General features: G+C 40.3%; 5 protein-coding genes across 12 annotated transcripts; 2 read left to right on the top strand and 3 right to left on the bottom strand.

Moving 5' to 3' along the window:
• Positions 1–2362: 2362 nt before the first annotated feature.
• On the top strand, positions 2363–6431 carry BATF3 (basic leucine zipper ATF-like transcription factor 3). Its single transcript, XM_062573575.1, has 3 exons — positions 2363–2477; positions 2843–2947; positions 5725–6431. Exons 1-3 carry the CDS (start codon positions 2397–2399, stop codon positions 5908–5910), a joined length of 372 nt encoding a protein of 123 aa, XP_062429559.1. The 5' UTR covers positions 2363–2396; the 3' UTR covers positions 5911–6431.
• A 30942-nt stretch (positions 6432–37373) lies between these two features.
• Positions 37374–45890, bottom strand: ATF3 (activating transcription factor 3). The gene is made up of 4 exons (XM_062571841.1): positions 45727–45890; positions 41665–41908; positions 40587–40694; positions 37374–40357 (listed from the first exon to the last, which is right to left on the bottom strand). The coding sequence occupies exons 2-4, from the start codon at positions 41902–41904 to the stop codon at positions 40160–40162; spliced, it is 546 nt and encodes a 181-aa protein (XP_062427825.1). The 5' UTR covers positions 41905–41908; positions 45727–45890; the 3' UTR covers positions 37374–40159.
• A 20753-nt stretch (positions 45891–66643) lies between these two features.
• On the top strand, positions 66644–158274 carry PACC1 (proton activated chloride channel 1). 8 transcript variants are annotated; one of them, XM_062571846.1, is made up of 11 exons: positions 66644–66771; positions 70838–70904; positions 92651–92703; positions 139382–139478; positions 139742–139798; positions 141104–141313; positions 143431–143585; positions 145049–145191; positions 151972–152116; positions 155667–155771; positions 157561–158274. In XM_062571846.1, exons 3-11 carry the CDS (start codon positions 92701–92703, stop codon positions 157720–157722), a joined length of 1077 nt encoding a protein of 358 aa, XP_062427830.1. In that variant the 5' UTR covers positions 66644–66771; positions 70838–70904; positions 92651–92700; the 3' UTR covers positions 157723–158274. The 8 variants fall into 8 exon arrangements, 7 of the variants coding, with proteins under 7 accessions (XP_062427830.1, XP_062427833.1, XP_062427831.1 ...); XM_062571849.1 differs by having other exon boundaries at positions 92651–92688; XM_062571847.1 differs by lacking the exon at positions 70838–70904.
• On the bottom strand, positions 127408–132924 carry NENF (neudesin neurotrophic factor). The gene is made up of 4 exons (XM_062571852.1): positions 132766–132924; positions 131119–131179; positions 129753–129856; positions 127408–129072 (listed from the first exon to the last, which is right to left on the bottom strand). The coding sequence occupies exons 1-4, from the start codon at positions 132922–132924 to the stop codon at positions 128896–128898; spliced, it is 501 nt and encodes a 166-aa protein (XP_062427836.1). The 3' UTR covers positions 127408–128895.
• A 2569-nt stretch (positions 158275–160843) lies between the features above and the next one.
• Positions 160844–208649, bottom strand: PPP2R5A (protein phosphatase 2 regulatory subunit B'alpha). The gene is made up of 13 exons (XM_062571842.1): positions 207804–208649; positions 189909–190105; positions 184595–184696; positions 178071–178163; positions 174860–174990; positions 174626–174685; positions 173289–173397; positions 170917–170970; positions 166616–166666; positions 165449–165568; positions 165237–165364; positions 162845–162946; positions 160844–162054 (listed from the first exon to the last, which is right to left on the bottom strand). Exons 1-13 carry the CDS (start codon positions 207952–207954, stop codon positions 161922–161924), a joined length of 1431 nt encoding a protein of 476 aa, XP_062427826.1. The 5' UTR covers positions 207955–208649; the 3' UTR covers positions 160844–161921.
• Positions 208650–235453: the final 26804 nt, after the last annotated feature.

Below are 235453 nucleotides of genomic sequence, written 5' to 3' on the forward strand. Positions count from 1 at the left end.
GACTAGTCTGCTTTCTGGACTTGTTTTCTCTGTCCTTTATAGAAATGCTCTGCCGTTACTGCTATGTTACTTGGAATTACTGTGTAGGCATTTCTACAGATGTACCAGAGATAACTTCAACACTAAGCAGAAACTTGTTCCCCTAAGCAAATTTTGACTTTTCATTTCCTTTGCCACACTGAACAAGAGTGGACCATGCTCCGGCTCAGAGGGACTCTTCCGTGACTTGTCCTATATTTGTGGGATCCTGGAAACCTCCTTTCTCTACAGTGTTTGGAAGGCGTTGGCTGTTGCCGAGTTATTTGGTGGGGTAGTTATACAACACTAACAAGTCCTTGGTAAACTGGTCAGCGCTTGGTTCCGTTAGATCATCTAGTTGAGCAGTTGCTGTTAATAGCAGTATTACTGCTGAAAAAGCATGAAAACTTCATGTGGAATCAATTCAAAGTCCTTTGGTGAGAAGGGGGCTTTTTTTCCCCCAAATCACTCTGATTTATTCATGGATTTTTTTTGCAAGAGAAAGCTGAGCTTATGCAAATACTGAGTTCCAGTTCTGGGCTTTGTTTAAAATGTGCTTGAGCTATAAAGACAAGGAACTAGTACTTTCCTCTTAAGCAACTGTCCCAACTGACTCTCCACTCATGCCTGTATTTGCTCCTTTAATTCCATGAGGAATGGTTTAATGCGAAGTTGGGACTGTTTCAAAAAAGAGTGGTTGAGAGCAATACGCCTGGTATAGGCCTGGTGCTCCCTGCCTAGGGGGTATGGCTAACTTCCAGGAGATGTTGCTTTGGTTCCCTTCAGCCGGGCAGTGGCACTGAGCCTGCACCCTCTGCCTCCTTGGTGAGCCCTCGTGTCTGCGTATCAGATGAAGCAGGAAGAGAGAAGGAACTGCAAGACTGCTTTTAAAGAAATTAGAGCTTGGAAGCATCCAGGAGGTTGGCGTGGTTGACCCAACAGAGTCTGAGGACGCAGACTAGGTCATGACACTTTGGCAAGAAAGCCCGAGGAGCCCGTGTAGTTTGTGGGTCCAGGCATCATGAGAGTGGGGGAGGCTCACGGGCACTCAGTCCTTGTGGGTTAAGAAGCTCTGAGAAAGTGCCAAAGTGAAGCTGTAGGTGGCCTGGAAAATGGAGATACAAGCTGCTGCGAGGCAGAACAGCTGGGGAGAAGGGCTTCCCAGTGGGGAAGTCCCATTCAGGTCTTTCAGAAATACTGATCTAGCTGATGGTCCTAGTCAACCAGGAAACCTGTGGTAGAGCAGAGACTTCAGTTTGACTCTCGGACTCCCAAGCAGCACGGTTCTCTCAGATTCAGCATGAACTGTGAGCCAGAGCTTCCTGAAAGGATAGTCTATATTTACTCAGTTTGCAAACTTTGTAACCTGATGTTCATCTAAGTTGTATGACTCAAACTTCTGGGGAAATCAGAAAAATAGGGAAGTATCCAATGCATTAATTTAAGATACCTGGGGTGTTGTAACTGCCTGCTCTGCGGTTTGGGGGCACTTTCCCTCACATGGGTGTGCTTTTGCATGCGATTTGAGCACAACCAGGAATGCACATGAGGCACCATATACAAGCACATCTACAGTGCAGCAGGGATGCTGCTGTGTATCTGTCAGTGCAAACATGCGTCCACTTCCTTTAGAGCTGAGGGAGAAGATATGGTTCAGCGGAAGTGTAGGAAAAGTGTTCAGAAGGACAAAATAAACATTACTTGGAAGGTTTGGAAGGATAAAAGAAACACTGCGTTGTTGAAACGCTACCAAACAGATTTGTATTTGAAGCGCCTGTGTGTTCAGCAGGCATTGTCTTGTTCTGCCTTTACAAGAAGCGTGCGGCATTTCCTTATTATTTAAGGGAACAGGACAAGGAGCGAAAGTGAAAATGTTTTGATTCCAGCTCTGATACCTTGTCCCCGCGCCGAGGAACATCGGCTCATCCTGCCGTCCCCTCCGTGCAGCTGCTGAGAGCCCCGGTCGCTGCAGGAGCGAGGCGCAGCCGGCGCCCGGCGCGCTCCCCGCGGCTCCTCCGGGCTCGCCGGCGGGCCCGCCCGGCGCGCAGCCCGCCCGCAGCAGCGGGCCGGCGCGGGCGGCTCGGCCGGGCCGGCTCCCGCGGGCAGCGCCGGCCGCCACGTGATTTCCATGCAGGAGGCGGCGGCGGCTCCACCCCGGGGCCGGGGCCGGGGCCGGGGCAGCAGCGGCGGCGGCGGGCGGGCGCCAGGTGCCGGGGCGGCCCGGGGCGGAGCGCGCCCTCCCCGCCCTTGCCCTGCCCGGCGCGGCCCGGCGCGGCCCGGCCCTCCCCTCCCCTCCGCGGGGCCGGGGCAGCGCAGCGGCGCTGAGCGTGGCGCCGCGGGCCGGCTCCGCACCTCGCGGCGGCTCCGCACGTCGCGGCATGTCGTGCGCCGTCCCGGCGGCGGCGGCGGCGGCGGGCAGCGTCCTGCAGCGCAGCGCCTCGGCCGAGGGCGCCCAGCAGGTAGGGCCGGCGCCGGCGCCGCGCACATGGGGCTGAGCGGCGGCGCGAACCGCGCGGCGAGGGGGCGGCGGCGGCGGCGCCGGCGGCGGCGCGAGCAGGGCCCGGGGAGCCGCGAGCCGCCCGGGCGAGGGCAGGGGGCGAGCTCGGGCCCCGCCGCGGGGCGCCCGGCGCCCGCCAGGGCAGTGGGGCGGGGGGCGCGTCGCCCTGGCGGGGGCCGTGTGCTCCGCGGTGGTTGGCGCGGTGCAAGCGCCTGGCGGCGCTGTGAAACGGGCAGCACCCGCTCGCTCCCGGCACCGGTTATTTGCCGGACCTCAGGAGTCTCCGTCTGCACCTTAAAAACCATCCAGGTGACTTCTGTCTTCCAGAGTCACGAAGAAGACGACAGGAAGGTAAGGAGGAGAGAAAAAAACCGAGTCGCTGCCCAGAGGAGCCGGAAGAAGCAAACTCAGAAGGCGGATAAACTTCATGAGGTGAACGGGTACTCGACGGGCGCAGCTGGGGTGCCGCGCGCGGGGCTTGGCGATAAACGGCACCTCTGGAGCAGGCATGGGCCCGCCGCTGCGCCAGTCTCGCACAGGGGCGCGAAGCGGGGACGGCCGCGTCGCTGGCCGAGAAGCCCCTGCTGCGGCGCGCTCGCGCCGGACAAGCAGCGGGGCCGTTCAGCCACCAGCGGCACTGCCACGGAGAGCCGTTGGCCTTGCCTGTGCGTCGCCCTCCTGCCCGCGCCTTCGCAAGTGGTCCCGCAACCGCCCGCCGACCTGGGCACGGGGCTCCTCTGAGACAAAGCAGAGCTGGTTTTCTCTGGGTTCATGTTAAGCCTCGTGGGTTCGCTCTGTCAGCGCGTGAATGCTGAACAGCGCGCAGGGGATGGAGGAGGAGGGGACCATGCCTTTCTGTGGCGGTGTCAGTTTAATTCGGTTCTAAAACTGTGGTGTGAGGAAGAAATACCCAGCTGAAAAGGCTTCTCTGGAACTCCAAAACCCCCAAGCGCGAGAGCTCGGCTACCCTGTGCGCTGGTGTCCCCTCACAGGAACAGCGGGTGTTTTCCATAAGCACGCAAGTATCTGATTCTTCCAGAAACTCCTAATGCTTCTTCTCAATATCACGGCGTGGCGCAGGCTTCGCGTGCGCCCCGCGCCAAGGCTGCGGGACAGGAATTGCCTTTCTGTGCGTTTGGATGCTGTGGCGCGCAAGAGGGCTTTTGTTGTAGCCGGGGCACTTGGGGCTACCTTGGGGTAAATGTTGGTGCTGCGGCTGCTGTGTTGATCATGCAGCTCGGGACTTTGAGGATGGCCTGTGCTCCCTCACAAGGTGGAAGGATCTGCCTACAGGAGGCAGAGTCTTGGGAGTTTTGGTTTTGCTTTTTTTTCCAAACCTCTTCTGAGTCAGCGTCTGAGAAAGCCAGTTGCAGGGTACTCCGGGAAAGGGGTAACCCCTGGCTTTCGTGGAATCGTCACCGACTCGTGTCTCATCCGACAGCCTATCTGATGCTCCACTGCGCTGCTGCTGAGGATCTTACACATGTTGGCAATCTGCATTAGCCAGACAGGTTTTCTCAGCTGCAGAGAGATTTTGTTAAATAAGTACAAGCAGTTTGCTGTTCTTTTCCTTGAAAATGGTACAGATGAACTGTAGAGTAACACTTACTCTGGGTCCTTGGAATTTTAGGAAAAAGGTGATCGGAGCCAGAGTAAGAGACGATCAGCTTTGCTGGAGCTTGGCTACACTTTTGCTTAGGAAGATCATGTGTGTTTTATTCTGTGCTTGCAAGAGAGAAGAGGCCATCCTCAAAGTCCCGAGCTGCATGATCAACACAGCAGCCGCAGCACCAACATTTACCCCAAGGTAGCCCCAAGTGCCCCGGCTACAACAAAAGCCCTCTTGCGCGCCACAGCATCCAAACGCACAGAAAGGCAATTCCTGTCCCGCAGCCTTGGCGCGGGGCGCACGCGAAGCCTGCGCCACGCCGTGATATTGGGAAGAAGCATTAAGAGTTTCTGGAAGAATCAGATACTTGCGTGCTTATAGGAAACACCCACTGTTCCTGTGAGGGGACACCAGCACACAGGGTAGCCGAGCTCTCGCGCTTGGGGGTTTTGGAGTTCCAGAGAAGCCTTTTCAGCTGGGTATTTCTTCCTCACACCACAGTTTTAGAACCGAATTAAACTGACACCGCCACAGAAAGGCACAGTCGCTTGCAGAAGAGAAGGGAAGCAGAAAAAGCCAGAGGAGCCCTGCGTGAGGGGCTCTCCCTTTGCTGGTAAACAGCTCTTTTCAAGCACGTGTAGGCTTTGAAGTTTGCTCTGAAGCTTTCCCAGGGAGGTGAGATTGAGTGGGTGAGCACTGAGCCTAGGCCATCAGCGAGGTGCAGACACCTGCAGGTTTTGTGGGCTGGAGCTGAAGCGTTATCTTTCCTCTCTTTGGGACAAGCAGTCTTGGCAGCAGGGACACTCGTGACTTGCAGTTATCACAGAAATGTGACATGCGATTCTCGCATCCGTCACAGATGTATGCTGCAGAGCACCTCAAAACTCCTCTGCAGTTAAGAGCAGCTTACTCATCACCAGAGAAGCCTCAGCACAAAAGCAGCCCCAGTCATGGATAATCGAGGCACTGGTCAGGATTTCTGGTGACAAAGCTGGGCTGGGAGCAAGCTGACCTGACATTCAGCTCCCCAGCCTGCTCTTGGCTTCCCAGGCGTTCAAGCTTCTAGCCACAGCAGGGGTGGAGGAGAATGGCTAGCGCTGCCATGCCTGATACTAGGTGTGCTGCTCAGCAGGGCCTGCCTAAGCCACTGCTTCGCCGCACCATGCTGCCGGTGGCGGGGGCTGCCTTTTCCTTACCAGCAATGCCGAGCGCTGGGGTTTCCCAGTACCTACCGGCACTTGGTGCTTTCATTTTCGCCGCTCTGCCTGTGGGGGCGGCCAGGGCTGGCAGAGGCTGCTCCTGCTCCCCCCAGAGCGCAGCGACCTGCACCCCCAGCCCTGGGCTGCTGGGGGCCATGCAGGCTGGGGCACCTCCACATCTTCAGGGCCACAGGAGGAGTCGCAGGTCAGGGATTGTAGATCACTTGCCCTGTTCAAGCACCCAGGTTTACCCAAGGCTGTGCCTTTCCTGAGCATTTTGCACATCTGTAATAAGCAGAAACAACACTTTTTCTAGGGTGACGTGAATACGCACAAGGTGGAAGCACTGAAAGGAGTGTTTTGACTATGAGTAGGCCCCCCCTTTTTTTTTCTCCTTCCAGGAATATGAATCTCTTGAGCAAGAAAATACCTCTCTGAAGAGAGAAATTGGAAAGCTAACAGATGAAATGAAACACTTGAGTGAAGTCTTGAAGGATCATGAGAAGATCTGTCCACTATTGCACTGCTCCATGAACTTTGTGACCGTACCAAGGCCTGATGCACTCACCAGCTGCCTGCCAAGATGAGAGCTCTCCTTTATCACCTTGCAGCGAGGGCAAAGGCACCAATTAACAGGGGAGATTTGAAGAACTGCCTACTTACAGTGCAGGTCTTCCCTCAAAGAGGACTGGACTTGACCATACAGGTCTTCTCCATGTCGAAATGCTATAGTCTTCTGAATCTCAGGAAAACACCAGTATGGAAAAAAGCTTGAACTGTGACTTCTTCTTTGGCAGAATCTACGAGCCATGGTTTTGCGTTCAGCAATGTCGAAGTAGGCTGCAGCCCACCATCGCGGCGCGGAATGCAGGCACAGAAGAGCACCGGCCGCGGGCAGGGATGCCTTTCTCCCACACATCCACCGCTAGTAACCCTTTGTCAGTTGTCATCCTTAGAGATCATATTCTGGCTGCTGATTTTCTCTAAACAGGTTTGGTTAATAAAAGCAATGGCCTATCTTTATGATGTTCTCCACCTTATTCGATATATAATGTCTTTTGAACATCTCTGCTTTTACTTACTGGTCAAATCCAAAGTCTAATGCTAATCTTCCTGTCAGTTGTTTTATTATTTGCTTATCATCACTTCATTCGTTCCTCTTTTGAACTGTATGCAGCAAGTGAGCTTTCCCAGTCCTTATTTCTTTACTGTCCGTAATCATCAGCTCTAATAATATTAGTTCTCAGAGTGTTTTATATCGTAAAATACGGTTTGGCCAATTTCCCATGATGATTGCCTGTTCTGTGTGGAGGAAGACCAAAGCAGGATTTACTGTTTCAAATTACAATGTTAGTGAGAAATACCTTGAAAAATGTTCTTGCTTTCTCTGAAGCCTCTTAGTAGTGTCAAGCTCTAGAAATGTGGATGCTGTAGCCTAGGGAAAGAGTGTTTTTCTCATAGCATTTCCCAAAGAGTGCCTTTGGAGCATACAAAGTTCTACCCCTTTGCCAACTCTCTCACTTCAGCATTTGGATTTTCTTTGGTCCAGCTCAAGGGATTAAGTTCTCCCCTCAGCTGGACATGTATGTTTATCAGCAGAAAATAGTCTGATTTTTTTTTTCTATTTAAGCTTCTCAACTAAAAGTGATGAATTGCTGATCACTACAAAGAATTGGGGAAACTGTAGCCAACTCCCTCTGCCTTCATGCCATTGTTTGATGCCTGAAGATCAAGACCAACAGGAGGATAGTCTTTGACTTCTCTAAGAATTCTTTAGGTTGTTCCCAGGTGAATTTTCAGCACTTGCAGAAGCTGTCTAATGCCTAAATGCAGTCTTCAAATTTTCCTATAGTCCTGTAAGAATTGAATCATCTTGAAAGAAAGTCTGGTGCAGTCCCCGCAAAAGAAAATGAAAGCTTCAGGATATTTCACAAATGCTTTTCCAATAAAGTCCTTGATAGGACTCTGCATGTCACCCTTAAGGAAGCTCTCATGGGCATCTTTGTCTACCTTACCCACATTACTTCAGTCCCCAGATGTGAGCCACCATGTAAGTTGTGAGGAGCAGAGATGTAATAGAGAGCATAGTGGAAATGAACTGCATCTGCTTAGGGGAAATTCAGTGTAGCCTAGGATGGAATGAGAGAGAGAGGATGCCTCACATCTCTTAATAGGTACATAAAGTGAGCTGAGGCTAGTCTTGGGAACGAGCTAGTGGAGGTCAGAGCTGGGGCAGAAACATGGTCTCTCCCATATAACTGTGTAGATGTTCAAAAACGAGAGGAAAGAACAACCGCTCTGTCAAAGAAAGGCCATCCCTGCAGAATCCTCCCAAGGATTTTGTCCCACAGGTGCTTGCTTCCAGAAATGGAGATCCAGTTCCCTTCTCCTTACACTGGAGAGCCAGCACATTTATTTTTCTAAACATCTGCCAAGAAAAGGGCTCCAGTTTGTCATTCAGTAGTCTGAGATCTGTTGTACATTCCTTATCAGTAAGCAGTATTCTCCCTCTTCTGCTATGCAAAGCTTAGTTCATTGTTTTTGCATTTGTGTTTATTGACTTGTTAACTGTATAATGTCTATGCAGAGTTTCGATGGGAAGACAGCCAGATTCACAGCAGCATTGTGTGCTTACAGCAGCAGCATAAGCCCAAGGTAGCACTGCTCTTTCTTGGGAGAGTTGGGAGCCCTGCAGAGGCCCTCAGTGCCTCCAGCTCACCGCAGCCACCAGTTCCTTCCCACAACCGCAGGGTGTAGCTCCAGCCTGCACGCCTTGTGCATTAGTAACAGCAGGCTTTGAACCCTCCAGGGCCTAGGCTGCTTCTTCCTCCTGCATCTGTTGCATCACTTTTTTCCCAGCACTATTACCAAAGGTCCTTATGCATCATCCTTCTGTTTAATAGCTTAACCAAGGCATCAGTCACAAACAGTATTTTATATGACTAATGTTCAAAGGCAGCTGGGAACCTCAAGCAAAAAAAAATGAGCAAAATGAGTGTCCCAAACCAAATAAACCCAACATTCTGATATATTTATAGAATTAATGTCATAGCTGAATCATGTGTCAAAAGGGACAACACACTACTGAAGTACAGGCTGTTAAAGCATAGACAGGACAATATTCATGCAGGAAGATTAGACTATTTGCAGGAGCTGTTCTTAAAGATACCGGTTTATAGTGAATTTCAAAACTGAAAGTATGTTCCGGAGCCTGGGATAATTGTAACATCAAATAGGGAACCAGAAAGGAGAACAGAAAGGAAAAGGCCCATTTGTTAAGGAAGCAGCAGAAAGATCTTTTTCAGATCCAAATCTCCCCCTTTCCAGCAGGGTACACACTATCACAGACATGTTTCGTATCTATATATGGCTAAAATACTGCTTGACGTGTTCTGGCTTTAGAAAGCTTCCAGTGAGTTTGACTTGTTGCCTATGAATGTGATCTGTATTGTGTTCACATAGTTTTCAGATGCAGGTATATCAGGAAGATCTTTGTGTTCAGATGTTGGTTCACATGAGGAGTACTGTGTGAATTGCAGTCTTGTTTGTGGATGTGTAATGTAAGTGAAGGTTGCCAAGAAATCTGAATTTTGGCTACTGGGCTCATGATGAAGGTTACAGTTTATCTAGATTTGGTTAGTATGGATTTGTGGGTTTTTTGTATTTCCTGTGACCCTAATTCAAAAGCAAAATGCTCAGCACAAACTTATCCAAGTTGAAGGAATTCATTCTGGTAGCAGATGGTGTCCAATTCAGCTATTTGTCTATTCATTTCTTTCAGCTAGTATTGGGTCAAATTTAAATTGGTCATGTTTCAAAAAGCTAATTTTAGCCTCCAAAGGTAAAAAAAAACAACAGAAATACAAAGCCTCCCAAAATGGTTAGTGTAAGTATAACTGAGATCAATTATTATACCTCAAGAGAATAGATTTAAGAGAAAAAAAATCCACTCCTTTCCACTTATCTTTTACATTTATATTTGTGAACATCTACAAGCTTCTTCATGTAGTCATCTAGAGTCCTGCTCAAAACAGACCTTTTTAAAAACACATTTGCAATAGCTTATTCTACAGACTTTGCGTCTTTCTGTTCCTTTCCCTGGTACCTTTCACTGTCAGCTGCTGCTTGTTCTCTAATACCTGCTTGTCTTATCTGCATTTGTTGTTATTTGCAGGAGCCTTCCTATTCCCCCACCATCCAATTTCAAATGTCATTTTTTTCCTTCTTCCTGTTCTCCCTTTCCTATGTAGCATAGTGACAATACTGCTTAATGTTGTCAGTATTACAGGTGCAAGGCTAATCTGTAGGAGCATACAGAAATTGAATTTCACTGCTCATCCCACATATGATTTAAAGGATTTCATGTGTGGCTAGCTTTGTCAGTTGATTATTAAGGAAGGTGTCTGCATCATCTTTCAAAATGTGTTTAAAAGTGACATAACCTTTACTCTAGCCTATAAACCACATACTGCTTCCTGTCCATAGATGAACGCTTTGCTGTACAGCATTTGGGGTTTCCATCTGTGAATCAGTCTAGAATTTCTGCCTAAATACCTCAGTGAAAGTGACAGATAAAGCAAACATTAAAAAAATCCCTTTTCTCTTCTTCCCATCAATGTGGTGATATAATTCCTGTCACAGGAAGGAAGCATGTCTGATAAGCAGGAGAAGTGGTGGGTTTGGTTTACTGTTACAAAGACTAATGTTATTCTCTTGATAGGAGGGTAGGAGTTTTCTGTATGTAAACCCTGGGTTACTGTCAAGTGGTCACTGGAGAAACATTTTACATGCATACATAGCACGTGGTGTAGGCATACATCTACAAAGGAACGAGTTTGGGTTAATTCTTTGCAGAAACGGTTTTTACACTGATTTCACTGGAAGCAGAAACAGCCCCACAGATGCCTTAGAAGACATGTGGCACTACGCTTACTAACCTGGATAATATTTAACTCAAGAATAGTTACAGGCTAACTTGAAGTGGTAATTCTTAATATGGAAACCATGGTAACAATCATCCCTGAGATTGCATGCTCCTTTTCTGGTAATCATTTAATTTTTTTCCTCAATAGTTCCTATGGAAAAAATCCATAAGAATTGAGTAGGATCTTTTTCTCCCACTGTAGGATTTTTCAACTGTGACATCAGATGTAAGGGCTTGATTATTCTGGAAATAGCTGGCATAGCTTTTGCAAATAATCTGTTCTGTACTAGCTATGTGTTTGGTCTGCTCTAAGAGAATCTCTATGGTTCTCTTTAGAAGTGGATAAGCTAAACCACAAAGGGCTATCTTGGTATAGAATAAAAACATTCATTCAGGGAGTTAGTACAAAATGACTACTGTGCTTCAATTTCACAGCTTGTCATATTCTGAAGCTGCTTCTCCACGTAGCCAAACAGAAAATGATATCTCTAATATGTGTTTTTGTTGTAAATCTGCATTAGAAGAGTTCTTATTGTATGTGTTTATTTAGTAATTTCTATAGCCAGACAGTGTTGCTTTCCAAACTCATCTAGGTCTTGATGAGTTTGGATGAACTGGATGAGGATGAACTGTACCACAGGCGGCTCCCCTCAGAACTCAGTCAGGTCTGGGTAGGTGTTTTGGCTACCTGTTCTCTGGAACTTTCTCCTTTAATTATATCACATGATGAATTTATTGTCATAGTTTCATCACTATAAATTATTATAATGTTAAAACTTTGCCTCCTAGAAGTGAGATCAATGCCTAGAGATTCTAAGGGAGGGACATAAGGAAACTGTCTTGGGATAAACAAACTATTCAGGTCTGTCTTCCCCTTGCAAAGTAACATTTTGAGAATACTAATTTGTTAACTATATCTTAGGCAAAACAATTGAGGATAAGGGCTAAGCAAAAAGACTGTTTAAATACTTGATGTTGTGTCACACAAGATACAATTACTTCAGCTGGAGATGATGTATACGAACTGAAAAATAATGAGGGAACAAGCTGAAGGAAGATGGTAATAGTTTGTTTTGAAAAGGAAGCTATCACACTAACAAAATGTCGGTGGAGGTTCTCAAGGGTTGATCTCAGAGCAGTACTGTTTAATGTCTTTGGTAAGGATTTTGAATACAAAGGAACTGTTAGTGCAGAGGAGGGCTGAAATAGCTTGCATAATGAACTGCACAACTGAGGATGAGGATAGTAGCAATGCAATTACAGTTAATGATGGAAAATCATAAACTTGAAGAATTAATAACAAGAATTTCTGTCACAAAGTGGAGACTTATAATTGGAAATGACAATGGAATGGACAAGCAATGGCATATGAGTCAATAGCTGACTTTGAGGCATCAATGTGGTGGGGCAAAATGGAAGTTAAACAGGAACTTGGATGCATGTGTACTTCCAAGTCAGAGAGAAGTATCAATGTCACTATGCCAGGGTCTGTTAGAACTTCATCTGGAATTCTGCTTACATTACTGCTCAACTATGATGAAGAAAGATGAACTGAAACTGGTAGAGGTACACAAAAGGGCTGCTACGAAGAATGAGAGAATGGAGAACCTAATTTTTTGAGAATTTATTTTAGGCTGTTGGACAAGTGAAGTCTGAGAAGTTGTAAGATAGCTGTCAAAATAATTACATTGGAGTAAAGACCATATAAGGGAAGGAACTATATAAGACAAGACATAATGCTGGTAGAAGAGTAAGTAGGTATAAATTGTGCATTCATAGATTTGCACTGCAGATGTGAAGCTGTTTCCACCTGTCAGAAGAGAGGTGGTCAGGAATAGCCTTCCAAAAGGAACACTATAGGTGAGCATGTTTGTGGTAGACAGCTACACATGCCTGGTTTTAAGATGAAGCTTAATTATTTGAGACTCATTGAGTATAGTGGTGATACAAAATATTTCTTCCTGCTGTGTGTCCTTATTTTCTTCAAAGAAAGCTTTCAATTATTTTTAAAAAGCGAGCGAATCTAAAAAAAATTCTGAGATCCCTGAACATCACATCATTACTCTAAGGCTCCTTTTGACAGAAGAACTAGCACAGGTGTAAGGTCTGGTCAGATGTAGCGTCTCTTGTTAAATTAAGTATTTGATTAAATCCAAGTAAGGAAAGAGCAGAAGAAAGAAGGAAATTTCTTTTTCTAAATAAACATCTACCACTGAACTTTCATATCATAATTGCATTTCCATAAAAATCAGAAAACCATTGACAGAGAAGCAAAAACAAAATATAATAGGAATTTTGGGAAGTTCCCTAACTGTTTAATTGTTTACTTTAAAAAATGTGTTTTTCTAATGTTTGGAACATGCATTTAACAGAGGACTGCAGGTAGTTTTTTTTATTTCTTATGTCCAGTTCATTGATTAAATATATAAACAGGATGTCTTTAAGAGCAGAAGGTTTTAAAACAGGATTTGATACTAAGCAAGAGAGAGGCTAGTTCCTTTTTAGCTGTTCAAGTTTCATCTTTGCTTATCAGAGCTGTTTTAGGGTACAGTAATTTCCAAGTGAACTATTGGGTTGCGAGGTAAATAATCTCTAGAGATGAATATTTTTTCTTTCTTTTTTACTGTAAATGACAATAGTATATAGGGCTAGAAATTTCCCTTGTAAATTCTGGTCATCCCATTTGTTTGCTAAGTTCTAGTATGGACTCAGGACCTAATCCGTCAGTGCAGAGGTTTATGCTCCCTTGCTCATGCCTTTCTAGAGGGAGGCGATCCATTAGCTGTTCCATTAGAACATGATTAATTGCCAAGCACCATGGAGTTTGAAAGAACCTTTTTGGTCACACAGGTCAGGTGAGGAAATTAATGACAACTACTTACATATTGTTTTCACAAGAACAGAAGTCCCATTTCCCAGGTTAATAAAACATTGAGGGAGCCTGGCTCCATTTGAGGCCTCCACCTTGCCGGTAATTCCACACTTCTGTTCAGCGTTTCAAACAACTCGGTGAGCATTCAACAGTCAGTGAGGACAGCCCACACAGAGCAGCTTGCAGCAGGAACAGGATCTAATTGTGGATATAATTCAAGCAAAAGAGTATAAATAAAGATATGGGTGACTGAGAGTCGTGATATAAAGTTACATGATTACTCAGGCTTTTTATGGGCAATTCCAAATGACACTCACATGTGTACACATGTACATTTTTACCAATGTTAAGAAACTATGTGATCAATACCTTTTTTTTCTACCAATTACTAGATTATCTTTTTTTATATATCACTTGGCTTGATATTTTGTAGTATTCTACTTAATTCATACGAAAAATGGTATCTACAGTTTTTCCTGATTGCTTTTGTATCATTATTTATTTCCATCTATTTTCTTTAAACTTCCAACTACAAATGGTCACTCCCTGTACAATTCAGGAAATATTGTACAATTATAGATGATTATTTCAATTTGTAGCTTTTATCGTGGCTGAGAAAAATGTAATTATTTTTACTTTTTAAATATCAGCTATATAAGTGCAAAAGAAATAATGGATGATGTGTTTTCATTTTTTTTATCATCAGACATCATTCAGAGAGATTTTAGATGCCTTGTTTTCTGACTTGTGCCCACAAACTGAAGGAGTATTTTATTAAAAATGGTAACACAAGATCATTAAACTGTTGCATGATTTCGTAACAAAAATCCCATCACAGTCTTCATGCTTCTTTATACCTAAAGAGTAGTGTTTCAAGAGCAGTTACTGAATGCATATTAAAAAAAGAACAGTGAGTGAGAAAGCAATGACCTATCCCAAGTCAATATGTAGATCTTCTCCTTCTTATAAACATTTCAGATTTCCCTAATAATATTTTTGCATTAATCTCTGTATTTTTCAAAATGCTGTTCAATGAACAACTGTTTTTCACATTCTATTCTATCACACTTTGCAAGGTACATTTGTCATTTATTATCTAAGATATATCTCTTTCCAGTATGATATGCCCATTTTATCTACTAAGAATACAAGTTCTTCGGGGCAGGAGGCATTTGTTGCAATAACTAGCCAATTCAGGGAAATGTTCCAGTACTTTTCTGGTCTTTCCATGCACTGATACACTTGAACAGAACTCCTCTGCTATTACTCATGCTTTGTCATGCAATAGTGATGGCTCTGGGAACATCAGGCTGTATCACATGGAATGGTTGGTTCTGCATTTCATGGGTTGAGCTCCCTAATAATTCAATGATGGTTTTGAAAGCTATGTATCTGTTTATCAGCCATGTGCCCAAGCCTGTGGCAGCAGATCCCTTATATATTTCACTTGGAGTTTTTCTTACTTTCCCTTCACAGTATGTAGTATCTGTTCATGCTTTGTTCAGGTTGGGATACTTGAACTGTAACAATTCAGTGTGAATTTGTTTTCATTTTACTAAAATATTTTCTTAATACAACCAAATTATGTCAGTGTTATGCACATCTTCAGTGCCTATTTCTTCAGCTTAATTCTGGCCTTAACTCGGAGATCTTCTACTGCTGACTTCAGCAAGACTGTCATCAACAACATGGCACCCAAAGGGCGGACTATGGACTGTGGCATCTTATGTACAGTGATTACTTCATGTTAAAAAAAAAGTCCAGTCCTGCAGCACGTTCAAGAACTTGGCTTGTGCGCACAGTGATCTGTATATGCTTCATTAAAGGGATATAGGCTGAAAGGCTATGTCTTAATGTGAGAAATGAAAAACATAATTTTCTGCTTCAAGGTTCATTTTTGTTATTTAGCACCTAGATTCCTGCATTATATCTGTTCTTTTAGAAACAGTTTTATAACATGACATGTTTGCCAACACAATATTAAATGGTCCCCAGATAGTGTTAAACTCACTTGTCATGTTTTCTATACCATACCTCACTTTGTAATTATGCTGTCTCCCACTGCCAGTAATTCATCCCTTCCAGAAGGCCCTGTTTAAGACTGAGTAATAAAACACTGAGAGATTAATATTAGGTTGATGACAGATCATTTAATGCAACTCTTACCAAAACTCTCCAGAGCCTAGGAAATTGGCAGAAGAGTGTTAATGTGAAGTTCAAGGGCTGCTTTCTGATGTCATTCAATTAGCAACCAAGGGATAGTATTCTTGAGTTAGTCTCCTGAGTTTAAAGAGGCAGATTTCTTTATAATCTTCAGTCCTTTCAGGGAATTGTAGCAGGTGGGTTTAGTTCATGTATATTTGGCATGAAAGTGGATCTTTTTAGATTACAAACGAAGACTTGCATTACTGTCTCAGTAACATTGTCAGCATATTTAAGTATTTTCTTTTCACTGTGTGCTGACACTCCCAGTGAGAGCAATAAGAGCTTTATGTGCATGGATCCATATACAGGATGTGAAGTTGTCTGCCACAAGCTATGGAATTAGTGGGCTGCCAGATTTTCCACATGCCATATAATTGCACAGCAAGGAAAAGGACCTGTCTAAATTTTCTAAATTTTCTAAAAAAAAATTAATGCGTCTGGGAAACTGTAAACACATGCATATGCTGGCAAGCATTTGGATGAATTGTCCACCTGATTTCAAAACCATAGTCCCAATGACTTAACCAAAGCACTAAGCTATCAGACTTTTTGTTTATCTAATTTACAAGCTGATTTCAGTAGAGATGTTTATGTGGGTACATCCCAGCTGAGTAAGAGCATTGATAAATTAGCTCCGGTAAATTTACCAGCCACGGTTTAACATGTTACGGCATAGATGTCACTGCTCCTGTGCTATGGATTACCAGAACTGACAGAAAGGGACACATCCCAGTCTCATCTACTTCAGTTCTCACTTAAATGTCTTGGTTCATTTGAGAATCCACTGATAGTTTAAGGTAAGGCATTGCAATGTGCTTATTTCTGTTTCGTTCCTGATGGAGTCAAACTGTGAAAAGATTTTGTTTCAAAACTGGGAGAAATGCTGTTGTGAAAGCTGCTCCTATCTCCTCCAAATCAAGGGGATTTGCCATTACTGACCACCTTGCAGCCATGGTTTCAACCCAGGTATTAAGTTTCTATTTAGTGTAGAGGAAAGACGAAGGGAAAGGGCAGAGAATGTAAGTATCCAGAGGAAAAATGTTGGGGAGGAACATCCTAGCTCATTTTCCATTAACACTGGTTATCTCTGAATGCAGGCTACTACAGAAATTTCATGACATAGTAACACTGCTTGAGCATATTTTTGGGATGTGCACAGATGTAACCTGTAAAAGCACTAATAGAAATCCTGTGTTTGAGAGTGTAGATCCACACACTGTTTTCTGGGTGGCAACACCATCTAAGGCAGGTCTCACACTCCCACTCCTAGCTACTCCTTCTCCCACATTGCTGCCCTCTCCCCAGTGCCACCACAATGTTTATGGGTTGTGAACTGTAGCTGGTTAAGAAGTAATTTTGGTGGGAGGGAAGCCATTTTGAGTATCTGCTGGCTGATCATGTTTGCAGAACGTCTTCACAAACAGCAGAGCTGGCACAGCTGAAGAACTGCCGTGACACAGACAGGAGTGAGCAATTGGAGACATGGGAATGCCTTAATCTGGTACTGGTGCTTGCTGTGGAACTCTCTGCATCAAGCACCTCTGCACCCTCATTTGACTTCCAGCATTTGTATGCATGAACAGAACAGATAATCTGTCATTTGATATCTGCATATGTATTTCAGTTTACATGCTTTAATAACAGCTGAACTCCTGGACATTAATATGTGGTTGAGATGTCACCACTTGTTTCCCAACCTGACCACTTCCATGCAAATTAAGAAGATAAACTGACTACTCAGAATGATGTTCTTAATGGTCATCATTTCTCTGGAACTTTTTTGATTTAGATTTAATAGCCTGGAAAGATTCCTCTCCTCTTCCATTTTCCTTTGGGAATAAACAAAGCAGGAAGAAGCGTGGAACAATGATGACTAATTTTGAGCTTTCTCTTGAATTAGAATAATGACTTCTTGATTTGGTATTCAGAACTATTATTTCAGGTAGTATCTTCTTAAGTAGTGTGAACCTTTGGTTGTCACTCCTCTCTTATTTTTAAAGAAATCCATGTGACAAGAGGACGCATTAAGTGATGAATTATTTTCAGTTCTATCTTGATACTTACTGGGGCAGTACCAGTTGATACCCAGTATAGGAGATCACTTTTCATAATTTTTGTTTTTAACATTTCAAAACCCTAAACCAGCTTCTGCAGTAATGTGAACTTGACACCCTCCCCCCAAAGCTTTTGAATTCCATCAATCAGGCAGGATAGGCAGTTCATCCATACATCAACTCACTCTGTAGGATGATTTGCCATCACCACAGAAATGGAACAAAGTCTGAACTGAATGCTTCTTGTAGTTTCCTCAAGCTGTTTTTATTATAGGAGTGGAATAATGTCCAGTAGCAAAACCAGAATGTCTTAGATAGCATCTGATGCACAAGACTGTTGTTTCCAATCAGTGATGCAGGACTCACAGCTGAGACATGAGTGTGTGACATGCAGCAGTCTGCTCCTTGGGACTTTGGGAGCTGCAGAACATTAACAACTTTCTCAGGTGAGGTTCAGCTCCCAGAAAGGCCATTCAGAGAATACAGAGCATTCTCTCTGAATCACATGTCCTTTTCCCTTATACACTATGTTTCAGTTCTTCCTGAGTTTCCCAGTGACAACCACGTACAAATTTGAAGTAATTGGCTAGTATCATTTCCTTTGGGACATGCTCTTCATAGTATTGGTTAAGAGTTTGGAACAAATAGGAAGCCATGCCCAAGGAATCCCTCAGGAATTCAGATGGAATTCACTGCCTGATGGAACAGGACTTCGGGAGTTCAGTGCCTGAACGTGTGTTTTTCTTGCTGAGTAGGCAACATCAATATAGTTCTGGGTTTGTGTATCTCTCTGTGAAGGCTCCAGGCATTGACTGAAAGAGCAGTGAGATGTTAGCTACAGACTGGACAAGTACCTCTAAAAGTAAAGTATTAGAGGCCTTAAGATAAATTTGCTTAAAAGAAGTATTGCACCCAATATATAGTACGTTCTGCTTCCAGTTGAGAGAGAACGATTGGAGATAACATTTTCCAGAAGTGCACAGCCACCATGTTACGAGCTTATCGTCTTGATTTTTTAAAAGATGTTACACATTTGTTTGCTCAGCACTGCAGTAATGTGACATTAGGTTATGGGAGCTATTGTTGTCAAAATGACCTTGGAGATGTTTGTTACCATCTCCTTCCCAGAAGTTACCAGTTCAATAGCAACAGCAGAGCAGATTACTCCTCACTGTCTACTATGAAAAGTCAAACTATTCGTTGCGCTGCCTTGCGGTCTTTTTACTGAAGTGGCTACAGAGAGCTTGTGGGATTTGTTATCCATTCTCTCTTCTGGACTGCTGTCTTGTTAAATCACTGTACTTGTTTGCCCTGTGAGAGCATATAAAAAACCTGAAGGCATGTCTGTGTGGCACAACGCAGAAGGCTCTAAGTACAAAAACTTGGTACTGGAAGCAATGAATTGGCAGACCAAGAAATAGTTATTCTTGCTGAGAGGCAGAGCTAATTGTCCAGCATCTTGCTAATCAGGACTAAATTAGAGCACTGCTGATAAGGAAACGGTCTGACCGTGCAGCATTTTTCCTGTTACATGACTTCAGTAGACATGTGCTGCAAACCTCTTGTTCTGCAGAAGTCAGTGCTTGCTAAAACAGCCTTATCACCTCTGGGATTTGAGGTAGTGTTTTTGATCTGTGCTATGAGGACACACATGAAGGATGTTAGCCCACAGTTCTTCTGTAGTTGTCTGTAACTCTTTGGTCTGCTGCTTTCATTAAGCGTTTGCATATACCAGTAACTGCCCATCTACAATTTAAAGCACTTGGTATTGCACAAAGAGCTTCTATGTTTGTATCTTATCCTTGTAGCAGGCAGATTTTTTTCATCTATAACCACTGTAAGCTTTACATTCAGCTCTTCTAAAGGCACCTTGCTAGCCTATTGCTGAAAGCTATCAGAAAATCCCAATGACCGTATTTTGTTAGTCTCAAAATATAGTCTATAAATTGCCATCAGGGACTCTCCATCCAGATAACTAACAGGGTCAGGTTTTCATTTACAAGATCTAGGCTTGCCAAAATAAGGGGAAATCCCTTCTATCAAATACCATAATGTTGCATCAGTCTGAAGTGCCTGGAAGTTACATGACAAGCCATACTGTGCTTTTGGGCACACTTCACACCCATGTTGAAATCAGTGAAGTCACACCAGGTATATCAAGGCAGACTTCAGGTACAAGTCTCTAGCCCAGCCCCTGAAAAATGCAGCAAAATTTGATCCTGAGTTACCCTTAAAAGCTCCCACCTCAAGTCAGTGGGTTGTGCACAATACACGGTGGAATTTGAGCCGCCGGGTAGGTGACAGCAAGGAAGCAGAGCGTGAACTACAAATTCCATTAAAAAGATGGATCACCAACTCTTTGTGAACCTTATACTCCACCTTTTAAGAGAACAAGCACAACATACAGGTAAAACATTAAGGTGCATTTAAGCGAGTTTGCTATCGGTGGTAACATGAGGGTGAACCGGGCACGTCTGTCGGCCTGCAGGCGAGGTGACACCCGCGAGGAACCCAAGTTGCCCCTGAGGTGTTCCCCACAGGGGCAAAGATGTCCCGAGGACCCCGGCCTGCAGCGCCTCCTTCACGCCAAGCCCCCTCGCCCCGAGGGGCGCGGCGTAACGGCCGCTCCTAACGGCCGCGGAAGGCGCGCGCCCCAACGGCCAGCGCCGCCCGCCCTTCGCCTCAGGGGCCGCCGCCAGGCCCGCGCGCATGGCGCCGGAGCGCGGCGCGGGCCGCGCTGGAAACGTCTCCGCACACGCACAGCTGCGGGCAGACGCGTGTGGCGGACTGAAAAACCTGTAAAAAAACCCATCCGTGCGAACAGAATACGCCAGCGAGCGCGCTCACAGGAAACGTGCATAAAATGGCGGGGGGGAGGGGGCGCGGGAGAGGTCATTTCACTTCATCGCGCTGCCCTTCAGGCGCCGGAGCCCGCCCGCCGCCGCGGGCTGCGGGCGCGTTTTCCGCGCGGCGCGCGGGCCGTCAGCGGCCGGCGCGGCCGCGGCCGTGGCCGGCGGCGCCCGGGGCGGAGCTGCAGCGGCGCCCGGGGGCGGCCGGCGCGGCAGTGTCCCCTGCTGGCAGCGGGCTGCTGACAGGAAAGTGAAAGCGTTTCAATTAAAGTTTGGAGTTTCGAAATTACAATGAGGAACCTGATACTTATCTAGGCACTTTTTTCCTTTTTTTTTTTTTTTTGGTGATGAAGCAGGGTAAAGGACACACAAAGCCCCAGTCCTGCAAGCTGATCCGTCTGGAGCTGCTGGCAGAGAGGCCTATTGAAAGCAGTGGCGCTCAGCGTGTTCCTCGATTGCTATACAGGAATCAGTTGCAGCATTTGGGCTGGAGTAACCAAGTTTTTATGGGTAGATAAAAATAGAAAGCGTTTCAGCTGCTTTCCAGGCTACTTTGTTCAGTTCATGACTTTTGGGAGTGTGTTGAGCTGTAATGATCTGGTTCTGACAATGCTGTCCAGCCTGCTGAAAACAGCCAAAACCCATACTACTATAAGAAAATACTCATCCATTCTGACATAAATGCCAACAGCCTTCGTGTGACCAGACTGGCTATCTGTGTAATGCTGGCTTAACATTAAAGGACCAAACTCAGAGCAGTTTTATTACACAGCATGCAGTGCTGTTTCAAATTAACTGAAGTACATGAATCATACCAAGATGATGCAAGATAGATTCATAGATTAACGCAGGAAATATGTAAGGATCTTGCACAAGCCATGCACAATAATTTCATCTTCATAGTACCAGTAATAGGATTTGTCATCTGCTGCCACAGTACTGAAGTTAATATAAGAAGCAAAATGTGTAAGGTTTCAGAGAATTGTTCTGTTGTGTGGAGGCTGGGAGAGGAAACGGAAAGGCTACGCTTGGATATTAAGTGTTAATGCACTATCTTATCTTTAGTCATTGAGCCAGAAGGAATGGAGCTGCTGTGAATAAAGTGCATTTGAAAGCTTGTTTCACTTCTGCTTAGTGTTGCCTGCCATCCAGCCAACACATATCTAGTTACTGCATTTGAGTTGTTCACACGAGCTGAGCTAGGGACTGTATGATTGAGAAATATGTAATGGAAATACCACATTTCATAGAAGGAGACAATGAATAGAAACACTGCTTGGGCTCTATCTTGTTTCTTTCTACCATAAGGAAAATATCCCACAACTTCATATGATTCTCTGTTGTGCTACCCATAGAAGAATGTACATACATTTCATTGTGAAGCACTGGAAGTGCCATGCACATATGTGAATTTAAGTGTGCATGAGGTAGCCATTTCTGTTTTGCAGCAATGCAAGAACCAAATCTCTAATTAGAGGAGTAGCAAAAAACTAGATTGCATAAATCAAATTTTGCCTTTCATTGTACCTATTGCTATTATCCATCAGTTTCACTCATTCTGAAGTCCCTATTACTAGGGACAGAAACTAGTCCTACAGCGTTCACATTACCTATGAAAAAAAAAATCAAGAATATATTCTTCCTTCCTAGTTGTCCAGAGTCACAGGTTATTTCCTTTCAATATCTTCATCCCTATGGTTGGCAACTATTTTTCTTAGAGAAGCCAATGTCACGAGCTTTCTTCAGTCTGAGCAACTCCTGAACCAGCCAGCAACTGACTTGAGAAAAAAGATGCAAGAAACTGGTTTTTTTTTTCTTTTTTTTTCTTTTTTTGCCAAAGGCTACATACACTGATCTATAATTTATCAGAAGTAAGAGTAATCCAGGGAAATCCTTTCTGGAAATGTTAACTAATTTCTGCCTCCCCCCAGCAGTTTTTCTTTCTTTTTATATTTTTCTGTGCTTTTTGCATGTGGATTATGTTACTATTTGCTATAAGCTTTTCCCCTATTTAAAACAGAAGATATTTTCCTTTGCCTTAAATAGCCTCATACACGAATAAACTAATCAACAGGTAGCTTTTGGACATAATTTACCAACTGATTGTAGGATTTAAGCTGCCGCCCCAAACTTTGCTTTCATGTATCATTCCATTCAATAAATATTGCTCAGGTGTCCCTGAAAAGCATGTTAGTGATCCCTTGCCTTATTTTTACCCTGGTACAATAAAGTTATTTGGTTTTTTGTATTAAGTAAATGGAGATTCATGACAGTATGGTGAAGAAACTCCTCTTACCTCTCTTTATGAATATCTACCTCTGAACTGTTTATGCAAAATTACTTCAGATTTTCTGAACTGCTTGTTCAATGTCAGTCTATGATTTTGGCTCACGAGTTGTCTGTGTAGCCATCTGAAAACTTACAAGCAGAAGAATGTTCTCTAATATATGTTAGTGAGAAAATTGCACCCAGCTTTGGGACATGAACTAAACACAAACTATCCAAATTAAAATCTGAATTGGCCAGAATCTTTCTGAATGCCTGAAGGGCAGAACTTTGCTGTGGTTTGTTTCTTAGTAGGGTGATGAAAGATGAGGTAATAGGAAGCTTTCTGTTTGTTCCAGGGCTTAACTGGCCTCAAGCTTAGTGTGTTGCCCTTGCAAAGCCTTACATTACAGGGATTTGTTTGCCCATGTGCACTGGGAACACAGTTACGTAGTGGTCAGAGCTGTCTGCAAATTAAAACTAGCATTGTAAAAAACAGCAAAGCTGGTTTTAGTGTCAGGAGTTTGAAACACTCTTTTACTCATGCCTTTTTTATTAGGGGATTTTTTTTTTTAATTAAAAACAAAACAGTTATCACTCTTTGTAATGAAATGGTCCACTTAATGAGAACCCATGGAATACTACGAATCTCGCAGCAGGTTTCATGGCCTGGGCTTCTCCATTTAAAATAAGAAAACCACTTTGTGATCAAGCCCCCCAAAAAGCAATAAAAAAAATTTGCCTGATCCTCACTCATAAATTGGGGGTTGCGACACTTCGTTGTTCCCCAGTCTAACTGTGTTTTCTAGGCAGGTTTGTAGGACTTCAGAATAGAGTTGTCCATTGCTGTGTATTTGTGTGGTGTTTGATGCCTCAAGAAAGCCATGAATTAACGTGGTTTCTAGACACTATTTATTACAATGCATACTGACAAGTTTAACAATGACTTAAATCATGGTGTAAGTTTCTCATTGTATATAAATTATTCCTACAGGAGGACTATGTGATAAAATGCAGTAATTTGAGCTAATTCAGCATTCAGCAAAACAAGTGTAATGGAGATGATAAGGAGGAAGAAGTGTGGTAAGAGAACATATATATTAGGGGAAAGCTGTTTAAGATTAAACCCTCCTGCTAGTTATTCGTGTCATTCGTGCTATTGGAAAAAATACCATTAGTAACGCACTCGGCCTCTCAGCAGAAACTATGGAGCGGCCACCGAGCGCAGCAGCAGTGCTGGGAGGTATCGTGTGGTATGAGGGAACCCGTAACGCACTGGGTTGAGCTGGGAGTCCTGGGAGCAGCAGGTAGGAGACTGCATTGATAGAGGCATTTGTGGTTTGGGTTTTGGTAAGGAGGTCGTAGGAGAAGGTCCCAAAGAAGAGAGGCTCAGACAAGCCTGCAAGGGTAGAAAAAGAACCAGAGAAGGAAAATGTAGTTTTCTACTCTTTCTCACTTTTACTGTAACAAGTCCTTTTCATTCAGAAAGGCAGAATTAAAGAGAAATGCCTCATTTCCCTATTGACCTTCAGCTTTCTCTGCCAGAACAAGTACTTGTTTTTCAGTTTAAAACTATGGCTTATCTTCTGAGGAGGTAGATGCATATAGTTTGAAGTGTAGAGGGATAACTTACTACCTATAGCCACAAGGCTTCTCATTGACACTTGTTGCTACTGTCCTCTATGCTGCCGCTTCCTACCATCGGGAAGGCAATGTTATATTCCTTTTTCAAGCCAGTTCATACTAAACTGGTGCCAGTCACTGTGCCCAGCACCTAGCTGTGAACAGTTTATTACCAGTAAGTTGATTCTCATCTTACATATTCTGAAGAATAATCACTGAAGCCAGTGATTTGCTCCTCTCAGACAGGATTATAGCTATCAGTACTATTTAGACACTGTTAAATTTAACCTGTAGATTTTGAGGGGATGCATATGGCTACACTGCTTCTGAATTTAGCCCATTGTACTCTTACTAGAAGTCTGGAAGAGACAAAAAGAGACCTCTCCCTGAAATTTAATCTAGAGCATATGTGTGGTATGGCACAGAACAAGAACCAGAGTCCTTTGCGAGTCCTAGATCTTATAAAATCTAAATGCACCAATAATCACAGAGGTTATTTTTAAATGTTTAACATTATTCTCAAAAGCACATACACATTTAACATCTGTATCTTTTTAAAGTTTTATTTATTCTAATATATCACATCTCTGGCAATAATTTTGTGCTAATTGCTCAGAACGTGCTGTCCTTTGGGGGATTATAAATTTAAGTATGACATTTACTGTTTTTTTTCAAATTTACACATATTGAATATTCAGCTAACCTGACATCACTGAGAGCTCAAGATGGTTGATGATTGTCCATTTCACTCTGCAAATGTGGATTTATTACCATGACTCAGAGAAGTAGAATTACCTTTTCATGAAGTTGGAGTGATCTGTCTTTCCATATAAGATGCTGCTATGGTAATGTTGGTCATGTTACTAGGGTGACCTAAAAACATTAACCGAGTCTTTACATATAACTCATTTGAAAGGAAACTGAGCATTACGCTTACCTTCTGTTTCCTTATTGATGCACATGCTTATCCCTACTTAGAAATACTTTTTAGTTTTTGATTTATTGTTACCTGGAGTTAGGTCCCCCCAAAAATGTGAGCACCACTGAGGTCCTCATCCCCCTTTCCTCTAGGGCCTAACCCTAACTTTCTGTTCTACTGGGCATGCATGAACATCAGGATTTGTCATCTTCATTTTCCATCTGTGCAGCTGCTCAGACCCTTATTTCTAGCAAGATGCTCTGAGCAGGTGCTTGCCTTGCTTACCATTGGGCGCTAGTGTGGTATCATTCTGGGAGCATACACAGCTCATCAGCCTTGTACCACAGCTGGCAATGAACTAGACTTTTCTGAGCTGGCTTACACGTGCAGATATATATGCATTCATCCATGAGGCAGAATGCCTGAGTTTGTGCCTCTGGTCCAAGCAAGAAGATCATAGAATGGTAAGGGTGGAAGGGACCTCTGGGGATCACCTAGTCCAACCCTCAGTGCAGCCCATACGGGTATTGAACCCGCAACCTTGGCATTAGCAGCACCGTGCTCTAGCCAGCTCAGCTAAACCTGACAACCACTGAAGGTAGGGCTTTCCTCAGAGAAGCAAGGCAGCATTTTGCTTACCATGTGTTTGTTATTTTTCTTAGCAGGAGAGTAAATAATGGTATATGATTTACCTATAGTTACATGTACATAATATACAATGAAGAATTAAAATAAAAAGAGAAACAAATTTTTACAAGAAAGCCCATTATAGTATGTTATTATACATATTTTAGTGCTTAAATATAAGGCAATATGAGGATATTTTTATTTAAGTATCTGCAGAAAGAAATAGGAAATTTCTTTGCCATTTGTTCACATGTGCATATGATACTATGCATGGGGTTAAATGTTTACTGAAGCACTCTTCTGAACTGAGATATTTATGTGCAATTTCTTAGTAATTTGGAAGTTACATATATATATATATATATATATATTTAGAAGTCTCACATAAGGAATTCATGCTGAAATGTTTTTTCCGTGGTGACTATTCAGATCACATATAACAGACGCTAGGTTGAGATCACTGACATTTCTCTTTAAAATCATAGGGCTCTTTAGCAAGACTAGCAGGGATTTTTTTGGTAGGATGTTTTGTCCTGTCCCTGAGACATTCATATCCCTTCTCCACTCACATGCAGGGTTAGTACGCTAATGCTTGCTTAAGGAGCAGCCTGAAACACCAGACCTAACTGGATATCCTCTCAGCACCTAGGACACTGTTCATATGACTGTGAAGAGAAGACGCAGAGGCTTGGTGAAGAGAATGAAAGAGAACCTTGTGTTCAGTGCCCGTGAACATTCAGAAAGAAGAGGTCGGTTTTGAAGAATCTAACTTGATCTATTTTTGCATGTGACGAGTCAACTTTTAGATGGAGTCCAGTTTCCAGGGTATCATGGTCATTACATTGTCATTTCTGAGCTGTCAGTGTCTGGAATGAGCTTGCCTGTGCTTTAGAAGATTGGCACTAAGTAACTGTCCCAGCAGTCATTAGTGCTGTTACCATGTTGCACAATTTGGTTTGCAAGACAATTAAATGCACCTTAAAATGTCTGAGAAAACAGTGAAATATCTTGAATGTCATTAAATGATGGCATTGCATTTTTGGCAAGAGATTAAAAAATGGCCCTCTGACAGGTTCCATGTCCTCCTTCTCTGATGCACGTATTGCCATGCATGGAAAGTATCATCGTTACTCTGGAATTTAAATATGTGTCATATGTGCCATACTTACTAGGTTGGAGTGTCTGGTTTCTGGTTTCTAAGTGAGAGAAGGATAAGAAACAAAAGAAGAGATTCATACAAATCTATCTATCTATCGAGCCCCTTATCATTTCCTCTCCAATCATGCAAATGTCTCAGATACTTTTTTTCATTATGCAAGTGTTTCAGCTGCTCACATGTGGCCCTAGGTACACTGATGCCTTCGGCAAATGTGGGATTGCACCTACTGTCTCCCAGGTCCCGTTGTCTAGAACTCACACCATGGCACCCTTGAGTCAGTTCTTTCTCCAAGTGGGTTGTGTGAGGCTTCATGCTCATCTGCTTGAAATGAGCACCTTCAGTGCCCAAATGCACTCTGGGAAAGGGTATCTGCAGCACCCAGAGACCAGGGTTCAGAAACAATAAAAAATGAGAGCTCAGGGTGGAAGGATGATAGGAGCGGCTATGTGAAGGTCCCCCATAAAGAACTGTGTGATGCTAAGAGCTGATACGGCTCAGTAGTAGTTCACTGTCTCTTTAGAGCTAGAAGTAGTCATCTTCCACATTTGTGCTCAGGGCTGCCCTTGCTGCTGTACTCACCTGCGTCCAGGAGACCTGAGAAGAATCTGAGGAACTGTCTGCAGCATAGAGAGCATAGAGAGCAGGGTGAGGATGAGACAAGAAAGAGCTGGGTGTTTGGAAGAAAGACGTGTTTAGTTTATTGTTAGCTTTTGCTCAGGTCTCATCTGTGACTTCTGCCACAGTGACCTATTCTGGCCTAGGCAAGCTTACCATGCCCCTTTCAAATGCTTTTACAGAAATCTTGCCCGTGCTGAAGGCTGTGCTCAGAGACTGTATCTTACAAGACTTTAGCTCTTACACTGACTGAAAGCATTACCAGCTGCAAGACTCACTTTACCCAAGGCCTCCTCCACACCTTTTCTAATTAGACCCTTATTTACAGTATAATTAGCAGCTATGAGATGCCTTTGTGCTGTACAGGCTTTAGATTAGTTGCAGTCTTTTGTTCCCTTGGGGAACCCTAGTGTTCCTATGTGTGAATACCTGTTTCTCTGAGGTTGCAGCCGCAGTTTTCTTTAATAAATAGCTCCTAGTTAAGAATATCTGTGAATTCGCGTATATGAGAGCATTAATCCAATCTAATTTGTTGCGCATTGTGTGTAGACAATTTCTTAAAAGATTATGTCAGTAGTAGATACAGAACTGTGCAAACTATTGCACACAGAGTATGAAAAATGTGGTATGTTATCTTATTTGGAAATAAGCGCTCATGCAATTAGAAGATATTTCATCATATGCATAAGACAGCACGGTTGAACTTCTGCTTGCACCCTCGACACTGGCATTTCCTGCTTTTGAATACGTATTTGTGGAACTCAGTATTTGTTTTAGCTTCCTGTGGAATAGTTTCTCTCTCTCTCTCTCTCTCTCTCTTTTTTTTTTTTAAGGGGACTGTTATGTCGTGTGCTATAAACCGTCCTTGGAACATTCTGTTCAGTTGAGTAACAGCTTCTGGAAAGATGTGAAATGGAGTGTCAGTGCATGGTAGGAGGCTCAAAAATACACTGTAGAAATTCAGATAAAAGTAACCAGAAGATAAGTGTAAAATAGAGTGCTTCTCAATGCTTTTAGCTAGATGCAGAGGGGCATGGCATTATTTGAAGGGCAGGTTAAAATTTTGAACAAATCTCTTCTTTCTCGTGCAATTAATTCTAAGGACTTTTTTCTTTGAAACTAAAATTGTTAACAATTGATAACAATTGTTAATTGTTATCAGTATTGATAACTTTCTCTACTCGCCCTAGGTCTGAGGATGGTTTTGCTGTCAGCAAAGAAATGTGGTATGAGCAAACCCAGACATTCAAAGATTCTATTTAAAAAAAAATCCCCCCCCCAAAAAAAAAACCAAGCAAACAAACTGAAAACTCTAGAATGTGAAATGTTAACAGCCTAATGTATTTTGAATTTCTTTTATTTTTCTTGGTTTCTGAACTTCTTAATATACAGAAGTAATGTATCAGGACTGTCCCTATGATGCCGAAGAATGAAGTTCTCACCCCATCCCATACACCTTGGCTCTGGGGCTTAGAGAATGCTTGATAAAACCACAGGAATTCACGCAATTACAAATTACTACAATTTACAAGCCCTAAGTGGTTCAGTTTTGATGCTTATAGTAAATTTAAACAATATGGGAAGTTCTTATCGTTCCAGCATCAGAGCGCTCTGCTTATCCAAGCCAGGGAGAGAAGGGATCCATGTTTTAGCCAACAAAAGGTAGCTGTGCTGCATCCAGCATAGGGGCTATTGTATGCTCTGCTTTTCTCCTCTGTTTTCTTTTGTTCTGCTCTCAGCTCTTGGCTAAGCAATTCTCAGTGGCCTGAGAAGTGCAGTAGCTGTTTGGATAAAGGCATCAAGTGAGGCACACACATGCTGTACCAACATAAAACATGTGTCTTCTGGATGTCCATGAAAAGTCTTGATGCAAATAGTCTAGTTCTGCACATGGGTAAATTTTGCACATAAAATAGATCCTTTAGAGTCAGATAATTTGCAGGATCGAGGTCTCTGTTCTAATCTAGTTTCTTAGTCTGTATTGTGTGGATGTTTATGAATGTTATCTGATAGAATTTAGATTTTGTTTTCTCCTTTATTATTCATTTGGGGGAACATGTTATTCTTGCAAATTTTTAAACTACCCATAAGATCTTTCTTTTGCAAAACCTGCCATATGCAGAGGGCACAACTACAAACTTGCCAAATGCTAACTTGTCTTTTGTTCTGAACTACCCTGTAACTCCAGTGTAAGCTGGGTAATTTGTGATTAAATTTATTTTTTTCGGAGGAATTGTTCTCTTTAAAATATAATTAACTCATGGATTGTTTATCTCCATAGTGTCAACATTGCTCTCAAAGGCAAAAAATACAAAAAATCAAAAATAGAAAAACAGAACAAAATAAATGTATTCATGGATCTGGGTTGGAGTGGAGTCCCATTTCATACAGGAATTTGGAAGAATTTACTTTAATGTAAATGGAAATGTTGTGGCATTAAAAATTTACCTCTCTCTTCAATAGCTTTGTAGTAACTTCTTATCACAATTTTGAACAAATCTTTTAAAGATCCGTAATGATTTAATCTTTAGAAGCAAGGAATTTTGTATTTCTTTATATTTATTTATATGAAAGGTAGAATGGCCTTGCTTTAACTTTTTAATTGAGATATAAGCTCTCGAAAGGAGGCTATTTTTACGGGGGTTTTTTACAGTGCACAATTTTATAGTTGAGAAAAAAAAATCCTAACACTTTTCTTTTGATGATGTTGAAGTGCTTTAGAAAGAGAGGTACCCTGTCTTTCAGATGGAAAAAAATGAGATATTGGGTGATTTGTGTGATTCTGTCACACAGCCTGGCAGGGACTGAAATCCAGCAATGTCAGAACACTCCAAATGTGTTCTAAGGATGACGAAATCCCTGTTATAGGAGACATACTAGAGATAGGGCTTAGGGCAGAAGCAGCCTGTCAGAAGCAGGTCCAGGGAACAGAGTGGCTAAGAAATCAAAACAGATGTTAAATCATCCTTCAAATATATTTGTAGTAATCAGTTTCTTAGGCAATCTAGTGCCCTGATCATCTGATCAGGGTCCAAAGGGAGGAATCTCAGCTCTTCAGTGAAGGAAACCATCAGAGGATCTGTCTGAAACTGAAGTGAGTGTGGGTGAAAGTTTTAGAGAAGAATCAACACTAACCAATCAGGTTTTCACTCAAGAGTTGAAAGAAAATAGTGAAAAATTACTGAATGACTAAACTCTTTGTCACTTACTTAATCTTCCTTGGTACCTGTAGACTGAGGTGTGGCAAATGTGTCACCAACCTTTAGAAAAGGAGGAGGATCCAAGGAACTGTAGATCTGTCAGTCTGACATCTGTATCAGACAAAGGAATGGGAATTAAGATACAGGAACTATGAATCAGTAGGTACCTGGATAAATACAGTCTACTTGGAGAGAGTCAGCATGTTGTTCATGAAATGAATTCCAGGCTTACAGACACATTTGGAGATCTTTGAAAGGGCTGACAGACAGGCGGATAAGAGTGATCTGGTAGATGTAGTCTATGGAGAAATCCAACAGACTTTCAATACATTCCCTCACCAAAGGCTCGTATGGAAACTAAATAGCCATGGGATAGGAGAAAATGCGTATGCATGCATAAAGTCTTAATTAAAAGATAGGAAACAGAGGGCAGGAGTAAATAATGAGTACTCTTAGCAGAGGGATGACATCCAGTGAAGTTTCACAGGAATCTGTGCTGGGACCTGTACTGTTCAGCATTTTCATAAATGAACTGGTAAAGGGGTGAGCAGTGTAGTGAGAAAATTGATGATGGTGTGGAATTATTCAGGATAGTAAGGAGTAAGAATAAGGGCAGAATGAGAAGATTTGCAGAAAGACTTTGAGATATACTGTCTGGAAATTAAAATGGTGGACAAAATTCAATGGAGCTAAGTGTAAGGTGATGCACGTGGAGAAATTGATCCTAATTTCATATACGAAATATTGGGCTCTGAATTTACTGTCACTATTCAGAAGTGATATTTTAGGGTTTATTAGATTGTTTAACTGCATCATCAACTCAGTGCTGTTGGCAGTAGTCAGAAAAGCAAACCAAATCTCGTATTACTAGGAAAGGAATAATGTACATGATTACATGTGTCAGAGTACATGATTGCACTTTATTAATCCATGGTTTGACTACACCTTGAATACTGTGAGGAGTTCTGGTCCTGCCCATATTATGACTCGAAAAGATACAGTCCTTTCACAGAAAAACTGGATAACAGGGATGGTCAAAGATGTGGAATGGTCACCAAATGGAAAAAAAAAAAAAAAAAAGACTGAGTAGGCTAGGACTCCTCATCTTGAGGAAGAAACAGTGCAGAGGGGTGCAAAATCATGCATGGCATGGCAAGGATGGATAAGTATTAGCTCTTCCAATTCAAGAAGAAGTGTTTTAAGTGAGACTAAGGGGACAGGTTCAGAACAAACAAAAGGAGCTTTTTTCTTGTAAGTGGCAATAGGCCAAAGGAACTTAGCACCAAAAGCTACAGTGGGGGAGAAACTAGTCAAATACTTGAGAGAAAAAGCCACTCAAAATCACTAACTAGAAGAATCATGTTGCCTTCATGTGACTCTGGAGCTGAAAATAGTCAGAATGTGGGAGAGCACCCAGCAGAACTATCACGTCTGCTTGGCCTGCTCTTATTCTTATGTGGATATCTGCTTACGATCACTGCTGTATGAAGCAAATGGGGCTGGATGGACCTTTGCTGTGAAGCGGTGGAGCCATTTGATGGGAATCCAGGCAGCTACTCGACAGGCAGGTCTGGAAGGTATGCTAACCTGAGAGCTGAATGACACCTGAGCTGCCTCCAAATGAGCCACCTCAGATGCCAGCAATACGCAGAGCTCACTTGCTCAGAGGCATCAGTTAGCCCATGCTGAGCTTCGTGCTGTCATCACTAGGGTGTTCCTGGTACTAAATTAGTTTATATAAAAGTATTGCTACACTGCAGTACTTTTTGCTGTGTAGACATACCCGGTGTCTAAGTAGGCATATTGATGCACCAATTATTTTGTATAGTCTGCAAAGGATTTTAAATATCTATTTATATATAGATAGATAGATATATTAAAGCTGTTAAATTCTCAAAAGCAGAAAAAAGAATTGCAACTTCAACTCTCGGTTTGTTTCTGTTTTCCATTTATTCATTTCACAGATCTAGTCATTTTTCTGAGTGACAGCTTGGGGTCTAAAAATCAATAGACTTTTTTTTTTTTGGTTCATGCATCATGAATTATAGGAATGCAGTCAGAGTATCATAGAATCAGTAAGGTTGGAAGGGACCTCTGGAGATCATCTAGTCCAATCTTCCTGCTCAAGCAGGGCCACCTAGAGCATGTTAGACAGGGTTGCATCCAGGTGGGCCTTGAATATCTCCAGAGAAGGAGACTCCACAGCCTCTCTGGGCAACCTGTGCCAGGGCTCAGTCACTCTCACAGGGAAGAAATTCCCCCTCACAGTCAGGCGGAACTTCCTGTGCTTCAATTTCTGCCCATTGCCTCTTGTCCTGTCACATGGGATAATTGAAAAGAGTTTGGCCCCGTCCCCTTGACACCCTCCCTTCAGGTACTTGTACACATTGATAAGATCCCCCCTCAGTCTGCTCTTCCCCAGGCTGAACAGGCCCAGCTCTCACAGCCGTTCCTCACAGGGCAGATGCTCCAGCCCTCTGATCATCTTTGGAGCCATACGCTGGACTCTCTCCAGTAGCTCCATGTCCCTCTTGTACTGGGGAGCCCAGAACTGGACACAGTACTCGAGAGGAGGCCCCAGCAGGGCTGAGTAGAGTGGCAGGATCACCTCCCTCAACCTGCTGGCAACACTCTTCCTAATGCACCCCAGGAGACCACTGGCCTTTCTGGCCACAGGGGCACATTGCTGGCTCATGGTCAACTTGTCATCCACCAGCACTCCCAAGTCCTTCTCTGCAGAGTTGCTCTTCAGAAGGTCAGCCCCCAGCTTGTACTGGTGCCTAGGATGCCTAGTAGGCATACTAGGTGCCTAGTATGTAGAGATTCGATGAGGAAGGCTAAGGCCCAGTTGGAGTTGAGTCTGGGAAGGGATGTCAAGGACAACAGGAAGTATTCTTCAAATACATCAGCAGCAAGAGGAGGACTAGGGAAAATGTGGGCCCACTACTGAATGGGGCGGGAGGCCTGGTGACAAGGGATACAGAGAAGGCAGAATTACCGAATGCCTTCTTTGCTTCAGCCTTCACTGCTAAGGGCAGCCCTCAGGAATCCTGGAGCCTGGATGTGAGGGAGAAAGCCTGGAGAAGGGAAGACTTTCCTTTGGTTGAGGAGGATAGGATTAGAGACCTTCTGGGCAGGCTAGACATCCACAAATCCATGGGCCCAGATGGGATGCACCCATGGGTACTACGGGAGCTGGTGGATGTTGTTGCCAAGCCGCTTTCCATCATCTTTGAAAGGTCCTGGAGAACTGGAGAGGTGCCTGAGGACTGGAAGAAAGCCAGTGTCACTCCAGCCTTCAAGAAGTGCAAGAAGGAGGACCCAAGCAACTATAGGCCGGTCAGCCTCACCTCCATCCCTGGATAGGCAATGGAGCAGCTCATTCTGGATGTCATCTCCAGGCATATGGGGGAAAAGAAGGTGATCAGGAGTAGCCAGCATGGATTCACCAAGGGCAAATCCTGCTTAACCAATCTGATAGCCTTCTATGATGGAACAGCTGGCTGGGTAGATGAGGGCAGAGCAGTGGACGTTGCGTACGTTGACTTCAGCAAGGCTTTTGACACTGTCTCCCATAACATCCTCCTAGGCAAGCTCAGCAAGTGTGAGTTAGATGAGTGGACAGTGAGGTGGATTGAGAATTGGATGAAAGGCAGAGCTCGGAGGGTCGTCATCGGTACCATGGAGTCTAGCTGGAGGCCTGTGGCTGGTGGCGTCCCCCAGGGCTCAGGACTGGGTCCCATCCTGTTCAACATTTTCATCAATGACCTGGATGAGGGGACAGAGTGCCTCCTCAGCAAGTTTGCTGATGATTCCAAGCTGGGAGGAGTGGCTGACACACCTGAGGGCTGTGCTGCCCTTCAGAGAGACCTGGACAGGCTGGAGAGTTGGGCAGAGAGGAACCTCCTGAGGTTCAACAAGGGCATGTGCAGGATCCTGCACCTAGGCAGAAATAACCCTGTGCACCTGTACAAGCTGGGGGCTGACCTTCTGGAGAGCAACTCTGCAGAGAAGGACCTGGGAGTGCTGGTGGATGACAGATTGACCATGAGCCAGCAATGTGCCCTTGTGGCCAAGAAGGCCAATGGCATCCTGGGGTGCATTGGGAAGAGTGTTGCCAGCAGGTGGAGGGAGGTGATCCTGCTCCTCTACTCAGCCCTGCTGGGGCCTCCTCTCGAGTACTGTGTCCAGTTCTGGGCTCCCCAGTACAAGAGGGACATGGAGCTACTGGAGAGAGTCCAGCGTAGGGCTCCAAAGATGATCAGAGGGCTGGAGCATCTGCCCTGTGAGGAACGGCTGCGAGAGCTGGGCCTCTTCAGCCTGGGGAAGAGCAGACTGAGGGGGGATCTTATCAATGTGTACAAGTACCTGAAGGGAGGGTGTCAAGGGGACGGGGCCAAACTCTTTTCAGTTGTCCCATGTGACAGGACAAGAGGCAATGGGCAGAAATTGAAGCACAGGAAGTTCCGCCTGAGCGTGAGGGGGGAATTTCTTCCCTGTGAGAGTGACGGAGCACTGGCACAGGTTGCCCAGAGAGGTTGTGGAGTCTCCTTCTCTGGAGATATTCAAGGCCCACCTGGATGCAACCCTGTCTAACATGCTCTAGGTGACCCTGCTTGAGCAGGGAGATTGGACTAGATGATCTCCAGAGGTCCCTTCCAACCTTACTGATTCTATGATTCATTGTTGGCAGTAGTAAAAAGATAAGCAGTCGGAACTGATACTGCATCAAGAATAGAATCCAGTGTGTTCTCTTCTGACTGTGCTGGCTTTGAAGATCTAATAGGATTGAAAATTAGTAAATAACTATTTTTATCACTAAAGTCAGCAGTTCTGACTCAGAGAGTCCACTGGGGAGCTAGGCTTCAAGTACAAAGATTTTTTTTTAATATTGTCATTCTTTATCTTAGCTGCACTTAAAAAAGAAATGATGTCTATTATATAAACAAAAATATGATATTGCTGTCACTTACTATAAGCTGAAGAAGAATGCTATTAAGTATTTCTGTGTAGGTTAACATTTAGGAGCAGAACCTTTAACATGTCTTTCCCAGGGTCTCCAGTTGGGGGCACTGGGCAAACACAGAAACTCGGCAATGGGCAAACTGAGACTTGATGGTACTTTCTCCAGGAGAGTGCTTCATGGGATGTAGAAAATAAAAATATAAAAATGGATGTGAGATACAATTGCCACTCAGGAGTCAGACTTTTTTTAAGATGAAGTCGATTTAATTTTCAAAACTCTTTTGTTAACTGTTAAACTGTACTGTTTATCTCCATTACCCATAAACCATTTTTCATTACCCTATTTCTTTTACAAAACTAATAATCATAGTGTTTTTAATGCGAACCCCTTAGGCTGTAACTTCAAATTCTAGATGGGCCCACGTAGAAATGTTACTATCAATTTTAGTATGTTACCTTTCAGTTTCATTAAATGTTTCTAGCCTAGTGTAAACCATTGCCCTTACCTACCTTCAATATTGCTATTTATTAACTTACATGAAGGGAAGGGCTAGACAAAAGTAGATGCTTGTTAGAGAATGTGCAGCCTAAAGCCCAGCATGCACTTAGAGCTGCCTGGGCCTGTACACACACATATTTAGTGTCTAAAACAAGACCTACAGAGAAGCTGCAAAGCGATCTTTTAATTCAAGTAGTACTAATGAGGCTATATGTCATAGGAATATGACATATAGACCAGCTACATGCTCAATTAAGTGGTTTCAGATCACACCATCTAAAGGCAGTATTATAAAATACCAATTCAGGAATTTATACCCTAATTTTGTTTATAAGATTTTCTAAGACAAGCTTGTGTTGACAACCAGAAGGCAACTTAGAAGGCAGGCAGATGATTTATAAATTTACCAAATGAAAAGAGAATTAAGGATTCAAAGCTAAAATTTAATAGCAAGTATAGGAGAGTATGTGAGAGTATGTGAAAGGGTGAATACACGTGTTGGAGATTGCACATCTGTAAATGGATGTGTTGACAGGAAAAAAGAATGTTCAATATTGTCAGGCTCATAGTAACCTAGGTCTTCCTTCCAACTGGTATTTTTAACTACATTTTGCAATACTGTGATGAATTTCCTGGTCCCTGGAGCTCCTGGCCTTCTATCTGACCTCTGTATTAGAAGTTATGACTGCATGCAAAGCATTCAAGCCAAAATTTTTGGTCCACGCCACTGGCTGTCAAAACACAGGGACTTCTGTCTGGGTGTAGCTACTTAGTTTTGGAAAAGCAGGAGAGTACATTTTGTTCATCATTCCTCATTCTGCCCCCCCACACACATACACATGCACCCAAAACAAAGCTCTTAATCATACTATACTTCTTTAGTACCTTCCATCTGACCACTGAAAGCAGTCTATAAATATTAAAACTTTACAGCAGTCCGCAAAAGTATCACCCCCACTTGCAAGATATGTAATCAGAAAGCTGAAATAAGTTATTAGCTGGCTGGTTGCAAGGGTAGGAGTTATGACTTCCAGTGCCCTAATCTAACCTCTGAGCCACAAATAAGAAATTAGCCTGGTATTCATGATCAACCTTGCAATAACAAAACGCTTTTTACACCCTGAGGATCAGTGAACAGTACCAGTTTCACTTTATAAGAAGTTTATTGTTGAAAAACTATTAAATGTGTTTGTTTTTTTTTTTAATATTACAGTGTTGTTCTAAGAAAATGAACCTGAACCTTGAAACTTAGAATGAATTAAATGACACATGAGTAAATATATATTAATTATTTTTATTAAAGTATCAAAACAAATGAGAATAGAAAACAAATTGCTTTTAATGCATTTTAGAGGTTCTCCTGAATAAAGTATAGTTTTAGAAAATCATGCAACATACTGCTCCTTTCTAGCTTTTTAAACACTCTTCTCTTGGGCACAGTCAAATTAACTTCAGTACCATCGTTTCTAGATTAGCGTGCAGGTGCACGCATGCACACACACATACACACAGTAAAAAAGCAGCTATGACTGCGCATATAAAGAAATAAAAATAATTATCTTCTGACAATAGTAGTGATACCATATTAACATTTGGCATGCTAAGTAAATAACATCGAGCAACAAAAGCATGACGCCTGCGTCAGCAGTGATATGGTTAAAAGCAACCATACAAATTCCCTAGAGGAGAGACACGAATTCCGTGATTATACTCTAGTCTCTGCAGTAACACTTTACAACAGCATAGGAGACAAACTCTCTTGTCTGTTGGCATTTGATACACAAAGGGCAAAGCCAAGGAGTATGATAATGTGATGATGCCTCGGTTTGGTACTTCTGTATGACAGAAATCAAATGCCAATGAACGTTTGTTGGACGAGGCTATTGTAACACGCTTCACGTACACCCGTTGTCTGACAAACAGCTGGCCCCACTGATTCCCCATGTCACTCCCTCTGAGCCAGTGGTTGCAGCAGAGGCTCCAAACTCAGCCTACAGGATTTTTTTTTTAATAAAACTCTCATTGAAGTCAAGGGAAGCTACTTCCAACATTCAGAAAGTGGATTTTCAGGACAGAATCAGACCTAATATGTTGCCTTTTAATACATTCACTTTTCAAATACATGAAGCACATATCTTTTAAACATCACATCATTTGTAGGACATTACAATATATCCAGATCTTAGGAAAATTAAGAAGTTCTGTTGCAGAATATAAAGATCGTGTAAGGATCAGGTATGATATCTGATATACTCAACCGGGACTTGCAAAGTAAGAAGCTTATGGCTGAGGTATCCTTAAGTTTAGCCTTTAGAATAAAAACAATTTCAACACTGTTTAACTGGTGTAAAATATTATGTACAGTAAGCTCCATTCTTATCGTCTGCTTCACTTAAATTGTGACATTGAGCAGCCACACACCACTGATCAAGATATAAAATTTTGGAAGGTATAATCTCTGCATCCAATCACTCAAGATACTCAGTACCTCATCTGAGGAAAAGAGGCAGGATAAAGGTTTTAAATAGTGGTGTCTCAAATACAACTGTTGAAGTTTAGGAATATATAATATTAAACACCAAGAGATAAAAGCAAAAAAACAGCACAACACTTGTGTTTTCAGTTTTATCTTGCTTGTAGTATTTATTAACTTTACTCATTAGGATATTAGTGATAAATAAGGATATTTTCTTTTACAGAAAATTGTAATGATATATTTTATAGGATTAAACAATCTGAGAATTTCACAGAAACATCAGAATTTAAACACTCATAGCTCCAACTGTTTTCTCCAGCAGCTCTTCTACCAGTTCAGAAACATCTAAGGTTAGTACTTAATAAAAACACTTATTCACTACACCAAAACTCTTGCCTCCTTCAGATTCTAAATAACACTTCTGATTGACTGTAGTCACCACTCAAATGTAAAATAAAGTAACTGCAATCACATTTTTCCCTTCTGAATCATCAGGCAATAGGAAGTAATCCTGACAAGGATGGACAGGGCTTTGTCATGCCCTTATGTTTGTAAGAGCTATCTGTATAACCAGACCTACTGAAGTCCATTGAACCTCTTCTCTGAATGAGGCTTCGAAGCACAAATTAAAGCTTGCAGGATCAGATCCTAGATTAAAATGTCTTTTCTCTTTTTTTAAGTTGTATTTTGCATGATTCACAAGCCTGGGATTCAGTTCTGCAATTCTTTACTCAGGCAAAATCCTTATCAAAATCCCTTCATAGTTAGTTTCCTCTCTCCTAAGGGTCCAATTCACCCAGTCACCGAGTGGTGGTACAAAATGCTCTGCAGCAACTCAAGGAAAAATTATAGTCCCCAAAGGATAGTAGGTGGGGTTCCAGCTCATAAAGCACAAACTTAGCCACATGGTTGTGTTGCAAGAAACACTTCTTTGTCACACCTACCAGACTTTTCAAATTCAGTCTCTGAGATGAGTCACAGAAAAAACCCACACAAGTGTTGTGAAAAAAAATATTACAAAGCTTGGTTGGAACTAAAGGTTTGTGTGTGTGTGTGTGTGTGTGTGTGTGTGTGTGTGTGTGTGTGTTTGGTTAGAATGCAGTATTACATATCAGTACATTCCGCCAGAAAACATCCTCCTGGAAACTTCAAAACCTGGAAAAAAAAAATACTGTCTGCTTTCCCCTCCAGCAATAAGGAAAGGTAGTGTCCATCCAGCACAGCTGTCTGTACCACATGCATCATTGCAAGTCATAGTGTTCTAGCACAAACGTCGTGAGTGCAGATACTGTATACTAGCAGAGAGCTAACACTTCTGAAGCTGTTGTCTGTAGCTCCTAGGAACAGCAAGTACGACAGGTGCAAACCCTATATTTGAGGCAGAAGACGCTCCGATTTGATTGAGACCAGATCTTCCAAGGGGAAGAATCGCTGTCAGGCCAAAATGATTCTTTCTGCTTAAGAAAGCAATCTGCCCTTCCTAAAGGCTCTTGACTAATAGAATCCTACGTTAAGTCAGATCCTCCATGGATTCTTGTAGCTGTTAAAAATATACTATAAATATTTCCATGTTTGCCGTATCACTTAGCCTTGTAATGTTCCTTCTTTGATCTGTTGAATAAAGAGATTCCTTTCATCTTCAGGTGTCCTTCCGTTTTGTGCCCGGACTATACAAGTGGGCCTGTGAAGATTTAGCATGTATATCAAGTGCTGCTTCTCATTCTTTAGTTCTTCAATCTGGGCTTTTAATTCTGCATTGATAGTTTCCAGCTTTTCTGATTCCTAGTCACAAAGTACAGACACAGCTATTAGATCACTTTCCTCCAGTTTTAATCAGGTCAGATTTAATACATAGCATATTCACTTTTTTTTAATACAGCTAAGATTGTGAAGGTTTTGTGGAGATTTTGGTAACATCTTTCTGCATTTCCTACTATGACAGTACTACTGTACTACCTATTCAGACCATGGCAGGACGAAAGAGCAAGAAAAATTAAAGCGAGTGACTTACTTTCTGCAAACATTCTGTTTTTTCCTTCTTTTTGTTTCGGCACTTTGCAGCAGCAATTTTGTTCCTTTCCCGTCTCCGTTTTTTTCTTTCATCCTCTTCAGGAGTAAACTAGCCAGTGAAAACAGATAGACACAATCAGTAAGATACTGTAAATACTCTATCTGTATTTTGATAACTTCTGCATTTTTAGAAACAATGCAAATAGTGTTGTTAGCACTCATATCATGAGTTATATAAGGACGCGGTTCTGACCTTGCTTGCAATACAGTAAAATGGTAGCAACTCCATTAAAATTGTCAATAAAAAAGCAGACTGGACTTTGGATGGATGCAATCCATGTGATGGCTCATTTTAAATCAATGGTACTCAGAAAAATTGCCAAGTGCCTCTCCCACCCAGGCCCGGGTACTTTCTACACCTTCCATCTCTCCCAGGTTTTCCAAGGAGGAAAAGGAGCAAAGGGCGCAGGAATCAGGGAGGAAGATGAAAGCAAGAATGAAGCAGGGAGCTAAAGGCAGCGCAGGTAAGGGGATACACGATGACATTCCTTTAAGCTTTTTTTTCCCTTGGGCATTTCAAGAAAACACCACCAGTGACTGAGTTAAACCAATGTACAGACATATCCCTAACTTAGTCTATTCCTTCACTTTATAAGAGACATGTCTTTTCACTGAGACTAAAGTAAAAAAACAGCGTGGACAGAGCACAGCAGCATCGAGCTCAGTGAAGCCCACGTGGGGCCAGCTAGACTGTCTGCACTGAAGTACAACAGAAGTGACTTACTCCAAGTTCAGCCACAAGCAGGCAGAGAAACAACATTAGCGCTTGCTGTAATCACTGTAAAGCATTGTCCTTAGGTACATAATTAAAAATATTCAACTATAGCCCTTAACTGAAATGAGAAATACCACAGGGTTTTCCAAAAGCACCTACAGAAGAAAAAAAAGTATGTTTGATGGATCGAACATGTTTACATGGTGGAGCAGGTTGTCTATATTTGATATAATTATTGGTCTTACAGTGAAATTTTATTAGAGAATTAATCAGTCACACTGACATGCAATTTAAAGAATCATACCTCTGTTTTCATGATTGACGTTTCAACTGGCCTTTCAGAAACAGTCACTGTGTCCAGTGTGGAAGACATTCTGTGGGACTGACGCTTGTTCTGAATGGCGAATCTCAGTTCCTCTTTCACCAGAGGGGTTAAATTTGAGAAATCATCAAACCCCAGTGACCCTGCAGGGGACAAAGTGGGAACAATTGCGGAGGCGCTGACTTCTAATGCAGATACCTGGCCTGAGTGTTGGACCATCATTTTGCTGAAAGGCAAAAAAAGAGAGATAATAATAGTCTTTCAACAACTTCAGAAAGGCAAAAATGTGCTAGACGCATATTTTAAATGGTGAAATAAGACTGTATTTCTTGCATTGCTTCAACCCACATTCCCTACATATCCCCATCTCTCACTGGAGTCAAGAAATTAAGAATTTGGTCACTAGCAAAAACTTCTGCCTTAGGTTAACTTCATTTTTGTCTTTAATAATATTAGCATATCACACAACTTCTAGATGTTTCTGAAACTTAAGATGGAAAAAGTGTTTATATATACATGCTGTAAGGCTTTACACTGATCATATATGGCAAATATTATTATTTCTTAAAACACAGAATTAGGTTAGGAGTATCTCCATCCTCACAGCTGAACCATCGAATTCTGGCTTGAAACGGACAGAGCAAAGCTTGATCTTAGCTATCGTTAGGTAAAGCTAGAACAGCTCTACAAGAAGCAGAAGTTTTGAGTCTGAGCAGAACCTACCAAAAAAACTATCACGCTCATTTTTACACCAGATGGTTAAGATCTGGTTATGAACTCCTAAACATGAGTTGGCACAAACATGAAAATGGGGTTTCAAAGCACAGAGTGAGTTGGGGGGAAGAAATCACGAAGAACGTGAAGTCACTTCTTTCATTCCTTTGCTCTTATAAAATCTGAAACTGTCCTCAAGTGCCCTCTGTGAAGGTTTTAAATTCTTAAATATTTTGGTCAGATCTCCTGCTGATGTAAAACAGTGCAACTGAAGAGACTTGAGGAGAGTTATGCTAATGGATACCCATGGAGAAACCTCTCCCTTATTTCTAGCAGTTTTCCTAAGGAAATGAACCTAGCCAACAGCACTCTCCAGCCTCCTCTTTTTGGTCACCCTCATTTATTCCTCAGCCGGTTTGGCAGCGACAACCGAAACTGGAAGAGGGAGAGAGGCCCCCTACACGCTTCGTGAAAAATGATGGCCCCGCTGAGGGAGCGCGGGCAGAGCTCAGCGGCGAGCCGCCCGATGGCGCGGGAGCCCCCGGCCCGCACGACCTGCACCGTCCCTCGCCCCCGCGGCGGGTCGCGGGAGGCCGGCACCCAGCGACAGAAGCTGCAAATCCATCGGAAAACAGATTATGTTACTCCCTTGTGCATAAAGCAACTTGTCTTAAACTGGACTTTACCATACTGGTTTTGCTTTTCCTCGTTGTGCTGCAGGGTTTGGGGTTTTATCTATTTATTTATTTTAATAGCTGTTGGGGTAATTGCAGTATGTGCTACCTACTCGATTAGAATTGTAATAATTACTGCAAAGTCAATTATAATTAACTTAATGCAGGTAAGCAAGTAGTTAGTTGCCTCAGGGCTGCAGCGCGGTTAAGTTCAATTTCCGCACAGTCTGCCCAAAGCTGTACAATTCCCTGTACGCTACCTCTGTAGCGCTGCGAGAAGCGTTTGGGGATCACGTGCCTTGACAGAAGGGCAGGTTTTTTTCAGAGCTATCTGAAAGTGTACTGGAAATCCACCCTGGTGCAAGTCAGAGTAGGGTCTGGTTCATGGGTAAGTGAGGACAGCGAACTGCCTGCTGGTAAAGAACGACACCGTCCGGCTGCACGGGTCCGCTCGCTTTCAGGCTCGGTGACCACAGAAGAGCTGAAGATTTCCCCCATTCTAGGGGTGAAATCCTGAACCCACTGAAGTCAAAAGGAGTTTTTTTGTTGACCTCAGTGGAGCCAGGATTTCACCTTTCATTAGTAAAGATGGGGAAATTATTTGGAACAATTTGTTATTCAGAGAGACCTTGGGAAATTTATGTAATTCTCGTCAGAAAGCCCCTGCTCATGAGTCACACTTAAAGTACTGATACGGTTTAATCCTATAATCTCAGAAAGTAAGCAGTTGCTCTTTTCCAACAAGTCAGAAACATCCCTATAATTTCCAGCTAAACTCCTCCCAACCTTGTCTACCATTTCCAACACTCAACCATTCAACAGAGCCCGGGTGGCGCTGAAGCCCTCATTGCCAGCAGCTGAACCAACCTCGGCTACATGCGCTGCCGGTCTCTTGGGCTCCTAGGGATGGTTTCATCTGACAAAATTAATTCTGTTTAATGTATTCAAATCAGAAGCCTTAAATTAACAATAACAGCCTAAAAATAATTAATTGGGCTAACAATTTGCCTGAACTGAGGGTTTGTTCCTTTATTCACATATTCCTCACCAGAGGAAACCAAGAATGTTCATATTTTAGCCAAGTGTCTGAGAAATTGTGTTCACACTGGCTTTCTGTTCGTGCTAAGGGTAGCACTGGCACCGGTACGTACTATACTATACTGTAATACCCTCAGGTACTCTAATAGCTTTTTCCTTGTTTTTTTTAAAAAAAAAAAAAAAAAAAAGAAGAAGAAGAAAAAAGAAAGGAGTGGGAAGATGCCCACCCATGTCCACCCGGAGGGGAAGCACAGAGAAGGAAGTGTCCTTGGCTATAGAAACTTGCTGCTCTCCCGCCTGAGCAGCTCGCTGACCTTCCCGACACCCTGAAAGGCATCGCTATTGACTCAGACTTTAGGGAAGGGAGGGCCTACTGGGGGGCTGAGGCTCGCCTGAGGATTTCTGCCATCGGCCGAGTCCCGTTTCGTGGAGCTGCGCGCTGCCAGTTCGCTGCTCGGCGCTCTTTGCAGCGGGGCGTGTGGACAGTGCCTGGCACGGTAATGATCCCCTCTAGCACCGAGGGCTGTAGGACCCGCCGGGGTATAATAATAAAGGTACTCAGCCTCGTGTCAGAGCTACCTGGCAGGCTAGATTTCCTTTCCTTAGCAGTAAGGTAGATGCTTTCCTGTTTCTGAGGAAGAGTTCTGCTTTCAGAAATGTTTTACAAGAATAAAAGTTTGATTTTGTTATTAAAAAAATGCAACAGTTGGCTATCCCTTCCTTTCTCCTAGTTTTTGTCCAAACATTATCTCTATCTATAAGCTACCAAAAGCAGCGTCCCATTTTCTCCAGGTTTACAAAGAACCTTCAAACAGCTGGGGAGATACCGGGAGCAAGAACACGTAAGGTCAGAGCGTGACCGCACCGGAGCCCGCCCGACGCCGCTCGCCCTGCCGAGCAGGGGCCGCCGGGGCTCCAGCTGTCCCACCGCCTCCGCGGTCCTCGGGGCTCGCGGCGCCCAGCGCGCCGCGCACCGGGACCGGGACCGCCGCGGCGCGGCTCGCTCCCGCGGTGCGGTAGCGCTTCCTCGCCTCCTGCCTCGTTTTACAGCTTTTCTCTTGCTGGCTCCCTCCAGATTCCGGTCGGTTCAAACAACTTTAGAGAGAGTTGTTCTCCCCCTACTTTTTTTCGTTCGTTCTTTTGTCCTCCCCCTACATCGAGCTTCTGCATCTCGTTTGCCAATATTTTAATTTCAGGATGCGGTCCCGGGCTGTGAGGTCCCCGGCTCTATTGCTTAAGCACGTTGTAGTTTAACTCCGATACTAAAAAACGACTCCTGAAAGTCTTTTTCGCCCAGCTGCCGATGGCTGCCTGAGCCTCTCGGTTTTATTTCTTCACGCGAATTCCTTTTCCTCGGGTGCTGATGCAACAAGCCCCGACGGCCACCGAGGTTAACCTTACACAGCGTCAGGAGCACTCACAGGTCGCCACCTCGGCGCTCGCCGCCTGACCCCGACATCCCGCCTCACCGCCGAGTCCCGGCTCCCTCCGAGGGGGGCTCGAGCAGGGCAGGAAACGCGCCGCCGCCGCCGCCAAGTTCGCGCCCGGGGCAGCGAGCGGCTCCGCAACGCTCCTCTCCGCGGGGGCGCCGCGCCGCCGGCCCCTCGCCCCCACCTACCTGGCCGCCGCCGCGCCGCGCCGCGCAGGGAGCGCGCTCCGCTCCGCTCCGCGCTGCCGCCGCCGCCGCTCCGCCGCCGGGAGAGGAGGAGGAGGAGGAGGAGGAGCAGCAGCAGCAGCGCCGCCGCTCGCCGCTCGCCGCCCGCCTCGCCGCGCCTCTGCCGCCCGCGGCGGTTGCATCACCCCCCTTATATAGCGAGCGGGCAGCGCTGGTATGCGGCGGCCGGCGGGGCCGCGCTGATGTCATGCTATTAATAGCCGCCGCGGGAGAGCCGCCGCCGGGGGGGCCGCGCCCGCGCCCGCGCCCGCGCCCGCCCCGGTGATGCAAGGCGGCCGAGCCGCGCCGAGCCGCGCCGAGCCGCGGGCCGGTCGCCCCGCACCTGCGGGCCGGCGGCTGCGGGACCCCGCGGCTGCCCCGGCCGCCCTCCGCCGGGTTTTCGGGACGCTCCGCCGGCTGAAACGCAGCCGGGTGCTTTTCCCGGCTCGGAGGAAGCGCGAACAAGCGGAGATGCGGAGTTTGGGAAAGAAAGACTGAACACCGTGACCCCACCTCGCTGAAAAAAAAAGTTGTTTAGCCTCCCCCCCCCGCCCGCTCCCCGCCCACACACACACACAGACACGCGCGCACCGCTCTCCCCGTCCCGCTTCAAGCGTCAGCTTCAAAGTTCAGCCCGCGCGTGGCACAGGACGACTTCAGCTTTTACCCCGAGGAGGAAAGACCCATTTAACAGCATGACGGGAAGCTAAAAATAAATAATAATAAAAAAATCCTGTTCTTGAAACACATCGGCTCGCAAAGTCCTCATGATTTCAGGGAAAAGCAAAGCGTCCGCCGTATGAGGCAGCGAGCGCGGGGCTGCTGGCTGCCGTCAAGGGGGAGCTTGTTCCGTGCTGTTCCCGAGGCTTCCTGATTTGTTAAATAACAGGAATCACCTCCAACAGCCCCCAAAGTGCTGGAACACAGATTTCTCAAAGAAACACTTGCCCAAGAGACGCGTGACGCTTGCAGAGCCAGACGCGCACACACTCTCATCCAACACAGTAATATTCCGTATTTACAAAACTGCCATTAACACAGTCTTCAGGTCTCGCTCTCATTTGCCAAGCACAGAGAGATCAGGACCTTTAAAAGCTTGAGGATGTCCTAACTGTAGCAATGTCTTTATTCCTTTATATCCAAAAATTATACCTTAAACAAGTGCTCCAACAAGTTAATTAATTTCATAATGTTCAACGAGGCTGTATTATGATAATATGTCTCAAGTTGTTTATTCTGGGATGTATCAATTGCTTGGAGCATTTTAACAAGGGTATTAAATTCCAATTAGACCTAGTTTGAATGTCAGTCTGTCTGCATCTCACCTCTGTGTGTGTCTGCCTGCGCTTGCACGTACGTGCATATATGTATGTACATTGGTCACACAGATGTGAATAGCAATCTTAGCTTCTTAAATGTCACCATGCTTGCATGCTCAACTCCGCAATCTTTACACTCCTATTTTATATTTAATAGTCTGCTTTTGAAAAAAGAAAAAGAGGGAAAAAAAGAAAAAGAAGAAAGAAAAAATCTGGTGGGAAAGGAAATGTGAGCTTGGACTAGTGATGCTCGCTTTCTGCTGCAGTAGGTACAGTTGTCCCCTGCTCTCCTCAAATGATGACAGGCACTTTGTAGCCAGCTTCTCCGACCCACCTGGCAGCCCTCAGCTTGCTTCTCTTGCAAGCTCTAGCTGTAAGCTTAGATAAACTAATCCCAGTTCTTTCAAAGCATGTTTTTTCTTTTATCTTTGTTAATCTATGTTAAACAATGTCAAATATAATTCCAGGCAAAAAATTTTGCTCTTCAGAGAGGTCTAGGGCAAGTTTTACATTTCAACTTGGTGCACTCCATGAAATTTTGATTACTACAAAGGCAGAATTTTATCATTCATGCCCCACTCAAAAACAGCTGGCATGATTTTTTTCAAACCCGAAAGAAAAAAATACCACTCCCGAACAGAGGCCAAATGTGGAAAATTTCATCTCGGAAGATAATTGGTTGGAAAGCTCTGAGCATGAAGTTATTGTGGAAACAGTTTAGCAACATGAGTTTTCGTGGTCATGACCAGGTGCTTGCTGTAATTCTGACAGAGAGATTTAGCAACTGCCCATTCTTATTTTACGGGCTGTATCATAAGTGGAAACTTAGAGTATTTTCAGCTAAGTAGAGCGATGCCACGGCATAATAAAGGTGAAAAAAGAACACAGCCATTCCCTCCTTTTGTGCGACCAGAAGTACCTTTGGAGGCTGAGTATTCTTATCCTGTTTTTAAGGGTCACTAACATTTGCTGAGCAATCAATCACAACACTTCCCCAAGCAGGCGGATGATTATTTTGTTTTGAAACAGTAATGTGTTGTGCAAAACTAAAGCCAATACATTCGTTTGCTACACAGCGCTTCTTCATTAGTGCTGGTACCATTACTGACAGCGAGCTACATTTGCTACTAAAAACTGACAGCACAACAGTTGTGTTAATTCTTGAACTGCTTCTTAAACGAGAGAGCTCCTCCCTGCAAAACAAACAGAGGTTGTTCCTGTGTGCTTTTAAGATTAGGCCACTGAAACATGCCCTGGCTTGAAATTCTTCCATTAAAAAAAGGAAAATGAAACCACAGTGAAAAATAAACAGAGATCCGGTGGATCCCAGAGGTTCAATCCCGCTCTCAAAGCTAACGGGATGCATTAAAGATGTACGATCAGACTCCAGTTCCCTATAAGTTATATATAACTATTCAGAGTATCAGAAAGTTAAACAGTAGAGCCACCAGATGCTCTCATGCTCTTTACCAGGTTCATTTTTGCAACATCTCATTAAATGTCTTTCATTTGCCTCCCTCTAAACACCCATCAGTGCTTTTCCATTTCATTTGTCTGCTGCTACCAGAAACTTCAGGGGACGATCCCACTGCAACAGCAAGCATTTCACAGCCAGGAAATCGGTGTTAATTACTTCTGCCTTCCCTGAAGCCAGCCACAGTTTCTTCATTACAGTACCAGAGCAGGGACAGCTACTGGGGTTTTCTCTCCGTGGAGAAACACCACCCTGAGGAGCATCCCATGGTGTTGTCCTTGCAGCCTGCAGGGAGAGGAGTGAACATCCTCTTCCACCTTTTCCTGACCAGATCCTGTCTCCACATCCCCTCACACTACTTCAAGTGCTGTGGGTACTTGCACAAGACTAAAATGTGGTTCTCCTACGGAGTTGCTGAGCAATAGACTTGCATCCTCACCATGAACAGCTTTCTGCTGTCCCTTGTCTTAACTTTTATGAAACTGTATGATCTCAGTCAGAATAACACCATAAAATCCAGAGCCTGTGTGGTTTTCTGGTCATGCAATTCCACTAAACCCATTTGGTCAAGGGAAAATACTATGCAATGTACATAAAATGTGTAGGGAAACCTTGAGAAAAGCCTGCCTTCCTGTCTGCTCAGTGGTTTTAACTGTATTAAGTTTTGACATTACTGAAACCCTGATGGGTCCAGTTTTCCTCTTCAAGGCACATATATTAGAAAGAGCTTTCTGTAACTCAGACTTACCATGCTGCAAAATCAGCACAAAATTAGACTCTCTGCCAAGGAAAGGTAGTCTGTATTCCTGTGATGGGCACTAACTTTTGCCATGATTTTTGCTACTTAGTACATTCAGTTCTGAACCTCTGGGGTAAGAATCCCTAGTTCCCCCAAACATACGCTGGTTTCATGACAAGCTTCACATCCGACCAGACCGTCAGCAGTGTTGGAACCTGGGATTATTTTTTCCAAAGTTCAGGTTGTTGCTGCCTGAGCGAAGGGACGATGCTGCGGTAGAAGCAGCCTCAGCAGCTCCCAGCAAGCCCGGGGGATTTTCAGGCTGCCATCTGGGGACTCCTTGAGGATCTGTGGACTACCTCCAAGGGTCCCCCAAAAGGTGACTTTGTTCTTTTTTTGTTTGTTTGTTTGTTTTTTTTTTTTCAAAAAGCCTAAAGTAGCTAGGATCAAATTCACTATGAAAGGGTTGGACCTCTTCTGGGAAGCATTAAGAGCTCCAAAAACCGAAGAGTTACAAGCCACGGAGCTAAGAGGACTGGCACTACCAGAGCCTTATGGCAGACGCTGCTACCCTGCTACATTTAATACTACCCGAGTGGATGGGCATGTGCCTTGTAGAGGGAAATTAGCTGCTAATAAGGGCACCATTTTAACTTCTTTTATTCTCTCTTCTTTTCATTTCTCTTTTTTTCCTCACTGGATCCCTGGATTCCATCATCCCCCTTTCTGCTCCTTTTTCCAGAGATTTTCTCCTATTGGCCCTTCTGGTCCTGCCTCTTCAGCTTCCTGAGTTTAAACAAGTCATTTTACTTTTCTCTTTCACTTTTTGTCATTTTACTTGTTGTTTCTCCCCTAAGATGGTAACGTAATTGCCAGAGGGGGCAACAGGATGTTTATCTCAGGACCAAACTTCAGTGCCCAAAACCATGAGCTGTAGAGGAACTTTACTACATTAGATGGTCCAGAATTTGTTGTTATTATACGCAGTGCTTTTGGAGTGTTTGGGGGGGCAAGTGGTACAAATATCTACCCTCTCTAGCGGAGAGAGAGAGCACTGACGCTGGCCCAGCCAACCATATCCACAGTTTCCTTTTCCTGAAACGTTTCAGGGTTTATTTTTTTATCAAATGGACTTTGTGCACTGGCGTAGTTGCTGGCTAAACCCGATAGCCTGTAATTACAATTTCTGAGCTGTCTGGATAATTCACATAGTAACAAATAACAAAAAGAGATCCCACATCCGAGATCCCATAGGTGGAAGAATCACATCTCAGAACAGACTGAATAAAGCAGAATCACTGGTTCCAGTGAACATGCAAAGTGATGGGCTTGACGCATTAACCGCTCTCCAGGCAGGTGTAAACTACCTCTCAGTTAGGACGTCCTCATATTCCCATCCATTTTATGTCAAGAAAAGCTCTGTCTTTATAGATCCTCCTCTCCTCTTTCCCCTCCCCATCCTTTCCAAAATGTAAATGAATGCCAGCTTTTGGGTTGGGAGAGCAGCTACAGATTCAGACTGAACTTTGTCAATGGCTTTATGAGCACAAAACTGCTCGCTGATGAAAGTACTACAGCTTGATCCAACTGCTACTGAAGTCAATGGAAAGATTCCCATCGACTTCAACGAGAGATAAATTTAGCTCCAAGTGACCATGAAAAATCAGCATCTAGCCACAGTGGTTGCCAGCGTACCACGCTCTCCTATGGAACTGACTGGAAAGATAAGTTTAGAAATTACTTGCTGAAGGAGTAGCTTCAGCTTGGGTGGACTGATGTATTTATGGTTTGTAGTCTTGTAACGCACCAGGTAAACACAGCGGGTGAGAGAAGGAGAGTGACGTAACATGTATATTTTTAGTGCGGGAAGTTACAGACATTTTGGGTGCGTTACGGAATCAGCACGCTGCTACACGCAAGCACACCCGCACCCCAGTGCCCCCTGCTAAAACCACCCGTTCGCACTGAGTTCACTGGAGACTGTGCGTGCCTGAAGAACGCTCTGGGACTTAATATCATTAACGATACTCGTACCAACTCTTCCCATCTGCCTGGGAAGCTCTCCCATAACTTACCATAGTAATTACCAATAGAAATAATTACAAATCCTTTGTAACTATTGAGTTCGATATACAGACCATTCTCGATGACGAGGACGTGTGACACAGATTTATGATCTACAAGAGATTCAGTATCACGGCTGTCACTGCAGCTTTCGCTCTGCTTATCTTTTGTCCTCTCACCTACTTTGCACGTGACCTACCACGAGAAGAACGCACCAGCGGTCTTAACTTTCAGCCTCTTATCTTTGCCGCTTTATTTTTTTGGCTTCAGCCACACAGGAACTTGCCCAGGGAACAAGACCAAAGCGTAAGCCAAAGGAGGCCAGCTGGGGTCGTGGGCTGTTTCAAAACCGGCCCACCCCATCCACGAACCCCGAAGCGCGCCGCTGACGGGAGCGCTAGCCCGGATCCCGGCCCCGCTCTGCGACAGCGGGAGGCTTCGCAGCAGGCCACCGGCGAAGACGCGGAGTTTCGCGGCACCCACTTGGGATGCGCACGTGACTGTCAGTCCGACGGCGAAGGAAAGCCACGGCTGTGTAGGCTTTGCCTTCTGTCCCGTGAAATGCTCAGGCAGAGAGAGAAGCAGGCTGCGGGACGCCCCTCTGCCAGGGCACGTCCTCACCCTGAGGCTAGAGAGTCACGCGCCGTTGGGTTCGCTGTCTACTCAGCTCTTCGCTTCATCACGGCATAGCTTCAGCAGAAGTCAAGAGGAACCCCAAACGGCACAGCTTATGGCCATATGGTTAGATGGTTTCTCCTCAGGAAGAGGGGACGTGAGCTGCATCCCTCTTTGCCAGAGGCAGGTACCAACCTTGGAACTTTTCCTCCAGATCAAAAGCTCTCCCTCACGGACTTTAAAAAAGAAAGGGAAAAATCAACCCTGAAGGGTGCTTTGCAGGAGCCTCAGTTTAGAAGGGAAGCTTGGCGCCCCGAATCTCCGGGCACAATGACACTTAACTCCCCACCGCAGGCAGACCGCAGGGGAGGGAGGTGGGACCTCCCGCCGGTCTTCGGTGCTCCCGGCCAGCCCGCGGCGGGGGCTGGTGCCTCTGAACTCCCGGCTTTAGCAGCTCGCTCGCATTTACTGCACAGGGGACTGAAGCGCACAACTGGGGCTCGCCACCCCGTCTCTCCCAGCCAGCCACGATGACGATTTCACCACGTCCGTCCCCCTTTCATGGAGCAGGCTTTAGTCCTCCGTATCTCAAATAATTGTTAACAAGGCAGATCAGGAGAGTGCTGCCCACCGAGCTGGGAGCGACGAAATGATAGCGCTCCTTATTCAGTTTTGTGATTTTGGACATCATCTTCCTTTGGGTTTGTTTCCCAGTCTGTTGAAATAGATAACGATATTTACATTCTAGTGTGAAGTATCTGAGATTCACAAATGGAAACCATGTATAAGGCTGCTGTCTTTTATTTTTATGTCTAATCTTAATTAGCACTCAGATATGTCTCAAACCTGGATGCTGTCCAGATGGATTATTAACTATTCTTGCTATTCAGTGTGTGTATCACAGTAGTATTTAGCAGCCCCAATAAGAATTCTGGGTACTTTTCATTACGTGCAAGAGTTTTATACAGAGATTTGAAAAAGATGACAATCTTTCACTGCCAAATACAAGCCCAGATTCAGCATAGTAATTAAATGCACATCTAAATAGTCCCAGTCAAAAAGCCTTACTGAACTTGAGACTTACTGTTTAGCAAAGAGCTAAAATTATCCTCTATAAATATTAAAACTTTTCCTTGTGGTAATACATTCTTTTCTTAAACATTTGAGATAACAGCACCTGACAAGGTATAATATTGTGGTCTTTTGTAAGGATCATTTCGGCAGTTTTCTTATACATATAGGCAGATCAGTTCATTTTTTACAGATATTTAAAGTATAGTAATTACAGTATTTTTCTAAAACTATAAAGGCTTCGGATTTGTGTAGACATTGAACTATTAAAATAAATAAAAACCTAACAACCTTAAAGGGCACAGGGACATGGAGAATGAAAGCTGAGTGTTTTGTCCACCTGTTAATACTAAAGTTTGCATTAATAGTGGACTTTGGAAGCCAAAGGAAAGTTACACTGGATCTTATAACAACCTCTATGGGAAACTGTCTTTTTATTATTCTTTTTCCCTCTGATTCTAATATGTCTGGGCTTTAACAAGCTATTTAAATCTACTTTTTTCAGAAAGTTATTTAGAATTAAACGTTTCCTGCACTTAAGCAGGAATGCACAGGATTAGTGTCTGGCCATTTGCACACACAGTCCTGCATGCCCAAACAAACTCCTACGTATTCGAAGCCATCGGCTTTGCTGGCTGCAATGTTGCTGGAAACTTTCCATTCTCAAGTGACTCGCACTGCAGCACCAGGGGTAGCTAATGTATCTTGGGTATAAGCAATGATGACCAGTAAGAAAAGCATTTTCTCGTAGCTTAATGATCAGCTGGAAGAGTTTTCATCTCTGTATCTGCACTCAGCTTGTCATTTACTGACAGGAAATGCCTTTCCCATCAGGTATTTTTACTGTTAAACATGGTGAAAATGTAAAATATAAAGAGGAGGAATAAAAGGATCAGCTCTGCTTTTTTTTTATACTGATTAAACTCCCACTGTAGCAAATAAGAAATACCAGTGAAAGCAGAAACAGAACTGGACCCAAAGCACTGGCAGTAGGACCACAGGATCTGGAGCGGGGAGATGGGAGAGCTGTCACATACAAAGAGATTTTGCAAACTAATGAAAAAGAGATGAAAACCAAGAAAATTCTTAAGAGCAGCTACAGAACAAAAGGACTTTTTAGTTGGTTGATTCCTGTCAGTTTTGCTGGATTTATTATTTGTTATTAGTTGATTATTTTGTTCCATGGTTTTCTGTGGAAGCATCTCAGGCTCTTTACAACACGTGAGCAAATGTAGGATATTATATTTTGGGCGAGTAAGGCAGACTTAGGAATATGACAGAGTTACAAAACCATTCCAAAGAAGTAAGACCCAGTGACTGATTTTCTAAGTGAAGTATACATCCAGCTAGGAAGTCTGTGTCTTATAGCTTCACTATACTTTTTTGTCAGTGCTGCATGGGACTATTCAAATCACAATTTGCACTGAACATATGTAAAAAGGATCTGGTTTATGCTATGGCTTCCAGGACTAGCAAAAATCAGAGAAAATGCTGCTTAACAGAGGTGATCAGCTAAGTGAAGCAGAATGTTGCTTAGTGCATGTGAGGATACGTAGCTATTGATTTCTGGAGTCAGAAAGCTGTCTTGGGAAAATAACTTCTAACCAGTACACAGGTAGCTATTTAAAGTAAGCATTTTTGTATCGCTAGGACCTACCAAGACATTTAAAAGCAGATGTGGGAGTTTTTTCTCCGATACCACACCAGTTCAGCAGGAGGTCAGCCCCAATTAATTTTGCAGGGCTGGACCCACTGTGGGAGAGGACTGGAACTCCTGATTACCATTTCAAGAGTCTGCTTGCTTTTGCAGATAAATATTGAAGAACTTTTAGTAATACTTTACATGTAAGCAGCATCTGCACAGTTTAGACTAGTTTAAAACTGCTCTCACCTAAACCTGTAAGGAACTAGCTAACCAAAGAGATTGTGCTACCCTTACATATAGGAAAAGGATACACAATCAGTCATCAATTAGCATATGACAGAAAGTAAAGCTATAAAAATAAAATGCTCATGTTAAGGCTAGTCAGGAACATTCAGCAGATCTCACTGTGACTTTGCTGTGTTCTGCACAGGAATTCAATACTATATTGCTCCACATTGAAGGACAGATTCACTTGTTTTTAAGGACTCATTTTCCAGTAAGTGGAAAGCGTAGATCAGATATATTTAAATTTAGCAATTTTTCCCATAATTGAAAATGGATCAAAGTAAAACGCACCACACCATCCCATTTTAATGAGGCAGATGCTTGCCATGTTCTGGAGAGGAAAGTAGTTTCCTTACTAATGCTGAGATATTTCTTTCCCTTGCATAGCTAAGATGTTCCACCTGGTATCAGAAAATTGTGAAATGTTTAGTTAAGTATACTTTCAAATAACATCAGTGTTATGGCACAGTTAAATATCGAGTAATCCACAGCTAAGCCTGGCATTATGTGCTGAATTTATAGTTGTTCCCAGTGCTTCAGAAGGAGTTTTCCTTGAGTTGGGATCGCAGGATCAGTCCTAAACTTGTTTGGAAACCATAAATTAGGCTCAATCTTTGCTTCCCGGCTTCAGTGAGGATGCCTCTTTTAGCATCATAGAATCATACAATCATAGAATCAGTAAGGTTGGAAGGGACCTCTGGAGATCATCTAGTCCAATCTGCCTGCTCAAGCAGGGTCACCTAGAGCATGTTAGACAGGGTTGCATCCAGGCGGGCCTTTTGAATATCTCCAGAGGAAGAGACTCCACAACCTCTCTGGGCAACCTGTTCCAGTGCTCCGTCACTCTCACAGGGAAGAAATTTCCCCCTCACGGTCAGGCAGAACTTCCTGAGCTTCAATTTCTGCCCATTGCCTCTTGTCCTGTCACACAGGACAACTGAAAAGAGTTTGTCCCCGTCCCCTTGACACCTTCCCTTCAGGTACTTGTACACATTGATAAGATCCCCCCTCAGTCTTCTCTTCCCCAGGCTGAAGAGGCCCAGCTCTCGCAGCCGTTCCTCACAGGGCAGGTGCTCCAGCCCTCTGATCATCCTCGTAGCCCTGCGCTGGACTCTCTCCAGTAGCTCCATGTCTCTCATGTCCTGGGGAGCCCAGAATTGGACACAGTACTCGAGATGAGGCCTCACAAGGGCTGAGTAGAGGGGCAGGATCACCTCCCTCGACCTGCTGGCAACACTCTTCCTAATGCAACTACCTCATTTTAACCAACCAGATAAATCATCTTCTTAGTTGTAGCAGAAACTAGACCTATGACAGATTAATGACAACTGGCCATCAACTCCCCCCAGATATAAGTTGGCAAAAGCGCTTTCAAGCTAAGGATTTGGCTTGGGATGGCTTAGCTTGGTATTTGTTTTTCTGTCGTTCCTATTTTGTTTTACTTTTAAAACATTGCTATAAAGCAAAGAGAATATCAAAACTAGCAAGTAAAATCAAAATATGGTAGGTCTTTTTTTTTGCAGCTGATTTGCACTTTCTGCAAAAGTGAGTGTTTCAGATCCAAAATTTTCTCAAAAATTTCCTTAGTAGTCTGTACAAGTCTCTTGAACTCAGGCTGTAAATCAGCCATGTTTTAGGCTGAGAGTGCTTGAAATGGGGGAAAAAAAAAAAGTCTTTCACAACAACTGTGATTTTTTTTGTACTGTTTTCTTTGCAGGGTATGGGGGTTAATCGGGTACTCAAGTTTGTTTTTTTTTTTTTTTTTTTTTGGTTTACAATTACTACAGATCACAGTAATACTACAAAAACGTATTTATTTCATGTATGCTCTGTATCCTTAAAATATTCGTGCACAAGTCTAAGCATTTGCAGGTTTCATCACCAACGTGAATGTATGTTTATACACTACCCTCTTCCCTTTTTAAATGCCCATCGTGCATATCTTAAAAGAGGTTCTGTAAAAGCAGGTTTTCTGTTCTCAGCCCTGGTCCTAGGGAGGTCATCAGCAAATCTCCAAAAAAGATAGGCTGCCAGATCAGGGCTGCCTGTTACTATCTTTCAGTACAATTCTAGGACTGTTTTTTTTTTCCTGTCTTTCTGTGGACAGGGACCATGGAACATGCCCCTTGAGCAAGTTCTGATTTAGCTAGGACCTTTTTAAGATTATTCCTTTACTTTCCAGGCTTTCTGTTACATTTTTTCAGTTGTATTGGTGCTTTAGATATAGCCATGAAGGGAGTGGAGAGGTTGCACACTCACACAGCTTCTTCCCCATCACGTGTATTCCTACCACAGGGTACCAGAAGGACAGAGCCAAGGTCCTTCTCTCCAGACCTATCCTTGTAAACTGTATGACAGGAGAACCTCAACATTTTTTGCTTCCTTACCTAATTTGTTAAATTTATTATTTTTAATATTCATTATTATTAAATTTTAATGCATTAATTTTTCATTAGATCTTACTTCTAAATGTGTCTTCCCCAAATAGACTGGTTACAAAAAGTGGTGGGTTATAGTCACTCCTTCTCTATTACCATAGTCCAAGACTTGTCCTTGCCTCTCACAGCTCCTCCTACTTAACTCCCAGGGCTCAGAAGAAAGGTTACAGGTGAAAGTTAGTGGCCTGCTATATATCAAAGGTCAGACCAAATCATCTAACAGTCATCAGCTATTACCATCGTGGTGACTGCTACCACCAAGACCACCTGCTACCATAGTGACCACCTACTTGTCAAAATTCCCGTTCAGTTGGTACAAGAGCCTTTGACCTCAGCTCTTGATCTTATTTGATTTTGGTCCTAATTCTCCTTTCACAGCCCAGTGTGACTTCATTGACTTCAATGTGACTGCTCTTCATTTGTGCTAACGAGAAGAGAATTAGGCCTTGAGGACAACTTCTCAAAGACCTTTGATTTAACATCCATTCACATTTATGAGGCAGGATACCTAAATATCTTGCAAGATACAGGACCAAGTATTCTTCTTTCTTGGCTATCCTTCCTTCTGCTATGACACGGATTATTTTAGACTTTGCATGTATATCTTATTCTAACTGCAGTCCGTGAGGCTACATTGCCATTGATGTAAGCATTAAACAGGCAGCAGGGTTAGAGCAGGCCCTAATTATATTACAGTCTAATAGGGAAACAGATATGTCAAGTGAGAGGTCAGCAGCATATTTTCAGAGCACGTCTCAAAGTTCACCCTGTACGCGCCCTTTCCTTTTACTAAAATATTTATAGTTTGTTTGTTTTAAACTGGAAATATCCTTTCTGCAAGTTTCTCTTGAAAGCCATCTGGGACACAGTCAGCACACAGAACCCAGAAAGCAGGCACTAACCATTGGAGGAGAATCTGGATACTCTTCTTTTTGACTCTCTCCTATGATGGATTAGGATAGCAGCTGTGAAGTGCACAAATTGCAGGAACCCAAAGCAAGCAAATCTCAAACTGTTTTAGAGAAAACCCCTTCCCAGGACCATGAACAACTTGGCACCCAGAAACTGTGTGTGCAGCAGTCAGCAAACCTCGTATTTCCACGCACCTCAGTGTTTTATTTCCACATGGGTGCTCAAATACAGCTACAACCAGACAGCTAGGAGCCTTCTCCAGGACTAGGTCCAGGGGGTTCCTGATATTAACTGTTCCTCTATATCCTCCAAAGCCTGTGTTTTCTGCTGATGCCTATCATACCACAGGAGTCTGCGCCTGTGCAGGGTAGTCATGCCTTTCTTTCAAAGACCAGGTGAACTGGGGCCACCTGCCTTTTTAGAAAAAGTTAAGAGTTAATGCACCCACAGGGGATGAGCTGGTGTGCAGAGAGGGAGTCAAAACACAAGAAGCCAGAAAAAGCTTACTAGAATGGCTGAGGTTTTAGCTTAGACATTTAGGGTACTTGCTTCAAAGAGATAGAATAGAGCTCTTTTCCTGCTCTGAAAACCGCTTGCGTAAAAACTATGAGCAGCCCTGGGAGCAAAGACCAGAGACGGAGTCTGTCCCTGAGCCTGCCGTCCTCTCTCTGTTCCCTGCATGGCCTCGGCAGGGAGCGTGCAGGGTGCTTCTCTTCCCAGCTACAGCCTGGTAGCTTGAAAAGTCTCCCAGAGGAAAAGAAATGTAAATTAAACATCTTCAGACAGTGAGTGGAACTCAACCTCGGTCTTGCGTATTTCTACTGAGTGCTTAAATGAAGCAGCACTACCTCATCCTTCCACTACAGTTTGTAAGAGGGGAGAGATGCTCTGTTAAACAGAAAATAAGAAATCAAAGCAAAGGCAGAGAAGCCAGGTTTGTGGATCTCAAGAGGATGGAGTTGCCTCCCTGCAGCCCAGGATACAACGCTGCCCTGTCTCGCGCTGGGGAGGCTGAGCTGCTCCCTGCACACTGAGCTGGCTGATTTCAAAGGGCTGAGGTCTTCCAGCCCAGGGCACAGGCACCCAAGACAGGGTCCTGGCTCCCAGGCAGAACGGTGGCGACCTGGAAGTTAGGTATTGCTGTGACTAAATTCCTGTGGCTAAAGTTTTACAGGAACTGAGTTGCCCCCAAGCCTCTTGTGTAAGTTTAAACTTTACAATAACAAGAGCAATTATTAACAAGGCATGAAAAACCATTTTGCTTTATCCTGTCATGATACAAGTGCACCACCACCAGGGACAACTCTCTTTTAGAAAGCAGTGGGAAAATATTTAGACAAGAGAAAGTCTCAACGCCCCCATAACCATCTAATTTGAACTTGTAATTTGACAGGACTGTCTTGTGAACATTTTCTGTGAGTGATTTAGCAAAGTTTAGTACATCTTGTAAACAAAAAACATATTGCCATCCCAAAGTACTGTTCAGTTTTGAATCCTTCTGGAAACATCAAGCTTGTGTTTATGTAAAAATGAAATTAATACATCAAAAAAAAAAAATCAGATCTTCCATGAAAAATGCCACCTTATTCTAAAATAACCATGTGACCACCTCAGCACAATATTCATCCCAGCTTATACTCAAGATGTCAGAGTAAGGATTTCTCTCCACTACTAGAAAATTCAGCCACTCAAGCAGGTAATCATAGCACCTGAGTGTTTAATTATGTCAAGTTTGATATCTACATGTTTTATAAGATACTTTGCCTATCGAACGGTAATAAGTCCCTTAAAATAAACACAACAGCAATTTTATTAGGTGACTGAGTGGTTAATAGGATCTTTTTTACTCTATGCATGAGTGAGAGAATTTGAAAATCCTGACCTTGAAACACTTTCACGCATGCTTAATTTTAATCACGTGAGTAATCCCAGTGGTTCCAGTACTACTCATATGTTTAAGCACATGCATAGGTGTTAGCAGAACTGGGCTTTAATGAAGCACAAAACTTAATGCCTAGTTTTTCAATGTTAACATTAACAGCTTGTCAAATTTAGTTTTGGAAGAGAAGTCATTATATGAAACACATTATAAAAATGAATCTGTATCTAGTAAGTATTTTGACTGACAGATATATTAAAAATGTTTTTTATAAATATAATCCTGAACATTTTCTTAGAGGCTCAGCTTTCCAGTAATCATGCAGGGAGAAGAAAATCAAAGATCTCTTCATACAATTAGCATATGTTTTGGCATTGTGCTATATACCACACCCATACGTTCTGCTCCAAAAGCTTTCCAGCATAACCATTTCTTGCATGATAATTGTAATGCTCCCTTGTAGACTTTCTAAAGCATAAGAAGTATTAAGACTCATCTGTGGAACCTAATGCATGACCTCATGGAAGAAAGCCTTAGCAGGGGAGAACTGAGGAAGGAAAAATTTGTAAAACTGTTCTCTGACACCTTTCCCCCCATTTCAGGGGTTTTCCCTCACTTAGGGAAACACAGAACAGTCAAAGTCTCAACTTCAGCGACTGTTGACTTCCATGAATTTTCTGCAGATCAAATCTCTCCACTGTGGCGTTTTCTCTCCCCACACCAGACATCTGAGGGTCCTTCCCTGCATGCTTTTAGCTCTCTGGCCCATGAGACTGAGAAGGCCAGATCACCCCACACAGAGACCATCGTCCTCATTCACGTTAACTTATCCCTTGTCTGTCTCTAAACACAACCTCGGTAGCTATTGCCATTGCAAACAAAAATATTTGCAGTTCATCTGAGGATTTCCTGACTATTTCCTAATAGAGCTCATGCTGCTAGCAAGCCTGTTTTCCTTTGCCATGGGGTCAGTTGCACATTAATAGTTATGCTTCCAACCCCCTCCGCAGCCTTTTTATAGAAAGCTATTGTAAAGGAGCTTACTAGTGGTCTCCTGGCTGTTCACTGGTGAGGAATAATACCCCTGATACATATTTTATATATTTCATGAGGATCTGAGAGAAGACAACACAATGAGGACCTTATCCAGATAAGGAACAGAGTGATTTTTTTTTTCATTTCTGTTGGCAAATATATACAGGCCTAATTATGACTTCTGCTGTGAATTCAGAGTAATATATTATCATCAACTTTCAGGTGGCTATTTTTATAACAGAAAAAAATTAAGCCTAGTCATGAGATCCATGTACTCTGAAAACTCCAAAAATCAGTATCAATTAATTTTGCTTTAAGTCAAAAAAACCCTAAATCTTGATGGATCTGCTTATTTTTATTTGTTCTTTAAAATTCTAACTATTTTCTGTACCAAATAAATGTCTTTGAATATTTTGGTTTTGAACTCAGCTTCAAAACAAGCTAACAACAACAAAACTCAACTAACCAGTAAGGTTAAGCAGTATTTACAAGATTTTAAAGTTGTGATATTCAATTTTGTCAGTTGTTTCCAAAAAAATTCCATATTGTCTATTTTACTATGTTATTTTAAGTTAATTTGCAGAGTGTCAAGAAAGAACAAAGGTTAAATACTTGGAATTTGCCCAGGTTGTAAGCCATGGTAGAACGTGGTCATAAATGCTAATTTCTCCATGAAAGAGCGTAGCTTCCCTAAACATCAGCGTGAGGAGGAAATTCCTCTGGAGTCAAGCTGTGAGGCAGGAGCTGGAAACGCAGAGCATTGCAAGGCTACTGCTTTCAAGACTGCTCGATTAAGGTACTGCAGGTAGGTGTAGAGCTGAGCAGAATTACTTTACAAATATATCCTGTTATAAGGAATATGAGGATATATAAACCTGAAGTAAATGAAGCTGCTCTTATAATAATAGTTTATGCTTTGTAACAATTTGAGAGGTGACTTTTGATAGTTAGGGATATCGGTAATTAAAAGCAGTGAAATTACTTGTAAACTTAGTTGATACATCTACGCAGATGCAACATGCTACAGCGCTATGTATTAGCAGTTCGAAAACTACAATGAGTTTAGAGTAAATTTAATGATTTAAGTAGATCTAGTAAATCTATGACTGCTAGGTTGTGCTATAGAAAAATAAAGCTCTGTTGATGGGGCTTGGATTGTTCTGTGGGTTAATTTTATCTAGTCTAATTATCAACCAGGGTTATATACATTCATGCTGGTCACTGTGGCAGCAGGTATCATTCAAAGCCATCTAAGCACAGCACAGAAATTAAGCCTCTTCCTAAGTAAGAAGTGGGAAACTCAGAAACAGGGTTTTCCAAGGTCACACAGTATGACAACAGCAGCAGAAAAAAAAAAACGCCCAAGCCTTGACTCTCTCCTGGTAAAAGCGTAGAATCGTCAGCAAAAGATATTGCTGCAAAACTTTCTCCTCCAGCCTTCCTCAGCCACCTACAACTCTTTTTCCAGTTACAGTACTCGTTCAACTCTGCAAGGGTCAGTGACGATATTTTGAGCCTGCCAAGTGTCTGGCTTGGGGCCTGATCAGTTTTTCTGGTGAATTAGAAGATGGGGTGCGTGTTTATTTTATTTTTTTTTTTTTTTTGAATGCTTTGCATGTGTCTCATGGAAAACATGCTTTCTAATAACGGCTCTTACACTACCAGCCTGTTTTTTCTGCATTTCACTCTCCTTCCCACTTCTATTATTGTGAATATTTTACAGCAAAGCTGTTAACTGATTATTGTCAGTTCTAGCGCTCAGTGAAATTGCAGTTTGTGCTGGTAATTTAAAATCAAGCTTCTAGCTTCAACAGGCCAATCCTGGGAGACATCAAGTGCCTTCAACACTTATTAAACAAATAAAACTGAGTTCTCAGCACATTATAAGGCATCCTCTGAAGGATATCTAAGCAAAGTAGACGTATTTCTAAATAGCAAATGGCCCAGTTTCATTCAAAAGCTACTTTTGAACCTAAAATAGTCAGAAAGAAAAATTAATCTATTACTCAAACTATGTTAAAAAATCCTGAGATGTCACTGTTTTTTAGAAAATGCAGGTAACATTTGAAACAAGTAATCACCACTAAGGTTTTGATTTATTTTTACAGCTTTTTTTCTCATGATTTATACATTTTGTAGGTATTCCTTTTTGGTATTTATTCAACATATATTCACCAGAACTCTTCTTGATATCATTAGCCTTCAGCTAGATATTTTTATTACAGAGAAAAGATATTTCATCATGGTAACAGCATTCAATTTTGTCTTATTCTTACAGTTTTCTTCCTGTGTGTTATTCACATACACAAGGTTCGAAATATTTGTAAGATGACCTCATATTTTTGGTTGTTGTTTCCTTTCAAGCTTTTCCTTGCTGAGAGGATGTGTGTCACTTGCATTTTGTAGTGAACTTTGGTAAATACAGTCACTTCTTGAAAAGATCACTGCTATCCTTTGAGCATGACTTTTCCATAAATATGCAAGTGGGAAGAAAACTATGAAGACTTCTTGGGTGAACTACCCACAGAATCAGTCTTACCCCAATCACAGTACAATGCTGGTTCTGGATCCTTCACAGCACACTACCTATCTCATTGCTGTATATGACTCTGGGGTCCCAAGAAGGGTAATTGTACTGTAAAACTTTTTAATTCCCTAACTTACTTCAGCTGTTATCAGCAGCTGGTTACTTCAGCTAGCTGATATGCCTTGGTGTCTTGTAAACATTCTCTCTAGTATTGTGCATTACTCATAGTTTGAAAATCACTTTGACTCCTGTAACATAATTATGTTAATGTCAAATGAGTCACAGAGAAACAGAAAACCTGTATCAGAGCTGCACCTAACTGCCAGTTTCTTAATGTTCTTGTTGGCACGGTAGAAGTAGGTTAGGGGATTTAGGGGGAAAAAACAACCTTCTTTTAATGAGTTATGTGAAATAATGATAATGACTCATAAGGAAGCTTGTGTGACAATCAAATTCAGATTCACTGGAACATAAAATTGTCAAGAGAACAGACATATTTGAGTATTTATATTTATATCAGAGTGATAAAGAAAAATACTGAATTTTAAAGAATGACTTTTCTAGGAAAACTTTGCAGGTATCTTTTGCATGTAAACAGTTTTTGGCATTCATTATTTAGTTCAAACTCTGAAAGGGACTTACTTAAACTGACATTTTAATTAGATCACATTTCAGACTCAATCATCTCCAGTGTTTTATTAATTTTACTTTTTTTCCTGACTAGCTGACACAAGCAATCATTAAGGACAAAAAAAAGCTCCTTTTTTTTGTTCATCAGTGCAAAAAGCTGAAAGCGCTTCAACAAGGCAAAAGTTTGTGCAACACATTTTGTCCTAACTTAAAGCAGTTGAAAGGATAATAAGGGTAGCACTTGTTCCAGAATTAAAAGAGAGGAGAACATCTGTGGCACACTGGCTGTCTCAGCGCTAAACAGTGGCATTTTTTGCTATAATATACAAAGGCTAGTTACTGTGCCATTTGCCTGCCAGGATTTTACATGCTCAACTATATATCAATATCCACACATACCAGCCTGATGAATAAGATATACCATCTGAATGTAAATGAAGGCATTTGTTTCAGATGGTAGATTTTGTTTTCCTTAGAAAAGTTTCAGTGTTTTAATAGATCCCACTGTGCTATTACAACAAAAAGCAAGCTAAAAACTAGGTAACAGGCAAAAAAAAAGGGGGGGGGGAAAGAAAAAGAAAAAAGAAAATCATACCCAGGTAACTTAAATGTAGGGAGAAAATGATCTGTTTATAAATAAGCATATTACATTTACATTAACATATACAGAAAATTATGAGAGACTTACATTTTTCTAAGAGCTACATCTCTTTCTGAGCACTTCCCCTTCATCTGCTGACTTCTCATCTCATTCCTTTTGATTTTCTGTCCACTTATCCTAGAAACTCAGTTAATAAATTAAATCTCACATGCCCCCTAAGAAACCAACTGTTGTTACTAAATTGAGTGGGAATATAAGGTCATGCCATAGGTGACTAAGTACACCCTAGATTTCTCTACGAGCCATGATCTAAATATGACGCCACAGCATCATCTCGACCTTAGAGTGAGTGAGGGGCTTTATGTCAGAGCACATCTCCAGTCCAGAGATAACCTACTATGGACAACACCTGCACTTCGAAGCCCTCTGCGCTCGTGTTTGATTTATTAGTCTTCGGCACAGTAGAAGTAATTTAATGAATCACTTTTATAGAGCCTGTACTGTAGTATTTGCCATTTCTGGATTTCAGTTATGAAATAAGTGGAAAACACTTTAAAAGACTTCTTCCTTTGTAAATTAATCTATTTTTCTCCATGATTTATTTATATTTTTAGTTTTCCCCACACAGACAGACATATTTCCTCACTGTGTGATGTTCATTTAGCTGGGAAGCTCTTTAGGGTAAAGCTTGGAGATTTCTCTTTTGTTTCTGCCCGTGTTTGTAACACATGGCAGAGCAGCATTTCTGCCTGTAGGCCTCTGGACACTATCGGGAAAAAAAAACGTAAAAAGGAAAGTAAATAAGAAGCAAATAAATATATGGTTAATCAATAAACGCTTCAACGAGAGAACTGCTACCCTGGGCATCCAAATGAGTAACGTAACAAGGGCCGGGACATATCTGTCTCCTCTTTCTCCATGAAGCCGTTGAAGGGAGACAGGGAGAAGGAAACCTCAGGTGAAATCTGAGGTTGCTACTTAAGTATTAGCTCTGACGGCGAAACGCGGGAAGCAGGTACACGGGAAGGGGAGAGGCGCAGCCCCCCGCTCCTGCACTGGCGGCACGGGGAAGCCCAGGGGGACGCGGTACTTAGTCGCCCGGCGGCGAGCAGCGCCCGCCGCTCGCTCGCCCGCTGCCGTTGCCGCCGCGGGCGCGCCCCCTCCGCGTCACGGCCGTTTGAACCGAAAAGAGCGGTTTCTCGCGCGCCCCCCCCCCCGCCGCCACCTGCCCCTGCCCGTCACCGCCGCCGCGCCCCGCCCCTGCCCCTCCCCGCGCGCGCAGCGGCCCCGCCGGGGGGACGCTGCCCCTTTAAGGAAGCGAAACCCCAGCGCGCATTCCACGTCCCTGCCCCGCTGCGGACGCGTCATCGTTCCGGGAAGCGGGTGACGTCATCCCGTCCTCCCGCGGCGGCGGAGGGGCGGGGACCTGAAACAAAGGAATAAAAATAGCACGCGAGGGGCGGGGAGTACGGTGGCCGGCGAGCGCTGCCACAGGTTCCTCGGCAGTGACGACAGCGCCAAGGGGCAGCCCCGCTGCCTAAGGAGGCTCTGTGTGCGGCACCGTCGCCCAAAGCGCATGCGCAGAGGGCCCTGTTATTTATAGGCTCTCCCGGCGGGCAGGGTGACGTAATGCGGCGAGCCGTCGCTGTACAGCGCGTGCACGCCGGGACTGTGCGTGCTGCGTCACGTGCCCCGCCATGTTGACAGCCGGCGGTTGCCTAGCGACCGGCCTGGGGCTCCCCTAACGGCCGCGGCATTCGGGCCGGTGGGCAGAGGTGAGGGGCAGCGGGAGCGGGGCTCTCCAGCGCCCCGGGCGGGAGGCAGGGCAGGGCCGGACCCGGACCCGGACCCGGACCCGGACCCGGGGCCTGCGGCCCGGCTCTCGTGCAGCCCGGCCCTCGCCGCGGGGCGGGGAGTGGATGCCGCGGCTGGGGCGCGGGTTTCTGCTCGTAGTCATGCCTCTGAGTCATGAGGGTCGACAGCTCCCATTTAATTTATAGCTCTTTAAACAGAGGGAGGCTTCTTCGTTAAATGCTGTCGGTTTTTCTTTATTTGGCATCAGCAAGAGAGTCTTGTGGCATTACTTAACCTCCTTTTGTGGGATATTATGTAGAAAGAAACTTCAGTTATACTGACAGCAAAAGAAACCAGCAGTCCAAGGTGCTTCTATTTCAGTGCTGTGCTCGTAGTCCTATGAGTGAAGGCTAACGCTGTATTGCCTGAGGGGGAGGGAGAGGCGTGCTACCTGGCTCTAGTTTGTACACCCACTAGACCATAACAATCCCCACAATTAATTCTGACGCAAATCTCACATTGGGGGTGCTATTTATGTTACCGCTTTTCTCTCAACGACAGCAATGAAAGCACTGGCTTATCCAGAATCTGGTAAGGATGCTGTTTCATTTCTAACCCAGTTGCCAAGCCCACCTCTGAACAGCTCTATTGAACATGGGCCTGAGGATGTTCTGTTGCATTTGCAGCCTCTGACTTTAGGAGACAGAGCTAAGCACAGGAGTGTTTATGCTCCTCTGCAGGAGCTAGGCTTGGCTCTTTTGCCTTTTGTTTCAGAAGTCAGATCATCCTACATCAACAAAATGTTGTATTAGAATAATTCTGTTTGAAGGCCTCTTGTGCAAATTATTTCTAGTAGTATCTGGTTGACAGTACTTGGACACTTGACTTTATAATTCTCTGTTTATCAAAATGTGGTATTACAAAGATACTAGGTTCTTTTGATCCTTTCTGCATACAGCTTTTGGAAGAGGCTGTGCCTAGAAGTCAATAGCTATGCATCTTCCATAACCATTTCTTACAACAGACAAACCAAGCAGCAAATAGATCCTTAGTTTGAGATAACATCTTCTCAGGTTGTTTGAGCTCAATTAAAATATGCCAGACCATATGAAACAAGGAGCTTGAACCATATGCCTCAGCAGGTAGCTTCTGGTCTGTTTGTGACTGAGAGAAAAATGAGCAGGAGAAGAAACAAAGATTATCCAAGAGTTAGTTAATAAGCACCAAATATAGTTTTCTTTCATGCTGTAAAGTAGGTGGAAAAAATGCCTGAAAGCAAAATATGTGTTCTAACTTCTGTCCCTGTGCAGCTGATGTGTCCATATCAGCATGCAAGCTCTTAGTCATCTTTTTTGTATTTGAAAAATAAAGGATTTGAACTAAATCTAAGCCAGAACATGACGTTATTTTCTTTGTGCAGTTTAACAGAGTAGTTCATTTGAGATTATTTTCAGGTGTTTTAAATAGGCATTAACTTAGCCAAAATCTAGGCTGAAAAATTGAAGGAAGTAGAGATTCAACCCTTGCAGCTATGAACTGGAAAGGTAGTTGAGTAGTTGTTGACACTCCTTTTCTGTCTTTCCTTGTTGTAGAATGGCATACATTTGCAGAGGTTCCTTATCAGTTTGAGGGGACTTGTTGTGCAGTGCACTGCAAATGCACAGTGCATGGTGAAGTGCAACCTTAGGCCAGATCATGCTGCCACAGAGAATTCTAAGGAAAGATACTTTCTTTGTAAAAAGTGGCTGTGTCTTTTACTAGATCAAATCCTATTGTAGAAAGGAGGAAAGAAGTGGACAAGCTTAGAGACATACAAGTTTCTCAGCTGCTCTGAAAAAGATTCTAGAAACCTGTACCAACAAACCTATGCTGTTTCTAAAATCTAGGTGATAAAGCTCTCTATGGAAAAACCTGAATTTCTTCAATAGTTCCTAGAAGCTTAGTAGCTGCTACTTTTCCATTAGGGTGTTTCTGGAATATATGCTGTTACGAACATAACTATTGTATAGAGTGGTCTTTAGATCAGTTCATCTATAGATGCACAATTAATTGCTCTACGATTGTAAAATATATTGTCAGTTCTGCAGCTAACACTACATTAGCTCTGAAGAGCATGTTTACAATGCTCACCTCACTAGTATAGAGATGACTGATCTGCTGGTGTCATACAGTCTTCTGAATGAGCTATTAGAAAACCACTGCAAAGCTTACTGTATTTCCAAAAGAAAATCTGCACTGATTGTACATCTCTGGCTGTCATGTACTATACTATACTAGAACTGCTATGGAAAATAGTTTAACTATGTTATCCCGGAAAAAGCATTATGCTCAGAAATGACATTTTCCTAGAACATTCCCTTTTGCCCTCCATAGCTTTAAAATGGTTCCCACAGCCTTACTGCTGGAAGCAACCTTCCTGGAAGTCAGTGAGTGCCAAACAGAATCAGATTATGTGCAGATTTTGCACAATAAATGCCTTCTATGAGATGTGTGGATGCTCCTCAGTCAAGTCTGAAAATGTGATATACTTACTCAATGTACTGAATGTCCTTGTAAAAAACACTGGTATGAACCTAAACAACTACCAGGAATTAGAGCCAATGCTCAATTCTCTAATTAGAGCTGAAAGACAGAAATGCCCACTTAGCAACTGGAGAATACTTACAGAAAGCAACTGAAGTAGACCTACAAAGAGCCTCCAAAACACAAGCCCAGAAGCTACACATGTATGTAAACTAAAAAGTGTGGCTTCAACTGAAACATTAATTTGGCACTTAATTCTATCCTTGTTCCTCCTGCTAGCCCTTTGCTGTCTTGCAGACAGTAAGAGCCATTCTTCAAGTTTCATGAGGATTAAGGTCCCTCCTCACGTTTCAGTGCTAACTACCTTTTTCTCTAAAAAAAAAAAAAAAAAAAAAAAAAAAAAAAAAAAAAAAAAACCTACCTTTTAAACATAGTTGAGGTATTTTATTCTTATGAGAATACTTCTTCCAAGTTTGTACTAAGCTTGAAATTTGCTTCTTTCCTCTTAGACCTGAGGGGAAGTTCACATACATTTAACAACTTACATCTGTTTGTCCAATAAAAAAAAAAAACATTTTCTTCAATCCTTGCCTCTTGTATGGGTAGACTAAAAAGAGTTTCTGGTGGAAGTTAAGAAAGTGATGTATTTTCTGACTCAACAGGACTCTTTGTTTTTAAGCAGTAGGAATAAAGAGAATTTCTCTTGCGTTTCCTCTAATTATAAGCCTGAGGGTAAAGGGAAAGGAGGAGTGATTTTTGTTTCTCAGTATGATATTTGTGAATTAGTTCTGCCTGAAGGAGTTGCTGTTTTGTTCCTTTGTTATAACTGCAAGTTTCTTGTGGCTATAAAGGAGATTTGGCTCTGTGACACTTATGATTTGTTTATCTTCCCTTTTCTGTGAGAGCTCTCCAAAAAGGTAAATGTGAGTTGTATTTGTGACTTAACATTCTGCTTCCTGTTTCTTTCCTTCACAATCATAAGCTAAGGAATTCCTTTTACTGAGAACCAGAGTTGTGTGTCAAGTCAGTTCTTGCAGTCTGGCTTTTTCATTTTAGAGAAAACATGATGCATTTGAAATGTATTTGAAATACCATTTTCTCATTAGATCATTAGGTTATACAGGGTGGAGTATGGTGGAGTATGGCAGTTACCCTTAAAACTATTTATTACACAGTGGTTGTGAATCAAATGAGGAAAGATGGCATTCAAGAAAGAACATAAGAATTTTTGTGAAAGTAAGGGTAGTCTGGCTGATGAAGGTATATGCGAAGATTAATATGGGGAAAAAAAATAAAATCTCTCGATATGTACACTTCTGCCATTATTTATGAATAGTCCTTGATCAAGCGTAGACAGAGTCGGTATCCTCTGACTTTTTTCATAATGAGAGTCTCCTGTTTTTCCAGCTGTACCAAAGTCTAGAATTCATTACTTTATGAGAAATGAATAAATGATTTCATTAGGTGATAATCTCCTGTCTTCAGGCAAGAATTATCAGTGATCTTGAACATTTTTCTTTTCAGGTAGGAAAGAGTAGTTAAGATGTCAGCAACAGACTTAGGGAATAAAGTCCACCACAGTGTGCTTTAGGTAAGTCATTTAATGCTTTCTGACAAATAAGAGATGTAATCATTTTTTACCTCATAGCAGTGTGGTGAGTGTAACAGTAACAATGTTTATCATGTAAACACCTAAGATAAATAGAGATTGCACATTGAAGGACTTAACTGTTTCTTTTGACCTCTTACTATTTTCTGTGGAGTCCTTCATACTACAAGATCTGTATGAACTGAAACAATACAGCTATTCATAGTACCTGTTGTCTAATAGTCTCACAAATCAATTTACTCCACTTCTAAGATTTATTTGCTATGTTACTGGAAATTTGAATAGCTAATCAAAAGTCCCTTTTAAAATTCTATCTTCAAATCTGGTGAAATTTTGAAGTATTCAGCTCTGTCAGATTTTGTCATAGCTACCTGTGAATTGACGTTATCATACCTCTGTAATTAACATTAAAAACTATATCCTAAATATATATCTATTATATATATATATATCTATGATTTCCATTTTATCATCTAGTCCATTTACAGGGTCAGTTTAGGAATGTTACCTGGTAGTGTTTATTGCGATAGAAAGAATTACAGCATTACGCACCACTTCTTGCTGATGCAGTTTTCCAATAACATAACTTGAAAGTTTGTTATATGTGACTCTCAAGTTCAGAAACAGATTGAAGTCTTACTGCTGCATTCTGTGTGCTAATCCTTCCTCCCCCTGCCTCTCAAAATGAAAGTTTCCAAGACTGTAAAGTCAAAACAATTCACAGAAATCCTCCTGATGCAGCTCATGGTTTCTGAAACTTTTGTTCTTTTCTATTTGTTTCTTCCAGAACTTTCTGTGTCACTTTCTCTGTATCCACTGGACTCTTTTTTGTTTGCTCTGGCATGATATTTGTCTTTATTTAGTATTGCTAGTGGTCTGGTAGGATGTGGCAGTCTGGTTTTCAATTGTTGTTCAAAAATGTGGATAACTTTATTCAGTTCGTATAGAATGTAGCATACTGTAAATCACAACAAAGAATATTTTGCAAAACAAGAACAGTTGTATAAAGAAGTGAAAAGGAAATAAAAGACACTTTTCCCTAAGGGCTCCTGTTTTTATAACTTTAGATTCAGACATTCTTTGGAACTTGATCTAGCTCTTGCTGCTGAATGTCTTACTAAATGTGAAAAGTAGAAAATGGACTTGGATCATAGCTACCTTTTTGAAATTTAGATGATCAGCAGGGCACTTGTACTGTGAAACATTTATCTGCAGTGAGTGCAGTGATTAAAAGAAATCCTTAATCTATTACTCTTTCAGTTGAATGCATAGCATAAGCAAAACAATACTTGAATGTAAGTGTCAAGGCAATATATTTAAACATTATCAGCAGGAAAGCATTGTACAAATGCTGGAGGAGAGAATTACTGCTTTGTGAGAATTTCATCTTTCATTTTTTGGCTTTTCTACATGTTAGTCTCACACAATATAATTTTTAATTCATGATTCTGAAAGGGTATCTTCTTTCTGCCCTACATGTAAAAGTAATATAAATAAGATAAAAATGTTTTCCAAAGTCAAGTGTGATCCTATCCCTGTTGAACTTAATGGCAGAGTTCTTACTGACTTGAGTGATGCAGGACCTGGTGTATAGGTTCTTGTGAGGGGGGAGTTTGTTCTTGGTTTCCTTTCTTCAGAAGGATTTGATGTGTGACCAAAAGCCACCAGTTTGGCTCCTAAAACACATAACTTACACAATGTTAAGAGTGGAGATCATTTTAAAATTGGTTTTATTCCCTTTCAGTAACTACTTTTAAGATTGTTTAAATGTACTGATTTTGTTTATAATCTAAGTGTTTTTTTTCTCCTTAGTATTCCATAGGCAAATTGTATTTTTTTGTCATTGGTTGGAGTTTGAACTCAAATATCCTTCTCACCTATGTGGTTGTAAGTGAGATCTTCTAAGGCTTTCTAATTACCTTTTGTCTAACTTTACATACTTCCTGAGACTTTTCCCAGAAAAGCTTACTTCTTCCCTCCTCCCAGTCTAATCACTAATTTACTTCTGAAAATGCATTTCAGGGGTTTAATCCTGAATATCCAACTATAAATGGATTTTTTTAAAACTTTTTAATTTGCTTTATACTACAAATAATAAAATGATTTTTTAGAGATTGAGTTGTATATTGTTTGACTGTTATTTAAGTTGATTCTGAAACAACAAATTTTGATTTCTTTTTTGCTTAATCTGTCATTTTATTAACTTTTCAGAAAAATGAATTGCAGGAATCCTTCAGGATTGTGTATGACCTAAAAGCCCTCTGTTGTATGGAAAATTAGTAATTTTTAGTCTTTCTGCTAGGCTGAACATACTACTTACAAATAAGTTTAGTTTTGCTTTAACTTCTGTAGTTAATTAGTTTTAATAACTGTGATTACAATGTAGTATGCTGCCTGCCTCCCAGGCAGTTACTTCGTCTTCAGTGCAGTCTTCATAAGTGCTTGAAAGTGCAGATAAAGAAATCCACTTTTTATTCTTTTGCTATTTTGTAATTTCTATACACTTTGTTTTGTTTTGTAATTATTGTTCTACTTAAATACTAAGTTATTTAGCACTGAAAAGAAGCAGACTCTTCAGCTGTTGAAAATGAGACTGCATCTGTATTAAAAGTTATTAAGGTTCATTTTTGTACTTGTCAGTTCTTTGAAAATATAATTTCAAATCTAAAAAGGCATATGCTTGCTTTTTAATGACCAATTAGAATGTATTCCTGCGGCACTGAGATCAGTGATAACAAGATGAGGTGAACACTGATGATTAAAGGTAAGATTTTTTTTTTTTTTTAATGTCCATTGAGAGTCTTTTTTTCCTAGTAGATAATATCCTGCACCCAATAAAGTAGAAATTACCATTTATTTCCAAAGGAATTAGAGGAGGCTAAATTTACTGAAAAGATCTACTTTCACTCGGATTTAAAATATGAGGATTATTTGTTGACATGGTTATTTAAAGCAAACTGATGTGAATACAAAACAGATGTTTTATTGGGAATCATAAAGACTAGGTGACACTTTTTTTTAATCAGTATTTGTGATTTTTGAGAAAATGTGTATTCTAATAGATGTAGTACTCTAAATGATATTTTTATTTTTCAGATTCTTACACAGTTACAAAATACAGCAATTTTGTAAAACATTGTGCTGCAATAAAACTCTAGATACATAATAGAATGACTGTCTATACAAAAGAATATAAATCACATTGACCTAAAGATAGTAAGTATTTAAATTTTAAAATAATTTTCAGGAACAATTTTTAAAGACTCGGTTAAAAATCTTAATTTCCATATCCATTCTCGCTGAGCACGTGAGAGGCTATCAGCAAGTAGCTGATGACTTTTAACAAGGAATCTAGTACTGGGAAACACTTCGGTATTAACTGCATTTACCACACATAGTTGCATTATTTTAGGGGAATATTACCATTTTAACACTTCTACTGGGCTGTTCATTCTCTTCTTGTGAAACCTCCAAGAGTGAAAGTGGAGATAATGCATGTTCCCTAATCTTACAATCTCTCTTGTCCCCTCATAAGAGCTCTCCATAAGATTGAGGAGGAGGTAGGACAGCGCAGTTTCAAAGTTGGTCCCCTCAATACAAGAGTTGGATAGCTGCATCCCGATGGCTTTTGTAGGCACAAATCGAGGAGACTATCCTGTAATTGGGACTCGTTAGCACCACAGGTGTTGATTTATACTATTTCTAGTAAAAAGAGTAAGAGAAGTTACTTGGAATTGTTTTTTACCATTTTTTTTCCACTTCATGTTTTTCAAACTTGAGCTTGACAGTTTGTTTTAGTGTAATGCTCTAGAATTTATAGTAAACATGTTATTGTGTTGATACTAAGAACAAAGGAATATCTGAAATTCGGACAATTAATTACTATGAAATGTCCCTTTAAATTGTTGTGATGTTAACTCCTGATTCGCTTAGTTGACAAGAGTTTTACTATTAATTTGCTTGGGAAGAGGACTCTTTCTCAATCTTTACCTGATTCTTCCAAATACTTAGATCTGTAATAGAGCATTTAGTTCTCACAGGATTGTGTTACATGTTTAAAACAGAACACAGTAAATTCAAAGATAAAAGACAAATATTTTCCACCCTTTCTGCACAGTTTCCATTTGTTCTCACCATATGGTATAATATGTAGGGAATGCACTGAAAGCTACTTGTGTCCTTTTTGGTATCTTCAGACACCTTTTCTCCAAAGCCTGGTGGTTTACAAAGCAGTCTTCTAAATCTGACAGTGTGGCTGACCTTGAGGTTTTGTGACTTATGCTGACAATTGTGTGTCAACGAAGTGTTGCAAAACATTTGATTAGCACAGTATGTCCTCCCTGCTTCTATCTGCTTTTTGCAGACTTCAGTTTTAGAGTGTTGAACATCAGTTCCTTTTCTGATGATTGGCATTATGATCACCTAAACCATATATAGTGTTTCACTGTGTACAAACAGATGCAGACTGGAAGCAACTTTGCAGAGGTGAGAGTGATCCTTTTCTAAAGTATGCTGTACATGTCTATACCATTTAGCACTGCGCATGTGGGGATACCTAAACTAGTTCTGAACAAATTCATGTTATCCACATGTCACAGCATAGTGTCTAGTTTGAGTCTTTGATGTGGTGTCGTGCTCTTGTGGTTAGTTGAGTTCATGTTAGAACTACTCTGAGACAATATACAAGCTCAAATTGTATATTGTAAGCATATCTTTTAACATTTCTGGAACTGGAAAATTCCTGCTCAGAAGAGGAGAGAGGCAAAGAACACTTCATACAATATGCTTACACTAGTCTAATAGGATAAATTCAGTATAGACCTGAACATGCCATGAAGGTGTAGTAACAACTTTACCCTATTCAGTGAAGCATAGATATGTAAAATAGAATATAAAAATGCATTTTTAGGCACTTCTGTGCTTGTGTGGCTTTGTCTGCATAGTTCAGCTGCACAAGGTATGTTTGTTTAGCAGAATACTGCTTCTTGCTTAGATTTGCTTATACGTTCTTTCCTCTGTCTGCTTAATGATGTTAAACCCTGGCAGGGGTTGGATGAATAAGCCATAGGTAATAGTAGGTGCGCTAGTATATGCAGGTCTCCAACAGTGACAAGGGTTTTTAGCACTTTGCTAAGCCTGTGTATATAAACTCTAACAAACATGGAGCTGAAACATTTGCCAGATTTACTGGCAGTTAACTTTCATTGTGAATGCTGAGAACACTGCGAGTCTGGCTACTCAGAGACCATATATAAGTTCAGGAACTTAGTTCAGTGATCCTTATTTAGCATGTGCCCAAGGGCTCAATAGCAGTATCTTCTTTTTCCTGCATCATTGACATGTTTGATCCAAGCACTATTGAAAGCTGCACAAGTCTCTCTAATGACTTCAGTTTAGTCAATCATCCTATGACAGTATACTAAGCCTATGTTGATGAATTCCTTGCAGTCCTAATATGCACCCACACAAAATGGAAGACTGTTAATGGCTATTATTGCTATTACTCAGTTTCCAGTAAGATCTCATTTATATTTTCAGGATGAAACCCCCAATCCTACACATTTTTAAAACTGAAGTGTGTGAAGAAAAGGTTCTTACCACATAAATGGAGTAGTAAGAGCAACATTTTCTAAACTTGGAACTTTCCCTAAATCATGCTTACAGATCCATGTGACATGTTACAAAAGTTGCTTATATCATTGTTTGGTTTTTGAGCATGACTTTGAACTTGTAGACAGCTAAAGGTTGCTGCCTTCCGTAGGTGGAAGAGCACAAAGGGCAGCAAGTTGCGTAGTAAAATGGAACTGTGACTCAGCTTTTGTCTGAAAGTAACACTCACTTCGTTTCTGCTACTTCCTCCTGGTTATCGAGAAATGTTCTACAGCACTGAAATAACGAAATGTTCTGCCCATTTGAGATAATACTTTCAAAACTTATTTAATAGAAACAGTGAACTTCAGAAAAGTAAAGCAGTAACTGGCAGTGTTGCTTTCTTTGCTGTGAATTTTGGTAGGAAGAGTATGCTATTTCTAACTTTAGGGACAAAATGTTGACCAGTTCTTGCAAACAGTTGCCATAAAGCATTAGACAGAGATGAAAACTTTCTGTTAATATATCCCCTTTAATATAATTCAACTTTGTGGTATAGGTGTTTGATTGTAACAGAAGCACAAGTGTGCTGGGAAGACCTAAGAGGGAGTTCTTCCAGTGATTGCATGTGTCTCTTCTATGCTTGGTATGTAAGTTGGACATCAGAGTTGGAAAAATTACTAGCATCAGGACAGAATGGGCACTCTTCATCTCGTGCAGAGCTTTCTGACTTTTATTTCTTTGATGTGGCTGGGAAGTGATCATAGAATCATAGAATCAGTAAGGTTGGAAGGGACCGCTGGATATCTAGTCCAATCTCCCTGCTCAAGCAGGGTCACCTAGAACTTGCTAGACAGGGTTGCATCCAGGCAGGTCTTGAATATCTCCAGAGAAGGAGACTCCACAACTTCTCTGGGCAACTTGTTCCAGTGCTCCGTCACTCTCACAGGGAAGAAATTCCCCCTCACGCTCAGGCGGAACTTCCTGTGCTTCAATTTCTGCCCATTGCCTCTTGTCCTGTCACATGGGACAACTGAAAAGAGTTTGTCCCCGTCCCCTTGACACCCTCCCCTCAGGTACTTGTACACATTGATAAGATCCCCCCTCAGTCTTCTCTTCCCCAGGCTGAAGAGGCCCAGCTCTCGCAGCCGTTCCTCACAGGGTGATGCTCCAGCCCTCTAATCATCCTTGTAGCCCTACGCTGGGCTCTCTCCAGTAGCTCCATGTCCCTCTTGTAGTGGGGAGCCCAGAACTGGACACAGTACTCGAGATGAGGTCTCACCAGGGCTGAGGAGAGGGGCAGGATCACCTCCCTCCACCTGCTGGCAACACTCTTCCCAATGCACCCCAGGAGACCATTGGCCTTTCTGGCCACAAGGGCACATTGCTGGCTCATGGTCAACTTGTCATCCACCAGCACTCCCAAGTCTTTCTCTGCAGAGCTGCTCTCCAGAAGGTCAGCCCCCAGCTTGTACTGGTGCCCAGGGTTATTTTTCGCTAGGTGCAGGACTCTGCACTCGCCCTTGTTGAACCTCATGAGGTTCGTCTCTGCCCAACTCTCCAGCCTGTCCAGGTCTCTCTGAAGGGCAGCACAGCCCTCAGGTGTGTCAGCCACTCCTCCCAGCTTGGTATCATTGGCAAACTTGCTGAGGAGGCACTTTGTCCCCTCATCCAGGTCATTGATGAAAAAGTTGAACAGGATGGGACCCAGTCCTGAGCCCTGGGGGACGCCACTAGCCACAAGCCTCCAACTGGACTCCACGCCACTGATGATGACCCTCCGAGCTCTGCCTTTCAGCCAATTCTCAATCCACCTCACCATCCACTCATCTAACCCACACTTGCTGAGCTTGCCTAGGAGGATGTTATGGGAGACAGTGTCAAAAGCCTTGCTGAAGTCAAGGTGCACAACGTCCACTGCTCTGCCCTCATCTACCCAGCCAGTTGTTCCATCATAGAAGGCTATCAGATTGGTTAAGCAGGATTTCCCCTGGGTGAATCCATGCTGGCTACTCCTGATCACCTTCTTTTCCTCCATATGCCTGGAGATGACATCCAGAATGAACTGTTCCGTCGCCTTTCCAGGGATGGAGGTGAGGCTGACTGGCCTATAGTTGCCTGGGTCCTCCTTCTTGCACTTCTTGAAGGCTGGAGTGACACTGGCTTTCTTCCAGTCCTCAGGCACCTCTCCAGTTCTCCAGGACCTTTCAAAGATGATGGAAAGCGGCTTGGCAATAACATCCACCAGCTCCCGTAGTACCCATGGGTGCATCCCATCTGGGCCCATGGATTTGTGGATGTCTAGCCTGCCCAGAAGGTCTCTAATCCTATCCTCCTCAACCAAAGGAAAGTCTTCCCTTCTCCAGGCTTTCTCCCTCACATCCAGGCTCCAGGATTCCTGAGGGCTGCCCTTAGCAGTGAAGACTGAAGCAAAGAAGGCATTCGGTAATTCTGCCTTCTCTGTATCCTTTGTCACCAGGCCTCCCGCCCCATTCAGTAGTGGGCCCACATTTTCCCTAGTCCTCCTCTTGCTGCTGATGTATTTGAAGAATACTTCCTGTTGTCCTTGACATCCCTTCCCAGACTCAATTCCAACTGGGCCTTAGCCTTCCTCGCAGCATCTCTACGTACTCTGACTGCATTCCTATAATACTCTCAAGTAGCCTGTAAGAAGTGATACTTCTGCATTCCCTGAACAACTCTCTCCAGTTTGAACAGCTTAGTGTTAAATAGGTAGGTTTGTGGGAGTCCTCTTGATTAAGTATGTTTTTAATTTCTTTGTTATTGGGGACCATAGTTTCTCCTCTGGCTCTCACACAACAAAAATTCCAAAGTGTCTGCATTAGCAGCTCCTACTCTTCCAAGTTTGCCACTGGACAACATGGCAGAGGTAAATGCAGCACATGTACTTTTTAAGAAGGGGGTTCAGAAGTTGCCAGAGATACCAACAGGATTGTATTCTCAAAGAATCTTTGTCCCATCCTCTGTTCCTGACAAGAGCAATGGTTAGGAATCACAGAATAATACAACTTGGAAGGGACTTCTGGAGGTTATCTGATTCAACCCACTGCTCAGAGCAGGGTCTGCTTACATCAGGTTGCTCAAGGCCTTGTCCAGTCAAGTTTTGAGTATTTCCAAGGGTGGAGATTCCACAGCTTCTCTGGGTAATGTTTTCCAAAGTTTGACTACCCACATGGTGAAAATTTTCCAAACATCAAATCAAAATTTCCCTTGTTGCAAATTGTGTCCATTGGCTCATGTTGTATCACTGCACATTTCTGAGAAGAGTTTGGCCTCATGTTCTCTACGCCCTTCCATTAGGTCATGGAAAACAGCAATAGGATTCCCCCATGACCATCTCCTCTGAAGACCATACAGACTCATTTCTCTTAGAGTGCTGCTTTAGTGTTCTGTCCTCACAGAATAGTATCTGAAGGGTCACTAAAAAGCCTCAAGACAGTGAAATACGTTTGCATGTCTCAGAAAATTATGACCTTTTCTGTGGTGAATTAAGAGCTAAGGCTTGATGCTTTTTAGTATTGTCCACTATTCAAGTACTGAAACTTTTTTTTTCATACATAAGATGACATTGATAGTTGGTAAAGGGCTGCAGGTCAAAAAGATTGAAAAGATGCTTCCTGGCGTGATCGTTCTTTTTCAGTCCCAGGCTGTAGGTAAAGTTAAGCCTGTTTGGCACTGGTCTGATTACTGTGGAAGGCCTCAGTAGCTTTTAATAACTGCAAACAAATACATTGATTACTAGTACCAGCGCCTCTTTCTTTCTCTTTCTGTAAGGGCAAAATCCTTTGAGATTTCACCCAAGTTTCTGACAAAAAGAAATCTTGACTTTTTCTTCAATGGACTATTAATCTTCTATTTTCTTTCTTGAGTTTCATAGGCATAGGGTAGGGGAGAGGTTCATAGCCTCAGCTATTTGCCCAAGCTTCTGCGTAATTCTAAATTGAAGCTTTGGCGTTATCCTCTTTATTTCACATGCAGAAATAATGAAATATCTACTGGCCTCTCCATAGATGCTTTCTAACTGAAATACTTTTTGGGCAATATTCTCTTATTGAGGAGCTAACATGTCAGCTTGTTAGAAGTTCCTAGATTAACTTGCTATTCAAAATAGCATAGGCTATTTAGTAGGGAAGTCTACCTTTGATTTTGTTCTGTAGAGCAATTGATTGGTCATCCATTCATATCGTTGCAAAGCACTTTGCCATTTTGAGGACTCATGCAGGCTTGGTAATGTTCTCCATGTCTTTGAAATATACTGTTATCTTCAGTATCTGTTAAATACATCTTGGAATTCATATAAAGAATAATTTGTAAACACAAGAAAACACAGTTTTCCTGTTCTAGATTTGCCCACTCTATAAGGCATATTCCAACTGTTCTTGTGTTTCCCTGTGTATGTTCAACAATAGTCTCACTTGATAGAACTGAAAAGAAGTCAGAGTGATATCTGCTTTTAGAGTTCTGGTCGAAAGTACAGAAAAGACTGTTCTTTCCATTCGGTTCCAGGCATGCTGTGACTCTGGTGCCTGGGACTTGCCTCAAACAAAAGTGGAAGAGACGTATTTACTCTAAGAACAAAATATAAAAAAGATTTCTTTCCCTTCAGCGTAGTACACATCCCTGGCCTTAAAATGTTCCTCTCTGTGGAAGTTTCTGTTGGTCCGTTTGAGAATAGTATATAGATAAAAGTCAGTCCAAGGACCCATTACGTTGCTTCTGCAGTATAAATGTGTATCTCTTCGGGAGTATGGGCGAGTTTTTCTGTAGTAGCAATACTTACTACTTCTTTGGTTAATGTTGCTTTTGTCTTGGTTTAGGAAGAAATACACTCAAGTAGATCATGGAGGGTGTTTTTGTTTTGTGCAGTAATTTTATTTTACATCTTTCTGAGAGGCAGTTAGTAAACAAAACAAGTGTCTTGGAATATTCTAGTGACATCTGTACTTCCAGATAAAGTTCTAAGAAGGAAAATTTCCTGATGGAACTTCTTTAATCTTCTTAAGTCTTGGTATTTTTCTTTGTTAGCCTCTCTTTCATTCCTGGGAAAAAAGAAATATGTGATAACCATAATAGAGGAAAAAATTATTTCCTACTAATAAGTCAACGTGATTGTGTGCTAATTCAACACTTGTGAGCCATTTTTGTCTGCCTTACTCCTTTGGGCAAATATCAGAGGACAAGAGAGCAAAAAGTTCTTAAAATCTTTCTCTTTTTGTTTGTTTTCAAGACATAGAAGTAATTGTGAAAATCTGTGAAATACTAGTAGCATATGAGCATTGTAAGCACATATACACACTACAAAGTGATGGTGTGAGCAACTGATGAGTAGTGCAAATTGACCTTTATCTGTCCTCTTGAGTGCCTGGTGGCATATCAAGCTATAGTTTTTATATATGAACAGGACTTAAATTAAGGTTAATATTTAAATAACAACATGAACTAAGATTGTGACAAAATCAAATCTATTATCAAATTTCAAAAAAGCCTTCAGGAGTGGCTCTTGGATCAAAAATTAATAGTTGCTCTGCTTGCAAATCTCATATATTGGCCTTTTGAAAGATAAAGGTATTCTTAATTCCTATAAATATAAAGGCAAACCTATGGAAATGAGGTTCTCCTCCTCCAAGCACGTAGGCTGTATTAAAGTCTATAAAGGAATATAATTATAAATTTTATTTGCTAATGTTGGGTAAAAATTACAAATTGAATTGCTGTTACAGTTTTCAGTTCCATTGAGCTTCTGTCTCCCTGAAGCAACGCTTCTGCTAGCCATTGCTGAGCTCAGTACTGCCTTACCTAGATTGCCCCAAGTACCTCAGCAAACTATTTTTAAGCTAGAGCAGGCATGTCTGGATTATGCTGTAGCCGCTGTTATGACTGCGTGTTTAATTTCTATGAGTTAACATAATGTTTCCTTTATGAAGGCAACTCTTGGAGACACAGCTCTTTTTCTTTGATTTCATTGTTTCCATTAGTCTAAAATAAGACTCTCAGACTAAAAAGGTATAGAAGTTCTTTTTTTGTGTGTGTGAAAAATATCTGTGCTGGTGTGAACATCTTACATGAAAAAAATGTAGTATTTTAATTGCACTTAACACTTTCAAAAAGTTCTAAGCAATAGTGTACATGAGATCTTAAAATAACTTTGAATAGGACCTCTTGATGTATGTATTTTGAGTAACGCTGGACTTTGTAAATGCAGATATGATATTGGCAGAATTTTTTATACATATGTAGATTTTGTCATGTGTAGATTGCATCATGTGTAGGTCAATATGAATGACCACCAAAATGATTGTTTAATGGTGACAGCAGTTCTGCTTTATAAGAGCACTTTTCAGGGAACCAATGGTATACAGAATTTCCATTAGTTTCACATGTGAAATTAAGCTTTCTCTTCCTTTCATAGTTGCTTTTATGTCCACTGCCTTCTACTTGAACCTTCATTTACCTCTTGGCAGCATGTGCTGAGAGGTCCCATTGGCATTAGTGGAAGATACCTACTGAAATAGTCATCTCTTTTACTGAGAATGAGAATTTTTCACATGAAGTCAGGCAATTCCGTTTTGTTTAATGTTGTCAGTTTAGAATGTAAGTCTCTTTCTTAATGCATTTTCTATAGGCAGTATTCCTGATTATAAGAAATAATTACTTAGTCAAGTACCTTTTAAAGTACAAGTAGAACTATTCTAGATAACCATCCAGTAAAACAGCATGTATGTCTATACTGATGTATAATCTCATCTCTTCTGTCAAAATTTTCACTAAGCACTGTGGAGCTCACCAAATTTTGCATAAGTTGTTTGGTTTGTTAATGAGTAAAATGTGGTTAGCTTTATTTTGATGTATATATGAATATGACTGTCCATATGACATAGATGTATCAGTGGGAATGCCGTCTTTAGAATAGGATTAGACTCTGTTTTGCATAGTAGATGCTGTATCTGTATTTAAGATAGGTTGCATACAATTCCAGTCTAATTTCAATTTCTATATTTCAATGCGCATATTTGTATGTATTAGTATTCTTTGATATGCATATCATTCTATTTGTCTATATATATATATTCTTTACCAAGTTAGTGTTCTAGATGAAAACCTATCATACAATTTGATAACAAGTAACTTATACATACATAAGAATATATATAAAATTTCCATTTGTATTTAATTATAAATTACTGTTGTTCCAATGGATTTTCTCTTTTAACTGTTTTATTTTATTTTTTGATTGTAATGAGGCTAACTGCTATACTTTACCATTTTCTATATGACTTTCTAGCCAAGAGTTTTATCATGCGGATATAACCAGGGAAAAAACAGGGAAAGTTACTGAAACCTACATGTAATTTAAATTTCCTTTCAGTGGATGTTGCCTCATATTGTCATGTACAATTGAAGCCTTGATTAGTAGATCATGTTTTACATACATGAATTTTGCTTACAGAGAAATTCCATGCTAGAAACAGTATACCACAGACTTGGAAGTTGATGTGAATGTGTTATGTTTTTTTCAAGTATGTGATCTGGAGTGACACCATAGGAGGCATGCTGTGCCAGGAACTCTTCGTAAAATTCAAAACTCACACAAAATAGATCTAGTTTTGAATTTTGTTGGGTGCGCTGGATGTGAACAGGGCTCATCTATGCTTGCAAATCTTTTAAAAAGATGTTAGTATTGCTACTGATGCAAATGTCTCTGTTAGAAGACTTGTGCTAAGTACTGTGCAAACACGGAGAACAGACATTTTTGATGTTGAAATAGTACAAAGTTAATGAAATCTCATGATTTTGCAACAAGACTAGCTGAAATTTAATTATTCGGCATTGGTGTTGGGAATGCTTTTGGTCGGGTTTTAGCATAAAACCTTGTGAAGTTAATTTCATAAAGCAGAAAGTCTGGTTTTGGAATAAGGTATATATTAGATTTTATAAACTTCTTGAGAGTATTTCCTCTCACTACCAATCATTCTTATACCATGTGTTCTAAACTAAACAATTGAGGTTATAGATGAATGTTGAAGTCTACAATCCAAACACCTGTTTTATCGTCCTCTAGTGCCAGTGAGTTATTTCCTCTGTTCAGCTCTAACTTGTCTATGGAAAAATTATCCAACTGTGAATTAATCAGGTTCCATTATCCACAGTAACTCTGACTGCAGCAAAGTACTTCACTAGATAAGATGCAGCATGTATATTTTTTTAAACTAGGCCTTGCTCTGTTGCTAGTGTTTAAAACTGCCCCTGCTCTTCACAGAAATGTTTTGAGGTTTCTATAGGTGAATGCACTAAATAAGTTCTTATAACCTGATTTACCTAACTTAACCTCTTTTTTATTTTATTTTATTTTTTGTATTTTCCATTGTTTTGCTTTATTGGGGTTATTTCTCTTTCTCTTACAGTACTATATATTTAGAATTCAATGTAGAATCCTTCACTAAAGTTTACATAGTGTGGCTTTCTTCATTGAAGTCACATCTCACATTTCGTTACTTACCTCATTGGGTTTATCTGCTTAATTACTTGCTGTTATCAGGCATTAAGGATTTAATCCTTCACAGCACTTAGGTATTGCATCACATATGTAAGATTAAAAAAAAAAAAAAAACAAAACAATGACCAGGATGGCTAATGCTAGAGGCTCAAATTCTGATTAACCTGGTGAGACCTGCAGCTGAATGGTGGTCCTCCCAGGCAGATTCATTTCCCCTCCCTGCTTCATTTCTGTTTTGAGCCTGTGAGAGTTTGGATTTTTGTGAAAGGAGCTCAGAACCAGAATTGTGCTTTGAAGTGCATGAAGATTGTAGGATCGAAGTCTGCAGATAGTGTTCTGCGTAGAATCAGAAACAAGAATTTTATTAGGATAGTGTGAGAGGTTTAGTTCACCTCTCAGATAAGAAACAAATTACTGTATTCTTTATGCAAGGAATCGTTGTCCTTATATTAGCGTAGGTTCAGGTTTTTCTCTAAGTCCATACCCAACATTTTTCTTGCACTTTTTGTTTACCTTGGGCTCTGCACAGAGTGTGTAGCAGAAAGGTTACACGGGCTTCCCAAAAGATTTCCATATTGTAGGGAGCTTGCTGCTAGGCCTCTGACAAAATTCAGGAAATGTGTTCAGCCATATTTATTAATTCAATAGAATGATATCAGTGATACTGGCTGAGCAAAGTGAGGTCTAACACTTAATACATTAACATTCTTCTGACTACAATGCCTTAATTTTAAATGAAGACATCCTATTTATTCCAAAACTTCAAGGAATGTTCTTGGTATTGTTTTGAGAATTCCTTCTGATTGTGATGACATATGAAAATTCTGAATTTTGTTAATTTTTATATGATATTAGTTCACATATCTTAGTCCTATTGAAGTGTTTCTAGGTGGTAAAGAGAGGAAAATCAAGAGCCTTGGCTTAGAACAAAAAGAAAGCCTTGTGATTTGAGGGGAGGGAAGAATGAAAGGCAAGCCAAATTACAGTTGAGGAGACAGAAGAATTTGCGATTGGTGAAATTAAGATTTTGGTAAGGTTTTTTGTTGTCAGAAAATGTAATTTTTCAAATACAAAATGTTTTCTTAAAATGAGCAAAATTGTACAGTCTTTTTGTTGAGAAGTAGATGGACCACTCCATTTTGTTTCAGTTTTCCAGACAAGCAGACAAATGCCTGAGAGAAGGCAGAAGGCATGAAGTTCCTTTTATTTTATTAAAATGTTGATTCCTTACTTTCAAGACCTTTTTGTACAGGATATTTCCAGATCTGAAGATCAACACACACTGCTTCACATGTCCCACACTGAGGAAATACTCCACCCGTGCAGGCTTGTAACATCTTGCAGTAAGACACTTAGAACCAATCTCCGCATTGTTCCATATACAGGGTTTAATTTTGCTAATGTCCTGTGAAAAGAGCTAGTGCCATTAGAAAAGGATTGTGAGGACCCTTAGAAATTAATCTAGCTTCTAATGGCTTCGTCAAAAAAACTCTGGAGCTTGTGTACCTTGTGATTCAGCATTCTGCTATTTCAGTACTAAATAAAATTATTTTCCATTTCTAACTCAAATGGCTTTATGTGGACTGGTTTACTGATAAGTCAGTTGCTTCAGTCAAAGGATGGAATTATGTAACTTCTTTTATATTTTCATATGTCACATTATTGTTTGTTATTGTAAATGATTTGTTTCTGATTTCTGAAGTGAAATGAGTAGTGTTGTTGAAAAATGCGAACTGCCTCTGGCTTCCTTATGGTAGATTTGTATGATGGTGATTATGAGGATATCCACAGTTTATTATTAATCTCCAGTAGTTTAAGCAAGGAATTCTAAGGCTGGCTAAGTTGGAAAATTAAAATATGCCTGCCTTGTACTTCTAAATGTAATCAGTTTGTATTTCCTGCATCCACTACTTCCCAACGATGGCTTATTAATAATACAGAGTTTAAAAGCCAGGGCATTATATAATTCCTTCCTGTTTCAACATTTTACAATATGGTAATAATAAACAGAGTATTGGTGGAAGTTTTACAGCAAGTTAACAACACAGTCATTCCTCAAGATGTACCTTTGCAGGAATTAAAAACAAGAAATGACAGCCTATCGGCCACATGCTTAAAATGTGTTCGTAATGCATATAATTAACAGACATGGCTCACTCTGTTTATGTCACTGTGCTTTGATTTTTTTTTTTTTTTTATTTTATTTATTTTTTTGAGTTAGGGCCATTAGCTTTGATAAAAACTTAGATGAGAAACATTGGCTGAACATGCCTTTTTTTTCCCCTAGGATTTTGTCTTAAATCTATTTTGGGGATTCTTACCTCTAGGAAGAGGTAATGGGATACCTCATACAGAGGTGCCTTTTGGAATGAAAAGCCATTAGTGACCAGTAAAGATTCTTTTCAAGGTTGTTAACCTCTGTACCCTTGACATGTATTTATATAGATGCCTAATTATTTCTGCAGTTTCAGTTGGAGTATGTTTCCTGAACAAAACAATTATTTAAGGTTGCTGTGCAGTTACACAGCTTTTACCTTTTATCCCACAGATACTTACATTTCAGTTTTGGGTGAAGTAAGTTCTGGGTAACTTCTGGGTCAGTTGCACTGTTTTAAAGTTTTCATATGCATATGTATTTGAATATTAATTAGGTAGTTATGCTTATTCATATTATAAATATTGCATTTTGTCAAGACACAGGGCCATGGTTCTGAAAGTCTATATATTGACTCACAATCTTGCCTACGACATTGTGGCAATACAGCTGCTTGACAACAGCTTCATTAGAATTGGAGTATCTGCTGCATTTACCTATTGATGGTGCAATGTGTAATTCTGTAATGCAAATGTGCCAGAAGGCTATGAAAAATCAGTGATTTTCTAGTATGGATTTCTAAATGTCAGTCTTTTCTTAGAGTGCATATGTTGTTATATATAATTGAAGATATATAACAATACCTTATTCCATTTTTTATTCATGGTGCTAGTATATTTTTTCCTCTCTTACTGGTCTTTGAATTTCTGTAAGAATAATATGTTCACACTGTAAAGTCTCACCAGACTTGCATCATTTTTCAAAATATTTGTATCTTATTTGAAACTTGTCTAGTAACTCCCGAGAAGAGTATGAGCTAACAGAGTGTAGTACAGTTATTATCTTTCCTGAGTCTCGGTATTCATCACTGAAGAACCTGGTCCTGAAAGAGGATCTTGAGCTTAGTATGAAATTTGAAGGCTAATTTTTCTAACAAATACTATATCCAGATTTGTACTGCAAATCTGTGGCTCATAGGAATTTGAGACAGCTCATCTATGTTTCTTTTCAGTATTATCAATCTAAGTGTAAGAGTTTAGGGGCTGGTTTTTATTATGCATGATGTGATGAAGTTCATCATATAAATTAGGGTGGTATCATTTGGCTTCTCCAAAAAGATGTATTTTGATGAAGGGAACTGTGAGAACAATGATAGTAGTTTCCTGTTGAAAACAGGAGATAAGTACTTAGTCAGTGCCCAAGCCAACAGCATAACAGAAAGGAAGGCACTTCAGTTCCTAGAGCTCAAATGATCATTTTAAGTACAAATTCCAAATCGTGAACCACTGGAGTCTGTCTAGCAAATGTCACACTGACATTTCATACTACCCATAATGAGATGGATCTGCAAGTTGACATCATTGTCTAAATCTACCTGTACTGTGTCTTACTAGAAGTGTCTTTTAGGGGGAACTCTTTCATGTGGAAAAAGAAATCAGTCCTGCTAATACTCTAGGTAGGCTGTTTGTCCTGTCACAGTCATATCAACGCTGGAGTATTCTAGTGAGTTTGCTGTGGTTGCGGCTTTGGATTGTCCTTCTAGGAGGTGTGACTCGTGTGGAATTGGAAAGCATTCGTCACCTTGCTAGGGATCCCTGAAAATGTAGGCTCAAGTGGCAGTATATTAAGACTTCTTGACTCACAGCTGCTAAAACTTAAACTTTTTTTTTTTTCCATGCAAATAATCATGGGTTCCCTGCATTCAGAGTTGCACAGTTCCCAAATTTCCCCCCAGATCTTTTTAAGATGTGTTACTGAGTTGAAGACAAGATGTTCCCCTCTTGGGTTTTCCTCTAGCAATAGTTAAGTAATCAGTAACAGATACTTCTTTCTTGTACTGTCTACTATTTTTTTGCAGTTTTTCTGTTTCTTTAAATTATGGCACCAAGATGCCTTCAATCCACATACTGGAGATTCTGCTTCTTTTCTTCTGTGAATAAAATTAGTTTGGCAGTTGTCTCTGTTTTTCAGCTGTAACTTGTTAACACACCTTAATTTTTTGTATTTAGGCTTTCTGTAAAATGCTTCATATGCTGTAAATGAAGATGAAGATGCATCATCTCAGAATCGAGTCACATGTTTAATGGCAAATGACTTGAGCTTACTGCATTTTTCTGTAATTCTGTGATGTCCTCTCCAAAGAAACAGCACATGATTATTTGTAAGCTTGCCATACTGAGGAGGAAATTTGATAAGGTTTTCAGAAACTGCATCGTAAGGCTAGTAATTGCTATGATCCAATAAGGGAGCTCTCTGTGGTGGCATCACTAGAGAGAGTAAGTGTGGTGTGACTGCTGCTGGCTTCTCAGATTGCGCTGTCTGATGAAAGATTAATGAGGGGATGATGTTTTATAACAAACATATAATATTGCCACTAGGTCACAAGTTTGATTTGAACCAATCAGTATAATTCATTCTCCTAAAGGTAGCTAATGATAGCATGCTTATGAGAAATAAAATGGTCTGCAATCTAAGACAGCCTGTAAGTTCTCATTGTGTGAGCTTTAAAGAAACAGTATTCACTTTAAAATGTCATCCAAACCTTGGAAAGAAAGAAGAATTTAAATTCAGAGGGAAAATATTAGGAAGACTTTTTTAAAAAAAAAAAAAGGCTCATGAAAACTCTACTATGTGAATCCTGAAATTAAAAACACACTAGAATTAAAATTCACTTCAGTATAGGGAAAAAAGAAATAAATCTTTTATTCTCAGAGTTAATAGTTTCTGAAAGAGTATACATTAGAAATCAGTTTCTGATTTGACCTCAGAGTTTAAGGATCAGATATGCATTAATGTCTATACTCTTATTCCTAGCAATGACTCAGTCATATTGACCCATCTGAGGAGAATTTGAAAGAAACTGGCAATCATTCTTCTCCTGCTCTTGTACAGCAGAGGGCCAGATAAGCTTCTGATGTAACTTAGATGAGTCTACGTTTTTTTTTTTTTTTCTAATTACTCTGATTATATGCATTCCAGAAAGTTAAGTATAGGATGCAGAGGAGGGTATGTAATTTGAGTATTTCCATCAGAGATGATCCTGTTAGAGACTAGACAATCTGAAAATTAGAGGGCAGAACAAGGAAGGACAAACACAGGATTTCTTCCTAACTTCTCACTAAAACCTTTGAGGTTGACTTTGCACCCAAACTTCTTTCTGGCAGTATTGTACAGCAGAGGTGTTAGTAGTGAGTTATTGTGGCTACTCATGGAATAAGATACTGTAAAATATGAATAACACAGCTCAAGTTTGAAGTTATTTATCATTAGGGCTCAGTTTTCTAAGCTGCAGAATGGGAACTCCATACTTTCCTATTAAAAATATGTTCAAATACTACAGTGAAGGATTCAGTTTTTCATAGCAGCATAGTACCATTGTACTGCTGTCTTCTCTGTATATACAGGACAGCGCTGACCTGACTGCAATTACGCTTTGTGTATAAAACAATATTTCAAATAATCATGATAGATTTTTTCATCAATGAAAATAATATTTGCCTAGTATTTAGCATACTGACCTGTGTGGTAATTTCTGCCTACATCAGTAACATCATAAAACTTTGAAAATGTTAACGTTATTATATTTAACAATATAATGTTCCTAATACTTAAAACAAATTAATAGTGTGAAATTTGTCACCAAAAATTTCAATAGTGAATTTTAAAATAACATTAACCAGGTCTAGAAAAGACTAAGTGAGCAAATATACATTAAAAGCCAGGAGAATTTTCCACTAACATCATTCGCCAGGAGCACAGGTATACCAAAACACTCTCTTGCAGTGAGTAAGCAGTCTATTTGGTGAGTAAGCCACTGAATAACAGTTCTGATAGCAATTAAAGTCCCATATTTTGCCACTTTTATACTGTTGTGATGAAAATACATTGTCATTAGATGGCATTGCTTAATGTTTAACTTTCTGTTTTTCATCATACAGTAGCAGAGAGAGCAAATTAATCACATCTGGTTGCAATCTGAGGTTGCAGCCAGATACTTGTTTCAATCACTGAAACAACATTATTTTTTAATACTCTTTCTTCCCCCTTTTTTTGATTGTATTTTGCTTCTAGACTGCACTATGCCCCACTGCAACTGTGTTTCTTGGGTTAACTTGGAATTCTCATGTTGATCTTTATTTCTGTTTCCTTTTTCTATTCTGGTGAGTGCTTTACATTTGTAATTTTTTAATTAAAAATCTTTCCCATAAAGCTTGGAATTTATTAGGATCCCTTCCTAGGAAAGCAGCATGGCCTAATAGGCAACACCCACCCTCAGGAGATGAGCATTGCCGTGTTCTTGTGTTCTTATCCTACTTAATTTGTTTGGTGGCCCTATATAGATCTCTCAACTACCTCCCAGGAGTGCTGTGAATAGTAGTGAGTGAAGATTGCACAGCATTTTGAAGAAGCAAAGTGCCATGTCATGCTTAACATTATGTCTGACTTTAAGAGTGCCATGTATTTATTGTAAGCCTTGAATATAAACAGTTTGTGAGGTTAGTGGAGGAGAATTGTGGGTTTTTTCAGTGATCTTGCCTGAAGAATGACAGTAAGATTTCTGATTCTGGTAATATGACTTCATAATTGCACAGACTTTATTTTCATGATGAAATCAAACTTACTCATTTCTGTTTCTCCTTGGTAGCTGACATTTCTGTTAAAATTTCCTGTAAAGCTTGGGAAAAAAGAAGTGTAGCTGTATTTGTGGGAACTCATGTTGAAATAAATTTCAGAACTGTTGCTATCTGTAGTCTTGGAACAGAAGATGGAAAAAAAACCTGTTCAAAAGACAAATATATTAAAACTGATGTCTAGAGAAACGAAACGTAGTGTATAATGCTAATTATTTTATGTTTTAATTAAGGAGAGGCTATTGTAGGCTCATTTATGATTTGATCAGATTTTTTTTTCTTTCATAATAGACCTTTTATCTACATCTTTAGCATTTATCTTATTTTTATTATTGTGTTGTCTGGCAGCTCAAGTAACAGACTTTTTTATGATTGCTCTATTTTGATTTAATTTTTCATAAATATGCATGAGAAGACCTTGTATGACCTTCATTCTGATCAGCACTTTCTATCCTGCCATTAATACTTTTCTATCTTTTCCAGAAATATTTCACCCAGAATACCCTGGTGTTGTATGTGCCACATCACAGTGATGGCTCATCGTCATCCTCTGATAGACTAATATAGCCTCTTCTTTCTCCTAATCTGTTATTTCCAAATTGTCATGGGCATTCTTATCCCTACATATTTGACTATGCACTTTATTTTATCTAATTTCATTCTGTTTCTGTTATTGCAGAGTTACCCGTCATCTTCTGGTGTGAAATCCAGTCTGAAGTAAGGAAAGCTATGGTAATACTACTGCTTTAAATTTTAATTTTTAAACTTAAATTGGTTTCCTTTATTCTTAGCTGCTCCTGAGCTATGTCTCTAAAACTGAATACTCGATGGAACACAATGTAGCTCCATCCAAGCTGGTGCTTTATAATGCTATCTTGAATCTAGTGGGATTCATTCGCTCAGGTAAAGAGCTGTGTGAACCATGTTGTTTCTGAACTTAAGCTTGGTTGAGAATCATTAAAATCATATTTGTATGCTCATGCTTTGGTATAGTGAACTTAAGCTAGCATGCACAAAACTATTTCAGGTATCCCTACACCTGTGTCCTGATTTATCTGCAAGCTAGGTAGCCTGCCCACAAATCTTAGTTATTGAGTGTGTGCTGACAATGTAACTAAGTAATTGACAGTCTGAGTGTATATATGTCTCTTTAGTTTTTATTTTCCAAGGCAACCTCCTGCTTATATTTTGTAAGTGGTTTTGTAGATACAAATTAAGTCTTTTGGTAAGTTTATCTGATGTCATTCTTAAATTAAGCAGATGTTTAAATGCCCCTATTTACCGTTCCAGTTATTTGCAAGTGTAGAATAAACAGTGAGGGCAAGAACCCCTTTGAAACTGGTGCTCAATTTTGCTTCAGTTGAAATTTCTGAAAAACTTCCCATTAGTGTTTGTAGGAATGAAATGGGCATGTTTGTAGAATAAAGGCATTATATAGACTGGTGGTGGTGCAATGTGTGTGAAAACAAGTGTTTTTATATTGCTAAATGTTCAGAAGTTTGCCTGAAATTACTTTCAATATTATTTCTTACTCTCTATACAATAAAATATGTAATTAGAGTATGTAATTAAAGAAGCATGTTATACAGCAAACTGAGTTTGAAAAATTGATATTTAAAGCATAGAAGTGACTGAAGTCCTGCTAGGCTCTATTGAATATTCACATGTATTATATTGTAAACATAATATGATTATATTGTATATTGTCATAATAATTGGTAATGTAATTGGGGTAAGGTAATTGGAGTCAGTCACTGAGTGCTTTGTTCATGTGGTAGTAGATGACAAGGGCTAGAATGTTTGTTGGCAGTAAGCTTATTTTTCTTTTTTCTTTAGTAAATTGGTTTCAAAGTAGTTTTGTGGGGGTTTTTTTAAGGCTGACTATCTTAGGATACAGATGGCTTTATCTCTTTGTAATGAAACTTAGGGCATTCTCCTTAAAAGTGCTGTTCACTTAGTGCTGTCACAGAGGCTGCATTGTTCATTTTTCTTAAAGTGTGATGCTAACACCAGCAATATGGAAGACTTGCTAGTGGTCAACAGCATAAGATTCATTTGAATCCAAGCTGAAAGGTAGCGTGAGTCAAGAGAGAACATAAAAAATGAACCTGGAAGCTAGCAAAAAAATTGAGGTTACTGGGAAGGAACAGCTTAGTGTCCCTAAAATGGATTTGCTCATCCCAACTCACGCAAGCTATGTCACTGGGTTTGAGAAAGCTGTCATGTGGCAGAAGCTATTCATGATGAGGAAGCATGGCACAGCTCTCCATTTATTTGCAAAGGTCCTTAAAGGGCAGACAAGATAAATAGTAGTGCGAAAGGGACCTTTTTTGTGCTGAAACTTCAAGATATTTCTTACTGAGATCATTGCTGGAGTTTTACAGGACAAGACCTTCTTAAAGTGGTTTCTTTTAAGATTCAAGTCGTATTTAGGGGGCAGGTTTAGCTCAGTTGGTTAGAACGTGGTGCTGCTAATGCCAGGGTCACAGGTTCAATCTGCGTACGGGCTATGCTGAGGGTTGGACTAGATGATCTCCAGAGGTCCCTTCCAACCTTATCATTCTGTGATATGACAGGGCTGTGCAGCCTCCTGAAGGAGAATTTGTGATGGCTTGAGGCATTCACAATAAGCATGTGTTTCAGCTGAGGCAGAATGAATTATATCTAATACAAGTTTAACATAGCTGTAATAAAGACTGCCTGCACTGTTTTTTCATCTTCCATCAGATTCAGACTAAGACTCAACTAGTTAGCTCCAGGTTCCTGTCAAATCAGCACCAACACACACACTATTCATCACCATTCTTCTACCTTTACGTACATCCTGTACTCTTTGCCAGTTTGAGTCCTGATCCAGCTCTCACTGACTTCAGTTGTATGATATGGCAATATGCATCTTCACTCCTCAGGCTTCCATGCCTTTTCTCACAGTACTTTACATGTGTATTCTGGTTGTCCATGTGTCAATCATTTTTCATGGCATCCTTCATTTCATGTCTGTCCCCCCTCCATCTCAAAGTCTACCTCTTTCTGTCATTTTTCTCAGCAGTTCTTGATTTGTTTCTAAGTCTCCTTTGAATTACTGATTGCAGAATATGCCACCTGCATATATATCTAGTTCTGCCAGTGGAACAGGAATTGCAATATTACAAGTTCTACAAGATCTGGCTCCTATAAGGCAGACATAACACTAGTCTGTTTTGCACTGAAGTATATACTTCAACTTTCTTTCAGAATACCTGTGCGGTACCTGAGCAAGTAGTGATATTACTGGGGTGGTATTCATCTGTCATGAGATGTTTCTACTGTGTAGTAACACAGTATATCAGCAAGTGGAGAACAGCATATTTAGTTGGATCTTCAGAGGAACATTGAAATTGGTATAATAGTAATGGCCCCAAGTGATATTTAACCTGGTCTCTGTACCTCTTTTTTGTCTTGAGAATGCCAGTATAGCTCAGTGTTTCTCAAACAATATTGGGGGATTTTGCCTGGTGCTGAGTCATAGGGAAGAGGCATATCTGTTTGAATTACTGATACAAATTGGAGAAATATCTTAGAAGTTCTTTAGGTGTTTCCTAGCCAGGGGCTATCCTTGGGTAACTATGTTTAGCTTTTGAACATCTTCTGAAGTCACAGTTCAGGGTGGTTTAGTGATTTAGTACTGTATTGAAAAACGAATAGTTGTTAAATACAATATCTTGATAATTTCCATTCAGAAAGCATAGTGAATGTTGAAATGGTTTTTTTTTAGTGTTGTAGGGTTTGTATTTACCTGGAAGGGTATCATCTGGCATATGATGAAACTGCTGCTGTTTTCCCTACTAAGACATAGTGAGATATGCCTCTGTACACTGTTCTTTGTGCATAGCGGGTTCGCAGCCCAGGTATTATGAGTATTGCAAACTGCAGATGTTCCGGTGGTTTTAATCCTCAATATTCTGATTGTTAATTATGTGGCTAATCAGCATTTAAAATCAAAGTTTGCATATAAAGACTCTATTCATCCAATGGGGACAGGCTAACAAGTTCCCATTCTGCACAAGTGCCGTGCGCAGTAAGGCATGCATTAACTGCATGGTGCTCAAACCAGAACGATAACAGAGGAATTTGCATGGCATACAAAGTAGCTGAAATATTTTTTTCAAAACTAGTGTGATTTTTTTTTCACTGTACTTTATACCCTGTGAGGGAAAATCTATTCATGCAACAGTGCTTAATGCTGTAATTGGGACTGATCTAGCTTGAACTTTGACTGTATAAAAAAAAATCCTAGTGTGTCCACTCTTGTGGCTTGTCCACTCTGCTGCTTTAGCAGTCAGGCTTTTTAGACCATGAAAAATTTTGCAGGCAGAGCTGGGCCTAGCCACACCTCTTTCTTGCATTTTCTGTAAAAGGCACTTTCCAGTGATTTCTGCAGGGAATGGCAGAATGAGGTAAAAAAGGTCCTGTGACAGCGCTGTTAACCAGAAGTGGGGCCTGTTTGTACCCTCAGCACTGGCAAATTCAAGAAAGGGTAGGCTTAATACTATTGATATTTTAAGGTAATATACTTGAAGATACATAACCACCAAGGCTTAGGAAAATACACTCTTCAAATGTTTACAGCTTTTTTTGTACCTTGTACCAAAAAAGGAAGGGAGCACATAGACACAGATTTTCCTTGATGACTCATCTTATTCCTTACAAGCCTCCCTTTGACAAAATTATTTGGAAAGAGACCTTAAATTATTTTCTTCAAAGTGACATAGTGTTTTAGAAAACTGGAAGATCAGGAGTGAGCATCTCAAGCTTCCTGTGCATTGATAAATATATCTTGCTTTAGTAGCTGTTCAAAGAGGAGATACAGAGTTTGTAAACGTGAGTGCTGCACCACTTTGGAGTCATGCTAAACTCTTTGCATTAGAGAATAGTACCGTGCCCTTTCAACAAGTATTGTGCAAAGTGTTGGCTGTCATCCTTTAAACAGTGCTGTATTTGCATTTCTCTTGATCATCTGTCCAAGAGCAAAGGTCAGTAGGTTGAGACAGTATTGTTTAAGTGCAATTGATCTAAAAATATATCAAAGGGAAACGACAGTATATGAACAAATTATGGAGAGGCTTTATATGGGCTTGTTGATGTCTATATATACACAAAACAAGGAAGAAGCAGCTTATGACATGGTTATTTCTGGAAAAGGGGAAGATGTGACTGTCATTGTTACACTATGCACAGAGTCAAGCTGCTGCCACTGCAGAAATTGTGAGCAGAGTTAAGAACTTGAAAATCAGAAAAATAAAACAATTTCCATGTGAAGTCTTTGGTCCAAATCCTGCCTCCATGCAAATCAATGGCAAATCAGCTATTAATGTTGGTTGGATCTGGCTTAAGAATTTTGCTCCTCTCTCCCTCTTTTTTTTTTTTTTTTTAAGTTCTTTTTCTTTCCAGAGAATACCCATTCTGATCATGAGCCTGAGGATCTGACAATCTTTAATGATTTCTGGCAGATTACAACATAGAATATTCCAAAACCAGTAGCGTGGTGTTAGCTCATTTCCCCCAAAGAAAGGAGAGTAAAATACATTTACTCTATCCACAGAACAAATAGCTAGAAGGGAATAGTAAGTCAGTTAATTTGCTCTCTGTATCATAGGTCGTTTTTACTCAGTTACCCGAGTAACAGAATAAAACCCAATATTTTGTGTTCAGCAGCAGTAAAAATTACCAAAATACTTGTTCAACTACAGCACTAGAAGTATCCAAACATGAAAAACCTCAAAAAACAAAGCTACCATCAAAAATTCCCATAGTAGTTTTAGTTATGAGTAACTTAGTTTTTAATGTGCTGTTTCCTACCTGAACTTTGTTTTTAGACTAAAGAACCCTGCAAGAGCTAGTATTTTATGTAAAGTATTAAGTCAAGCTAGTTAATGATGTTAGCAAGTGAACTTTAAATCTTTCCTTTAAACATCACACTGTAAGGCATTTTCTCCTTAGATCATTTTATCTGCTTTTTATATTCTGTCTGCTTTCAAAATATTCTGTCTATAACATGCGACTTGATGTGCTGTTTCACTATAGATTTTACCAGTGTGCATGCAGTTGTATAAGGGTATTTGGCTACAATGTATTGGTATTTGTACATACAAGGCTCATATTTGGTCTTTTTGCTACAACGTCAGCTGTTTGTCCACTGTGATCCTCAATATCTTTTAGACTGTGTTTTATAGGGAAGAGATTTGGCTGCTGTTGTAGTGCATAGTCCTAATCCCTTTACATTTGAATGTATTAAGACATGTTTAATTTGAATGGGCTCAGCTTATCAAGCGATCCAAATTGCTCTGTATGACTGTCTTGAGCTTTTATCCTAGCATACCATTTTCCTAATCTTTGTGCTGTGCACAAATCATATTGTTATGGATGTTTATGTTTATTTCCAAATCATAGAAAAAAATACTAAGCCCTAAAACATGATTCGGTGATGATTCTCCGTTAATTATTACTTTGTTAGATGTCAGCTCTTAATCTATTTAATATGTTTTATCAGTGCTGTATTATGCTAATTTTCATAATTGGAATGTCATAGAGTATTAAGTCAAATGCTCTCTACAAATATATTACACCATTACTGTTATCAGCCAAACTTCTGTCTCATCAAGTAGTTCAGTAAGTCTATTTTATAAGATCTATTTGGCATAAAAATATGTTGACTGATACTGATTATATTCTTGTACTTTAATTCTTTATTAATTTAATTTTATTACAGCTTTACCATTTTATTACCTGGAAGTAACGTCAGCCTAAGTACCCATTAGCTCTCTGAGTCATCGTGTTATTGTTGGCACAACATCAGCACTTTTCCAGTCAAATGGAATTTCCCTGGAATGCCTTAATTTATTAAAAATAAACATTACTAGTTCTAAGGCCTTCTTAGTTTTAGCTCTTAGGTGTAAGGTAGATGGATTAGCTCATATGAAGATGTTTATTTCTAGTACCTGTTGTATTACATCCTGCTTGGTTACCAAGGGACTGGAAAATACTTCATCATCATCATGTGACATAACATCTTTCCAAATATGGAGTAGAAATATTTCTAAAGATTTCTACCTCTCTTGCATCACTATTAAAAATTTTATCATTTCCATCTGGCAAAATAAGTGTATTATTGGAGTATTACTGTAGTCTTGGTACATTTCTTCTAAATTTTTCAAGTTATATTGGTGCTGTCAGCTATGGACTTTCCCCTAGTTTGCTTTATCAACTTTTGTCCTTTGTAACTCCTAATTCATGTGGATTATTATTGTTTCTCTTCACTTATTATATAATACTTTTTATTATAACTGCTGCTCACACTTGAGCAGTGAAGCAGAGGACATGCTTTTTAGCTGAAATTACCTTCTTCCTTGATTGCAGAATTACAGTTTTTTGACTGCCCTAAGAATTCGTCTTAAAGAAACTTCTCACTTAGGATTTTCCCACAGTCAATTTAAATCCTCATTTTAATTACTATTTTAGGTTACTAAAGTTGCAAATAACTGATAACTGTTAACACAGGTACCATACTCATGGCTTTATGTGTGAGTGCTCCCTCATCTGTCCTACTCAGTCTGTCCTTTCAGTGTTTTTTTTTTTATTATTATTTAAATAAAGTGAATCATTGTACTATGTTCGCTAATATCAATTGCATCAAATTCAATTTCTTCGGGGAAAGTTTGAATGTGTACTGTCTGTGCCTTCTTACCAACTTTCCCAAGTGTTACTACTATACTATTCTTTTGCTTTCTCCCACTTATATCCAGATCAGACAGTGAGGTCCTTGAACCTCTAAGGTGCAGGATGTCTTGTTCATATACTAACCTTCTCCAGTACAGACCAATGTTCACCCTGCCTTCAGTATCGTGCTGTGCCAGCAGTTCACATCTTACCTCCAGCGTTTGCTGTTTGTGTGTGAGCAACACAGTATATCACGGAACAGGACACAGAGGGTAGCACTTGTACCATCCCCTTTCCTGAAGTTCTTCCAAGAGGTCCGATTACTGTGGTGAGTGGGTTTCATAAGAGCCCTGTTAGTGAAATCTACCCAAGCCATCCACTTGTTTATATCTGGTATCCATTAGACCGTATGTACTCTGAGGATAATGTAATTTATTCCCGAAGAGGTGCTGCAAAAAGGAGATTTCAAATATACTTTATCACAGTATATGTCCTCTTTGCAAACTTTTCACTAACATTTCTTTCATCCCAGTGACCCAGCAGAAACCAAAAGTAATGTTTCTGTTGGTTTTATGCAGCAGGTCCTCTCTTATTTTTGTGCATTCTGCCTCCATGGCTCCAACCTCTCTGTGACTGTAGGATTTACCTTCTTTTTATCTTAAACTCTGCTGAGTTTTTTTTTCTTGTTTTAGAGTAGGAAATAATAAATTCTGTGGGATGATAGGAGGGATGTTGAAGGAACTATAGCATCTGGATGATTCGTTAGTAAAGATTGCTCTTGAGGAGCAGAGCACTGCATATTTTGCAGTGTGCATTCAGAAACAATGGCCAGTTGCACACGGTAAAGAAAAGTATAGCTTGAATATACACCTCCTTGCTTCAGTATTTTAAATAAAATGGCTTCCAAGGGTAGGGCCATTAGTGCAATTCTCCCATCTGACTTCCTGTTTCTGTCCTGAAAGAAAATTATTGTCATGTTTTCTGTCTACAGTGACAGAAAACTCCTTTCTGCATCAGGTAGTCCCAGCAAAAATAGTGTTTTCTCAATACTTACATGTTATAATAAAAAAAAAATGTTTTTTTTTTCCTACTTTGGTAATGGTCCTGCTTAGATCTTCCAGTTAGGAGAGACTAAAGAGGAAAATGAAAGGAAAATTTAATTTCTTTCTGTGGAGTTTCCTATCTAGAGAACAGAAATACTGATACATGATGAGTAGTGAGGAAAAGACTGCAGACAAAATTCATCTGCACCTACTCCTTCATGGACTTGTCATCTGTCTTCCACTTAAGGAAGGAGAGGAACATTAAGCGAAAGAAGCTAGAACATATAAAGGATTTAAAACTCAGGCTTTTGTTTTCTTAGTTATTTTTTAATAATAACTAATAACTCTTAAAATGGCCATCACAGTATACAGATTTCATGTGACATTTTCCAGTGATGTAAAGTCAAAACCCTGTGGTACCAGAGTGTCACGCATTTTACACTGTGGTCTTGAAGTGATTTGTCCAGATCATTTTGCTTAAGAAATGTTTAGATCTCATCAGTATGTAAGAACATATATTTTCCTCCTGATTAAAGAGCAGAGATGTACTTACTGTAAAAGCACATACAAACCTACAGCAGTGTTACACTTGACATGGTAAATGCAGAAAGAGTCACAGTGACAGTGCAGGAAGAATCCGTGACAGAGCTACAGTCTTTCTGAATCCAAACTTGTTTCAATCTTTTGAGAGAGAAAATGCAATTGTCACATGGTTGCTGGTTACATAGTGACTGAATTGTTTCTAGCTACGTGTGCTTTGGGAGCTAGACTCTGCAGCTGGGAAATCCCCAGCGTGTGACTGGTACAGATGTGTTTGACAGTGGGGTGAAGATTTACTGCAGACCTGAGTATTTCACCGTGTTACATCTGTACCTGTGGGTTTCGGCCTGTTGCAGCATCCAGGTAGCTGCCAAACGTTCCTGGTGTTTCAGAATTTGCGTCAGCATTTGGACATCCTCAGGGATGCTTGTATTTGCTACTCTGCTCCTGATAAAGCAATGGGGAAATAGACTCCCAATTGCAGTGGAGAATATTTCACTTTAAGTATGAACAGAGTATTTTTAGGCCATCTGCATTTGTGCCACACTGCTAAAGGACAAATCTGAATGGTTAGGAAAATAGAAAGCTGTGATTCTGCTTTTTTTTTTTTTTTTTTTTTTTTCCCAAAGCTATTTCATGCTTATCCATCCCAATCCTGTTTTTTTGCTCCTCTATCTGTGGCATCTTGTCAGCAATTAAGATGGGGACTTATTATTGCCATGGCTATAATTATTACCACACTATGCTAGTTCTTAGTTGCTATATGGCATATATGCTTGTGTGTATCGTGGTTGAGGAAGTAGTCAGATGAAAGGTAACACCTGCTTGCTGAAAGTGGATGAATCATGTGCTAATTCACTCTAAACAGGCACTATGAGCTCAACATATTTTTATTATACATTCCTGTATTAGTTTCCCATCTGTTCTACTGTGGGACCTAACTTAAAAGAGATCATTTGGGGTGCAAATCAATTAAACTGAAATAGTGTTGTAATACTGCCTCATAGACTTGAATTGAAAGTTAGGTAATTCTTTTAAATTCCCCAGGTAAGTTATCATTCAGTACAAATGCAGGCCTCATCACTAAAGTCTGTGAGATGGAATTTATATATACAAATATTTGCATGACAAGTGTAGGATGTGAGGAGCATGCCCATTGCTTTAGGTCATGAGATGGAGGATATGCTCCCTTCACTGGTTGCTTTGATAGTATGCAAGTGTCCCCATAGCTGGGGAACGTGTTTCCGCTCCAGATTCATGCTAAGTTACATGAGATGAAACTGGGGCTGGAGGTCTCTGTAACAGCTCATGTGACCCAGAGCAGCTCTTTCTCTTGCTTTCCTGTCATTGACCCAGGGTATGGGCATCCTACAGCTGGAGTTTGAGGAGGGCAGACAGGGAAAATCACATGTCCATGACAAAGTAGATGTGTTCTAAATTGCTGCAGTCTCCTCAGTCATTTGGCTAATGTGGCAAAGCTGTAGAGCTTGTTCTGTTACAACCAAATATAAAATGTGGAAGGATTTAGCTGATCTCACATGCTTAAGCACAGTGTGATAGATCATTTGACAACATGAGGAACACAACACAGTAGTAAGGGAATCTGCCCCCCTCCTTTTTTCCTTTTTCCAGAAAACAGAGAACTTCGTGCTTGTGAAAAGGCATCATGCTAGCAGTTCAAGGAAGTGACACTTTCTCTTTATGCCCAGCACAGATACAGTATGTACTGTACCACATGCAGGCTTTCCTGATGCTATCTTGACAGCATCTCAGTTCTCACATGGAAATACAGCCTTCAGGGCTGAAAAAAATGTTCAGGCCAGCCCAAGCATTTCAACCATTGTTTTTAACCTTGCTAAGACTTAGAGCCTTAAAACCAAATGGAGATCTCCCTATAATTTCAGCCAGAGCAGACAGAAGTCCAAGCTGTCACTGCTGATGCAGAGCATCCTGATGTGAATGCCCATCTGCTAGAGAGATGAGGGATCTTTTACTTGAGGCAACCAATTTACTTCACGTAAATCACACTTCAAAACTTTAGAACTGGGTATTGCAGATCCAGGCACAGCTACAGTTTTAAAAGGAGACTGCTTGTGCATTAAACTGTCACGTGACTGAATACTACTACTTGGAGTGAAGTAGAGAGAGTGAGAGAGAGAGCCCTATTAGTGCCTCCAGTAAATCTGCTTTAAAGTATCATAGAATCAGTAAGGTTGGAAGGGACCTCTGGAGATCATCTAGTCCAACCTCGCTGCTCAGCAGGGTCACCTAGAGCATGTTAGACAGGGTTGCATCCAGGCGGGCCTTGAAGATCTCCGGAGGAGGAGACTCCACAACCTCTCTGGGCAACCTGTGCCAGGGCTCCGTCACTCTCACAGGGAAGAAATTCCCCCTCACGGTCAGGCGGAACTTCCTGTGCTTCAATTTCTGCCCATTGCCTCTTGTCCTGTCACATGGGACAACTGAAAAGAGTTTGTCCCCGTCCCCTTGACACCCTCCCTTCAGGTACTTGTACACATTGATAAGATCCCCTCTCAGTCTTCTCTTCCCCAGGCTGAAGAGGCCCAGCTCTCACAGCCGTTCCTCACAGGGCAGGTGCTCCAGCCCTCTGATCATCTTTGTAGCCCTATGCTGGACTCTCTCCAGTAGCTCCATGTCTCTCGTGTAGTGGGGAGCCCTGAACTGGACACAGTACTCGAGTTGAGGCCCCAGCAGGGCTGAGTAGAGGGGCAGGATCACCTCCCTCGACCTGCTGGCAACACTCTTCCTAACGCACCCCAGGAGACCATTGGCCTTCTTGGCCACAAGGGCACATTGCTGGCTCATGGTCAACAAAAGTACTTGGGAGCCAAATATGTTTGCAGGATCCTATATAGCAAAGTACTACTAAACTTCTGTATGAGACTGTATATAAAAGTCAAGCAATTTCTTTGGTATTTTTCTGGACTGAGGCCCCTGAATTCTTCTAACGAGGAATATAATTGCAGCTCCTCTGACCTTTAGGTGGCTTAATGTAGGCATCCAAGCCGCAGAGCTGTACATTGTACTGAGTGAGTTCTGGTTTGGCTTTCTCTTGCTACACCTACGAATGGAATGACAGCCTCACGCACTCAGCAATGGAAATAAACGCCAGCACAACAAAGCGAAGCACTGCTGGACACAAGGGTTCGGTGTAACTTCGGCATCGTAACTTTGCTCTTACAATGCCATCCTGGAGGCTTGTTTTGCAGCAAAAATAAAGCATTTTAAACTATTTTTCAGCTTTTCCTCTTCAGGTCGTGTGAGATTAGTTTGTATGGAATTGAATACATTTCAGAATTTTTTCAGTGCACATCTCTGGAATTACCCTGCAACGTCTCTGTTCATTATTGTTTCATTCTAGCATGCACCGTGTTTTTTGCAGTTTGTTTTTCAATACGAAGTGACAGAAATGGGAAGGGAGAGAAGCGTACAACTATAACATCTAATCTGAATGTCTGTAATTACTTACCATTGAATGTGCATGCATTATGAAGTATAGGAGCTTGAACACTGTTTTATCCCCTTCTAATAGGCACAGAGCTTATTTCTTTCTGAGATCAAAATTTGCAGTATTCAAGGGGAAAAATAACTACTGATTTTGCTTACATTTGTTTCTGCAATTACTTGTATAAATCCTCTTCCCTTACAACCACTTTAAGCTGTTTGTATTGTATGTAATTTTATTTAAGGGAAGATGCAGATGGATTAAAGATATGTATTTGTTGGCTGAATATTCCATTATCAAATATTTGTATGGCCTTCTTGAAACCAAGAAGTTTTACCATCGCCTCTTATTTTGTGTAGTTTTATGTTTTAAAAAATTTATGATTTAAAAGACAGTCAAGCACTTGTTGCCAAATCTAAACAAAAGTAAGTGCAGGCTTATTGGGTATAGGAACAATTTGGGCTAACAGGCAATACTAAGCAGTCTTGGTAGTGGGAAAGTATGTATGCGGAGGAAAAAAACTGAGTTTGAGAAGTGAAAAGAAGAACAACAGTGTGAAGCATATCTTGGGTAAGCTCAGAGAAGAGCTGAACAAGAGCTTTTACAAGCTGAGGGCACTGAACAAAAAAAAAAAAAAAAAAAAAAAAAAGTCTCATTTCTTGCACAGCTGGAAAATACCTGACTGTAAAAAGTGTTGTTAGTTTTATTGTGAAAGCATAGCTGATAAGTAGATTGAAAACTAAACAAGGATTAAAGTCAGTTCTTGTTTCTGCCTTCTCTCTGTGGGAGGTTTCTACCCCTTCAGCCAGAGTGCAAGTACTCAAACAGATCCAGTACCTGCATTTGGCATAGCAGAGAGGCTGAAACTGTGGCGTGGAGGGCAGTGGGATGGGCGCTGTCATCAGAAGCCTCCTGAAGAGGAGCTGGCATCAATGCAGAGAGTTTCTGTGTTCTCGGCAGCAGAGCTGCAGTGTAGAAGTGTAGAAGCCACTCCTGCCCTGGCTGCTCCTTCCTGTCCCCTGGTTGTAACAAATGCTGATCCAACAACTTGAGCAGCTACACTGTAACTGAGGAGGTGGGAAGACCAATTAGGGTGGAACAGGGTAACAGGCATGATAAGAGGGGAAATGTCTTAAAATGATAAATTAACACTAATGACTAAAAATAATTTAAATTATTTTTTGTGAAACAATAATTAAACTAGTATAGTAACAAAGCGTAGTATAGTAAGATTTTGCTCTTTATCCACTACTTTCTACTTACGATTTTCATAGCTACATAAGCATTTTCTTGTTTCCTACACAGAAAAATATATACAGAGAGTTAGAGCAACTTGAACAAGATCATAGCGTGGTTTCTGTCAGTGTGTGGAATAGTTTTAAGTAGCTTAAATAGTTCCCCTCATTTCAGGTCACTGCCCAAGTCATCTGCATCTTAGCAGGGGACCATTCCTCCTGCCAACTTATGTTCCTTATTTTTGTATGTGCTTGTTGTGTTTCTATCCTGTGTATTTTTCATTAATTTGTGCAAATTAATTTGGTCATTAAATAAAGTTAATGAGAGACAAGAAGTTCTGCCTTATGTAGTAAGAAAATGTCTGCCTGCATCTCTCATTGCACCCCAAAGGTGATGCTCACCTGTAACACTTCTCTCATTCCAGGCCTATGTTCTCCCTATGGAGTTACTGCCCAAAGACACAGTGCTGTCATTGTACAACGTAGATAGATACCTGCTAAATATCATTATGAAATGTTGAGCTTGCTTCGCTTGGGCTGTAAGGAAGGAGGCTCGTCTCAGACTGACAGATCGGGGGCAACTGCTACACTGAAGTCAATGACTTGTCTCACAAGCACGAATGGGATCAGAACGGAGTCCTAGTTCTGAATTCTGGAAATGAGAATGCAGAGATATTAAAAAATAAACAACAATAAATATCCCCTGACATCTCCTTTGTTAACAGCAATTTTATTATAAAAACTCTTCGATCCCTTCAGCTCCATAGCAGTCTGCTAGCAGGTCAGCTGCTGAAGTCTTTCTCCAGTTTTCACTCGGGTCTCATTTGGGCAACATTCCCGTCAAAGCTGATGACATTTTGCCCAAGTAGGAGCAATAGTGAAAAGGAGGCAGCGTGTTAAGATGTGCCAGGTAGTGGTATGACGAGTCTTTATGCATTTTTCTTACCTTCCAGGCCAAGGCAGGAGCCCGGACTGGCACCTTCGACTGGTGCTCCTGCCCTGCGCTCGCTGGGTGCGCTCTCGCTGCTCTGGCGGTGTGTCAATGCTCCTAGCCACATCCCAGGAAATCAGTCATGTGCCATTTCTTTCTGCCTCCCCTCTTTGCCCTACAGAGTCCTCTGTCTTCAGGTTATCACATTTTTGAGCAGAGTTGGTCAGGAGGGCTCGTTTGCCAAGAGCAGTTTGTGCAGTTGGTTACATTACACTGTCCTCTAGTGGCAAAGCAACCTGCTGCGCAGTCGGGTCCCGAAAGCAGCATGCTTTCAGACACCTTCTCTGGGTTGTCCACACGGTAATACTATTCATGAAGCTCCATCTTCCCTTTAAAAAGGTTGCTTAATGATAACAAGAGCATTAAAAAAGAAATTTTTAACAGAGGAGCTTTGCAACAAGGTGTGCGGACAGTTCTGAACGATGATAGCGGGTACGTAGCTGGCATAATTCAGTTTCAGGCTTAGTTTCAAGTTTTGTTTGGCTGCCTCCCCCATACTTCTGTGTTGTTCCTTGAACTTAGGAGTGGAAGCATACTTGCTGAAAAAGTAAACAACCTTGAGTCATGAGATTTGAGCTACCATGCTGTTTCAAGCGTAAAGTTCCAGTAAAGCTTCGGATGTCATTTTTCCCTGCCATTTTCTATATGGAGAGTAAAGTGATAGCAATAACTAACATGTGTCTGAGAGATGCTGAAGGGAACAAGGCTATCTCTGTAAAGAGTGTGCAGTCTGAAAATAGTAATATGTTGCCTAGTACAATAGGCAATTGTATCTGTTTGCAAGGATCCTGTCTCAGAAGTGTATATTTTTTTACATTTTTGCAAAAAATCAGAGTGAGCTCTTACCACATGTAACTCACCATTTTTAGAATCACACAGAATCGAGCAGAAGATAGTGAATATTTATCCAATATCACAGATTCCAAAGCAAGATGAAGGCTAAGGAGAAAATCATATTTCAAATATTCTTTACTTTTCATATAATTAGAATACGTAAAATATTGGAGTGTTAGAATATGTTTCATTAATACATTTGGACTTAAATTACTAAGTTATTGTTTAATTAGTATTTAATCACTTATTGATTTAACTTTAAATAAAAAGATTATTCTTTTAAAATAACTAGAAAGTAATAATAATTTAAAAGTGCTGCCTGATAGCCACCTAATTTAATGATATGCAGGACAAGGTCATAATTCCACCAATTACCTGGTTCATAATTGATAACTTTTCTAATAGCAAAAAGCTCTCATGCATTTTTGTCCACTCTTCCACAGGAAGAAGCGTATTTCTCCCAAGAAACTGAGTTCTATCTCCAGCCAGTGTCATTTTTTTCCCTCGGTGAAGCTGTAGTCTGAGGGACTTTTAAACTCTTACTGAATTAATAGCAATTCGATAAGAGTTCATGATTTTCATGAGTCCAAACTGATGAAAAGATGAGACTGTACAAAGGAAAAATCAGCATTCATTTTGGGACCATCTGTTGCCCAATTACCCCACTAACTCTCGGAAAAGTTTTCATCTACGATCTCTTCCAGAAAAAGCCACTTCTGACTTGTAGTTGCAGCTCAGAGTGATATGGTTTTGTTTGTTTAACCATGCATACTGAGTGCCCTGTGGCCATTAGGAGAGATCACTAGGAATTCAGTTGCCATCACTTATGGCAACTTAAAATCTGCCTGTAACTCTGTAGGCAAAGCTGCCTCGTGGAAGACTAAGCCCAGTATCAATATTCTGAATATCCTGCTGAACTGCATGACCTTTACATGAGTGCAAGGGACAGGCTTGGAGTATGCAATAACTTTGCATTTCATCACCAAATTACTATCTAACAAGACATTGCTATAATGTTATTCAGACATACCATAGGCTAGACCTTAAAATGCTTGCCCGATTTGTTGTCTGCTAATGTCTGACTGTGTTGACAATTTGGCTGTCTTTTGTGAACGGGCAAAAAGCCTGGGATTTGCTTGTAAGTGCCTCGAAGCAAAAGTGCTTTTGTTTCTCTGGTCTCTGAAACCACTGTTCAAGACTTGGCAGGTGGACAAATCTTCAGCTTAGGTCATTTGAGTGAGAGAGCTGAACAATTAATTTAACCCTGCTCAAGGCTAATTTGGGGAGGGGGTAGTGGCAGATGTCTGTAGATGAGCTATAGCTGAATGTACTGTAACTGCATCAGTGAAGGGTTTGCTGTGGAGGAGATAGGAATAATGCAAGTTCTGTGATTTGTCAGAAAACCCACATTCTTCTGTGCCTGTGTCTGTGCTAAGATACTCTTTGCTTCAATGGCTTGCTTTGTGTGTAACACGGCTTTCCAGCATCCTACAGGTTCTTACGACATTGAAATGCTGCTTAGACTTTAACCTATGTGTGGTCCAGCACACACGAGACCCTGTTCTGCTGAAAACGTTAGTTCAAGTAAACATCCCTTCCCAGTCTTGACAAGGCATGACGCTTGCTGACAACTGACCACCTACTGCTAATGAGGCTTGAGATGAAGCTGTGCATCTTGGATGAATGTCGTGGGCCTCCACCTGCATAAGTGAATTGTAGATTATGTTCACCAACAGTTGTTATTGTTTGACCTATACGTATATATGACAAGATATTGAAACCAAATAGCCCTCACATAGTCAGTAGGGAGAATATACTCTCCTAAATCAGGTGTTCTGAACTGGCTGTTGGGCTCTGCTGATTACAGATGTTGTCTGGGCACCTAAGTTAGATCCCTAAGGTTAGACAGCCTCAACAGCTCTGCCTTACAACTAGTCCAAGATAAATCCTCTTTTAAAAAAGCATTTCAGAATGAATATAGGTCTGCAACATATCTAATAATACTCCAAAATCCATCTGTTCTGCCTTGCTTAGATACCTCCTTTAAAAACAGAAGAAGAAAAGCAGTATTTTGATAAAATATTTAAAGTACGAAAACTTTGTCCAAAGCCTAGTAGTTAAGAGACTGCACTTGATTTTTGAAACCTAATATTCTGATCTCAGCTTTGGATTTCTATTGATGTAGCTCTGTTTCTTCAGTGGGTGTCTCTGGCTTTACAGTGATATCAAATTTACCATTATGGTAAAATTATAATGGTAAATTATTGCCTCACATTTTTCAGTCACATGAAGGTTACATGCAGAAGAATTCTGTGAATATATTGATTTATAGCCTTTCTGAAAGTAGATTTGAAAGGTGTTAATGATTGAAATCAAGTCCAGTGGACAGTTGGTGGTCAAGAAATGTTGTATTTAATTCAAGCGCAGAATTATCTTGATACAGAAACTATACCAAGCAACTTTTACTAAGCAACAACAAGAATTGCCTGGTGGACATAGCTTTCTTTTCTTTTTCCTTAAAAAGCTTTGCAAGCCTATGCGCAGTTGAGTGACATGTTTTAGCAGAGGCCACAGTACAAGACTTCAGTCTCCTTCTGGGTTTATTTAGCATGTTGAAAATAACTCTATTGCTGCTTGATATGCTGTTTAGCTTGTGTGTATTGGAGTTTCCATACTGTTTGTGGTAAGAAAAGAGTCAAATTTCTTCTCATAGTTTTATAAGTAATAAGTAGTATATCCTGCTAATTTGGAGCCATCACATCATATTATCTATTTTTCCCTTGGCTACATTTAATACTGTCTCTAGAAGCTGGGAAATTTGCTCATGGCCATTAACACCTCATCTTACGTTGTTGTAAGTGGAGAGGGCAATTTGCCTGCCTTACATTCTTCATTAAATTGGAAGAGTTAACCCATTACTTACTCTCTCACCAAAACTTTTCATATATATCTTTGAAGACTGTAAGGGGCCAAGCCCTTAAAAAATTAATTGTTTAACGTATATCAGTGACAAAGTTGCATTTTGCAAATAAATTTTTTCCAAATTAATATTGCTTGCATTTTGCTAATTTTACTGATTTAGTTAATTAATTTAAATCTTTAATTAATTAGTCTTTAGTTTAATTTAATTAATTTAAATCTTTTTCTCCTTACTCTTTCACAAAGATCAAACCACTGAATATCAGAATTTATTACATTAAATTCTTTGCCATTTTATATCAGGAAAACTGGCAAGTCTATTTACTGTACAAACTAAACTGAATAGCACAAGCAGAGTTAAGGTTAGAGAGAATATTTGCACAGAAGATTGTAGATGCAAAGAAGCATAAGTCTGAATGACAAGTCACTTAGTTTCTGAGTTGACACAAATCATGGCGGTTCCATGGAAGCCACCAATTCACATAAGTTTAGAACCAAAATAATAAAGTTAAATTTAAGAGAAAAAGGGAGAACTATGCATAGGACCTGAAGTGTTCAGTGAGGAAGTCTGTAGGTTGCAAGAAAAAATTATAGCAGAAATGACAGTAGCATTTCAACCACTGGAAAAAGTTTTTGCTGTTTCTGCATCTCTTGAAGTTTGTATATAGATGGCACTTACACGAGGCAGCCACTGAGTGTCTCTCTTGGTCTGTTTACATGGATGAAGAGTGGCCTTTCAGAGCGGGAAAAACCTACATCTCAGAAGATAAATGGGTCACCGTGGAAAGACCAGCTGTCCAGTGGTGGCCAGCTGATTGAAATGATATGACACAATTCCTAGAATTGCCAACTCCCAACATGCTGTATTTATAAGTACAAGATATAAGTAAGAACTGCAGCTGAGAAATGCATTTTTCTTAAGTTACAATAGCATTTCCTATCAGCCCCATCCTTTTCCAGAGCCCAGCAAAACTATATTAAGTAACCTGCTGCCAATAACTGAATATTGCTTGAGAAAATAAGTTAAAATCAGTAGTGCTGTTTCCTATAGTTACAATATGTAAGCAAGACAGTGTTAGGCTGGGTAGTGAAATGCACCAGGTACATTTTCTTTTTTTCTCCCTGTGATTCCTAGTTCAAGTCAGTTGAAGTTGGCAGTAACTTTAGCTAGACGAGAACCAGATTGTTCTTTTCCAGAAAAATCTGGAGCTTCTGTTAATTTCTTCATTCTGAAACAGAATTAAGAGGCACATTCAGATCATGTCTCATGACATGATGTTCTGGAAAAATAAACATTTGGTGAACTTTTTTCCTCACACGAGGCAGGGGTACAGGACCAGGCCTTTATTTTGCTCAGCCGTATTACTTCAGCAATGAAGATCCTTCTGCATCCACATTTTCAGCCATTGTTTATCTGAGCATTATGAGATGCGAAAAGTTAATGAATGCAGGAACGTATTTTGGAAGGCCTTTTGAGGTGAAAAACTTAAAGATCTCTGGCTTGTATTAGTGTAGTATCAAAGAGTTCTGTAGTACTTCATAGCACATTTGTAGCTTTCCAGTAAACCGCAGTGTAGAGAAGAATAGAGTGAAGCCTAAAGTGATGATTTCAGAAGGACCTGGGTGCTGAGAATTTAGAGTTTAGAGATTTACTACGGATAATACAGGAATTCTGGGCTGGGAAGGAGTTTGTCAGAGATCTTTAAGTTTCAAGGTATTGTGATGATTAGATCATTTTCCATTCTTCAGTTCTTAACACTTTTTTTTCAGAAAGGGTTTCATCTGTGTATGGTGGGATAGTATGTCTCCTTATATTCATATTACATTTTTTAATTCTTTAGGTTAAAAAGCAACTTAGATTAGAAATTCTGAGAGGATTTTAGACTTATAAAAGTCTGATGTCTTTAGCAAGTTTGCTGGATTTTTTCTATATCTCTCAGTATATATAATACAAATCATAACGTTTGACCTCATAGTTGGCCAGTATTTGAGATCCTATAGTTTATATCTGTCAGCATTTAGGAGAAATATTGGTATGAAGTGATATATCTTTGTGTACATTCTTTGTAATCAAAATGGAATTAAACTGAAGTGCTGTTTCCCTGAACGCAGCAGGAAAAAGACACTAGGAGACAACTCCGTTGGTTGTAATCCAAGCCTCTCTTTTCACTGAGCACCTTGTTCAGAATACTCTCTCTCCCTCAGTTCCGCTCTTAACTTGTTTTCGGGATCATTCTACGAAGTGTTCCCCTAATTTCCTTCTCTGCTTCTAGGTTAATATTTCTGGCTTGGTCATTTACACCATTTCATGGAAATGTTTTCACGGACCTTTGTGTCCACATCCGCATGGCTCAGTTTTTTCACTTGTCTTCCTTGTGGCTGGTGCTTGGAGGGTGACACTGTTTATCTGCCTCTTAGGCTTGTCTTCAGTTAAATTTCAAAATCATTTTCCTCCTTAGGACCACAAACTGTACTCAGTTTGACTTCAGGTTTCAGTCTATTTCCTGTCAATTTTCTGTGTGGCTAGTAAGGAGACTTTATATTTGGATGAAAACAAGCAGAGAATGTATGCCTCTTTCTTTGTAAAAGTTCTTTTTATGAACAAATCTGTTACCATATTTTTGAGCTTCACTTCCCTTTAAAGAATATAAACTATGTTTGGTCTTCCAGTAAGTTTTGCTGTCTTTTATCTTGGACAGAGAAATTTTAAGAGTCTGAAGTGGTTTTTTTTAACAGCTAAACCAAGCACTGAACAGGAGATGTGCTAATTGTCATCTTCTTAAAGTCTGTGTTTTGTTAGATTGACTATTTTAAGGCCCCTACTTCTGGAGTAGGTTAGTTTTGTGGAAAATCTGTGCCAAATCCTGATCATGTATGTAAGCACAATGATCAGAATGGTTTTTTAGTGCAAGAGCCAGGTTATATGCTTGTTATTTTAGACTGGATGCAAAACCCATTTGAGAGTTATTTAATTTTGCAAATTAACATGCAAATGGAAAAAGAGTTTTGGGTTGACTTTTTGGGTTGGCTTTTTTCCTACCAAATGAGAAATAAGCATCATCACAAAGTATGGTTTCTTTTTATAATTTTCAATGGTTAGATTTAGTAATTGCTTCAAAGTTAATAATTAATTACCTTATACTATATTGGGCAACAATATTTGTCCTAGTGTTGTCAGAACTCTCTGTAGTTCACACCTGTTAAATATTTGCAAAAGCAGATGTGAAGGGAAAGGGACAATAATGTGTGCAGATGAGAGCGGTATAGAGTTCTGAAGTCCCAGCCTTTTTTCAATGCTAAGGAAATGTTCATCTAATTCAAGAATTATGGAGGAAAATTGGATCTTTAAGTATGTTCATAATGAGAGAGTACCTCTTCTGGAGCTTGATCTACATAATACAAAATGTGTAGACACCTGGACATCGCAGAAAAGATCAAAGCTGATAATGTATAAGATTGTGGTGATCCAGGGAGGGGAGGAGGGATTGAATTCTAAAACAGTCAAAATCAACACTGCTCAGCTGGAGCATTTTGTTTCTATAGAAGTGCACTGTTGGAAATTGGTTTATGACTTCAGGTTGCATAGAAACAAAGCAAACTGAAGAAACTTTTACAAGACACAAAGAAACTGTTACTCATGCAGCATGGAGTATAAACAGGAAGAATTAGAGATATGTGTGTGGTTGCAAGACCATGACCTCATTGCAATTACAGAGACATGGTAGGATAGCTTACATGACTGAAATGTGGTTGTAGATGGCTATGTGCTTTTTAGGAAAGACAGTCCAGGAAGGCGAGGTGGTGGAGTCGCTCTTTAACCACTCTGGTATCTGCTGGAAAGACAACACAGCTAGGCACAAACAGTCCAGGAGATTCCTCCACACCACTGATGATAACTTTTTGGCACAGGTGGTGGAGGAGCCAACGAGGAGATGTGTGCTGCTGGACCTTGTACAAAGAAACAAAGAAGGACTGATTGGAGATGTGAAGGTTGGGGGCAGCCTTGGCTGCAGTGACCATGAGGTGGTGGAGTTCAAGATCCTGCAAGAAGGAAGCAAGGCAATAAGTAGGATCACAACCCTGGATTTCAGGAGAACAAGCTTTGGCCTGTTCAGGGAACTACTTGGAGGAATCCCATGGGTTAGGGCCCTAGAAGGAAGAGAGGTCAAAGAGAGCTGGTTAATTCAAGCATCGCTTACTCCAGGCTCAAGAGCAGTGCATCCCAATGAGTAAGAAGTAAACTTATAGAGGGCAGGAGACCTGCATGGAGGAGCAAGGAGCTCATGGCAAAACTCAAACAGAAGAAGAAAGTACAAAGAATGTGGAAAAAGGGACAGACCACTTGGGAGGAATAGAAGAATGTTGTTAGAGTATGCAGGGATGTGATGAGGAAGGCCAAGGCCCATTTAGAATTAAATCTGGCAAGGGATGTCAAGGACAACAAGAAGGGCTTCTTCAAATACATCACGAGCAAGAGGAAGATTAGGGAAAATGTGGACCTGCTGCTGAATGAGGTGAGTGTCCTGGTGACGAGGGATACAGAGAAGGCAGAGTTTCTGAATGCCACCTTTGCTTCAGTCTTTACTGCTAAGGCTGGCCCTCAGGAATCCCAGAGCCTGGAGACAAGAGAAAAAGTCTGGAGAAGTAAAGACTTTACCTTCTGGTGGAGGGGGATTGGATTAGAGATCATTTAGGCAAACACCACCCACAAATCCATGGGCCTCCATAGGATGCACCCACAAGTGCTGAGGGAGATGGCAGATGTTATTGCTAGGCTGCTCTCCGTAGTCTTTACAAGGTCATGGAGAGCAGGAGAGGTGCCTGAGGACTGAAAGAAAGCCAATGTCACTCCAGTCTTCAAGAAGCGCAAGAAGAAGGACCCAGGAAATTGCAGGTCAGTCAGCCTCTCCTCTATCCCTGGAAAGGAGGTGGAACAGCTCTTCCTGGGTGTCATTGCTAAGCATGTTGAAGAAAAGAAGGTGAACAGGGGAAGTCAGCATGGATTCACCGAAGGGAAAACATGCTCAACCAGCCTGATAGCCTTCTCTGATGGAATGACTAGCTACATTGACTTCAGCAAGGCTTTTGACACTGTCTCCGGTAACATCCTCCTAGGTAAGCTCAGGAAGTGAAGGCCAGATAAGTGGACAGTGAGGTGGATTGAGAACTGGCTGAAAGGCAGAGCTCAGAGGATTGTCATCAGTGGCACAGAGTCTAGCTGACAGCCTGTAGCTAGTGGTGTCATCCAGGGCTCATTACTGGGTCCCATCCTGTTCAGCTTATTCATTAGTGACCTAGATGATGGGACAGAGAGTTTTCTCAGCAAGTTTGCTGATGATACAAAACTGGGAGGAGTATCTGATCCACCAGAAGGCTGTGCTGCCATTCAGAGAGACCTGGACAGTCTAGAGAGTTGGGCGGAGAGGAACCTCATGAAGTTCAACGAGAGTAATTGCAAGGTCCTGCACTTAGGGAGGAATAACCCCAGACACCAGTACAGCCTGGAGAGCAACTCTGCAGAGAAGGACCTGGGAATGCTGGTGGATGACCGATTGACCATGAGCCAGCAATGTGCCTTTGTAGCCAGGAAGGCTAATGGTATCTTGGGGTGCATTGGGAAGAGTGTTGCCAGCAGGTCGAGGGAGGTGATCCTGCCCCTCTCCTCAGCCCTGGTGAGACCTCATCTTGAGTACTGTGTCCAGTTCTGGGCTCCCCAGTACAAGAGAGACCTGGAGCTACTGGAAAGAGTCCAGCGTAGGGCTACGAAGATGATCAGAGGGCTGGAGCATCTGCCCTATGAGGGACAGCTGCGAGAGCTGGGCCTGTTTAGCCTGGGGAAGAGAAAACTGAGAGGGGAGCTTATCAATGTATACAAATACCTAAAGGGAGGGTATCAAGAGGATGGGGCCAGACCCTTTTCACTGGTGCCCAGCAACAGGACAGGAGGCAATGGGTACAAACTGAAGCACAGGAAGTTCCTGAATATGAGGAAAAACTTCTTTACTGTGATGGTAACAGAGCACTGGAAGAGGTTGCCCAGAGGTTGTGGAGTCTCCTCCTCTGGAGATATTTAAAACTCACTTGGACACAATCTATGCAACATGCTTCAGGTGACCCTGCTTGAGCAGGATGGTTGGACTAGATGATCTCCAGAGGTCCCTTCCAACCTCAACCATTCTGTGATTCTGTGAAAGCATTCATCAAGGAGAACATGAGTGAAGAAAAGTATTGGGAGAACAGAGCTCTTTCTAAATTAAATTTACTACTAAATATATTAAAGTTTCCTAGTGGGGAATTCCTGGAAAATGCAGCTTGAAATGTGAGACAAACTTTGATTGCTCTTTTAACTGTCTTGACAGCATATTTACAATAAGAAGTAAATCTAATTTTCTGTATTACTTCTAAAGAAGCGTTCTAGAGAAAAACACACATGCTTCATAACCACCTTAAGAAGCATTTGCTACGGTTGTTGCTAAAGGAACAGCTTCATATTTTCATATATACCAAAGTTAATATACCGCTAAAAACAAGCAAAATTGTCTGTAATTTCTGCTTATAGAGAAATAGCTTACTCTTTGGAAATTAAACTCTCAAATTTTCTCTCTAAGTCTGTTACCTATTATTGCATATTTTACTCTCTTGTTCCTACTTCCTTTAGCTGTTTTGAATCAACTGTGTGTAGGAGCAGTACTTAAATGAAATTTCCTTGAGGGTAAAACCTTATTTGATAAATTATAGAAAATAAACAATAATAACTGTAGCTTGTAGGTATGATGCGATCAGAAACAGCCCAATAGAGACTTTTGAGCTTTTAAAATCTAATGGGCACACACTTTTTTTTTTTTTTTTTTTTTTTTTGAAAAATATTATTCCTATGACACATCATCATAAAGCCATACTTACAGCTTTGGAGACAAAGTGAAATCTTCCAGCAATGTGGCTTCCAGAAAGGGGTCTGAGAAGAAAGATGCTGTGATCATTCTTTTGTTGAGCTGCTATTTGGTATACAGCAGGAGCTGCTACTGCTTTGGGGGTATTTTTTGCTATCTTTATTCTGGATTTTAATTTTAGATATCAAAGCCCCTAGAAGTCCTGATAGACAATTTTTACTAATGATAATAAAATAATTATTTTCTCCATAAACTTAATAATGTCTGAATAGGCCTGATACCGGTCATGCTTAAGGAAAATAAGAGCCCTTTCCTCCCCCTAGAGGTGCAGGAAAACCCGGCAGATTTAATTTACATTGAGCTTCGCTTTATTGTCATATAACATTGGTACTGTACTTGGGAAGATCCACTTTTCTAGGATCTCTCTTCATACTTCACGTATCCTTTCATGAGCATGATTCTCTGAGCTATCTAATAATGATGCTGTCAGAATCTGTATTTCTCTGGGGAGAAATACAATGCAACATACATTTTTTTTCTAATCACTTGGAACAATATAAAATATAACTAAGTCTCTAACATTTCTCTCTTAAAATGTGATGTGATCTTTTCTCACTGCACTAGTCTGACATCGTGAGGCAGGAACCAACCAACCAACCACATAATTAGACTGGCTGCAGTCTTCTAATACTGTGCTGTAACTGTCAACATCAGAATGATCTTTATCTCTCGCTAGCTTCATTTTTGGGGTTCTTCTCTACTCTCATTTTTCCTCGTCCATTGATCACTCCGTCCTCCTCATTGTCACTCTTTCCTTTTCTTGATTCTTCTCTGGCTTTTCAGCTTGATCCACATCAGCAGGACTGGACCTACTGTACATTTTGTTCCACTTCACAGGAGAAGCTGAAACTCGGCATCCTTTGCGTTTTGCCGGGTGCTGTGTAACTGAATTGTCTGGAGTGTTAATCATCATTTGCTTATTCTGACATTCGTGATGAAAAAACACGTACATTAAAATCAGAATATAATTATAGATTTTGCTTTTAGCATGAATATATTTCTTCTTGATGACATTGAAATTATTTAGTACTCTTAGTATTTATATATTATTTTGACAGATATGCAATGGGCTATGAATAATTTTAAGGTGGCACAGTTTACTCCATGTTGCTTAAAAGCAAGGATTTTCCCCCTCTCCTTTTGCACCATCAGTTTTTATTATTGGTGGACACATGTGAATTGTCAGCTTTGCCAGAGCCTTGGTGTATGGGCCAGAATGAATAACTAACTGATCAGATTAATTTAATTGCTTAAGCATATTATTGACTAACCAGTAGTGCTGAGCACCCTCTTTTTTCTTGTTTTATATATTTCCTGGCTATTCTTCTTCTGCCATTTGCTTCATCCTGTTAGTTTATACATAGAATTCCAGGCTGAAAGAGCCTGTAAATGTGCAAAATGTAGGCTTACAAGGTAGGAATAAACTTTTGAGTTTGTCTGGAGGCAGGATGCTAAAACTGCTCAGCTGGCTGGTTAATGATGATTTTCATGAATATTAAATGATAGAACCAAAACAAAACTCCCAGAGAGACACTTAGGCACAAATTTAAAGTGCCAACATCACCAGCTCAGACAGCTGCTCTCCATAGACTAGCTTGAAAGAAAACAGTGATGATGCATATAAAGATGATTTTTATAAACCAGAAGGCCAATTTGTGATGTACTGCTTGAAAAGCAGAGATATTAATTACTTATAGCTTGAAGCAGAAATCTGTTTTCAGAAGTAGGTAAATGATAGGTAAATGATACCTGTGTTGTTCTTGCTTTCTTGATGTGCTTCAAAACATTTTTGAGCTTTGTGCTCACTAAAAATGTGTGCAGGGCTTTATCTTTAAAGTTCATGCCAGCACTCTCCAGCATGCAGTTATATTCCCACTTACTCCACTGAAGTTCCTCTAATCCCGTCTTTATTTTCTCCTCTCTAAAAAGACTACATTGCAGGGCACAGCATAATAAACCACATTTGCACGTATTTTTTCCTTAAGATTGGTCTCAGACAGGCTAAGAGTTTGCTGTTTATAGAGTTCTTCCTTTAGTTCCAGAGGTATAAACTTAAACAGCACATGGAAAAAATAAAACTCAAGCAAATTGGGATTGAACTGAAACACTACCAACATAAATTTGGGATGATTCTACTAACCACTGCAGTTATGCTCAATTTCTAGAAGGCTTTATAAAGGTGAAACATTCTCTGTGTCTAAAGAGTAATCTTGATAGCTTAAGAAAGTGGGAGTCGGAGTCTCAACTGATGGGATTGCATATAACTTCCTTTACATACATGGGTATGTAAATTTATACCAATTTAATATGTGGTTCAGTGATTTTCAGACACCAAAAAGAATGAGTTGAAATAACAAGGTAGATTTTCTCAGATAACTGCCTTTAGGCATGATCCATTTTGTGCTGTTATTCTGAATATAAAAAGATAAAGTAAATCCAAACTATTTTTAGGTGGAATGAATCAGTCTAAATGAGTTGATGGAAAAAGATATAAATGAAAGGACAGTCCAGCTAGAGGAAGTTATGGAGTGTAATGTTTTTATATAAACACTCTGCAGAATTCATTTGGCTTTCCAAACCCTGTCTGTGGATCAAGAAGTGCTTTGCAACGGCTCGTGGAGACTATCCTAGTCATAGGGTGCTGGCTGCTCTCTTTGTTTTTAGTTAGATTGCAATAAAAACAGAATATATTTTAAAAAGTAGGATTTTTAAAGTATTTATTTAAATAATTGATGGAGTTGTTACAGGGATGTTTTGTGACTATGAACAGTCTGTGCAATGAGAAATAGAAAAGAAGTGGCGAGCAGGTTCCTAACTGTGAAGAAAAGCATTTGGTGAGATCATTTCTCTATTAGTATGTCCAGTTATGAAACAAGGATGACCACTAATTTATTTGTGTTGTTAAACCAAACAGTGTAGTGGAATGGGAGTGATTTTTTTCAAGGGCAGTATATGCCAGATACATTTACAAGGCTTACATAGACTGCTTTGTAGTTGTGTTTTCATAAAACCGTGAGGAAATTACACCCACACTCTCTGACAGGGCTTGCAATAAGGTAAGCTACAGAGCTCTGTAATAAGAGATTGTGACTATTTCCCTATGTATTAAATGTTCTCGTAAATATATATTCCTTTATGCAGCAAATATAACTAATACAATTATTCAGATAAGGTTTTGCTTATGTTTTAACTTTTTTCCAAGCTGAAAAGTTCGATTAAATACTTACGGAAGTTTGGGTTAATGTACTTTAGTCTGCAAAGGCTACTAACAGCTGTTTGGGGATCAAAGGCCTTTTTCTTCCTTATTTGAAATCATCAAGTCTATTTTAAAATACAGCAGCTCAGCCTAGTGGATGAAATGTTTACCTCTAGGTTCCAGCTGCACCTCCATTTTGCACATTTTGAATGTGTGATTAAACTTCTTGATGATGTTGTGAAGCACCTTTTATAAAATGTCTTTAAATGGCTGTGCCAGAAATGCTGTTGGGCTCGTCATTGCTTTTAACAATATTTAAACAAATAGATGACCAATGGACATATACGCAAACTCCTACTGCCGACAGATGTAGATGAACATTAGTGAAATATATTCACTTTAGCTGAAAGATGAAGGACCACAAAGCGATGCTCCTTTGGAGTGAGGAAATGAAACCTATGGCTTCAGTAAGTAGTACTTCGTTACAGCAACGCTTAGGACTCCACTAGCCCTAATGTTCAACTGACATTACTTTCTCCCCTAGCTGACAGTCCCAATAGGCAAGATGCACAAAGAGAATTTAAGAGAAGCATTGGCTCATTTACCAGCCAGGAAACCAAGCAATAAGGACTGCAAAGTGATAGTGGAGCTGAGAATTGCACTTTCATCTCTGTGTTCTTGGTCAGCTCCTCAGCAGCAAAACTCCAGCTTTCCTTCTTAAACTACAATGGCTCTCTCTTAATGCTGAAATGAAAAAAATTCCTAAGTTACAGACTAAATAGCAGCAGCGTGATTTTCTATGAATCCAGGCACCTGCAAGGTATCAAAGCCAAATGCATTCAGTGTTTTTGGAAAATGAGTCTGAGGATGTCAGGCAAGGAGCCAGTAGTCACAAACTGTTTAATTCATGCTGATTTTCCCAAAACTGTATCCGAGGAGGATGTCACACTCTTCCGTTCTCAAGTTCAACCTTTTCTCTGAGTGCATCAGCAAGTTTCACCACTTCTGAAACTGTAGGCTCCTGGAGTAATTTATAATTGCCTGCTGCTTTCCATAAGTAGAATTTCACTTACCTTCCTCCTCACTGCCTCAAATTGTTCTGTTCCACTGATATACTGCTGTTTTGCATATAATCCTTTCCACAGCCTGTTTTCTTCCAGTTCCAAGACATACTGAACTCAAAGGAGACCATTCACAGAATTGGGACGGAAGTGTTTATACAGGCAGCAGGAGCAATTTAAGAAGATATATAATATTTAATATGTAGAATCACAGTGGCTCAGCACATGCTCCTAAAACATTCCTACATATTTTTAAAGCCCTTTCAACTAAAGTTGATAGGTTGATCCTTTGCAGTCTAATAATGAAAGCTTTTCAAATATCCCCGCAAGTCTCCCTAGCATTTCATTTCTGCCTATCATTTTGTTAATGTTGTCAGAGATCAAAACTGTAGGGCCTTATCTCTGTCCTGTTCAACTTTGGTTTAAGAAATATATGGAACAGAATTTGTGTTTGAGAGACTGTAACACTGTTGCTTTTGTCTAGATTGCTAGACCTGTATATGTTGTATAGCTCAGATATCCATGTATGTTTTCTCTGTATAACATGAATACACATTACAAATGACTTATAATGGCTACTATCCCATTCTGAAAAAATACTGCCCAACTATTCTGCAGTACAGAGCATCATTAACAGTGAATAAGGAAAAATCAGTGACATTCTTGACACTTCCAATATAATGTAGGACACACACATATGTTACCTAAGAATATTTTCTCAATTTGATCATATAGTCTCTTGAAATAACTTTTTTTTTTGCCATAATGAAGTACACTTAAATGAGAGATGCACAGCTCCACAGCTCTGTAGTTCAGAATCAGCACTTCGCTTTTCATGGAGCGGTATTTATTTGTTTAAATGAGCCTGTTTTTTTAAGAGCTTGACTCAATTGTTAAAAATAATGGAGAGTTAAATGTAATTAGTAAGTTTGAGTTACTTAGCCTTTATCTATAATTATTACAAACACAGCACTGCAATGTAAAATGAAAGGTATGTAGCCCTAGCCTCCAACTATAGTTAGCTCTTCTATCCTACTCTTGATCTGCAACAGATACTTTAAAACAGTTATCGGTCTAATCTAGAAAGTTTTCCTCCAGGCTTATGGCTTGATAGCTAAGCTCTGTATATCCAACACAACTGAATTTAATCTCTCTGCAAAGGAGCATAAGAGAACTAGGTACTGGGAAGTTTTCATTTTAATCATCTTCTAATTCTATCTGTCCAAGCGTCAAAAAAGAAAATTCCCTTTCCTTTACTGGCTAGAACAACTATTAATCATAAATCTTACTCGTGGGTCTATTAGACAGTAAAATAAGGACTCTAGTGCCTACAAAAGAAGGATGCAAGCCTTTAAGTTCAGCTCTACATTCATACATTTCTACAATTTTAGGCCTGTTTGGATTCAGTTTATGTATTCTGGTTTCATCAGTCTAGTATCTGTATCATTTTAATTTCTAAAGTCAAAGTAGAACGGCCAAGAAGCAGACCTGAATTTTCACAAAGCTTGCATTAGATACAGATTTCTGCTTTATCTGTTGCCTTTCCACAATATGACAGAACTTTCAGCAAAATCTGGAAGGTAAAACAAGGACGTTGGGACATTGTTTCTTCTGCTTTTGAGAGAGGTTTGTTTCCGTGGAGGGAAAATCATGTCCTATTTTGATTTTCCTTGATGGCTTATCTCCCAGTTGTCTTGTACCCAGATTCTGCTAAATTTTTCACTTCTCAGAAGGATAAACCTCATGTCAAAAGGTACTGAAGAACTCAGTAATCTGAAACAGTTATAAGTGATGCAGAATTTCTGATTGCTACAGCTACAAATAACCTGTGGGAAATGGCAGCAGGAAATGTTTATTTGAGAGTACTTCCTGTGGCTCTGTTATGTGAACTCTGCAGTTTATCCAGGTGCACATTGTCTATTTTTCACAGAATGTTAATCTCATTTTCTGTCTGTTATTGTGAATTTCTTGTCCAAGATAATCCAGGCCAAGAAGATCTGAGCATAAGTTTTGTAAACAAGTAAATTAGGACTCACACTTTCCACTGAACAGGAAGAGCAAGGCCAAAATAAAAGTAATTTTGTGAACAAATGGGTATGGGTGCAAGGTAAGATTGTTAACATTGACTCTATTTGACAGAAACAAAAATAGAAAGCAGTGCTTGTTACCAGACTGCCTGTATTGCTCTTCCAAATCTACCTCAACAGTAAAAATTGCCCCAATAGCACACTAAGATACATTCTCATTTTCTACCTTTTTTTTTTCTGTCGTAACAAGCTCAAAGTCACGCCTGTGCTATGAGAGCACTACTAGCAATGATGCCCGCCTATCATATACTTGATTCTTTGAGACGTTGGTTTAATAGAAAGAAAAAACATCACCTTTTAATAAAACACTGATTTTTCTTTAAAAGTAGTCAGCTTCTGTAATATGTCTATAACTATCCAAATTAGCTTTCACACATAGGTCTCTGAGTAAAGTAATTGTTACAAATATAAAAGTTATTACGATTTTTTTTTCTTTTAATTAAACATTCACAGGCTAAGACTGACCTTTTGAAAGTATTCATTCTATATGGAATAGACCATGTAAACAACTTTCAGGTTTAGGTTCATGTGCATTTTACTTTATCTGAGTATTACTCAGGGGGCATGGATCTGTCATATAAGTTGCCTGGTTTGTATGTTGCTTCCCAAATAAACAAAAAATAATTTAAGCAAAAGCATAATGGATCACCGATAACAAATTGTCACCGCAAATTGTCATCAGACAAATTGTCTGATTGTCACCGCTTACGTAAATTTGGGGGATTGCAAGATATCCCTGAGAATGGCCACAGTGTTCATCTGAAAATATGCAGATACTAATCAGTGTGACTCAGCACATCCTACTGATGTGCAGCTGAATCCTACTGAATGGCAGCTTTTCCACTCACAGAAGTACTCACAAATTTTTTTGAGTGCTTTTTTTCTTCAGTTTAACCAGATCAGCTCAAAAAACAGTGTTGGACTTTCTACATGAAACTCTTCACATCTCTTCCGTTCTCCCTTGAACAGATGCAAATTGCATTGAACGTGTTTCAGATAAGTATGTTTATCTGTAAAAGTGACAGAATACGTTTGTAAAAGTCAGCAAAACCTTTTTCTTCTTGTTTTTCTCCTACGCCGTCAAGTGAGTTCTGCATGCTCTTGGGAGTTTTGCAAGGCATCTTTCCAAAGTATCAGTCACTGAATATATATTCTGATGGTGTTTTTGAAATAAATGTTAAAGGAGATGATCTACCAACTGTGTTCAGGTTTCTTCCACTACAAAGCACTGTATTTAAACAGAAAAGCATCCTCTTTTAATTTTTACTGAAATGTAAAAGTCTGGCAGATCTGACAAGCGCAGTCTGAAACACCATTTAGCGTTGATGCCTACAGTACTCCAAATTGACAACTGATACTGTCAGACCACGAGGATGATTGGTTTAGCCTAGGCAGCAGTTTTCAAAGATAAAGAAGGCCTGTTCGGCATAAGAAAACCAATACAGAAATTAATTCACTTAAATCGATGAAACTCTTGTATTTCAGCAAAGGGCCACAGAAAAAAGGGTGTCCATGCACACATTACAATTATTAAGAAAGGAACAACTTTATTTTATGTCTAATCTCAAGTCCAGTGGCTTCTAGGAAATATATCAGCCTTTGAGATTATAACTAAGATTCAAATTTCCTGCATTCTTTTAAATATCCTTCTGGCTTGTTTTGATTAGGATGAAAAATAATGCTGTTACTAACATACTGTACATGCTCTTAGTCTGATTTCATTTAACTGCAGTTTCTACAACTGCAAAAATTGAGATAATACTTTGATCTGCATTTCATGTGTATTTTGAAGTTCAGTGGAACCCCTTTACTGAATTTTGGTTGCTTATATAATTATCCTTCTCACTCTAGTTGTTAATCAGATAAATCGTTCTTAAAGTAAGGATCACAGAATCTAGCCTTTTTTTAAGATATAAACATCTGATTTCAAAGTCACAAAAGTTAGTCAAATGTATTAAGGCAAAAATTAAAGGACTATTGGAAAAAGTGTCAAGTGGAAAACTCAGGTTATGCTCTCCTCAGTGATGAACCCATCTGATATATTTCTACTTTCTGGAGAGTAAACTATTACTAAAGCAAGTTCTTTCTTGGCACAACAATCCATTAAAACCTCTGATCATACAAACCCTCCTGTTAAATTAACAAGAAAAAGATTAGGAGCAGTACAGCAAAAACAATGATATTTGCAATGTTAGCAGGAAGCTTCGAATAAATTAAAGAGAAATTCATCATTCTCCAAATGAGCTGTGGGATAGTGGGAGAAGAATGATACAGCTTTACACGGTTTGATTGTTTTGAGTGCAATTTATAGATAGTGAAGGCACTTGTCTTACTGGCATAATACAAAGGTCAAGGAAATGGAACTAACTGAACAAAACTATGATAGACAATATTCTTTTAAGCAAAATAAATTTCAGGCTGTCAACAAGTAATAATAACCTTAGAAATAAAACAGTGTCATTATATTAACACTAAAAGAAATACTGCGGTACTCTGAATTCATTGAAAAAGTAGTCAGTGAACATGTTATCAATAACAACAGTTAACGATGGTGAACAGTAGTAAAGAATATCCATGTTAAGGGTATATTCCTTCTGGTGGCCAACTGAAAGCCTTATTATCATAACGCTGTTTTATTGAATGGGAACCTGAAGTGAAATAACTTAGGAAGTGATTAAACAGAAGTATTTCACTTCCCAAATTGAAATAAAAAGAAAACATTTTGCATTGTAAAATACATTCAGTTGTGATAATCTTGTTAATAACAGAATGGAAGGACTAGGACATCTCCCTCCCTTCACGGGCACAAGTGAGGGCAGGTTGAATTTACAAGATCTCACACTGAAAGAGTTTTTATATCACAATTTCAATAATGTCATTGCAACAGGCGGGTTTCTTCACTGACATGCACCTGAAGGTTGGTATTAATAAAAGATTCCTTATCTACTTTGGGATCAGTGAAGGTGAGCTTCAGAGCATGAACAGGAAAAGCAGAGAGAGAATAATAACACTAAACCACTTGCAACCACTGTTGCAATCCAGCTACAAAATGTCCTTGTGTGAAATTTTTAAATGTTGATGGATATGCTGATCTCAAATGAAGCCAAGACAATTTACAATAATCACAGGAGCACATCTCCTGCAGCTGCCCCTAAGTAAACATGCAAGGAAGAGAAGGGAAGGGAGAAAAACGTGTAGATACTGGAAGATGATCTGCAAAATGCTGGCAAAATATCAAGCACCACTATTATCACACACACACACACACACACCCGCATACACATTCCCATGAAGACGGCAGGTATGCAGTGCTGCCTGTGGGCAGGCATCATCAGCATGCCAACTCCCAGTTCCCATTGGTTCTAGCCAAGAGATTGCCAGCTACAACAACAGAGCAATGATTTTCTGAAGCAGTAACATTCTCTTTACTTCAATACTAAGTTATTTATTTTGCCCCAGAACATCACAGAACAGCAGAAAACAAGGTGGCCCATAAAGCACCTCCTCCAGCTTATGTGGTCTAATGGTAAGATACAAAATGAATTTACAGTAAAATCAGTAACATTGTTTAACAAAAGATAATAAAGAGAAACAACTTTTCTAGTTATTTAACTGCAGGCAGCTGTCCCTTTCTCCCAACACACTACAATATGCAAGCCTTAGAACAGAGACTCATGTAATAAAGCCTTTCTTTCCAAGAAAGCAGCCAAAATGCTAAAGAAATAGAACAAAGTAGCTCTGAGAAATTGGGAGCAGCTGTTCAGTTTTTCAGTATTAATTCAACCTGTCACAGCAGCAGATAAATCCACATACATGATAGTTTACATTCTACTTCAATTAGTTGAAGACAGTGGTTAGCAGCAATTTATATAGCATAAGCTTTTCTGCCCTCTGATTGCTGAAATACTGCCAGAGAAAATTGATAAAGAGAGGACTTCTTTCACCCTACAGTATCTGGAGTTTTATATTAAGTTGAAGTGAAGAGGAATATTTGAATGCACACCTCATTGCAAGAGCAATGATGAAACCAGACTAAAACAAAGAAAAACTAACAGAAATTTTTTTTAAAAAGACTGAAATTGTCAATATGAAAATACTAAAAATATCCACAGCATTCTAAATTAGTGTAATAAACTTGTAGTTTAGGAGTATGTGGAAAACAGAGTTACCATTTCCTTTCTTTGTCAGAGAAGGAGTGGAGGAAGCTAGAAGGAAAACATCCTAATCTAATATGGATGACATCTTTGATAATTATTTCAAAAAATAAAAATGAAGTGTCATTTATTTAAAACTAACATAGTAACAGTCATACTGAAAATGTCACAGTATTTCTCAAGGGGGGAAAAGATTTATTTTTCTTGTTTTATAGCTATAGGCTTTGCATAAATATTCCTTGTATGTAACTACATTTTAAGAGATCAATTGTTTTTATTTCCAGTATTCTCAAACCTGTCAAATTCTAATGCCTTTTAAAGAATAAGCATTTTACACCTATTTATATATGTGATGACCTATAATCACAGAAACTGAAGCACAGGTAATTGATGTTAGGGATTTATACAAAGACCACTGATGTTTCAACTATTAAAATCTGCCCCATCTCTTTTAAAGAATGTAATTTTAATTTATGTTTGTAGCCAGAAAAATACAAGCAGTAAGAATTTCCGTATGAATAATACCAATAATTCAGAGCAAAGAGTACCAGAATGTGCCACTAACATAGATCTTTTGATTCACTGTTTTCCAGAATTCATTTTAATAATTAGCTGTCATCAGTCAGTTTTCTCTTTAGAAAATATATAAATGTGTACACACATAGTTTACATAAAATATTCTTCCTTTCAGGGAACAATCTAATACTCATTCTGTCGTGGCCCCATGGTATTCTCTAGATACTAAAATGTTCATCAAAACTCATCTTTAATGCTGAAATGTGGTTGATCTTCAGGTTTAAAGTCTAGATTGGGGCTGCCATCCTCATTCAGAATTCTTCGAGAAGTATAGCCAACAATTGGATATTTGGCCTTGTACACATTATTGAAGATATCATCCAGGGACTTTAGTTCCTCTTCTGTGAGTCCTGTCTAAATGAAATATGGTCAAAGAAATGAAAATGCAGATATTTATATGCATTTTTCTTTCTTTCTTTATTTTTCTGTTGATTATGCTCAACCTTAGGTTAAGCTTTGGAGTTTAATTTGCAGAGCATAATTAACAGAATTGATAGTATAATTTGTAATCTTATTCTTCTCATGCAAATTTGTCATTGATAAATCTTTAATATGTTTGGGTGAAACAAACTTAGTTCATGAAGCTAATAACACCACAAACAAGCAACAACTAACTCACTGTCACTGCACGGTTAGCGTCCACTGCCTGTTCAGTGCCACAGGATAAGCTAAACCAATTAACAAAGAAAGCGATTTATTCTCTTTGGAAGTATCTTTTCAAACAGCAGGTAATTTGCCCTTAACACACTAACTTACAGAAGCTGTACTTGTTCCACAGATTTAAAACTTCCCTCTCCAAGGCTGTTAAGACTGCAGCATTCATGAGCAGTAAATACATGATTGTTTTATCTAAAGAATATTAATTAATTTTGTTTTCAAATTAGACTAAAAGATGTGAATCTACTTAAATTAATACAAGTTAGTTCAATATAACTGTCATCTTTCCTAGCTTTTACAGGCATTGACTAGCAGAACACAAAGGAAAAGAATAAAACTTTGTAAAACAGAATTAAACTAATAAACCTGTTTCTTACTATGTCATGAGTAAGATCTGCTGGATCCAGAGACATCTTCGCAACTCCTCGTGTTGAGTCTTTTCCAACCAAAGCATTATATGGGGCTCCTTTCCCATAAAATTCTGTCAGAGGGAAAAACAAACAAAAAAAGTGATGCTCTGACATTGTAGAGGGTAGATTCAGCTGCTTCTTTTCACACAGATCGCCTCTCAGTGAACCAAAAGCAACAACTGGAGTCTAGGATTTTGTCTTTCCAAAACTGACTTTTGAGAAGCTATCGTATTTTGATAGTATATCCCAGTGCTTAAAAAATAGATGGTGGGACTGTAAAATGCAGTCGTTAAACTCTTGTACTGCATTCTTAAAATCTATGTATTATATAGGGAACTGTGCTTTACATTCTCACAGGAGGTTTATATACTATAGAATTTGCAGTGCCAAACCTTGTTTAGGATTTGAAGATGAGTGAACATGTGTGTCCAGATAAGGTGAATTAACGAGCTTAGTACAAAGAAAACAGCAAACCATTAAGTTGCTTATTACGACCTTAAGGCTTATGTCTAGGACCCCACAGGTCCCTCCAAACATTTTACAGCAGTGCATTAGCTTTCCTGTTAACTGTAACAATTTTTTTTTCAGTAAAAACACAAGATACAATTCAGACAAATTACTTCAACTAGCTAACAGAGTTAAAAGTATTACTGTCTTTTCCATATTAGAGTTGTAAACTGAATTAAGTAACAGGAGTTCAAATTAAACCATCTTTGTTTACTAGTCAAGGCACAGACAGCAACTACAGTAATACATGGTTGATGTGTAAATGACGAGACACAAAGTCTCAAGAAATAAGAACATTTTTAAAGAGAAAAAATGGCTTAAGCCCCCCCATTCAAAGTTACAGACGGCTCTCCCAGGAGTTTTGACCAGATCACCAGAGAGCAGAGGTAAGCAAACACCAGCACAAAAGGAGATATGAAGCTGAGGCAATGCTGACGTAGGGTGATACAGGTACATCTCAGGTAGCTTTGATCTGACAATCTGGTTCAATAAAATGCTGTAGCCTTGGCTCCCACGTGGCCAGGCTCCACAGCTGGCGAGGACTCAGGGGCCTGGGCAGCACTTACCGTCGTCAGTGGCTGAGCTAACTAGATCACGCTACCTTGTCTGTCTACATGTACTGTCATCTCAGACCAGCATATGCTCTTGACAAAACCTTAGCTTGGGAGGTTTCAGAGGAGGAAAAGTGAGATTTAAAAAAAAAAAAAGGAAAAAGTATATTCTTTTTGTTAAAGTTGAACATCAGATTTCTAATAGTTTGATGATATTAAAAAAATGACTGAACAATATCAAGCAAAGTTGACAGCAAAGCGACAAATAAACTCACCTTTTCCAGAAGTGACATCAAATACTACTCCCTTCACTGCCAGATAAATGGGCTGTCCTTCCTGGAAAGAAAAAAAAAAAGTCTGTGAGTCCTCAACACTTAAGCATAGGGTTTTTTTAAAAAAAAAGAGAGGCTGTGAAATCCATAAGCACTCAGCACACTGAGGATAAAATTCTCTGCTATGCATTTCAACAAGCTTACAATCAAATGCTCAATAAATATACAGCTAAAATATTTTATCTGACTCTATAATCAGCTACACAGTAAAAATGATGTCTGTCTGTATCTGGGCAATATATTATGTGGCATTTCTATACCGGGCCACTCTGAAAGCTTTCATCTGCCATCTATTCATGCATCTTTATGCCAGCTATTGGCAATACACAACTGAGAGAAAAGAAAGCAGAAGAAGTATTGAGGGCTATAAAAGGAAATACAGAATAGAGGCTGTGAACTCCCACATCACAGCAGATCTCTAAAAGAATACTGCAGTTCTATCTGGAAAGCTACCTACTGGTGACATTGTATTTCTAAGCAGCTATATTCTGAATACCTTAGTATGCATGAAGAATATGACTGTTTTCTGCTTTCCATACTGAAATGTTTGATTCTGTTTGGATAGTAAATAGTAGAAGAACAGACATGGGTTAGAACCCTGTTTATGTTGCAACAATCTGTCTCTTGTTTCTGTATATATACACAACACACAACACACACACACACATACCCACAAACACACATGTATCTCTCTTGAAATTTCTTGCTTGTTCTTTAAATTGTCCTGGAGGCTTTTTGAGGATTCAAGCATATGGAAGGGGAGAATCAATTTAACCTAAATGCTGTAGTAGACACGTCTTGCATGTCACCTCATGACACTTGTTTGCCTGAAGATGATTAACTACATCTTTCCTATTCTTAGTGCAGATGGATACTGCTGAAGATAAAAGGGTGTATGGCAAACAGCATTTTTCATTTGATTAAGAGATAAGAGATAAACACACAAATCTGATCTGCTGACATCTGTTTCACTTAATAAGCCAGGGCTTCTGCTTTGTCTTCTACTGGTGAGATACATTTTTAGTCAGTAGGATGATGGTTAGTTTCTGGCAAGTATCCGGCCCTGAGAAGGTGGGCCAGCAAGCTTTTCAAAGGAGAAGTTATCTATGTATCAATACAGGATTTTATCATTTTGAACCTTAACTTTAGCTGAGACTCGTGTGTCACAGAAAACTAAAAACTCTTGAGTTGAAATTCCTTTGTTAATTCTAAAATCTTATAGGGAGGAAAAGAAAACCAGACCCTACATATCTGACTTAATGAACTAACATTATCGAGAGAAAATTATTTTGGGTCCAGCAGATTTTAATCTGGAATTCACCGCCGCGAGCGCACTGTCAGGCAGGCAAAACAGGGAGGGCGTCTCATCGCATCCCCGGGCGGGACACGGCTCAGCCCGGCTCGCAGCGCACGAAAGCCGCCAGCCTCCCCGCAGCGCCTACGCAGCAGGTCACCCCGCAAAGAGCAGCTGCCGCCAGCGCGCACGGCGCCCCCGCAGCTTCGGCGGGCCGGGCAAGGCACCGCCGCCCGCCTCCTGCTCCTGCCCGGCGGCCCCGCGCAGGCCCCGCGCAGGCCCGGCCGCGGCGCTACCTCCTGCCCGGCGTATCTGGCCAGCTCGGGCTCGGTGAAGAGCCGCACGGGGGCCTCGGCCGGCGCCGGCCGCAGCTGGCGCCCCGCCGCGCACAGCAGCGCCCCGAGCAGCGCCCCGAGCAGCGCCGCCAGCACCCGCCGCCGCCGCCCGCCGGCCATGGCGCAGGGCGCGCGCAGTGCGCGCGCAGGGGGCCGGGCTGCGCGGCGGGCGCGCGCCCTGCCCCGGCCCGCCGCGCCCTGCGCGAAGCCCGAGCGGGCGGCGGCGGCGCTCAGCGCCTCTCTGCCGCGCTCGGGCCGGCGGTGGCGAGAGATCCGCAGCGGCCGCCGGAGAGCGGTATCCCGGCGGGGTGAGCGGCCGCAGCTGCGACGGACGGCAGCCCCCCTCCCCACCCCCGTGTTACTGTCGTTTTTTCCCCCCCTCTGAAGTTTCTCTGCTTGCTATTTCGAGCGATTATTCACAAAATCAGCACAAATAAGAAAGGTTTCAGCTTTGTGACTTTTAAAAGAGTATTTTTTAACCTGGGAAAGGAGATAATAAGTAGAAAAAGAATAGCTTCCAAGTCACAAAGGAATAAAATTACTACAACCTACTTTTGTAGTTATCTGTTCCCTCCCCCCCCCCCCCCCCCCCCCCGAGGGGCACCTTGCACAGCTCACCACTAGAGATGCTGAAGCCAAGAGGAAGCCCCAAACCCCAACTTCTCTGGACCTGGGACACCTTCCTCAGAGCTGCAGGAGCACAATGCTCCTGAGTCAGGAAGAACAGCAGTGAATCCTCTGCTGAGAAGAAGTGCCCACAACCAGGTGTTAAAAGCCCCGGGCAAGGTTTCTGCCTTTTTAGGAACTGATAGGAGGACCGGATGGTGGCAACAAGAGCCACATTTTCTACAGGGCCCGCAGGCAAGCAGTGGAAGTGTAGCCTCAGCCCTCTCCCCTGGCTGAATGGGTTCAAATCCATATCTCCCCAAAGAGTCCCCTAATCATCCTGACATGAAGGATGGGAGCACTCTTCTGAAGCCATGCCACTACACAGAAAATCATTAAACACCTTCAGGTAGCATGATTCAGCAGAGAGATAGAAAAGGGTTTGGTCTTCGTTTTAAGAATTGTTGCTAAATGCTTCTTGGGTAAAATGCATGAATCCACCTCAGGAGAATACCTGTTTCACCCATTGCCTGAGATAACACCCTTTTTCACAGGCTATCCAAAGGCGGTTGTGTACACTGGTGGAAAGCACAGGTGAAGCAGGTAATACAAAACAAACTATATGTAGTTTTCTGGACAACAAAAGCAGAGCAAGGCCAGATGCACAGTGGAGCGAGATCATGTCATTGTGCAGCATGGGAACAACATGTAGCATCCCCATATGAAGAGCTGGGCAAACTCTGCAGAGAAGGGCATGGAGGAAAGTGCTCATGCCCTTGGGACTACCACAGGCTGCTGTCAGGTGTGTTAAGCCATCTACTGAAGCAAGCTGTGTATTGGTGCTGTTATGGCAAAGGTTTACAAGGTTTATTACTGTGATCCCCCTTAAATAGTGGCATTTGCAGACACCATCTAAAAATAGCTGGCTTTGAGCATGGGGTTCCTGTCCTGGCTGTCAGGACAGGACTTCCCTTGGCTCACTGGCTGCATGCCCCACAAGACCGATACAAAATGTCAAGCAGAAAAGAGCCCTTTTGTAAGGCTTTGGACAAAATAGTTGTTGCTATTGCTCCTGTTATGCATGAGAAAGATGTCCTGTAACAGCATTTGAAGGAGCTCTGTCATTTGCCCTGTGACTTTGCCAGCATGCCTGCAAATACATTGCATGGCTTGCAGCAGAGAACCATGTTGCTAGAAATCATGCAGAAGACTAATCTGTCATTTTGGCTCAAGCCATATTATAGATTTGCCTTTTATTCTGAAATAGTTAATTTATCAGCGTCTCTCCGGGGGAGAGCAACAGGTGTTCAATATTTGCCAATGTGTTTGAAGTGTTATTGTTGTGGGAGTGAGTTAGTCTGCCTTTGAACCACAGCCGTATGCAAAATAAATAACAAGAACTAAAATAAAGTGTTTCTGAAAGGATAAACTATATATTAGGAATGTTGTTGTCAAAAGACTTCAAATCTGAGTTACTAGCTTACAAGATGTGGGTCTTAGGCGTAGGAAAATTACCTACTGAGCAGCAATCTATACTACAATGTTGTGTTTCAATGAAAGAGGTGTTTTGCATACTTTTTCTTGATTATGAAATGTTACCAATCACCTACATGCTGGGGAAGAAAAAGCTGTGCAGGCATTTGTGAAGGGATGACTAGTGAATCACTTCTTACATGGTATTGGCTTTTGTCCTGCAGTCAGTGCTGCGCGGGTGGATACCTATAGAAGTTTGTCTTTTTGCCAAACGAGGCTGTTGTTTTGGTATTCTGGTAACAGCCCTGAGCAGCGTGTGTGTGTGTACACATACATACATAATATATATAATATACATATATATACACTCTCTCTATATACACATATATACATACATACATATATATATACATACACACACACACACATTTTTTATACATATATATATCTCGGCGCTGCTGCTCCCCCGCAGTAAGGGGCTGCCGCCGGCCGTTAACGGCTGCCCGCGACCGTTGGGGCAGCTCGCGCCGCACTACCCCTCCCAGCAGTCCCCGCGCCGCAGCGGCGGCGGCGGCGGCGGCGGCGGCGCCCGGGCGGGCGGGGGGGCCCGGCGCCTGCGTGGCCCGGCCCGGCCCGGCCCCGGCGGGGTGGCGCGGCGCGGCTCGGCGCGGCTCGGGTCCCGCGGCCGGCCGCCTCCCCGGCGCGGCCCCGCCTTCCCCGCGCCGATGCCATGAGAAGACAAGAGGTCTCCGCATCTTACCGGGAGGTAGGGCCGCGCCGCGCCGCGGGGGTGATGCCGGGGCCCGCGGCAGGTGAGCGGGCCCCCTGTGGCCTCCGCCGGGGCGCCGTCCAGCCGCGTGTGGCGGCCGTGCGGCCACGAGCTGCCCCGGCTGGACGCGCTGACTAAGCCCTCCTTCCTGGAGCTGTCTAATCGAGGTGCCAAATCGCGTCCAGCCGTGCCAGAGAGCAGCAGTTATTTCAGATGCCTGCTAACTCAGGTTTTTGGCTTTAAAAAGTCGGTCAAAATAATTAGCAGTAGTACTTTAAATATAAAAGGGATAGATGGTTGGCTAGTGAGTTCTGTAACTGGGGCTTTTATAACAAGAAAATGGTCTGTTGGGCATGAAAAATGACTTTGGTAGCAGAGCTTTCAAGCTGCAAACTGAAGGCCTCATTATCACCCTGCCAAGAGCCTGGTGCAGCACCTAGTTTGCATATCAATGTACAGACTCAAGCTACCATAGTTCATTGCTCATTTCTATCAGTCTTCCTAGAGATGTAAGTTAATTGTGTTGTGATTACCAGCAGTAGAAACTTGTAGCAGGTCACCTCTGCATCTTGCAGGCAAGGGAACTCAGATGCGTACCTTCCTGCAGTGGAGCTGTATGTGATAGGTAGTTTGGGACTTCATTAGCAAGCTCTAATTTAGTTCAGTACTGTCCATTTAGTTCCAATTTCTGTTTTTTATGCCAGACCAGAGGGCATTGGAAGGTGCTGAATTGGTAGACCAGCAAAAGGCCTGCATGGGCAAGCTCAATTTATGACAATCCAGTGATTGTCAGTATGACAGTAACTCGTGAAAGAGCTTGTATTTAGTGGCAGTGTTTGAGAGAGTTAATGAGGTCATACTGATGCTGAAAGTATGGACTGGACTATGTATGTTACATCTCTCCCTTGTGCACCAGCCACCAAAGCACTGCTCTGTATGTTTTCAATTGTCCCAAATCACGTGGAGCCAGCCTAGATGGTGTGCAAGTGCAGCAACTGTATTTCCATCCCATTTCTGTTGCCTAGGGCAGTCTCTGATGCCTCTGCCTCTAGGTGGGATGCTAAAATGTCTGGAATTTCCTTCTCTGAACTCTTCTTTGTCCAGGGCCTTTTCTTCCCTGTTAGTGTATGACTGAGAAGGAACTGCTGGGTCAGGAGCAGGCTCCTGCAATTGTTTCTCACTTGACTGTGTGAGCTGAGCCCAGGAGGGAGCTGAGCCATCTGTTTCAGGCTCTTCCTGTTCTTGACATCCTACCCTATCTCTCAGCCTCCTATTGCAAGCTTATCTGCCCAGCAAGTTGGTGTTCCTTTTGCTTCAGCACTGTGCTTCAGTTGTTTATCAAAAATAGCTTGTATGAAATGATGGCTTGTGAGACTGAAAAGCATTAGTGCATGCCCGTTTCCACTGCTGTCACTTGCCTTGATTTGGGCATTCTGTCAAACTTGGAGAAACTAGTCAGCTATTGTGCAGTAACATGCTCTTTTCTCAGTTGTTAGGCTGTAGCTCAGCATGTCTGTGCTGCTGTATCTTGCAGAGCAACTGTGCTGAATGCTGCATGCTCAGGACACAGCACTTAGTCCCAGCTGTGAACAGGGCTAGCCGCTTCATGGCTCCAGTGCGTTTATGGAACTTTCCTTCTTGTCCAGTCAGGTGTTTGGGATTCACAGCGCAATTGGTTGTCTTTTGGGAATGTTGTACACCAGCTCAGTTCACTCAGTACAGTACTGTCTGCTTTAGAACTGCTGATTCTAAGTGTAAAAAGTTTATGAATTTATATCTGCCTCATTAAGTACAAAAAATAAAATACAATCGCATACTAGGTATTTTGATTCTAAAGAATGCTGAAAGGCTCATTTTCTGGCTTTTTCTTATCTATTCCTACATAAGTAAGAGTTGCTATAGATCCTCTAGAGAGGGAAATAATAAATGTTGCATATTGTGTTGTTGTTTAAGCTTGTAGTGGGATCTTCTTCCTATCAGGGATAGAATTCACTTGCCTGCTGTATAACCTCAGTTGGTGAGGTGTCTGTACCAGAAGAATGACTTCTGATGCAGAGAGGAAAGAGAGTTAGTCAGGAAACTGCAGTGACTTTGTTGAATTTTTTGGCTCAATTCTGACAGAAAGAAGTTGCATGAGTGTAGCTTGAACTGGTTTTTAAGGTCATTTAGCTAAACCAGAACATGAGGTTCCATGAATACTCTTCCTGTGTCAGAACAACTTATTTTGGGTCAGGTAAACAAATAGACCTGATGTGATCCTACAAAACGGAGTGGAGATTCTTTAATGTATTGTGTTGATAGAATATTAACATAATTGAAATAAGTATCTTTAGTTCTACCTGGGAAAGTCTGCTGCATATCAGCCCATTTTAACCTGTTAGTTACCCATTTACCCCATGTCTCACACCATGGGAAATCATGCTTTATTTATGTGCAGAGCATTTTAAAAACAACCGGATAACTGCTTTCAGCTTGCACTGTTTGGTGGAAGTGAATACAGATCTATGGCAGGAGGTGATGGAGATTTTACCTCAGTCTTCCAGTGTTTCAAATGAGTGTACTCTTTTCTAGTAAGTGCAAATGATGATTTGTTAATGATATAAAGATGATGATTTCAATACTTAATTAAAGCTGTACCAAAAAGAAGCCCTTAATTATGGATACATGCACGTTACTACTGAATAAGTTGGGGGTGTAAAACTTAAAAGCATTCAGTATGTCTGCTGCATTAACTATGCACGTTTGCCTTGGCGTGGGAACAAGCCTGATCTCCTGGACCTAATCAGGTAGGTGATACTGTGTGTTCAGCTTCCATGGTTAACTGTGCAACACACGATATGCTGTAAGCTCTTCCCTACGTTACCTTGCTACAACTTTTGTGTTGTACCCCAATGTGAAAGAAACTTGGGAAATATGTGGGAGATTTTTTTTAAGCTGTCTAATATTTCATGATCTCTTGTGATGCCTATCTGATGTGACAAGCTTCTGACTTTGGAAGTGTCTTGGCAGTCCGGACCCTAAACTCTGAATAGCAAAACAAGAAAACATCTGGTCCCTGTTGCTGATTTAGAAACACTGGAAGACTAATTAGTTGCATAACCACTAATATATAATAATTTGTACAGTGAGCACAAATAAGTACCAGAAATGTAGATGTCTGTCTGTTGTTTTGTAATGACGCATCTGCATATGTGGCTTAAGATTGCATTTGACTTACTGCCCTAGTACCTGTCAAAACATAACTCACTCTTTATGCACCTCTTTATTAAGAAGTACTAATACTCTGCCAGTATGTGGTGTGGTTTGTTTATGCCTAGAAATGAGTTATTTAGTGACAGAATGAAGTTCCTGCTTATTTCAGAGGCATTACCCTACTTGGGAGTTTAATGTGGGCTGAGGCTGCCAGGAAAACAATAGCTTTGAACTTGAAAGAAAAGGTGATGTTATTGTTGAAGCAGCAAGAAAGAAGTAGGTTGAATTTAATGTCTTTCTGAATTTAGGTCTTTCTCTTTTTGCAGGGGACAAGTCACTTAATTTTTTACCTGTGTGTTTACATAAATGTGGCTTTTATATTGTTGACAAGTGGAGCAGAGGTTGGGTGCTCATGGGATGGGGGCATGATTTTATGCATTTGGTTAGTTGGAGCCTTTTTTATTAGTACTATAGAAAATGCAGCAATTCTAAGTTGAGAGATTGTTTGGAAACTGAACAACTGTTTTAACTATGCAGCTGAGTGAAGATTTGGAGCAAGTATCTGAAAACCCAACAGATCAGGGAGAAGGAGAGATGGAAGATCATGAAGATACCAACTCTGTTATTTTACCAGGTGAGAGCTATTGACCCAGAAAGCACTGACTTTAAGTGCCTGATAAGCTGTTGCTGTGTGAGACTTTTCCTTTTTTATTGTAATTCTGGCAGCAAGTGAAACGCTAAATAAGTTATGGTGTGGATAAGGAATAAATACTGATGAAAAGTCAAAGAGTTTTTCCAGGGATTGAAATGAGAACGTTTCTTTGCCATGAACTGTGCTAGATAAAAGAAAATTGAATCTGAGATAGCTTAATACTTTTTTTTTTTTTTTTTTTTTAGTGTTGGGCACATCCTACCTGAATTCAGTGTCTATGATAACAGTGAATTGTAAGCAAAGTATGTATCAGAGGAGCAAGATACAATATTGAACAGATGCATTTTTAAACAGATTTTAGTTAGACTATTCAGACCTGCTGTTTGGCGAGGAGGACACACTGTCAAATGGTTTTTGTTATGGCTCAGATTTAGGCGTTAGGGTAAACCAACCTGAAGTGGGTATCCCCCAAAGATTTTGCAGCTCTTCAAGACATTTTTTTTTCTTTCCAGTAGTGCAATTTTGTGCATACTAATGTCCTGATTTCCTTGACTGCCATCTCCTGACAGTGAGCTTGGGAACATATGTGTGACCATAGACCTTTATAAGAGGGTACGTGTTTTGCAGGAGCTATTAAAAGGCTAGTGTTTGCTGTGGTAAGGAATAAACAGCAAACCATACTATTATAGTTGAAAAGCAGAAGCCTGAGAGGGCCTGACTCACTAAATTACACCATACAGAAGAGTCAGCTTAAAATATGCCTACTTATCTCCTTTTATATGTTGTTTTTTAATGCTCATTTTGTGTATTCAACTAAGTATTGCTCCCAGTCAAACCATGACATGTGGAACTCAAGAATTCCTGAACTTTTTCCTCACAAATATTACCAAAAAAGTAAAGAAAGTAAGGGACGGGGGAAAGCAGTGTCTATGTGTCTGTGCATGTATAATTGAGACTAGTATGAAGATGCCTTCCTTCAAAGCTTACTCTGTGAACAAAGTTTGAGAGAACCAGGTCTGTCTTTTTCTGGATATAATTGGAAGAATCCTTTTTTTTTTTTTTTTGTGTGTGTGTGTGTGAAGCTTTTATCTAACAAGCACAAAGCATTAGGATTTGGGCTTCAAAAATGAAAAGGTAACAAGTATCTAGTTAGTTCTACGATAGTGGCTATGTAAGAATTAGATCTCTCTGCTGACTTACATGCTAAACGTGGTCAGAATCAGTTCAGACTGGGAGAGGGGGGAAGTAAGTTATTTTTTTTCCAAGAGGGAAAGATTGGCCATTGGCAGACTTTTTTTCTGTGAACTTTGAACTTTGTTTCTGAGCAGGCCTTCTTGAAAATAAACCTTGTTTTCTACGTTCCTTGTCCTTAAGCAGAATGCCAAATACAACATGTGGAAAAAGAGGCATGGTCTTTGGATGAACATGCCTCATGCTTGAGAAGGAAACAGCTGTCTGACTGCTCATAAAATACAGTAATAGTTGTGTTTTTTAAATGAAATTGAGCTGATGGTTTACTTTCCTCTCAAGCTATTCATCTTAAATGAATATTGCATAAATTCAGCCCAAAAGTCTAAAGTCCTAATCCATATTCTGTTTGGTTCCAGACAGTGAACTGGGTGCCAGTACCCCCTATTTACATTTCAGCAAGACCTGCCTAAAGAATGTTTTTTCAGTAATTCTCCTGTTCATTTATCTGCTGCTTATGGCTGTAGCCGTGTTCCTTGTCTACCAAACCATCACTGACTTCAGGGAGAAGCTCAAGCACCCGGTGATGTCTGTCTCTTATAAGGAAGTGTCCTTGTATGATGCACCTGGTAAGACTGGTAATGGACAAAATGTGTCAAGTTACTGTTCACATTTATCCTGGATTGTTTTGCATGGGACAGTTTTTGATGTTAATTCTCCAGAGCCCTCTATGCATATAATGCTTTGACCCACATCTTTCACTTAGTCTTGTTTAATCTTTGACGTGTTGGCTTTGTATGTAATGTTGATGTTATAGGACAGACTTTGTGGCAAGTGAGTTTTTGTTCAATTGGTCACTGTTTTTTGTGGCCAATAAATAAATGACAGGAGCTGTGGAATCTTATGCTATACTTAGTTTTTGCAGACTCTAGAATGGGCTCTTTTTTTTAGAGGTAAGAAGATCATTCCTTATAGAAATACTCCCAAAGTTGTTAAATTGAGCGGGGTGGCATATAGGATCTGTACCAGGACCTCAGCACTACAATAGACAGTCAGGTACTGTTGACAGTAAAGAAGAACGTGGATTTATCAAACAACAACAAAATAATCACAGTGCCGCTTTCTGCTTCTGTTCTGCGTTGTTTACAACTTGGTATTACATCAGTAGGCAATGGCAGCGTGATGTGACTGGAAAGAAGAGTGTTGGCATAAAAATGCAATGTAGCATCAGAACACTGTGCTGCACTTTGCAGGAGGGACTACTCCACAAAAGCATTTTTGAGTAGTGACTTCTATTATTATCTTCTTAATTATTCAGTAACCATTCATAAACAGAGTTGCAGTAGCAAATACAGTGCAAATAGCATTGGGAACTACTTGTATGTCAGTTTCCAATTCAGAAATAGCAATTTGGTTTGAAGTGTTAGGGCATTTTACAAATACCCCCTCTAGCAATTGTTGCTAAAAGGTGAGTGTTTCATGCTGTTGACAGCTTCTTGTAGTTGTTTTTCCTATATGGTCAGTTAGGCTCAGCTCTGTAAGTAGGTTCTTGCGTTCGGCCTTTGTGGATCTAACTATAGGAGCAGGCCTTTCCCTTTTTTTTTTTTTTTTTTTTTTTTTTTTAATGTGAGCTTTTCATACAACCAGAGGGAGGAAACATCATTTAAAAAAAGAGCAACATGTCTATAAATCTACAAGTATCAGCAAGGGATCCTGCCACATCAGAGAACCTGAATTCGTGTAGTCCTTTACTTCTTTGCTCAGCTGAAGTGATGAGATTCCGAGTTGCAAGCTTGGAGCACTGAAGAGAGGGGTAAAGAGTTTGTAGGCTTATGTATTCAGACTACTTTGACATCTCACATTTTGGCAGATAATTTGTTTCAGTTGTGCAAGTTACTGAATCATAACTAATAACTCGAATTGTATTTTTTTCAGTAATTGATCTGGATTATCTTCAAGTGAGTTTGTTTCCAATAGTAAATGTGACATGACAGATTAGTTCAGGGTTTTGTTTTTTACTAGCCTTCTAAGAGAAGAGAAAAATGCAGTACAGTGTGTGGGTTTTATTGTTGTTGGTTTTTTTTCTTTCTTTTTTTTTTTTTTAATGGCTGCTATTGATCTGCAACCGTTGATTCATGGTATACACAAATATATGAATTTCCATACAGATGAAGAAGTGGTTTGCCCACCTGATGATATAAGTAATAAGGGATGGTAACTGTTTGTACTTGTTTGCTGGCTTTGACTTTTTTTTTTTTTTATTGTGACATATTATTAGTGAACAGAAGATACTAGATGTTCTGAAGAGCATCTTTTCACTTTCATTAGATCAGCCAGTACATGCATTATTTCTGATTAAATTTTGACATGTTAAATGATAATATTTGAAAACATGTACACACGGAAGCACTTAACACCCCCCCCCCCCGACTTAAGTGGTCTCCTGACTTAAGCATCTTCTCACTTGGGACCAGAGGGTTTAATTTTTTGGGAGGACTGGTGAAATTTAATAACTTCTGTGAACTTTGAATCATCTTAGCAGAGCATGAACCCAGATTTTTTTCTGTCCTGATGTGGCTGACATTGCTCTCCTGCTCTTGCAAAATACTGAAGCACATGGTTTAATTTAATTCTTTGCTGGATCTTGGCAGGATAGCTCAGCATCCTGTGGGATTAAATCCCAAAATGCAAATCCTTGTATTTGGGAAAGAAATCAGCTGTCTTCAACTTTTTTCCTCCAAAACAGGTATTGCCTTTTACCCAGGCAAGGCTCGGCTGCTTAGCTGCAAGCATCATTACTATGATCACATTCCGCCTCTGGTAAATCCAGGTCAGCCAGGAGACATTGAGTGCACCACTCAGAGAATCAACTACACAGACCCTTTTACTAATCAAACTATGGTAATGATAGAACAAAACTTATTCAGAGTTTTTTGTGTGTAATTTGAAAGTAAAAATACATACCAAGTACTGCAAAAACTCCATTGCTTCTATTTTTTTTAAGTCATTTGTCTGTTTTCAGAAATGTAAACTCAGTGTGTGTGTATATATTATGGATGATCAGCTGTTTTATAGATATGTGTGTAGCATGAAAACCTGAAAAGAACAAAACAAGTCTAATTTCTGACAGTGCAGCTCTTACTTCTTTCCTCTACGAAATGAACTGGCAAGCAATCAGCTTGGTATCATAGATCTAGCTTTGATTGAAAGCAGTAGCAGATACTTCATTAAGCAGGGGTAGCTTCTTTCTTTTTGTATGTTTGCTGGGAAGGAAATACTATTTTTGTCACACATGGAAAAGCCTTAATTGGACACCAAGTGTTTCGTTACACTGAGACACAGAATGTCGGATGAGCCAATAACACGGGTACATTGAGTGATGATCTGTCTTAAATTGCCCTTAAAAATGCAGCCAATCTAGCTTCTGTATGGACAGATGTTCAGAAATATAATGTGAAATATTGTCATTTGTATTTCATCTAAAGCTATTGCTTGGATTGTTTTTAAGGAAACTAAACAGTAAGAAATAAACTGCTTACCTGTTTGGTCAGCTTTTTTTTCCTTCATGTTTTGTGTTTCATCCAGTCACCATTTCTTTCTGTGAAGTAGCTGCTCTTCCTTATTTGAAACTAAGGTTCTAGGTGCAAGTCTGGTATTTTGTTTCTGCCACTATTTATCTTTCAGCACTTTTTAGGAAACTGAGAGCTTGCATCTTATGCTGTGTGGTAGATTCATTTAGAAGCTTGCTGATCCAATGGCTGCAGCTTGCAGCTGAGGGGAAAGGCACTGAGGCAGACCTCTGAACCATACAGAGCGCTGCTCAGATTGGCCGAGTCTTTTGCAAGGAGCCTCTTGTTGTCCCATATAGTTGCTACGCCACTTCAAGTTGGATTCTCTTCGCCATCTTTTATTTCATCACCTTACTTGAGGTGATGAGGGCTACATAACTGGTTCTCTTTCTCAAGAACCACTATGTTCTCCACATCAAACTCCAAATTAACTTGTTTCATATTGAGAGCTAAAAGTTCCTAGACTTTAATGCTCAAAATAGTTTTGATTTTCTTTCTGCCGAATGCAGGTTGCAGAGCTTTAACTGTTAATTCCCCACATTAAGCCAAACGACTGTGATAGAACTAGAGCAGATTTCTTAGAAAAAAACATTAAATCTTAATTTAAAGACCTCATTCTTGCACTAAAAGTACGACTTTAAATATGCCTTGGCATTCTTGTTAGATACCTTAATAGATGGTACTTATTAGAGGTCTGGAGAAGATTTCTGTAGGGTGTTTGTGACAGATGGCAAATTCATGAACAGGAAATGAGGATTCCTCCCTTATCCTCACTGTCTCTCTGTCCGCTTACAGAAATACGCTTTGGTTGTGCAAGGCCCTCGTGATGTGAAGAAAAAGGAGTTGGTGTTTTTGCAGTTTCACTTAAATGGAACAGACCAAGACTTCAGTGCAATTGACTACCTTCTATTTTCATCTTTCCAAGAGTTCATCAACAGGTGTGTATAGAAATAAAGGCATGAGCCCATCGTTGCATTGAGCTTATTATCACAACAAGTGATAGCAGGGTTATTTAAGTGAAAATAACTGGGGCTTTTATGTTAATTGCCATCAAGTTTTGGTATGTTTGGATTAATTTGATACACTTTCATGTCTTAAAAAATGTGGTTTCTAGTTGCTAGGCTTGCTTTTTAAAAGATTAACTGAGGACATATTCAGTGACAAAAACTGCCCTTCAGCTATGCTTCAGTCATTTGTGGCTTTAATTTCTAAGCTTGAAGAGTGTACTGGCTTACTGCTATCTCCTGCTGTGGGTGTTCAGGAAGTGGGCTATCCTAGGCAGCATGATCATGAAATGCACTGAAAACACTAGTGTTTCTGAGTTGTTGTTTTTTTTTTAAAAAACAATTATGATAAAAGTCAACTCTTCAAATGGGTTAATTGTGATTTCATTGAAAGGTTAACCGTATTTGTTTGTATTATTGATTTTATGTGAGCTACTACAGAATGAGAAAATTCCATGGATGTTGTTTTCGAAAGTGCTTGTTACTGGTTTAATGCTGGTGTAATCAGTGTGGCTGATCAGCTTCCTACTAATTTTAATAGGAGCAGAATTAATTGTGTCTTGATCTTTCTTGACAATCCCACTGCTTTTCCAAGCTTTTGTGAATAAACTCCGTACGTAACTATTTAATTTTTGCTTTTAATTTCAATTCAAATTCAGCTCTTCTGTGATCCAGATTTAAATGCTGGACAAGAAGCATTAGTTATAGTGAGGCCTAGCAGAAAGCTTTGAGGCCTAGCTAGTTGAGCTTTGACTTGATAATGGTCAGAGAGAGACAAAGTGAAAAGGGGACAGAGGATAAAGGATGTATGCAGGATGAAATAGTGTGAAGGAGGGGAAGAGAAATAATACTATAAATTTCATTGTAACGAAGCATTCTTGGAGGCTGAGCTGTGATCATATTGGTGCTTCTCAGAGCAAACACTGAAAATATTCTCGGTCACAGTATCTCTGGGCAGTCAGAGACCAGTTTTCTGGATTTGTTTTTTACAAAGCATTTCTACTACAGTGCAAGAGAGATGGAGGTGTTAAGCTTATTTCATTGCATACTTTCTGTAACTGTACTAAAACAACTCGGAAAATGCTAATGTTCTGGGTATTTTAAGCACTGATACTTTAGGGTGAGAAAATACCAAAAAAGAGAAGTGATGTAGAAGGTGCTACTTGTTCCTTCTGTGCTGGATTTTCTCAATTTCTGTGGCTTGTGCTGTGGTTAGAGGTACAGTACTGTGGGACTTATTTGTGCAAAGAACACAGCCGTTTCTTTACTTAAAGGCACAAGGGTTGTTGCCTGAGGCCACCTTTGGTGAAATGCAGAGCAGAAGAGGCACTGTTGTGTTGTGCCTGGTTCCTGTTCCTTGCAAAATGAGCCAGCCTATCAAGACTCAACTTGGTTCGTGCATATCCAAGTCTTGGGAGCCACATTTCTGTTCTCATTAAACCAATTTGACTATAAGCCTTTTTAGGGGCTCTTTCTTCTCAAGTTAAGACATGCATGTCCTGTTTAAGGTGACTTAGTCTTTTTTGCTGCAAGCAAGCTGCAGGTCTGCATGCTGCTATCCCAAATGCTCGCACTACGCATCGTGCAAGGATGGGTTAGATGTGTAAGACACAGTAAGCAGTATTGCGAAGGTCCTAGCTTGAAAGTTGAGATTGTGCCAGTGTAGATGAATCAGTTGATTGCTATAAGTGTCTGTAAGCTGCCTGGGAGAAAACTGGCTCCCAGTCTCCTGCCTCTAGGTTTGCCTGGTCAACAGGTTAAAATGACAGAATTGATCATGGAAGAGAAGGGGAAGTGCCACTTTGTTTCTAAAGAAGCTGCCTCATCTCAGTGTTGGAAGGCACCAGGCTGAAGCTGGGAGAGTGAAGGCTGAGCATGGTTATGTTTGGAGCAGTGTGAAAAGGTAGGAAATGCTGTTGTCTGTTTGGGGAAGCATCTTTTGTGCTTGTTTGCAGCAGGTAGTTGGAATAACGATTTGATCCTGGTTTTGAACTAACTCAGATACAAAAAAAAATTAGAATAGGTATGTAAGGCACTTAGTTGTAAATGATTTGCATGTTTAGGTGAAATACACTAAGAAAAACAATTGTGCTCAAAGGTGTTTTTTTAGCATCTCTTTTATAGCTTCCTCTAAAGCTCAGTGTAAATTGTGTATCTTGTCTTGTTCAGTGCTTTGTATTGCTGTCCCGGTGTCCCAGGAATAAACTGGACAGGTTCAGGGTAGGTTAAAAATTTAAGTTTTCTCCTGACTGTGAAGTGCATGTGAAACCTCATGTTATGTGGAATGCTCTTGTTCTGTCCAACTTCCAGCAGAAGAGAAAGTAGAAACATCTTCCTTCTGGTTGGCCAGCTGATGCTAAATTTAGCTGATGGGAAGTCAGGATTAAAATATCCTTGGAAACTGTAGTGTGTGGACAATGTAAATTTTGTCCTTCTGAAAAAGCTCTAAATACTTCACTTATGGGCCACTGTTAACTAATTTTCCTGATGAAGTCTCTTACTGATTATGAGAGCGAATTACTAGCACTGCATCTAGCAAATCAGGTAAGGAGAATTGTTACTAAAGATGACGAGATATGATAAAACTCATCAGATATCATAATTATCTTTACAGATTTTTGCCATGGCTGCAAACAGCTTATGTCGGACTGGAAGAGTAGACTATTGCAAAATGTGTGATGTATTCCATCACCTTAAGCCATAATTTCAAAACCCTTAAAGTTTTGGAAAGAGTGCTGCTGTATCTAACCACAATTTCTCTATAGGCATCATTATGTGCAATTCACTTTTGCTTTAAATAGCAATAATCATAACATGAAGGCTGCTGCAAGCATCAGTCATAAGCAATAGTAGAAATGGCACTTAGAGATCTGGTATCTTTACGGATTTTTTTGAGGCACAGCAAGTGGGGAGGACCCAAGCAAGGTCCACTTATTTCTGTCAAGGCATTTGTTCTCTGCAGCTCTTGGATTAAAATTGGATCGACAGACTATGTTAAACTGACACTGCTTCCTAGTTTTGCTCTTCAGGCCTTCACAGAACATTGCTGGACTGCACACTGTTGTTGGGCTGTGAGATGGTGTGACATGGCTGCTGGCTTTTTTTTTTTTTTTCCTTCTTTTTTTCCTTTTTCTTTCTCTCTTTTAAAGACCGTGGCAGCTGCTCTCTCTGCCATATTAATTACAGGGAAGGAAATAATGAAACCCTTGCAAATTACCAAAAGTGTAGCTAAAAATACAAGCTCCTTTCCCAACTGTTATTAGTGTAATACATGGGTTTAAGAAAAAGATCCTCTGAACATGTTACCATCAAAACTATTGTCAGCATAGCATGTAAAATAGCTTAGGGTTATGTGAGTCAGAAGGATCCACTGCAGGGCTAAAGCCCATCCAGGCATAGGTTAGGTATCCCCACAGCTTGGACAGATGCAGTCTTGTGTGATCTGAGGCTGACCAGCCTGCGTAGAAGCAATGCTCTCCCTGGTAGTAGTTTGCACTGTCAGTAGTTACCCGGGAGTGTTGGCTGGGGGAGACCAGCACTATGTAGTCTGACCCTGGCTGAGGCAATTGTTCCTTGTACTTCTCTTTTCTCTGCTGTAAAGTGAGAATTTCATTATTTATTTTGTGTGGTGTTGCGGTACCATTGATATTTTGGGAGAGTCAAGAAATCCTACAGTACACCTAAAGCAAATGTAAGGTTTCAAAGGTAGAGTAGGTAGAAGAACTTAACAAAATAAGTGTGTAGCGTTTATAGGATGTCTGTCTCTGGGGTGAATACAGGAAGTTAAACTCTTTCGGGAGTGAGTTGTTTTTCAGATTAAAATCTGAAGTCTTTCATTTACTTAGTTGTGTGTATTTTTTAAACTGCGTTATTTGCCCTCTACTGTTATTTGTGGAAAGCTTCTGTGGCTCTGCTCTGCCAGCTTTTTTTCCCCTCTGTCTCTGTGGCAGTGATCTGGATTGTGGGCACATGCAAAGAGGCACCTTCTCAAATCACCCCTCTGCAACTTCCCCTCCAAAGAAATTAAGCTGTCTTTCTCAAACCTGCAATTATTGTCAAACGCCAAGTATGCTATTGCTCTCTGCTTACCGTGGAAGTTGTGGCTATAATGTTAAGATTTATTTCATGTCTCCCTGCCTGGATTTTCCATGTTGGCTTGGAAAGCTTTTCCAGGATGTTGTATTTAGTCATGCCTTAGGCATGTGACGAGGCTGGCAGAGTGCTAATTATGTATGTTCCTCTGAGCGGCAAAGCACCGTGCTCTTCCTGACTGTCCTGTCAGCTGCTGCTGTAGCTACATATTGAAGGAAGGAGAAATCTTTGTCAGATTAGGTCTCCCTGTGTCACTGGTTTATATGGCAGAGAACAGTCAGGCAGTGGCACTTGTTCTGATCCCACTTCTTCTTTGTGGGATTAGAGAGCTGTACTGCCATCCTGTTGGAATGACCAAACAAGTGGCTAGTGTTACAAATAGATCAAGATATTCCCAAACAGCTAAAATGCTCTAGGATGTCATCTGTCTAGATATGGAGAGAAGTATATTAGGTTTTCTTATTTTTTTTTTTTTTCCCAGAAATGTTTCCTCTTTCTGTATGTATGTACCGTGCAATTCTCCACCACTAGAAGCCCTGACTTGAGAGCAGTGGCTTTGGGTTTCACTTCTTACGAATATGTGCTTGTTCACCTATTAAGCTTTAGCAGACAACACACTACAGAGTAGCCATCAGTATGCTACTGTTTTTATCAATCTCTGCTCCTGTTGCTTGGCAGAGAAAATCTTGATTTGTGGGAAGAAAAAGAGCACCAATTCTGAAAGCTAAGGGAAAAATACTCAAAAAGGGGGGGCACAAATCCACCAAGTGGTGGTGCAGGGCAAATATTTCTGATTGGTCTATTCTTTGGACCTTGTCTTCAATTCTACTTTTCTTCTTCTTTACATCTTTCTCTTGAAAGACCATACTGTTTTAGTCTCCCAACAGACCTAGCCATGTGCTCTCTATGCCATATGGGCAAAGAACTTTTTTCCTTCATCTATAAAGATGGATTTATCCTGGCTAAGTCAAAAACCTTGTTCTACTCTCTTGTCTCAAAGGACCAGCCTACCCTGACATCTCTCTCCAACCTGAAATCTCTCTTTAGTGAAAATCAGCAGTCTGTGCTTTAGTGATTCATGACTCATCGCTGTTTCACCCATTCATTTCAAATGAAACCTTATTAAAAAACAGCTGCAGGGACAGACTTATTTCACAGAGAAAGCAAGCAAGTGGCTAAAATCACAGTACAGAGGCACTCCAAATAAATACATGATCAGAGTGGTTAATTCAGTGTGCCCTATGTGTTTGCTAGAGACAGGATGGAGACCAGGTATGCCGTATCATAGAGCTACACCTACGTGATGGGTATTGGAAGCCCTAAAATGCTCAAGGTCACAGTATTAAATAAGGGCACAAACCAGTCCTGCTATTCTGGGCCTACAAATATCTGTGGTTGGATATTGTGAGAACAGCCATGTTATTACAGATGAGAGCCTTACATCAAAGGTATGTTGTTCCTAAAATGCTAGGAATATGTTAAATGTGTCTTCATTGGAACCAGTTTATGTGCACCCCAGAGATAGGGGATAAAGCAGCCTGCCCTGGCTCTAGACTGTTTCTAATGCCTTCACTAGCTATTTAAAGCTCACAATGATCACAGTTGTAATTCATACCAATATCACCACTCTAGAAGCCAAAGCTTAGAAGTAAGAGCATATTTGTCAGCACATGCCTGTTACCTTAAGTTCTCATTTCCATAAAGTACAAAAGAAATACTATGCCAGTCAGTGTCTTGGAACAGGCCCATCTTCCTGTGTCCAGGCCTGACACAGGAAAACAAAGTGGATGGAGGCATGATCCTGGTCAGTGTTTTTTAGGCTTTAATTTAATGTAGTTCAACTAAGTAAACTGAGAATTAGCAAAACTGGGCATCATGAAGGAGGATGGTGAAGGATTAATACTGTTAGCTTTATTCGGAGCAAAGTTATATGCTACGGCTGGTGCCATTAAAGGGCTTGGGCTTTGCACTCCTCAGGTATTTATTTTCTGAGTACCTGACTAGTGGAGCAAGACAGCCAAACCTTATCTGCTCTGCAGAAGGTGCTAGGAACTAGTCAGCCTTGAAAATGAGAAGTAGCTAAGACCTAACTAACAGCGTAGTGCTAACAGGGGACAAAGGCTTCTTTTAAATCCTTGTCTCCTTCTACATACCCCTCTTAGAACCACTTCTCTGGTCCTTTCCACCTACAAAGTTTTTTCCCACTCTGAAAACAAAGTCCAGTCACTGGCTGGAGAAAACTACTGCTTCATCTCCCACTTACCCCAGTGCCCCACTTCATGGCATTGTGGTGAGTGGTGTCTGGACTACTGACCACATTCCTCCTTCTCTGGGAGAAGGAGTCCTGAGTAGAACCAAGTTCCCCTACAAAGCAGAGCAATCTCTAGGGGGGAGGATGATGGGGAGCCATGTAAGTCTTCTGCAGCTGGGAACACGAGCGCAAGTACTAACATTCAGCAAAATGTTAGTACTAACAATGTTTTAGATTAGTATATTTTAGCAATTAAAACTTAAACAGAGTTTTGAATGCATTTTGAAATATCTGTAGGTCTGATATGTTATGTGCAGTGCTCAGGTGCTGAGTTTGGTCAGTAAAATAATGTTGTTTTTTTTTTCCTTTAGTCCAGAAAAAGCAGAATTCATGAAGGACTGTGAAAGCTCGTACTCCAGCTGGAAGTTTTCTGGAGGCTTTCGAACTTGGGTCAAGATGTCCTTGGTGAAAACCAAAGAGGAAGATGGTAGTGAGACTGTTGAATTCAAACAAGAGGTAAAAAAGTACTCAGGAAGAGTTCTTTGAAGCACCGTTCATTAATTAAAAAACTAGTTACTGCCAAAAAGTTGGGGTTTTTTGGATGATAATTGGCTGACAGAACCACTTCTTGAAATAAATGGCAGCAGGAGTTGGAGGAAGATAACTTTTGTTGTTTGTTTGAATGCAATCTCAATAAACTGGCTTTTGTTTCATTGCATTCTTTATACTACTTGCCACTGAGCAGTTTCAGAATCTGAACTGTTTGTATTGTGTTTTTTCTTAACATGGAGAGATTTTATAAAAGCATAAATACCTTGATGTGCTAGAGATGCATCTCAGAAAAACATGTCCTAATGGAGAAGCCAGAAAATTCAGCCCTTGATGTATTCTTAGGTGATACCTGTGCTCAGAAGGGATTGATTTCTTGAAATATTAACACAGCTACCTTTAGTTCAAGGCTGGGATTTCCAAAGTAATTGTCTAAATAATAGCTAAGAATGGAAGGAGGTATTGTTTAGGTTACCAGAAGGACTGATGTTAAGATGAAGAGGTAAACATAAGCAGAGTATCCTTTGTAGTGTTACTGATGTGTGCTTTTGTTTGGGCTTGGGATTTTTATCTGTTGACTAGCCTTAGAAACATGGAATAACTCAATTTCTTGCATCATTTAAAATTAGAAAATATGCAGATGGAAGATGCAAACTTTAGAGCTAGAGATAAGCTGACTGTTTGACTTTAATTCCTCTTCTAGTCACACTAAAAGACAGGAGAATGATTGTGTTTAAGTTTGTTGTCTTGCTCCCAGCATCAACTGGAGAAGAAGTGTCCACAGAAGTGGTAGCATTGCCCTTCCTTCAAGAAACTGGTGATAGGAAATGAGTTTTAAACGCAGTCAGTCCCTTTCAAGGAGTATATCTGTAAGAGAGTACATTCTCTCTTTGCCTATGGCCACACCTGGGAAGAGTATTTTGCAGAGAGCAAAATGAAGCAGAAGAAACATATATAAAGTTCTCACAGTTAGGGCCTTATATGGCAAAGCTTCAAGGGAAGAGCAGTGCTACAAAGCACTGACTGTCAAGTGGGGCCCTCCTGCTCCTCTGGAGGAGGACAGCAGGAGAGGGATCCCAAAACCATGCAATGATGGCGTTAGTCTAGAGGAGACAAAAGGATGTGTCAGACACCTGCTCTCATGTAAGCCCTAGCAGCAGTTGTCCGTCTGTCCTTCACCACCTGCAGCTCTGTATCACCTGCCATTTGGCACTTGGCTAATGAAGGAATTTTGCAAATCCTTCTTTGTGTGCCCAAGTCTAACGCATCTCAGATTAGAAAGAAAAGTCTGACTCAAACTCAGAAAAAGCTGAGTTTTTCTTGACCTTAAGTGTGTATTTAATCCAGCAGTTACGGAGTAGGAACTAGGAAGATGGAATAGGTACGAATGTGAATTTCGAGTTTCAGATCTCTTATTAATAGTACAGTAGAAGTTGAAATAGCTCAGACACAAATTGCACTTGTCTTATTTGACAGTACAAAACAGTAGAATGTCTATGTGAGCTGGATAGGGAAGTCTGTTAGCCTTTCAAATGTGAAATGAAGAGACTGCATACCAGAAAGATATAACCTACAAGTAGTAGGTTAAATTGTGTTTAGTTTGTTTCCTGTTGTGCAGTTTTCATCAATGACTATAGTGATGATACGCTTTGATAATTAAATGAACTTTAGTGGTATAGGAGAAATCTGAAGCAAAGGTATTTGACCAGAGTGAATCGGAAAGCATGAGGGCGTGAAGCTTTAAAGCACTCTGAATGGACATATATGATGTTGAATTTCCTGTTTCTGTGTGTTCAGAGCCTAAAAATGTGTTGTATGCGTGGAGAGGGAGGAGGAGGACTGAGAGAAATCTTAAGGTATTTATGAAGAAACTAAGTAACCATGGTAAATAAGGCTTTACGGCCGTTGCGAGAGGCTTTAACGTCTGCTGAATCACTGTTTTTGTGTATATAGTCCATGTTACAGTCTTGAAATGAAATAGCAGCGCTGTTGGATGCGTTACTTCCGGTACAGTATTACACTAGTCTAGGAAGAGCAACAGTACTCCCTTGTGTACAAACTAAGATGTAAATACTCCTTTGAGGTTTGGAGGAGGGACAAGTCCTTCCCTCTGTTGTTTGACTGTTTCCACTGTGTGTTTTCCTGATAAGTAACTGTCTGGTTCTTGAGTGGTTTATATTGTCTCCTAACAGTAGCAGGTTTAGTGTAAACTGTGTTGTTATTGCCTGTGCTGAAAGTCTATGTAGTGCCCTCTGGATTTTGGGAGGAAGGGAGAGTTGTGTACAAGGTGAGATATATGTTTTCAAGGCCTGCTGTCTCAATACTTTGCTGATCTGCTTCGTAAGGCTAATCATGGTTTCGTGTGGCTGTAACATCTAATCTGGTAACCTGATTGGTACCTTGGTTATAAAAGCTCTTTGGAGTTACGATAAAGCTCTTTCCATTGGTCAGTGCCAGTTTCAAACTGTAACCTAGTTAATGAGAAATACGTTTTTAATCGTTAAAATCTAGGCTTTTCACTTTCCATTTTCATTCTGCAGTTGCCAATATCTAGTTTATCCCTACAACTGAGTCTTAAAAATATATATATTTCTGTGACCAACCTGTAGTTCTCTGGTAGATAAAGATAACTTAGCATTCATTCACAAAAGGTTTCCAAATAACATTTCACTTGATGTGGATGAATTTTTGCTCCCCTTGAAGGGGGAAAACTGCATTTTAATTTTTAAAAGTGGATGTATAAAGGTATTTCCAAAACTCACTGCAGTAATCCAAGAATATTATAGGCTATGTTTAACTTTTGTATTTTTGGCTTTCCTGGAACGAAGTACATTCAGTAGGTTACTTGGGTAGTAACTTACTAACGAAGGCTGCGGTCTGGTATCTCTTGCTCTTCGCTACACAGTACCAAACCTTGTGTTGGCCTCCTGAAAGCTGGAATAAATGTGTTTTGCGCTTGCCTGGTCATCTCAAGTCAAACCATGTATCTGTTCTGCCATTCTGATTTTAAAGAGAACGTAGGGACAAAAATGCATGCTTGAACTGTGTGCGCAAAGTACTAAGACTTGCAGTGCTAATACGTGGCAAAGCCCTGGGCTGCCACTGTTTATGTGTGTGTGTGTGCGCGTGTGCGTGCATGCCACAGTGCCTTCACTGTGCTCTGTCGGTACCTGTTGTCCTGTAGGCACTAGCCAACAGGCATCAAGTCTGAACAACAAAGCATCACTAAATAAAGCAACAGCCCTGGCTGCTAGTATGAAAATAGTATTGCTATGTTTTGCTAAGTGAGAAATAGGAAATGGATGAGGTAGGCATGAAACAGATGGGGGATACTGAGCCTTACATACTTTGGGAGCATAATGTTCCAGGGAGGGGGAATGCTGAATTTCAAGTCCCTTAATGATCACCCTGCCTTAAAATCTACTATTTCTACCTTCCTTCAAGCCTTTGCTGCAGTGCAGAAGACTGTACTAAAAAATTGGAGAAAGTAACATGCACCTTTTCTTCCTCTCTCCAGACTAGTGTGGTTAATTATATTGACCAGAGAACTAAACCAAGAAGTGACCAGCTGTTTTTTGTGGTATTTGAATGGAAAGATCCTTTTATACAGACTGTTCAAGATGTGAGTATCATACTAGTCCTTCCTTGAATTGTTGCGTGACCGTGTGTTTATGTGGTGTGTGGGCATATGCCGTTGTTTCTGCACTCCAAGTGGAAACTAGAGGAAGAGTGAGATTGCTTTTAAAATTTTAGTCCAAGCTCTTTCTTATAATCAGTAATGCATATTCTGCTGGGGGTCAAGACGGTTTGAAACCTTTCTGTGGCTTGGTGACACTCAGCTTTCTTACTGCAGCTAGAGGTACAGGTAGCTAAGAGAAAGCATGTGTCCCCTATGCTTTAGCAAATTCTAGCTTCAGGTCAAGTCTTAAGCTGTTTGCTTAGGTAAGTGTACTTGAATAAACTGATTTAATGACTTTTCTTTTTAATTGACAAGCAAGAAACCTGAACTTAAATCAGAATACTTAAAAAAAAGATCAGCTAGTGTATTTTTAACCCCTTATTTGGACAGAATTTGGTACTACATTAAAGTGCACAAACAAGTGCTTCACAATTTAGTTCATGATCTTAAGAATGCTGGAGCCAAAGGTGTTTAATATACTAGACAAGACAGCTGTCAGTCACTGGAGTATTTAAAAGCTTTGTGGGGCTCCGTGGGTATGTGTGTTCAAGTATGCAAGAGAGGTAGATTTCCTAGTGCTCCAGGAAAGGTCAGCTGTATTGCCCTCCCCTAAAACTGTAGAACAGATAAACATGCAAGGATAATCAGTGTAAAGTTCTGTGTTTAAAATAGCTTTTCTTAACAACTGAAGCCAGCCAGCAAGGAATCCACAGAATTCTTGTTTTCCTGCCCAGCAGCAGAGGGTGACTGTAGACCGTGCAGGGCAGGATTTGGTAGCTGGTTCTCCACACTGCTGTTGGCGCATCTGTGCCAGAGCCCTGCACCGAGGCAGACTCCTCTCATCCCCTCCGGCAGGATTGGGGGGTGGTGGTGTCCATCTCTGCCTTCACTAAAAGCGGGTTGGAGGTGCTTGTTCCCCCCTGTTGAAGCTTCAGCCCTAGCTCACAAACACTTGCAGCTTGTGCTGCGCTTTTAAGAGGATTAGCAAATGCAGGAAGCCCTGTGTTTTAAGACCCTCCGCTATGGTGATGGTCTAATGACACTGCTCTTGTGCTGACTGTCAGAGACAACTTTGACAGAGAAGCTGAAAGCTGGGTGCTGTAGCATTTTATCGCTGTCTAAGCCTCTGTCTAAGCCTCTTTGCTGATCTGCTTGCTTCCTCTGAGATCCTAGAAGTCATCCATGTACCTAGAGGTGCAAGGAGAATTGCAAACTGTAAATAAACTAAGTACTCTTGACCCAAATTTACTTAAAAACATAAAATACCTGCTGTAGGTCTGCAGAAATGGTTGGTATTGTCAAAACTTGTTGTAGCGTTATAATGCTATCTTGTTAAAGCTTTTCAGTAATGGCATTTTGAGTGCTTTGTCTTGAAGACCTCTTTTACTGGTGATTTTTGTAGATCTTTAATACATTACAGGAAGTTTAATCTCTAATATTAAAATTAAAAATTTACTTGTATTTCTAGAAGTTGTTTAAACAATTTAACATCTGAAATAGTCTGGAAGAATTCAGCAACTAGTACAGACATCTTCTGGAATCAGTGTATTATCTTCTTGGCTGAAGGAATTGGAAAGATCATGGAGTGCAGTAGATATTTGGAGAAGGCACTACAGGGTAAAGGCATATACTGCAAGACACTAAAGCTTGAACGTTGGAATTAGTTGTTATTGAACAGGTATAATATTGGCTGAGTCAGATGAGAAGGAATAATATTTTTAATTTCTTTCAGATAATCACAGCAAATCCTTGGAACATGATTGCTCTTCTTTGTGGTATCTTTTTGGCTCTATTTAAGGCAGCAGACTTTGCCAAGTTAAGTGTTAAGTGGATGATCAAAATCCGAAAGAGACATCTGAAGAGAAGAAGTCAAGTAATGAACCACATAAGTTAAGACTAAGACTGCCTTTTAAGTGTTCATAACAGAAGGGATAGAAAAGAACTGGAATAAACTTCAATCAGTAACACAGTAATTAAAGGTATAAACCAGGTATATTTTCTTCAGATAAACACTGCCACGGCCTAGCAAACTGACATTTGAACCTTCAGAAAGGAGCTAACCCTAGGACAAGTCTAACAAACTCATGCTCTTTTAATCCAAATTTAATACGTTTACCTCAGTGCATGGTGGCTGGGGGAGAGAGGAGAGAATTCACTAGCGTTCAGAAAGTCAGTGCTGTAGTGGTTAAGTTCTGAAACTGGACAGCGTTTGAATACTTGTCAGAACAGGCGACTATTTAGCTTCTGCACGAGCTATGACCTGCCTCTGCTGCCATAATGCAGGTGCTTCCAGTGAACACAGTAAAAGAGTAAAGTACACAGAATAAAACAGTCACGCCTCCCAGCTCCAAGGTATGAGTTAAAACAAAATACACTGGAATTCTATTACGTGTCATTTTTGATTTAAAGTGTATTGAATTTTAATATTAAAAGATAACTAAAATAAGCTATTTTGTGCATTGTCTGAGATTACCTGCTCTTAGATTCAGCTGGAGTTTTACAAGAGATAATCCAGACAGGAAGACTAAGGTAAGAAGTTCAGGTAAAAAAACCAAACCAAAAAATATTCCTGATCAGTCTGACTCTTGGTTTTATTTATTTATTTATTTATTTATTAACAAACTCTAACAATGCAGTAGTTTAGCATCTGAGTCAAAGATAGACTTCAAAGTCTGAATCTGAGCTATGCTGTTACTTCTCTCTCCACTTCCCCTTCCTGCTTTCACTTTTTTGTTTTTGCTAAGGAAGTGAAAAATAGTCTTTCATCAGCATGGCATATATCTGTGATTTTCTGATACCTAGACTGAGCGTATGTTAACTGCTCTGTGATGTTGTATCATTTCTTTCTTGAATCCTTTTCTGAAGCAAGATATCTAACTCAGAGTTGTAGTGTCGACAGGGCAGCAAGCACCGGTGTGTTTGCTCTGAAGGGGTTGTAGCAAGAAGTGCGTGCGCAGCAGGTCATCTAGTGCTGCTTCCATCCGCTGAGAGAGCAGCATGAATTAAAATGGAGGCAAGTTCATCAGGAGTAACTTTCCCTTTTTTTCCTTCTTTCTCCCCCCCCTTCCCTTCCTTCTTTCTCCCTTCCCCCCTTTTTTTCCCTTCCTTCTTTCTTTTCTGGAGTCTCCTTAAAAGAAAGAAGCATTTTGGAATAAAATCTGCTACATTCAAGTGATTTCTAAGGCAAACCTTTGCAGTGCTGTTGCCCACATGTAACCTTAACAAGGGGAGTAGCCATTCCCTGCAGTGCGGAAGGCAGAACAGCAGTGCTGCCCGCAGGGCTCTACCCGCGAGGGGCTGGCAGCAGAGTGCAGGGTCTCTGGTGTCCAGGTGCGGGCGAGGGCCGAGCAGCAGCCAGGGCCAGGTTTCAGCCCCCGGGGTCCTGCAGTTACCAGCTTGTGTTGCTGCGCTGCTCTGCCCGGAGGCCTTGCCTTGCCTCTTCCCCCGGCTCCTGCATTCGTGCCTCAAACTTGAAATTCGAATTCTGTAGCATAAGCTAACTTGAGCATAGTGTGTGGGGCGAGAGGATGGGAAATACTTGGATGCAGGAAGAGGTGCTGCTCAGTCAACATTTGTTTGGTATTTTGCAGTGCTAGCTCTTAAATTGGTCTGGAATTACAGCTACTGCAGCTCATCATTATGAAATCTGGCTCAGCATTAGCATAGTGAATAGGGAATGAGGTTAAACTGAGCGGGGAGGGGAAGGAGGGGGGAAAAGCAGAGAAAGACCATCATATTTAAGCAAACCATGTGAGAGCTACTTCATTTTTAAGTAAGTGCTCATGTGGTAAGGAAACAGGACAGCTCAGCTGTGGGAAAAGCACACTTAAGTGATTTGCGTCAGCTGAGAACTACCTTGAGTTTGCTACATGATGCTGCATGCGCTGATAGGAACGTATTCCACCGATTTTCCCAGTCAGGTTTTTCATGTGCTTACCCAAATACATAGTGGCAGCAAACACAATAGAGACATTTACTTTCTTAAATCTTTACTGTCACAGACATTCATAGGTGGTTTAAGGATGAAGGTGGGGGGTTCTTAAGTTATGATATTAGTGCATTTATTTCTTGTATTTAAAAAAAATAGAAACCACCATGAAAGGTATTAAAGGATTCTCGCCCTCCCCCCAAGTTCTGGGAAATCATCAGCATGGCAGAGTGTCCCTAAAGCAGCTGATTACATAGTCTTTTTATAAACTGGCATGTAAACAGTAGCAGCACCTTACTGCTTCTGATCAGACTGAGCTATGCAAGTGTGAGCCACTTGGAAAACAATTTTTAAGCTGCTGGTGTGCTAAATAGCATCATGTCTTCAGACTGTACAAGCATTTAAGTATTTATTTGCAGATTTGCTCCTGAATCTTGACTTAGTAGGCCGGAAAGTCTGCAGGTCGCACAAAGTTTCCTCGTTCCTATACAGGAGCCAAATTGAGGCGTGGTTTTGCATTGCCTCGTGTGGAAAGGGAAATGCCTCTCTGCACGTAGTGAGGCTTCCTCTACAACCCGCAGTGTGTCCTACTGCTGCTCTTAAGGCAAACAGGCCCTAGGCGAGCACTCTCAAGCATCCTGCAAATGATAAAGGCTCTTGAAGAGCTTCTCTTGTTTTTCCTCTTCAGGCAGCATAATAGAGGAAGTAGAACCACTTAGAGACAAAAAAAATGAAGTAATAATACAAGTAATTTGTTTTCTTTTTTAAATGTAAAAGTCAGCTCAAACACTGTAGTACACAGACTTCTCCCTAACTTAATGAAGTCAGTAAAACAATCAAGCAACAGGCAAAAAAAAACCCCTGGGACCCCTACCTACCTCAGCTGTTCTGACCCCCACATGCTTTGTTCAGCAGGCACCGAACAAAGCCTGCCACCCTTGCTCACCCCGAGATGAGCGTGGCAGGTCACTGTCACTCAATGAAAAGCTACAGGTTACTTAAATGTGCTGCAGTTAAGTGGTTGTGTAAGAGCCATTCTAATTCTCTTCATCTTTATAAACACAAAGATGTGACAAACAGCACTAAATACAAACATAAAGACTTTATTGAATGCTGCTCAATTCCCCAAAGATCTTTCATTACAAAAGTTTTCCACACAACTGCAATTTAAAGAGATTGGAATGGTACTCTGATAAAAGATGTGAAAAATACTTGATCAAGTAAAACAGACAAGACTTCTATAATCAACTTTCCACCTTCAAGAAGTAGACTGCATTTTCTTTAAATAAAACAAGGAACTAGTTAGTGACAGTCTTCTCTCCTTAAGGACCCCAACTTTGGTCTCACTCTTCAGGCCACGAGATACTAAAGGTACTGCAGAGATGTCTGGGATGGTCTGTAGGAGACACTGCACTATGCTGCAGGGAGTCCTTGGGCCGATGAGGAGCGCTGCTGATGGGCTCGCCAAAGGAAGCTCCAGCCTCAGCTGTAGGAGGATGGCCAAGAGGCAGGGAGAAGGCAGTCTCGAGGCATTCACCACAGGGTGGGTCGGACACACGGACCACCGAAACCTGCTGGAGCTCGCTTTCTTTCCACGTTTTGCCTCATTCTACTGTGAGCTGTTTATAAATTAAATTGAATCCAGAATTCAAGAACAGCACCATATCTGAGTTCACTTCAATGCTGCAAGAGGCATGTAGCAAGTATCTGAAGTTACTGGCAACGTACCTTAGTTTTATTTGAGAAAAATACAGCGCAACTAGAAGCCTTTTCTATAATCTTAACCAAAGTATGCAGCGATGTGAAAAGCACATATAAAACAAGGAAAAAAAATGTACATAGCAAACTATACCACCTATGTGCAACACAATCAAAAATTCAAGTCATAGTTCTCACCACTCCCATAATTATTTCACTCATTAAGGATGATAATTCAGTTCTATGAAACATTGGAAGTGACAGAATATCAATAATTAGACAAATTTACAATATGCTGTGGTAAAGACATCACTTAACTGCTGCACTTAAATTTCTTTTCATTTACATTTTGCCAGAGAAAAGAGTTGGCTGTTTCTATTATACTGATGAGGTTTATTTTGCAAGTTTCTCTATATTTCAAAAGGGTACAAAAAAGTATGTCTGTCGAGTAGAGGTTGTCATTTCTTTTATTTGGCACTTGTATTGTGTGCATTCAGCACGTTGTGAGTGCTGTTCTGCTTTTCTGCCAGAGCCTTCTTAAGCTTTAACTCCTCTAGCTTTCTCCACAACTCTTCACGTTCCAATTCTTTCTTCTTCTCTCTGCAGAAAGAGTGAAATACTAATTTCAGGTCTGTTTAAGTGCAATGTATAGATGCAGCTATCTATAAAACAACTGATTTATATCCAGTAATTCCTCTTTTTTTTCCCCAAAGCTATTCTTAGAGGCAATCACAATTTCTTCTATTAAAAGATGAGTGTACAACTTGATAAAGATTAGTGGTAAACAGTATCTTCACTCTGACAAATTCAGTCACCTGCTGTGAATGTAGTGTAGTGTTCAACAGATGACTGCAGTTCTGAGGTGGTTCTTTGTCACACGCAGACAAATTAAGAACCAAGCACCATGGGAGGAAGAGCAGAACTAACGAAAGGAGACCGAGCACGTGGTTTCAGTTGGCCTAGGATAACCCGCCATCCCTTGCTCCAGCACTACTGTTCGTTGGATTAGCAGGATAAAAGAGGAGGTTTTAGCCGAGCTACAGTTTTCTCCAGCTTGGCTTTTTTCAGACAAGCCCCTCTGCGGTGCTAGGGCCGGCACCCGGCAGCCCCTTGCAGCAGCGGCTCAGCTCGGTCTTCCCTAACAGGATGCAGAGCTGCTCCCTGCCTGCAGGGCTGGGAGCCAGGGGCGCTGCTGCCGCTGCCTCCGGGGCTCCCGCTCCCTCCGCACCGCCGACACGCGGCGGCCTGGGACGCGCTGAGCGGCCTGCGGCAAGTTTTCCATTGGCAAGTCTACTGCAGAACCCGCAGCCACAGTGGTCAAAATTTATTCCTTTTCAGCCTGCACATTTCAGATATTTATCAGCGTATGTTTGGAAGAAATATCAGTTACCTTTGTCTTTCTGCTTTATACGAGCTTGTAAGTTCATCAAAGAGCTTGCCGTTCATTTCCATCAGCGTCTTCAGCACATTATATACGAGTGCCACAATAGTTCTAGAACAGAAGGAACACCCCATTGGATTACTCAACACAAAATCTCTGATAAACAAGTGTTCAATTTCCTTTTTGGACATTTGTATTTAAGATACTACTGTAAGGTCAATGAGTTACTGAAACAAAATTCTTTACTGTAACTTTCTCTGTAAACAAATAAAATGCATTTAATTTTTTGAAATAGCTTTCTATTAACCTTAAGTACCTGACTCTAACAATCACCCAGGGTATAACGATTACTGCAGCTATCTAAAAGAAACCTATTCATATATGTTAGTATTTACTAAACGGAGTTTTCACAGCAGTTTTGTAATATATGAAATATGAGAGTCTATAAAACTTCTGGCTAACAGCTTCAAGATCAGGCAAAAGAATGCAGCAGAAGAATGACAGACACATGGTTTAGGATAGCTACTAAATGCTCTACCAGAAGTGTGTCTGGGCAGCAGATCAGTTTTGCTGCACATGTACCCACTAGAGAATTGAGTTTCAGGTGTTTTAGTTTCCTTTTATTTATTTTTTTTTCAGCGTAAATGATACTGGCTATTTTGTATGGTTGTCAGTATTTCCGTTTTAGGTATTATTTTTTCTTTTCACTTTTTTTTTGTGAGGGCATTTTTATTTCAAAAGGTTAAGTATAGTAATACTCATCTCTTTTAATCTCACTCTTAATTACTACAGATAGGAATCTAAAAGATAGCAATAAAATTAACCATTAAAAAGCTGCCTATCATTAACCTTATTGCTAATCAAAAAAACCCCAAGTAAACTGTCTTCCCCGTCGTTCCCCTCACTAGCAGTTCACCTTCACACAGCAGTAAGGTTGTAAGGTTGTGGAGCAGGGTGCCGTGCAGTCTTGTGACCTTGAAAAATGAGTGAAAGAAAATTCTAAGGAAGTGACCAGAGGACCAGGTTTGCCTCGACAGTACACGTCGTCCACTGTGCTGCTGGGACATCTCCCAGCTACTCAGCAGAGACCTTACGCTCATCCAAAACGCACAGTACACTTAGCCTCTCCACGCGCTTTTTTTGATCACTGGCTTTAATATGGTTTTGCAGACAAGAGCATATTCAGGGTTTTGGTTTTCGGAGGGAAAAGTTTGATTTAAAGTGAGTAGCTAAGACCATATTGAACAGAATATAAGCTCATTTCTCTCTCTCCCAACACTGATTATGAAGTATTATACGTTCTGCCCCAAACACCCTGGCCCTCACGGTACACAATTATCTTGTGTCTTGCACTTCCTAAAATAAAGGAACAACTTCCTTCTGCAGCTTGGGGAAAAGGGACTTCCGTCAATTTTGCTGAAGTCCCAAAAACCATTGATGCTCCAAGAATTAGTTCTCCAAAATTTATCTGTCAATCTGTCTTGGGTGATGTGTTCACAGCTAGTCACACAATCTAGATAAATACAGGATAATTTCAGATTCTCAAATAAAGGGCTTAAAATAGAGCATCTAAGTTATAAAAGTTATCAAAGGCCCAGGCTACTCTGGCTTTTGCCTATACAAGCTTTACATTCTGCAAATGGACTTGTACCTTAATTCAGGATGCTGCACATGGACAAACTTCACATTTTAATGCTTCAATACAACAATGATTTCCTTCAAACAGAGTATCAGAAATCCTAACATGTAACATGTGGCATTAAATATAAAATGAAGCAGTCACTCATTTCTGGTTCCTATCATCTATTATAGTGGTAGGCGCTATTCTGCTAGGGTAGGATCTTTTCCTTTCATTGCACTGGACAGCAAGACATAAGACAGTGCTGATAGAATTTAGTTCATCTGAAGGAGTAAAAGACAATGAAGCACCAACGCAGCAGAAACATCCCTTGGTCAATTTTTTTAGTCTAAGTAATGTAATTTGCGTTTTTAGCCAATACTCAACATTAAATGCAATTTAGAGTATCGAGACCATCATCCAATAACTTCATATTTTTCTGTGAATTCCAGTTCTCCCTCATAACAATACCGAACAAAGACAGCATGATAGAGCTGAGAATTAAAACTATTTCCCACATTCAAATAGCTGACTCACTGCAGTAGGGAGCATTTTTTCCCACTTTCATCTATGACAGAAGTCTGTCTTGCAAACACATACACCTCTGTTCAACCTCAACTATTCACCTTCATGGAATGGATACCTTCTTAGCACCTGTAATCTCACCGATTTCATCAGATTTAAGTCAAGATGAAGACACATTATCTGCTTATGATCCAAACCTGAAACAGTTCACTAATACAATTTATTCTGATCCCATGGGAAAAGTTAAATGTTACATACGGATTCCAGTGTTCTTTGGAGATCTTGTATAAACTGCCAAACATAATTGGTAGAATTTTATCAATGTTCTCCTCAATCAGACTAAGAATATATTCATTATTCCAGAAGTACAAAGCTCTTTCTGCAACCTGAAATACAAAGTTTATGGGTCAAAAAAAACACAAAATAAGTTACTAACAGTTATTTTTATATTTAATTTTTATTTTTTTTACCTGAAAATGTGAACTTGATACACACTTGGATATTTGCTTAAATAAAGGCTCTTCTATTTTTTTGAATTGTGTCGGTTCTATTACATCTAAGATTTCTTCAATTTCACCTAAAAACATTACCTGTTTGTATTTAAAAAAAACCAAAAAGCATGAGAACATTTTGTATCTCCAATACAGACAGAGACAAACAAAATACAGCTTACGCACACATACAGCTTAGTCATGAATCCTGCAGAAAGCATAGTATATAACTACATTCTATTTGACAACCAGAGTTTATATTTTTTTTTTTGCAATCTGAGAAAAGCCAATCATCAGTTTTAGCTACCAGGTGAGAGCTCCCATCTTGAATTTCTTTTGTATAATTGCTCTCAACACTTCAACAGCGCTGCTTTTTCTTTTTTAATAGTTAAAAAAAATACTAAAATCTTTTACTTCTTCAGGAGTGACTGCAAAAGTTATCATTATCTGAGATGAGATCTCCAAAGTAGCTTCTGAAATGGTAGATAGTTTCAGTTTTAAATTACCACCAGCAGAGCAGTAAGTAGGTAACATATAATATTCAAAACTGCTCGCACAAACAGGGACAATGATGTTAGGGGACCCCACTTTTAAAGAGCTACCAGAAAGGTGCGATCTGGTGACACAGCAAGTCATCCAACTTCTATCTTTAATTATAAAGACGAAAGACAATCAGAAAAATGGATTTCCCAAGATCATTTATTTTTTATAGAGAAGAAATATACATGTTTTACTAATACACGCAGTTATGTCTAGGCATTTGCACTGAAGCACAATTTTATTCCATATCTCAATTGCTACGTCTGCGTCAGTTGTCTCAGTATTCCAATATCAAATGCCAGCACATTGCAGACTGACTACCTCTGAGCTAGCGGCTATCTACTAACGTGCTCTTCACCTGGAAAAATTATTTCTCTATAAAAGATCTTAAATATAATGCAACTTTAAACACAGCTTTAGAGAGAACTCCACCACAGTAAGAACTGACAGATGAAATACCAAAATTGCACTGAGCTGCATGACAAAGATCAGCACCCCAGGAATTTGAGAACTGCAGGAATTCTGCAAGATCTCTTAAAAGTGCAACAGAGACAAAGTATATGAACCTGCTGCTCTACATTTTATAGAACAAGAAACAAAACCAACCTCTTTCTGACTGCAAGTTTTGGGCCAAAATTTGAGCAGTCCTCTGATTACCTATATTAAAAATACAAACAAGTTAAACTAAAACAAGTTTCTATTACATATTTGATAAGATTTATTAAAAATAAAATATTAATTTGCTTTTCCTTATGCAAAATGGAATACAGCTAAATATAGTTCCATTCACTGAAAATAAATACTGCCTGGTTTCATTTAAATCTTGTCTTGTTTATATTTCTTGTATTATTTTCAAAATAATTTACATCTTTATCACTTTAAAAAGCCTTTGATAATCCATTCACGCTCCACTCCTACCCCAGTACATATATTAATCGATACAACAACATCAAAGCTTCATAAATATGCATTTAACTCCCCTGTAGCTAGGATTTCCTAGAATATCTTTTGCCTTCTACTGATCCCTACTCTGGGGAGCGCTTGTCTTGGCTTCAAGCTTTGAAGCTCAAGAGAAAGCGGTACACACTGGCCACTCAGGCAGGGCTACGCAGAGGGGTCATGGCCTCCACCACTTTTTCTCTTCTAGAATTTGAAATGGCCAAAACTGGAAACTGGGAGATAAAGATGTGAATTTACAGCGAAAATCAGTTTCTAACAGGGATACTGGAACAATCCTGCATGAGGACAGGGAAAAGGCTCTAGGAAAGCTTAATTGGGAAGTACAGTCCCCAAGAGGAGGAGAGACAGCAAGTAAAGGGCTGGAGGCATATTTCCTGGAAACAAACATCTGACATGGCATCTAAATTACCAAATTAGTGCTGGTTGAAAAAAGCCATAACTCAGCAGGTTTCGGAAGCAGGAACACTTCTGAGTATTGTAAGCCTTCATTCTGAGGACAAGACCTCTGCTCTTACGGTACTACGGCACCTAATTGATCACCTCCAACTGCAGATTTATTCATCTATTTGGACTAAAATAATCCCAATTTGACTTTTCCTGTTTCCCCTGTGCATTTTTTTTAAGCTTCTGAGGTGGTTGTTTTGTTCACAAATGTGTGCTATCAAAACTAACTTGCATCACTTCACAGCAAGGAAGTCTCCACTGTAAGCACCCACCAGTCTTTCCATCCCGAGACACATGCAGCCCTCACGCTACAGGACTGAGCATCACTTCAACTGATGCTGAGCAAATGAGGAAACTAGTCAGCTAAGAAAGTCCTTTGCTGAAATCCATAAAAAGAAAGCAAGTTACAGAGAAAGATGAACAGGTCCTGCACATAACTGTAGAGATCCCTCTACAGTTTTATCTCGCTGGCTGAAAGACGCTGACAACTGACAAACAAATGCCATCATCTGACACCTGATAACAGAGTAGGAGACCTGGGTCAGCCCCAAAGGGTATCGGTTTTGTAGCTGGACAAAGGCAGAGCTCCCTGAACTGCTCAGCTGGCACCGACCCGGCCTCTCGCGGTGGCTCCACGGACAGAGCAGGACAACCAGGGCAGGTAGCCCAGCGAGGTGGCGAAGAGAAAATATGAGCTCCTGCTTTTCACGGTGGTTACCCACCCGATCAGGCAGCCCTTCAGGTACCCACTTCTCCACCCACAAGAGAGGTCTGACTTGCAGGTACTCATTGCACTTGTTTCTCTGGGTTCACAATTTTAAGCAGTCTATGTAAATACACTTTTTATTTAGCGTCATTTTCTATTAATTAGCTAGTAACTAAATGACTCAGTTACATACTATTAAGATTTCGTTTGGAGAATCTTCTTTAAAGAGACATTTACAAGTATAATAGCTCATTCTGCCAACACCTTCCCTTCCCCTAACACAATGAAAGTAAGCCAAACAATTTCAGACAAGTACATTTGCTAAAGAAAAGCAGTGAGAACCTACCATGCACCCTTAGCTGTAGCATAAATTAACAGTTTTGGAAGCTTGAAACTGAGCTAGCTAGAACAGCCCAGTTTCCAATGCTCACTATAGCAAGTGTATTCCAATGTACTTAACCACATAAACTCAGATTCCTAGTTTCAAAAAAAAAAAAAAAAAAAGAAAAGAAAAAAGAAACAAAAAAAAAAAGTTCGTAGTATAAGAGCACAAACCTCAACAAGATACCTATTCCTTGCTCTCATATTAAAAGCATATCCTATACTTTCATATTAAAATACCAACACATGCACATCTGTGCTCAAAAATTTTATTCCAAGTAACACTCATGTGAATGCAGAGCTGAATTCTTACTGCTCTTCCTACACAAAATCCACAAGCTTTTATTACTCCTTTCTGAGCTACTTCAAACTTCCTACAGAGTTGACTTGCAGCAACAGGCATCTGCTAAGCAACAACTCCTATTTACAAGAGCTGCATGCCTAGACCGATTCTCACAAAACTGAATTCCTTACGTGTGAACGCCATGGCGCTTAGCAGGGTTAGGTGATGAGCCCTTCGTGTCAGCTCTGCGAACATCAGGACTGACCCGAGGCAGACTACCATAGTTACAAGAGCCTGGACTGAATGTCCGCTAAACTGACCCTGAGTGACAGCTCCTGCCAGAAAAATAAGACCGTGGTACTCATGAAGACAACCTTCTTATGGAGTTCTTAAAATATTACTTGATCTAAAGCCAAAGTCCCTGTCCCCCAGAACAAAACAAAAAAAAACCTCCAAATACCATTTCATCAGTTACCCCATCAAACTTTGACATTTACATTTCAATCTTTTCAGAAAGTTTCTTAAAAGCTTCACTTCCTATCATCTATTAACCTTTACTCATCCTTTTTCGGGTCCAAGTTTGTTACGCGTTCAGAGTAATGACCAAAGCAAGTATAGGCAGTGATTCTGTATCTTCATTCTGAATTCACCTTACTGATTAAAAGGCGACCAGAGTTGTCTGCACGATGGCCCCAGGGAAGTCTCAGAACGCGGTACTACGGCATTCCCACCGAGAAAGCCCTGCCTTCTCGCTTAGAAGTTCAGGCTTCGATTCTGCATCACAACTGTGTAAATTCACATCAGGAAGTTTTGTCACTTCGACAACAGCGGATCTTATAGGTTTTTAGGTTACACTGCACATTTGCTGCTCACATTCCTTACCCAGTAAAACAAGCTCATTGACCAGTTTCAATTGAAATTGTAAAATAGTTACAATTAAGATTCTCGTCTAAATTCCCCAAATTTTTGTGGAAATTGGTAGCTGTGCAGAGAATCCCAAACTAGTACCCCAAGGGAGAAGCAAACAGAACTCGGCCATTCTGTGCTGTTTGAAAACAATCTGCCGGCACAATCCACAGTCCTGTGCTTGGTATGGGAGTCACAGGGTGGATGAAGCAAGCTGGGAACACTGCAGTACGCAGGAAGGAAGATACCTCAAACAGCTAGCACAAATTCATAGACAGTCTGGCCTAGTTCCACCATCCACAGCAGAACTTGCCTTCTGATGATCACCAGCACCAAGTGACCCTCTAGAAAACAAGCTTCCACAGTAAGTCTGGTGAAAATTTAAAATGTTTCCACAAAACTGTTTCTTTTCTCTTTATAAGAAATTTGCACAAGCTCTTCATTTTTCTGATCCCAAAAAACAGACGTTGTACTTAAATTTCAACATATCCTTAACCGAAAGTATTTCCAATTATCAAACTACAACTGGTTTCTGTTCTAGTTGGTCTGACATGAATTCATGTCCTCCCGAGCTGCTACGCTGCCCTGAGCCTACATTTTTCTTTATGGACCTTGTAAATGAAGTCCTGCAACCCTCATTTAGCTGAACTGTCAATATACACCATGGGAGATGCAGCCTGGCAAAAGCCACTGATGCCTGAAGCACCTGTATTATAACTGCCAAGAGGCACTGCAATAACTGAAAAGACAGCAGAAATACACTTGAAATTTCAAAGTTCTTTTTATCTAAATAAAGTATTGTTATTCTTTTTAGCTTTCATTTTGAGATTGTATTTCCCTAAGTAATTCAGCTTTATGTAGTGGTTCAGCATAAGCCATCAGCATCAAAGAATACTGTCAGTTCTTACTAGGAAAGAATACAGTAGTTAAATATTTTCTCATATGAAGTGATTCACATGATCTCAGCAGTTTAAAATTTTATTTAAATCTGTGCTCCATCTTGGTCATGTGTTGAAAAAATAACAGCACTTTCAAACCCCAGAATTCTCTTAACACTTGTGCTAAACTTAAATAAATAAATAAATAAAAATCTTTTCACTGCAAAAGATGCCTACGGATCATTAATCAAGATATCACAGATAATACTGCCATAAAGCTCTAATGAGTTGCACTGAAATATTTAGTTCAAATTAAAAGCAGAAAAATACTCAACTGAAAAATACTCACAGGCTCTGTTAAGGTTGTATCTTTTTCCAGGAACTGTACAACACAATAGGCCAGCTAGAATGTAAGTTATATAGTTATTTAGTTTAAACAGACATTGTTTAGATATTACAGTATAAATAAATATCACAAATTACAATGGAAGCATTTCTAATCAGAAAAAAAAATCCCTTCATCCATTTTATTTTCTTCCAAATTAAACAAAACAGTAAGATATACAGGCCTGTTCTATTTTAGAGAGACTTCTTCAATACCAAAACCTTAGGATTTTTTTAATCCTAGAAATAAAATTGCTTTTAAACTTGATAGTTTATTTTCCTAACTCAAATCCAGTGTTTAGGTAGATTCTTCTCAACTTCAGTACCTGTATTAACATTAATTAATATTGTGAATATGCTGGAGTTTTCAAACAGCTACAGTGGTGTGGGGGGTAAAAACAATTCTAATTAAACAAAAAAAATATGTAAAACAGATTTGTGTGAGCACGCATTGCTCAAATGCAAAACTGGACATCTACAGCTTCCAAAATTCAGTGTTACAATTACAAAGATGTGCAAGATACCTTAATGTATGACATGGCCACAAGAGATCATAGAGCATCTGTCCAGCTGAGCATCCTGCCCCTAGCAACAGGCAACACCAAATGTCTACGAAGAGCATATGAAGTAGGGAAGCAAAGGCTGAAAACTCACCGGCAAGCTCTCCTGCCCTCCACCAGTTTGTGCCCTGGGGCTTTACGAGGCCAAGGTATTCTGCTCATATTTAGAAGTGTGGAAATATGGAGCTACATAACTAAGCAACCTTACTTCTGCCCAGTACAAAAACCATAAAATAACTCTATTGCTGAAACAGCTACAGTCCCAGATTCCATTACAACCAGTTTTAAGAAACAGCAGTACTTTTTATCTCCCAATATAAAGCAGAGGTGAATTCTTTTACATGTCTTACACACATATTTCCATACTTAGAATGTCTGAATTCAAATATTATCTTTCCATTTTAATGTTATATCAAACCAGATGATTATAGCGCTGTAATTATAACGTCTGATTTTTTTTAACCTGTAAAAATACGTGTAGATAAAAAAAAAGGAGTAAATATCATACGAATAATAAGTAGTCCCATTAAAGCTTTTTTGAGCAGTGTATCTATTATTCAAAGACACAGTCTCAAACTAAATAAGCTTTAAGACTTTATTTTTTAAGGCAGTGTAAACTTACACTGTTGCAACAGCAACCAGGCCAATCCTGATTGAAAAAAATGAGATTAATGTTGGTTGCATCTTCAGGACAATATGAAACAGGAAACATGCAATGAGTTTGCTCTGTAATTTCCAGATGATATTTTGATACACGAGAGTAGTGATGAAGGGATAGATGAATAGCCTGGTCAACAAACCAAATGCTGCTTTCAAGTACACAGTACAGCTTGAGGTAATATAACCAATGCACCAGAAGAAATGTATCATAGAATAACAGATAGCTTGCTGTACTGATCTATCAATGAGAATACCTTGGGCAAGTGACTGCTCCCTCTCATATCACTGACTCATTCCATGAAGCAGCCTATTGCATAGCAATAAACCACAAAGACAAGCAATTTTTAATTAAAACTTCTTATGAGAATTAGGAATTAACTGAGCTCTTGACCTGATCCTGTTTGTAGTCTATATAGTCATAATGATTCCACTTTAATTAGAAATTCATGTCCTCATATCTTTTGTCTATAAGGAGCTGTATTAGTGAGTTGGCTAAGATAACAAAGCAAATTTTTAATTACCCATAGCAGAATTAGTTGTTAATTTGCATAAAATGTATTCAAAACTCAAGTGCTAATATGCCTGGGAAGGATGTACGTTACTCAAATAAAATGCTGAATGTCTATGCTAAATATAAGAACAGAAGTGAACCAAGGAACTGCAACATTCTGACAGTATGTCATGGAGCCACACAATTCCTACCTGGTAAAAAGGTACTACGTATTTCTGCCTTTCATTAAAAAAAAAAAAAAAAAAAGGCACGCGTTTCTGAAATAAATATGTAACCATATTCAAGGTTCCTTTACACACAGCATTTAGCTTACATAAGGAAGAGATAACAGAACAAGGCCCTGGGATTAAGTTTTAAGCTTAAGTATGACAGACTGAAAACCAAAAAAACTTCCCATTTTAGTTGATATGACTGACTCACTGCTATATTCTTCCACTTTTAATATATGCTAGGCAAAATTAAGATTTATATGCAAGATCTTAACAAAATATTCAATGATTACATTTTTCAATATTTTGGAATACAGATATTAAAACACATACTACTATAAATTTTCGTTATTTTCAAATGCAAATACTGAAAAATTTAAGATACGTAAAATCTTACCTGTGCATGAAACAAAGCTAATCCCTTTGCAGTATGCATGGGTATCAGAACTTTCATGAGGAACTGTTTGTGTTCTGCTTTCAGTGGCAGTGCAAAACCATTGATAATACTGAAAACATGAATAGGCAGAATTTATTTATATAAATGTATATATATAAAATATATAAATATTTATTTATATGTATTTATATAAAATTTCTTCTCAGCAGAACAAGGAATACTGTAAATTAAAGAGATATTATATTTCTAATTCATTTTCTAAATGTAAGAGTTGTGGGACCACAAAATAGCTTTACATATGCACAGTCTCTAAAGTGCCTGTATCAATGCAAGTTTAGATTCTTGGTAGCAGAGAGGAGAAAAAAACAAAACAAAAACAAAAAAAAACCCCAAATAATACTTGTTAGGCTGAAGTATTTTTAACACGACTTCCACTTGGTAAAATGATCTACAGAAAGTCTTGCTGTCTAACAGTAGGGCTTTGACAGATACATCAGGAAGCTGTTCCTTTTCATTCACAATCACTTAAAGGTAACTTTCAAAGGAAAAAAAAAAAAAAGCGAGAAGCATGTATTTTTTAAGAAAAAACTACTTTAACACTGCAGTTAGAACATCTGTTTTGAGATCGTTTCTAGATTTTAGACAAACTTAAAAAAAAAACAGTAGTATCCCTTTCATTTGATTTTCATGAAGATTTGTTCCATTATAGTTTCACAAGCTTGGGCTTTTCAATTGAATCAGTAATATCTACGAATTTTTCTACTGTGAAATACATCTGTGAGAATTCTGCAAAACTAACAAACTGCTACCACACAGAATTCTAAAGTTAAAAATAAAATTATTAAATTGAAGGCAAAAATGGTAATCAACTCTGGCACTTACAAGGTTTTCACAATTAAAATTTAAAGTAAACCAGTCTGAAGATTGAAATATTTCACTCGTCATCAGGGCAAAAGCCAACGCTCGTTTTCTGAGCCACAGAAAATTAAAAGGACCAGGAGTAGACGCTATTGATTCTTTCCTAAGGTGTGTGCGAGGGTGGAACCTTCGGTATTTTGGTATTCATATATCATGCTAGAGACAAAACGAGGACTCCTTAAGAAGTATTTTGCAGACCATCTTTACGATTTGCAGTGAAAAGGACAATTTATATTCTATATCCCAATTTGATAGTCACATGGTAAGCCAGACAATACTAGATATCAGTGACAGTACTTTATCACTAGTTACTAAAATAATTCTGTTCACCCCCTTCATTCCTAAAACAAGAAAGATGAAGCTTTCCAGAATAATCCAGAAAAACATTTCACATTTATTCTCCATCTTATCAAACTTACCTTCCTAATATCTCAAGAAGCTCAGCAACACCATTGAAGTGCTCAGTTTCATATATAAACCTGATGCAAAAACAGACAAGCAAAGTCAAACAGAAATTAGAAATCCTGAAGAAATACTCTTCAAATATTTGATAGCCAGATCACAGACCAAAATCAAGTCTTGTATTTCAAGATCAAATCACTGTAGAGATGAACCAGGAAGCCTCAATCTAGTCACACACATATATAGCATACCTGAGGAAAATGTTGTTTATCTGTTTCCTGATGAACGCTCTTAAACCAAGGAATTTTCCATAAATTCGATGAAGAACTGTCTTTAGGAAATCACGTTCTCGTGGGTCTTCGCTATCAAAGAGCTCCAACAACTTTAAAAATTAGATGTAAATATATTACTTTTAAAAGGTTTTAAAAATCTTTGTCATGTTACTAACAAACTTGAATTTTACCTGTAGCTTACAAGTTTGCATTAAAAAAAAATAGAATCACTTTGACCTGAAATTCTGTTTGGATGTCCAATATTACTTTCAAAGTTAGATTTTTTTTTTCAATAAGAGTGAAACTCAGAAAATTTTCTCCGTATTGAGAAGCCCATATACAGATTTCAACAAAGCCATTCCAACAGCAGTGACACTATCAAAATAAGAATGAAATCATCAAGAATGAGGTTATCAAACCTTAGATAAGTGGTCTGCAGTTGGTTTTTAAGAAATCTGAATTAATCACATTTGTGTCAGATAATTACAGCTTTTTAATTAAAATCTTGTGCTTCGAATGGAGGCATGGGTTTTTTTTATGGGGTTAGGTTTAGCTCATTGGTTAGAGTGTGGTGCTCATAATGCCAAGGTTGTGGGTTCAACCCCCGTATGGGCCACTCATTTGAGGGTTGGACGAGATGATCTCCAGAGGTCCTTTCCAACCTTACCAATTCTATGACACTCTATGATGTACTTTGTTCCTTTACTTCGATTTAAAAAAGCTTCACGTCTTTCAAGTTAAGCAAAAGCATAATTCTTTGCAAAATGATTTTGCAAGATAAATGGATGGTGATAAGAATTACGCATATTTCCTCAGGGACAGAAGAAAGTGATGTTCAACAGAATGATAATTTATTAGAAGCAAGCTACAGGAAAAAAAAAATCACAGCACGTAGAACTTAAATAGTTTCTGTCTTAATCTAGTATCAGTATTTCCTCTTTTCTAAATCTCCCCCCACCCTTGTCATTTTCTGCTTATCTATTCTGGGTGATGAACGTGTTTGCTTTTGTTTGGACGCAAGACATTTCAGAATTAATGATTTAATATGAGGATTCATCAAAATTAAGCATAAGCTGTGAAATGACAAGTTTTGGTTCCCTACTAATAGAGACTAAACACCTCAATAAGCCAGCAAGATACTCTGTAAATTTTTTTCCTTGTAGAAAGTTTTCTTTCCATACTTGCTTGAAGAGATCAGAAGACATTCCAATTCCTTTACAAGTCATTATTTTACATTCTTTTTTCCTCTATGTCCAAGTAAAAGCAAATTCCAGATGCACTAACTGTGCTAAGTGACTGCTTGAGCTAAGTTATCTTCTGCTCAGTTCAGGCCTGCAAACATATAGATGTCTATACCCAGCAACATAAGGCAGGGGAAATAGCTCTTCAGGAACTTTGCTCAGGCTCATTTAATTTTTATATTTAGAAGATCTCTCTCAGTGTTATTACTCCACATTTTTCTGTAGAGCTGTTCATTGCATTGTCTTTCTCGTATTCTCAAGAAAAATCAAGTCAAACTTTAGGAATTAAAAACTCTGGAAGATGACTTCTAAGAGAACCTGGATCAACTAGTAAACTTGCTATTTACGGCCAGTTGTTCAGCAGCAGCTTCAGGCCTGGATTTTGTGGGAAATGTCAAACAAGACAGACAGGAAGGGAACGCTTATAAACAAGAACAGTGAAGTCCAACAAAGAAATATAAATACAGTTCCTCAAGGTGGGGAGGAAAACATTCAAACATTTTTCTACTTTACATTAGTGCATTGTGATGGCCTGCCACTGCCACTCTTCAAAAACTGAAATTTTCCTTGAAAACTGAGTTATATTGATATGGGAAAATACTCACCAAAATAGCTTTGGACAAAAATTATTATGGTATCAAACAGCAAAAACTAAACGTTTTGCTAACTCATTTGTTTAGATTTGGAATGTCCAGAAAACTGAGTTTCTATTACGTATACACTAGGTCCTGGTGCCTCTCTCCCTTATCCTTCCACAGTGCAATGCTGCTCCCAACCAAAACGCAATTGCTTAAAGTTCCTATTTGCCTGCTGATGAGAAAGCTGCTCCTGGCTAGGAGAGCCAATTCAGATCTTTCTGTGAACCACAAAACACTGCCCTCTCAAACTTGCAAATCCTTCTTGCTCTACCTTCCTGCAGATTTTCCAATCAGAATGATTCACAGCATCTTCCTCCTATTCACCATCTTCCCCTCCACCGAAAAGGAAGCAAGGTGCAAAGGCATTGACAGCAATAGAGTCCCTAACCCTTCTGCTTTCACTTCAGTTTACAGTCTTTACTTTCTAGAATTTTGTCATTTTTTCTCCACCTAACCTGACTCACAGAAGTTTAAAATGGTAACAGGTTTGTACCTAAGATATTGGAAACACAGCATCAAAATACAGTAACCTGCTTTACATAAAACCAGTCTTGGCTAAACTCTAACAAAAGACAATACCAGTCAATCTTCAGGGCCTAAAATTTCAAGCTATCCTACTTCAAAGAATATTGCTATCCTATAGCTATCCTATTCAAAGAATAAATTGTTAGCATCACTCAAAACATAGAGCCTATGTCCCTAATAAGTTACGTTTAATATACAATCTCAGTTCATTTTCTTGCTGAGTTACTTTGTACAGTGAAGCATAATCTTTCTTCAATTTTCCAATGTGTTTTTTTTTTAATCTAATTTTTCTTCTGTGTATAACATGTGATGATAAAGAGAACAACACTATCTAGTAACAACTTAGCAGATGCTGGAACACATTTCATATATTAAAAAGTTAGCTTTCCACAGAACAAAAATCAGTCTTCCTGTAAGTTTTACCACAATAATTTTCTACTGGGGGGGGGGGGACTAGAGAAATCAAAACCACTAAAACAATTTAATCAGCACACTGTTGATTTCACTGGAGGTAAGAGTGGACTTTCTTCCATAAATTCAAACATCTTACACTGTTTTCAGATATCAACCTCTACACTTTGCAAAGTGTTTCTAAAGTCACTAATTATCTGTGTGCTATGATGTCTTATTTATATAATGCTTTGCAGAAAGCATTGTACTAACAATTAAAGTTAAACCTTGTTAAAGTGAAAGCTTTAGTATCTCCTTAACCATACATTCATCAGATAGTTTCAGTTCTAGAGGTGATCTTTAGATCTGGAGGGAGAAAAAAAAATCTATACTTACCTGTTGTACAAATTTCTGGTCAATGTATCGCTTTGCAATGCTCGGCTGAAAATCCGGACTCTCTAAAAATCTCAGGAAAAATTCATACACCAACTACAAGAATTGAAATGAAGAATTTTAAGAAGTTAATAGGTACACCAAAATACAGCTCTTAAAACAACAAAGAGCCCCTACATACATGAAGAATAGTCCCACTGATTTTACACATGTTTAAAAGGTACATCTGCCTGGCCACCAGTACTAACATATTGCTCTTAATTATGGCATAATTAAGTAAGTATCAAGAGTACTTTAAATCCCCTAAAAATCAAAGCTTAATAATCTACTGAAAATATCACTATTAGACAAACCAAGTAAAAGTTCTATGTATTACATATTCTCCCCTTTTATTGCTATATTAAAAATTTATTCCAAATGCTTTTAACAATACCAAGAGTAAAATTAATTACTGTAACATTACAAAATTCCTTAGAAATAGATTAAGGGAAGTCTGCTAACTGAAGTGTCCCTGAAGTTAGGTTTCAATTGTAAGCTGTAAAATGAAAGGTCATATTAAGAAGTTGAATAGATACACAGACTTAGGGTTTGGCATACTATTAGGTTTCTAAATCCTAGATACTCAAACATCCTCTGCATATTTATACTCAATATCCTTTATATTTTGTAGTGTACTATTACTACAGAGTTCAAGTCCTCACTCAATAGGACCCGACAAGGCCCACAGGTGAAAAGACAGGAGAGAAGGATAAGGAGGGCCAACTCAGGCCCTGAGTTGGCCAAACAACATCAAACAAGTCCCGTATGTTTGGTTCATCTGAACCATATGTTTGGGTTCACCTGAGGTCCAAGACACAAAATTCTGTGCTTTCATACAACGGCAGGTGATGAACGACAGGAAGATGCCTACAAGTCTCCTCATTTATAAAATATGGGGATATAGGCAAGATAGAATTGAGAGGGAAAATATCTTAAATTTAGAAACACTCAAAGCTCACTGCTGATTTTGTTAGTGCTTATATCTTATATCTTTTTAGTTAGTTAAACAATCAGTGAGTAATAATACTGAACTACAATTTAGGCACACACAGACATCACTGATTGGACTTCGAAAAAAACATACAGAGCAGTGGTCATATTCACATGCAAGTATTTCAACTATTACCACTAAGAGTACTTAAACTCTCTCAGAACCAATACCTAAGTAGTTCATAATTATAATTATGAAGTTTAGTTGAGCAAATGCTTGAGAGTAAGTACTTTTTTTTATCTAGAATGTTTGAGATTGCAGAAGCTTATGCATAGCCTCAAGGAAGGTGAGGTTGCATCAGTACAGCAGACCTCAAAAACCCAAGAAGGACCCCCTTACTCTTTCTCTCCTTGGACCCAGACTAACAATAGCTTTTTTGTATCAGAAATTTAAAAGGAGTTTAGAAGTATAAATATTTTATAAACAAGACTGCATTAAAAGAATGTTGAAGCTGCAGGTTGTAGAAAAATTGTCTTCTAGCACAAACGAAATAACATGCAGTTGCATAATACTCTATGTAGGGCAGCCTTTTTTTTAAAAAAAAAAAAAGTTTCATAATAGCCAATCCAATAAGATTTTAAGTATTTCCATACTTCATCCTCTGCCTTAGAAACAGATCAGCCATGCCTACTGAATTTTCTCAAGCTAAAAACCACATAAATTCATCAGTGGTTTGTGTTGAAATGGGAAATACGAGTGAAGGGAGGTTATTAGCACAGCTTCATAGGGACCACCTTTGGAATTAAGTCTCATTAAATATTTCTATCAATGACCACGACAAAGAATAGCCAGTTGTTAGCTGCTTGGATGCTGCCATAATGTTGCAAGCTGCCACCAAAGAAAGAGTACCAGGTTATTAGGAAGAAAGGGCAAGATCCTGAAGACTGAGAGTTATAGGATGAAATTTAGTGACTGCAAAGTGAGAGTAATAGACCCAAGAAGAACTTTGGCTAAGCACTAGCAAGTTTCTAAGCTAGAGAAAGGAACAGATCCTTAATGCAGGGCAATCACATGATGACTAAGATCTGTCTATGCAATGAAACCACAAAAGGGTAAATGAAACCCTGGGATATACCAGGAAGAATCTGACAGTGAAGACAAGAGATGCACAGTCTTACGTATTTTGGACAGATACTCAAACCTGGATAGACACAGAGAAGGAACCATGACCGTTATCATGGGACAGAGCACCTCTTACAAGGGAAGACTAAAACAGCATGTTTTGTTTCTCTTAATGGAGGTGGAAGGGGAAACAATTGTGACTCCTCTAAAAATAGAGGGAGAGAATAGGGCAAACCAAACCAAAGAATGAAGCTAAAACATAATGCTCTAACAACATCTGCATATAAACTGTTGAAGATTAAGGTTAGGATTATAAATCAGAACTGAAAACAGTCTTAGAATAAATGAAATCTTGTTTATAAAACTGATCAGCATTAATGCATGATTCTCAATATATGATGACAAACTATAATCAGCTACATGTTTCATTTCTAACACAGGAAGAATGCTGCCAGCTACCCCATGAATACTTCCAATAACCACATGCAATGCCAGAACCCAGAAAAGAGTTTTCAGCAAGTGGGGCCAGAGGGAGAGAGAAGTGCTCAAAAATCCGGTTTCTGGACTGTGTCACAGAAAAGTTCTGCATACTGAAGAAATACTTATGCAGTTCTGATGTTTATAGAATTGTCCATCTTCTGGATTTCCTGATAATTAGTTTCACTGCTCCTAGAACACATTCCGCTCATTAAAGGTATCAGATAACTTTGGAAATCCTTGGGAAATGCACGAAACTATACAAGACATTTCAGGAAGCAAGCTGTGATGGCCATTCCTCCACAGTCAGTGTCTCCCTTCTCCTGTACCCTAACGTTTATGAAATCAAAAGCATAATAGTAAGTATGAACTAGGAGTAAGAATGGATTCTAGTCATAGCAAACCTTTGGCTACTTCTGTCTAAAAAGATACAGATGGATAGGTACGCTCAGCTATCCTCAGATTAGCTGAAGCATTACCACTAGAAATATGAAATCTTTTAGGGAAGAGAACTGTTGGATTTAATAGTTACAGCCTCGAGAACTGGTCTGTTTTGGTCAGAGAGCTATGACAAGCCACTCCTGCTCCTTTTGTGATTCAACCTTCTTTCTTGCACAGACCAGCAGAATATCATATTTGTGTTTAAGGTAACACATTATCTACTCCCTAAGCTCAGTGGCTTTAATGCCAACCTATTCAAACCAGTATGGCTGCTAAGAACTATCTTGGGTAATGCTTTAAAGCTGTCTTACACATGGTGCTCATTTTTCTGAAGGTCTACAGTCTTTGGCAGTGGCTATATAGGCTGGCAACTTAGTAAGTCATTACCTATCATACTATTTCATAGAGAAATGCCAATAGATTCAACAAAACAGAAGAGTGGTGATTCATTTTTTTTGCTTCTTACCTCCTAGAAAACCGACTACGTGCCTAGCAGCATGAGACAATCTTGAATATGCTTTTCTTTCTTTCTTTCTTTCTTTTTTTTTTAAAAAGCAGAACCATCACAAAAGGCATAAGCTTACAGCTAGCAAAAAAAAAAAAAAAAAAAAAAAAATGTGGGGACACCCACCCCAACCCATAACCCCCATCCCCCCCCAAATATATGCAATTTAATACTTCCAGCAGTTTGATAAAATCTCACCCTGGTCTAGACATTAGAGAGCAGAAAGCTGTGCTCCTGGGGCAATTAATAAGTTACCAGGCCCAGTCTGCTAGTATCCAATAGTGGACACATGAACTGTAAAATAAAGGGGAAGAACACACTAACCATATCCATTACGGTACAATGAACAATTCTAACCCAGAGACCGCATGAGTAACTGATGCAGGAGAGGAAAATCCACAATCAAACAGCCTGACAAAAACTCATTTAGAAAAAGGCAAAATAGAAAGCTGAAAATAAAATCTCAAATAGTACCACAGAATACAAACCTGTTCCAACTTCTTAGACAAGCCAGAAGCACGAGCTAAGCTTATCACAAGACCAACAACTCTTGCTACAGAGAGAACTATATGTACTTATGTCCTAAAGTAAATTGAGCTACCATTTACAAGTTTTACTCCTGAGAGACAGAGGTATTTTGAAGGCAAACGATGCCTCTACTGACTGTAAGAGACATGCATTAGTGCTCCCTCCACTTTTTCCTAAATCAAACCATCTATTTCAGGTATCACAGGATCGGTAAGGTTGAAAGAGACCTCTGGAGATCATCTAGCCCAACCTCCCTGCTCAAGCAGGGTCACCTAAACCATGTTAGACAGGGTTGCAGCCAGGTGGGCCTTGAAGATCTCCAGAGAAGGAGACTCCACAACCTCTCTGGGCAACCTGTTCCAGTGCTCTGTCACTCTCACAGGGAAGAAATTCCCCCTCACGCTCAGGCAGAACTTCCTGCGCTTCAGTTTCTGCCCACTGCCTCTTGTCCTGTCACATGGGACAACTGAAAAGAGTTTGGCCCCGTCCCCTTGACACCCTCCCTTCAGGTACTTGTGCACATTGATAAGATCCCCCCTCAGTCTTCTCTTCCCCAGGCTGAACAGGCCCAGCTCTCACAGCCGTTCCTCAGAGGACAGATGCTCCAGCCCTCTGATCATCTTCGTAGCCCTACGCTGGACTCTCTCCAGTAGCTCCATGTCCCTCTTGTACTGGGGGGCCCACAACTGGACACAATACTTGAGATGAGGCCTCCCCAGGGCTGAGTAGAGGGGCAGGATCACCTCCCTCGACCTGCTGGCAACACTCTTCCTAATGCACCCTGGGATACCATTGGCCTTTCTGGCCACAGGGGCACATTGCTGGCTCATGGTCATCTTGTCATCCACCAGCACTCCCAGGTCCTTCTCTGCAGAGCTGCTCTCCAGAAGGTCAGCCCTCAGCTTGTACTGGTGCATGGAGTTATTCCTCCCTAGGTGCAGGATCCTGCCCTTGCCCTTGTTGAACCTGATGCAGTTCCTCTCCACCCAACTCTCCAGCCTGTCCAGGTCTCTCTGAAAGGCAGCACAGCTCTCTGGTGGATCAGATACTCCTCCCAGCTTGGTATCATCAGCAAACCTGCTGAGGAGGCACTCTGTCCCTTCATCTAGGTCACTGATGAATAAATTGAACAAGACTAGACCCAGCACTGAGCCCTGGGGAACTCCACTAGCCACAGGCCTTCAACTAGACTCCGCACCCCTGAGTACAACCCTCTGAGCTCTGCCTTTCAGCCAGTTCTCAAATCCACCTCACCGTCCACTCATCTAACCCACACTTGCTGAGCTTGCCTAGGAGGACGTTATGGGAGACAGTGTCAAAAGCCTTGCTGAAGTCAACGTACGCAACGTCCACTGCTCTGCCCTCATCTACCCAGCCAGTCACTCCATGACAGAAGGCTATCAGATTGGTTAAGCAGGATTTCCCCTTGGTGAATCCATGCTGGCTACTCCTGATCACCTTCTTTTCCCCTATATGTCTGGGCATGACATGCAGAATGAGCTGTTGTCATATATCATTTGTAGAAGAAATGGCTAAGTGAGATTATCATCTCAGCCTTTAGCCTGAACAGTTACTCTCTGCAGTAACATTTTCTTACTTGGCTTAAGTTTCAAATACTGTCTTGACAACATGCTTTGTAGCCGATACTAGAAGTCCTATTTTTAATAAGGGTGTTCTATGTTAGAACTGTAAAATTATAGCTAGGGAGTAGCATTTTGAGCCCCTTAAGAGAGGGGGTGGTATACAGATGTGCGGTAGCTATTAATCTTCTACTCATTGGTAAGAGTTGCTTCATAACAAGTTTTATGTAACAGATGCTACTTTTTGCAGATTCAGCAAAGAATTAATCATGATATGAACTGGGATGACAAGTGACTTAGTATTGTTGAACTTTTAACAAGTAATTCGAAAAAAATCAGCATTAGTGAAAGTCGATCATGTGCTCGATACAGCAAAGCTATAAAAATCACGAGATTGGTACAGGAGTGCAACAATGGAGTAACCAACCAACTGTTACCAAACAACAACGCCTATATTGTAAAGTTTTTGCAGAGAGGGAGGGGGCTGGGAAGAGAGGAGTGAGGAGAGATCTAGTTCTTGCTCAGAAGACAAATAAAGGCTATTACTCCATTTTTGTTGCTGTCGCGAGAAAGTGAGCAGTAACATCCATTTGTATTTTCAGAAAATGAATAAAAAATAGGTGTTTTGTATAAAGAACGTAACTACCTAAAATATCCATATACTTTAACATACATATACTACGTTTTAATAGTTCAATCACTGTTTAAAAAAAAAAGTACAAGACGAGTTATATTCTGTTATACATATAACAAAAGCACTAGTTTTGTCTTCTTCCATATACAGGCACTAAAGTGTATTCTTGTAAAAAGTAATTTTGATCTTCATAAAAGGCACAAAATTGCTCACATATCAATTCACAGCTCTTGCCTTACAAGAACACTTGAAAATAAAGGAAGTACATACCTGTATGTGGGGCCATGAGGCTTCAAGAGTTGGTTCATCTTCTTCTGGATCAAAATCTGGGTTATCACTAGGTGGAAGTGTTCTGAAAATATTAGAACTAATCTGCAAAGGAAAAAAACCTGTTTAATTGTATCATTTAAGCTTTCACAACCCACAGTAAACAGTGGACTGCTTTTAGCTTATACTTAGATAAAGGAAGCAAAACCAGCTTTAAAAAACATTTCAACTTTTATTCTTTAACTTTTCAAAAGCACTAAATTCAAACACTCAGAAATCTGAATCAGGCCCATGAAAATAATGGGAACACATTTTTTTGCCTGTTATGAATTTTTAAGACAGACATGGGTCATACATTTACAACCTTTTCCTCAAACTATGAAGATGAAAAATTAGTTTTTGTTATGGAGATTGAAATTTTCTTTTAACTAGTTGTCTGCAATAGCTAAGATTTTTATAAAAACACCAAATACAACAGGGCTACTAATTATATTTTATACAAAACTCTCTTCAAAAGAGAAAATCCCTCAAATATATCTATTTTCAGTGTTCTTCACTTTCCTTAATTTCATCACGTTCTTCATTTTTAAGAAAGAACTAAGTGTATAGTTTTTCACATTCCATAATTTTCAGATGTCTCAGGGTTTTGGGAAGTCAAAAATAACTTTACACAGCAATTGTAAGCTTTACCTCTAAGACAGAACACCCTAGAAAAAATAAGAAAAATGGCTATCAAGTTACTTTAGCTATGATCTAGTCTTATCAAAACACCTTCAAAAGGGTGAGTTAAGAGGTTTCCTCAGGGATTTCCCAAGCGTATGAAAGTCTATGGAGAAGACCAATCTTTCAGATACCAAAATAGAGTGTAATCACATCTGCTAGATGTCATTTGCTATGCTATGTGTTGGTGTTCAATAGATATAAAATCCAATATAGAACACGAAGTTAATTTCTTATTTTGCATTTTCTACCACACCTTGCAAAGACTAGTTTAGCACCATTTTTCCAGTCAGCTTCCAAATTCTGTAGTCTTTTAGCTCAAGTCTGTTTCAAATAGCTGCTAACCACCTAAGCCTACTGAACACAACCAAATGTCTGACAGTCCGCAGCCAATGCTTCTCCATGACTTCCGTGGAATCTCCAGGGTGTCCAAAGGATCTTGCAAGGGGACCTAAAGTCAACCAGCTGGCTCTGCATAAAAGGATTAGCTGCCTCATTAGCCAAGATATAATGCCACTGGATAAATTAACTGACTTCTCATTTCCCCCTATGCCCTTCATTCTGGCTTTTGCTGTCTTCTGTTGGTACGTGCTAAAGCTGCGAACACTGATGACCTGTAGAAGACCAATGATGCTCTGTATGGAAGGGTGTTAGAGCAAGCTGTCCTAGTTTACTCCACAGCAGGAAAAAAGAAAAAAAAACAGTAAGGTTGTTGTTTATAGTTGTGTAGATAAAGGAAAGGTTGTTGTTTAATGTTGTAAAGATAATGGAGTTAGGATTGTGGAGTGCAAGTAAAATTGGCTGGGGTGAGTGGAAGGCAGAGGGAGGAGTTTAAGAGAATTTGGCTTTTAACCAAATCTGAAAACCAAGGTTATAATCACAGATCTGTTCCCTGATAACATCTATGCTTACTAGTTATTCAATAAAAACATCCATGATAAACACTCAGGATTCAAATTAGTTCCCTACTGAGACTTCTCTAGGGGTCTTCTACCTCTGCTTCTATGTCTTTTGCTAATATTTCCTTAAAATGCATCCTTTTATTCCTAGATGCATCTTACTGAACTAGTCAACACTTTAGCATAGAACCTCAAACAAGTTTTCTTCCAGAATGTAAAAAATGTCAAGTCCAAAACAAAGGTACTAACTACTGACTATACTTCCATACCAGAAATGAATAGCAACTGAATCTTTAGAAAATTAGCCTTATGATTTTTCAGATATTCATTTGTTCCACTAGCACTATTGGTCTCCTTAGGAATCTGAAAGTTAGAACAAAATGTATACCATATTCTGTATTAGCCAGTGTCCCTAAAGAATGTTCAATTACTTCATTGCGTTTGAAATAATTTTGCTCTCTGTCTCATCTGCTTCTACTAACATCTTGCTAATAGTATTTTTTGAAAATGTTTTTTGGGTTAAAAACCCCACTATTGTTCTACAGGCAAATTCTTTTTTTAATATCCTTTCATACTATTTAAAAACATCCATTTTCATTTACAAGTGGAGTCTTGCCCCAAAACAGTGGATCAAGAAATACAAGTCATAAAAGACTTACAGTTCGACAATTTTTACAAAGAAACTCAGCATTAGTTTTCTAAACCTCAAAGTCTGGAGAAAGCAACATCTTAATATGTGCAACTTCTAGGCTGAATCATTTGAAGAACAGTTAACATATTAATATGCAGCTTTTCTGGAGTTTTTGTTTTGTTTTAATGAAAGAATCCCTCACAGTCTGTACATGTTTCCAAGGAACTAAACATTGGGAGAAATACCAGATTCAATTTCAATTTCTGAGCATGCAGATATGGACACCTGCAGGCAAGTTTCTCAAAGTTCAGAATTCCACAGCTTGTGCAGGTTGCTAGGAAAATCACTGACAATAGATTTTAAATGATGGTTGGTATTAGAATAGATTGGCAAGCACAAGGAGATGGAGGAGTAGAGTGTACTGGAGGAGCATTTCTTTTTTGCTCCCAAACCTGATAAAGGCTAGAGCTTCCTAACTTCCCAGAAAGCTTTTATAGAGGTAAATATTTGTAATGCCAAACCTTAATTTGCTGATAGCCTCAGAACTTTGAATTAGATATATACACATTGTATAGGAGGTGCGCAGACCGTGGCTGCCCCTCCAAAAACTATTTGTAAGCAACACTCTTCCCTAGTTCTTAGTTCAAACATTTTGGCAAAAGTATTATAGGACAATCAATTGGTTTGGGACAAAACAAACAAACAAAACCTACAGCATGTATCCTGCACATCTGCCTACACAAAAATGTATTCTTTATGACCTGGTTCCATCCTTGGTGGCAGGAAAGGTACTTTCACCATTTCAACCAGTGCTTCCTACTTTTGGATCATAGTAAAGTAGGGACAACTACACTAGACATGATTGTATAGTATCAGCTCAGCAGCTGTCATGGTTACAGAGACCATGTGAATGGAAGGAATGCTAGGAGACCTCCTCACCTGCAAAGACCTTGCCTATGCACTGGTCAGGTACAACAATATTTTTCTTCTTGATATCTGTAAGGGATTGTTGAATTTGCCTCCCCAAGACTCAGGCGACTCCAACGAAACTGTGCTGCTTCCTCTGCAAACTGAAGGAAAGGAGTCCCAGGCCTAAGGAAAGACAAGGGGCTTTGGAAAGAAATTAGCTCCGTTCCTGCTGCTGATTCTACTCTGGCTTTTTTAAGGGAACCTCCACGTAATCAGTTCAACCTTGACTACAAGTCAAATGGGAGTCGGGTTTCACTAAGGTTGATTTCTCAATCTTTCCCCTCAAATACACCATCCTTCAAACCCTGCAGAATGCTAAAATGCTTTAATTGAAGAGAAAAAAGAAACAGTACAAGAAAAAAATAACTTAAGTCTCTTGGGGGTTTTGCTACAAAGGAAATCCTCAAAACTGACACACATGTTGTCTGGAGGGAGAGAACTATCCCAAGTACTTCCTGAAGGCTGGTACTTAGTCCCAATTCAGAGCAAAGATCTTGTCTGCTGCCAGTTGCCAGGGAGACAAGAAATACTATTCAGACTTGGAGAGATCTTTTGTCTCAAGCTCTGAAAAAGCTCTCACTGAGCATTTAAGGCCTTCTTCACTTTCTGTCTTTTTAGGGGAGAAAAAGGAGATGTAAATCTGATGGAGAGAAAAATAAGCATCCACAGAGCCTAATCACTTGCACAGCAATAACCTCAAAGAACAGCACAACACCTTAGCTCCAGAAAGAGTAAACAACTTCAGTAGAAAAGAAAATCTTCCCCCTTCAGTAAGCATGATAGTATACTCTTCTCAAAAAGAAGCTGGAGAGGACAGAGTAAGAAAAGACTGCAAGGATTCAAGTGTGCTGCCATCAGCAGTGGCGGGGGAGAGACGGGAAACAAAACCAACACCCCTCAACAAAACAAGGAATAGGGGGATGCACTCTGTCCTTAATGTTTTTGAGTAAAGGACATTCACAACAAAAAAAAAAAAAAACACAGCTCCTTTTAAAAATGGACTGTGCCCTAGATTTTTTGTAAAGCTTGTTAAATGTGGCTAGTGAAACAGCCAAAATAAATAATTAAAGGTTTTTCAATAACCCTTTCAGTATAATGTTAAAAGATTTCTACACTAATTGAGAGAAAAGACAAAACCTTGCATATCAGCTGCCCACAACAACATCAGATTCCACCATACAGAGAACCATTACTATAAAAGAGCTGCAAGGCCACATGATTGAAACTGGTCTGCCTACATCCCCAACAGCTAACTTTAAAGTCAGCGTTGTGTGCACAAACCAAAGTTTAGAGAACCTTTTGCTTAAATGCAAGGACCCTAAACACATTGCTTTTCACCTTTCAACTCTCTAGACAAGTCAGTATGGGCAATATTGTAGAAGTTAAGAAGTCCTTCAGTTATGTTTCCTGCACATGGAATAAAGGTATATATAAAACACCACTTATGTAACATTTGAGAACGAGTAACAAAAGCCAATGAAAGTCAGCAGATAATGACCACAAATACTTTGGTGCTTATTCAACAAGCCATTTGTAGAAATTGTACAGTACAACTCACTCTGTGGTTTACAGCTTGAGCAAACCACTTACACTACTCAAGCACAGTGCTCCAAGGCCCAAACAGTGACAAAGAGCCATGTAAAGTATTTACAAAGTAGAGTCAGCTTCTTACACTGATAAACCTTTCTGTTGACACTATTATCCACAAGCATCTTTCCCAGAGAACTTAGCCCTTCATTCCACTGCTATTCTCAAATAAACAAAGACAGGCAGCACTGAAATATTTCCATTTTCTGAATGAGCATGACTTCAAAGCTTATCCAGAATGCAAGTGTCCACATTATACCAGTTCTTTAATTTTCATCATCCTGCATGCATTGTTTTCCAGCTAATAATTAAAGACTTACAAATGGTCTTTTTTTTTTTTACAAGTCTTTCTAAACAATCCTGTAGCCAAGTTATTATTACTGTATCGATGCTACATTTTATAAGCAGATTTACTCACAGAAATGCTGAGTTAGATGCTATCACAACTGTAAACTATTGAAGATGTTTTGTTCAAATTTAAAAAGTGTACTGAATTCCAGATTCTACTTACCATTTTTACTATGTCAGCATAGGCTGATTCAACAATCACTCCACGATTTGTTGAAACATATTCAACCAGTTCATTCAGGGTTGCTCTCTTAATTTCTTTGCTTTTCAGGTCTGAAACAGAGTCCATGAAGTCAAAGAGTACACAACACTGCTGCAACTTCTGACAAAAGAGATCTTGCTGTTCATTGGAGGTGGCATCTATAAAAGGGGGGGGGAAAGTGGCTTAAGTCTGCAGAAATATAATTGGGATTTCTAAGTCTGTTTGGTTGACTAAAATTTGCATAACCTGTTATCACCCTTTTAATGCAAGGATAGCATTTTGTCTGGCAGCAAATTAGCAAGCAATACCGTCACAACTGAAAACAAATGCCTGTTTAAGTATATTAGAACGTAAGACTCAACATTTAATTCTGAGTAAATATATGGCAGTAAATGTTAATAGAAAACTAGCAATTTCAGGTAAAACATGTACATGTACAATAAATACCAACTCACCCTCATTAAAAAAAAAAGCAGATACAGAAACAGTGCATCATTCTAACTTTTCAATCATCCGATTTGTCTCATTCTGTTCCCTAATACTTCATTACATAACCTGCTTAAAAGCTGCAAAATCTGCTTGGAAGGAACCTTATCTTTTTACCCCAATGCAAAACACTTCATCTACTTTTGACATCATGTGATAAATGTTTGTCTTAAGAATCAACTTTAATACTTAAAAAGGATTAATCCTGTATTTTCATGCCTCAGTCAACAATCCTAGTCTTGTAGCATTGTCCAGCTTTTTTGATCTATGAGGCAAAAATGTTTGCCTGTAACTCAGCGCTTCTATTTTAAAGTGTAGTCCATCTAAAACCTGATAAACAAGATTCCTCCATTAGTATTTCACATTAGATCTATAGCAGATGGATTATTAACTACTGTATACTTCAAAAACGTAGTAAGTTTTTAAAATATAACCAAAATATAACCGTTCAAAAGTTGCAGGATCACAACAAAAGACGTGGTTTTAACTGAGAAATCAGCTTAATGGCATACTACTTAGTATGAACTCAGAGAACCCAAGTACCCTTCATTTTTGCTTTGAGTTGCCTGTGGGGGTTGTTCTAAGCCACTCGGGAAACGTAGCATCAACTCATCTATCAGTTTGTTGGGATATCATTTGTTGTGGTGAAAAATTTTTGTTTCCAATTTTAACTAGGACTAGGCATGCTTTCCCAGAGAAGAGCTTTCAGATCTGTCCATAGCCAGACTCTTTCAGTCTAATCTCTTAACTTCAGTCATTCATTCCAGTATTCCTATTATTACTGCTGTTTTCTCATAAGGAAATTCGTAAGACAAGAAAAGGACAAGTTGCCTTGTAACACTTAGTATTGAACATGTTAAGTCTCAGTTTTAACTCTGAATATCCAAAGACCTCAGGCTTCTCTTTGCTGTTTTAGAGTTCATATTAAATTTGTAAGTTTAACAGCTCAACCACTCTTTGATAATGTCACTTCCTCAAGTTTCTTACCAAGACATCTTCCATTTAGTGGCTGAAACAGCAGTTTACAGTGATTTTAATATTCAGTAATTATCTGCAAGAACTCTTTAGTTTCTGTATAAGCAAAAAATAATTGCTAAAATGGACTGAAACACCTCCATTGTATTTCCAGCTGCTCACTCTGCCCTCAAAGTCTGAATACCAGAATATTTGTATTTATTCCCTTTTGCCATCTGACAATTATGATCCTATTATTAACTGAGCACAAGAACTTCAGTGAGCTTTTGAAAAGGCAGCAATTACTACTCCCTCAAAGAACAATTCATACTACTGAATGTTAATTCTGCAATTTTAATGATTTATCTTTTGAATAAAAACCTTGTAAAACCCTATTTCTCTCAGATAACTACAAATCGCATGGTATCGAGGACACGAATTGTTACACCCTGCAAAATAATGAACAGCAGCTGTAAAAACATTCTTAAGTTACATAACATTTTAACTCAGATCTTCTAACATTCTACATTGGATTGCATGAGTAAGTACTGTATCATAGCAACACAGTAATAACACAATGACATGCTGAGGATAAAATCCAAAAAGCCTAATTTAAGGAACCAACATAGGATTTTTTTTTGGGGGGGGGCCCACTAACCCAAAGCAGATGATAGCTATCTTCAAACAGAAGTCAAGTTTACTTTTATTTTTTCCTCACCAAAAACCTCAAATTACAAAAATCCAGTAGAGAGAGGTAACTGACACAGCGTATTTATTTGATGATCAAAAAACTGAAGTTTCATTGACCAAAAAAGTCTGCCTAGATGTTTTAAGAACTAGAAGACATCATCTGTATACTTCCAGTACCAGTTAAAAACTAACGACTTAAGGTTAAAAGCAAGCAAACTCAAAGAAAAGCCTGTATTTAGTCACTTTTGTTTAGACATTAGAGCATCGGATACTGCATCTCTCCAGCCACACATCACCTCTCCATCTCATTAGCAATCTGATCTATCTCAATTAGACATGTTTTCTCATAAGAAAAACTTGCCCATTAATCAGTTTTGTTAAAATAATTCTTTTAAATGATATGATTAAAGCTACTTTCTTCTATGCATTCATCCATACTTAAGGGGAAATCATAAAATAAAGACATTTACAAGAGAGAAAAGTTAAGTGCAGCCATCACAAATAAAGTAACAGAAATCTAGTTCTGCCTTATCATCACTACCTGTCTTCATCCTCAATCCCTACTTGACTTACAGTGCATTTATCTCAGGAATGTTGAGAGGTACCATGGAAACCATCAAGTGATTTGGGAAATTTTATTTGTCAGAGTACTTGACTGTTTTGGCCTTGTCTTGAACTATGTTTTACTTAACTATCCCAGCACAACTGAAGCTAGACAACTCTACACTGCAGCAGTTTATTCCAGTTCTATGAATAAAATAAACTATGCCACTATAATTGCATCAACACCAGAGACTTTTAGTTTTAGTAGCGTAACAACTGCAGCATGACTTTTTAAACCATTTTAAATTTATCAAGACTTACACCATACAGCTGATGTTCAAGATAACTGCTTTTTTTCAAATACTATAAACACCTCGAGGACCACAAAAGTCAACGTCAGAGTAGACAGTGGACGCTGCAATAAAATAACCCTGCTCACAGGCTGTATTTGGAAATGAAAACACAATCCAAACCCTGAGTTCTGCCATCAGCCTGTTCCTAACTCTCTGTATGTTATTGGAAAAGTCCATTAAAAAAAGAAAAAATGAACAAAAAACAAAACCAACACAACCCCTCCCCCCCCCATACACAAGCATGAGGACACACAAAAAAAGGGAGCAAATGCATTTAATCCTATTCAGAAGAGCTTCAAGATTTACACACACAGAAAAACCCACATGCGCCCACAAAACACTCTAGACACCACCTGAACCAGGTGATCAAAATCGAATTGACTCTTAATTCAATTTTCCAGAGGCTGCCCAACAGAAGCATGACTTAAAAAATTCTTTAAATCCATTGTTACATTCTTTGAAAGGTTGTTCATCAGCTGATCTGAGGTCCTTAGGAAGGTGGAAATGAAATTAATAACCACAAAAAGGTAGTTATTAATCAGATATAATGATATGAAACCCTAAAGTCAAAAATTTCAATACATCAACAACAAAAAATCATTGTAAGTTGCAATCCATCCTTAATGCTTTCTAAGGATTTTCATTGCCTTTTGTCATTTCCACAATGGAAACTTGAACTATTTTCATCAGTTAGAAATATATTTATTTGATCCTCGTGCTTTACAGCATTTAAAATCTCAGCCAACTATTTCCAGTATCTACAAAAATCTAGTCATTATAAACAGCAACCATAATATCAAACGATAAAAACATTACAAACAATTTGACTCAGAAGTTCCTCGTGTACAGAAGAAGTCACTAAGCATTAAAACTTACAGACTTTTCTCTAAATCAAATGCTTTCAAACTTACAAGTTATTAATTCAGCTCTGAGTATGGAGTAACTAGTTAAGAAATTATTTTTTCTTTGAGAAGGACTAAACCAAGATATAGATGGAGGAAAGAAAGATTTCACAAATCACAGAGCTACTTCACTAATATACAACTGGAAATGCAACCACCACAACTGTGAGACTCCAATGCCCTCTTCCCTCTGTATATCTATCTCATATGTTTATAAGCATTGCTTCCGCAAGGAAAAGATGAATACTTCTTTCTCAAAAGAACTGCTTATCCAATATCTACCGTACCGAGCTGAAATATTTATTGTAATCTCTGCTTCATTAGCAGAAACTGGAATTTAAGTCTATAAAAATTCTCTTCTCTCAACTACACAATTCAGAGAGGAGAGAGGAGAAAAATAAACCCTTCTCTCCAAAACAAACAGACTCTCATACATTTGTAACAAGTGTGTGTGTGACACACACACACAGACACACATACATATACATACACAAAATACCTCTAATTGAAGAGTTCTACTTATTCCTGAAGATGCTACTCCATAGAGATGCTAATCTCTCAGAAACAACCATAAAATTTTCTTCTGAAATCGCCCTAAAACAGTCCACATACAGCCTTTTTAAACACTTGGAGGACAATGATGTTTGAGAATAGAAAGAAATTACCCTAAAATGCAACCACCCCTACACTAAATTTAACCTGGTGGTCAATCCTACACTTCTACATAATTACCTGACAACTTGAAATACAGAAGAATGACAAGAAACAGCATAGTTACATCATACTCTACAGTTTAAAGTTTAGCAGGTAGTGTCTATATTCCAGCTACACTTACTGTGTTACATGTAGCTGTATTCAACAGTGGAAGGATCTGCTGGAGCAGAATAAAAACCTGACACTGATTCGAAGAGAGGAGTACACGTACTCTGAGGCATCAAGTATTTCTTCTCTCTTCATTTCTGCAAGTTATCAGTACTGTTGCACAGCCTGCTCTCTTCAGAGATACTATTAGCCAGGAAAGGGTCTGGATAAACTCTGGTCTACCCAATATAAATCAAGCATAGGCAGTACTGCCTGACCTAAATCTAAGATTTGTTTTTATCCTGTGGAGTTCCCATGTGCATTACTGCCTTGATCTCTTACAGCAGCTGAAAGGCTAGACTGTCAGCATTTACATTATAAGCATGTTAAAGCACTGTTAAGAAAAAGAGTATTTGATACAGTTAATGTTACAGCATGGGACAGAATGTATTTCCAGGTTTACAGATTGTACATTTGCAGATTAACGGGCGGCTAAATAGCTGGCTGGCACTAAAAGGAAGCTGTCTCAATCATCATGCGTCTCTCCTTCCCTCCCCCAACCTCACTCATTTACTCCTCCCTTTCCCTCCTCTGCTCCCAGACACATCCATCCCTCACACTGGCTCTGGAACTTGTCAGACTCTTCTGTGAGCTGCTTTAACTCAATAACATAGCCCTATTAGTGAGTTTAAATGGCTTCTGGAAGGCTCTGATGAGCATGAGGTCTGGCCCTCGGTTAGCGACGGGAGCAGACTTCTCTTTCAGCTGCAGCAAGCAGTTAGTTTACTGTCTTTTTTGGAACCATACCATCCAACCTTAAAGGTATGCAGCAACTGGAAAATCCTAACTATGTAGTGAAGTTAGTTGCTTTTTTGAATAACACATTTCTGGTTTTTTTGGAAAGCAGCTTTAGATTCCTTTTTTTTTTAAATAAAAATGCTGACCATATGTAAAAGTTCAGAGTATACTCGTTTGTGCTGAAAGTCCAAAATGTTCTTATGCCCACATGAGAAGTTAACACAATTCTAGCAGCTGGTGGATCAACAGCCCAACAGAAATTTGTGGTGCTACTGTCCCAAGGAAGCTTGTCACCAGTATTTTCATTTTTTCATATAGAAAAACTTTGGCACATAGAGAGCAAATGCTATTTCTTGATACACTGTTTTTTCCCCCATTGTTCACCAACATGTATTTTCAAGTTACCTGTGACCCCCAAAGTCTACAGCTACTGCTGTAAATCTGCAAGGGGCTAAGTAAGCTTTTTTTGCATGTTTCTACTAAACAGAGCTCAGATTTTCCAAATCAGATAGAACATCATTATCTATCTCAGAAGTTTATCAGCTCCCTATACAACAGTGTGCTGTGTAGGTTTGTTCACTTGGAGGCAAGGTTTGCAAGACAACCAAATAGAAGGCCATTCTCTCATGTATTAAACTACAAAGAAGTCCATACCACATACCAAAATAAAGACTTGACAAAGAATTAAAGGTGCAGAAGGCTCACTGGTCAGTCCTGCTCTAACATTAATACTCAGTCTCTCCACTTCAGAAGTCAAAACATCTGCAAGGGAGCAATGAAGACAAGGAGCTGAACTTCTGCTGAATTTCCACTTCCAGGTGAACTATCCTGCAAATTGTGCATGTCCTATCTGACAACCAGGATATCCACATGAACAATATTTAAATATACTGCAACTCCTCATGTGATCAACAGGTAAAAAAAAAACATGCAGTAGGGGCTAAAGTTGTTAATGTAAGTCTTTCTCCAATCAGTCATGCCTAGTTAAGTTAAAACTTCAAAAATAACCGTCCTACTTAGCAGGAGGAGGGGGACCCACACACATCAGTCCACCACCAGTCCAAGTAAATCTCCATTTCTTTTTGAAATAAGAAATTTTAAGTTTTTCTCATTAAAATATTATGTATATAAGATTCATTCCTTGCTAGCTTGAGGAAAGATCACATCTGAGAAGTAATACTAGATTGTTATCACTATCGATAACGATTTTTATTTATAAAACAATGCAGTTTACAAAGTTATCTAGGTTATACTACATATTTAGACTTTTAAAGTGGTTTACTGCAATAGCAGAATTACTTCTGAAAAAGCTATATTCCATCCAATAACAGACTGTTAGTTCTGTTAGTTTCTTCTCCCACTCCAGGTGGCCAGCAGTTGACCTTAATAAATCTGTTCAGAAAATCAGAAAAGCCAATACTGATCCAATAACATCCTTCACAAACATTCTGCGACAAGGCTCCACAGAACAGCAGCAAACTGTAAGCAGCCTCCTATCTAAATTGTTTCTACTATCTTCCAAGCATTCTTACATAGTCTCCAATTGCTACTGCGTTAAGTCTGTCAATTTTAATGAAGATTTAAGTCAACCAAGATACTTCAGAACATAAGAAAGCAACTGGCTGGAGTGCTTATGTATTTAATAGCCCTACTTCTTCTTTTTTTTAAAAAAAAAAAAAAAAAAAGAAGACAAGATTCAGACAGATGCAAGTGGTAGTAACAATTGTTCTCTTGGTCCTCAGAAAGAGAAAGAATGGCAAGGCATCACTCACACACAAACACACACAGAGAACAAACCACTGGAATGATAATTTAAAACACTCTGAAATCAGCTTTAAGAAAACCTATATGAACCATACAAGCAGTTCCCGTCTTAGCATTTATCAAAGAAGAGCAGATCACCAGAACCTAACTGAAATTCAGAGAGTAACATGCAACAAAAAACTCCAGAAAAAATACTGTCTAGTGACAGGAGTTGATTCAATACTGCTTTTAACAGAAGTACTGAGGAGTTCAACAATTTGCATATGGATAAATGCATGCAAGAGTTTGACTCAGCATGATACTATGCACTTATTATAAAAGGCAAAGAAATTCCACTTCTTATACAGCTGAAACATAAGTTTTCAGAAAACCACTTATGCAATTTCTCTTGAATTTGAAACAAACTTTCTTCCACAAGTAAGCCAACTATTATGTTCCCCAGCACACTCATTTATGCTTTTGGCATACACCGTTACTATACTTGCTGTCTTCATTTAAAAACCATCAAGCAATTTTTAATGACTGATCATATGCCAGCACAGACCTATCTTGACCATAACCAGAGACTTTAAGAATTAGCATTCTCTCTTCCTCATGAGATGTTATCCCAAATAATGGTTTCACTGGCTTGATGGAAGTTTAACAGCTCATGATCAATCTTAAGAATTTTGATCTTAAAATAATCTAAAAAGGAATCCTGCCTCTTTAAGAAAGATTGTGCTAAATTTAAGGGTGTTTACCTCCTGTCACAAAATTTTCACACACAGCCAGCCCAATGGACTGGGGGGAAGGCGAGCAGTAAATGGGTTTTGGAATGGGAAATTGTTATTCTGAAGACAAAGATGATGGGATAGATGACAACCTTCAAAGTAAATTAAAATTACAAAGAGTGATACAAAGGCCTGAGAATTGGAACTGCTTTCCAAAACCAGAAAATACAAGTCCTAAATAGCTTTTGTTATACAGAAAGTAACAAAGGCTTTTGTTATGGTAAAACATACATGCTTTCAAAATGCTCTCTGGACAAAAGAGAGCATATTAAGATCAAAGTAAAGCTCTGGGTATATAAACAGGTCTTCTCTTTAAAGGTTACAAAAGCAGATCATACACATGCCACAAGCTAAAAGCATAGAAATAGTTACCACGAATAAGCTGGCACACAAGAACTTCTTGCTCCCTGTAACTCACTCATGTGCCTAAGTGCTAACACATGGGAAAAATTAACTGCCAGCAAAACACAAGAGACTCTACAGAAAGGAAGAGAGACTACAGACTGTTTCTGACACTGTCAGATCAAAAAAAAGATCAGAAGGGAACAAATTAGTATGATGCTGCTTATTCCTAAATACATACCGTATCAAATTACAATAGCTGTTGTCATCTTCAGAACAGACTTGTCATTTTTTTTTTAAACACAAACATTCATTCTTACAGAAATACCATTTACTGAAATGTAAGTGTTAAATACAACTCAGGATTTTCACACATCATTTTGAAGATGCAAAACGTCCTTCAGGTTGTAGACTTAAGGAACTGTTTGACATTTACACTGCTCAAAATTTAAGGAAGAATAATCTGAACAGTTCCATTCCCTATTTCTTTTTTTCAACAGCTGTACCACTCTGTATGTACAAATACTACAGAACAAGGACAACAAAAAGCAGGTGACAAAGTTGTATGTCATACATATTAAGTAAATATTTAAACTCAATAACCATTATACAGCAATACCCATTATACAGCATTATAAACATCCTCAGTTTATATGAGCATACTTAAAAGCCTAAAATAAATTCTTCATTTGCACCTTTTAAGCTTGAAAGACTAGAAACTGTTTTTACCAACTGAGTAACTTCCATTTAAGTCAACTGCAAAACTCCAGTTTGATTGAAATCACAGTATTTCATAAATACTGAGTGCTGCTAATGAAGCATGCTGTAAATGGATATTGGATTAATTCCTTAGACAAATACACATTGTAAGGAATGGTTAAACCAACATTTCATAATTTTCAAGGGTTTCTAAGACAAATGAGATAACAAGATACTTCAACATATCTATCATGATTTAGTAGGAAGAACCAACATTAAGTTAGGCTGGAAACACAGGTGAAATCCTGGCTCTTGCTACATTCAGTGATGTAACTCCCATTGACCTCAATGGGAATAGATTATTATCCTGAGCAGATGAATATTCAAGCACTTCAAGGATCTCTTTACCCACTTTTGCTTAAATTAGGTATCCAACCTTATAAATAAAAGGCTGTTTGAATGACTTTTTAACCATACTCTATTAAACAGTCCTGTTCTTTTCATCATACACTGTAGGTCTGTAAACACCAAGTGTTCAGTAGTGAGGGATCCTACACTGAAACAGATTCCAGTTCAACAAAATCTCCTAGCTATTCTATGAAACTCAATTTATACCATTTCGATGTACCAAGTTTATTTCACTCCTGCTTTCTACTCCTAAGACAGAAATATAAATTATCAAAACTTGCCCTTCCTGATTGTACTGTGAGACTCAACCTCTACCTCTCTAGAAAGTTTCAGCATTTGCATCTCAACTTTGAGTCTTAAAGTGAGCTGCTTGTTTCTCTATTTAATACAACAATGCTGAAACGCACAAGTTTATTTTACACATAAAATTCAACACTGACATGCAGTTCTCATTTGTTCCTGTCACATACAAGCGAGACCAAAATTTATGCTACTTCACAGGACTTCAATTTTAATGTAAAAAGTTTACACTTATGCTATATTTAAAAGAAGACTTTTTTTTAAGATTAGAAACATCATACAGCTTTCAAAAATTTTACCCCATTACCATAAACCAGACCTTTTTTAACCCAAATTTCTTTCTATTTTCCCACAGAACTTTATATGAGAAGAAATGAATACAATAGAAGACATCCTTTTAACATACATTTTTTAAAGGACCAACCATCTACAGAAACAAAGTAACCTACTTAAAATTACTTCTAAAACTCCACCTGCTTATGCAGTGATACACTCTGCCAGCTCTCAATTACTGCAAGGGCAGAAGTAAAGCTTCATACTCTTAATTGCTGTGACTTCTTATTTCTACTCTTCTTCAGATCAGCTTCCCCAGGCCATACTATATTGTCCTTCTGCAAAACCATTCGCTCCACCCTCCTCTTTCAATTCTTCTGCAAACATCCATTGGGCTGCTTTCATTTCTAATATCCAGAGTTTGTCAACTCTCTAAGCACACAGTGAACTCCAGTATCAAAGCTTTTAATCAATAATTCTAAAAGTAAACTCACATAACAAATTGAAAGTTTTCTCATTATGTAGGGAGTTGCTTTAATGCTATTAATTCTTGAGGGTTTTATAATCACTTACTAAAATTAACAAATATTCCTTTTCTAGCACTGTTCTTGAACCTACACACACAAATACAATTTTTGATGTTACTTGTACCTTGACCGCCCAGCTCCACCACAAAATTCACATTTCTCTTTTGAACCCTATCATGCAGCTGACAAAATGTATGACAAAAATACTGATTTCAGCACTGTTACTTGGTGAGGCAATGAGGAATGATGCAAAGAGAGGGAATTTTAGAACAGAATGAGATAGAAATCCTCTCCTGATGACAGCGGAGCAATGGAACAACACTGTCCTGTTATGGAGCCTTTCCCTTTTACTATAGTCCTAGCAGCAACACATGGTACTCCATAGCAGGCTGCAGGTCACCTACCATTCTTATCAGACTGCTGCTTTTCCTCACAGCTTCCATACCGCTGCAATGCTAAGGCCTAGCATTCTGCACACACGTTCCCTCAGCCTGGCTCTGCTTCAGTTCCCCCACCACATATACTAGCCAGAAGCACTTTTAAACATAGTGATTGAAAGCAAGTTTCACGCTTTTATGAAAAATCACTGCAGTTAAGTTTTCCTAATTTTTAAATCCTCAAGTATAGATTTTCATTTAATGAACTGACTTAACTGCAATCAATTCCTGATTTACAGAGGGAGGAGTCTCTGAAATTTCAGGATTTCAGGAAGACTGATTTACTTTCCAAGTCACTAGAAGTTCAAAAATCATGGTTAAAGGGAGATTAAAAGAAAAAAAAAAAAAAACCTAAAAACCTATGAATAAACTAGAAAAAAAAGCCTGAGAAGAAACATTTTCAGAAAATTTCAAAGCCAACTTTTAGCAGAACAGGAGTTTGAGACTCAAAATTCTAGATTTACTGCAGAGGAGCTAGTTTCAGCTATAGACTTCTGCTCTCTCTTCCCAGTTATCATCTCTGCTTAGCCTACCACTGCCACATTGTCCTGTCACCCACAGTACCGTTCTGGGTTCTCGCCTGTAGAAAAGCAAATCACAAGTTCTCCATATACTCAACTGCAGTGCCCGGCACAACTACAGACAAGCAAAGTAAAGAAAAACCATGCCCATCAGCCACAAAAGAAGTAGTTCTTCACAGAGCATGAATCAGGCATAGTAGATACTAACTCAGTCTTACTTATGAAAGCTACTGGGCCAGTGTAAGTGATCAATCTTGTAACTTGGACCAATTTAGATCAATTTTCATTAATAAGTTAAACTCCAAAGTACAGCACACACTGGAGCTCAAGAAAATCAAAGATTTTTAATATTGACAACATACAATTCACTTTTATTCTAGTCATAGAAAAAGCTGAACTGTTTTTGCTGAAACTTAGAAAATTAGCTTGAGGAACAGTTCCAAATGAAATCAAACCAAAAAGAAAAGGAAAAAAAAAAATGTCCATACTTGGCATGGAAAACTTTAGCCCAAACAGTTTAGCAGTGTTGTAAGCAGCTGAGAATAAGGTCTTGTGAAGGAAAATTGTATGTGACCTTAACTAAGATGGGTTCTGCGTTTAAGTCAGAGGCATCAAAAAATGCATCCTTTAGAAAACATACTTTACTGACCATGAACTCAGCAAAACTCAGAAAGTAAAGGGACTCTGATAAAAATCAATAAATCGGACAATGACTCGGACATGGAAAAGAAGATGGCACTGTCAGGCTCAGTCTAATTTCTAGTAGAGGGGTTTGCCAAGGGGGTGTCACACAACAGACATTACTTAATACCTATTAGTTTAGTTAAGTTGTGATTCCAACCTTTAAACTCCACACACTGTTATAAAACTACATATACACACACACTACATATATATGTGTATATATATATTTATAAATACATAAAATTATATCATTTTAGTCAGCTAGATTACAACTGTTGGCACACAAGCTGAATTTTATGCCCTTCCCAATGGAAGGGCCTCTTCTGTACTTAAATAAAATATTAATCTCTAGAACTGCTGGTATAGCACCTTTTCAAAAGCACAGAATAATTCTTAAAAAGACAGATATTAAAAAACTGTTGTAGACTGTTGTGATTTTTTTTGATCAGATAGCCTGAAGCAGTAATTATGTTCTTATTTCTTACAGCAACTAACATTAAATTCAACACCTGCAAAACTAATATCTGACTAAACTAGAAAGCAACGAATATGGAAAAAGAAAACTGATACTAAGCTGGCACAGAGAAGATGTGAAAGATTTAAATAGAAAAGTTCATGTGAAGACTGTCAATAAGCTCTATATTTAGAATATACTTCCATGAAGAGCAATTCCTAAGACCAAAAATTCAAGTCTAAGGATAAGAAAGGTCATTTCTTTAGGAACTAAAGACTAAATGTTCCACTCCATAAACTAAGAACAGTTACCTAATATAGAAAAAAAAATACATATATAAACAGTCCATTTTTCATGGAATTATATTAGAAGAATGTTAAAAAATTCTTAAATCTTCTCTAGCTATTACTACTCCTCTATTTTTCAAAATTGTAACTTCACTAAACAGAAATTTTGACTATAACAACTGTGTAACCTGTTGAGATTACACATAAGAATTAAACCAAAATTCTTTATAGAACATCCTCATTCATTCACATTCATCCTCATTTCACATTCACCTGTGAAAAAACAAAAACAAAAAAAATGCCTTTAAAAGAAAATCTTACTTAGGAAGATTATAGCTGCAACTGATAGTGAATACAAAAGGTATAGGACAGGGAATTACCGAAAAAGGAAATAGCAATAAATCATCTGGAAAACAAGAAACCAACACAAACTTGAGAGACACAGAACTGTCATTTCACTTAAAACTATTTATGAAGGCTGTAATAAGAAGTAAACTGTTCTAAAATTTTTGAAGAATGTTTCCCTTCTGAGAGCAAGGCAACTTAATGTTAGGATGGGAATAAAACCCCCTAAGCTCTCTAACTCTGTTTATTTTTTATTATTCTCAAATATATACTGTATGACTCAAAACAGAAGTTGAATTTTAACATTACTTAAGTTCATCAGGGTCAGTGCAAATCTTAAAGATTTAATCAAGTTTATTGGGTCTTCCTGTAATGTTTCCACAGGAGTCTAGCTTTAATGCTGTACCTGGTTTCCAGTTAAGAAAAAGCTCTCTCTCTCAAGGGTTGAAGAGAGGTAATAATATTGTTAACACTCACTTTGGCCCCCATATTTGGATGTCCAAGCTGCATACTAGAAAGTCACCTTATAAGTATCTTACTCTGGTATCCTTCACCATTCCCACCATAATCCTCTGTCCCACTGAGATTCTTATAACCATCCCTAGCCTTTGGTTGACAGATTTTTGAACCACTTTTCAGTTCATTGGTTGAAAGGCCTGAGCTTTCTCCATGAGCAGACCACTTAATTTGGAAGTGAATACTAAGAATTTCTTTCATTAGTTTTGTTCTCTGTGTATGAAAATAAGTCTCGGGTGCCCCATCTCTTCCCAAAAGCATGTTCAGTCTTGAGAATATCACAGAAAGACATCAGGAAATGCTTATTCCTTCCAGCTGCACTTGACATGGTTGGTACAGAGGGAAAAGGTGGATTTGCTTTACAATCCAACAGGCCATATTAATTGTGCTAACCAAAAGCAATAAGCTGTGTGCATGAAACAAGATTTTTTTCTTTCTCTCTCCCCCCAAATTAAAATAGTAACAACAGAAACATGTATGTATACTTTTATCATGAGCAATATTGATTTCAAAATTAAATTGCTTTCAAAAATGAAGCTAACTGCATGTGCTATTAGTCTTTTAAAATGATTTGCTAAATTAAAACACCATTACTAATTCTTAAAATGTTAAAATAATACTTCCTCTGCTAAATTCCTTTAAATCCAACAGCATCAGGATTGTCCATTAAGTGACAAAATCCTGCTGTTAACCAGTGCATTTTTTTTATTTGTAAAGGATTTGTAAGCTATAAAGGAACAAAATGCAGAGGAGCTAAAATACAAAACCAAATAACTCTCAAAACTCCACATCAAACAACTTACTAAAGCCGTAGTAAAGCTGTAGCAGTTTTTTTTTTTCATAGTCACTGGGTCTTCAGTATTTCTTATTCAGCTTTTCAATAATGCAGTAAAATAGACACTGTCCTGAATAACAAACACATAACTAATTTCAATGAAGAACACATTACTAACTTACATATCCTGGCATCAGCTAGGCTTCGTTGAGCTTTTACCTAAAACTGACACATAATATTATACCATACACAAAAACAAGCTGAATCTTAGCAAGTCACACAATTCTGCTCTTTCCTCTCCCCTCAAATCCCTGAAGTTACAGTTCAATACCATTTGTGACAGTGACTTACTAGTCACAGGTAAGCGTCTTCTCCAGGTGGTAACATATCACACAGCTGGTTAAGTAATTTTGGTAATGCACAACAGTAATACATCAAAAATAACATACTTTTAACAGTATCACCTGTCTGCAGGCTTTCAAACAGCACTGCTTAGAAGCTTGGGAAAGTGTGTTACAAAATCTGATCTGGCCTTTTTAGTGACAAATAAACAACATTCCCCAGATAAAAGAAAAAAAACAAACCATCTACCCAGCAAGACATTTGTTAGAAGTAAATGATTAGTTCTTCTTTCAGAAGATCTTGCTTTCCAGCACAGTAGCATGCAAGTATTTTGGGACAGTCTGACAAACCTGTCTGGAGTTTTACAGTATTTTATTTTCCCTGAAACAATGAAACAAGACAGTAACTATAGAAAAGATCAGATGTGTTACAGCAGTAGAATGGCAAACACTGCTTTTTCACCTACCAAAGTTCTCCCAATACAGGCTTCAAACATCCACGTTTAACCATTTATCTGAATTTACCTGAAAAAAACATAGTCCTCATCTAATTTCAGATATGCCTGCTGAGCACCCTTAGGCATTAGTATAATGACTACACTTTCCTTTTTCAGCTCCTCCCTGGGAATTCTGGATGTTACTTTACAGATGACACTACACTGGCAGCATCACAACTACTCCTTGAAGCAATCAGAGTTCAGTAATGAAGGAAAGCTTCATTTTCTCAAGATGTGATTAGAATACAAGTTTTATAAAACCATATATTTCTGGAGAAAAAACACTTTAGAAGCTCTTGTTCTGGGAGGTGGGGATGTTTAAGAGGGAGGAATGAAGAGAAGGAACAAACAGCACGTGCTACATTCATCTCACATCTATACGATGTTTTGCTGCTATGTTCAGGACGATTCAAATTCTCAGTATACCCGAACATCACAAATGCCAGGGGGAAAATATCATAAAGTCAGGCAGCACACTTCCGCCTAACTGGCTAATTGGGATAGCAAAATTAAAACCCACTAGTGACTAACTCATAAAAGCAATTCAGTATTTTGATCACAATTTATAGTCTGAAGCAGGTTTAGAATACGAGTCTTTAAATTTAAGCCATAAGCACAAAGCCATATGTTACTTTCCATTAAGAATTTAAGGCAATTTAAACTACTATAAAATTCTGAATAACTGAAAAATAACTGAAGACATTCCTCTGATTGTTTATGGCCTCAAATTACCAATCGTCTGCGCACTGATGCCACGCAGCATTTCTCTATACTACAAGAACACAGCTTTAAAACCACACTCACAGCATTATGAGACTTAACTGCACAGAGTGAAAAAATAATCAAAAAATAATATTAAAGTCTCTATTCAGCAAAGAATGTAAATATTTTACTTATTTAAGCCGGATTACTCCTTGCATAAGTACGTACGCTTAACTGTTTGCAGAATCAGGACCAAAACCTCCTAACGTCTGCCACCTATGCGTGATATTTACCAAGTGCTTCTACAAGATATCAGTAGTAGTGTTACAAAAATCATGTTTGAGCAAAATACACTATCTTAACATTATCCATATTAGTCTTTCATTATTGAAAATGTACAGAAATTCAGCCATATCAAGAGCAAAAAGTGGATCCGGACCTCAAACAAATTACTCCCATTAGAAATTAAAGCAGTTATTCTAGTTTCCTCAAATTAAACACCAAGATAGGACAGAACTTGACAGAGAAAAGAAAACCCTAACCAAGCAGTAAGAACACCAGTCACTGCAACAGATTTTTGGAGGCGGGGGGGGGGGCACTCCCTTGTTACCTTACTGCCCAAGCTTATTTGCATTTAATAATTTAATAACATTTCTGCTTAGATAGTTTCACAATTTACACTATTGTGTACATCTACCACTCAAGAGTTTTAAAGTCTTGAAGTATTAAACATGACTGTAAAAGCCATAAAAATCAAGCAGCAAAAAAGAAAATCAGAGTTATTTGATATCTAAGACTACGTTTAAGTCGGCCAAATTGCACTTAAATTTTAGATGTTTGCTGCAAATTGAGACTTCTTTCCACCATCACATGATACAGCTTCAAAAATCTTAAGACCAACGCTAGCATCAATAAACGTAGTATTTCAGACTACGTTAAGGCAACACCTCTCCTGTATATTCTCTACCTAATAACTATTTTTGTCATTTTTAGAAACAACACAAAACAGGTACAACTTCAATTTGATGTTTAAAGGAGAGGAAGGCTACGATTAACTTTATTTTTGTCATCTGGTAACAGGCATGGTCTTTCCAGATTTTAGATTTTAGGTTCAAGACACAGGAAAAACCTCCGGTAATTTTTTTTGTTTGTTTGTTTGGTTTGTTTTTTGCATGTCAGTGAGGCCAGCACCTAAAGCCTTCACTCACTGCGCGACTGATCCTGTACCACACCAAGCAGGAGAAAGGTTTTGGGGCGATTCCTGACGGTTAAATCAGAGAAGCGAAAAGTCATTCAAAAAAAAAAAAAAAAACAAAAAAAACAAAAACAAAAAAAACCCACAAATGAAAACTAAACTGTCTGGAAGTGATGGGAAAGCACAACCAAGCCGAAGCCGCTCCCCCCCCCCCGCCCGGTAACTCAGGACATTATGCCACGGGCACGGAGCTCCTCTTCGCAAAAGCCCCCCCGTGGGAGGAGCCACGCGGCGCCGCGCTCCGAGGTTTTAACTCTCCCTTCTCTCGGCGCCGCGGAAGCGCTGCCCGCCGCGCCCGGGCACGGCGCAGCCAGCGAGCGGCGGCCGGAGCACGGGGCGAGCCGAGCCGAGCCGAGCCGCGCCGAGCCGCGCCGCGCGGGACGGCGGCGGCACCTGTGGCCGCAGCGGGGAGGAGGGGGCCGGCGGCGGTACCTTTGAGCTGGGGCAGCGGCGAGAGCTCCACCTGGCTGCTCTGGGTGCGGAACTGCGAGGAGCCCTGCGAGCGCTTCTGCCTCTGAGCCTTGCGCACGGATTTCCGCGTGAAGCCATCCACTTTCTCCGCGGCAGAGATGGCCGCCGACATGGCTGGGCGGTGAGGCGGCGCGGCGGGACGTCGCTCTCCACAAGCATATATTAAAGCGGAGGGAGAAGCGGGCGGGCAAAAAAAAATAAATAATAACGCGCTTAAAAGGGGGAAAATTTTTTTAAAAAAAAAAAGGGGGGGAAAGCGGCAGCTGCCGGCTCAGGCCCGCCCGCGCACGCAGCGGCGCCGCGGGCGCGCAGGCCGGTGTCCCAGCGGCGCGCAGGCACCGCGCCGCCCCGCTCCGGCGCGGAGGAGCCTCCTGGATCCCGGCCGCTGCCTCGCTCCCCAGTTCCTGCTTCCCTCGCGATTTCCTCTCCGCGCGGAGCCGGCTCCCGGGGAGGAAGGGAAAAAGCAAACACACGAACCCAGCAACAACTTTGCCCGGCGGGGCGGGCACACGCCAAAACTTTTCGCCGGAGCGGCCCAGGCACCCGCGCGGGGCTCCCGCTCTCCTCCGGGCAGGCGCAACAAGAGCCGCGGCCGGCCGGGCCCGCCGCCGCCCGCCGCCTCGCTCGGCGCCCCCCTCAGCCGGGCTCGCCCGCGCCAGCCCGCGCCGAGCCCGCTGTCATCGGCCGGACCCGCCGCTGGGCCGAGCTCGCCGCGGAGGCGGTTTCCACCACCGCCGCCGCCGCCGCCCGCCGGCCCCAATCGCTCGCTTCCACACGCCCTCTTCTCCGCCTTCAGCCGCCGCCGGGAGCTCCCCGCGCCGCCGCCGTCATCCCGGCCCCGCCCGCCGCGCCCGCGCACCGCGACTTGGCGCCGCGAGGGGAGCTGAGGGGAGGGAGGGGGCGGGGCAGCGCCGAGGCGCCAGAGGGGCAGAGAGGAGCGGCCGCTGCCGCCGCGCTGCGGTGACTGGCAGCGCCGCGCAGCCAATGGGAAAAGGGCATCGCGGAACACCCCCCCCCCCCAGCACCACCACCACCTCCCGGGTGGGGAGAACGAGGGACGAGCTGCGGGGGGGAGGGGTGATCGACAGCAGGCTTCTCCAACCGAATGGAGCCGAGAGGAGGTGGGCGGGGTTTTATCTTTGACGAGCGAAAACAGCGAGCGCCAGGGAGCGGGAGGAGAATAGGGCGCGGCGGCTCCCGGCCAATCCGCGCGGGGGGGGCGGTGCCGAGGCCGCCGTTCGCGCCGGGAAGGAGGGGCGCGGCCGAGGGAGGCCGTTAGGCGTGTGAGGGCTCCGCCCCGCCGCGGCCGTTAACGCTCGCGGGCGGCGGGAGCGTTTCCCCGAGCCTCGGCTGCCGCTGGGCTTCGGCGTGGCGGCTTCCCGCGGAGGCGGGGAGGAGGCGCCGCCGCCGCGACCAGGTTCCCTGGGCCTGAGTGCTGTTGGGCGCCTCTCCGGCGCCATGGCGCTGCGCCGGGCTCCTCGCCGCCTCCCGCCGCGGAGCACGGCTCTGGCGGCGCGGGGGGCCTTGGGGCTCGGGGCCTCGGCGTCTCCCGCATGTCGCGGTCCGACCGCTGAACAACTTTGAAATTTGAAAAATTGAAAACAATCCCTGAAGTTTTTTGGGAAAACAGCGGTTGCGTTGAAGCCTTTCTGCAAGCTGTTAGGCGCCACGTGTGGTAACTGGAGGTGCTCCTCGCCGAGAAAACGACTAAAGGCGTTTTTAACCGCGGACAGCACATGCTTCAGCTGGAGCGTGGATGCACTCTGTGCGGCGGATACTGCCCTTCTCTGGTCTTAGCTATCTTCTAAGCGCTTCTGTTTTTTTTTTTTTTTTTTTTTTCGCTTGTGCTGACACCTCACTTCTGTATCTCCGATGAGTTTGAGCTTTTACAAAGCTGTGTTACCGTGGAGTTTGCTGTCCCAGACTGAGTCGCAACCTCCTTTTGGAGGCTGCTGCAACGCATGTGATTGTGTGAAGCGAGGATGTGCTTGACTTTCAAAGTGAATATTTTTCAGTTGGAGGTTTAGGATGAGAATATTGAATTTTGTAGGCCTATGGGTAGCAAGAGATGTTGCTTTACACAATGGGTGTGAATAAAATAGATTGAATGATGGGGGAAAGAACTAGGAATTTTATCTTTCTGCACAAAAGATGAACTACTGACATAGGGAGCAGAATTTTACATATTTCAAAAAGTAAAAATCCAACACAATTTATGCAATTCTTGTTTTCCATGACCAAATTTCAAATAGAATTCTAACTGCTACGCCAAAGGAAAAGCATGATGTTTGAGCATTCAGTATATGGCTGCATGAAAATCTGACCTCCCTCTGGTCCCATTTCCATATCCAAACAGACCCACTTTTGAATCATAAATGCATGGGATGCTTTAGCTGGTAATCATTCAGGTAGAGATGGCAGACTAGTTTAATGCATATCAACACAATTCTTCTTAATGCATAATTTTAGGCACCAATTCAGAAGATAAGTACTTGTGGTATTTTAAATGTATGCTCAAATCTCAATGGTAGGTTATAAATGCTATGAGGTAACTGTATGTGTTATATGCTTTCATGAGTTGGAGTTTAAACTTCGGATGTGTAATCAGTAAAAAAATCAAGTGTAGGTTATGGCTTTATGTGAACATACAAAACTAAGACTGTTGAAGCCTGTTCCGTAGGAACCATTTTCTTTTATCAATCTTTCCTTTTTTTTTCTTTCCATCTTTACTTACTTTTTAAAGCATAATTACCTGTGTGCCTTCATCTTTTTTTTTTGTTTTTAATTTTTAGTATTCAGAAAATGTGGAGAGTAGTCTAAGAATTTTTTTCTAGATTGTCTGGAGTGTACAATATATCTATAAATTATTTTTCCCTAAGCGGAGGGACAGTTGTGTGCTGTTATCTTTCTCATAGGTAGATAGACTTTGTAAAATATATATTTATGAAAACATAAATGAAATAAAAAAATCCATTTTACAAACAAAATGAGTACCTTTTGGCATTTGTTCTTTAAACTGCAAGCTCTTGTATTGGTGGTAGTAAAGGAAGTTCTTGCATTCCTTACCTGGCTTAGTTCACATCTCGCTTCAAAGACCATAGCTCCTGTTCAGAGAGAACAGAACTAAGGCCCAGTCCCTGTGTCAGCGTGTTCCTCTGTTCCTGCCTGCTCTCAACAGCTGTTACTTTCTGCTACACCCATTTTTAGAAAGTGGCAGTCTGGGGTGTCCTGTATGGTCTTTAATGGCAACTCAGCTCTTGCTGCCTCTTTGCAATGTAAAGGAATCGATCTTAAAGTTCCATCAATTTATTATTTTGAAAGCTGTTAGTGAAAAGCATATAAATGTGAAGTAATGTAAGAGTATTTTCTGAGCTTTAAAATATTTTCTTCAAGGTTACTAGGCTTTGGAATGGCTGCCATGCTGATAAGTCAATGTTGTAAAAATCCACTGGCAGCTGGAATTCCTGGTTCAAAAACCTAAGTGAATAGTAGCTGTAGTCTTGCAAAAATGGAATTTTCATGTTGATTGCGCTTGAGAATATTTTCAGACTATGTATCACTCATACAAGAAATACCTGTGAAATGTGAGTCAGCCAACAAAAGAAACAGTTCTATTCTCTCCAATCTATTTTTAGTTATTGATTTTTTCTTTGTCTTTTAATATAACTCTTCTATTTGGGAGAAGAATCAGCAGCAGCTCTGTGGACCAGCTATAATTTCACAAACTGAAATTGTAATGTTTGAATTAATGAACATTTTGAAGTCAGTGGAATTATGTGGTTTAATAAAGTCAGCTGAGCATACAGAGATTGGGATGTTAGGAGAAAAACATGAAACCGAGAGCTCTGACTGGCAATTTGAAGCAGCTGCGTTTAAGAAAGCTGAAGATTGCTCTTCTCTGCTTGCTGCGCACGCTGCTTCCTACACAGCTGTCTGAGCTGCTTGTGAATCAGCTTCTGAACCTCATGGTTTTTAGAATGTATTTAAAGGCACATGGTGATGATGCCAGGTTAAAAGCTGCTGCCTCCAAATCTAATTCATAAAAGTCAGATGCCCACAGAGAGTTTTGTGAATGGTAATTTTATGCCAAGCTATTCCAACTCTTATAATCAGAGCCTTCAATATATGCTGAAGCACTGATCCTGCAAAACTTTGTGTGTCTCACTTTACTTGAAAGAAAAGTCAAAGGATTAGGGAGTAATGATCATTATCGTTCAAAATGGAAAAGTAAAATTCTAGAACAGTTTTAACTAGAAGTCACATTTGCAATACTTTTCATTAAATCATAGATACTTATTTCCTGTATGTTCTTAGTATCTTCTCTCCTGGAGTGAGACCTTTGAAAACATGAATGAGAATGTAATGTGTCATTAACTTTTAGAGTTCTAACAAATGTGTCTTAGAAGTGTGGGGCTTCATGGGTCACGTTGCTACAGAGGACAGGGAATTGTCTCATTGCCAGTAGATAGAGTTAACTAGTTCTGCTTTCCCATCCTTCTGTAAAGATGCTAAGTGGTCAAGCTACAAGACATCTAGTTCTTGCAAGGAGTGGGAGGAATGTTTTAGTAAAGAAGATGCCGTAAGTGGGTGAACTCTCAGCCAGGAAGGTTTGTGGAGAAAGAGGTTATGAAAACTTGTTTTGACATCCTGCTCAAAATGAAAAATTTAAAGGAAAATTCCTGTGGGTCACAACATTGCTTATATTTATAACTGCACTATTCTGTTGGTTTTTCAAGGTATTTTTTTCAGCTAACTTAAAATACTTTCTGGGCTAAGACTCTGCTCTTTCAAACATGCATTGGATTAAGGTTAAGCACTTGAACTGTGCCACTAAAACCAAGTTAGTTATTCACATATTTCAGGTTAAAGTGTGTAAAAATCTAAATGTTCTCAATCTGCATTGGCTAGTCACTATCTGGCAGAAGTGTTCCTAAATCTTTTGCTTGATAAATCCTTAAATAATATAGAATCAATTATCTCAGAGACCATCTGTTATCTTCCTTCTAGAGGAGGATTTGAAGTCCTTCCAATGGGACTGGAAGTCAGAGATTAGTTGGCAGGACCTTCTCTTGAGGCCTCTGAGTTAGATTTCCTTCAGTATACCTGTGAAGACATTATTATGGCCTTTCAGGCAAAGCTATGTGCTTATGTATGTGCAGGCCATGGATTATTAAAACTAGCTCTGATTCTTGTTATTTTAAAAACTTTTTCATTAAATCTTCTGTTAGCTAACCCAACATGAATGTGTTGAAAATACAAAATTTATTTTAAGAAGTTTGTGTGTGTAAACATAAACACACAAGATTATCATAACAGATAATCCGATGAAAATATATCCCAATTTAACTCCTTAATTCTGTTTGTGTATTGAACTATCTTTTTGAGTGGAAGCAGTGATGTCTGAGAGCTCAAGAGGAGTCTATCTGGATCAGTAAGATGCAAAGTGTCCCTTTGGGGCATACATTTACAACTAAGCTTTCAGAGTTGGTTAGCATCTTTGCCGGAGTGATATTCCCTTAGCAAAAATCTACAGAACATGAACATATACATACATACATAAATACATATATATATATATATATATAGGTCTATTCTTTGTGCTGAAGATTTGTTTGCATTTTGTACAAGAAATGGGAAAGATTTTCGGTGGGAAAAGTGAATTCATGTTATTTTTTAAAGGTAACAAATGACACCTGTGTTCACTGTAATACTAAAAAAAAAAAAAAAAAAAAAAAAAAAAAAAAAGTAGAGCCTATTTACCACTACTTTCTAAATGTTTGTCTGTGGCAAACTAGGCCTTGAAAATGCCAACTGGCGCTGTCCTCAGCTTTTCAGTCTCCTATAAAGATCGTCCGACCCAACATTTAGAAAATAAAAAGGAACTGTTTCTGTTACGAAATGTTTGCATTTACAAAGTGAACACCTGGAAGCTAGAGTTCTTTCAGAAATAATTCCTAATGCTCAGTGAAAGGAATTAAACAAACAAACAGCAAGGTTTATTCTGTCAAGTTCTCAGCAGGCTAACAAGAATTACTGCATGCAAAGAATCAGCTGCTCTTGGAAACTTAATGAATGTGGCAGCCAGAAAAGTACAAAACATGGCCAAGAGATATATATGCTGTAACAAAGAGAAATGAAGGGAATGGCCAAATCTCTCAAGTAAATGTAGGGTGGAAAGAGCTTGCTGGGCTGGTGTTTGGGAGTGTTTTGACAGTGCAGAACCCTTCCTATAAGGAATTAGCTTTGCACCTCAAGTTGTAATTCTTTTCCCACATCAAAAATAGTAATCTCCTACTTGGCAAATAGTTGCTGAAAGTTATTTTTATGTCTTCATCTTTGTCTACTGTGATTTAGCAGCAGGAAACAAAGAGCCGAGCCTCATGCACAGGCAGTTCTCTGCGGTCCGCGAGCAAGTGGCCTGGCAAGGGCTGTTTGCAAACGGCTGCTCTGTATCGGCATGCTCGGTTTGAAACTACAGCTTCTCAGGGACGCCTTTTATAAACTCCTCTTGCAAAAGCAGAATGAGTGCTACTACTTAAGAGGAGTCCTAAATACTGAATAATTATTATCAATCCTCCCACTCCCCAGTTAATGAATGAAACCAGGTCATACATGCTTGTGGATTCCTTTGATTTGTCATGTAGGTTACAAAGCTTTAATGTGCATTTGTTTCATGTTTTCAGACTTTTCTCAAATAACGTGAGAGCTGCAAAAGAGGCTTAAAAGAGATGGCTGTGATTCTCATGTAATAACATGATTCCCAGATCTGAGTCTTTGAAAAAAATGATATGAGAACTGAGATAAAGTCAGAAGTGTGGGTAAACACACAAAAGAGACTGAAGCAAGCTTTTGAGGGATCTTGGAAATGTTTATAATAATTTAGTCATTTGGCTTTTTGTCGGTAACATCCCTAAATTTTCTTTTTGCCAGCAGATAAAATGAACTTGCTCAGTCTTACTAAGGTTTCAGAAGCGCGTATATTCGTGTTAGGACTTGCCTACCTGGGGGGAATTTACTGCCTTTACTACAGCACGACGGCCATAAGTCACTGAGCTACCGCAGCACGGCAGCACCAGCGAATCCTGCGGATGCGGATGCGCCCTCAGTCGTGGGCACTCGCTTCTCCCGCGGGTCGCGATCCGGGGCAGAGCCGCGGCGGCGTTTCGACCCCGTGGCTGGCGCGGGCAGCACGTTGGGTGACCTGGCGCGCTCTCCTCCCAGCGGATCTGCCGCCGCGGCCGCTGAGCGCGGACCGGGCAGCGAGCTCGCTTAATCCTACCCACTGAGCACATGAGCCGCAGTTTGCGTTTCAGTCTGTAAATTGTTCTTTTGTTTTGCAGGCTTTACTGAACACAGTTTTATTTCATGTGACTGTGCTATTTATGGAGGAGTAAATATTGCCGGGGGTCTATTTAAAAAGGCCAATGACCTGGATTTTTTTCCATTTGAATTATCTCCTAGAGTCAGACATGTTTAACAACTGATTTTTTTTCTCTTGTTGCTGTAGACTGCAATCATTCCTAACATCTTGAATCAACACCAACTAAAAAGATGGAGATTTTGAGAAAAATAAAATTTCATGTAGTAAAAAAATAATTAGATAACATGCAGCTTTTCCATTTCAGGGGGTGATGAATTCCACCCAGCACTAGCAGTTATCAACATAGCGTGTTTTTATCCCTAAATATTAACTTTTTATAGTTTCATACTGCTGTGGTAATTTCAGTTTATAACTCTGTTTTGCTCCTTTAAGTTTTATTCTATTTCACAAAGCCTAGTATCTATTGTGTTTCCACATATAAATAAATAAACAAACCATGTTTTCAGAAAGAGATGATTTAAACAGAGTAAATATTCTTCCTGCTGTCCTTGCAATCTAAATAACAGTATTGCTTTGCAATTTAAGAATCAGAAAGTTAAACATCGCAGGAAAAATATTGCTATATTTTCACTTTCAAAAAAGAGCTTTGTAAAAGCAAACAGCCAAATGTCAGGAATATTAAACATGTTTGGGTATTCGTAAAAGATGATCCAATCGTATTTGTACAATATATACCATTTTATTAGCAATATATAATTAGTTGATCATAATCTCATTAAGTATAATGGACTCCAACTTGAAATTTTACTGAAAACATACTATTCTTTACCTAGTCATGTACAAGCATGAGAAAGATATGATTTGTATACTGAACATCATTCAACGCATGCACTAAAGTTTGTAGGTTTGCCACGCAGTTATAAGGTATCCTGGCTTCAGTGCAAAGCAGGATTCGAAAGTTATGGCCTTGGGGAGGTGGGAGTGAGTGGACAGGGATGGGTTTTCTCAAGCCAGTGTTACTGTCAAAACCATCACTGTATGTAACTGCATTTCTTCAAAATTTGGTCTTTACTGGAGAATGAGCGTATTGGACGGCATTTAGATGATTCAACATCTATGAAGCAAATGAAGAGCATACCCCCAATATTCTCCGAGCTTGGATGATGCTGCATCACCAAGAAGCCTGTTGTTCGAGGTTCCTGTACACAGGCTCACCAGCCCTTCTCAGACCTTCAGGAAAAGCCCAAGACACAGTGGCAGAACTCGTCATTCTGTTGATATCTTAGTGCAGACAGTTAGTTCAAGGTGTTTGGAAAAATATTCCACATTATTAATTGAACTAATAGAAACTTGCATTTACATTTCTTCAACCAGAACAAAACTGAATTTTTGCACATTTTCTAGGATAAAGAGTTTTGTTCCTCACAAAGGAGAAAGCTTGTGAAGGTTTTCCAGTCAATCCCAGTATTTACTACTTCTACCTTTCCATTTTTTGTGTCCGTTTTCAAACAGCTGAGTTTATCAATACGTTATTTCACACTTTTAAAAGATTGTAGTCTGCCTTGAGTCAAAATTGCTGCAGCACTACCATTTAACTGCTGTTAGTGACACCTACAGCCTCCGTTAAGATTATTTGAACAAGTGCTGTTTCATTCTCAGTTGAGTAACATATGTTTTCAGTTCTCATTTGTATTACTAAACAAGAGTTTTCAGATTCTAACTCAAACCATCTTTCAAAATTAAATTAGCTAAAGCCTTAATTAGCCAGCAACCGATCAGAACAGATTGCAATGACTACACATGCTACTCCATTCTTTCGCTTAGAAAGCTGCCAGCTTGTAAGGAAGGAAAAATGTCAGAGACTCTTCCTCTCTGCTGGTCACAGAATAATAATGGTTGTGAGGGCTTTCTTAAGAAAAAAAATGTGTTATTTTTTTCCTCAGGATGCTCATATTGTCACAGTGTGCACTACCTGCTCATTACTGCACTGCTTGTGGAAGCTTGCTGGGGAGTAACGGGGGTCTTTTGGGGAGCCACTACTGGGGGCGCATCTTTGAGTCTATAAATACTGCACAGTAATGCAACCGGGCAGCTTAGAAATTTGTGAAATAGCACAGTATTTCATGGCTGATAAATTCATGCATTCAGGGAAAAAACATAATTGGTATTGGACACTGGTTACATTGTAGATGAAAGATATTTCACATAGGTGGCTCATAAAATAGCATCAATGCACCGAAGCTGATACTTGATATGGAATATGTGAAAAATAAGGCAGAAAAAAAATTAGGTTTTCTTTCAACACAAGCCTCGATAAAACAGGACCTTCACTGATCCTCAAATACTCAGAGCAGTTACTGTTTTCAACAATATGACTTCCAAAAGTAGACTTTGTTGCATAGACTTTGTTGCTTCTCTTAAGCCTAAGAAAGATTACTGACTTGTGGATTTTATCCCTGTTAAGAAGCATCACTAGTAAGTTTGCTGAGTGAGAGCAGAGTTTTTTAAGTACTGCTGCCTTGACCCAAATTTCTTGTGCAGTATTTTATCATTCTGTCCTGCCAACAGCTGTACTGGGCTCTGTTGGGTGTCATGCCGTGAAGTCTGCGCCTGTTTTTCCATTGTGTAAGTTGAGAGTGTTCATAAAAAAAGAGGGATATAGTTCAAAGATATCTTCCTGTTTACTCAAATGTATGCATACGTGACTACTTTTGTAGATTGCTCTAGTGGGTAGAAGACAGGATCATTTCATCTGACAACTTCTGTTAATATTCACTGCATATCCAAAATAACAGAGACAAATTGCTAAAATAATGTTATGTATTTGATTTCCCTTATTGGAAGTAATCCATTCATACCTTTGAATATATGTTCTACATTATAAAGTTCTTTCTGTCTTCAGCAATTTTTACCACAGAGGAATTTCAGAAGATGTAGAAGTTCTTGACTTTTTAAAAAATGTCTTCATTGTAGTACTGTGTTTACTGCGCTGCCGTCTACACATGTAACTGCTAAATGTTACCAAGCTATTTTGTCATTTAAATGTCTTTAGTATTTGTTTATCCAACAAGGCAGTGGGGATTTCAAACACCGATATTTGTTTTAGAAGTGTTTTTATTACCATTGACTACGTCTTCTGTAGAAAAAAAGATGACATTTCAAAATTATTGTTACCAAAGTCTTACTTAAATATCTGAGCTAAGTGACTTGGCTGGTTTGCTCTTGTTTATGAGACTAAAGTAGGTTAAAACATGAGTCCTGCAGTCTGCCTTTGAAAAAGACTAAAACATTTTTTTGAACACCACCACTATTTGATCCCATACACAGAGTGTGGCCAATATGTTCTACAGACAACTTATGAATATTGGACAGTGTTGTTATTAATATGTTATAGCTGTAATGTGGAACAGCCCATTTGCTGACTGGGTCTATACCACATACTTGTCAGAGTAATGGGCAGTCATTAACTTTAATGACTGCACCAGATAAAATGGAAATTTCTCAAACAGCAAAAAGGAACAGAAATCTAAAATATGGGAGTTTCAAAAGGACTTGCAGAGGGAACAAAGAAGATTAATGAAGTCAAAGAAAAGCTTATTTTAAATCACGAGGAAATGGATCTTGTTTAATCATGAGACCCTGGTCATGTCAAAGAAAAGCACCTCGCCTTTGAGGAGAAGCAGTGATATGCAAGAGGATCAGTATAGGTACTCTAGAGGAGACTGTGCTGGGAAGCCTGCTAGCCAAGGCACCCCCCAAACCCAGCGGGGTGAGACGAGCACTCTGCAGTGGGATATCACATCTCAGCTGGGCTGAAGGGCCTCTGGAGCTGCCTATCTCTCTATGCTGCTTGTGGAAGTAGCTTCCCAAGGTGGTCTTCCAGCATAGATGCTGTTATGATCTGCCCAGGCCTTTGACTTCTCAAGGCCAGAATACCCACAGGGCTGGAGCTAGGAGAAAGGATCGTGAAGAGAAGTGTGAGCCCAAGGCTATGCCTGTATGAGTAAACTCAACAGTGCAGGGACTGTTCACAGGCACTGGCTCTCCACCACCTCGGTGGTGGTTTTGCTATAGCGGCACTTGGCCTCAGTTGTCCCTCTCAAACCCATCCCAGACACTGCTGGCCCAGGGACCCTTGCTGATGCAGAGCATATATGTGGCACCTTGGTCGTGAGGGTGAGCGCGCTCGTTGGCATGAAGACAGCTTCTTCCGTGCTTGCTAGCCTCAGTGCCAGGAACTGGTTTCAGAAAAGTTTAATTTAACAGTGCAGAAGTATCCTTAACGTCTGAAGCACTTGGAAATCGGTTCAGACTCATTTGCATTATATGTACATTACAGCCCACAGTTACCTCTTGGCCAAGCAGTCCCAAACTGCAGGACCTCTTTTGCTTCCCTTTGTCTGTTACTCCTTTAGGAAGGAAAGCTTCCCAGGCTCTGGCTCTTCATTTGTCACACCTTAGAAACTGGGTACCACAGCTCAGCTGCTTTATGCCTTCAAGGGGTAGTGCTGTGGCTCTTAAGATGCTAACAGATGCTTCCTTCTTAAGAAAGTCTGTGCAGACTGAAGAGCAGACTGTCAGCAGCACTTGGAGGAGTGGGGCATTGAGAGTATAACCATCACCTTGTAATGCTCTTGTCCACCTGGGTAATAATAAGCAAACAGTTTAAAGTATTGTTTTTTTTTTCCCCTAGAATTCAAAATGAAATTAGTTTTTTTTTCTTTTATCACCATCCTACTTTCTAGTAATTGTTTTGGACCATCTTTTTAGCTTCATTACATTACACAAGCCCCTTACTTTGACTGGAGATATACTGATTTACATCTCTTGAAGATCTGGCAATATCTTCAGTCTTTTCTTAAAAAGCTTCTTTCTGTCCCCTCTCTCCCTAACCCATATTTATTGTATTACATTTGCTGTTTTCACTGGCCACTGACCTCTTAACTGCAAACAATCAGTCACTGTAGGAATTTATTGTTGCTGTTAGCTCTGCAGACTAAAGCTGAAGCTCTTTGCCTTACTTTGTCACATCATGCTGAGTGTCTTTAATCAGATTGCCTACTGCTATCATTTTGCTGCATCTAAGCATCGATTAGCCCTTCAGAGGAGTAAGTGTTAATAAGCTAGTAAGTATTTTTTACAGAAGAAAACTACGGGCAGATCATAAGCACAGTGCTTGGAGCTGAAATGAGCCTTTGGGAGTTCCCAGTTCTTTGTCCTAAGTTAGGACGTTGTTCTCTAACTTGGTATATAGTTAAGTTTCATTGCTGATGTTGTCACAAACATGAATTGAATGTGATTTTGCTTAGTATTTCTGGGGTTGGATAAAACCATTCTGAAAGTAGTCAGGAAGAAAACAGCTTGTTTATACTTAAGATAGGTGTGAGAGCTGGCTTCTTTTCTGGTCCAGATGACAGAAACAGTAGTCACTCTTCAAAACAAGCATACGTGGGTAAAGAGGTTTTATTGGGTGCTGTTTGGTAAAAGTTCATGGCTCTGTGAAGGAAGGGAGGAAAAAACAGAGAAACTGAGTTAGGGCAATAAAAAAGCAATGGCCACAGACACAGAAATAGCAATAGTCTGGCAATGTTAAAAATAATAAAGTGAATTAGGACGTTTGGGCGGAATGCTAGCTACAAAGGTAATTGGATTTGTGAGCAAATCTCTTCTGTCTCTTCTGTGTTTAAGCAAACAGATTGTTTTCTTTCTTTATAAACAGAATTGAACAAAGTAATAATTGTCACCAGTTTCTTTCTCAACAGAAAATAAATCATAGCTTCCCAAATTCTAGGTAGTAAATGGTTAAAATAAATCAGAATGCTATTCTCATGGTTGCTATCTGGATTCTGAAACTTCCCATTTTACTTCTTCCTCAACCAGTCTCACAAGAACTGGTGATTCTGGGTTTTCCCAAGAGTACAGACCACATTTTCCTGTGGCTGGTACCATAAGGCATGCTGCTTTCCTGATGATTAGAGTAGTTTTACCCAGCGGAGGCTGTGGGGGAAGAGGGAGAAGGCAAGGAAATGCTGTTTTATAATGTTCTCAAAAGTAGAAGGTATTGCCAACTGACTACAAACAGTAGAGCTGTAGTATGTTCGGGGTATTGCTCTGCTGTTCCCTTCAGTGCTAAGGATGAATGGCTTCATAAGGTTCTTGTTCATCCCTGTTTGGGGGCAGTAGCTTCCACTGGAGGAGCAGAGAAGACTGCTGAAAACTCCTTGTGCTCTCCGGTTGTCATTCATTGCTGCCTCTGAGTGAGAAGCACTTAAGGCTGTGTTCAGTGTAAAGCTCCCGGTAATGAGGCAGTAGGAATTTTGTCTGAGTAACAGTTTCATAATGCAAAAGCCGCAGATTATGTGAACATCAGAAACTATTTTAAAATAGTATCAATATTGCCATACTGTAATGTCACACCATACTGTAATGACACAATGTGAGGCACTGGAAACTATCAGACATTAAAATAGTGGCTTCTTGACAACACTTTCTTGCAAACTTGATCTCTGTTGTTAAGACTTTTAGGAAGGCTCTTTCTTCTGCAGATTAATTTAAAGAGATGAACAACAAAGCTGAGCAGCAGAATTAATGGAGCCTGGTTTCCTGTGGTATGTGTCCTATATCCTGCAGGACCTTACCTACCGCAAACATGGTACCCTGCATGTCCTTCTGACCTTCCCAGCACTGTGGGGCCTGGCCCTGGGCGTGCAGGACCTGTCCGTGCCTCCCCCTGGGTCAGGACTGCCGTGGGCACTGGTGCTCCACAACGTCCCATCTCCTGAGGAGGCCCCAGACCGGCCCCTCTATGGAGCACGATGACCCTGCGCTCCAGGACACAATCATTGCTATAGATCATTATTTTTGAAAATGAAAGGGAGTTAGCAATGCTTGCTTATAATTTGGCTGCGTTGCTGTGTTCCTGGTCTGTGGAGAGTAAAAAGTGAACACAGAGCTATAAACAATGATGTTGCGTGTAAAAACGTGTAATATTGTTTGCAAAATAAATGAAGCCTGATGCTTTATTCACATAGTTAATTTATCAGAACAGATATCTTTTTCAAATTTGCCATTAAAGCTCTTTCATTCTTTATAAATTCCTATGACTCTTATGCATTGGGTAAAGTGTTTGATTTATAATGCAAATATTCTTTTTACCACTGAGATTTCTACAGAAGGTTTATGTAACGTCGTTTGTTTTAATAGGACTTTTTTTTTTTCTCATGGTCCAAGAATTGTAAAAATACAATTGTAAATACTTTGTGTTGAGATAAAGCTGCCAGCTAAATGGGATTTGACCTTATACACAAGTAGAGGGGCAAAAACTCTCTGAAAACAAGACCTGCTTCACTCTCAGGGAATGCATGCCGTAAACAGGACCTGCTAGTTATCTGAAACAAATCCAGCTAATTTAGGATGATGTATACACTGGATACCCCAGATAACCCTGATTTATGGAGCTGCTTTATTTTTCACCATTCGGCATTGCCAGATAGGTTGTGAGACTAGTAATACTTGGTGAAGTTTTTAATTCTAAATTATGGAGTTGCCTAACTACATAAGAATCAAAACTTAAAATTTTATTTTAGGTTTTATGTTTACAGAGAGAAACATGAAAATGTGAGAAATACTGTTTCATTTTCCCAACTTGACTCATGTGTCTTAGATATTTGAATCTGGATTTATGCATGACAGAAAACCTGAATTCCATATTGCATGGAGTTGGTCCATGGGCCCCATGGAAGTACTTTCAAGACTAATAAGCCTTGTCTGCATAGTATTATGCAGCTACCTGTTCAAAATTAGATTCAGACACTTATTCATAATTTACAGCTTAGCTCTGAGTGATATTTTTGCTAAGTCAAAGTGGATTTCCAGTATGCAATGTTAGGACATCTTTTAGATCAGCTATAATATAAGAAGTGGTAATATACATCCTTTATTCTTTTTCCTGATTTATCTCTGTGGGCCAGTACAAAGAAACAGCTTTCGCTCTTTGCTACTACCAGTGCCATTCAGGACCAAACATCGCAGTAGTATTCCCACAGCCTTGTGCCAGGATCTAGAAGTTAGACTCTTGGAGAATATTTTTAAAGAAGAAAAATTGCAAGGTAATTATCTTTCCTATTTCTACCATCATGTCTGGACCACACAGAAGTAAGAACTTTAGATGGCTCAGGGAAACTGTCTGATTCAATACATATTCATGCCAATCAGCAAGAGCTTGTATTACATCTCTTTTAAAAGGAGAAGGCACTAGTATTTTCACAGCAAACCGTCAGCTGCTATGAACCACTAGGATGGGCAGAAAGGGGATTTCTGAAATAGGACTGAATTGTTTTTTCAGCTGTTAGGTCAGTTCATTCAAAGTCCAGAAACCCACTATTTTTCCTGGTGTGTGGCCAGCATTTGTTTCTCATATTCTAACAAGGAACTGCAGCGTTTGATATTAGATCTATGTTCATAACAGAAGAACTAAGCAGCTGGACGGTGGTACTGTCATGCAGCAGGTAACTTTGAATACTGCTGCCCTGGTCTGAGTCCATTGTGCACTGGAAGAGCGGTGTTAGCTCTCCTTACACATCTTTTTGCCTGCTTTTTCTGATTGCTTGTGTTATTACCTTGCACTGTTTTCCTTCTGCTTTTTCCAGTGGCCCATTTTAATTTGTCATTTATTTAGTTTTATGCTGTATCTCCTTCTGGAAAGCAGCTGAACTAGCTTTTGTGATATGTTGTCCCAGAGCGTTCCTTTAGCCGTTGAAAAGGAGTGTGATTTTCAAAAACTCATGGCTGCAAGTATATTTTAAACAAATAAAACAAAATCCTTGGGCTCTGCTCACTGGCTTAGTGTAGAGTAACTACAGGAGAGAATCAGATGTGATTGCAGGATGCAAAAGAAATACAGATAAAAGTACTGCTCCTACCCAGAGTGGTGAAAAACCCCTAATACTGAATATCAATGTCTTCCCACTACTGATACTAGTCTGTAGAGAACATTCCTAACTGAGGGCTCACTTATGTGTTAGCTCGGATAGGAGAACTCCTGATCTGAATTGGCCCCTTTTAACAACCCAGCGAGTTTGTCTTTCGTGCAGCCCAGATCTGGCCATGAGGTTCTGGGATGCAGAACGCAGAGGAGCCCATGAAGGATCCTTTGCTGGGGCAGCTTTTCTGTGAAGGATTGAGAGACTGTGCTTCTACACCATATGTGCAACTCCTGTACGTGCTTCTTTTTATCCATATTCCAGTATAGCTTCAGGTCCATTACCCTGGGTACTGAATAAACAGTACAGAAATACTGTAATTATACCAAATGAGATATAATTAGATTCCCAAACTCATATGAATCAACACATATGATTGCCTGGATTTATGCAAACTAATTTTGGGCATATATCTGAAGTGCCTGATTTAGGGATCTATGCTCCCTCTACAGTCAGCGAAGAGGGACAGTTCATAGATGGGCTGAGCTGCATTCTTGCAGTGCCTGTCTCACAGCGAACAGGGGGCAACCAGGCACTGATGTTTAAGAGGTTCAATTAAATGTTTGGAGTCAGATGGAGTTAAAGTTTCCACCTATAAAAATTCCACCTGAAATAAAGAGTGAGGGAGCAAGGTGAATGTGTCACTTTGGATGAAAGGCTATTGCATTCGCACTGCGCAGGTTGTGTATGCACAGTCATGCTAATGACAACCAGGAATTTCACAGGAATTTCACAGGAAAACCAAGCAAGAAGCAACACAGGTAGGATAAATGGGGACATAATTGTATAAGGGGCCTTCCAGAGTCACGGGAATGCAAGTCAGATGAAGGCAGAGGAAAAGCTGATATGCTGAACAAAAGTGTTGTCTAGGTTGTTCAACAGACGTCATTTTTGAGCTAGAAACTTTCTTTTGCTGCTGCTGCTCCCTGAGCTTGACTGGTAATAACTGAAAAATGAGAAGGGAGAAGCTGAGTAATAGGGATGGAAATAAAGCCTGTAGCAGAAGGGCTTACAGGAGAGCCGGTTTGAGACATTACAGAAAGATTAAAAAAAGCAGGTATTGCCAGCGGGATAGGATGCGAGGGCAGGAAGCCACCCGTGCTGGGGCTGCCAGGGCAGCTGAGGGGTCTCAAGCTAGCTGGGCAGGCAGGGTGCCGCAGGGCTCAAGCGCCGGCGAGGCCAGCAGCACCTTCGTGCGGCGTTGCCTCTACTGCAACAGCAGGCAAACATGCGTAAGGCCTGGTTTGAATTATTGGAGTATCCACAATGTCTGCAAAACCGCTGCTGATAGTTGAATTAGCTCAAAATAGCACACTCTGTAATAGCCAAAACTGTAAGTAGACCATATGTTTTGGTGATGATTTTTGGAATGGTTTGTTATACTCAAACTTGAAACAATGCGATGTTTAATAAACTCTTGAGAACAAATGAGTAATATATAAATATAAGAATGAAGCAACTCATTCACAGATTTGGAAATTCTTTTCCTCTGCTCAGGTTTGTTATTGATTATTTATGTTATTAAATATTTCCTCTTTTTATCTGAGTTTCTCTGCCACAGGCACTGAAGTCCACTATCAATGAGTGATATATGGGTTCTAATTGCCTGAGACTGGGGAACATCACTGGCTGAACTTCCAGAAAACTCAGCCTCTTCGGGTCTTTCACTGGGCCAGCCTTTATGAATAATGCAGATTAGCTTCATTTTTTGTATTCTGTAATTTGAAACTCTGCATAATGTTCCCTCGGTCTCATTTGTGACTGAAGTCATTTATTCTGGTGGTTTGGGACTACCAAGGACAGTCTATCGGACATTCAAATTACATTCCAACACAGTAGGTTTTTTTATCATCTGCCTCAACATTTTATCTCTTACCCTTCTGAATCCAGACTGCAAATTGTCAAGGTGAGGTGAACACTTTCTGTATCACGTGTTTACTCTTGTAATGAATTCTGTGGGTTCATCCAAGATAAAGCTTCCCTGTAGAATGCTGAGTTATTTTAAATAGTCTAACAAAAATTCCCCTGTTCAGGGATGAACACAAACCCTGTTGCACTTATGTTCTACTTAGATCTCCCGAATTAGGTTTCTATGCAACTGAAGCAATACTTAGGACTTACTTAGGGTGGTGGAATTAGTTTTTGACTCTTTGAATTCCATTTATGAATCAACATGTTTGCAGAGAAATGCAGGCTGGTGTCAGCAGTGACTGGCAGAGTTCAGCACATTCTGTAGAAGTTTGTTTCTGAAAAACGTGGCTATCCTATACTTTTGAAGATAAATTGAGATTACTAGGGGTTAAACAAAAATGTAATTTCCAACGAGCAACCCCTGTCAGGCTTGAAACTACCATAGTGAAGCCTGGCTGTTTTCAGTAAAGTCTGTCTGTTCCACATAGTCCCATATCTGAGGAGGCCAGACAGCACACTCTGATTCCAGCCTCTCTCTCTCTCCTAGTTATGTCAGCAGTGTACTGGGCCTTATTAGCAATCTTATCTCTTATTTGTTTGGTATTGGCTCCTGGGGGGTCTCCCAGAAGAGGGCCAGAGGGGGTTATATTGTCAGTGTTCCCTCCAGGTTCCTAGTGTCATGTCTTGAGGTTAAAAAGAAATCTTTCAAAAATTCTGGTTGTTCCATATTGGCTTACAGTTAAGAGAAAATGCCTGACATTCTTTAATATGCCTGGTATCTTCAATGTGAAACCATTTACCCCAGCATCTGAGAGACCTCATGTTACCATGATCCCTATGGGCTGCAGATTATCTTGGTCCGTTTCTTACAGTTAATAAGAATTTTGTGTTTCTAGTTGCTTTTTGTGGCTCACTTCTGGCTGCAGGACAGTTAAATTAATGTATCAGCGTGTACCTGCATCAATACATTGGAAGAATACTTGTTTTTGGTGCTTACATTGGAAGCTTCCTTAATAACTTTCTGCTGTCCCTGTGATGAAATGTCCAGTTCCAGTTCTGGCAACATCCATAGAGCAATTTAACAAAAACCTGCATATGTAATATTGTATTACAAAAATCCTCAGTGAATCTGGTGTAAATAAACACCCGAGCATTTCAGCTAGAGCACCTTCAGACAGTATATTCTCTCATGAACATAAGCAGGATCTTCTGTGTTTGTGGGTTCTTCTAATTCACACTATATTTACTCATTAAAATTCAACATTCTTTGCAGCAGGACAGTTTTGTTTTAAAATCACTCCTGATCCCAGGGATTCCCCCACATTATTGAAAACAACAATCCAAAACACGGGCAACCTGCAGCTGTGAAAGTAAGGAGGGCGCAGAAATACAGAGCCATGTGGTGCCAGCAGCTCAGAAGGGTGCACTGGAGATCCCCTAGCCAGGCACTGTCATACCAAGACCTGTGTGTCTGTAAATATCACCAAGTGCAGGAAAAAGGGCATAAATGGCCTTCGTGAGGCACTGCCGCAGGGCCTGTTCACCGCAGACTTCTCTCTCCATGTAGAACAAAAAGAAAAGGTGAAGTTGCTGAAAGATAAAGTCTTTTGTTCTGCGACTTGCTAATTTAGGTTTCCAGACATCTCTGAATCAGGAAACGAGTCAGCTGGTTATTACTTACTCATCTGCTCCACAGTTTCTGCTCTCTTAATCATTTTCGTTGTAGCTGGGAGTGTTACCTTCTTCAGAAAGAAGACTGGAAAGATGAGCTAGTAATTGCAGTCTTTGCTACTTTGATTGCAAAACACCACTACGTTCAAGGCTGGCAGCCACAGCCATGTCTAGGATGAGGTACTTTCCGGCAGTTTTCTGAGGGGATCTCCCAAGTATCAAGGTTGTAAGGAGAGCTGGAAGAGCTACAGTTAGTAACCAGCTTTCTACAGAGATTTCATATTTGCTGCAGCCACTAGTACTGTAAATTTTCCTTTGATAGCGAGTGGTGTTGGTGCCTTGGTTGCTGTATCTATCGCTGTCGTGTAACTTTCTGAGATGTCACTTTTCATTGGATTATTGCCATTTCTCTTTGTTTTTTTCAGGTAACCATTAGACTGCCTGTCTGCATATCCTGGTATCTTTGTTTTTTTTTTTTTTTTTTTTTTACCTTCTTACAGCAGCAGCCAGTGGTCCCAGTGAAATATAGGAGCTGTAGTTTGAATCTGATGTGCAAATCCATAAGAAGAAACTGTCCCTGCTCTATTCAAACAGCTTAGAGCATAAATAAAAGATGAATAACGAATGGGAGAAACCTAAGCTATTTTTGTATAGTAGCATTTAGCGTCTCTCTCAGGATCAAGACCTTATGAGAGGATAACTGCTAGTTCTAGTCAGGCTGGGAAAAAGGAGGAAAAATAAGTTCATTAGTTAGCCAAAGAGATTTTCTTTATTGCAGAATGTAAAGAAGCTGTAACGGAAGTATCCACCAACCTTAAGCCCTATCCGTTCGTTAGCTCAAGGATTAGAGTGTTTTTAATCTTTATGAGCTGGATCATCACAGGGTTCTGGCTGCTGCTTGAGTCAACACAGCGCTCCCGTTCCATGCCTCTGCTGCTGTGGGTTTTGCAGTCTGCCTGCTCTAGCTCAAGTTGAGTAAAGTGTGAGGAAGACAAATGCTGAAGCTGGCTTTTTTTTCTATCAGTTTGGTGGGACTCTTTCTTTGGTTTGTTTTTAAGTTATTCATATGATCAACACCAAGTAATCAGGGATCAAAACCCCACGGTGTCCTCAATACTGCGTGGCCTTTTGCTTCCCCAGCGGCCAGAGCTATAGGTTTGGAGGTGTTTCAGGAGAAAGCACGTTTTCTTGGCTGGGGTTGTGGGTTGGTTCCCTGAGCCTTGTTGTGAAGCAGCTAGGAGGTACCCTGTCCACACGGAGGACAGCACTGAAGTGCTGGTAGTTCCCCTTCACTTCCCATACGAGAAACAACCAGCTCCTGCAGCCGACACAACCGGCAGAGAAATACTTCTAAGTTTACCAGTAGGAAGCATTGCAGAAGATCTCCCCAGGGAGCGAGACTGTAGTAACATAAACAGACAGTTCTGCTGCATACTCATTTTTTTGTAAGCTATGCTTCTTCAAGCTACTGGCGTCATCTGTGCCATGAGACATGCTCAGAGGTAGCCCGGTGGCAGTCTTCGCTTCAGATCAGTGACTTTGTCCCTTTTTTGCCTCCAGCTTGTCTGCCTCTCAGAGAAGGACTTAGTGGGTGTGCGTGCATGGGGGGTGAGGGAGTGCCAATGCCCTTCAGGCTGCGTGCAGGCATTACGCCAACCGTGATCTCTGGGGGTCTGGAGTAGTTATGTCATTAATACTAGTAGGGAAGGTAGGCGTACACATGTAGGTACCTTACTCAGTTTTGTGGGGCAGTTGTTAGTTCCCAATTCAAGTATCTGATAAATCTAAATGTGCAAGAGCCTTAGAGAGGATTTGTGTGGGGGAAAAAAAGTCTATACTTAGGAAAACCTCTTTGTAGTGGAAAATAGGCTTGTGTGCAGTTTGATGCCAAGAATAAAAATTATACCTCCCTCAACTGTATTCATTTTATATCTTCTGATACACAAAAGACAGAAATAAGCAGGTAACAATATTTATTGCCTAACACTCACCTGTCCTGCTGGAAGAACTGGGCTTGTATTGGCCTGTTACTGCAGCTGGTCTGTTAACCCATCTGACAGGAAAGCAGAGGAAGTGGCTGTTGGAAAGAAAACTAAAATTTATATGGACTGTTTTGATCCGAAAGTGTTGCAAGAGGCTTGGGAGGAGTCCAAGCTGGAATCAAACCTGGGAAGAGGTTTGGAAGCTGTGGGAGTACACACGGAAACGCATCAGGGAGGGTAAAGGGAGCTGTGATAAAGAGATCCCCGGGGGAAATGATAGGAATATGAGCAGGTTCAAGTAAGCATGACTTCCGTTGGGATTTATACCTAGCCTACGCAGAGATTTTACTGCCAAGGATATGACTTTTCTGTTGATGTATAGTACCAGTAAAAACTGCACTCTGCATACACAGCTGTAAAATGTTTTGTGCCAGTATACCCTGTTTTGCTTTGTGTAACCGGGCTAAGCCCTACCAGCGCGATGGCAGCTATGCCGGAAAGGCTCGCTGCTCTGCGTTAGCATGATTAAGCAGCAGAACTTATAAGCACAGAAGAATCCATGACAACCTTGGAATCTTATCTGGAGTCCGGCAGAGCTGCTGGTCTCAGTCGGTTTCTGTCACTCTTTAAAAATATTTCCTCTGTTACAGTTTTTACACAGAAGTATTTCCCTATTGCAACATAATCCTCGTCGCAGGACTGTGTGTGCTTCGCTGTGTGTGCTAGTTTGGTTCTGAAAGGTTTCCTTTCAATGCGCAGGGCTGCTGAAGCTTTGAAGAGAAATCCTGGATTGCTTCTTAAATGAGGTGTAGCAAGCGGACTGTGGGAATACATGGGCTTGGCCGGATTGTAACTTCCCTAGGTCTCCTGGGAGTTTTGAATGTCCAAGGGACGTAAGAATTTGATGTTAAGAATATCCCAGAAACATGAAGTTCCTGAAGGAAATGCTAATCATCATCACATACATCCTAAATCCTAGCAGCTCCTGAGATTTCAAGCATTTACAATATATATCTGACTTTTAAGGAAATATGCCTGAAGGGGGTATTTAGATGATTCAAAATAAAGTCTGTAAGTATCATAAGGCAGTAAAAACGTGTTGTAAAACAGTAACAGTAACATTAATAACTTATCTGAGATACTGTAACTTCAGCAGAATGAAGGAGGGAAAATTCTGCCCTCTCTCTTCTCTAGAAGAAGGCAAAAGCACAGTCCTGCATATTTCCCGGGGAAAAGAATAGCCAAGAACCGTTGTGCCCCAACCCTTGAGAAAGATAAGCCAGAGCCAAAAGTATGAGAGGCATTTCTACACGCGTCAGCACAGTGAGGAGACATGGTTGTCTCTGAGGCACTTGAAATATTTAATCTGTTAAGAAGGAGTTCTGGCAACAATAATCAATGAGATATTACCTAAGAGACTGCTGAAGTAATCGGGAGGATCTTAAATTGAGAAAAAAAAAAAAAAAAAAAAAACCGTAGGGGCTTGTGCATATATGCAGAACCATCTCCCCTTGAAGAGATTGAGAGACGGCTCTGTTCTGCGGTCCAAACCCTGCTCGGAGCGAGAGGGCTTCCTCTTCGCCCCAGCGAGAAGGCTCCTGCTTCTCTAAGCAAGACTACCCGGACTCTGCCCGGGAGGGGTGGTAAAGCCCTCGCGTGCTCAGGGGGTGCTGAGTGCGCAAAGTGCTGGGTGGCCACCGCCTCCTTCCAGCGGCTGCTGCCGCGATCCCCAGGGAGGAGAGGCTCCTAATAGATCTGCTCATAACGTAAGCGTAGGCACGCAGGCTCCATTACCTGCCGCTGCCAGCTCACCAGGAAAGCATGCCATTCCTGCGCTGGCAGATCTGTAACCAGGGCTGTTTAATCATCGTGTGCCCGTGCTGCCGGAAACACTGGCCCTCTCTGTCCTTTGGTTTTTCACCGATACACATACGCAGGAGCCCTTGGCTCCTCTAAGCTGTATGTTATTAGAGCCACTGTAGAAAGAGAAGTGAAGTAAAGACTTAAGCTGTCTGCATATGAAGAAAGTTTAGGAAGAACTGATTTTAATGCATATCAGAGGCATACAAAGTCTGTGCCTGAAATCTTGTGGGAGATTTGAGATACCCTCATTGTAAAACAAAACACAAAACAATAAAAAAAAAAAAAAAAAGCCCAAACCCAACCATTTAAAGTAGCTTCTGCAAACACTGTCCACTATAATGATTTCAGTGCTGAGATTTAAACATGCAAGGTTTCTCTCAGCCTCTTCCCCTGCTTGCAAATTAATGCTGTCGCTCCGGACAGGCCCACAGCGTTGCCATTTAAGCGCTGTGCAGAAGCCTGCTTATGCAAACTCTATTACAAACTTGAGGGGCAAAAAAAAAAAAAAAAAAAAAGCCCACAGCAAAAGAAAATTGAGGGATTAAGAAGGGAAAAAGAGCACAGAACCCAGCCAAGCCAAAGCCACAGGAAATGGAGTTCGAATGTAAGAGCAGGATCTAGACAGAAAGGGATTTGGCAGGAACAAAACGGTTGCAAGGACTTCAAGGAGAAATGTAAGGCCCAGTCCTGTAAAATTCAGGCTCGTGATGAGTCTTTATCCCTACAAATAAGCCTGTTTGCAAGACTAGTATGGTTTGTAGGTCCTGGATCTTAGAAAATACTGTCTGTTAAAGAAAGGTTTTAAGCTGTCTTTGGCGGGGTAGAGAGCTTCATACGCACACTGCGGGGTAGTGAACGATCTTTTATGAACGGGTAGGGTGTTTGTTTGGGAAACAATGACCGGCGGTGACAAAAAGGGTCCCTTGCACATGTGCTTCACTGCCAGCTCTTCCGTCTCCGTCAGGAGACTCCCGGTGGTGTTGGACTCTTTCCCAGCCTCCCGCGGCGTTTGGAAAGGCTCCCGTTCAGCTGCCATGCAGAAGGCTTTGAACTTAAAACGGGAACGGCCGAAACAGGCCCAGCGCTGGGGGGACCCTCGCGAGTCTCCCGCCAGTTCTCTCCTCCCTCTTACGGCCCCCGTGATACTCAGCAGTGCTGCTGGCGAGGAAGAGCGAGCTTTACGGCACAACGAAGGCAGAAACTTCTGAAAATGGGGGTTTGGATGCTGAATTACTGATTCGCATTTAGGATGGAATTAAATCTCTTTGTGGAAAGGAGAAAAAAATATTTGCCTACAGGGAGGATTTAGCTGTGCAGGTTGCAATGAAGAGACACCTGCCCAGGTGTCCTGAGAGAGCTTGTGCAAAGGCTGTAGAGAAACGTGGCCCACTACTGCGGAAAAACATCCTGTATGAGAAGGTGACATGAAGATTTCTCCGTAAAAACCATCAAACTAGATTCCCTTCCAGGAACAGATACGCTAATTAAGAAAATGGCATCTATGTATCATCTCCCCTCTGGCCATAAATCCATCTTAAGACAGAAGAAAAAAATGTCTGCAAACTACTTAGCTAATGAGCATGTGCAGTTAATTTAGCTGCAGTATAGGCCAGGTAAATTTTCTTCTTATCTCTATGTGAGCTGTGTGCCACTGATAAATCTGGTTCATAAAACAAACATAACTTTGGGCAGCCACTTGGCAAGGCCCTGTCCTGCTTCATCCTGTTTGGAAGCTTAGTTGTGGCACTTTTATGTGACGTATTTGTCTGTCAATATGCCTCATGTTTGTATATCAAGTCTGAATTAAAAAAGGGCAAAGAGATACCTGAGATATGACTGGTGCTGCCCATGATATTCTTCATGTCACAGCCGCCTAGCAGTGTGTTTACCTGAGCACCCTAACAGGTGTTGCAGGAGATCCCCTTCTCACCAGCCAAAGGAGCCGCAGAAAGCTGTCGGTGAGAGAGAGCAAGATAACCGGCTTTCTTCACTTCCTTCCTTCGCTCTTGTGTAAAGCTGTGGTCACCAGCAAAGGAGAAAAAATAGCGCCTACGTGTGTTTGGTCTTCTTTTTAAAGGCTTTCTCAAGTTTATTCCTTGATGCAATGGAGAGTGCATGGGAGAGAGAGAAAGCAACATCTGACGGTGCAAATGGTGCAATTTAAGAATTGTTCTTTTTACAAAATTAACAAAAAATAGAGTACCCATCTCTTTCTTTTTGTTTTCCAATGTATTTGAGAAGTAAATTCTTTCAGCATTTTTTAAAAGCCATTGTGGTTCTCCTGGGCAGCAAAATGCCCTGTTGCTAAAATGCTAGACCCTGCACAGCGATAATGGGCTGACTTACCCACTGGAGGTACTGATGGAGTGATGCTTAAAAACATCAAAAAAAAGATCTATTAGAGTGCATCATGTTTCTTAAAATAAGGCTAGCTTATGGAAATATCCATTTATTAGAGTCTTTTACTTCAATAGTGCAGAAAAAAGAGTAGATTTCAGTCTAGTGAAATGTCTGTTTGTCCTCCCTGGTAGCACACTGTGCATCTTCTCTGAAAATCTCAGTGAGGCAAGGATATCGTCTAGCTTGGCCGCTCCTGATGTTTTGTTCTATAAGTATCTCCCACTGGTTCATCCGTGTTCCTGAGAGCATGTACACACACATGACCAAACGACATAAAGCTGAGCTGACAAATGCAAAGCGACCCAGCACCTTTATGGATCCAGCCATTATGGTGTTTCTGGAGGAGGCATCTCACTCCATATTCTTTAGAGGAGCCAGAAAATGTGTGGGAAGCTGTTCCACCTCACCCGCCTAGAGGAAGCATGTCTGCCATAGTACAGAGATGCTAAAAACAACTAGGGAGCAGAATATCAAACTTAACAAAGCAAAAAAAATCAGCAGACTATTCTGGGATTTTTTTTCCCTCTCTTGTGCTGGCCACTTCTATTTATGTAAGTATACAGCATCCAGGAGAAAAAAAAGTGTCCCCTGAAGAGGCTTCTGAAAGGGAGTAGTAAGCAAGCTGATTAACTACGAGCAGTCATTGGCAGAAGTTGCAATGTAGTACTCTAGCTTACTGGTATTTATGTGTGTAGGCTGAGTCCTGGTAATTATAAGATTATTTTCTGCTATACCAGACTAGGAACTGTTTGAGCTGTCTGCATTGATTACACTTCATATAAATGCAGTAATATCACCTAATACATCATGAGGGAGAAGGTGATTAATTGAAGTTAATGAGGCAGCATGAGTATTTCTGTGGTATTATCCAATGAGGAGACTAAATTCTTGCTGCCTCTGGGCAGATGTTTTAGAAGAACCCTTTACTCTTCCAGCACATCTGCCCAGGAGAGAGAGCATCACTGCTGCTCGTTCACAGATGTCTCACACGAAGGGGTCCCGATATGAGGCTTTCTCTTAAAAACATGTATTAGTCATAAGAAGTTTTGAATAGTTGCACTGGGAAAAACTGTGTAATTAAGGGTTTTTTAAAGCATTTATTGTGTCTATTTCAAACTATAGGGCTCTGTTTGGTGCTGTCAGAAGCAGCAATGAAAAGATCAGTGGTTAGGGATTTCTGAAATGATTTACTGTGTTAGTGACCTCTTAGATACTTCATATCAATAGATTATTTTTTTCAGCCACAGGAAGAACATTTGTTTTCATCCAAGGCCAAAACCTGAAGTCATTATTAATTTTATTACTTTGCCAAAATTCTCATTTAAGGCTTCAGAGTCAGGCTAAAGACAATCTTTTAAATGAGAACATATTTAGAACAGAAAATACAGAAGAAGAAAATTCTTAGTAACTGTCTGGACATCTCTTTATCAACTCATTCAAACACATTAAGTCCACAGTGATGTAAACAGAGAAAGTTAATTC

Source organism: Rhea pennata, chromosome 3, assembly GCF_028389875.1.
Source record: "Rhea pennata isolate bPtePen1 chromosome 3, bPtePen1.pri, whole genome shotgun sequence".
Lineage (NCBI taxonomy): Eukaryota > Metazoa > Chordata > Aves > Rheiformes > Rheidae > Rhea > Rhea pennata.

Excerpts from the sequence above, each read along its gene's own strand:
- PACC1 (XM_062571845.1), top strand. The coding sequence starts at position 135,614 with ATGAGAAGACAAGAGGTCTCCGCATCTTACCGGGAG. Across the intron at positions 139,799-141,103 it reads AACAGTGAATTGTAAGCAAA|ACAGTGAACTGGGTGCCAGT; the intron begins GTATGTATCAGA and ends GTTTGGTTCCAG. Across the intron at positions 143,586-145,048 it reads CTTTTACTAATCAAACTATG|AAATACGCTTTGGTTGTGCA; the intron begins GTAATGATAGAA and ends GTCCGCTTACAG.
- ATF3 (XM_062571841.1), bottom strand. The coding sequence starts at position 41,904 with ATGATGGTCCAACACTCAGGCCAGGTATCTGCATTAGAAGTCAGCGCC. Across the intron at positions 40,695-41,664 it reads CGTCAATCATGAAAACAGAG|TTTACTCCTGAAGAGGATGA; the intron begins GTATGATTCTTT and ends TTCACTGGCTAG. Across the intron at positions 40,358-40,586 it reads AAACAGAATGTTTGCAGAAA|GAATCAGAAAAGCTGGAAAC; the intron begins GTAAGTCACTCG and ends CTTTGTGACTAG.
- NENF (XM_062571852.1), bottom strand. The coding sequence starts at position 132,924 with ATGGCCGGCGGGCGGCGGCGGCGGGTGCTGGCGGCGCTGCTCGGGGCG. Across the intron at positions 131,180-132,765 it reads CCAGATACGCCGGGCAGGAG|GAAGGACAGCCCATTTATCT; the intron begins GTAGCGCCGCGG and ends TTTTCTTTCCAG. Across the intron at positions 129,073-129,752 it reads CAGATCTTACTCATGACATA|ACAGGACTCACAGAAGAGGA; the intron begins GTAAGAAACAGG and ends TATTTCATTTAG.
- PPP2R5A (XM_062571842.1), bottom strand. The coding sequence starts at position 207,954 with ATGTCGGCGGCCATCTCTGCCGCGGAGAAAGTGGATGGCTTCACGCGG. Across the intron at positions 190,106-207,803 it reads GCCGCTGCCCCAGCTCAAAG|ATGCCACCTCCAATGAACAG; the intron begins GTACCGCCGCCG and ends CCCCTTTTATAG. Across the intron at positions 162,947-165,236 it reads TCCAAAGAACACTGGAATCC|AACTATTGTGGCACTCGTAT; the intron begins GTATGTAACATT and ends CTTCTGTTCTAG.
- BATF3 (XM_062573575.1), top strand. The coding sequence starts at position 2,397 with ATGTCGTGCGCCGTCCCGGCGGCGGCGGCGGCGGCGGGCAGCGTCCTG. Across the intron at positions 2,478-2,842 it reads CGGCCGAGGGCGCCCAGCAG|AGTCACGAAGAAGACGACAG; the intron begins GTAGGGCCGGCG and ends TCTGTCTTCCAG. Across the intron at positions 2,948-5,724 it reads AGGCGGATAAACTTCATGAG|GAATATGAATCTCTTGAGCA; the intron begins GTGAACGGGTAC and ends TTCTCCTTCCAG.